Here is a 277868-nt window from a genome sequence, read left to right as displayed (position 1 = left end):
GCAGACAGGCAGCATTCAGACTGAAGAAGGGTCTCGACCCGAAACGTCACCCATTCCTTCTCTCCAGAGATGTTGCCTGTCCCGCTGAGTTACTCCAGCACTTTGTGTTTACCTTTGATTTAAACCAGCACCTGCAGTTCTTTCTTCCACATAGAGGTATCTTTCTCTTCACTCTACTTATTGCACTTGGCCTGATTTATGTGTAGTATTACACCATGCAAGCAAACAAAAGCTTTTCACTGTAACTCCGTACACGTGACAATAATGAACTTCAACCCAAAACAGAAATATCAGCAGCAGAGTAACCAGAATGTAGAGAGAAAATGACGCTCACCAGACGTACCACAGGTGGGTCCAGTGTGATCGACAGCTGTGGACAAAGATAACAATCACAATCATTCTCATTGTATTTAAGAGAGAGTTAGATATAGCTCTTAGAGCTAACAGAATCAAGGGACATGGGGAGAAAGCAGGAACAGGGTACCGATTCTGGATGATCAACCATGATCATATTGAATGGCGGTGCTGGCTCGAAGGGCCGAATGGCCTACTCCTGCACATATTTATGTTTCTGTTTCATCATCATTTGAAATTTGAACCCTGAGGGCTCCCAACATTTTATGCTTTTATTTAACATTTAGTTTCTGCTGACTGGATAGAACACAAGAGCTTTTTACTCACCTCGGTGCACGTGTCAATGATAAACTAAATTAAACTGAACTTGTTCATCGCTTTCCAGATTCTCAGTACTTTAGTCAGAAACTCTGAAGTCAATTGCAGAGTTGGATACCCCAGAACCAACTTGTGCAAAGCGAGCTGCCGCAGACAGATGCCTGGGCAGAGGGGGGGGGGGGGGGAAGAGAGGGGGGGAGGTGGGGGAGAGAGGGAGGTGGGGGGGAGAGAGGGAGGTGGGGGGGGAGAGAGGGAGGTGGGGGGGAGAGAGGGAGGTGGGGGGGAGAGAGGGAGGTGGGGGGGAGAGAGGGAGGTGGGGGGGAGAGAGGGAGGTGGGGGGGAGAGAGGGAGGTGGGGGGAGAGAGGGAGGTGGGGGGGGAGAGAGGGAGGTGGGGGGGGGAGAGAGGGAGGTGGGGGGAGAGAGGGAGGTGGGGGGGAGAGAGGGAGGTGGGGGGGAGAGAGGGAGGTGGGGGGGAGAGAGGGAGGTGGGGGGGAGAGAGGGAGGTGGGGGGGAGAGAGGGAGGTGGGGGGGAGAGAGGGAGGTGGGGGGGGAGAGAGGGAGGTGGGGGGGAGAGAGGGAGGTGGGGGGGGGAGAGAGGGAGGTGGGGGGGGGGAGAGAGGGAGGTGGGGGGGGGGAGAGAGGGAGGTGGGGGGGGGAGAGAGGGAGGTGGGGGGGGGGAGAGAGGGAGGTGGGGGGGGGAGAGAGGGAGGTGGGGGGGGAGAGAGGGAGGTGGGGGGGGAGAGAGGGAGGTGGGGGGGGAGAGAGGGAGGTGGGGGGGAGAGAGGGAGGTGGGGGGGAGAGAGGGAGGTGGGGGGGAGAGAGGGAGGTGGGGGGGAGAGAGGGAGGTGGGGGGGAGAGAGGGAGGTGGGGGGGAGAGAGGGAGGTGGGGGGGAGAGAGGGAGGTGGGGGGGAGAGAGGGAGGTGGGGGGGAGAGAGGGAGGTGGGGGGGAGAGAGGGAGGTGGGGGGAGAGAGGGAGGTGGGGGGGAGAGAGGGAGGGGGGGGAGAGAGGGAGGTGGGGGGGAGAGAGGGAGGTGGGGGGGAGAGAGGGAGGTGGGGGGGAGAGAGGGAGGTGGGGGGAGAGAGGGAGGTGGGGGGAGAGAGGGAGGTGGGGGGAGAGAGGGAGGTGGGGGGAGAGAGGGAGGTGGGGGGAGAGAGGGAGGTGGGGGGAGAGAGGGAGGTGGGGGGAGAGAGGGAGGTGGGGGGAGAGAGGGAGGTGGGGGGAGAGAGGGAGGTGGGGGGAGAGAGGGAGGTGGGGGGAGAGAGGGAGGTGGGGGGAGAGAGGGAGGTGGGGGGAGAGAGGGAGGTGGGGGGAGAGAGGGAGGTGGGGGGAGAGAGGGAGGTGGGGGGAGAGAGGGAGGTGGGGGGAGAGAGGGAGGTGGGGGGAGAGAGGGAGGTGGGGGGAGAGAGGGAGGTGGGGGGGAGAGAGGGAGGTGGGGGCAGAGAGGGAGGTGGGGGCAGAGAGGGTGGTGGGGGGAGGGGGGAGAGAGGGAGGTGGGGAGAGAGGGAGGTGGGGGGGAGGGGGGGAGAGAGGGAGGTGGGGGGAGGGGGGAGAGAGGGAGGTGGGGGGAGGGGGGAGAGGGAGGTGGGGGGAGAGGGAGGTGGGGGGAGGGGGGTGAGAGGGGGGGTGGGGTTGGAGTGGGTGGGGGGAGAGGGGTGGGGGGAGAGGGGTGGGGGGAGAGGGGTGGGGTGGGGGGGGAGAGGGGTGGAGTGGGGGTGGGGGAGAGAGGGAGGGGGGGTGGGGGGAGAGAGGGAGGGGGGGGTGGGGGGAGAGAGGGAGGGGGGGGTGGGGGGAGAGAGGGAGGGGGGGTGGGGGGAGAGAGGGAGGGGGGTGGGGGGAGAGAGGGAGGGGGGTGGGGGGAGAGAGGGTGGGGGGTGGGGGGAGAGAGGGTGGGGGGAGGGGGGGAGAGAGGGTGGGGGGAGAGGGGAGGGGGGGTGGGGGAGAGAGGGAGGGGGGGTGGGGGGTGAGAGGGGAGGGGGGGTGGGGGGAGAGAGGGAGGGGGGGTGGGGGGAGAGAGGGAGGGGGGGGTGGGGGGAGTGAGGGGGGGGGGGTGGGGGGAGTGTGGGAGGGGGGGGGTGGGGGGGAGAGTGGGAGGGGGGGGTGGGGGGGAGAGAGGGAGGGGGGGGGTGGGGGGAGAGAGGGAGGGGGGGGGTGGGGGGAGAGAGGGAGGGGGGGGTGGGGGGGAGAGAGGGAGGGGGGGGTGGGGGGAGAGAGGGAGGGGGGGGTGGGGGGAGAGAGGGAGGGGGGGGGTGGGGGGTGAGAGGGAGGGGGGGTGGGGGAGAGAGGGGAGGGTGGGTGGATGAGGGGGTGGGTGGGGGGATGAGGGGGTGGGTGGGGGGATGAGGGGGTGGGTGGGGGGAGAGGGGTGGGGTGGGGTGGGTGGGGAGGTCTCACCTGTCGTCCTCTCCCTGGCCGCAGGTTTGAGCCCGGGTGACAGTCGCCTGCAGGAGAAAATCAGAAACCATTAAACCCCGAGGGGAGCGGCGACAGAGACAGAGACAGAGACAGGGACAGGGACAGGGACAGGGACAGAGACAGTCCGCGCTGCGGGACGGGACTAGACGAGGCTCTGCACTCACCTGGAGCAGGCAGAGCAAACACACTGTAGCCGTCAGCAGCGGCCGCCAGCTCGCCATCGCCTCCCCACTTGTCACTCTGTGTCCTCTCCCTGTGTCCTCTCCCTCTCCCACTCTGTGTCCTCTCCCTCTCCCACTCTGTGTCCTCTCTGTGTCCTCTCCCACTCTGTGTCCTCTCCCTCTCCCACTCTGTGTCCTCTCACTCTCTCAGCCGCTCCTCTCACTTGCCGGTGTCCACCTGTCTCACTGAAAACTCACTCACACACGCCCCAGCCATTTATACACAGCCGCCCCTCCCTCCCTCCCACCGCCCCGCCCCGCCCGGGACCGGCACCGTCAGAGGGGAGGGTCAAGGCCGGCGGAGCCCGGGGTTTGGAGAGGGTGGGTGACAGACAGTGAGGGGCTTGGGGGAGATGTGGGAGAGTTGGGATGGTGGGAGTTAGTTTGTTGGGGGGAGTGGTGAAAGGACGGGTCGTGGAGTGGGTCTGGAGTGGGTCGTGGAGTGGGTCGTGGGGTGGGTCTGGAGTGGGGAGTGGGGTGGGTCTGGAATGGGGAGTGGAGTGGGTCATTCAGGGTGTCCAGTTGTATTTGTTCTGCCTGACCCCTTTCCCAGCTTTGGTGCCATTCCTTAAGAAATGAGAGACATTCATTCTCCGGACAAATGGGGCTCTGGATTTACAGCCACAGTGGCCGAGGTTACACAACGGTGGGTCTGGGGGCTGGGGCTGGGGGCTGGGGGCTGGGGTCTGTGGCTGGGGGCTGGGTCTGGGACTGGGGGCTGTGTCTGTGGCTGGGTCTGTGTCTGGGGCTAGGGGCTGGGTCTGTGTCTGGGGCTTGGGGCTGGGTCTGTGGCTGGGGTCTGTGGCTGGGGTCTGTGGCTGGGGGCTGTGGCTGGGGCTGGGACTGGGGTCTGGGGCTGGGGTCTGGGGGCTGGGGTCTGTGGCTGGGTCTGGGGCTGGGGTCTGTGGCTGGGGGCTGTGTCTGTGGCTGGGTCTGTGTCTGGGGCTAGGGGCTGGGTCTGGGGCTTGGGGCTGGGTCTGTGGCTGGGGGCTGTGGCTGGGGGCTGTGGCTGGGGCTGGGACTGGGGTCTGGGGCTGGGGTCTGGGGGCTGGGGTCTGTGGCTGGGTCTGGGGCTGGGGTCTGTGGCTGGGGGCTGTGTCTGGGGCGGGGGGCTGTGTCTGTGGCTGGGTCTGTGTCTGGGTCTGGGGGCTGGGGCTGGGGGCTGGGACTGGGGTCTGGGGCTGGGTCTTGGGACTGGGGTCTGGGGCTGGGTCTGGGGGCTGGGACTGGGGTCTGTGGCTGGGTCTGGGGGCTGGGACTGGGGGCTGGGTCTGTGGCTGGGGTCTGGGGTCTGGGTCTGTGGCTGTGGCTGGGACTGGGGTCTGGGGCTGGGTCTGTGGCTGGGGTCTGGGTCTGTGGCTGGGTCTGGGGGCTGGGTCTGGGGCTGGGTCTGGGGGCTGTGGCTGGGGTCTGGGGTCTGTGGCTGGGGTCTGTGGCTGGGTCTGGGGGCTGGGGGCTGGGTCTGTGGCTGGGTCTGGGGGCTGGGGCTGGGTCTGTGGCTGGGGGCTGGGGGCTGGGTCTGTGGCTGGGGGCTGGGGTCTGGGGCTGGGGCTGGGTCTGTGGCTGGGGGCTGGGTCTGGGGGCTGGGTCTGTGGCTGGGGGCTGGGGCTGGGTCTGTGGCTGGGGGCTGGGTCTGGGGGCTGGGTCTGTGGCTGGGGGCTGGGGGCTGGGGCTGGGTCTGTGGCTGGGGGCTGGGGTCTGGGGCTGGGGCTGGGTCTGTGGCTGGGGGCTGGGTCTGTGGCTGGGGGCTGGGTCTGGGGTCTGGGTCGAGGTGGGAGCCGGGCAGGGCAGGGCAAGTGGCCATCCATTTCCAAAGGTAATTGTGTATTTAAAGCCTTTGCTTTCCTCCAACTTAACAAAGGAAGACTTGGGGAAACTACAGGGGAATGTATCTGCACGGTTGTGTGGAGAATGTGTTGAGAATACTTCCCCAGATAAACTCTGGATTTTTGCAGCGTCACATGAAGGACATTCACCCCACACTCGGCCACGTGGGTGTTTGTGATGGTTGAAGATAATTAAAATAATCACTGCCTCGGCAACCCTCCCTCCCTCTCTGTCACACGGTGAGTCGCCACTAAAGATTGTAAACCATTCCTGCCTTTTCAAAAACAGGAAGTGGATTCAGTGCCGGCAGAACTTTTGCATTTGTATATCGCCTTTGACACCGTAACAACAATCCGCGAGATTTCACTCTTCTGTGCAGCATTGAACAGTGAACCACATTGGGAGTGATGAGCAATCCAAGAGGAAGGATGTGTGACAAACTGCGAGGGGTTTAGGTTGGCACACTTGGTGAACTGATATAGGGCAGGTAACAATCAATAAACGGAAAAAAATGTCGTGTCACAACAGCAGCAATAATAACATTGTGAAATTCTATGGTCTGTGCCTTTGGTTTCACAGTGGACTTTGATTTTGGATACTATGATTACCTAGTATTACAATAGACAATAGACAATAGGTGCAGGAGGAGGCCATTCGGCCCTTCGAGCCAGCACCGCCATTCAATGTGATCATGGCTGATCATTCTCAATCAGTACCCCGTTCCTGCCTTCTCCCCATACCCCCTGACTCCGCTATCCTTAAGAGCTCTATCTAGCTCTCTCTTGAATGCATTCAGAGGATTGGCCTCCACTGCCTTCTGAGGCAGTGAATTCCACAGATTTACAAAAAAGTTTTTCCTCACCTCCGTTCTAAATGGCCTCCCCCTTATTCTTAAACTGTGGCCCCTGGTTCTGGACTCCCCCAACATTGGGAACATGTTTCCTGCCTCTAACTTGTCCAACCCCTTAATAATCTAATATGTTTTGATAAGATCCGATGTAATAGTATCACTGTTGTGATTGTATCACTTCTGCACATTATTCCATTTATGGTCCTGTTAAGCTACACGTAAGAATGACGTTGTTAGGTTGTTGGTAATACGACAGCTGCACCTTGACCTGAATTAGAGGAGGCAGTTCTAAAAGACGGACAGGAACAGAGAGATCGGGGTATGATGCATTGATCATTGAAAATGGCAGGGCACGTTGAGAGTGTTGGAGAGACCTCGGGTCCCACGCAACGGTAACCGCACGACCCCTAATGATGCTGCCAAAGGGGCGCGGATCCAAAGTGTAAACTGTTTCTCTCTGCCTGACCCGCTGAGTGTTTACAGCGCTTTCTGGGTTTGACTCTGACACCTGGCAGCCAAAGTCTTTCGTTGGCTAAAACAATATTACTTCGCTGGTGAATTCCGGGACACCCTGCAGCCTCGGGCGAAACTGTGACCATCCATGGCTTCTTGTCCCTGCTGCCACGAGGTGGGGTTGACTGGAAGCTGTTGGTGGTGTGGAGAGGATGGACTGGTGCCTGCTTCACCCACTGAGATCACAGACCCACAGAGACCCTCAGGGATCTGCACCTTCCTTGAACTGCTCTCGTCTAGTCTGGTCACATGAACGATGTGGACCATCTATGCACTGCATTCTGTGTGAAAATATTACCCCTCGGGTACTTTAAAAACATTTCCCCTTAAACCTATGCCTCGTTGTCACCTTCCCCTAGTTAACAATGATCTTCTGGAGTCATAGAGTGAAACAGTGTGGAAACAGGCCCTTCAGCCCAACTTGCCCACACCGGCCAACATGTCCCAGCTACACTAGTCTTACCTGCCTGCGCTTGGTCCATATCCCTCCAAACCTGTCCTATCCATGTACCTGTCTAACTGTTAAACGATGGGATAGTCCCAGCCTCAACTACCTCCTCTAGCAGCTTGTTCCATACACCCACCACCCTTATGTGAAAAGGTTACCCCTCAGATTCCTACTTGTGTCCAGCCAAGATGTCTCAGCTTTGAGAACCTCAGGAACACATGGCCGCGGTGGTGTGACTCAGTCTGCCCCTGGCTCTCTGGCACCTCGACCTAGGATCTTCACCAAGGACTCAGAGAGCTGGGGGTGGGCAGTCTTCCGGCCGACCCTGTGGGTCAGGGGGCAGCTCTCCCAATGGCAGTGGTTCAGGTATTACGCTGTACTTAGTGATGATCAGCACAATAGACAGCATGGGCATGGTGGGCCGAAGGGCCTGTTTCGCTCCCGTATGACACACACTCTATGTCCCACCCTAACCCTAACCCTGGACTCTGTACCGCAACCTGCAGACTCGCAGGACGGAGCAACTGACCCACAAGAGAGTCATAGAATCATACAGCACAGAAACTGGCCATTCGGCAAAACCACTTCATGCTGACCAGTGGGTACCTTTCAATATTGATCCCATCTCCCAGCACTTGGCCATCTGTGCCTACTACATGATTCCAGCACTCATGTTGTATCTAGCCAGCGTATGTCTACATGTGTGGCCACCTTTGAGGATCGTTGGACTTGGACTTCAAGGTCCCACTGTTCCTCAATATACCCTCTCACCCACCATTCATGGAGTATGTTTGAGCATCATTACTACTCCCAAAACAAATCACCTTACATTTGTCTGGATTAAACTTCGCCTTCCATTTTCCAGCCCATTTCGCCGACACTTCGAGATCTCTCTGCACCCTAAGATGACTGTCTACACTATCAACAGCTCTGCAAGACTTAGTGTCATCCGCAAACATTTTGATCATGCCTGCCACATCCATATTAGCAAGGGTCCCAGCAGCGATCCTTGTGGAATAGCACTAGTCACAAACATGCAGTTGCAGAAACAATCCTCTACCATCACCCCCTCTCTCTCCTATTGCTAAGCTAATTTTGTATCTAATTTTGTATCTAACCCCTTAACTTACAAAATTCTTAAGGGGTTGGACAGGCTAGATGCAGGAAGATTGTTCCCGATGTTGGGGAAGTCCAGAACAAGGGGGGTCACAGTTTAAGGATAAGGGGGAAGTCTTTTAGGACCGAGATGAGAAAGTTTTTTTTCACACAGAGTGGTGAATCTGTGGAATTCTCTGCCACAGAAGGTAGTTGAGGCCAGTTCATTGGCTTTATTTAAGAGGGAGTTAGATGTGGCCCTTGTGGCTAAAGAGATCAGGGGGTATGGAGAGAAGGCAGGTACGGGATACTGAGTTGGATGATCAGCCATGATCATATTGAATGGCGGTGCAGGCTCGAAGGGCCGAATGGCCTACTCCTGCACCTATTTTCTATGTTTCTAATTTGCTCATGGACCCTAAAGTTTTGAACTAGTCTCCTCCGTGGGAATTTGTCCAAGGCTTTATTAAAATCCATGCATAGCACATTTACTGCCCGGCCTCTTTTGAAAGGCTTTCTTATCTCTTCAACGAATGTAATCAAATGGTCAGGAAGGATCATTCCTTCCTGACCACTACGAAGGCCAGCATTCGATTTGCTTTCTGTGGCTAGATCCTTGCTGCCACTGACTGGTGCACAAGGACACCCAGGTCTTGCTGCACCTCCCCCTTTTCTAATCTCTCACCGCTCAGATCATAATCTGTCTTCCTGTTTTGACGATGGGGCTGATAACCACGTTTACCCACATTGTTCTGTGCCTACCATCCCCCCCAGCCTGTCCCATCACCAGGGAGACTGCCTGCATCCACCTCACACCTCAAACACCGGCTTTGTGTCATCAACACACCTGGAGAGATTTCATTCCATTCACTCATGCAAATCATTAATGATATGCTGACCCAATTGATCTCGTCGGCAGTGTAATCGAGGGAGAAGACGGCAGGGGAAGGGAAAAGACATTGTGGCCTTCCATCACAGTGAGGAGAGGACTGGAGGAGACTCACTGTGATGGATGTTTCTTTTTTTGTGTGTTTTTGGGGTTGTGTAATTTGCCTATTTTAATGCTTTATTGTGTAATCTGCCTAATTTAATGCTTTTATTGTTGGACTGTGGGTGACTGAATTTGTGGATGACAAATAAAGCTATCTTGAATCTTGAATCTTGAATCTTGAATTTAGTTTTGGTTATTATTGTCATGTGCACCAATGTACAGTGAAAACCTTTAGTTTGCGTGCTATCCAGTCAAAGAAAATATTCCATCAATAGATATTTGTACGGCAGAGCTGGATAGATTGTTGATTAGTACGGGTGTCGGGGGCAATGGGGAGAAGGCAGGAGAATGGGGTTTAGAGGGAGAGATAGATCAGCCATGGTTGAATGGCGGAGTAGACTTGATGGGCCGAAGGGCTTAATTCCGCTCCTTTCAAATATGAACATTATGCATGAATACAATTTGGGCAGTACAATGGAACAGCAGGAGCTGCTGCCTGACAGCGCCAGAGACCGCGTGGGTTTTCACGGAGTGTTCCGGTTGCCTCCCACACTCCAAAATGTGCAGGTTTGTAGGTTAATTGTCATCGTTAAAATATTGTCTTTAGTGTGAAGGATAGCATCAGCATACAGGGGTGATCACTGGTCAGCGCGGACTCGGTGGGCCAAAGGGCCTGTTTCCGCGCTGTATTCGTAAAATCTACATCAAACCATCCACAGTGTACAGGTAAAGGTACATATCTGGTGTGCTGTTGCAAGAAACCATTTCATTGTTCCGTTTCGGGACGTATGACAAGAAGGGTCTCGACCCAAAAAGTCACCCATTCCAACTCTCCCGAGATGTTGCCTATTCCGGCTGAGTTACTCCAGCACTTTGTGTATATCAATGACAATAAAACACTCTTTTACTCTTGAAGTTTAGATATAACAGTGCCCACAAGTCACTGCCTTGGACTTGTCTCTGTCTCTGTTTCTTGATTGCCAGTCAGGCCTCTCTCCATAGAGGCACCTTCCCCCTCTACCCCATCTATATACTAAAACTCTCGTTTGTTATCTTGTTTGTGACTGAACTTCAGCCAAAACGGTACACGATAGCGCGACAATTTTAGGCCCACCTTACTCACCGTCGTTACTTTAATGGTAAAAATGGTAGTTTTATTGAAATTGGTGTTATATTTTTTACGTTATTCACATTTTAAAGGTTTTAAAAACCAGCGCATGTGCAGTTGGGGGCTGCCTGAGGGAGAGAGGCGGAGGAAGGTGGGGGGGAGGGAGGGAGGGGGGAGGAGGGGGGATAAGGAGGGTTGAGGGGGAAGGGGAGGTGAGGAGGGGAGGGGGAGGGGGAGGGGGAGGGGGAGGGGGAGGAGGAGGGGAGGGAGGGGGTAGGGGGTAGGCGAGGGTGCTGCACCAATGCAGGAGAGGTTTGGGCCCAACGGATCTACTTGGTCTAGTGTGCTCTAAGTCCCTCATGTGGGACTTTGTCCCTGGTTCTCCCCCTGCCTCAAAAGGTCCCAGCAGTCTTGTCAAGCACGGTGTGATCTGCACAGTTTTATGATCTGCCGGTACAGACAATGGAGGAATCTGTTTATTTCCAATTTTACAAAATAAACCTGGGCATTTTTCTGGTTTACCCCTCTTTTTGCTGAAGAGAAGTCGAGGCTGGGAGAAGGTAGATTCCAAACCAGCACCGGTTAAATACGCAGAAGACCAACGCCAGCGTGGAAACGATCAGGCTTGGCCAGTTATCTTCCTGCTCCCCGAAGCTTATTATGAATGTAAAAGAAGAAAATTCTGCAAATCGTCAGTGGGTCAGGCTGTATAGGCAGAGAGATAACAGATAATATTTACACGTTAGAATCCTAGAGAGATGCAGCACAGAAGCAGTTCCATGTGATGACTCCGGTGGACAAGGTGGTGAAGAAGGTGTTTGGCACACTTGCCTTCACCAGATAGGGCATTGAATACAGGAGGTGGGAGAGCATGTTACAGCTGTACAAGGTGTGGCTGTGTGCATTTCTAGTGTGCGTATGTGTGTGTGTAATACACACACACATACACACGTATTATACTATATACTATTATGCTATATATATATATATATATATGTGTGTGTGTGTGTTTATATATGTATACACACACACACACACACACACCCACACACACACACACACATATATATATAGGGAGTGTGCTATTAATCTGAGAGGGTGCAGAAAAATTTCTGTGCTCGAAAAACAATTGTGTTTATTGTTGTATCTGCCATTACCATGCATGCAGTTCACTCTGTGAGCTTCATGCGAATAAGGAATTTCATTACATGCTGGTGTGAATGACAATGAACGAAGCTGAATCCAAATCTGAATCAAGCCCCCATGGTGCAAGGGCAAAGGACGCGGTGAATGGAGAAACCTCCCACTTCATCCAAGGCCTATGTGGGAGGATTGCAGCAAGTGTGCTGATTGTAATTGAGGTGGGCAGTGTGCCGACTCTGTTACTACGGCCTGTCAAACTCTTCAGAGCTGCTTGTTAATGGCTCTGTGACACAGCTAGTTGTGTGGCTCACTGGCAGCTCCAATGAACCGGGTTCATTCCTGGCCTCTGCTGCTGCCCTTGTGGAGTTTGCGTGTTCTCTTCGTGACCGCATGGATTTCCACCGGGTGCTCCGGTTTCCTCCCACAACCCACAAAAGTGCTGCTTGGTTAATTGGGTTCTGTCCGTTGCCCCTGGTGTAGGGGAGTGATGAGACTGGGAAGAGGGAGTTGCTGACACCGTTGGCAGAATGAAATAGGTTAGGGTAGGACTAATGTAAAAATGGACATTTGACCGACCTTTCAAAAGTACACTTCTGCTGCTTCTCCAGAGATTTGACCAAAGTGTAGAAGGTGAACATCAGTGGAAATGTATAAATGTACAATGTATTGTTTCCCTTTCCCCTGACTCTCAGTCTGAAGAAAGGTCTCGACCCGAAACGTCACCTATTATTTTTCTCCAGAGATGCTGCCTGGCCCTCTGAGTTACTCCAGCTTTTTGTGTCTATCTTCACATTGCAGACAATAATGGACACAGGGATTCTCTGATTCAGGCATGCTTCTGCATACATTAACAACAGGTATAGTTGTTCTTGATGCTAAGTACCAGTCACACAGAAATGATCAGCCTGATGAAGGGTCCCGGTCAGAAACATTGTCTGTCCAATCCATCCCTAGATGCTGCCTGACTCACTGAATTCCTCCAGCACTCTGTGTTTTGAAACATAGAACATTACAGCACGGGAACAGGCCCTACAGCTGACAATGTTTGTGCCGAACATGATGCCAAGACCAACTTTTATCTGCCTGCACATAATCCATTCCCTGCACATCCTTGTGGTTATTCAAAATCCTCTTAAATGCCACTATCGTATCTGCCTCCACCATCACTTCTGGCAGCACCCACCACCCTCTATGTAAGATTAATTTGCTCCGCACCATTTGCTCCATTAATCTTTGCCCCTCTCACCTCGAAGCTATGCCCTCTAGTATTTGATATTCCCATCCTTGGTAAAAGGTTTTGCCTGTCTACCATTTCTTTGGCTCTCATAATTATATATACTCCTATCAGGTCTCCCTTCAAACTCGGGCATTCCTGAGAAACAATCCAAGTCTGTCCAACCTCTCCTTGAGCTAATCTCGTAAACCTCCTCTGCACTTTTCTCAAAGTCTCCACATCATTTTTGTACCAGGGCGGCCAGAACTGCAAGGAATACTCCAAATACGGCCTAACCACACAGCATCATAACTGCCTGACTCTTGTACTCAATGCCTCAACAAATGAAGGCAAGCATTTCATGTGACTTCTTTACCACTTTGTCTGCTTATGTTGACACTTTCAGGGAGTTATGGACTTGGACCCCAAGGTACCTCTGTTGTTAAGGGTCTTGCCATTAACTGGATGTTTACCCCTTACATTCAACCTCCCAAAGTGCAACACCTCACACTTGCTCGGATTAAACTCCATCTGCCATTTCTCTGCCCATTTCTGAAGCTCATCTATATCCCACTATATATTTTGACAGCCATCCTCAAAGTTTGTATATATATATGTATATAAATATATTATACATTTACATTTACACCCAAATCACAAATATAATCACTGGCAGCAGAGGTCCCAGCACAGATCCCTGAGGAACTCCATTGGCCATTGACTTCCAGCCTGAATATTGCCCTTCCACCACAAACCTCTGTCTTCTATCAGTAAGCCAGTTATGAATCCACACAACCAAATCACTGTCAATATCATGCATCTTAATCTTCTGGATCAGTTTACCATAAGGGACTTTATCAAATGCCTTGCTAAAATCATGTACACAACATGTACCCTACCCTCATTGATCACATTCACCGTCCTCTCAAAAGCCTCAAGTTGTAAGGCATGATCTGCCATGTACAAGCCATGCTGACTGGTCCATAATTAACCCATTCTTTTCCAAATGTGAGTAAATTCTATCTTGAAGAATCCTCTCTAATCATTGCCCTTCTACTGACGTGATGCCCACTGGCCTATAATTCCCAGGTTTCTCTCTATTTCCCTTAAACATTAGCTCAGGGACCTCCACTGTGGCTAGAGAAAATGCATGGATCTTCACCAAGACTTCTACAATCTCCTCTCTTGCCTCTCTCAATAACTTGGATAGATTATTTAGACCCTGGTGATTTATTCACTGTAATGCTATTCACAAACCCCACCACCTCCTGCAGCAAGGTGGCACAGCGGTAGAGTTGCTGCCTTGCAGTGCTTGCAGCGCCGGAGACCGACTACGGATGTTTGTCTGTACGGAGTTTGTACGTTCTCCCTGTGACCCGCGTGCGTTTTCTCTGAGAACCTCGGTTTCCTCCCACATTCCAAAGACGTACAGGTATGTAGGTAAATTGGCTTGGTAAATGAAAAAATTGCCCCTAGTGTGTGTAGGATAGTGCTAATGTACGGGAATCGCTGGTCGGCGCGGACCCGGTGGGCCGAAGGGCTTGTTTCCGCGCTGTATCTCTAAACTAAAGAAACTAAACTAAACCTCCTCTTTTTTACTCTCAAACTGCCCTTGCATATTAGTATAGGAAAAAAAGAAGGGTCTCGACCCGAAACATCACCCATTCCTTCCTCCCGAGATGCTGTCTGACTCGCTGAGTTACTCCAGCATTTTGTGTCTACCTTGCATATTAGTCTACTCAACACTAATCTCACGGGGCTTCCCCATCTCCATTATAGATGAGGCTCTCACTAGGGTCTCTTCTACATCCCGCAGCTCCGCTCTTGCTCCCCCTCCCCCACTCGCAACAAGGACAGGATCCCCCTCGTTCTCACCTTCCACCCCACCAGCCAGCGGATCCAACATATCATCCACCAACATTTCCGTCACCTACAACAGGACCCCACCACTGGCCATATCTTCCCATCCCCTCCCCTCTCTGCGTTCCGCAGAGACCGTTCCCTCCGCAACTCCCTGGTCCACTCGTCTCTTCCTACCCAAACCACCCCAACCCCGGGCACTTTCCCTTGCAACCGCACGAGATGCAACACCTGTCCCTTTACCTCCCCCCTCAACTCCATCAAAGGACCCAAACAGTCTTTCCAGGTGAGACAGAGGTTCACCTGCACCTCCTCCAACCTCATCTATTGCATCCGCTGCTCTAGATGTCAACTTATTTATATCGGCGAAACCAAGTGCAGGCTCGGCGATCGCTGCGCTGAACACCTGCGCTCGGTCCGCATTAACGCAACTGATCTCCCGGTGGCCCAGCACTTTAACTCCCCCTCCCATTCCCAGTCTGACCTCTCTGTCATGGGCCTCCTCCAGTGCCATAGTGAGGCCCGCCGGAAATTGGAGGAGCAGCACCTCATATTTCGCCTGGGCAGTTTGCGGCCCGGTGGTATGAACGTCGACTTCTCCAACTTCAGATAGCTCCTCTGTCCCTCCCTTCCCCTCCTCCTTCCCAGATCTCCCTCTATCTTCCTGTCTCCACCTATATCCTTCCTTTGTCCCACCCCCGACATCAGTCTGAGGAAGGGTCTCGACCCGAAACGTCCCCCATTCCTTCTCTCCCGAGATGCTGCCTGACCTGCTGAGTTACTCCAGCATTTTGTGAATAAATCACTGTCCTCTATGTCCTTCTCCTTTATGAAAGCAGGTGCAGAGTACCTGTTTGGTACCTCACAGACTACAAGCACAAATTCCCTCCTTTATCCTTGAGCGGTCCTACCTTCTCTCTGGTTACGCTCTTGTTTTTAATGTAGGTATAAAAAGACTTGGGATTTTTTTAATCTGACTCACCAATGACATTTTGTGGTCCCTCTTGGCCCTTCTAATTGCGTGCTTGAGCTCTTTCCTCTCTGCTTTGTATTCCCCGAAGGCCCTTTCTGATTTAATCTTCTTAAACCTTGCACACGATTCTTTTTCCTTTCTGACCAAACTTAAAACGTCTTTGGTCATCCAAGGTTCCCTTACTTTGCCATCCTTTATCCCTCCTCCTTACTGGAACATACTGGCCTTGAACTTTGATCAACTGAACGCCCACATGTCAGATGTGGACTTACCAAATTACGACTGCTCTGCGAACATACCTTCCAGTACCCACTCTCTGGGAACTGCCATACGATTCTGCCTATGTAAGATGCTGGTTTAATCTACAAAATGCTGGAGTAACTCAGCGGGACATGCAGAGAGACCCTTCTTCTCGACCCAAAACATCACCCACTCCTTCTCTCCAGAGACGCTGCCTGTGCCGCTGAGTTACTCCAGCATTTTGTGTCTATCTATAAGATTCTGCCTGATTTGTAGAGCAATTCTTCCACCTTCTTTCCCTCCCTCTCCCTGAAATATTGAAATCCTGGAACGTTGTGCTGCAAGAAATGATACTTCCGGATGCATTAGAGTGTGGCCATTCAGGTCATTGTGTCCGTACTGGCCCTCCACCAGAGTAACTCACGAGTTCCACCCTTGGATCTTTCTCTTTAATCTTGTCAATTTCCCTTCACGGTACAACGGATGCAAATTGATCAAGCCTTGACATCGATCCATTCCCTGTACAAATAACTGAGCGCACACTCAGCGTAACACTGAGAGGAGAGGTTGGATTTGAATAGGTTGTACCTGCCCTGCCTTGGTAAGCTGGACTGGAGTGGGTGCAATTGGAACGGCTCGAATGCAGAGAGCAGAGTCAGAGTGAGAGGGGATGTTTACACAGATCTGCATGATCAGCGTCACATTTCCATTGAGCCCGGCACCTCGCAACACGGCGACCTGTCTTGTTATCATCGTTTTTAGAGTCACACATCAGGGAAGCTGGCCATTCAGCCCACCACGTCCATGCTGAGCTGTGAGCACTAATGTCCATTTCAAGAGTCAAGAGTGTGTTATGGGCATCTGTGCCGAAACAACAATTACATTCGAACTAGCAGCTGCACAACAGATATGTAAACGTAGTACTTTGTACACACCATAATAAACAACAACAAAATTACATATAAACACACATGTATATAGATATATATAGAATTAAATATGTTTTTTTTTGTAATATATATGTTTTATGTGTGACATTGATGAATACTTTGGACTCTATTATAAGATGGATGGAACAAATGATGGCAATTATCTTTTTCTCACGGGAAAAATGAACTATAAAGATATTGTGTATATATATGTATATGTGTGTATATATATATATATATATGTGTGTGTGTGTGTGATTTAGTGCATGTATATATATGGATCTACATATATATATATGTATGTGTGTAGACACACACATTAACATTTACACACACACACACACACACACACACACACACACACACACACACACACACACACACACACACACACACATATATATATTTATTTCCTGCCTCTTGCATATTCAGTAATCCTTGAGTTGTACATTTATGAACCAAATTGCCATTTATGAACTGGATGTACATCAGTACCAACCATGTTTCCATTAATTCATGGTCTGTGAAATTGGCTCAATGTGGCCCTGGCTGGTGTGAATGCAGAGTGCTGATCTGAGAACAGCGGCCAAGGGTGGTGCAGCGGTAGATTTGCTTCCTTACAGCGCTTGCAGCGCCGGAGACCCAGGTTCAATCCGGACTACGGGTGCTGTCTGTATGGAGTTTGTACGTTTTCCCCGTGACCACGTGGGTTTTCTTCGAGATCTTCGGTTTCCTCTCACACTCCAAAGATATACAGGTTAATTGGCTTGGTGAATGTATAAATTATCCCTAGTGTGTGTAGGATAATGTTAATGTGCGGGGATCGCTGGTCAGTACGGACTCGGTGGGCCGAAGGGCCTGTTTCCGCACTGTATCTCTATACTAAACTAAACGGCACGTTTTTTCATTCACGGTTTCCACAGGAGGATGAACACTTGCCAAGTACATCCTCCCATAACCTGCGTTACGCCGAGCATGAATCAGTGGAACCTGAACTCTGCAGCCGAGCGTCATGGAGGCTTACAGCATGGAAACAGGCCCAACTCGTCCATGATTAGTTTAGTGTTGTTTAGTTTATTATTGTCACGTGTACTGAGGTACAGTGAAAAACTTTTGTTTGCATGCTTTCCAATGAAAGATAAGACTATACAGGTGCTCCCCAACTAATGATGCTTCGACGTACGACATTTCGACTCACAAACGCTGGGCAATGGCCGCGACCCGCAGCTCGCTTCCGGCCAAGTGATCAGGTGTATTTAAATGCATTGCGATAATTTTGGTTTCCGATGGGTTTATTAGAACGTAACCCCATTGTAAGTTGAGGAGCACCTGTACATGAAGACAATCACAGTGCACAAAGGATGAAGGGGACAACATTCTTAATTAATTAATTAATTTAATTAATGACCCTTTATTCGTCCCACAACGGGGAAATTTGCAGGATTACAGCAGCAAAGTGGATAACAAAAATAAATAAGCATTCATTAAAAGAATAAAATAACGGTAATTATCTTTATTTACTGGTCTGGTGCAAGATATAACATTGAAGCCTGCTAAAGTCTGATTAAAAGATAGTCCAAAGGTCTTCAATGAGGTAGATGGGAACTAGTCCCATTTCCCTGTGTATGGCCCATATCCTTCTAAACTATTCCTATCCACGCATCTGTCAAAGTGGCTGTTGAATGTTGTTATTGTACCAGTCACAACTACTTCCTCTGTTGTAATCACCATCCGTGCAGTTCTGAACACTGCCCTTTAAGAGGTGAAACAGTTATTGCATCACGGTTTGAATTCCAACATGAGATTACGGTGGCTGGTTTATAAATTCCTGTTGGGTATATTCATTGACGAATATAAGGCTCCATTGCATCAGTCCCTGTGTCTGGTGCTGAGTCATTTCCTCACTGTGACTGGTTGTCAGTGCTTGTTCTCCCAGTCCTTGACTCGTTCCCTCACTGCCCGGACCTCTGTTACGAGGACTAGGAACCACAGATGTGGACCAAGTGGGGACTAAGAACTACAGATGTGGAACACGTGGACAGGAGCCACACATGTGAACCATATGTGAACTGCAGATGTGGACTTATGGACCAGGAACTACAGATGTGGCCACGTGGAGGTGTAGCCCTGTGGACCAGGAAGTTCAGTTTATAGAAAGCTCTCTGTGGCCTTGTGCCCATGGTTGTGATGGTCAGCTGGTGTTTGCCCAGCTCAAAGGGTTGGCTTGTTGGTGAGGGATTGTGCCTGGGGCTGGTGATCAGACGTCCATGGGGGGTGGGAGTCAGGTGTGCCCCGCTGCTCACACAATGGACCTTGATCCCACTGCAGACAAAAGAGCCATTGTGACTCAGGCTGGAGTATTTGTCAGACCCACACGAAGCTGTTTGCTCTCAGCTTTGAGAGCTTGCGGAACATTTGGCCGCGGAGGTGTGACTCAGTCTGCCTCTGGCTCTCTGACACCTCGACCCAGGGTCTTCACCAGGGACTCAGAGAGCTGGGGGTGGGCAGTCCTCCGGCCAACCCTGTGGGTCAGGGGGCAGCTCTCCCAATGGCAGTGGTTCAGGTATTACGCTGTACTTAGTGATGATTAGCACAATAGACAGCATGGCATGGTGGGCCGAAGGGCCTGTTTCTTCCCCATATGACACACACACTACGTCCCACCCTAACCCTAACCCTGGACTCTGTACCGCAACCTGCAGACTCACAGGAGGGGGCAACTGATTCACAAGAGAGTCATAGAATCATACAGCACGGAAACAGGCCATTCGGCCCAACTTCTTCATGCTGACCAGTGGGTACCCATCAGTATTAATCCCATCTCCCAGCACTTAGCCCTCTGTGCATACATGAATGGAGAGCTGATTTATTATCTATCTCTCATATGTCTCCATGTGTGGCCACCTTTGAGGATCAACGGTAGGCACAAAATGCTGGAGTAACTCAGCGGGACAGGGGAGCAACTCTGGAGAGAAGGAATGGGTGACGTTTCGGATCTGAAGACACCTTTGAGGATCGTTGCACTTGGACTTCAAGGTCCCACTGTTGCTCAATACACCCTCTCACCCCACCATTCACGGAGCATGCGCTAGCTTCATAACTGCTCCCAAAACCAATCACCTTACATTTGACTGGATTAAACTTCGCCTGCCATTTTTCAGCCCATTTCACCGCCACATCGAGATCTCTCTGCATCCTAAGACGACTGCCTACACTATCAACAGCTCTGCAATACTTAATGTCATCCGCAAACTTTCTGATCACGCCTCCCACATCCACACATTTATGTATATTACAGATAGCAAAGGTCCCAGCAGCGATCCTTGTAGAATAGCACTAGTCACAAACATCCAGTTGGCGAAACAATCCTCTACCATCACCCTCTGTCTCTCCTTTTGCTAAGCTAATTTCATATCTAGTTTGCTCACGGGGCCCTAAAGTTTTGAACTGGTTTCCTCCGTGGGAATTTGTCAAAGGCTTTATTAAAATCCATGCATATCACATTTACTGCCCTGCCTTTTTTGATAAGCTTTCTTATCTCTTCTAAGAATGTAATCAAATGGTCAGGAAAAAACTGCCCTTGCCAAAGCCACGTCATCAGTCTCTGATTAGGCTCTGCCTAACCAAATGATCATGAATTCTTTCCCCCCTGAACTTTATCCTGCACCTTCCCTCTGAATAATGCCAGGCTCACAGGTCTAGAGCTACCAGACTTTCACCCGCTGTATTCCTGGAACTTGCTATCATCCTCAAGTCACCTGGTCCCTCACTTGTCACAGAGTCATGACTATTCGCTGATGACTGTTTGCTGTACCGTCCAATTAGTCAGCTGATGATAAAGATGCTATTCAAAAAGATCTCGATACTATGGTCGCGTGGTCACAACAATGGGGCATGCAGTCCAACCCTTCCAAATGTGATACCATGGGTGTCACCAGGAAGAGGAAACCAGGCAAAACATCAGATGCCACCCTTGGTGCCACCCTTGAAGAATCCAAACAGACCAAGTATCTTGGCATCAAATTACAGAACGATCTACGTTGGAATGGCCAGACGCATCGTGCAACGGTGAAAGCAACAGGTGTCCTAAGTTTTCTGAGACGCAACTTTTGTCATTGTTCAACTTCTATCAAGGAGAAGTTATACTTCACCCTTGCTAGACCTCACTCGGACCACGCAGTTGCAGCGTGGGACCCATACACAAATAGAAACATTTCTTCCATCGAACGTGTCCAAGGACAGGCAGCTTGATCTGTTACAAATGCCTGTGAGAGAGAAGCAAGTGTTACTGAACGTCTAAATTCATTGGGGTGGAACCTGCTCCAAGACAGACGTCAAGCCCACCGTTTGACCTGTTTTTAACAAAATGTTAAATAGTCAGCTCGACATAGATTAGCAAATCTCCTCCAAACTCAAACCTATCAGGAGCAGACGAGGGCATTCGATTCAATGTGAGATACCAGCTACCAAGAGGATGCGTAGGACAATTCATTGTTCCATCACACAATTGAAGCATGGAATAGTCTTCACCCTACGATAGTTACACAACTAAGTTTAAGGCAGCTCTTCTTCTCCAAGAAGCCCTTCTTGCTTAAGTCCATACTCCGCCACCTCCAGTTTAAATTCAATTTGGAATATATTTTGGAGGACCCAGAACCAAGAACTAAGACCCAAGAGTCAGAGTGATGCAGTGTGGAAATAGGTCCCTCCGGTCATCACTTGCCTGCGCTTGGTCCATATCCCTCCAAACCTGCCCTATCCATGTACCTGTCTAACTGTTTCTTAATCTATGGGATAGTCCCAGCCTCAACTACCTCCTCTGGCAGCTTGTTCCATACACCCGCCACCCTTTGTGTGAAAAGGTTACCCCTCGGATTCCTGCTTGTGTCCAGCGAAGATTAAAAAAAATATGTAGGAAGGAGGAAGGAAGAGGGCGGAGATGGGAAGATGCGACTAGTGGTGGGATCCCGTTGGAGGTGGTGAAAATGTCGGAGGATTATGTGTTGCATGCGAGAGCTGAAGGGGTAAAAGGTGAGGACCAGGGGAAGGGGAAGCAAGAACGGAGCTGCAGGGAACTGGAAAACTTCAAGTAATCCTTGCATCCCCTCTCTCTCCATCCCCCCCCCCCCCCCCCCCACTATAGTCGTCGTACTAGTTTCACTGTCATCCTGTTGAATTTCATTGTCTGTATAACTCGTTATCACCTACCCCACAGCCAACAATGGGCCGTTTCATTGACCATCGTAACTTCTTTGCATATCTTTCATTTGTTTATTCTCTATCTCTCCATATATCTCTTGTCTCCCTTCCCCCAGACTCTCAGTCTGAAGAAGGGTCTCGACCCGAAACGTCACCTATTCCTTTCCTCCAGAGATGCTGCGTGTCCCGCTGACACAGGACAGCTTTTTGTGTCTACCATCGAAGATTTAAAAATTGCAGCCACAGTCCCAGCAATCTTTTCCTTTGCCTCCTGTTGCAGCCTGGGATAAATTCCATCCAGTGCTGGGGGGTTATCCACCTTCATGCCTGCCAAAGGCAGTGAGTGCCTTCTCGTAACTTAAGGAGATTGGCAACGAGACTTCCACCAACCCCTCCACTGATCGCATCAAGTGATTGTCTGCACAGACCCCTGTGGCTGACGGGCTCTACATCACTGGGGGCTGTTCAGGCCTCATGGGACCCACTCGTCTCCAGGGCCCTGCTACTTTATTTCCCATTTTCTACAGGATCGCTGAATATCTTCCGTCAATCCCAAAGCATTTCAGCACCTTATTAGTAACACCATCCTATTATTTATTGTAAAATTGCTAAAGTCGCTTTTAATCAAGTCAGAGTTTACTTTCAATGGTTCAACGGTTCTTTGTTATCACATGTGCCGAGGTAGAGCGAGATTCTTTTTTTTGCATACAGATTTAATAGGATTATTGCCATAAAAAAGTACAAATCCAAATTAAGTACAGAATGCATAGCAACAGCCCGCTGGGTTCGTGTGCAAGAGCCACCAGGGTTTGGTGACATCTTCAAGTCCCAGCTGCAGTTGTCCATGAAGGACCGTTGCGGCCATCACCATGATCCCGGATCGTCCGTCTCCTGGTCTGCCCACCCTTCAGCCATCGTGCCCCAGGGCACCTCCTGCGGCCGACCTCGAGGGCGGGGAGGGTAAGATCTCCGGTTCTTCTCACTGGCCTTTTATCTAACGTCCGCCGTGTTGCTGACTCTCTTCAACAGTCAACAGTCAACAGAGCTTTATTTGTCATTCGGTACCAAGGTACCGAACGAAATTACATAGCAGTCACACAAAAAAAAAAGAAAAAAAAAGAACACAAGACACACGACCCCAACACAAACGTCCATCACAATGACTCCAAACACCCCCTCACTGTGATGGAGGCAACAAAACTTCCACTCTCTTCCCCACGCCCACGGACAGACAGCTCGTCCCCGACCGACCCGCACAGTCCCCGCAAGGGGATGGAAGTCCCCGCGGCCGAGCCGCACCGGGCGCTGAGACGTCTCGCGGCCGAGCCGGGCGATCTTTCCATCCTTTGCTCCAATTTCCGGTCCTCGGGATGAGCAGAAGACGAGTCTCGGACGAGGCCCCCACTCCATGGGGAGGTTCCTGGTTTTGCGGCGGATGAGACGGGCCTGCAGCCGGGCTACGGCGGCGGCGTGCGCCCGTTATGAGTCTCTGCCGTGCGTGACAATGCCAGGCGCTTGCAACTCTCAGGCAACACGTTCAACTGCACCTCCTGAGCCCATTCCAACCTGTTGCTCCGGCTGCAATTCTTTGTTCAACATAGACGTTACCAGGGCAGAGGAGAGACGTCAGGGAAACTCACACTTTCTTTCACCTTTGGTGAAATCGGCAGGTTTTGTAAAGCTGTTGTTGTGACAACATACATTTGCAGCCCAGGTTGGCGATGGCCATTGACGACCTGGTCATTTAGTCAATGCGTCCTCCACTCACTCCACTTTGCTCTCAGCTTTGACTGTTAGAAATTGTTTCTGTTCCCTCTCCCCTTTCAATAGACAATAGACAATAGACAATAGGTGCAGGAGTAGGCCATTCGGCCCTTCGAGCCAGCACCGCCATCCAATGTGATCATGGCTGATCATTCTCAATCAGTACCCCGTTCCTGCCCTCTCCCATTACCCCCTGACTCCGCTATCCTTAAGAGCTCTATCTAACTCTCTCTTGAATGCATCCAGAGAATTGTCCTCCACTGTCTTCTGAGGCAGAGAATTCCACAGATTTACAACTCTTATAGAGTCTTGCAGCTTGGAAACTGGCCCTTCGGCCCAACTTGACCACACCGACCAACAAACGCCATCTACACTCGTCCCACCAGCCTGCGTTTGGCCCATATCCCCCTATCCATGAACCTGTCTAAATGTTTCTAAATGAGTCTGAAGAAGGGTCTCGACCCGAAACATCACCCATTCCTTCTCTCCCGAGGTGCTGCCTGACCTGCTGAGTTACTCCAGCATTTTGTGAATAAATGTTTCTTAAACGTGTTGCTACTTTCACTAAACCTTTGTTTTTTGGGTTGCTGTGCAACACACCTTGGTGAATTTAAATGGCTTCATTTAGGTTAAACAGTCACCTAACTGCTTGTAACAGTCAGAGGAATGAACAAGGTATAATCAGTGCTTTTGTACTTTTGTACACAAATCGCTCTGATTACAGGTGAGGTTCGTACCAGCCGTCAGACATAAGGGACTGCCCGTGAACCGTGGGGGAGAGAGAGTGTGCTGGGTCGGAATGTTTCACCACTTCCTTGAGGGAATAAATGGTCACTTTGTTCATTGTGCCTTGAATCCATTCTATAAATATTATGCAAAGGCGACCCTTGATAATTAACTCCGAGTTTAGAAAAATACATGCAAATGCCACAGGCTCTGTGCATTTCCCGGTACCGTAAAGATTGGAGGCATGTTAGGAATGTGTGGGACCTGGTCATGGTGAGTAGGTGATTGGGATGAGTCACGATGATCACCAGAGATTCCAGTTGATTAAAGTGTGTGGATCCCATGAGCTCCTGTCTCCAGTCACTCTGATCACTGATGCTGTGTATCACGTAGAGGTTCGTCAGAGTCACATCTCAATTATGACCAGTGAGCCATGTTGTCTTGGTGACCATGTGGTCATGCCACTGCTGTTAATCAGGACGGTGTGTGATGCAGTTAGCAATCCCAATAGACGGTGCGATATCACATCCTGAGACCTCGGAGAGCTACAGCTTCAATAGACAATAGACAATAGGTGCAGGAGGAGGCCCTTCGGCCCTTCGAGCCAGCACCACCATTCAATGTGATCATGGCTGATCATCCACAATCAGTAACCCGTTCCTGCCTTCTCCCCATACCCCCTGACTCCGCTATCCTTAAGAGCTCTATCTAGCTCTCTCTCTTGAATACATTCAGAGAATTAGCCTCTGAGGCAGTGAATTCAGTCCTTACCAAACAAAAAGGGACATTATCAAAGGCCTTGCCAATGTCTAGGTGGATATCATCCACCTCCCCTGCCCTCATCAATCCTCCACGTGACCTCCGCAAAAAAACCCGACCGATAACCGAGGTGTGAGTTCCCACATACAGTGCTGAGCTGACGATCACAAATCAGTCCCTATCTGTCCAAATGCTGGTAGATCCTCTCCCTCTGAATCCTCTCCGGTAACTTATCCACCACCGATGTCAGGCTCACCAGCCTGGCTCGCTACCCTTCCTAAATACATGGAACTTCATCTGTGGATAAAAATGATGCAAATATCTCTGCAAAGATTCCTGCAATTTCCTCGCTGGCTTCCCACAAGGTCCAAGAATTGCACCTTGACAAAGATCGCTAATACCTCCTCTTTGGTGATTTATACATGGTCCAACACTTCACAATACGTTTATCTCAATGCTTTAGCTTCCATTGTCTTCTACATTGTAAAAACGGACAAAAAATCTATATACTAAAACTCTCGTCTGTTGTTCGTTTGTTCCTGAACTACAGTTAAAATGGTACACGGTAGTGTGACAAATTGTAGGCCCACCTTACTCACCGTCATCCCTTTGGTGCTATTGGAAGGTTTCATTGAAATCGGTGTTTTATTTTTAAAGTTATTCACATTTTAAAGTTTAAATCTATCTCCTAGGGAGGGAGAGGGGAGGCGGTGGAGGGAGGGGGGGAAGGACGGAGGATAAGGGGGGCTGAGGGGGAAGGAGTGGGGGGGAGGGGTAGGGGGAGAGGGGAGGGGAAGGGGGAGAGGGGAGGGGGGTGGAGGGAGGGGGAGTGGGAGGGAGGGGGAAGGAGGGAGGATAAGGGGGGCTGAGGGGGAAGGAGTGGGGGGGAGGGGAAGGGGAGAGGGGAGGGGGTGGAGGGAGGGGGAGGGGGAGGGGAGGGAGGGGGAGTGGGAGGGAGGATAAGGGGGGTTGAGGGGGAAGGAGTGGGGGGGGAGGGGAAGGGGGGAGGGGGGAGGGGAGGAGGAGAGGGTACTGCACCTTTGCAGGAGAAGTTTGGGCCCAACGGGCCCACTTAGTCTAGTATGCCTTAAAAATCTCAGTATTTGCTGCAAGAAATGTTTGGGTCTGGAAACTTTACACACTGGAATTGAGAAAGTTCCCAATCCTTGGACTTCGGACCATTATCTCAAGGTTGGCCATGATGGTCCTACGTAACTGTGAAGAAGAGTGGAACAGAATTAAACGCAAAGCTATTCCTGTTCTGCTGCAGTGAAGCCTATCAGAGGTTGTGAGGATTCTCAGACAGACAGATAAATTGTTAGTTCACCTCGCTAAGCCCCGCTTGCGGCTCAAAACCCTTCTTGAAACTGGCAACTAGCGCGGAGAAGAGGAAATCAAAATACTGAGGATGCTGGAAATCTAAGTTGAACACAGGAAATACTGGAAATAATCAGCAGGTCAGGCAGCATCTGTGGGAAGAGAAACACGGCTGACGTTTTAGGTTGAAGATTCTACATCAGAACTGGGACGAAGAGAAAAGAATCTTGTTAAGCTGCAGGAAGAAAGGGTTGGGGTGGGAGGGGGGGGGGGGGGGATGTCCCTGATAGGGTAAAACAAGGGGATAAACTGTAAACAACCTTGTCAGCTCAATGGGTGATGCAGTTAGAAGTCGAGAATGTAAACAAAGAACGAGGGAGTTATGAAACGTAGAGCAGACAGGTTGGGGAACTGGGGTGTGGTGCAGCAAATTAAAGTTTATAAAAGGTATTTGCCTGAAGTGGGTTGTTCTTCATTGCTGACGCAGGTGACTGAAACTACCGTGCGAGAAGACGTAGGTTAGACACATCTTGATTGTAAATCTCTAGTTTTCAAATGCTTCCCTCTCTGTAACCTTCTCCAGGCCTACCACCTTCTCAGACTCCCCTAACTATGGCCTCTGGAGTATCCCCACCTGATGTTACTCCACCATTGGTCGAACTTTAAGCTGCCCAGCTCCCAATGTCTGGAATTCCTTTCTGGATACCACTGGATCTCCATCCCTCTTCCCTGTACGAATCTCCTGTGGATTCTTACAGGGAAGTGATTGAGTTCTGGCTTCCTGTCCCCATATCTCCCCATGGTTATGGAAAATTTCTCGAAGCAAGGTGCTATATAAGTCTGAAGTCTGATATAGGATCTCGACCTGAAATGTCACCCATTCCTTCTCTCCAGCGATGCTGCCTGTCCCGCTGAATTACTCCAACGTTTTGTGTCTATCTTCGGTGTAAACCAGCATCTGCAGTTCCTTTCTACACTATATAAATAGAAGTTGTTACTGAGTTAATTCAGAGTAATTTCATGAATAGTTTGGACCTGGGAGCTGAGAACATTCAAGAGACTAATTATTGTTGAATCAGCCAGTAGATGGAGTGACCTTTCTAGGGCTTTAGCACAAAGAAACATCCATTTTGTCCCTGTGCATCTTGGCTACAGTTTATCAGTCCTGGGTGGCCAATGAAACAACTTCAGGTTCCCAGCCTGAATAGACACAAACAGCTGGAGTAACTCAGCGGGTCAGGCAGCATCTCTGGAGAGAAGGAATATGTGACGTTTCGGGTCGGAACCCTTTTTCAGACCACAGTCTTGCCTCTTCAGACTTACCTATTCCTTTTCTCCAGAGATGTTGCCTGACCCGCTGAGTTACTCCAGCTGGTGTTCTACTTAAGAACACTGAAAAAGTCTGGTCTACCCCAACAGCTGCTGACGACCTTCTTCCGCTGCACCATAGAGATCATCCTAACGCATGGCATCCCTGTGTGGTACCTCAGCTGCACGGAGGCAGAAAGGAAAGCTCTACAGCGGGTAGTCCATAGAGCTCAGAGGGCCATCGGAACACAGCTACCAGACTTGGAGGGCATCTACAACACACGATGCTTCAGAAAAGCCACCAGCATCCACAAAGACTCTTCACACCCCTGCAACAGTCTGTTCGAACTCCTTCCATCGGGCAGACGATACAAGGCCTTCTACGCCCGCACCTCCAGACTCAGGAACAGCTTCATCCCCAGGGCCATAGCTGCTATGAACCGGTCCTGCTGAGCCGGATGGCCACAACGCATAGATCAACTTGCACTTTACCCTGTCTAAAAACTGTTACAATTGTCTCGTTTCGTTGGGTTGCTGTTAATTACTTAAATTATTGCATCGTATGGGAGGTGCATTCCCAATCTCGTTGTACCCCTGGGTACAATGACAATAAAGATATATTGTATTGTATTGTATTGTATTGTATTTTGTGTCTATCTTCGATATAAACCAGCATCTGTAGATCCTACACACCAGGGACAATTTACAGAAGCCAATTAGCCTACAACCCTGCCTGACTTTGGAATGTGGGAGGAAACCGGAACACCAGGAGAAACCCCACGTGGTCACAGGGAGAACGTGCAAACTCCGTGCAGAGAGCACCCGTAGTCAGGATCGAACCCGGGTGTCGGACGCTGTAAGGTGGCAACTCTGTTGCTGCACCACTGGGCTGCCCTGTGATGCTGGTATCTAAAGCAACAAACACTCAGCTGAAGGAACTCTGAGGTCAAGTAACATCTTGCAGATGGAAATAAACTGTTGACATTTTGGATCAGACTCAGAACCATCAACATTTCTTGTCCCTCCCACCACAGATGCCACTCAACCGACTAGTGTAAGAAAATAACTGCAGATGCTGGTACAAATCGAAGGTATTTATTCACAAAATGCTGGAGTAACTCAGCAGGTCAGGCAGCATCTCAGGAGAGAAGGAATGGGCGACGTTTCGGGTCGAGACCCTTCTTCAGACTGATGTAACCGACTCAACCGACTAAGTTCCTCCTGCAGATTGTTTCTTAGTTTATCACAAAGCACTTTGGGATATCCAGAAGTACTGAAAGGTGCTTTAACAGTCTGTTTGTCATTTGATTGAAGCATTAGTCAAATTCTGAACTTTATTCAAATCGGTGGTATATTATTAGACTTCTCTTTAGTAAAATACTCTTTCCTCATTTTCATTATCAGCTCATCACCCTGATCATTTGGTTGAACCCCCTGCTGCTATTTGGACTTCCTCTTTGTATTGGTACCAGTTTGGATCCAGTTTTAGATTTTTTTTTAGTTTTAGAGATACAGCATGGAAGCAGGCCCTTCAGCCCATTGAGTTCAAGCTGATCAGCGATCACCCATACACTAGTTCTAATCCAACAACACTAGGGGCAATTGACAGATGCCAATTAACCCACAAACCTGTACATCATTGGAGTGTGGGAGGAAATCGGAGCACCCGGAGAAAACCGGGTCACAGGGAGAACTTGCAGACAGCACCCGCAGTTAAGATTGAACCCGCGTCTCTCTCTGGCGCTGTAAGGCAGCAACTTCACCGCTGCACCACTGGTTAGTTATGATGCTGCACCTTGGCCATCAGTTTCTGTGCAAGCTTTAATCTTGCTGAAAGATTGGCGAATGCTGCTTTTCTCCCCACTCTCGTTTTCACTTGCGCACCAATTTAGAAGGATGAGAGGAGATCTTATCGAAACGTATAAGATTATTAAGGGGTTGGACACGTTAGAGGCGGGAAACATGTTCCCAATGTTGGGGGAGTCCAGAACCAGGGGCCACAGTTTAAGAATAAGGGGTAGGCGATTTAGAACGGAGATGAGGAAAAACTTTTTCAGTCAGAGAGTTGTGAATCTGTGGAATTCTCTGCCTCAGAAGGCAGTGGAGGCCAATTCTCTGAATGCATTCAAGAGAGAGCTGGATAGAGGTCTTAAGGATAGCGGAGTCAGGGGGTATGGGGAGAAGGCAGGAACGGGGTACTGATTGAGAATGATCAGCCATGATCAGATTGAATGGCGGTGCTGGCTCGAAGGGCCGAATGGCCTCCTCCTGCACCTATTGTCTATTGTCTAATTGTGTCCCAGTTTAGTTTCAGGCCTCGAGCTTTTCACTCACACTGCGGGTTGCGTCTTGGTTTCCCTCGCCAGGTTAAGATGTGAGATGGGAGAGGAGGAGGAGGGTGGGGGGAGACTGTGGTGGGGGGATACTGTGGTGGACGCTGTACAAAGGGCCCGGTGAGAAGAACCTTCTGCACCCTCAAGGTCGGCAGTGGGAAGCGCCTTCCCCCCCCGGGAACAAAGGCTGAAGAGGGCCGTGCAGGAGAGGGACGATGGCTCAAAGGATGGACCAGAGAGTGGAGGCGATGACTATCACGGGTCTTTGCAGCCAGCCGCAGCTATGACTGTAAAACGGTGCCAAAATGTTGCAAAATCTTGCACATAGTATAAGAAAATAACTGCAGATGCTGGTACAAATCGAAGGTATTTATTCACCAAATGCTGGAGTAACTCAGCAGGTCAGGCAGCATCTCAGGAGCGAAGGAATGGGTGACGTTTCGGGTCGAGACCCTTCTAAGGGTCTCAACCTGAAACGTCACCCATTCCTTCTCTCCTGAGCTCTTGCACATAGGCTCAGTTTGCTGTTATTCAGTTTGCTCATTCTGCACCAACCGGGGGATTGTGCTAATGTGCGGTGATAATCTTGATGACCTGTTTTCAAAAAAGTATTTCACTGAACTTGGGCACAATTAAATCTTTGAGGCTGTCAAGCAGTCAGTGACTGTCGGCGGCCATTCTCACCATCTCTGCCTGGTGTTATGAGGGCACCGATTTGCAGATTAATTTAGAGCTTGGGTGGGTGGGTTAATATTGTTCCGAGTTTCAACACTTTAATTTGTCACAGCTTCAGTTCTGACACTTTTTTGCATCAAATTTTTCTTCTGCATAGGAGAGCTGGTATTACCAGCTGGTCTGAAGAAGGGTCCCGACCCTAAACATCACCTCCCCATGTTCTCCAGAGATGCTGCCTGACCCGCTGAGTTACTCCAGCATGTTTATTCTCTTGTTTGTGTTCCCAGGAATAGCTTCGGGCATGGAACAAACATCCGGACAGGTGTAAGAAAATAACTGCAGATGCTGGTACAAATCGAAGGTATTTATTTCACAAAATGCTGGAGTAACTCAGCAGGTTAGGCAGCATCTCAGGAGAGAAGGAACGGGTGACGTCTCCTCGGGTGCTTGAGGCAGGCAGGCACTGTGCTCCTTTTAAGAATCTAACTCAATAATCAAAAGAGATTCGAGAGTGTTTAATTGTTATTAGTAATGGGAATGGAATAATGAAATTCTTACTTGCTGTCGCTCTAGGGGCACATTAATGGAACACAACTAATAAATATACAATCATCAATAATACAATAGATTATCAGGAATTCAGGTACACTTGTCCCACTTGCCCATGTTTGGCCCATATCCCTCTAAATCTTTCCTCTCCATAGACTTGTCCAAATGTCTTTTAAATGTTGTTTTAGTATTTGCCTCAATGACCTCCTCTGACAGCTTGTTCCATATATCCTCCACCCGCTCAGATCCCAATTAAATATTTCCCCTCTCACCTTCATCATCATCATCATATCATCATCATCATATATCTACAGCCGGAAACAGGCCTTTTCGGCCCTCCAAGTCCGTGCCGCCCAGTGATCCCCGTACATTAACACTATCCTACACCCACTAGGGACAATTTTTACATTTACCCAGCCAATTAACCTACATACCTGTACATCTTTGGAGTACAGTATACCTGTACATCTTCAACATATGACCGCTGGTTCTTGATTCCCCTACTCTGGGTAAAAGACTCTCTGCATTCACCCAATCTATTCTCGGCATGATCATGTACACCTCTACAAGATCATCCCTCATCCTCCTGCACTCCAGGGAATAAAGTCCAAGCCAGCCCAACTTCTCCGTATAGCTCAGGCCCTCGAGTCCTGGCAACATCCTTGTAAATCTTCTGTCCCCCAGGAAACTCCTGTGCATCCCCAACTACCACTCCCCTCTGCCGTCTTCCCTATGAAGGTCAGGGATAGGAACGTGACAAGAAATGTCACCTTGGAGTCTCTGGGTAAATGCCTCACTCATTAGGTCCGCAGAGATTCCAAGACAACATCATTGTCTTATCATTCCGTTCCACCAGAGCTGCACCTTTCCCTGTTCCTTGACATCCAGTGTTTCCCCCCGCCCTCACTTGAATTCTTCAGCCTCTTCTGTATCTCTTCCAGTCTCAGCTCCAAACTGAAGAAAACCCTCACACCAACAATCCCCGATCATGAATAATACTCCTCTTGTCCACTGTGTCCACACGCTGGTCACTGCAAAATCCACTTCTCTGACTGGGCCTTTGGTCAAACATCTCTTTATTCCCTTGTTCCTCTGTTAGGGCGGTTGTATTCTCAGACTGAGTTTATCAAACGTTCCCGGATCAGTAGATCCTTCTTAAGTTCTATGTGTATGAAGGAACTGCAGATGCTGGATTAAACCAAAGATACACACAAAAAGCTGGAGGAACTCAGCGAGTCAGACAACATCTCTGGAGAAAACGAATAGGTGACATTAAGGGTCTTGACCTGAAACATCACTATTCCTTTTCTCCAGATGCTGTCTGACCCGTTGAGTTACTCCAGCTTTTTGAGTCTATCTTCTTGAGTTCTAGTTTAGCTTTAGTTTTAGAGATACAGCGTGGAAACAGGGCCTTCATCCCACCGAGTCCACTCCAACCAATGATCACCCGTACACTAGTTTGTTACTTTCTCATCCACTCCCTATACACTAGGGGCAACTTACAGAAGCCATTTAACGTACAAACCCATAGGTTTTTGGAGTGTGGGAGGAAACCGGAGCGCCCGGAGAAATCCCACACAGTCATAAGGAGAACGTACAAACTCCATACAAACGGCACCCATGGACAGGATCGAACCCGGGGCTCTGGTGTGGTAGGGCAGAAACTCTACTGCTGCACCACTGTGCCGCCCTTGAATAATACTCTCTTCATTCTCGAATCATGGCAAGTGGCAGAATGTAGAGCACAGGCCTGCGAGACGATGCTGGGCTCACATTGAAAGTAAAGTGCAGGGCGTGGGTAAAAGTCCCCACACAGGGAGGGCAGTCTCCAAAGACCAGCAGAGATGGACAAATTTTCCAACAGGTTAGGAAAGTTACTAAGAAGGGTGATAGAAGATTGGGATCCAAAGCAGCCTTCCCCTGAGTTGCCAATGTTACAACTTCCATTTCCATAGCACCTAGAACACAATGCCCCCTCTGTTTCAACAAAACCACCCTTGCTTTTCTCAACTCCAGAGGATATGGATGGGTTGGGACAGTCAGTCCTTGGCCTCTACATTGCCATGTCATGTTTTGACGGTACATATTGGTGCAGTATTTGCATGGAGCATACAAATGAATGAGCAACAAATAATCAAGGAGTGGAAAACCCGTGCCTATAAAAAGAGTCACTGACCAGCTCATTGTTTGCTCACGGGAAATGGAAAGATACTAAATCAAGATAAGAAAGTGCTACTGATAAATATGGAGCTTCGAGCATTTCAATGATACCCATGGTCAGAACAGAACAACCTCCACACAGACTTCTCATCATGGGTCAATGCTTAATGTTTTATGCTTATTCTTAATTGTTTACTGTATGATCGTGTGGTTACTTGCGAGCGGAGCATCAAGGTACATTCCTTGTATGTGTACATACTTGGCCAATAAACCTATTCATTCATTCATCCATTCATTCATTCATTCATTCATTCATTCATTCAACTAATTTCCTTCCTTATCTGGAGGTACTTTCTGAATGCACTCGGTTCCATAGATACTGGGAAATGGCTGAATTCCATTTCTACACCTCCTTTCGCATCCTAAGACATTCTTGTGACATTGACTAAAACAGTCAACTATGTCTCAAGTTCGGTTGCAGTCCCTTCGGATCAAGGATGATTTGTTTCGTCTCTGGGTTTGTGGGTTCAGTGTTGTCTAATGAAGCCAATGGGAGAATCAAAATGTAATGTGCTGGAAGAACTCAGCTGGTCAGGCAGCATCTGCGGAGGGAATGGACCGATGACTTTGGGTTGGTCAGATCCCTCCAACTTGTTTTTTTGCTTAAGATTCCATCATCTGCAGTATCTTGTGACACCAATGTGAGACACTCTGGAAATGGCTGGTGCTATGTGTGGTTGGATAGTGAGTCAGTTGTTGACACAGGAATCCTTGAAGTTCTCAGTACCATCCCGAATACGTTAATCGCAATACCATTGTCAGGATGACCAGTCCATAATTCAATTTTCTCTCTTTGTCCTTGCTTAGACATTGAGAAACAAGGAATGGATAAATCAATTGGACAAGGGATCTGGGTCAGACACAAAATAGGACGCAAATAACTTCCAGAAACTTTAGCAAACCTCGGGTTTAGTGAGGGGGAGGAACTGAGGAAAAGCATCAGAGGAGAGATGGTGTGAGGGAAAGGGATTACAGATTACAAACGCCGAGAGTTTGTTGGTCAGCATCCCCAGCACTTTCTCCAGCACTTGGTGTCATTTTGCAGCATTAAATCACTCACGTACTGCCTATAATGTCACACTCGTTCCTGAAAGGTTGTACAAGATCGGAGCGTTGTCTCGACATTTGAAACTGCCAATGAAGCGTGCCTTAAAGAAAAATGCACGTACTGTATGTGATGGGGGACACAGATTACTGCGTCGAAACCTCTGCAGCAGTCTGTTGCAAAACTCCACGAGTGTCACAACAGGATGGCGATGCTTCTGGGCCCCCACCACCTGCTCAGCCAAACTAGTTTTGCCCGTATCGCCCACATCTCAAAAACTTAAAATATATACATGATATATCCAAAATATATCCCAAAAAATATACCAGTATTAATCGCGGTCCAAGGTCACACAAAGCAACCGAGTGCAGGGATTCACTTGAATGCAGCAACGCTCCATCCAGTAAGAGGAGGTTGGAAGGATGCACAGAGGGAATAGATTGTGGTGTGCAGTGCCAGTAGAACACATTCAATGACTAAATCACCAGGACAAGCTGAGTACAGGAGACTGAAGGCCACGTCAGCTTTACTTTAGTTTAGTTTAAGGACACAGCATGGAAACAGGCGCTTTGGCCCACCGAGTCTACAGCAACCATTGATCACCCGTTCACAAATAGACACAAAATGCTGGAGTAACTCAGCGGGACAGGCAGCATCCCAGGAGAGAAGGGATGGGTGATGTTTCTGGTGGAGACCCTTCTTCACACAGATCACTTGTCCCACATTGTCCCACTTTCTCATCCACTCCCGACACACAAAGGGAAATTTACAGAAGCCAATTAGCCTAAAACACCCGCACGTCTTTGGGATGCGGGAGGCACCTGGAGGAAACCCACGCAGTTACAGGGAGAACGTGCAAACTCCACACAGCACCCACCGTCAGGATGGGACCCGGGACCCGGGTCTTTGGCGCGGTGTGGCAGCAGCTCTACCTGCTGCGCCATTGTGCCACCCGTAAGATGATCAGATAACATTTGTTTCCATGATGGAGAAACTGCTAAACAGAGCAGTAAACTCAGGGCCAGACTTAGAGTCAGAGAGACCAGTGAAAAACAGAACCTCTCTCCTCCAAAAAGCTGATGATTTGGACTTCCAAATTTGTTCTACATAAAATAGGTAAAGTTGTACAAAGTTATGAAAGGCATACAGTTGTTAAAGTGTACGGGTGCAGTGTTTTATTCCAAGGTAGGAAGGAGTCTAAAGCTAGAGGGCACAGGTAACAAAGTATGAGGGGAAAGATTTAAAAAGGACCCGAGGGGTACCTTTTCCCACAGAGCGTAGTGGGTTTGGAGGACAAGCTCGGAGGGAATTATAGGGATAGGTGCAGTTACAACCTTTAAAGGACATTTGGACAGGCACTTGGAAATACAAGGTGTGGAGTGATACAGGCCAAACACAGGCAAATGGACCAAGCTCAGTTAGACATCTTGGTGAACAGGTTATCATATCATATCATATCATATATATACAGCCGGAAACAGGCCTTTTCGGCCCACCAAGTCCGTGCCGCCCAGCGATCCCCGTACACTAACACTATCCTACACCCACTAGGGACAATTTTTACATTTACCCAGCCAATTAACCTACAATTAACCATCGGCCCTACCTACAGGTTGGGCCGATGGGCATGCGTCCATACTCTTTCAGTCTATTCTGCTATTCTGCAGAACTCTATTCCACTAAGAAGAGGTAGTGATATTCTGAGATACATGTTCTGAGGACATGGGTTTAAGGTGAGCGGGGAAATATTTAATAGGAACCTGAGGGGCATTTTTTTCCACACAGAGGGAAGTGTGTATATGGAACAAGCGTCCAGATGAGGTGGTTGAGGCAGGTACTGTAACAGCATTTCAAAGACATTTGGACAGGTACATGGATAGGAAAGGTTGAGAGGGATATGGGCCAAATGAGGAAGGTGGGACTAGCGTAGACGGGGCGTCTTGGTTGTCACGGGTAAGTTGTTCTCTGTGACTCCAGATGCATGCAGTCACATAGTCCAGGCTGAAGGGACTGAAATGTTGAAATCTTTCTTTGGCGCCAGGTAGGAGACAGGATATTTTTAGTCGTTATTGAGGAAGGCTAAGACAGACAGACAGATATCGATCGGCAGGTAAGTCTGTGACCAATGTTTGGGAGCATAAAGCCACCCTCTGCTACGCGTGGGTGTTTGACGTTGTACCTGCTGTAAACCTCCAGCTCCCCCTGAACTCCGTGCCTGCCTTTCCTCAGGGTGCTAACGAAGCGGAGCCTGAGACTGAGACTGCGGCCATGCCTGAGGACAACTGATAACCATCCAGTGGACTGATAACTTCCTGCAGGAGCTATTTTTAAAGTATGTGTAATCAAATGTTCCAACCTGTCGGCCAGATAAGGACTGGAGGCACCAGTTTCTTTTTTATCTGGTAACCACACACCATGCTTCCCGCAAGACTAACTACGCAAGGTTGTTTCGAAAAACTATCAGGAGAGGAAACAAAATGAAGGGGAAAAAATTTGCGCAATGCTTTGATGTTGATAGAACCATGGTGTGTGCTTGGGGGCGATCTGAATCTCAGAATTCACTTTGACCTTGCCAAAGAAAGACGTTTATTTTTCACGCATCACATCACTTTTTCACCTGTTCTCATAAGGCTCTGAAACAACAACTTGCATCCATCCGTACAGCATCGTTAATGTACCGAACGTGTGGCATCAAACACAAATCGGCCCCAAGCCACAGATGTTAGGATCGGTGACCTAAAGCTCAGTCATATCATATCATATCATATCATATATATACAGCCGGAAACAGGCCTTTTCGGCCCTCCAAGTCCATGCCGTCCAGCGATCCCCGTACATTAACACTATCCTACACCCACTAGGGACAATTTTTACATTTACCCAGCCAATTAACCTACATACCTGTACGTCTTTGGAGTGTGGGAGGAAACCGAAGATCTCGGAGAAAACCCACGCAGGTCACGGGGAGAACGTACAAACTCCTTACAGTGCAGCACCCGTAGTCAGGATCAAACCTGAGTTTCCGGCGCTGCATTCGCTGTAAAGCAGCAACTCTACCGCTGCGCTACCGTGCCGCCAAGGGAAGGTTATGAGGAGGAACCAAAAGGATATGCTGGAAGAACTCAGCAGGTCAGGCGACATCTGTGGAAAGAAAAGCATTTCACTTTTCCAGATCGAAGACCCTTCATTTGGCTATTGGGCATGTGAAGTGATACATCGTGCAAAGTTAAACCAGCGCCAGGTGTACTCAATGAATGACAATGATGTGAAACAGAGAGAAACCTCAGGGTACACAAAATCCTGTAATAACTCAGCGGGTCAGGCAGCATGAGTTACTCCGCTGAGTTACTCCAGCATTTTAGACAATAGACAATAGACAATAGGTACAATAGGAGTAGGCCATTCGGCCCTTCGAGCCAGCACCGCCATTCAATGTGATCATGGCTGACCATTCTCAATCAGTACCCCGTTCCTGCCTTCTCCCCATACCCCCTGACTCCGCTATCCTTAAGAGCTCTATCTAGCTCTCTCTTGAATGCATTCAGAGATTTGGCCTCCACTGCCTTCTGAGGCAGAGAATTCCACAGATTCACAACTCTCTGACTGAAAAATTTGTGATACCTTCGATTTGTACCAGCATCTGCAGGCAGGTGGGATTAGTGTAAATGGGGCATCTTGGTCAGCATGGGTAAGTTGGGCCAAAGGGCCTGCTCTATGACTCTCTGACTATAGTTCCCTGAAAGTGGCATACAAGGAAATAAGATGTTGAGGAAGACATATGGCATCCTTGGCTTCATTGTATGCGGCAATTAATACAAGAGTTACAGCTGACCAAGATGTTGGTGAGATCACACTTGGAAATGTGTGTCAACATACTGGAAGAAGGATATGGTTAAGCTAGAGAGGGGGCAGAGCAGATTTACAAGAATGTTTCCAGGATGAGAAGGCTTTGAGAGATTGGATAGGTGGGGAGTGTTTTTTTGGACAGGTACGTGGATAGAAAATTTTAGAGCATCTGGATCAAATGTAGGCAAATGAGACTGGGCCAGCAAAGCACATTGGCCGGCATAGACTAGTTGGGCTGAAGGGCCTCTTTCGTCGCCGAAATACTCCATGTTGTGAGGTTAGAGAGGTGATGTTATGTTTGATGGCAGTTGAACTCACAGCCATCAATAGTGGCACGGCTGAATTTTATGGTGATAGAGAGACTGGAATCATGAGAAAATCTCAAAATCTTCACTTCCAGCATCAATGAGATGAAGCAGTGTTTACATTTGAATATGGCTTAATCCATCACTGGCATGCAGAGAACAGATGTTCCCCCCCAAACCGTGGAAGGTGCTGCCAGGGTTAGCTGGAAGTACAGAGTATTCAAGCAAAGTGCATTAGTCAAAATAAACTCCAAAGATGTTCCACCTGGACTTTTATTGATAAAGCAGCCATCTGTAAGCTCCATCAGGACCTGAGATGGAAGTTATGCAGTTCACTCTCCGAGCTGATGTCCTTGGGGTGGAGCTGGATAGCTTGACCTGACCAATGCCATCATACGGCAGTACAAAGGCAGAGCTGCTGCCTTACTGCACCAGAGACCCCGGTTCAATCCTGACCACGGGTGCTGTCTGTACGGAGTTTGTACGTTCTCCCCGTGACCCCGTGGATTTTCTCCGGTTGCTCCGATTTCCTCCCACATTCTAAAGCCGGACAGGTTTGCAGGCTAATTGGCTTCAGTAAAATTGTAAATTGTCCCTAGTGTGTGTAGGATAGTGTCAGTGTGTGGGGATCGCTGATCGCTGGTCACCAAAGGGCCCTCTAAACAAAACATTTCTGGACTGCAGCTGACAATTGCACAACGTCAGTATTAATTGAAATCCTGGTATTAAGTAAAGTAGTTACCATTACTAAGACTGATTTTCTTTCTTATTCCAGATTTATTTAGGAGGTGAATTTATATTCCCCTTTCAAACTGGTCCAGTGGTCTAACTGTTCATGCAGTAATTGACCCCTGCAGTGCTATAATGGTTCCTGCTCATTGTGTGCATTGAGAATTGGGGAGTGGAGACGGGTAGAGAATGCAGTGGCTGGGTTCACTGTTCAACAACAGGTCAGTTTGTTCCGTGACATCTGCCCTAAAGAATGCCTCTATCTGGTGGAAAACAGAATGATCCATTTGCCTCGCAGAATGGAAAATTCTTCTCATTCTTCTGCCGCCCATATTTTCCTATCTTGGGGGGTTGTGAAGCCACAACAAGGCTTTCCAGACATTACACATCAGCATCTGAATTTATGCATCTGAACTGTGCTCAAATGGGCTGTGAGTTACAACCTTGCAATTAAATCTCCTGTATCACAAGCACGCAGACTAAACAATATCAGATTTCTGTCAAGACTGGAGGAGAGGACTGGAGGAGACTCACTGTGATGGATGTTTCTTTGATGGATGTTTCTTTTTTTGTGTGTTTTTGGGGTTGTGTAATTTTAATGCCTATTTAATGTTTTTATTGTTGGACTGTGGGTGACTGAATTTCGTCCAATTTGGATGACAAATAAAGCTTTCTTGAATCTTGAATCTCTTGAATCTCTCCTTGGTGTGGGTTCCGTGAAAGTGTCGTCGCAGGTAGATCGTGTTTGAAGAAGGTTTTTGGCATGCTAGCCTTCATCAGTCAGAGCGCTGAGGATACCATTTGGGGTGTTTTTTTTTAAAAAATTTTTTTTATTTAAGTTTTAACAGAACCCATACGTTATACATTTTACATTCCTTAGTAAACAATAGTCACTGACCTATAACTTCGATTATACACGTATTGTTCTGTATTTTCTCCCCTCCCCCCCACCCCCCCCACCCCCCCCCCCCCCACCCCCCAGTTCAAAAGAAGGAAAAAGAAAAAGCAGAAGAAAGAAAGAAAAAGAAAAACCTGGAGTCCCGAGGGAGTCACTTCCGAGTAATTTCTTTTAAAATTCTTGTTAGGTATCAAAGCAATCCTGAATTTAACTACTTCCTATTCTTAATCCTAGCTTTACCATGAATGGGTTCCACACCTTCAAAAATAAGTCATATCCATTTCTCAGGTTATACGTTGCTTTTTCTAATGGGATACAACTCCGCATTTCTGCATGCCATCTTTCAAATCTTATTTCATTTTGTTCTTTCCATGTGACCGCAACACATTTTTTTGCTACTGCTAATGATATTTTGAGAAATCTTTCCTGATGTTTATCCAAACTTAGTTTTGGTATTATTCCTTTTGTATCTCCTAGCAAAAACAACCTTGAATCCATTGGTATGATCTTATTCATCAATTGATCTAAAAACTTTTTTAGGTCTTGCCAAAAAGGAATTACCTTCTGATAAACAATATCAGATTTCTGTCAAGACTGGAGGAGAGGACTGGAGGAGACTCACTGTGATGGATGTTTCTTTGATGGATGTTTCTTTTTTTGTGTGTTTTTGGGGTTGTGTAATTTTAATGCCTATTTAATGTTTTTATTGTTGGACTGTGGGTGACTGAATTTCGTCCAATTTGGATGACAAATAAAGCTTTCTTGAATCTTGAATCTCTTGAATCTCTCCTTGGTGTGGGTTCCGTGAAAGTGTAGTCGCAGGTAGATCGTGTTTGAAGAAGGTTTTTGGCATGCTAGCCTTCATCAGTCAGAGCGCTGAGGATACCATTTGGGGTGTTATGTACAGTTGTACAAGACATTAGTAAAGCAGCACTTGGAGTATTTGCTCAGCTTTGATCATCCTGCTGCAGGAAAGATGCCATTAAGGTGGAAAGAGCACAGCGAAGATACAATTACAACATTTAAAAGACATTTGGACAGATACACAGACGGGAGAGGTATATGGGCCAAATGCGGGCAAATGGGACTAGCTTAGATGGGGCATCATGGGTGGTGTGGACAAGTTGGGCTGAAGGGCCTGTTTCCATGCTGTATGATGTGTCTATAATGGAAACAAGATAAAAAGTAATAAAAGGACGAAAGCAAAAACATTGGGATGAGAAAAATGGCAACAAGGTCGAGGGAATAATGGGTGAGGGGAAAGAAGGATTGTCTTTTCTTTGGATTTAGTTTTAGGTTTAGGTTTATTATTGTCACGTGTGCCAGGCACAGTGGAAAGCTTTGTTTCGCGTGCCATCCAAACAGATCAGATAATACAAGACATAAATACAATCAAGCCAAACTCAAGTACAATAGGTAGAGCAAAGGGAAATATACAGAACGCAGAATAGTTCTCAGCATTGTAGCGCACCAGTTCCAGAGACAAAGTCCAATGTCCACAATGTGGTAAAGTGAATCGTACAGTGCTCTAGCTCATGGAAGGATCCTTCAAAAACCTATTTCTGAGCATGGTGGCACGTGCATTCAAGCTTCTGTATATTCTGTTCGATGGGAGTGGGAAGGAGGAGAAATGACCGAGGTGCAACAAATCTTTGATTGTGTTGTCTGCAATTCCAAGGTAGCGTGAAGTTTAGAGATTCAATGGTTAGGATACGAAAATAACTGCAGATGCTGGTACAAATCGATTTATTCACAAAATGCTGGAGTAACTCAGCAGGTCAGGCAGCATCTCGGGAGAGAAGGAATGGGTGACGTTTCGGGTCGAGACCCTTCTTCAGACTGATGTCAGGGGGGCGGGACAAAGGAAGGATATAGGTGGAGACAGGAAGATAGAGGGAGATCTGGGAAGGAGATGGGGAAGGGAGGGACAGAGGAGCTATCTGAAGTTGGAGAAGTCGACGTTCATACCACCGGGCTGCAAACTGCCCAGGCGAAATATGAGGTGCTGTTCCTCCAATTTCCGGTGGGCCTCACTATGGCACTGGAGGAGGCCCATGACAGAAAGGTCAGACTGGGAATGGGAGGGGGAGTTAAAGTGCTCGGCCACCGGGAGATCAGTTTGGTTAATGCGGACCGAGCGCAGGTGTTCAGCGAAGCGATCGGCGAGCCTGCGCTTGGTTTCGCCGATGTAAATAAGTTGGCATCTAGAGCAGCGGATGCAATAGATGAGGTTGGAGGAGGTGCAGGTGAACCTTTGTCTCACCTGGAAAGACTGTTTGGGTCCTTGGATGGAGTTGAGAGGGGAGGTAAAGGGACAGGTGTTGCATCTCGTGCGGTTGCAGGGGAAAGTGCCCGGGGTTAGGGTGGTTTGGGTAGGAAGGGACGAGTGGACCAGGGAGTTACGGAGGGAACGGTCTCTGCGGAACGCAGAGAGGGGAGGGGATGGGAAGATATGGCCAGGGGTGGGGTCCCGTTGTAGGTGACGGAAATGTTGGTGGATGATATGTTGGATCCGCTGGCTGGTGGGGTGGAAGGTGAGAACGAGGGGGATTCTGTCCTTGTTGCGAGTAGGGGGAGGGGGAGCAAGAGCAGAGTTGCGGGATGTAGAAGAGACCCTAGTGAGAGCCTCATCTATAATGGAGGAGGGGAAGCCCCGTTTTCTGAAGAACGAGGACATCTCAGAAGCCCTAGTGTGAAACACCTCATCCCGGGCGCAGATGCGGCGTAGACGGAGGAATTGGGAGTAGGGGATAGACTTTTTGCAGGGGATCGGGTGGGAAGAAGTGTAGTCCAGATAGCTGTGCGAGTCAGTGGGTTTATAGTAAATGTCCGTCACTAGTCTGTCTCCTGTGATGGAGATGGTGAGGTCCAGAAACGGGAGGGAGCTGTCAAGAGATAGTCCAGGTATATTTAAGGGCAGGATGGAAATTGGAGGTGAAGTGTATGAAGTCAGTGAGTTCTGCATGGGTGCAAGAGGTAGCGCCAATGCAGTCGTCGATGTAGCGGAGGTAGAGTTCGGGGATGGGGCCAGTGTACGTCTGGAACAGGGATTGTTCGACGTACCCGACAAAGAGGCAGGCGTAGCTAGGGCCCATGCGAGTGCCCATAGCTACGCCTCTGGTTTGGAGGAAGTGGGAAGAGTCAAAGGAGAAGTTGTTGAGGGTAAGAACCAGCTCTGCTAGGCGGAGGAGAGTGTTGGTCGATGGGGATTGGCTGGTTCTACGGTCGAGGAAGAAACGGAGGGCTTCAAGACCATCCTTGTGGGGGATGGAAGTGTAGAGTGACTGGACATCCATGGTGAAGATGAGGGAGTGGGGGCCTGGGAACCAGAAGTTATCAAAGAGATGGAGAGCGTGTGAGGTGTCTTGGACGTAGGTGGGGAGGGATTTAACCAGGGGGGATAGGATGGAGTCGAGGTAGGTAGAGATAAGTTCGGTGGGGCATGAGCAGGCAGAGACAATGGGTCTGCCGGGACAGTTATGTTTGTGGATTTTGGGTAGGAGGTAGAATCGGGCCGTGCGGGGCTGGGGAACTATGAGATTGGAGGCACTGAGGGGTAGATGGCCGGAGTTGGTGAGGTCGGTGATGGTGCTGCTGATAAAGGTCTGGTGTTTATCGGTGAGGTCATGGTCCAGGGATAGGTAGGAAGAGGTGTCTGATAGTTGTCGTCTGGCCTCAGTCCGGTAGAGGTCAGCACGCCAGACTACCACAGCCCCTCCCTTGTCAGCGGGTTTAATGATTAAGTCCGGGTTGTTGCGGAGTGAGTGGAGGGCTGCACGTTCAGGAGGGGAGAGGTTGGAGTTCGTCAGGGGAGTGGAGAATTTGAGGCGGCTGATGTCACGCCGGCAGTTCGAGATAAAATGTTCTAGTGAGGGTAGTTGGCCAAAAGGGGGGGGGGGGGTCCAAGAGGAGGGGGTCCCTTGGAGACGGGAGAAGGGGTCATCAGTGGGGGGTGAGGACTCCTTCCCATGGTAAAAGGCTCGGAGGCGGAGGAAGAAGAGCTCCACGTCATGGCGGACGCGAAACTCGTTGATGTGGGGGCGGAGGGGAACAAAGGTTAGGCCTCTGCTGAGGACCGACCGTTCGGTGTCTGAAAGGGGGAGGTCAGGGGGGGATGGTGAACACCCGGCAATGGTGGGGGTTGGGGTCGGATGGAGGCAGGTGGAGGGGGAGGGGATGTATGGTGAGGGGGTGGTGGGTTAGCAGGGCAGAGGGGGGCATGAGGACCGATGTGGGGAGTACTGGGGGTCGCCTGGCTAGAGGGGGAAGGGGGAGACCCAGTGGAACCCCTGCTGCAGTTACCTGTAGTAGAGGGTGGGCAGTAGGACCCAGCAGTGCTGAGGGGCTCTGCCTGGTGGGGGCTGTGGGCCCAGCGCGGTGTGTGTGGGTCAGGTGGAGCTGCAGCCTGTTGTTGGTCCCGGGGGCCGGGGACAGCGACGGCAGCGAGTTTGGTCTGTGTGATGAACTGAGCTACACCCACATCTCTCTGCATATCTTGCAGTCTTAAGCAGAGCTGTTTTCAAACCAAGTTGACGGTATGTTTTCTATGGTGTACCTGCAGAAGTTGTAAGAGTAATTGGTGACATGCTGAATTTCCTCAGTCTCCTGAGGATGTTGAGGTATTGGAGTGTCTTCTTGGCTGACACTTCAGATCATTGGTAGTATATATACGCCAAGGAATTTGAAGCTCTCAACCATTTTCATTCTGGCACCATTGATGCCAATTGGGGCACGTACCCTACCATGCTTCCTGAAGTCGATAACTAGCTCCTTGGCTTTGCTGACATTGAGGGAGGCATTGGGCTGACACCATCTTACTAAGTTTGTTATCCTTCCTGTGCTCTGTCTCGTCATTGTTTGTGATCCAGCCCACCCCAATATTGTTATCTGCAAACTTATAGATGGAGTTAGAGCTGAATTTGGACGCATATCATCATATCATATCATATATATACAGCCGGAAACAGGCCTTTTCGGCCCACCAAGTCCGTGCCACCCAGCGATCCCCGTACATTAACACTATCCTACACCCACTAGGGACAATTTTTACATTTGCCCAGCCAATTAACCTACAAACCTGTACGTTTTTGGAGTGTGGGAGGAAACCGAAGATCTCGGAGAAAACCCAACACAGGTCACGGGGAGAACTGTGAAGTTCCCATGGTGTCCTCTATCGCTGCTTCACCACTGTAGGCCGAGTCCGGTCCACGTGCGTGGCACCCTGATGTGGCGCCCGATCCAACTAAGCCCCAGGCTGTTTTCCCCGCTATGGGGCTTGCCAGGACTCTTTACTCTGCTTTAATTGCTATCATCACCTCTTCTACTGGCTCCAAACACTTGTGAAGAAGTCTACCAGAGTCTCCCTGCCTTTTTCAGGACTACACCCTACATTTATAAAGATGGCATCAGGGAACAACGAGTACAGGCCTGGGTCAGTATCGCTCGCCACCAGCCAGGAGGATTCTGCCATGTTTGATCGTTGTCTTAGCAACCACCAGAGTGCAATCCAAATAGCCTGTGATACCCAGAGTAACTCAGCGGGACAGGCAGCATCTCTGGACAGAAGGAATGGGTGACTTTTCGGGTCGAGACTCTTCTTCAGACTAGTCTGCGGAAAGGGAAACGAGAGAGATAAATGGTGATGTAGAGAGATATAGAACAAATGAATGAAAGATATGCAAAATAGTAACAATGGTAAAGGAAACAGGCTATTGTTAGCTGTTTGCTAGGCGAGAACGGGAACCTGGTGTGGGGGAGGGATGGAGAGAAAGGGAGTATAGGGGTTACTTGAAGTTAGAGAAATCAAATTCATACCACTGGTTTGTAAGCTGCCCAAGCGAAATATGAGATGCTGTTCCTCCAATTTGCGATTGGCCTTACTCTGACAATGGAGGAGACCGAGGCCAGAAAGGTCAGTGTGGGAATGGGAAGGGGAATTAAAGTGTTTGGCAACTGGGAGATCAGGTCGGTCCAGGCGGACTGAGCGAAGGTGTTCATCGAAATGATCACCCAGTCTGCGTTTGGTCTCGCCGATGTATAAGAGTCCACATCTTGAACAATGGATACAGGAGATGAGATTGGAGGAGGTGCAAGTGAACCTCTGCCTAACCTGAAAGGACTGTCGGGGTCCCGGGACAGAATCAAGGGAGGAGGTATAGTGACAGGTGTGGCATCTCCTGCAGTTGCTGGGGAAGGCACTTGGGGAGGGGGTGGTCTGGGTGGGAAGGGATGAGTTAACCACCTCAACACCTGCGCTCAACACCTGCGCTCAGTCCACATTAACCAATCGGATCTCCCGGTGGCTGAGCACTTCAACTCCCCCTCCCATTCCCAGTCTGACCTTTCTGCCATGGGCCTCCTCCAGTGCCACAGTGAGTCCCACCGGAAATTGGAGGAACAGCACCTCATATTTCGCCTGGGCAGCTTGCAGCCCAGTAGTATGAACATTGACTTCTCCAACTTTAGATAGTTCCTCTGTCCCTCTCTTCCCCTCCCCCTTCCCAGATCTCCCACTGTCTTCCTGTCTCCTGTCTCCACCTATATCCTTCCTTTGTCCCGCCCCCCTGACATCAGTCTGAGGAAGGGTCTCGACCCGAAACGTCGCCCATTCCTTCTCAAGATTCAAGATTCAAGATAGCTTTATTTGTCATCCAAAAAAACGAAATTAAGTCACCCACAGTCCAACAATAAAACATTAAATTAGGCAGATTACACAATAAAGCATTAAAATAGGCAAGTTACACAACCCCAAAAACACACAAAAAAAAGAAACATCCATCACAGTGAGTCTCCTCCAGTCCTCTCCTCACTGTGATGGAAGGCCACAATGTCTTTTCGCTTCCCCTGCCGTCTTCTCCCGCGGTCAGGTTGTTGTGGCTGCAGGCCGCACCGAACGGTGAAAGGTCCGCAGCGGGCCGACCCAAGCCCCGCGATCCGGGGCGGGCGAACACGCTGTCGCTGCCGCTGCTGCTGCATGTCGGGGCGGTCGTGACTCCCGACATTGAAGCCCCCGCCCAGCAGAGAGAAATCCCGCGGCCTATTTTAGGCCGCGCCGGACGGTGAAATGTCCGCGACCCAAGCCCCGCGATCCGGGGCGGGCGAACCCGCTGCCGCTGCCGGAGCTCCCGATGTCGGCATCCACGCGGCTCGAGCCTAAGGCGAGTCGCAGCCGCTCCCGCACCCTCCGAAGACGGCCGGCTCTGCTGACGGTAAGTCCGATCCGCGGGCTCTGCGAACCGGAGCCCTGGAGGCCGACAGCTCCAGGAGTTGGGCCGATGGTAGGCCGCAGCAGGAACGGAGACAACACCCAGAAAACAAAGGTCGGGTCTCCGTTCGGAAGGGACACATATTTACAATTTTACAGTTCCCCCCCTCCCCCCCACATACACACATAGTACACAAACACAAAAACACAACATCACATCGACAATTAAGACACAAAAAAACAACAAAATACAAAGACAAATGGACCGCAGGTAAGCCGCAGCTGCTATGGCAGCGCCACCATTTTGGTGTCTGCCTGACCTGCTGAGTTACTCCAGCATTTTGTGAATAAATACCTTCGATTTGTACCAGCATCTGCAGTTATTTTCTTACACTAATTAACCAGGGAGTTGCGGGGGGAACGGTCTCTGCGGAAGGCGAAAATGGGTGGAGATGGGAAGCTGTGACTCGTGGTGGGATCCCGTTGGAGGTGGTGAAAATGGCGGAGGATTATGTGTTGTACAATCAAAGGGATCTTATTTATTAGAATACCTAATGCTCAAAAAAGATTACGTCAGAGTTCACTGAGTACTCTGAGACACTGTCCTTTGTACAAAATACTAACCCACTAGGTGTGGCAGTAGGTGTAAAAGCTGGAAGTCACAATCGGCTTCAAGTTCCTGGACGTGCATATCTCTGAAGATCTATCCTGGGCCCAGCACATTGTTGCAATCACAGAGAAAGCCCATTAACGCCTTTGTGTAGAAACAAAGAATTGCAGATAGCAGTTAATATACAAAAGGACACAAAGTGCTGGAGTAACTCAGCAGGTTAGGCAGCATCTTCAGAACTTTACCGACCCACGTTCTGCAGAGATGCTGCCTAAACTGCTGAGTTACTCAAGATTCAAGAGAGATTCAAGATATCTTTATTTGTCATCCAAAAAACAAGTTTTTTGGACGAAATTTCGTCACCCACAGTCCAACAATAAGAGCAATAAAATAAGCAAATTACACAACCCCAACCAACACAAAACCCCCCAAAAAGAAACATCCATCACAGTGAGTCTCCTCCAGTCCCCTCCTCACTGTGATGGAAGGCCAGAATGTCTTTTTCTCTTCCCCTGCCGTCTTCTCCTGCGGTCAGGCTGTTGTCGTTGCCATGTTCCAGGCTGCGCCGGACGGTGAAATGTCCGCAACGGGCCGACCCAAGCCCCGCTGCAAGTCGGGGCGGTCGGGGCTCCCGACATTGAAGCCCCCGCCGAGCAGAGAAAATTCCGTGGCCTATTTCAGGCCGCGCCGGACGGTGAAATATCCGCGGCGGGCCGACCCAAGCCCCGCGATCCGGGGCGGGCGAACCCGCTGCCGCTGCCGGAGCTCCCGATGTCGGCATCCACGCGGCCCGAGCCGAAGGCAAGTCGTAGCCGCTCCCGCAGCCTCCGAGAACGGCCGGCTCCGCTGATGGTGAGTCTGGTCCGCGGGCTCTGCGAACCAGAGCCCTGGAGGCCGCCAGCTCCAGGAGTTGGGCCGATGGTAGGCCGCAGCAGGAACGGAGACACGGCCCAGAACACAAAGGTCGGGTCTCCGTTCGGAAGGGACACATATTTACAATGTTACAGTTCCCCCCCTCCCCCCCACATACACACATAGTACAAAAACACAAAAACACCACATCACAACTACAATTAAGACAACAAAAACAACAAAAACACAAAGACAAATGGACTGCAGGTAAGCCGCAGCTGCTAGGGCAGCACATTGTGTCTTTTTATCATTAACGCCTCTACTTCCTGAGAAAATTGAGGAGATTTGGCAATAGAAACAAGGAACTGCAGATGCTTGTTTACACAAAAGGACACAAAGTGCTGGAGTAACTCAGCAGGTCAGGCAGCATCTCTGGAGAATGCGGATAGGTGACGTTTCTCCCAGCTCTCTCTCAGCTTCCCACCCACCCTCCCTCACAATCAGTCTGAAGAAGGTCCCGACCTGAAACGTCACCTATCTATATTCTCCAGAGATGATGCATGACCTATTGAGTTACTCCAGCACTTTGTATCCTTCTGAGGAGATTTGACATAAAGCCAATTATGTCTTTGAACTTTGTTGAGTGCACGGTAGGGGGCATACCTGCATGGTAACCTGGATAGGCCCAACGCCCAGGAACAAAGGCGGCTGCAGAAAGCCATGGACTTGGCCTGGTCCATCATCGCCACCAACATACCCTTCATTAAAGGGATGCATTGGAAGCCCTGCCTCAAAAAGGCAGCTAATATCATCAAAGACCCACACCACACTGGGCACGTCCTCATCTCACAGCTGCCAGCTAATATCATCAAAGACCCACACCACACTGGGCACGTCCTCATCTCACAGCTGCCAGTAGGAGAAAAGGTATAGAAGCCTGAGAATCATGATCATAAGAAAATAACTGCAGATGCTGGTACAAATCGAAGGTATTTATTCACAAAATGCTGGAGTAACTCAGCAGGTCAGGCAGCATCTCGGGAGGGAAGGAATGGGTGACGTTTCGGGTCGAGACCCTTCTTCAGACTGAACGAACCTGGAATCATAACCTCCAGGTTCAAGAACAGCTTCTTCTTGCCACCATCAGGCTCTAGAGCCACACGGCACAGCCATGACTACAACTCAAACCAGTTAACTGTGATCTTCCATGGACTTTGTTCTGATTGCACCACGTAATTCGGTTTGCACTGGTTACCTGGTACAGATACACCACAGATTTTCCGGCACTATTAATTCCAGAGCCTTTTTGTCGGTTGTTGGTTATCCATTTTGTCGGACCAGCAGAGGTCAGGTAATAATAATTCATGATGATAATAATGTAGGTTATTGTCCCGCTTGCCACGTTGATTTATCCAGAAAACAAGGAGGACAAAGATGGGAGACGCCAGAGTACAGTCGCCGGAACACAACTTAGACAATAGACAATAGGTGCAGGAGGAGGCCATTCGGCCCTTCAGGCCAGCACCGCCATTCACTGTGATCATGGCTGATCATCCACAATCAGTACCCCGTTCCTGCCCTCTCCCCATATCCTTTGACTCTGCTATCTTTACGAACTCTATCTAACTCTCTCTTGAAAGCATCCAGAGAACTGGCCTCCACTGCATTCTGAGATTCCACAGATTCACAACTCTCTGAGTGAAAAAGTTTTTCCTCATCTCCATTCTAAATGGCCTACCCATTATTCTTAAACTGTGGCCCCTGATTCAGGACCTCCCCAACATCGGGAATGTGTTTCCTGCCTCTAGTGTGTCCAATCCCTTAACAATCTTATATGTTTCAATAAGATCCCCTCTCATCCTTCTAAATTCCAGAGTATACAAGCCCAGTCGCTCCAGTAGAGGCGCGCGGCAAGCCCAGCTCAGCTGGTGTTCAGGGACTGCGTTGCCGCAATCTCTGTCTGTCCCCGAGCCGAGACCGCTCTCTTGATCGGACTTATCATCGGCGGAGCCGGCCGTCTTCGGAGGCTGCGGGAGCGGCTGCGACTTGCCTTAGGCTCGGCCCGCTGCGGACCGTCCGGCGCGGCCTGCAACCACAACAACCTGACCGCGGGAGAGGACGGCAGGAGAAGGGAAAAGACATTGTGGCCTTCCATCACAGTGAGGAGAGGACTGGAGGAGACTCACTGTGATGGATGTTTTCTTGATGGATGTTTCTTCTTTTGTGTGTTTTTGGGGTTGTGTAATTTTAATGCCTATTTCGATGCTTTTGTTGTTGGACTGTGGGTGACTGAATTTCGTCCAATTTGGATGACAATAAAGCTATCTTGAATCTCTTGAATCTTGAATCTTGAATCTTGATCTATAACCAGGCAATGCGCGGCCCTGAGGCCCAGACACGCTCACAATGGGATTTTTTGTTGAACATGGAATAAAAGATTCCACAGATATTTCAAAGGCATGAGCGGCACGGTAGCGCAGCGGTAGAGTTGCTGCTTTACAGCGAATGCAGCGCCGTCGACTCAGGTTCGATCCTGACTACGGGTGCTGCACTGTAAGGAGTTTGTACGTTCTCCCCGTGACCTGCGTGGGTTTTCTCCGAGATCTTCGGTTTCCTCCCACACTCCAAAGACGTACAGGTATGTAGGTTAATTGGCTGGGTAAATGTTTTAAAAAAAATTGTCCCTAGTGGGTGTAGGATAGTGTTAATGTATGGGGATCGCTGGGCGGCAGGGACTTGGAGGGCCGAAAAGGCCTGTTTCCGGCTGTATATATATGATATGATATGATATGATATGAGGATGACGGGGAGCAATGTGAGCTCTGCAACGTACTGGAAGTCCTAACAACAGGGGGGTTGAACCAGAGCTGAACAGGGTGATGAGCTGCTAATGAAAATGGGGAATGGGTATTTTACTAAAGAGAAGTCCAATAATCTACGAAAATAACTGCAGATGCTGGTACAAATCGAAGGTATTTATTCACAAAATGCTGGAGTAACTCAGCAGGTCAGGCAGCATCTCAGGAGAGAAGGAATGGGTGACGTTTCGGGTCGAGACCCTTCTTCAGACTAATCTACCGCTGATTTGTACAGAATTTAAACAAAGCTTCAATTAGATGACAAACTTGAATGGTTAATGCACCTTTCAAAACTTCCGTACATTGCGAAGTGCTTTATAATAAATTAAGAAACGATCTGCAGGAGGAACCCAGCAGGTCAGGTGGCATCTGTGGTGGGAGAGGAAGAAAACTTTGTGTCTGATTCAAAATGTGAACGGTTTCTTTCCAATTACTGAAATTTTGGCCGGATTAAAGTAGGTGCCAGACCACCGGTTGCCAGAAAATTGGTGGGCATTTTGGTTGGCATGGGCAGGTTGAGCTGAAGGGCCTGATTCCATGCTGTATAATTATATGCGTAGAAAGGAACAACACATGCTGGTTTATACCGAATATAGACATAGAGTGCTGGAGTAGCTCAGCGGGTCAGGCAGCATCTCTGGAGAAAAAAGGATGGGTGTTGTATCGGGTCAGGACCTGGGTCGGGTCGGGTCTGAAGAAGGGTCCCGACCCGAAACATTATCCATCCTTTTTCTCCAGAGATGCTGCCTGACCCGCTGAGCTACTCCAGCACCTTGTGTCTATCTTCTGTACGACTCTATGACGGGGTCAGGAACGTAACAAGAAATGCCTTGACATATTGAGACAGGGGTGACCTTTGTGGGAACATTATTGCAAGTGCACAACAAAGAGCTCAAACCTCATGTAATAAATTCTTACTCTTACCGGTAAAACCAAAGTATGGTCATAAACTTCAGAGGGTGAGAAACATATTTCTGCAGCTGACCAGTCCCTGGAAAGGAATGTGTACAACTCTGTCACAGATGATTGGAGCTCTGAATGTTGATTGGTCAAATCACAAGCAAAAAATATTTATTGCTATGAAGTAATGGAGTTCGCAGTCCAATTAATGTTAATGATTTGGTCTTTAACCTCTTTACACATGCACTTGCTGGTTTTACAGCATGTCCAACAGTTGTTTTAACTCTCACAGCCACGCAGGGAGCAGTTGGTTGAGTTTGCGGTTCAACAAGTCTGACGAAGGGTCTCGACTTGAAACGCCGTCTGTCCATCCCCCCTCACGGACGCTGCATGACCCGCTGAGTTCCTCCAGCACTTTGGGTTTTGCTTAACATTCCAACATCTGCAGTTGCTTGTGTCACCAGTTGATTGAGCCTCATCCCCTTGGTTAACAATATGTGAGAGGTGACCTTAACTGCACTAACTCACACCCACGTCTGGTCACACTGTGTGCTCACACCCACTCCCAGTCACTGTGCTCACACACACTCTGTCACTGTGTTCACACATACTCCCTGTCACACTGTATGCTCACACCTACTCCCAATCACTACTCACACCCACTCCTGGTCACTGTGTGTTTTAACACCCACTCCAGGATACCGTGTGCTCACACCCACTCCTAGTCACTGTGTGTGCACACACACTCACTCCTATCACACTGTCTACTCACACCTACCCCCAATCACTACTCACACCCACTCCCGGTCACTGTGTGTGTTAACACCCACTCCAGGGCTCATTCCCTGTCACACTGCGCTCTCACACCTGTTCACTGTGTGCTCATCCCCACACTTTGTCACACCCACTTCCGATCACACTGTGCACTCACACCCCTGTCATGCCGTGTGCTCACACTCACCCCATCACACCATGTGCTCACACTCGCCCCCTGCCGCTCTGTGTGCTAACACTCACTCCCTGTCACACTGTGTGCTCACACTCACTCCCTGTCACACTGTGTGCTCACACTCACTCCATGTCACACGGTGTGCTCACACTCACTCCCTGCCGCTCTGTGTGCTAACACTCACTCCCTGTCACACTGTGTGCTCACTCTCACTCCCTGGCACTGTGTGCTCACACTCACTCCATGCCACACTGTGTGCTCACTCTCACTCCCTGTCACACTGTGTGCTCACACTCACTCCCTGTCACACTGTGTGCTCACACTCACTCCCTGTCACACTGTGTGCTCACACTCACTCCATGTCACACTGTGTGCTCACACTCACTCCCTGTCACACTGTGTGCTAACATTCACTCCCTGTCACACTGTGTGCTCACACTCACTCCCTGTCACACTGTGTGCTCACACTCACTCCCTGTCACACTGTGTGCTCACACTCACTCCATGCCACACTGTGTGCTCACACTCACTCCCTGTCACACTGTGTGCTCACACTCACTCCATGCCACACTGTGTGCTCACACTCACTCCTTGTCACACTGGGGGCTCACACCTGGCCTTTGTGTCTCACACCCACTCCTTGACCACTCACATGACCTATCTACATTCCTCCTTAGACTCTTTGCGCTCTCACAAGCTACCAACTCATTTCTGTACTACCAGCAAGTTTGGTTACAGTTACTCAATCCTTCATCCAAGTTATTAACACGTATTGTAAATAGTTGAAGCCTCACTGATCACAAATCTGAAAAGACCTAATTCATCCTAATTGACTGTTTTCCGTTAGTCAGCCCCTCCGCTATCTGTTCTAACATATCACCTGTACCTTCATGTGCTCTTACCTTTTCGGTGCCTCTTTATTGAATCCAAGTATGGTCCACGTGCTGGCTTCTCTCCAAGTTGTCCAGAAACCCATGTTGAACCTGCTTGACTTGTCCTATCACTTCTTGAATGTCCTGTAGTTCCCTCCTCCTTAATGGTTTCCAGCATTTTACCACCGATAAACATCAGGATAGTTGGCCCAGAGTTTCTTGCTCTAGGTGCCCTACTTTCCTGCATAGCGGCATTACACCAGTGGGGTTTCAATCCCCTGGGATCTCTACAGAAATCAGGGAATGTTGGTACGTCACAACCAATGTATCCACTGTCTCTGCAATCATTCCCTTTGAAGTTCATGGATACAGGTCATAGAAACATAGAAACATGGAAAATAGGTGCAGGAGTAGGCCATTCGGCCCTTCGAGCCTGCACCGCCATTCAATATGATCATGGCTGATCATCCAGCTCAGTAACCTGTACCTGCCTTCTCTCCATACCCCCTGATCCCTTTAGCCACAAGGGCCACATCTAACTCCCTCCCACCTGCACCCTCCGCTCTGCTGCTGCCAATCTCCTGTCCCTCCCCATCCGGACCAAACTCAGATCCTGGGGGGACAGGGCTTTCTCCATCGCTGCTCCCACCCTCTGGAACTCACTACCCCAAACCATCAGAGACTCCTCCTCACTCACCACATTCAAAACATCACTGAAGTCTCACCTGTTCAGCACTGCCTTCAACCACTGACCGTCACCTCACCTTCTGTCTCCTTTTTCTGTTTGTTTACTTATTTATCTATTTATTTACTTCTCTATGTTCTAGTAATCCCTGTAAAGCGTCTTTGAGTGTTTGAAAAGCGCTATATAAATGTAATGCATTATTATTATTATTATTATTAAATATAGCCAATGAACTGGCCTCAACTACCTTCTGTGGCAGAGAATTCCACAGACTCACCACTCTCTGTGTGAAGAAATGTTTTCTCATCTCGGTCCTAAAAGACTTCCCCCTTATCCTTAAGCTGTGACCCGAGGCCTTTCCAGAACAGCCCCCTTAGTTTGCCACTGCTTTTTTCTCCTGTGATGCGGATTACTCCGAAGGTAGACACCAAGTGCTGAAGTTACTCAGAGAACTGGGCAGCATCTCTGGAGATAAAGGACGAATGACGTTTCGGATCGGGACATTCTTTCGGTCTGAAGAAGGGTCCCATCCCGAAACGTGACCCATCTTTTTTTCTCCAGAGTTGCTGCCTGACCCGCTGAGTTACTCCAGCACTTTGTGGTCTATGTTCGGTACAAACCAGCATCTGCAGTTCCTTTCTACACACTTGCTTTGTGCTCCTCATCTTTTAGCTCTTTGTTTATCTATTATTGATAAGAAACTTTTAGTGTCTTAAACCAGGAAGAGAAATTCTAAATGCTATTCCTCAGACTCATCTTCTGAGGGACTAATGTTTACTCTATTTTCCTTTTAATGTGCCTGTGCAACTCTTAATGCCTGCTTATGTCATGTCTGGTAGTACCCTCTTTGTAAGTGTTTGAATCATCCTTTGAATGTTTTTAAAGTTCCACAATCCTCCAGCCCACCACTCATCTTTACAACAGTGTACGTCTGAAGAAGGGTCTCGACCCGAAATGTCACCCATTCCTTCTCTCCAGAGATGCTGCCTCTGGAGTTACTCCAGCTTTTTGTGTCTGGCTTCAGTTTAAACCAGCATCTGCAGTTCCTGCTTACACATTTAGCCATTTCTTTTCATTCCATTTCATCTTTCACTCCCTTCTCCCTCCCATATGTACTTGCTTTCTCACTAAAATAAACCCTAGCTGAGCTTGATAAACTACCTGCTTAAATGATTGCTGCTGCTGCTGCTGATTTAACATTTGACACTTTCATCCAGCTTCCCCCTCCACTTTAACCAGTTCTATCACAGGATGCCAGATTTCACGAAACAGGCTGATAAACACCTTTCAGTTATCACACAGAGGGGAGCTGATGCAAAATCATTAGATAAAATAACTTTTGAATTATTGGACCTGTTAAACATGTTCAGGGTCACTGCAGGGACAATTCAGGATAAAGTAGACTTGCTTTAAACTCTTGTTTCAAGTCATACAGCACAGAACCAAGCCCTTTGTCCCAACTTGTCCATGTTGACCAAGGTGGTCCATCTTAGCTAGTCCCCTTTGTTCATGCCTTTCCTATATCCCCTCTAACCCTTTCATATCCATGTACCTGCCAAAGTGCCTTTTAAACGTTGTTATTGTACCTGCCTCAATTATTTTCCATGGCAGCTATTTCCATGTATCCATCACCCTTTGTATGGAAAAGTGGCCCCTCGGGATCCTATTAAATCTTTTCCCTCTCACCTTAAAGCTATGTCCTCTGGTCCTTGATTCCCTATCCTAGGAAAAGACCCTGCATCCACCCCTCGTGATTTCATACAACTCTGTAAGATCACCCCTCAACCTCCTGCACAGAATAAAGCCCTAGCCTGTCCAACCGCTCCGTGTAGTTCAGGCCCTTGAGTTCTGGTACCATCACTGAAACTCTTCTCTGCACTCTTTCCCGTTTATTACTGTCAGAACTATACCTGCTGCGCTGAGATTATTTGAGTCCGGCTACTTTCCCAGTACTTTTCCTTCACCAGGGGGGATGGTCCGTAGTGCCCATAAAACTTATGACTACTTTTGAAAAATTGTTGGCCGCAGTCTTACTCACTGAACTACATACAACCTTGTAAAGTGAGCCCAATTATACTCTGTTTCAGTCAGTTTTGATGTGCCATGTGGTGTAAGGTTGACAGTGGAAAAGTACAGTCTCTGACTGCAAGGTGAATTCACAGCGTGTCACCTGAAACAATGCAAGTGCCCCCGACACAGCCACCACCGGTGAAACATTGCATATAGGGCGGAAAATCTAAGGCTAGGGCCACAGTGTTCTTCTGATGTAATTCACTGCTGAATCTTGGATTCAGGAAGCAGGGTGGGGTACGCACCACTTTACACCAATGGTGCTGAAGTGGAGATGATTGAAAGCTTCAAGTTCCTAGGTGTCAATATTGCCAACAACCTGCCCTGGCCCAACCACAAAGACTGTATGGTGAAGAAAGCACCTCTACCTCCTTGGAAGACTATTTGGCACGTCTCCAATGACTCTCACCAATGTCCACAGATGCGCCATGGAAAGCATCCTATCCAGATATATCTCAGCTGGGTATGGCAACTGCTCTGCCCGAGACCACAAGAAATGGCAGAGAGTTGTGAAAGCAGCCCAGCGGATATCAGATTCTTGCGCGGACCTCTCATATGCTAAAGATTAATTCCTGATCTTCCAATCTACCTTATGGCACACCTTGCACTTTTTTTAGCTGCGCTTTCTCTGTAGCTGAAACACTATATTCTGCAAGCTGTTTAATTTTGTATTTGGAACTACCTGTTGCATTTGTGTATAGTGCGATCTGCCTTGATAGCACACTGACAAAGATTTTCATTGTATATCACTGCAGGTGACAGTAATAAACCAATACAATTCCCATCTTAAATAAACCTAAAACAAAAGATATTAAAACAAATAAAAAATTGAAAACATTTAACTTCTGTAAATGAATTAAAGCACTAACATTATTTAAAATAAAGAGGAAAAAAACCTCATGTGTAGGAAAGAACTGCAGATGCAGATAGACACAAAACGTTGGAGTAACTCAGCGGATCAGACAGCATCTCTGGAGAAAAGGAATAGGTGACGTTTCGGTGATATAGAGAGATATAAAACAAATGAATGAAAGATATGCAGAAAGGTAACGGCGATAAAGTAGACCAGTCAATGTCAGCTGTGGTCTAGGTGAAAACGAGTTACAGACAATGAGACTCAACAAGATGACTTTGAAGCTAATAGAATGACTTGGATGAGGTAGGGACAGAGAGAGAGAGAGGGTTGCAAGGGTTACTTGAAGTTGGAGAAATCAATACCTCATTGTCAGTATTACCTTTAACAACTAGGTTGATGACCACACGCGTAGAAATTGGGGGTGTCTGCAGTCAATGGCAGAGTTTCCTGGCCCAATGCCCAAAACGACTCACAATCAACCCGGTGACTCGGATTCTCTCTCCGGAGTTGCTGCCTGACCTGATGTTTGTTTCAGATTTCCACCACGTGCAGTTTTTTGCATCTGTTAACATCGCAGGGAGGCTGGGAGAGCTGGCAACAGGGATATTCCTTGACTTCCACCCACCACAATGAATGCTATCTTGGCTGCAAATTCAGCCGCAGACCTGCTGGGATATTTATTCTGCAGCCGGAAATTTAGATTAAATTTTACAGAATACAGGAAGTCCTAAAGTAGGTTCCCACAGTAAATGTGAGTTCCGATTGGCTGAGTGCTTTTGGACATTTTGGAAGAGGTGTGAATACTGCCATAGAAATGCAAATCTCCCCTGCAACCTGTTTCTCTTGCGGTTCACAGACTCGCCAGCCGCCTGCCACTGTTGCGGGCTGGAAGAGTCTGTGTTCCACATGTGTATGGAGTGTGTGAGGTTGCAACCCCTGTTCCATTATCGAAAGGGGCTGCTCCTTGCCTTCTGGCTGCACTTCTCACCCACCATCCTCATCTTTGGACACCCTGTGCATAGGGGAGAGAGTAGGGCCGAAGATATCCTGGTTGGGTTGCTCCTGGGCCTGGCCAAGCTGGCCATCCGTGAGTCACGGCGCCAGGCAGAAGAGGGCTCTGCCCGAGCCGGCTGCCTGCCCCTTTTCTGGGGTTACGTCCGCGCCCGGGTGGTGTTAGAGGGACTACGCGCTGTCCAGGGGCACCCTGGGGGATCTCCGGGTTTTCTGGGGTGAATGCATCCTTGACAAGGAGTGTAAGATAGTTGTATAATAGTTTACGATATACATTAATGACTTAGATGAAGGGATTAAAAGTACTATTAGCAAATTTGCAGATGATACTAAGCTGGGGGGTAGTGTGAATTGTGAGGAAGATGCAATAAGGCCGTGTCTCCGTTCCATCTGCGGCCTACCATCGGCCCAACTCCTGGAGCTGGCGGCCTCCAGGGCTCTGGTTCGCAGAGCCCGCGGATCGGACTTACCACCACCGGAGCCGGCCATCTTCGGAGGCTGCGGGAGCAGCTGCGACTCGCCTTAGGCTCGGGCCGCGTGGATGCCGACATCGGGAGCTCCAGCAGCGGCAGCGTGTTCGCCCGCCCCGGATCACGGGGCTTGGGTCGCGGACATTTCACCGTCCGGCGCGGCCTAAGATAGGCCGCGGGATATTTCTCTGCTGGGCGGGGGCTTCAATGTCGGGAGCCACGACCGCCCCGACGTGCAGCAACAGCGGCAGCAGCGTGTTCGCCCGCCCCGGATTGGACTTATCATCGGCGGAGCCGGCCGTTTTCGGAGGCTGCGGGAGCGGCTGCGACGCGACGCGCCTTAGGCTCGGGCCGCTGCGGACCGTCCGGTGCGGCCTGCAACCACAACAACCTGACCGCGGGCGAGGACAGCAGGAGAAGGGAAAGACATTGTGGCCTTCCATCACAGTGAGGAGAGGACTGGAGGAGACTCACTGTGATGGATGTTTCTTTGATGGATGTTTATTTTTTTGTGTGTTTTTGGGGTTGGGTAATTTTAATGCCTATTTAATGCTTTTATTGTTGGACTGTGTTTTGGGGGTTTTGGGGTTGTGTAATTTGAATGCCTATTTAATGCTTTTATTGTTGGACTGTGGGTGACCGAATTTCGTCCAATATTGGATGACAAATAAAGCTATCTTGATCTTGATCTTGATCTTGATAAGGCTGCAGGGTGACTTGGACAGGTTGTGTGAGTGGGCGGATACATGGCAGATGCAGTTTAATGTAGATAAGTGTGAGGTTATTCACTTTGGAAGTAAGAATAGAAAGGCAGATTATTATCTGAATGGTGTCAAGTTAGGAAGAGGGGATGTTCAACGAGATCTGGGTGTCCTAGTGCATCAGTCACTGAAAGGAAGCATGCAGGTACAGCAGGCAGTGAAGAAAGCCAATGGAATGTTGGCCTTCGTAACAAGAGGAGTTGAGTATAGGAGCAAAGAGGTCCTTCTACAGTTGTACCGGGCCCTGGTGAGACCGCACCTGGAGTACTGTGTGCAGTTTTGGTCTCCAAATTTGAGGAAGGATATTCTTGCTATTGAGGGCGTGCAGCGTAGGTTCACTAGGTTGATTCCCGGAATGGCGGGACTGTCGTATGTTGAAAGGCTGGAGCAATTAGGCTTGTATACACTGGAATTTAGAAGGATGAGGGGGGATCTTATTGAAACGTATAAGATAATTAGGGGATTGGACACATTAGAGGCAGGAAACATGTTCCCAATGTTGGGGGAGTCCAGAACAAGGGGCCACAGTTTAAGAATAAGGGGTAGGCCATTTAGAACGGAGATGAGGAAGAACTTTTTCAGTCAGAGAGTGGTGAAGGTGTGGAATTCTCTGCCTCAGAAGGCAGTGGAGGCCAGTTCGTTGGATGCTTTCAAGAGAGAGCTGGATAGAGCTCTTAAGGATAGCGGAGTGAGGGGGTATGGGGAGAAGGCAGGAACGGGGTACTGATTGAGAGTGATCAGCCATGATCGCATTGAATGGCGGTGCTGGCTCGAAGGGCTGAATGGCCTACTCCTGCACCTATTGTCTATTGTCTATTGTCTATTGTTTATTGTTTGTCTTGTATTATGGTGGTGGGTTCTGTTTTGGTTTTATTGTACTGCATATATTATTTTAATATTTGAATAGATATTTTTTAATTAAAAAAAATAGAAATGCAAATCATTTTTTTCAGTAATCTTCCCCTCTCACGGCCTCCTTGTTCCTGTTTCATCTGAAACCTGCAACCTACTGTTGTATGTGTTCAACAATTTCAAAATTTATCAAACTGCAGTGAGTTAGCATTGAACATAGAACCGTACAGCTTAGGAACAAGCCCTACATCACGCCCAGCATGATGCCAAGATAAACTAATCTCTGCCAGCACGTCATCTTTATCTTCCACTCTCTGCACATCCATGTACCTATCGAAGAGCCTCTTAAACACCACTATCGTATCTTGCTCCACCACCATCCCTGGCAGCACCCACCACTCTCTATGTAAAAAAACTTATTCCTCATGTCTCCTTTAAACTTTCCCCCTTTCACCCTAATGCTACATCCTCAAGTATTAGACAATTCCACCCTGGGACAAAGTTTCTGACTTTCTAGACTATCTGTACCTTTTGTAATTTGATATACTTGAGTTAACTTCCAGCAATTTAACTTGCTTTTCTATTTTAGCCCTATGGGGTGTTGGTCTATTGACTGAGTACAAGCACACAGTTCCCTGAAAGTAACATCACAGGAAAATAATATCGTGGAAGAGTTTTTTTGGCTGGCCTTCATTAGTCAGGAAATTGAGCGTAGAGGTCGATATGTCATGCTACCGTTATTCAAGACATTGGTGAGGCTGCACTTGGAGTATCGTGTTCAGTTTCAGTTACCCTGTGGTAGAAAAAATGCCACTAGACTGGAAAGGGTACAGAGAGAGGAACAATTTCATTGTTCTATCTGGGATATAAGACAATAAAACACTCTTGACTCTCGAGAGGATTTATCCTGCCAAGACTTAAGGGCCTGAGCTATAGGCAGAGGTTGGGCAGGTTAGAGCTTTATTCCTTGGGGTGCAGGAGACTGAGGTGTGATCTTATAGAGGTGTATAAAATCATGAGAAGAATAGACAGGGCTAATACACAGAGTCTTTTACCCAGAGTCGGGGAATCAAGAACTAGAGGGCAAACGTTTAATATGTGAGGGGGAAAAATTGATAGGAACCTGAAGGGCAACTTTTCACTCAGAGGGTGGTAGGTATATGGAACAAACAGCCAGAGATAGTTGTCTAGTCAGTTACAATAATAGCATTTACAGTACAAGACATGGATAGGAAGGTTTAGACGGGTATGGGCCATTTGCAGGTAATTGGGACTAGCTTAGATGGAGCATCTTGGTCAACGTAGATGAGTTGATCAAAGGGCCTGTTTCCATGTTGTTTGACTCTATGTCTCCGACTTCATGAGTGATGTCAGTGACTCTGTGAAAAGCTCTAAATTCCTTAAACATCCATTTGAACCGGTGGAGTCAGCAGCTGGAGGCTCAGTACAGCTTATCCCGCTTGACAATGTCACACAAGACTTCTTAATTCAGGCCAGGTGTTAAGACAGTAAAGCTGGGCTTGAAATCTCAGCCTGTAATGTGTCAGTGCTACGGGTAATGCTACGGGTAATGCTACGGGTAATGCTACGGGTAATGCTACGGGTAATGCTACGGGTAATGCTACGGGTAATGCTATGGGTAATGCTACGGGTAATGCTACGATAATGCTACGGGTAATGCTACGGGTAATGCTACGGGTAATGCTACGGGTAATGCTACGGGTAATGCTAAATATGAATCAAGTCAACCTGCTGTCATTAACAAAAAATATTGACAGTGAAGTTCAAGACAGAGCTCAAGGGCCAGTGGCTGCAATAACCTGCATGGGAGTGCTACCAAATTCAGTGTTGCATTGTCTTTAACATCGCAAGGTTAGTTAAGTTAACTCTTTCAGTCAGAGCATGAAAAGCCATGTAATACATAATCCTGTCACATCGCACTAAATAACTCAAATCTGAGCAACAGCCATAAATTATCTTGGTTCCTTAAAGACATTTTTTTCTTGGACTATCTGCAATGTCTTACCTTGGCTGGTTCTCCTCTAGGTGGTACTGAGATTATTCCATTGTATCTTAAATATTTATAAATCAAAGCAAAACATGAATGTTATTCCTCAAATTCAAACTCCTAATTGGGGTGTTTAATCCAATCCAATAGTCAGCTACAATATGTAGCTGCGTTCTATTATGATAAAAAGAATGCAATGCCTTTAAACAGTCACACATCGAGTTATCACAAGGTTTAAACCCCACATACAGTTCAGAATTATACAATGATACAATCCTAGAATCCTCACAGCAAGAAGAGACCCCCCCACCCCCTGAGACCAAACTGCCCTTTGCGCAAGTCTGCCTCCTTCCCAACAGCCTTGCACATCTTTTTCTCTAAGGTACTTATCCATTTTTGTACAGGAAGCCACAACTGTTTATGCTTCCATCATCCTCTCGGGCAGAGCATTGCAGATCAGGACTCCTTACACAATCAGGTTTCTCCTCTCATCCCCTTGGGATCTGTTACCTATCGCTTTACCTCTGTGCTCTGTGGCTCTCAACCCTTCCACCGATGGGATCTGTTTGTCGTTGATTTATTTACTCTTTTCATTTTGAAAAGAGTGTGGAGCTGCAAGAGTAGATGGAAGATTTTAAAAGATTAAAATTATGTTTGAATTAATGAGTTCACAGTAAACCTCAAACTGATCTATATGGCACTGTATGCAATGGTTAACTGGCTGTCTAGTTAAAAAAAGACAAACCCGGCTAAGGTCATAAGGCGCTGTTGAAATTCCAAATTGAATCAACTGGAAAATCAGTCAGACTTTATTACCTGAGTTTTCAGTTTCAATTGTTCTGGGGCATTGTTCCCTCAGGAAACACCCGTTTAAAGAGTGATCAATAGATTAGCAAGGGAGCAGAGAACCTCAGTCAGTGGAAATTGGAGTTGTTTGCATCAAATTCTCATGTAGAAGTCACACTCTTTAAACCAACCAAAATCATATGATCAAAGTAAAACCAGCCTCCATATCTAATTTATCGATTTACAGCATGAAGTATAGATGGAGGTGATTGGGGTTGGGGGGGGGGGGGGGGGGTGGGGGGAACCTGCTTTGTGTGATGGACTGGGCTACCTTCACAACTCTCTGCGGCTTCTTGCAGTCTTGGGCAGAGCTGCTGCCAAACCACATTTTCCATGATCTTGTGTGAATGGTTATGGTCAGAGGGCAGGTTGATGAAGTGAGGGCAGATTGGGGGCAGTGATGTTGACTTGCAGATGTTGAATATAAAGCCTGTCCACTCATATGCTCCGGTAATGATGTGGGCAGCACGGTGGCACAACGGTAGAGTTGCTGCCTTACAAAGCCAGAGACCCGGGTTGAATCATGACTACGGACGCTGTCTGTATGGCGTTTGTGTGTTCTCCCCGTGACCTGCGTGGGTTTTCTCCAGGAGCTCCTGTTTCCTCCCACACTCCAAACACTTGCGGGTTTTTAGGTTAATTGGCTTGGTAAAATTGTAAATTGTCCCTAGTGTGTGTTGGATAGTATTAGTGTGCGGGGATAGATGGTTGTTGCGGACTCGGTGGGCCGAAGGGCCTGTTTCTGCGATGTATCTCTAAACTAAACTACACTAAACTAAACTAACCGAAGTGAAGATGATTTGGAGCTCAGCTTCTGAGCACACAGTAATGCAAGTGACTCCCATATACAGCAACTCAACTGCTGGGGTGTATCATATCATATCATATATCTACAGCCGGAAACAGGCCTTTTCGGCCCTCCAAGTCCGTGCCGCCCAGTGATCCCCGTACATTAACACTATCCTACACCCACTAGGGACAATTTTTACATTTACCCAGCCAATTAACCTACATACCTGTACGTCTTTGGAGTGTGGGAGGAAACCGAAGATCTCGGAGAAAACCCACGCAGGTCACGGGGAGAACGTACAAACTCCTTACAGTGCAGCACCCGTAGTCAGGATCGAACCTGTGTCTCCGGCGCTGCATTCGCTGTAAAGCAGCAACTCTGAGAGAGCAGTCACTGCAGTGTGGACCAGAATCCTCAATGATGCAGGCATACAACCACAGCATTTCCAAGGGTTCTCTGCCCACATGGAATGTAACCAAAGCTCAGTTTACTCCCTCAGGCAAATAACACAACAATTCACAAGTTCACAAGTTATAGGAGTAGAATTAGGTCTTTTGGCCCATCGTTTCTACTCCGCCATTCAATCGTGGCCGATCTCTGCCTCCTCATCCCATTTTCCTGCCTTCTCCCCATAACCCTTGACACCCGTTCAAATCAAGTATTTGTCTCTTTTTGCCTTAAAAATATCCACTGACGGCTTCCACGGCCCTCTGTGCGAATAAATTCCACAGTTTAACCACCCTCTGACTAAAGAAGCTCCTCCTCACCTTTCTAAAAGGGCGCCCTTTACATCTGAGGCTATGACCTCTGGTCCTAGACTCTCCCACCAGCGGAAACGCCTTTCCACAACCACTCTATCCATGCCTTTCATTATTCTGTAAGTTTCAATGAGGTCCCCCCTCAACCGTCTAAACACCAGCGAGTAGAGGCCCAGTGCTATCAAACGCTCATCATATGCTAACCCACACATTCCTGAAATCATTCCTGTAAACCTCCTCTGGACCCTCTCCAGAGCCAGCACATCCTTCCTCAAATATAGGGCCCAAATTTGCTCACAGTACTCCAAATGCGGCCTGACCAGTGCCTCAGCATTACATCTCTGTTTTTGTATTCCAGTCCTCTTGATATAAATGCTAGCAAAGGAATTGCCTTCCTTACTGCCGATTCGACTTGCAAATTAACTTTTTAGGAGTCTTGCACCAGCACTCCCAAGTCCCTTTGCACCTCTGATTTCTGGATTATCTCTTCATTTAGAAAATAATCTACACCTTTATTCTTATTACCAAAATGCATGACTCCACACTTTGCTGTACAGAATTTCATCTGCCACTTGTCTGCCCACTCTCCTACCCTGACCAAGGCCTTCTGCAGAGCCCTTGCTTCCTCGACACTGCCTGCCCCTCCACCTATCTTAGCATCATCTTCAAACTTGGTCACATAGCCTTCAATCCCCTTATCCAAATCATTAATATACAACGTGAAGAAAAGCAGCCCCAGCACTGACCCTTATGGAATTTCAGAGGAGAGTACTGCCCTGACCTGATCCCTCAATCAAAATAGCAGCTTAAAAGACATATGGAAAGGTATATGGACAGGAATGGGCTGCACGGGGGCGCAGTGGTAAAGTTCCTGCCTTATAGCGCTTGCAGTACCGGAGACCCGGTTTCGATCCTGTCTATGGATGCTGTCTGTATGGAGTTTGTACGTTCTCCCAGTGACCGCATGGGTTTTCTCCGAGATCTTCGGTTTCCTTCCACACTCCAAAGACGTACAGATTTGTAAGTTATTTGGCTTGGGTTTGTATACTTGCTATAAGTGCAAATTGTCCCTAGTGTGTGTAGCTTGTGTTAATGTGCAGGGAACGCTGGTCAGTGTGGACTCGGTGGGCCGAAGGGCCTGTTTCCGCGCAGTATCTCTAAACTAAAACTAAACTAAGATACGGGCCAAATGCAGGAAAATGGGGCGAGCTCAGGTAGGCAAATTGGTCGACATGGGCACGTTGGGCCAAAGGGCTTGTTTCTGCTATGACCTTAACAAATCATGCAGACAATGTCACAGTGCACCAAAACTTGCTGCTCATTACACAATGCTTCATAGAAAACCCCTAGCCAGCTCAGGTTTCTCCCACTCCTGACTTCCATGTCTCGAAAAATATATTAATTTAAAAATAAATTTGCTGTTTTTAATTATTTACATCCAATTAATGTTTTAAGGCATAGCTTTTTGGGTGGTTGAAGAACAGGAAAGAGCTCAGGTTCCACCCCAAGATGCTTCCTCCCCTGGCTATGATCTTTGTTCAACAGCCGATGTCAAAATCAGGTCCAAGTCCCAAAAACAAACATGCTCACGGATTATTTTCCTTTAAATAATGTGAACACTGAAAGCTGTTGCCTAAGTTTCTTCTTGGATAATGGCCATTGACGTAGCTATGGATCTAGCCAGACACTAGCTGAATGTTAAATTGAGTGGAAAGCCCCCAGTTCATGGAATGGTTGAACAACCCTAATGAAGAACAATGGAGCCACGTACTCCAGGCGACTTTGTAACATAGTGAACACACCCTCAACTCCATGAGGAAAGTGACAAGGCTGCTTGACTTGCAGATGGGAGTTTGTTGTTTGCATGCTTCAGCTCTGCACTCTGCAGACTTGGGGATTTAGCGGATGTCTCTCCGGTACCTTGGAAGGATCGGTTAGCCTGAAGCTTGCTGCTGCTGTGTGCATCACATCCATGAGGACAATCTGCTCTCACCATTGTCTGTTGCTCATGCTGCTGCAAATGTTACGGCTCGGTGATAACTTGCGAAGCAAAGAGAGAAAAGACAGGGCTCCAATGACGTGTCAACATTCAGGTTGTTGAACCACGCCGCAGTATCCTAACCACAAACCCTACCTCAGCATCAAACCAGGATGGACTTGGCATAGGTTGCATTACCTACTTTGACTTGCACTGTTATGGTCAGCATTACCCAGTATAACAGATAATTTTAATTATTGTTTATTGGGGGATGTGGACAAAGGATCTCAGTTATTGCTGGATACTGTGTTTAAAAAGTTGCCCCTCAGGTTCCTATTAAATCTTTCCCCTCTCACTTTAAACCTCTGCCCTATGGTTTTTGATTCCTTTACTCTGGGAAAAAGAGTCTATGCATTCACCCCATCTATTCCCCTCATGATCTTATACACTGTAAGATGGACCACGAAGTGGAGACTGGGGGGATGGGGGGATGTTGACTTCGAGAGCTCCAGGCCGCAGGAGGTTCGACCACCTTGAAGCGAGAGCTTGATCGCCGGCTGCAGATGGTTCGACTTCCCCAACCATGGGAGAAAAGGAGGAAAGAAGATAAGACTTTATTGCCTTGCATCACAATGGGAAATGCGGAGGAGCCGCTGTGGTGGATGTTGATGTCAAATTTTTATGTAGTTGTGTGTCTTGTTGCTTTTTTGGTATGACTGTATGCCAAATCAAATTCCTCGTATGTTGCAAAACATACTTGGCTAATAAATTACGATTATGATTATAATTATGATAAGAAAATATGATGGGCACGGATAAGGTAGACAGTCAACACATTTATCCTAAGGTGTAAATGTTAAAGAATAGAGGGCAGGTTTAAAAGTAAGAGGGGTAAAGTTTAAAGAAGTTGTATTGGGCACTTTTTTAAACTCAAAGTTTAGAGAGTTTAGTTTATTGTCACGTGGATCGAGGTACAGTGAAAAGCTTCTGTTGCATGCTAACTAGTAGACAGAAAGACTATACTGTACAGATTACAAATTGTAGTGGGTATCTGGAACACACTGCCAGGAGTGGTGGTGGAAGCAGATATGAAAGTGACATTTAAGAGGCTTTTCGATCAGCAGGGAATGGAGGGATATGCAAGCAGAGGTGGTGACTGCAGATCATGTTCGGCTCAGACATTGTGGGCCGAACGGCGGGTGTTATATTCTATGTTCTAAGTCTTTGGTGAGAATGAAAGAATTTGGAATAGCAGAAAAATAATTCGAACTGAACACATTCTTCACAACACATTTGGATGAGAAAACCTTTACTTACAGAGCTTCCTTGTTACAGAAAAGTGTCAATATAAAACAAAATCAGTCAAAGGTATAGAGCACCAAACAAAGTATAGTTTTAGTTTGATTCCATCTCCTTAAAGCTTAAAAATCTGATTTTAAAATAGTCCTTTTGACAATGTATAAACCTCTTATATACAAGAAGCCTTCTCAGTAAATCCTCCTGACTTTTTATCTTAAGTTACGATAACCATGGCCATCAGAATGATCTGGTAGTATTCCGTGATGTCTCCTTTGATGGTCATTTTAACCATGGCTGAGATGGTCTGAAGTGGCTGAAAAACAAAGTTTTAAAAGTCTTACTGAAAAATCTGCAGTCAAAATATATTATTGGTTTGCATTTAAAACCATGAAATTGAACAGCTTTCTTTTCAATATACCTAATTTAGAAATGGTAGGATGAATTCAATTTTAGAAGGCGCAATAAAAATGAAACTTCTTCACAAAAGTATTCTTCTCTGGTAGAATTACATGGATGATCAAAAGGTTTTATAGAGATTCACGCGGAGAAAAATGTAGGGGGGAAGATCAGATACTTGGTTGACAAATTCTTGATTAGTAAGGGTTATTTGGGAGAAGGCAGAAGAATGGGGTTGAGAGGCAAAGGTAGATCAGCCATAATTGAAATGCGGAGTAAAGTCGAGGGGCCGAATGGCCTAATTCTGCTACTATGACTTATGAACTTGCCCATGTCGACCAGGGTGCCTCAGGTACGCCAGTCCCATCTGCATTTCACAGGACTATCATCAAAAGAATGGCATGCTTGCTGGTAAAACCCCAATCAGGTGGTTTCTATTTGTTATTATGTACCTTATTCAACATATCATTAAATAGATTTAATTAAATATAAAACTTCAGTTTGCAGTGTGGAATTGAATAAACTAACTGCACCACATTCTTTAATTTAATAATTTATTTTTGAAAGTCTTAAAGAAATCAGTCAGTTATGTTGTCAAATTGTTGAAATGCTATTGCTATTGAGGGAGTGCAGCCTAGGTTCACTAGGTTAATTCCCGGAAAGATTGGAGCGACTGGGCTTGAATACACTGGAATTTAGAAGGATGAAAGGGGATCTTATTGAAACATATAAGATTATCAAGGGATTGGACATGCTAGAGACAGGAAACATGTTCCCAATGTTGGGGAGTCCAGAACCAGGGGCCACAGTTTAAGAATAAGGGGTAGGCCATTTAGAACGAAGATGAGGAAAAACTTTTTCACTCAGAGAGTTGTAAATCTGTGGAATTCTCTGCCTCAGAAGGCAGTGGGGGCCAATTCTCTGGATGCTTTCAAGAGAGAGTTAGATAGAGCTCTTAATGATAACGGAGTCATGGGGTATGGGGAGAGGGCAGGAACGGGGTACTGATTGTGGATGATCAGTCATGATCACATTGAATGGCGGTGCTGGCTCGATGGGCCGAATGGCCTACTCCTGCACCTATTGTCTATAGTCTATTGTCTATCTGAACTGTTGAGTTTATGCAGGTCTGGACTTTATGCAGGACATTGGAAGTCACAGTGTGACAACTTACATCGTGTCCAGCAGGGGGAGTCCAGGTGACACTGACGGTCTTTGTGTTGCCGGCTTCTACAATACCTCTGGCCGGCTCAAAGGTGAAGCCCTTCAGCTGAACTGCTTGTGGGTAGTCAATGATGAACTCAACACTCTGTAAAGGCAACAACACTCATTTGTGTCAGATATTTTTATATTAAAGAACTCAATTTTCTGGAAATGTAGAAACAAAGAACTGTGTGGATAGTGGTTAATACAGTACACAAAAAGAAACAAAGTGCTGGAGTAACTCAGCAGGCCAGGCAGCATCTCTGGAGAACAAGGATAGGTGACGGGTCGAGGACTCTCTTCCTGAAACTCTCTCTTCCTATTCATCTTCTCCAGAGATGGTGCCTGACCTACTGAGTTACTCCAACTCGATTTTCTAACTGAGCTGTGAAGTTGCAAGATCGTGCTGGAGAGTGGCCACTCTCTGCATGCTGTTACAGAAGAGGATCTATTGTACTTATTACAGTACTGTAATTTAACTGAAATGCATATAGAGCAACCATTTCACTGCCTCTGTACACTTGTCCATAACTAGACTATTGAATAATTGAGTTAGGGCTGATCTTTATTTTTGAGCACTAATTTTGTGATATTAAGAAGGTCTTTCATTTCCATAGCCCCCTCCACAAACCTAGATTATCCCAATGCATCCTCTAGCCAATATCCACACATCAAGCTCCTTGATGTGATCATGGACCAAATATTCATATCAGCCACTTTACCAAGATAGTGTATTTAATTTAATTTAATGCAATGTTACTCCTGAAATAGATCATCTATCAATATAATGTTAACTGTAATTTTATATAAAAAACGTTAGAAATCGTTTTTTAATCGTAAATTTACCCACCAACCCGCATGTTTTTATGATGTAGGAAAAAAACAGAACACCCGGAGGAAACCCAAGCAGTTACAGGGAGAACGTGCAAATTCCACACAGACAGCATCCGAGGTCAGGATTGAACTGCAATCACTGGCGTTGTGAGGCAGCAGCTCTACCAGCTGCACCATTGTTGGAGAGGGTATCCTGGTGGGATCATCCAATGATGCCATCATGGGTGGAATTCAGGAATAAGGAAAGGGCGATCACTTTGCTGAGGTAATACCAATAGTCAATGGGCAATATGTAAGCAAATTACAGAATGGTATAAGAGCAAGAGGATTATAGGAGTTCAGGGGTTTCACTTTCCCAACATTGACTACTGCTTTAGTACAAGGGGCTTAGATGGGATGGAATTAACTCCGCTGACAGACAGACAGACAGGTTGCACAGTGGCGCAGTGGTAGAATTGCTGCCTTACAACGAGAGATCCATGTTCGATCTTGACTACGGGTGCTGTCTATACAGATTTTGTACGTTCACCCCGTGACCTGCGTGGGTTTTCTCTGGTAACTTCGCTTTCCTCCTGCACTTCAAAGACGTACAGGTTTGTAAGTTAATTGGCTTGGTATAATTGTAAATTGTCCCTAGTGTGTGTAGGATAGTGTTAGTCTGCGGGGATCGCTGTTCGGCACGGACTTGGTGGGCTGAAGGGACTGCATTTGCGTTGTATCGCTAAACTAAGGAAAGAGGATATCTGTCCAAATGTCTTTTCAGTATTATTATTGTTCCTGCCTCAACCCCTTCCTCAGGCAGATCATTCTATATATGTATCAAACAGAGGGTGATAAGTACATAAAATGGCTGCCAGAGCAAGAGTTTGAGGCAGCTATATTAACAATATTGAAAAGACATTTGGACATGTACATGGATGGGAAGGTTTAGAGGGATATAGGCCAAACTCCCATGTTTATGAAGATATTAATTCGCTGTTCAAATACAGTTCACAATTGTGGGACCTCTTCCTCACCACAACCCATGAAATTGTTCGCACACTAATTTTTTAGTTGAGAGATACATCTTGGCCCACCAGGTCCACGCCAAACATCGATCACCTGTTCACTAGTAGTTCTGTTATCCAACGATTGCATCCACTCCCTACACATAAGGGGCAATTTACGGGACCAATTAACCTGCAACCTGCACGTTCTTGGGATTGGGGAAGCACCTGGAGGAAAACCACACAGTCACAGGAAGAATGTGCAAACTCCATACAGACGGCATCCAAGGTCAGGATCAACCCAAGTCTCCAGCACTGTGAGACAGCATGAGGCCACTGTGCCATACCCGCCATGTAATATATGTATTAAACTTACCATCTAACTTCCCAGTAAATTCTGGTCTAATTTGCCATTCTTAATTTTAGACACTTTAAATAACTTTCAAAATACAATTTGTTAACATTACCTTTTTTCCAGCAAGTTGGGTTGATCGGATGCATCCTACCTGGAATTCCCTCAATGGAGTGCTGTATTTATTGTCAGACTTGGTGCTTTTCAGAGTAAGCAGGACCAATGGCCGAGGAACATCTGTAGACAACAATTGCAGGAAGCTACAGATGAAAGCTCCAGAAAAAATCACAGAAAGTTTACTTTTTGAAGTTACGAAAACTTCTAAATGCAGTGGATGGGAAAAAGTTGGAAGTGACAATTGATACTGAAATAATTGTTTACGTTAAATATGATATTGATAGATTCTTGTTAACCTCAAAAATGAGGAAGAGGTAGGTAAATGGTCACAGGCCAGCCTCAATCTCATTGAAGGTGGATCTGGCTCAAGAGGGGCCACATGATATTCCAATAGTCCAATGATCCTATCCATTTGAGTTGAGTTGAGTTGAGTTTAGTTTACGGTCACGTGTACCAAGGTACTGTAAAAAGCTTTTGTTGCGTGTTAACTAGTCAGCAGAAAGAAAATAGACAATAGGTGCAGGAGTAAGGGCCATTCAGCCCTTCGGGCCGGCACCGCTATTCACTGTGCTCATAGCTGATCATCTACAATCAGTACCCCGTTCCTGCCTTCTCCCCATATCCCTTGACTCCGCTATCTTTAAGAGCTCTATCTAACTCTCTCTTGAAAGCATCCAGAGAATCGGCCTCCACTGCCTTCCAAGGCAGAGAATTCCACAGATTCACAACTCTCTGGGTGAAAAGGTTTTTCCTCATCTCCGTTCTAAATGGCCTCCCCCTTATTCTTAAACTGTGGCCCCTGGTTCTGCACTCCTTCAACATTGGGAACATGTTTCCTGCCTCTAGCGTGTCCAACCCCTTAATAATCTTATATGTTTCAATAAGATCCCCTCTCATCCTTCTAAATTCCAGTGTATACAATTCTAGTCACTCCATTCTTTTAACATATGACAGTCCAGCCATCCCGGGAATTAACCTTGTGAACCTTCTCTGCACTCAATAGCAAGAATGTCCTTCCTCAAATTTGGAGACCAAAACTGCACACAATGCTCCAGGTGTGGTCTCACGAGGGCCCTGTACAGCTGCAGAAAGACCTCTTTGCTCCTATTCTCAACTCCTCTTGTTATGAAGACCAACATGCCATTAGCTTTCTTCACTGCCTGCTGTACCTGCATGCTTACTTTCAGTGTCTGATGTACAAGGACACCCAGATCTCGTTGTACTTCCCCTTTTCCTAACTTGACGCCATTCAGATAATAATCTGCCTTCCCGTTCATGCCACCAAAGCGGACAACCTCACATTTATCCACATTAACCTGCATCTGATTACAACCGAGCCATCCAGAGTGTACAAATACATGATAAAGGGAATAACATGAATAACGTTTAGTGCAAGATATAGTCCAGTGAAGTACAATCAAAGATAGTGCAAGGGTCTCCAATGAGATAGATAGTAGCTCAGGACTGCTCTCTAGTTATTCATTTGAACATAATGGAAAATTGGAATAAGTTTGGAGGGAATGGACACATTTGGACTTAATAATGACACTTAATAATGACACTTAATAATGACAGACAGACAGACAGACAGACAGACAGACAGACAGACAGACAGACAGACAGACAGACAGACAGAGACAGACGGACGGACGGACGGATGGACTGACGGACGGACGGACGGACAGACAATTGCCAATTGCCAATTGCCAATTGCCAATTGGAGTTTGTGTCAAGAGTGTTTAATTATTATATGTACTGGTGACATAACAAATAATTTCTTATTTGCTGCAGCTTAACAGGCCTTAAATATACAATAATCAATGATACAATAATTAATAACAGTAATACTAGGTAATGGTGCATCAGCATCCCAGGGTACTCGAGAAGATGGCTCAAGAAATCGTGGAAGCATTGCTGATCATTTTCCAATGTTCAATAGATTCAGAATCAGTTCCTGTGGATTGGAGGGTCGCTAATGTTATCCCACTTTTCAAGAAAGGAGCGAGGGAGAAAATGGGGAATTATAGACCAGTTAGCCTGACATCGGTGGTGGGGAAGATGTTGGAGACATTTATTAAAGAGGTAATAATGGCGCATTTGGATAGCGGTAAAAGGATTGGTCCAAGTCAGCATGGATTTATGAAGGGGAAATCCTGCTTGACTAATCTTCTGGATTTTTTGGAGGATGTGACAAGTAAAATGGATGAAGGAGAGCCAGTGGATGTAGTGTATCAAGACATTCAGAAAACCTTTGATAAGGTCCCACACTGGAGGTTGGCGAGCAAAATTAGAGCACATGGTATTGGGGGTAGGGTATTGAGAAGGATAGAGAATTGGTTGTCAGACAGGAAGCAAAGAGTAGGAAAAAAATGGGTCCTTCTCAGAATGGAAGGTAGTGGACAGTGGAGTGTCACAAGGCTCGGTGCTGGGACCGCAACTATTTACAATATATGTTATTGATTTGGATGATGGAATTAGAAGTAGCACTAGCAAGTTTGCGGATGACACAAAGCTGGGTGGCAGTGTGAACTGCGAAGAGGATGTTAGGAGGTTGCAGGGTGACTTGGACAGGTTGAGTGAGTGGGCAGATGCATGGCAGAGGAAGTATAATGTAGATAAATGTGAGGTTATCCACTTTGATGGCAAAAATAAGGAGGCAGATTTTTATCTCAATAGTGCCAGATTAGGTAAAGGGGAAGTGCAACGAGACCTTGGTGTACACCAGTCACTGAAAGTAAGTGTGCAGGTACAGCGGGCAGTGAAGAAAGCTAATGGCATATTGGCCTTCATAACGAGAGGATTTGAGTACAGGAGCAAAGAAGTCCTTCTGCAGTTGTATAGGGCCCTGGTGAGACCACATCTGGAGTATTGTGTGCAGTTTTGGTCTACTAATTTGAGGAAGGACATCCTTGCTATTGAGGCAGTGCAGCGTAGGTTCACAAGGTTAATCCCTGGGATGGAGGGACTGTCATATGACAAAAGATTGGAAAGTCTGGGCTTGTATTCACTGGAGTTTAGAAGGATGAGAGGGGATCTTATAGAAACATATAAAATTATAAAAGGACTGGACAAGCTAGATGCAGGAAAAATGTTCCCAATATTGGGAAAGTCCAGAACCAGGGGACACAAAACGCAACCTAAGAATAAACGGGAGGCCATTTTAAACTGAGGTCAGAAGAAACTTTTTCACTCTGAGAGTTGTGAATTTGTGGAATTCTCTGCCACAGAAGGCAGTGGAGGCCAATCCACTAGATGAATTTAAAAGAGAGTTAGATGGAGCTCTAGGAGCTAGTGGAATCAAGGGATATGGGGAGAACGCAGGCATAGGTTACTGTTTGTAGATGATCAGCCATGATCACAATAAATGGCGGTGCTGGTTCGAAGGGCCAAATGGCTTCCTACTGCACCCAGTTTCTATGTTTCTATGTTTCTATGTAATCATAATAATACAACAACATAATAGGACAACAGCAAGCCTTCCCTCAGTTGTTTGTGACAATAGTGCAGCATAATATATATGTCATACCTGTTACATTCACTTGCTCATAACTTGGTAAGATACTTAGAGATTCCACTGAAACATCTATCGGGTCTCCACCTTCAACAAACATCAAATATTTCTTTGCAGCTCCCTTCAGCTGGATCGAGTGACTGACCTGTGAAAGGATGGATAATCAACAATTGTTTTGGAATTTCCTCAACGCAGAAGATGCACTGCTGCTATTTCTGGCAGCTGCTGAACATGTTCATTAAGGGGGGTACAGTGTAGGGGTGGGGAGCACATTGGTGCAGTGGTAGAGTTGTGGACATAGACCAGGGTTCCCCAAGAGTGGGTGGAGATGTTGCTATTCTTCAAGGAGGTTTTGGAAACATCTTTGAATCTATTTTGCTCTACCACTAGTAATCTCTTCCCATGACAAGACTTTGGAAGAGACTGCAAGTTTAAGGAGTTTGGTATTACATGCAAACAATATGGCCAATGCAATCACCCGAGCTAAGTGGTGCCACAGGTAGACAGGGTGGTGGAAGAGTCTTTTGGATGCTGGCCTTTATCAGTCAGGGCCTGTGTATAGTATGCTGTACTGTTCTGGCCACTATGCTACTTGAAGCGTGTGGTAGCATTAGAAGAGATTCACCAGGATGTTGTCTGGAATGGAGGGCTGTCATAAAAAGGAGACATTTGGATTTGGAAGAGGGAATTAGAAGCAACACTAGCAAGTTTGCAGATGACACAAAGCTAGGTGGCAGTGTGAACTGTGAAGAGGATGTTAGGAGGTTGCAGGGTGACCTGGACAGGTTGAGTGAGTGGGAAGATGCGTGGCAGATGCAGTATAATATAGATAAATGTGAGGTTATCCACTTTGGCGGCAAAAACAAGGAGGTAGATTATTATCTCAATGGTGTTAGGTTAGGTAAGGGGGGAAGTGCAGCGAGACCTGGGTGTCCTTGTACACCAGTCACTGATAGTTGGTGTGCAGGTACAGCAGGCAGTGAAGAAAGCTAATGGCATGTTGGCCTTCATAACGAGAGGATTTCAGTATAGGAAAAAAGAGGTTCTTCTGCATTTGTGTAGGGCCCTGGTAAGACCACATCTGGAGTAATGTGTGCAGTTTTGCAGTGTCCTAATTTGAGGAAGGACATCCTTGTAATTGAGGCAGTACAACGTAGGTTCACGAGATTGATCCCTGGGATGGCGGGACTGTCATATGAGGAAAGATTGAAAAGACTAGGCTTGTATTCACTGGAGTTTAGAAGGATGAGAGGGGATCTTATAGGTGTAGAGGGATGCAGGTAAATGGGATTGGCATAGAGAGGAACCATGGTCACCATGAACAAGATGGGCAAGAGAGCCTGTTTCTATGCTATACGATTCTGTGATTTTATGATTTAACCACAAAGCAATTTTGCCTTTAACCATGTGCTGGAATAAGAAGCACCCAGTTACCTTGTCAAACAGCTCCACGTGCATGATATCTGAGTAACAAAAACCTTCGTGGTCTGGGCTGAATGTCACTTCAAATTCTTGAGTCTGCATTGCTTCAATACAGCCTTCGATCGGGGAAACACTGAAAACACTCTGACCACCATAGTTCTGAGTACCTGGCAGAATACATAAACGAGGAGAATTACATCTTTGGCATTCTACTTCAGTTTGTTTCACTTTGTTCACATCCTCCACCAATACTCAACACTCAGGAAACACTCTATCACTTTAGAGATTATTCTACCTCATGAAATACCAGCAAAATTACAGGAAGAAGGAAAAGTTGTTGTGGACCAGAGCTGCAGAAGTATGATATGATTGTGGACCAATTTCTCATATTCTAATCTTGTGACCTTTGCCTGAACAACCTAGAAAGCTATCAAATCATAGTCATACATACGGAAACAGGATCGTCGGCCCAACGCATGCTGACAAAGCTATTCCCATTTGCCCATGTTTGGCCCATATCCCTCTAAACATTTCCTACCTGTCCAAGTGTCTTAAACGTTATTGTTGTACCTGCGTCAACTACTTCCTCTGGTTGCTCATTCCATGTGCCCATCGCCCTCTGTGTGAAAAGGTCGCCCCTCAGCTTCCTATTAAATCTTTCCCCTCTCACTTTAACCATATGGTTTCTTATTCTTGATTTGCCTACTCTAGGAATTTGTCTACCCTATATATACCCCTGATAATTTCATACATCTCTTGAAGATCAGTTCCAGTGCTCCAAGGAATAAAGTCTGAGCCTGCCCACCCTCTCCTTTTCTTTCAGGCCCTCATGTCCTGGCAGCATCCTCATAATTCTTCTCTGCACTCTTTCCAGCTTAATAGTATCTTTCCCATAGCAGGGCAACTAAAACTGAATACAATACTACAAGTTTCCAATGTCTTATACACTGTAGCATAATGTCCCAACTTTTCTACTCAATTCCATGACTAATTGAAGCCCAGAGTGATAGGATTGCCACCCTATCTACCTGCTATGCCATTTTCAGGGAACAATGTACTTGTACTCCTGGATCCCTGTGCTTTACTTAGCGGTTTACAAATAGTGGAAGAGAGATCGCATGTTTGATGAAAGTTGGAGAGTAGATGGTCTAAGCGCCGCTTTTTGAAGGATGATTAAAAATGGCGTACAGGAGTTGTAAATAATGATCTGTATTTTGAAATTGATGCAAACTGGAGAAGTAATGATGATGGTGAGCCCAAGATACTTAGGAATGGCAGATGCCGTTAGAAGTCAGGCTGAGTGACGTTCACAGGGTAAAGTATCTCAGTTGTACATCAGAAATGTATCTAAGGGAGATGTTGAAGCACATCACTTAGTGAAATGGCAGGCCTGATGTTCTGTCTGTGCTGTGCTTTCAAGAGAGAGATAGATAGAGCTCTTAAAGATAGCGGAGTCAGGGGGTATGGGGAGAAGGCAGGAATGGGATACTGATTGTGAATGATCAGCCATGGTCACATTGAATGGCGGTGCTGGCTCGAAGGGCCCAATGGCCTATTCATGCACCTATTGTCTATTGTCTATAATTAGTTGATCGGAGCTTCATTGTTGAAAAGTATGCAGTTTTGGGAATGCATAGGTGAGGAGGTTTAGTTTAATTTAGTTTGGAGATTCTGCATGGAACCAGGCCCTTTAGCACACCAAGTCTGCGCCAACCAGCAATCCCCGCACTCTAACCCTATCCTACACATTAGGGACAATTTACAATTTTTACCAAGCCAATGAATGTGTATACCTTTGGAGTGTGGGAGGAAACCGGAGCTCCCGGAGAAAACCCACGCAGGCCACATACACACCTGTAGTCAGGATCGAACCCAGGTCCCTGCCGCTGTAAGGCAGCAACGCTACCGCAGCACCACCATGGTGGAGGCAGATACAATTAAAATGTTTTAAAGGCATTTTGACAGGTGCTTGGATAGGAAACAAGTAGAGCGATATGGGTCTAATGCAGGCAAATGGGATCACGGTTGTCATGGACAAAGTGAGGTACTGTAAGGGACAGGACAGCTCTTGTTGAGATGATGCCCTAGGTGGATCAGAATGCATGTAATGAGTGTCAAAATTGAACACTGAATCAGTTGAGATGAGGTGCTCTCCCACATCCATCAGCTTCTGTCTTCAGCAGGTGACGTTTACAAAATATAATACACACACATGGGATTGAACTGAAATTGAATGAAATGTTTGGATATAACATTTCTGGATTGAAGTGGCTTTGCATAATTAAAATAAGTAAAAAGTACTCACCTACTAAATCATCAGGTATTTCATCTGATGTCAAGAATGGTGGTAACTTTTGCTGGTCTTTGTGCTTTGTGTAAGATAAACTTTCCAGCTTTACATCAAACATGACGTTAAGTGTTGTGGCATTTTGCAACTGTAAAAATATGATATTAATAAAATCATATTAAATGTAAAATGTACTTGCACCAGACACCGTTTCCAGGGCATATCAGTGTGAGCATTTCATTTATATCATTCAGGAAATGCTCCCTGGAATCACTTCCACTGTTTGACAGTCAGACTGATGTCCCTAAAGGCAGTTTGTGGTGCCCGGAGTCAGTGAAGCTTTACTTACAACATCCTGACAATGCTGTCTGTTGATCTGCCAATACTTTCAGGCATTCCTGCCCAGATAGACCGCTCCGGTCAATTCATATTAAATCAATAATTGCTTTGATGATAAATACTCACTTAATAGGGCTGAATAACTATTGAATGCTGTGTTTGACAGGTTATATTAAAATGGAATGTAACATGATAGTTATAATGAATTCGCAATCTGAATGCAAATATAAATTTGTCAAATCAATTCTAACATTTCATTCTATAGAGTCATACAGCACAGAAACAGGCCCTTCAGCCAACTTGTCTATGCCGACCAAGATGTCCCATCTAAGCTAGAATTATTTGCCATGGTTTGGACAATTTCCCTCTAAATCTTTCCAATCCATGAACCTGCCCAAGTATCTTTTCAATGCAGTTATAGTACTGGTTCAGCTACCTCCTCTGGCAGCTGGTTCCATATAACCTCCCAGCCTATAAGTGAAAATGTTGCCCCTGAGATTCCTATTAAATCTAGGATTCCTATTCATCTTAAACCTATAATTTTTGATTCCCCTACCCTGCTGTAATTTTTGACCATCAATGTCTATGATACCACCTACTATTCTGATTTTGCCATTACTTTTAAAATAAAGCACAAGGCAGAGCACCTGGTTCTGAGTTCAGGCTATAGCTAATTGAATGATCTGGGGAAAATGTGCACAGTAGCAACAATATTATGATTAACAATAATAATTGTCGACAGTAACAAAAATGATTTCAGAATTTCAAGCTCAGTTCAACTGACAAACAAATTGTGAGACCAAGTTTTCATCTGTAGAGTTTGCTGTATGTTTTTTTTAATAATGGTTCTTAGTAACTTTAATTATACAGTGCCAATTTCACTTCTTAATAACTCCAGACGTACCTTTCTGAAGTACTGGCACCATATTTGGAAGCAATCATGTTTGGCTGTGGCTTTTTGGCCAACATTAGCTGCAACAGCAGTGCAGAATCCATGATTATTCTCCAAATAATCTGGGGTGGAATAAATTGGCTGAGGTTCCTGTCAGTAATTACAATGCATGGAGCCCTACAGACATTGTAGGCCCTGCGAACTGTGAGCAGGATCATAACGAGCTTCAAAGATGGAGAAAGGCTGGTGGAATAGGCTGGCGGATGGGTGGCTGATTAAACTTAATGCTGAGAAATGTGAAGTGTTACATTTTGGAAATAGAACAAATTTAAGAGGGGCACCAGAACAGAGTGATATGGTAGTATTTGTGCATGTTTGTTCAAAGTGGCTGGGGAGGTTGAATAAGGGGTTTAACAGTAGCCTACATGAACCTGTGCTTTATACAGATGCATGTAGTATAAGAGCAAGATGGTAGATCTTTAAAACATACCAGTTTGACTACTAGTGGAGCACTGTGTCTAATTCTGGGCTCATGTATTAGGAAAAATGCGAGGGTTTCAAAGAGGGTGCAGAGAAATTTATCTAAATGAATTCAGAAATCAGAGACTTTAACGATGTGGATACTCGTGATTTTTCCACTGGTCTAGAACCATAGGACATCGCTTCAGAATAAAAGGATGTACATTTAGAAAGATGAGGAGGAATTTCTATAGTCAGAGGGTAGTATGTCTGTGGAATTCATTGCCACATATGGCTGTGGAGGCCAAGTCATTGGGTATTTTTAAGGCGGAGATTGACAGATACTTGATTGGTGAGGGAGTCAAAGGTTATGGGGAGAAGGCAGGAGAATGGGGTTGAGAGGGAAAGATAGATCAACCATGATTGAATAGTGGTGTAGACCCGATGGGCCAATTGGCCTACTTATTTTCTTATGACTTATGAACTTATGACAGTTTGGAAAAGCTGGGGTTATTCTTGGCACTGAGGAGGATGTGAGGAGATCCAGTGGGTTACGAAAGGCGTAGATTGAGGAAACATCCCAATGGTGGTGTCAAGAAAAAGCGACACAGAATGAACGAGACCGATAAAAGAGTGAAATGTAACATTTTTTACACAGAGTGTGGTTGGGAATGTATGGCCAAGGATAGGGTGTGAAAGATTCAAGTATAATCTCCAAAAGGCAACAGGATAATAATGTGAAAGGAAACAATGGGCAGGGATTTGGGGAGAGAACAGGGATAGGGAGGGTGTGGGGTGGATACAAGGACTATCTCGGTCACTCTAATAAGAACCATTACAGTCCTGATGGACAGATTGGCCTCCTCCGATGCAGGAACCATCCTTTAATTCTGTGACCTTATCTGGCATCACCTTCATAGCCCATGCATGATAGAATTGTATTCCTGCAAAGAAATACCACCTTCCTTAGCCACAAACAATCTGATGGAGGAACTCAACGGGCCGAGCAGCATCTGTGGAAGGAAATAAACAGTTGGCGTTTCGGGTTGGTATCCTTCATCTGGGCATACTAACAATCAGCATCACTCACCTGAAATGTTACCATTCTTTTTTGATTTGCAAGAACATATCCCATATCCAATACTTTTTCCACAGAGCATGTCACTACTGGGTCTACACCATATCCCGTCAGGATCAGGGAAAGGTTTGCCTTTGCAGTGCTGATTTCCATAGATTCATAGAACTGTGAACAGATGATGGGGCTTTTTAACTAGAAGCTGTGTTAGTGACTGTGATATTTCATCCTTTAACTCTAAAGTAAGATACACTAAATTTCATATTATAATGGAAAAAAAATCTAAAGGTAGACAGTGGCAAAAGGAAATGTTCTGCATCCACATTCAGTAAACCATCAGGAATATAACCAACCTTTACTCTCCTCAGAGATATTGGCAATAACATAAGCTAAAGTAACGTAACATAAATGATTCTTCTTTAGAACACTATTGTTGCAGTTACCGTCTCTAACCAACTTCTTGCTGTAAAAGGAATCTGCATTACCTCAGTAAATGTCAGCATGGTTCCCTGCTTTTAACACACTGCAATAAGGATCCCACTGTCCATAATTTAAATACATCATTAATCCACTGTTTTGTAAACTCAATGTAAACAAACTAAATTTGAAAAAAAAATGTTTCACCATTTTGCTCTCTGTTGGTGTGAAAGAAAACACAAGATTCTGAACTTCTCCTGGCTGAAGAGCTTGAAGACAACTTAACAGCTGGAAGGGGCCTCCAGGATCCAGGACAGTTGATTTAATCTGTAATATTGTGAGTTAAGGCTCAACTTGCACAAGACCACAGAAAACGAGAGACAAAGCGTTAAATCAATCAAGTAGTGGTATTTTGGCTCATTATGTATACAATGTTACACAATTGATAGAAATAATTAACGTAAGGTAATGTCCAAATATACAGTATGGCCATTACTAAATCCAATAAAGATGAAACTCTTTCCTGATGAGAGTAATGCAGATGTGGAATTTGCTGCTATATGCAGTAGATGAGACAAGAGGAGAGGTTTTGGAGGAAGTTTGATAAAATGCAGTGGGAGAAAGGATTTATGGGTGATGGTTTTGGGGGAGGTTGAAGGGGTGAGAGGAGGTTCATGTGCAAAATAAACTCCAGCACAGAAATGTTGAAACAACGGACTTATTTCTGCATTATGAATACCAAGTAGGTATTGTAATTGTATTTAAAAAAAAATTCTATTCAATTTAGGGTTTTAGACATTTAAAAAAATAAGCGCGGAAACAGGCCCTTCGGGCCACCAAGACCGCGCCGACCAGTGATCACCCTGCACACTACACATTTGGGCCAATTTACAATTTTACCAAAGTGTTAAAGAAAACTTTAAAACACGCCACAAATATTGGGCAAAGCAATCATGACTTTATTTAAGAGCGTCAAAAACAGCAATTGCTGGGAGCAATCTAGCATTCATCTGATCCTTATGTACAGTATTTCCCTTTGATGTTTACTGTTGCAGGCACATTTTCCTTCTTCAGGATGGTCTTATATTGCACCCTATTGCAAATAAACAGATGTCCTGTTACCCTTTTGACCTCATTTTATTGTTTTACAATTCCATTTGTGTTGGAATGTGGGAGGAAACTGGAACACCCACAGAACACGCACGTGGTCACATGGAGAACGTACAAACTCCATTCAGACAGCACCAGTAGTCAGGATCGAACCCGGGCCTTTTGTAAGGCAGCAACTCTACCACTGCGACACTGTTTTGCCCCAAATTCTTGCTTATGTCTTGGATCAGTCGTTAGAGGAGAACCAAGACCCTTCTGTTTCATGGCTCTGATCAAAGCAGCAAGCCAGGAGATCTATGAGATCCAGATAAATGCTTTGCTAACCTTGTGCCAGCCCACACTGGATTGTTTGTCTACATTCTAGTGCAGGGCTCCAGTCTATTAACATAGAGCAACTAGGCCAAAACTAACATATCATTAGCAACTGGGAGAGGTAAAGCAATTAACAACATGTTTTAAAAAGCATGACTAATGATTCCCAGATGACGATTGCTCATTAAGATTCTACTGGAACAGGTAACTGGAGGAAACCCATTACTTTGTATGCAGGGCAAAAGAGGAAGGTGAATGTACCTGACCTCCACTCAAGCAGTAGACACAAAATGCTGGAGTAATTCAATGGGACAGGCAGCATCTTTGGATGGAAGGAATGGGTAATGTTTCAGGTCGAAACCTTTCTTTAGACCCGAAACATCATCCAGTCCTTCTATCCAGAGATGCTGCCTGTTCCACTGAGTTACTCCAGCATTTTGTGTCTATCTTCGGTGTAAACCAACATCTGCAGTTCCTTCCTCCACTCAAGCATCTGAGTACTCGTTAACATTAAGTATTGACAGGGTGGCACAGTGTTCATGTAGGTATTGCAGCTGCCTCAGAGCTCCAGGGACCCAGCTGCAATCCTAACCTGCTGCACGATCCGAGCAGAGTCTGCATATTCCTTCTGTGACCACAGGTGTCCTTCTATGACCAGGTCCCAAAGGCTAGTTGGTTGGTAGGTGGTGTAAGAAGGAACTGCAGATGCTGGTTTAAACCGAAGATAGACACAAAAAGCTGGAGTAACTCATTGGGGCAGGCAGCATCTCTGGAGAGAAGGAATGGGTGACGTTTTGGGTTGAGGTTAACTGGCTCCTGTGAATTACTCTTTGTGTAGGTGATTGGTCAGAGAAACAGCATGCAATTGATGGGTATACGAGGGAAGGAGGTCACAAGGAAGCAAATGTGAGGAATGGATCATTCTGAGAGGTAGTATTAACCCAATGGTCTGAATGGCCCCTCCTCTGTCATAAGGAAATGTCAGCAATAGGAGTAACCATAGATTACATTATTTACACATCTCCATTTGTGCCATTACATTTACTTAAAGAATCAAAAGAGGAGATATAAATAAAAACAGTACTCAAGGTTGGGGCCATTGTTAAGAGTAACCTGTTCCTTCACAAGACCCTTGGAACTCTTGGAGTACCTGAATACCTTGGGGTAGTGAAAGGATACATCCAGATCATCTTGAGAAATATTCTGAATCATGACTTTTTTGAGCACTCTTTGCTCTATAAAAAAGCATTAAAATATATCGCATAGATTTAAACAATAATTTATATGTGAGGAAACACTAGTCCTCTCTTCATACAGGTTTAACATAAATTACTAACTAGAGGTGACACTGAAAACAAATAATGCTAAAGGTTATTAGTGCAACCCTTTAAACTGCTCCCAATTAATTCTCATTTATCCTTGAATGATGTTTATATGGTTACATGTGGAAGTATGGCTACATACTTCCACATGTAACTGTTTGTCATTACTGGTTCAAGTGTGGATTTTGTTCAGCAGCGCACAGCTTACACAGCTATCCGGATGTAGGCATCAGTGTGCAACTGTAAAATTATGTGAGATAATTTATCTCTTCATATTTTCTCTTTTGATTAAAATACATGACTTTCTCTAAAATAATCACTGGGAATTATTGGGTTGATAGTATGACCTCATTATGTAGCAGGAGAGGACCCACAATATTCCTGGACTGGTTGATATCTCAATCCTTGACTGTATATCGCCAAAAAAGACACAAAGTGCTGGAGATTAGGCAGCAACTCTGGAGAACAAGGATGGCCGTGTTTCGGGTCAGGACCCTTCTTCAGACATATTATAGGAAAATGGGGAGAAAGTTGGAAGAATAGTGAGGTAGATCCCTGAAGATCCTAATTATTTTGCGCATTCAGGCCATTTACAGGACTATCATGGACATTGGTCAGTGTCCTATTCTGATAATGAAATACATTTTTACCTGATATGCAAATGGCATTGACAACGCCAGTTACCCTGATTATTGCTTTCCATCCATACTACTCTTCCTTTTATGTAGAACAAACCATATCTACAACTTGTCTTGAGAGTTTTAATTAATTAATTATCAGTAAGATCCAAGAACAGATATCCAATACTTAAAGGTTTATCTAAAACAATCTGGTCAACTCAATTCAAATGTTTCTGATAATTGGAAAACATAATTAAGATCCCATAAACAAACCAGTCATTGCTTTAATTGATTAGCGTTTGATGTAAATCTGTAATTAGTTTCTGGAGAGTGAAAGAAAATTGGACCTTAATAGTTACCTTGTCAAAGTGTAAAGTGCCCTCAGCCGCAGAAATGGTTCGACCCAGGAACCATATACAATATTGGTCAAGTGGGACTACCAAACTCAGTTCTTTTGTATCTTTCTCCTCTCTGACTTATGTTGTCTGATGCTTGAGAAAATGTTTTGCACAGGCTCACTAATTTCTGGACTTTGGCACTTTTCACATGCCAGTGAGGTTTTTGGTTGCTTTGAGACTGATTATAGCCTTGCCTGACATGGAGATACAACCGTCTGAAGCTTAATTTTTTGCTTTCATAATCCGGGATATGACAGGATATGAACATTTCTACTGCCACCCTTGTTGTTACCCAACAGTACAGAACAAGGGCTGAATCATGGAGTCTTGTAAGATGTGGCTTAGTTTGGTAGGGTGCCATGTGTTTAACCAATGAGTGCGTAAGTCATGTCCGACTAAATTTACAAATGAATTAAATTAAGTATACAATTGGCTTCATGAAATATTTACCTACTGCATGCTCTCCAAAGTGCACAATATTCTGTTTGTTACACGAAACAAGTACAAGTGGTGGGTTAACTGTGGGGCAATTAACCTCCAGATACAGGGTGTTGTGAATGCTACAAATACATAAACATATTAATAGTTATTCTCACTATGGCTGTTAAAATATGCATCACTCTTTGCCACAAAATAATTAAAAACAAAGCATAGACTGTTAACTAAACAGGGTTCAAGGTAGCAATTACTACTGACCAATAAGATTACTACAAATTGATCAATATTTGACTATCATAACCATTATTGGTATTGAAAACTGATATATTTTATTACAAACAAAAACAACCATGCTGCTTTATAAAATCTATTCCTTCATGAGCCATCCTTTCTTGTTCAATATTTTTCTCCTCTGACAAAAAAATGGGGCAGGAATATGTGGGTAGATGCTACCAGCTGGCTCTCACCATAGGATTTCATTCATTTATACCACTGGGCAGACAACTGGAGCGGATGACCATTGAAAACATCTCTACTCTATCTGAATGCATTCAAGAGAGAGCTAGATAGAACTCTTAAGGATAGCGGAGTTAGGGGGGTATGGGGAGTAGGCAGGAACGGGGTACTGATTGAGAATGATCAGCCATGATCACATTGAATGGTGGTGCTGGCTCGAAGGGCCGAATGGCCTCCTCCTGCACCTATTATCTATTGCTTTTCCCCTGCATCCACATAAAGCCAGCCTTTAGCCTTAGTCCTTGAGTAGCTAACAGGAAGAGCCTAATATTTCTCTTTCCTAAAATAGCAGCAAAGCAATCATTGTTTTAGTGGATCTAATTTTTTTGTTGAGCTGACACCTACTAATTCAACATAGAGGGAGGCACACAATTAGAGATGGTTGGTTTTAAATTCACAATCACCTTGGCCTAGATGTTTAACAAATGGATTATCATTGATGTTTAGTATTTTTTCTTAATTGAGTCATTATCTCAGCAAATTCAACATTTCTTAAAAAAACTAACTTTTCAATGACAACATAGGATTATTTAGGGCAGCACAATGGCGCAGCTTGTAGAGCTGCTGCCTCACGAAGCCAGAGATCCTGACCTCAGGTGCTATCTATGCGGAGCATGCATGTTCTCTCTGTGAAAACATGGATTCTCTCCGGGTGCTCCAGTTTCTTCCCACGCCCCAAACATGTGTGGATTTATAGGTTATTCGGCCTCTGTGAATTTCTCCTAGTGACAATACAATAGACAATAGGTGCAGGAATGGGCCATTTGGCCCTTCGAGCCAGCACCACCATTCAATGTGATCATGGTTGATCATTCTCAATCAGTACCCCGTTCCTGCCTTCTCCCCATACACCCTGATTCCGCTTTCCTTAAGAGCTCTATCTAGCTCTCTCATGAATGCATTCATAGAATTGGCCACTGCCTTCTGAGGCAGAGAATTCCACAGATTTACAACTCTCTGACTGAAAAAGTTTTTCATCATCTCCGTTCTAAATGGCCTACTCCTTAGTGTGTAGGGAGTGAATAAGAAAGTGGGATAGCATAGAACTAGTGTGAACAGGTAATCAATGGTATGCACTCGGTGGGCTGAAGGGCCTGTTTCCGTGGTGTCTTTCAATCAATCAATTATCACGTACAGAATCATTGTGCATTCAAAAAAATGTCATTCCTTTGAGGAAATGTTGTGGGATAATTTACAAAGTATTGTTGGTGGCAGGACGTTTTACCTATTACGATTGCAAAATGAAAGACAATTATCAGTCTGTTGTGATATAAAAGCAGTATATGCGGAGGAATCATCGGCTTCCCACACATGGAACTGACCAAAGCTCAATTGTAACGATGTATAAAGTCTGCAGTCTGTCTGCTTATGGAAAATAAGTCATATCTTTTGGATCCATAAAAACACTGTTTCAAATATTTTTTTTACAATGCTGGTTACACTTTATAATATTAGAATGAAATACATAAATGAAGATTAACTTTGGAAGTCTTAAGCAATTGATGGCAAATAATTTCACTTTAATTAGCTGGAAGTAATATTTTCATTGGTGCTGATATAATATGAATACCATTGCACATAAATAGGTCAAATGTCTGTAATGCTCACATGGTAAATTGATGTTGGCTCAGAAACTAACTTTAACACCATATTACAGGTATGGAATTGTTTACTGAAAAATACAGATGGTGGAATAAGTATAAAGACATTCCTTCATCTTTACATTTCTATGATAGCATAGATCGGGTAGACATCAGAACCTTTTTCTTGCAGGATGGAAATATCAAAATCTAGAGGGCATAGCTTTAAGGTAAGAGGACACAGTTTAAAGGAGATGTGCAAGACAACTGTTTTTACACAGATGGTGGTGGGTGCCTGGAACATGATGCCAGGGGTTGTGGTGGAGGCAGATATGATAGTGGCTATTAAGCGGCTTTTGGATAGGTACATGGATATACAGCAATGAAGGGGTATGGATTACGTGTTGGCAGATAAGAGTTTGTCTTGGCATCATGGTCAGCACAGACATTGTGGGCTGAAGGACCTGTCCCTGTGCTATACTGTTCTACATTCTATGAGACCATTAAAACTCTTTAAAAAAAGTCACTTACATAATGTAACTCCAAGGAATACAATGTTTTTGATAACATCAAAAAACAAGAATAAGGAAGAATGAATTTGAAGACAAAATAATACAACTGAGTGCAGAAAGGATAAAGCAAAGACAATGTTTAATAAGAGCAATACTGTTGATGTTACCTTACTTATAAGGAGGGGGACCTTCGTTTTTCTGGCTTGTTGCAACTCCATCCATAATAAAACAGGGAATGGAAAAACTCTGGAAGCCTCCCTTGAAACTCCTCAACAGTGAAGCGAGAGCAGCATTGTATTCACTGGAACTGAAATAGTGGGACAGGGCATTTGAGAAAAGTGTTTAGCTTTTGAATACAAATTAAGTGCTGCCAAAATGTTACAGATGTCATCGGGTACATCTGGATCACGCCACATAATTTTCAAGCAGCACTTTTAATTCTAGAATTCAAGTTAGAATATGTAACAAATTGCTCATAAAATTATGATTTGAGTATACCAATATCATTGTCACTAACTTATTAACGTTTCAATTATAAATGTTATGCATGTGATTACTGATTCCATTTTTACTTTGGATGAAAAGCACATTTATAAAAAATAGCTTTAAATCAAAGATATGAGAAATTTAGTATAAATGTCTGAATGTTTTCCATGAATATGAACTCATGGTAGGTGAGTCATAGCCATGGGGCTGAATTTGCTCTACCAAATCAATAGCGTGGGTCAATCATAGGCTGGACACTTGCTTGGTCCTTCACAGCTGACTGTGCTGGGAACTGGGGGTGGGATGTCCAACTAGAAGTGTGCATTAGCACACTTCATTCAGCAGTAACCAGGACATTCCAATTGCACAAGCAATCAGTAAGCCACATGGGGGGATTCATAGTGTACCACTAGCATCCACAGATCAATCTTTCCCTCCACCCCTCCACCCCCCACCACCCCCCCCCCCCCTCCTCACCCACCCCTCTTAATCTCACACAGGAGGTCTCAGAATCCCTCCTGCATGGCTGGCAGTCATGTTAGCCAAGGGTGACACTTGGAGTTTGGATCTAAAATAACTGCTCTGTGCATGATCCATGCAACTGATTTTTTTTAATGGAACCTAAAGAAGAGAATAATGATTTTTATTTTCCAAATGAGAAGTAATTGTGTTAAATTGGCAACTTCAGGTTCCAACAGGAATTGGTAATGCAGACTGGCAATTTAGGATCAACTCTTTAAGGTTCTGTTGTTGAATAGAATGTCATGACCGATCCATCTGAATTTCCATCTGTGCATCTGCAGCTGAAGCTCGACGCCAGATGGTAATCTTCATAAAACTACCTGTCGCTTCACAAACGGACAAGGGCCAGGCAACGGATGTTTCCACTTACTCAACAGCGATGTCTGATGGATCTGGAGGGTTGAATGGACTGCTGATCTCTTTAACTGATTGTTTAGGGGGACTTGGACTGCGTTCTTTTAAATCCTTTTTTAATGGTGTTTTCTTTTTCTTCTGTCAAACAAACAAAGGACAAGGGTTCATGCCAGTAACTTTCCCTGACTCACATATCTTTCATTGTGGAATGAATAGTGATTAAATTGATTGGAATTACAGAAACCATGCCACTTACACATTGAGGAGCAAAGAACTGAGCATTTAAAAAAAAACTTTATAGTCTTCTGACAATTTTCTTTCTTTACTTCCTCAGAAGAATAAGGAGATTCAGCATATCTCCAAAGACTCTTACCAATTTCCACAGGTACATCATAGAAATCATCTTATTGTGATGCATCATAGCTTGGTTTGGCAGCTGTTCTACACAAGACCACAAGAAATTGTGAATGCAGCCCCTATTCATTGCACAAAGCAGCCCCCCATCCCACTCCACAATCGATTCCACATCTACACTTCACACTGCCCTGAGAAATCTGGCAACATAATCAAGGACTACATATACGCTGGTCATTCCCTCTTCTCCCCTCTCACGTAGGGCAAAAGATACAAGCGAGTATCACCAGTTTTAGGAACAGCTTCCTCCCTGCTGTCATCAGGCTCTTGAACAGACCCCTCATTTACTGGGGATGAGTTCTTAATCTTCTAATCTACCTTGTCATGACCTTTGCATTTTTTAATCTGCACTTTCTCTGCAGCTGTAACAATAAATTCTGCACCCTTTTATTTTCGCTCATTCACTACCTGGTGTACTCATGTATGGTATGATCTGCCTGGATAGCACCTCGAACAATGTTTTTCCTCGTGTCAGTGCATGTGACAATAATAAACCAACCAACCGACTTCCTTGCCTCCCCTTATTTCATAAACACATAATCTGTGGAGATACTCTTTGGGACTGAAGACAGACAGAAAATGCTGGAGTAACTCAGCGGTTCAGGCAGCATCTCGGGAGAAAAGGAATAGGTGACGTTTCGTGTCAAGAAAGCTGTCTTCTCCCAGCTTTTTATGTCTGTCTTTGGTTTAAACCATAATTTGCAGTTCCTCCCTACTCTTTGGGACTGGCAGACTGAGCTTCAACAGCTTGATTAATTGCTGGGAATCTCTGAAATAAATGTATTTAGGGAAGCACAGTGGCGCAGCAGTAGAGACCCGGGTTCGATCCCAACTACGGGGGCTGCCTGTACGGACTTTGAACATTCGCCCCGTGGCGGCATGGGTTTTTCCAAGGTTTTCCTCCCACACTCCAAAGACGTACACATTTGTAGGTTAATTGGCTTGGTATAAATGTTAATTGTCCCCTAGTAAGTGTAGGATAGTGTTAATATGCAGGGATTGGTGCGGACTCAGTGGGCCGAAGGGCCTGCTTCCGTGCTGTATCTCTAAACAAAACTAAATTGAAACTAAATGGGACTTTGAAGTACCTCCTTCTTTCTGCTTAAGGTTTTCACCTTACCCAAACATTTTACTGCCCTTCACATTGATTGATTCTACCACTTCTAACATTTCTGTTTTATTGCTAGAATGCTATTTCCAAGTCGCCCTGCGGTTTATTCCCTCTCACAAGTCGATGATCTCTCCTTTAATTCTTTGTGCTATTTATCCACACTAAGGGCTAATTTACAGCAGCCAATTAACCTCTTAGCATATCATTGTGATGTCAGAGGAACCAGTGCCCAGATGAAACCCACGTTTTCACAGAGAAAACATGCAAACTCCACACAGACAGTACCCGAGGTCAGCACCAAATTCGGGTGCTGGAGCTGTGAGGCAGCGGCACGAACTGCTACATTACCTAGGATGCTAGGAGGCTGCAGAGTGACTTGGATAGATTAGGCGAGTGGGCAAATGCATGGCAGATGCAATATAATGTGGATAAATGTGAGGTTATCCACTTTGGCGGCAAGAACAGGAAAGCAGAGTATTACCTGAATGGTGACCGATTGGGAGAAGGGGAGATGCAACGTGACCTGGGTGTCATGGTGCACCAGTCATTGAAAGCAAGCATGCAGGTGCAGCAGGCAGTGAAGAAAGCGAATGGTATGTTGGCATTCATAGCAAGAGGATTTGAGTTTAGGAGCAGGGAGGTTCTGCTGCAGTTGTACAGGGCCTTGGTGAGACCGCACCTGGAGTATTGTGTGCAGTTTTGGTCTCCTAACCTGAGGAAAGACGTTCTTGCCTTAGAGGGAGTACAGAGAAGGTTCACCAGATTAATCCCTGGGATGGCGGGACTTGCATATGAGGAAAGACTGGATAGACTGGGCTTGTACTCGCTGGAATTTAGAAGACTGAGGGGGGATCTTATAGAAACATATAAAATTCTTAAGGGGTTGGAGAGGCTAGATGCGGGAAGATTGTTCCCGATGTTGGGGAAGTCCAGAACCAGGGGTCACAGCTTAAGGATAAGGGGGAAGTCTTTTAGGACCGAGATGAGAATACATTTCTTCACACAGAGAGTGGTGAGTCTGTGGAATTCTCTGCCACAGAAGGTAGTTGAGGCCAGTTCATTGGCTATATTTAAGAGGGAGTTAGATGTGGCCCTTTTTGCTAAAGGGATCAGGGGGTATGGAGAGAAGGCAGGTACAGGCTACTGAGCTGGATGATCAGCCATGATCATATTGAATGGCGGTGCAGGCTCGAAGGGCCGAATGGCCTATTCCTGCACCTATTTTCTATGTTTCTATGTTTCTACCACTATGCAAAGGACTCTTTGGGTATCCTGTCCTTAAAAGGCCTATGAAGGCTACGCTTTCCTTAGAAGGCTTAGGAAGTTTGGCATATCCCCAACAGCCCCAACTGGGAGACGTCCTACCGCGTTGGAGACCCTCGGATATGTTTAATCGGACTTTTTGATGCACTATACATCAAACCCTTCGTTCTGTACACTGTGGACTGCTTGATTGTAATCATGTGTAGTATTTCCACTGACTGGAAAGCACGCAATCAAAAAAGCTTTTCCCCATACACGTGACAATAATAAACTAAACTAAACTAAAATGAACCAATGGAGCCTCATTGAGTCACATTGTGGAGTGAGAATAACATCCATTGAACATAACCTGGAGACCTCCTGTGAGTGTGGCTGGCCTGCCGCTGGTCACAGAATGCAGCCCTTCGGCGAGAACAAAGTTACCTTCCAATAAGGAGAAAAGGCTGTCTGAAGAAGGGTTCCGACCCGAAACCTCACCTCTTCCTGTTCTACAGAGATGCTGCCTGACCCGCTGAGTTACTCTAGCACTTTGTGCCTATCTTCCCTCCAATAACATCTGTTTAATATTTCCAGTCCGAATGAAGCAACAAGCCTGTAAGGCGCAGAGCAGTGGTGTGGCGATCACCAATGGCTGCTACTAATGTTATCATTTAGATGAGTGAAAAGTGGCAATAAAATGAGTTGTTTAAGTATTCTTACTGCTATGTCCAGATCTGGTTTTATAACACTCTCCATTTCCAAGTTCTCCAAAATCCTCCTTGTTTCCTCAGCCCGACACAACATTCGTACAGCCTCCTCTTGGACCTCCAGGTCTGACAGCATTGGCTTAAACGCTATGACCACTTTGCATTTCTATGGTTTATGGAAAGCAAAGATAACATTTTAAGGTGGCAGACATAAACTCAATTTAATGAAAATAAAATAAATTAAAAATAAAATGAGATTTATTGGTATGTAAAAACAGTCTAATGACTGGAAATGCCTCTTATAGGTTCTAAATGTGACTTGGATGGTCACTAAATTTATTGACGACACAAAGCAGAAAATTAAGTTAGGAAGAGGACAGAAAGAGGTATAATTGATGTAGAACGGGAAACTGAACTGAAGGGAAAAGTATCTGACGAACATATAACAGTATGTCGATTTTGGCAGGAAAACTATAGAAGTATTTTACTTAAATGATGAGAGATGGCAGTCGCAGGATCATGATGAAGTCCCAGTGTACCATTCATGTAAGACTAGTATGTAGGTGAAGACAGTGAGTTGGAAAACTAACAGAATGCTATCATTCATTGTTAGGGCAACTGAATGCAAAAGTCGGGAGGTTACCTTTCAGTTATCTAGGGTACTGGTCAACCAACACCTGGTGTATAGGGTTGGTCTACATATCAAAGGAAGGATGTTAATTTGTTGGAAGCAGTTCAGAGAAGGTTTACAGGAGACACCAGGAACTGCAGATGCAGGTTTATAAACAGGACTGAATGTGGAAAGGTGGGAAAAGTTGCGAAGGCTGAGCTCGTATCCACTGAAGCTCAGAAGAGAGAGACAGGATTTGTGGAGTCATAAGGTTTTTTAAGGATCTTGATAGTACTATGTGGAGATGATTTTTTTTGTCTTGTGGGACTTAAAAAGGGGATTGCTGCTTAAAATTCAGAGGTTTTGCCTTTAAGACCAAGTAAGATAATATATATTTTTCTCTCAAAAGGTTGTGAATCTTTTGAACTCTTCCTCAAGTGGTGGTAAAAAAATGTGTCTTTTTAAGGCAAAGGCATACTTCGTAAGCAGGAGGTGAAAAGTTACTGGGGGTAGATGGATTGCAGTTGAGATTGCGATCAGATCAATTGAGCTTTACTCAATGCAGAGCAGGTTTTAGGAGCTGAGCAAGTTACGCCTGCTCTTAATTTGCATGTTTGCACATTACTTTAATTGTTCCATCATTTCTTGTTGTACACAAAGTGCTGGAGTAACTCCTATCTTTTCTCATATCTGGCGAAAAAGGACAGTCTGAAGAAAGGTCCCGACCCGAAATGTTATCCATCCTTTTTCTCCAGAGATACTGCTTGACCTGCTGAGTTATTCCAGAACTTTGTGTCTATCTTTGATATAAACCAGCATCTGCAGCTCTTTCTTTTCTTTTTGTACCTTCAACTGCCTGGGCCCTCTCTAGAATTCCTTCCCTATTTATCTCTCTTTCCGTCTGTAAGATGTACTTTGATTAAGTCTTTGGTCACTCATATTATCTCTCTTGTACAGGTTGAATTTTGTTTGACAATGCTGCTGCCCTTTTGGAACGTTTTGGAACGCTTGTTGTAAGTGAATGCAGAGTAATGTTCTTTTGACTCGGAACCATGACTTAAACTAACTCCAACTTCAACAAAGTACCTCTTTTGTCTGGTGAACTTTGCCACTTTCTACAATCAGCTGACCTCATACATGACATATCCTGAGTCATTTTGTTTTGTTTGGGACTAAATCCAAATCCCAGTGTGAAGGGACAGGTTTCTGAGCTGTGGCTTTGCCTTCTTCTCCAGAAATCCACAGGGATGTTTACATTCAGTTATCTATTCCACAGGTTTATGAATAGGGTGATAATGATAGATCTACATTAAAGGATAGAAAGTATCCCAAGGTTTTACCGTTCAAAGATCATACATACTAAGCTAAAGCTTGAAAAGACATAGTGCGGTGCATTTTTAAAAGGTGTTTAAAGGAAGGAGGAGAGATTGAGGTGTCAATTGATTGAGGCACAGTTGCTAATGGTGAAATGATGAAACAGAAGAGTACAGTGGAGGCCAGAATCAGGAGGAGGAGAAGATTACAGGACCAGAAAGGTTTGCAGATTATAGTGTTAGGTACAGGGCATGGCCAAAAACGTTGTGGATTTGGAGCCAATGTTGGTCAAAAGAAGTAAGGATGATGCAAGGCCGGAGGCCAGTGTAGTATTGGGTAAGGATTGAAACCTTTGGAGAATGGTACATGAAAGGCTAAGCAGGAGGTCATTAGACAAGAGGACCAGAGCAGACCAAGGCAAAAAGCAGATGGATACCCAGTGCTGAAGTAACTGAGCAGGTCAGGCAGCATTTCTGTAGAGTTACTCCAGCACTTTGTGTCCTTTTGTTTATTAACTAAAGGCACAAGCAGAATGGATGGCTGGATGGAGAGTGAAAGCACAAATCAGTATTAAAAAGGAAGAAAAAGGTTTGCTTCTGCCTGAGACAATGACTAGGTCTATGCAATGTGAGGTACTTAAGACACAACGTTTGGTGGTAAGGGAAAGATTTAGCAGTACATTTTTTGTAGACAAAAGGTCATATCATTCCTGGCTTTTGATGTCTATGGGGATCATCATCCTGTAAACTGCTTAAGCTGGTTAAGGGCATGACTAATACTTTAATGAATACTTTTTATTTCCTAAACTTTAGTAAACTTTTTGTAATATTAGAGAAACAACAATCTAATTTTTAACTATTTTGGTGTGCTGGTACGCCTTACAGGCGAATACCATCATTAAAAACCCTACTGGGTTGTAGCCCGGTAGGCACCAAGAAGGGCAGGAACAGACCAAAGTTGTCTATGCATTGCTGATGATTACATGAATAACCTCCTCCCACTTGCTGTCATGGATGAGCGGAGAACGGCCTAGCGGAGAGCGGAGAGTGGTTGGTTGTACAGAAAAGAAACTGGTCATTAGCTTCACTACCCAAATGATATAACTTTATAAAGCAAGTTACAAACTTCCCATCATGGTAAAATTCCCATCTCGGAGGTGTGAAACCCTGCAGAGAATTACTGACCTGTCCCGGCTTCACTGTCCCAACGGCGGGCACGATAGTCAGAGAGGATGATTCCGGAACGATGAATTCAAACGTTGATGGTCCCACGAGAGCGATTTCTCCAGTTCCAATCCTGGGTACAGGATGAGTAAACTCGTTCCTGCTGGTGTGTGAATTCACCACGTAGAGAGTCACTGTGGCCATGTCGTACAATGCGGTGGCAGCAAAGTGAACCACTGAATGGGATAAGTGCAGCGGAGGGAGAACACCTATAGCTTGACAGGAAATCTTGAAGTCCCTAAAAATTAAAACAGAACATGTTCAGAAAATGTCCATTACTATTCTTTAATGGCATCAAATTATCATTGATTTCTTCATCAGAATTTTATAATGGCACAGGAGACTGCAGATGTTGGAATCTTGAGTAAAAAACAATCAAATTGTTGATGATTTGAAATGATATTTGAACTAGAAAATATGCTTTCGTCTGCTGGAGTGGTAGCAAACTGTGGTCTAGGTATTAAAATGTTGATTCTCCTCCACAAGTCCAGGCCTGAGCATCCAATGTCAGTGGGGCCATCTGGAGGAACCTGCTGCACTGGAGCAAATCTCCAGCAGATGGCAAACGGCAGTGGCTACTTCATGCTGTTCACAGCCAGTGGTGAAATACAGCCAGTTCACAGAGAGCTGGGAAAACATTGCCTACTCTCTCTTTCATAGGATGATGACCTAGAAAGAAGGACATCACTTGCACAAATATTCAAACAGAATACAAAATAACCTGAGCTTTTCTATTCCAAAGAAAAAATGATCACATTCACCATGTACATAAATCCAAGTGATTTGGGGCTCTGGTTTGAACACAGACTTTATAACAGATCCAAGTGGAAGAAAAACTAAGTTGAAATTATCATTTGGCTTTCAGGTTGTTATTCAAGATGAGATTTCTATGCGCCAGCTGCTATCTTATCTTCTTACGAGCCAGACCTGCATCTAACTAGTCTAAGGGAAGGATCTCAACCCAAAACGTCCCAAATTTCCTTCCCTCCAGAGATGCTGCTTGTTCTGCTGAGTTGCTCCAGCATTTTGTGTCTCTCTTTGGTGTAAACCCTGCAGGTTTGCAGTTCCTGCGTATCCTGCGTTTGCGTATCTGCAGTTCCTTCCTACAAACTTGTATACCTCGTCACCTTTACCTCAAGTCACTTCTGGAGCACTGGCAAGAATAGCAGGCACAGTAACCATGGTGGGCTCATTACAGCCGTCACGCATCACCGTGGCGAACTCAATATAGTAGTCACACATCATTATGGTGGGCTCACTAAAGAAGTCACACATCACTGCGATGGGCTCATTATAGAGGTCACACATCACTGTGGTGGGGTCTCTACAGTGGTCACACATCACTGTGGGCTCACTATAGTGGGCACACATCACCGGTGGGCTCACTATAGTGGTCACACATCACTGTGGTGGGCTCATTCTCGTTCAGTGTCCCTCTTGACCACATCAGTGGGGAGTGTGTCCAACTGCAGCTCCTCCAGTATAATGAGGTTTACAGATGGACTCATTGTACAACTTTGGCAATACTGAGGATATTATTGTGGAGAGCATGTTCAGCAAGCTGCTCACAGCAGACCTAAGAAAAGAGGAGCAGGACTCGGCATCAGGCCCTTCAAGCCAGTTTCGCCATTAAATGTGATCATTGCTGATCTTTATAGGCCTCAACTATCGGTGCCATTTCTCCACACCCCTCTGTTCCTCGATCCATCAAATATTTATCCATCTCCATTTTAAATACTTTGAATGCTCCAGCTTTCATCACCTACTGTGGAAGAGAATTCCAGAGACTCACCAGAGAGGCACTGGCAGAAAGGTGACGGGGGCTACCAGGAGGAGTTGTAGGTGATAGTGCAAGACTCTCCTGAGTCTGTCCCCCTCACAAACAGTTATACATCTTTAAATGGGATGGCTTCTCAAGGGAACGCCACAAAGGCTAAGTCTGCAGTAAAATGTTTGTCTTAGCTGAACAGCAGGAAAGAAAAAAAGACAAGGCAAGCTATAGGGATAGAGGACTCAATGGTGGAGGGAACTGATAGCAAGGCTCCTAAATGGTATGCTTATTCCCTTGTGCCAGGGTCAATGGTATCGCAGAACATCTGCAGGGAATTTTAAGAGGGGAGGGTGATTAGTCAAGGTCTTGGTATATATAATGGTAGAAAAGGGATGAGTTCCTGTAAGATGAATGTTAAGGGTGTCAACCAGAAATGTCACCCATTCCTTTTCTCCAGAGATGCTGTCTGACCTGCTGAGTTACTCCAGCATTTTGTGTCTATCTTAGGTGAATTTAGGGAATTAGGTAGAAGGTTAAAGAGAAGGACCTCCAAGGTTGTAATCTCTGGATTACTACCCGTTTGTACTTGTGAATATACAAATAGGTCAAAAGATTGTATTGTTGAAGGGGTGGTGAGGGAGGCAGATTTTAGGTACTTGATCAAGGGAACACTTCTACGGAACATGAGACGAGGAGAAGCACCAGAACTGAAAAGGCAACACTCTTCTTTCAGGGAGGTTTGTTTATGCTGTTGGCGAGAGTTTAATTTGGCAAAGGGTTGGAGTGTAGATCAATATTACAGTCGTCAGGGAGTTGGAGCCAAACATAGAGTATGAACCACATGATTCCAGTGGGAAGAGAAGATTAGGATATGATAATACAAATGGGTGGAACGTGGTGGTAATGGTATTATTGTAATCACAGAAACCTGACTGAAAGTAGAGTAAACATTTACTGGGATCCCTACCATCATTCATACTGCCAACAATTTATTGACCTAATTTTAAAAAATTGACTGCCCCCTTTTTTTCACAGTATGGATGACTGCGTGCAAAATATAATTCATTCGCTCTTTGCGGTATTTTGAGGATGTGCAAAATAATATATAAATGGAAAACCTGAACTTGGTAATCTTGCTTTACCCACACAAGATAGTTGAAATATGCTTCTTTGCATAGGGTTAAATAAGCCTTTAGTTATTGCCTTCAGTGTTCCATGAATCCATGCTTTAGACCAGTTTACAGGTTGGTAGCATTAAGCTCCATCGTGGATTGTCCTATGTTACAGTGTGCATTGTGGTCTATATTTAGCATTATTAGCAGAATAAATGGTCATAACTCTCACCATTATTGCACCCAAGCAGAAGACAAAAAGACACGAGTAACCCAAGGGATGCATCTTGCCACAAATAACTTGTTTCTTTTCATAAAGGTATTAAATGTTTAACATCATACTCACAGTGTGTTTATTCTTTTGTTACAGATTAAATACAGTGACAATTGTTTCGTTGGGCAGATATTCTGCCTGTATATGGGTAATGTTAAATTGGGAAGATATTCTGCCTGTATAGTTTAGGTTGCAGGCAGAGGGCTATCTTACAAGAACAATCTTTGGTGCGAAACGTTAAAAAAGTTACATTTTTTTATTCCAGTTCTGCTTAAAAGCAAATATTCCACATGAACCATTACCTGTTGATTTCAGACTTGCAAATCAGCCCAAAGTTGTACTTTTTGGCTTGCTTCGCTTTGAACATGATGTCTAAATTCAGAGTCTCGAGAGGGAGGAGTACACCAAAGCCATGGTTGGGTTGGACGTCTACATACTGTAAGGTACAGAGAAAAACACGTTAAATTTCCATTCAGGTGTCAGATTTTACATGTTGTCAGCTGAGGACTATGGATAATGTGTGAGCATTATCCACAGCTGGTCACTGCTAAAGGCCATTAGCTAATAGTTAATTGAAGCAATTCTAAAAAATCATGTTGCTACATTTAATATTACACATTCAGAGTTTATTCAGATCCTGGATTATTAACATGGGCAAAGATTAAAGGGCGGCACGGTAGCGCAGCGGTAGAGTTGCTGCTTTACAGCTTTACAGCGAATGCAGCGCCGGAGACTCAGGTTCGATCCTGACTACGGGTGCTGCACTGTAAGGAGTTTGTACGTTCTCCCCGTGACCTGCGTGGGTTTTCTCCGAGATCTTCGGTTTCCTCCCACACTCCAAAGACGTACAGGTATGTAGGTTAATTGGCTGGGTAAATGTAAAAATTGTCCCTAGTGTGTGTAGGATAGTGTTAATGTACGGGGATCGCTGGGCGGCACGGACTTGGTGGGCCGAAAAGGCCTGTTTCCGGCTGTATATATATGATATGATATGATATGAGATGTGCGCAGGGCAAGTATTTTATACAGGGTTGTGTATGCCTGAAATGCGCTGCCAAGGATGGCAGTGGAGGCAGATGCACAAGTGGCATTTAAGTGGCTTTTAGACAGGCATATAGGTATGGAGGGAATAAAGAGATATGGATCACATGAAGACGAGATTAGTTTAATTTAGCATGGTATTCGGCTTGGGCATTGTGCGCTAAAAGTCCGTTCCTGTGCTGTATTGTTCTATGTCCTATATTTATATTCCTTTACAATTTTTGCATATCCGCACTCTATGCCAGGTATGGTGTGGACTTACAACAGAAATAGATTGTGCTGAATATACCAACAACAATGGAAAGGTTACGGGGAGAATGCAGGAGAATGGGGTTGACAGGGAAAATAGATCAGCCGTGATTTACTGGCACAGCAGACTCAATGGGCTGAATGGCCTAATTCTGCGCCTATGTCTTATGGTTTGCAGTTACCTTTGCATACAACAAGTCCTACAATGGATTTAGCCTTAGGAATGGTTGGTGGATCTTAGCCAAGGGCTCTCTTCCTGCGCGGTCAGATCCCTATTTAGTGTTCTGAGCAGGTAGGATAGACTCTCTCTGCAAGCCAGCAGGGATCTTCTTCAGATGTGCAGATTTACACTTTAGACTTTAGAGCTGCAGAGTGGAAACAGGGCCTTTGACCCACGAGACCACGCTGACCAATAATCATCCCATAAACTAGCACTATTCTACACACCAGAGACAATTTTTTTAAATTACCAAAGCCAATTAACCTACAAACCTGCACGTCTTTGAAGTGTGGGAGGTAGCCTAGGGAGAACGTACAAACTCTGTACAGACAACACCCATAGAAAGGATCGAACCTGGTTTTGGCACTGTAAGGCAGCAAATCTACTGCTGCGCCACTGCGCTGCCTGGTAGCAATGATATCATTAAAATCTGGCAGTAATTTTAATGAGATCCCGTAAGGTTGTCCTGAACAAAAGAGGAGCCAGCAATGAGGAGACCACGTCTCTACCTATATGCAGCATTTTGAGATCACATTCTGTTTACGGTTAAACATCACCTCAAAGGGAGAGAAATTCAGCAGCAGCTCACTTACCTCAGGAACATCAACAAATCCAAACTCTTGGCTCAGGATGGATTTGTTAGTGAGCTGGACAGTTGTCAAAACAGTCTCATAAACTGAACAAGGACCAAAGTCAATTGTTTGCTGATGAATCTGAATGTCTGAGCTGGTGACAACAGCATGAACTGTGAATGGAATTAATCTAATCTAAAAAAAAGTACATAACGGAGAAAAGTTTGAGTAGTGGTATTTACAATCTTTAAAACTATATTCCCTTGATAACAAAGAGAGTGTCAAAATGCTGAGAACACAAGAAACCAAGAGAAAATAAAAGGATACATTACGTTTTTAAATCAAAAGTTTAGTTACTGGTTAAAAATGGAGTCTCAAAGGATGATGCTGCTGATGTTCCCTCAAGAAGTCTGAAAGCAATTTACTTTGATTAATTGTTAGAAAAGGTTATCCTTCTAAATATTTCTCCCTTGACATCAATATAAAATCTGAAATTTTGTTTTTCTGCATTGGAGTACATAAGTGAATGAAATGTGAGGACATAGATTTAGGGTAAGCGGCAACAGATTTAAAAGGGATCTGAGGGAGACCTATTTTCACCCAGAGAGCGGTAAATACCTGCAATACATTGTCAGAGAGTGGTGGAAGCAAAATCGCTGACACCATTTAAGAACTGTCTCATTGAGCACTTGAGTGGCTGAGGCATAGAAGGTTACAAGCCAAGTGCTGGAAGGTAGACAATAGACAATAGGTGCAGGAGTAGGCCATTCGGCCCTTCGAGCCAGTACCGACATTCAATGTGATCATGGCTGATCATTCATAATCAGTACCCCGTTCTTGCCTTCTCCCCATACCCCCTGACTCTATCTAGCTCGCTCTTGAAAGCATCCAGATGGGATTAATATGGACAGGTGGCCATTGATCAGTGTGGACATGGTAAGGCAAATGGCTTGTCTTCATGAGGTATGAATTAAAGTCTGTAACACTGCTTCTACATGGAGCAGGAGGTAAAGTTGAGAGCTAGCGTCAAGTAAGTAAACATCACAGGGCACTTGCACAACAAAAGCAAGGATAAGATAGCCTGGTTGGGTAGTCAAAAAAAGATAGTGCCAGAGAGAGGTGATATTGTTCTGCCTGCACATAGGAGAATATTTACATTCTCACATTTTGACCTTTTAAAGTTGAAATCTGCAGGCAGAAAGATGGGAAATGTGCTTTTAAGTGTGCACCTGCGCTATAGTGTGGAAACAGGCCCTTCGGCACACGGAGTCCGCGTTCACCGATGATCACCCAAACACTAGTTCTATCCTAGACACTGCGGACAATTTACAGAAGCTAATTACCCTACAAACCTGCATGTCTTTGGAATGTGGGAGGAAACTGGAGCACCCAGAGAAAACCCATGAGGTCACAGGGAGAACGTACAAACTCTGTACAGACAGTACCTGCAAAATCGAATCCAGGCACAACACTACCTATGTGCCACTGTGCCGACCTTCATAGTAATTCATAGAGTTTTAATTGTCTGTGCAAGGTTGGGTCTGAGCAAGTGGGTATAAACTGGCAGTGTTTAAAGGTCTTAAAGCAACACGCTAAAATGATAAAATCAACTCTAAGAAGGAAAGGGAAATAGTTTGCACATTCTGTTACCGGCTGCACCAGAGGACATGGGCAGATTACTGCCTTCATTACTTGGGCATCTGATTTCATGCCCAACGAAATAAACACAAGATAATTTGAACCTGGTGACAGTTCACCTTTCATGACAATCTTCTGGAATGGATTGGTCAGTTTGTAAAGAGATATGTGAACAGTGTGTGCACAAGGAAGTGGGGTCATTGCTTGGATAGGAAGGAACTGCAGATGCTGGTTTACACTGAAGATAGACACCAAATGCTGGAGTAACTCAGCAGTCAAGCAGCATCTCTGGAGAAAAGTAGGTGACAATTTCTGTCGGGACCTTTCTTCAGACCAGCATGTTGAGTTACTCCAACATTTTGTGTCCATCTTTGGGGTTATTGCTTGTTTGTTGGATAAGTAATAACACAGTTTAGTTAGTGTAAGAAAATAACTGCAGATACTGGTACAAATCGAAGGTATTTATTCACAAAATGCTGGAGTAACTCAGCAGGTCAGGCAGCATCTCAGGAGAGAAGGAATGGGTGACGTTTTGGCACGAGACCCTCCTTCAACTCCCCCTCCCACTCCCAGTCTGACCTTTCTGTCATGGGCCTCCTCCAGTGCCATAGTGAGGCCCACCGGAAATTGCTTGGGCAGCTTGCAGCCCAGCGGTATGAACATTGACTTCCCCAACTTTAGATAGTTCCTCTGTCCCTCTCTTCCCCCCCCCCTCCCCAATCCCCAGTTCTCCCTCTATCTTCCTGTCTCCACCTATATCCTTCCTTTGTCCCGCCCCCCTGACATCAGTCTGAAGAAGGGTCCTGACTCAAAACGTCACCCATTCCTTCTCTCCTAAGATGCTGCCTGACCTGCTGAGTTACTCCAGCATTTTGTGAATAAACACAGTTTAGTTAAGTAAGAAGGCTTCTATGTTTTAATTTGAACGCCTTTTCTTGGTGTTTCATACCAACACGATTAAAGTGTAGCCAGATTACGAAGGATGGAACAGGAAGCCTTGCCTATTTCACTGCAGGGTTAATTTGGACCTTGAAACTCACAATGCTTTCTGCAAGCTTAGGGCCACTACAAAGCTACCTTTCGTTTCCACTATTGCTGTGGTTATGATGTGAATGCTCTATTCTTTGCCCTCAGACGTTGTAATTAATCAAACATGTATAAATCACCGTCATAATTTCATCAGAAGAAAACAAACATTGAACTTTCAATTAGATACTATTTTGTCATATGTGAAAAATATATTAACCTGATTTGCCACCCAAATGTGCATTGGAGCCTGCAGGACTAGGTTTTCCTGATAAAAGTACATTTTAGCATCTTCAGGTAAAGATTGTCTGAAATACATAACATATCTTTTAAAAAACAAAACATTATTTGCAGCTTCCCATCAAAACGATTTACAAAATATATTACCAAACCTTCTGTATGTCTTGGTAGACACACAAAGTGCTGGAGTAACTCAGCGGGACAGGCAGCTTCTCTGGAGAGAAGGAATGGGTGACGTTTCGGGTCGAGACCTTTCTTCAGACTAATGTCAGGGGAGTGGGCAGGACAAAGATAGAATGTAGTCGGAGACAGTAAGACTGGTGGGAGAACAGGGAAGGGGGAGGGGATAGAGAGGGAAAGCAAGGGCTATTTGAAGTTAGAGAAGTCAATGTTCATACCGCTGGAGTGTAAGCTACCCAAGCAAAATATGAGGTGCTGTTCCTCCAATTTGCGCTGGGCCTCACTCTGACAATGGAGGAGGCCCAGGTCAGATTGGGAATGGGAGGGGGAGTTGAAGTGCTCAGCAACCGGGAGATCAGGTAGGTTAAGACGGTCTGAGCGGATGTGTTCAGCGAAACGATCGCCGAGCCTGCACTTGGTCTCACCGATGTAAAGAAGTTGACACCTGGAACGGAGGATACAGTAGATGAGGTTGGAGGAGGTGCAAGTGAACCTCTGCCTTACCTGGAAAGACTGTTTGGATCCTTGGATGGAGTCGAGGGGGGGGGGGGGACAACTGTTGCATCTTCTGTGGTTTCAGGGGATGATTTGGGTGGGAAAGGGCGAGTTAACCAGCGAGTTGCTGAGGGAACGGTCTCTGTGGAAAGCAGAAAGGGGTGGAGATGGGAAGATGTGACCAGTCGTGGGATCCCGTTGGCGGTGGCGAAAATGTTGGAGGATTATATGCTGCATGCGACAGCTGATGAGGTGGAAGGCGAGGACAAGGGGGACTCTGTCCTTGTTACGAATGGGGGGAGGGGGAGCAAGAGTGGAGCTGCGGGATATCGAGGCCCTAGTGTGAGCCTCATCTATAGTGGAAGAGGGGAACCCCTATTTCCTAACGAATGAGGACATCTCCGATGCCCTGGTGTGGAAAATCTTGTCCTGGGCGCAGATGCGGCGTAGACGGAGGAATTGGGAGTAGGGGATAGAGTCGTTACAGGAAGCAGGGCTGGAAGAAGTGTAGTCTAGATAGCTGTGGGAGTCAGTAGGTTTGTAGTGGATGTTGGTCAATAGTCTGGCTCCTGTGATGGAGACGGTGAGATCTAGAAGTAGGGAGATGTCGGAGATAGTTCTAGTGAATTTGAGTGCAAATTGGATGGAAATTGGTGGTGAAGTTGATGAAGTCAGTGAGTTCTGCAAGGGTGCAGGAGGTAGCTTCTGTTTGCCTTTCTTCAATATAGCACTGCAGCAATAAATCAGGTCAGTTGGCTGGGGCACTGGCAAATGGAATTTAATCCGGTGCGAGGTAATAATCTTTAGGGCATCGAATACCAACAGGACATGTGCAGTAATTGGCAGCGGCCACTGGAATGTTCATGTACAGAGGGACCTTGGGTTGCAAGTCCACGGATCACTGAAAGTGGTGAGACTGGTGGGTAGGGTAGTAAAAGCATTTTATATTCTTGGTATTGAGTTGAGATGCCATAGAATACAAGTATCGCACAGGAACAGACCTTTAGGCCCACAATGTCTGTCTCAAACATAATGCCAAGATAAACTATTTGTCTGCACCTGATCAATCCTCTGCATATTCATGTGCTTATCTAAAAGTCCCTTAAATGCCACTATTGCATCTGCCTCCACCACCAACTCAGGCACCCACTGCCCTCTGTGTAATAAACTTGCCCTGCATATCTCCTTTAAACTTTGCCCCTTTCACTTTAAAGTTATGCCCTCTAGTCATTGACATTTCCACCCTGATGAAAAAGTCCTACAGTCCATACTAACTATGTCTCACACGATTTTCTATACTTCAGTCAGGTCTCCCCTCAGCCTCCAATGCTCCAGAGAAAACAATCCAAGTTTGTCCAACTTCTTCTTATAGCTAATACCCTCTAATCCAGGTAGCAATTTGGTAACCTCTTCTGCATCTTCTCCAAAGCCTCCATACCCTTCCTGTAATGGGGTGAACAGAACTGTTCGCAATACTCCAAATGCAGCCTAACCAAAGTTCTATAAAGCTGCATTTTTACTTTACTTTTATATTCAATGCTCTGACCAATGAAGGCAAGCATAACATGTGCCTTCTTTACCTCTCTATCTATGTGTGTTACCACTTTAAGGAAGGTATGGACTTAGGCCCCAAGATCCTCTATACATTAATGCTGTTGTAGCGTGTTGATAAAGGCAAGGAGCCAGGTATTTTGGGAAGGTATATTTATTGGTTCGTGGGTCTCAGACGGGTCTAGTCTGCCGGAATGGCTTGGCGCCCAAACCTTGCCCTTATATACCTGCGTCCAGGACCGCCTCCCAGGACTGGTCCATTCCCGTGCCGAGGGGTCGGTAGTAGTATGGCCCGACCCTTGGGAGCCGCCACAGTGTTAAGGATTTTTTCCATTAACTGTATACTTTCACCTTACATGTCATGTTGTAGATGTTCAATATATTGGCAAAAATGGACTACAGTATTATGTACAGTTCTAGTCACCAACTCGAAAGCATGCATCCCCAAACTCAGGAACAGCTACTTCCCCTCTGTTATCGGGCTTCTGAATGGTTCTTCCATAAGGTGAGGTACAGTCGGATTCACCTCTATCCCACCACGTGTCTGGAGCTGGTGCAATACAATGCTGAGAACTATGTTCTGCACTTTGTATCTTTCCCTTTGCTCTTTCTATTGTACTTGTGTTTGGCTTGCTTGTATCAATGAATAGTATTATCTGATCTGATTGGATCACATGTAAAGCAAAGCTTATCACTGTACCTGGTACATGTGACAATAATAAACCTAAACTTAAACTACGGATGTGGTAACATTAGAAAGAATGCACAAGTGATTCACTAGGATCTTGACTAGAATGGAGGGCTTTATTTATAATGAGGGATTAGATAGGTTGGTCTACCCTCATTGGAACATAGGAGAATGAGTGGTGACCTTATAGAGATTTATAATATTATGAAGGGGCATAAATATATTATGGTCAGAGTCTTTTTCCTCAAGTCTAAAATGAGACGGCATATATTAGAGGTGAGAGGGCAGAATTGAAAGGAGATCTGAGGGGTACGATTTTCACAGAGAATGTGGCACGAGAAGCTGGAGGGGGACCACAGTCTAGGGTCCTTCCGCTGCTGGACATGGTGTGGTGGAGACGCCCCTCCAAATAAGGGAAGGGATTCTGTGTAAATCTGGCAATGAATATCTGTATTGAATGTATATCCTCCGGGAATGTCGGATGGAGTTTTTGAAAAGAAAATATTTTATAAATATTTATTACTGGAATAAAGTATTTTTTGATATTAAAAAAAGTTGGACATCTCACTGTGCTGGGCGACCAAAAAGTTTCAGGCATACCAAAGAGTGTATTTCATCAAGTTGACGGTCAGACATCAAACAGGTTGTAGAAACGTACCTTGGAGAGGTATCTCTCCTCCAGAAGAGCCCAGGTTGTGTCTAAATGTTAATATCCAATTATCTAGAAAGGCATTTGAACCCACAACGTTTTGGCTTCTGCAGGGATTTCTGACATTGGAAAGAAGCTGCCCTTCACAGTTAGTTGCCTGATACAAGCTTTGATGCTAAAAGATTTAATGATCTGAATTTAATTCGGACATGTTTTAGCTTAGTTTTATGCAAATTAAAAATAAACTCTGAAGTGTTGTTTGAAGAAATAAATTCAAAATTGGACACTCTCTTTCACAAGTGAAAGGGCTGGGCTCAGGGACTGTTGACTCGCGTTGATGGCTTGCAGAGAATCATTGGCCTGTTTGCAGTTTGTGCCTCGGTTGTGTTCCAGATATCCCTACAACTGTTGAGTGGAGCCCAGTTCTTTTGTTTTACATTTCACTCCTCTTTTCTCCTTATCTGACGCCTTTTTGTCTCCTTTTCACCTTCACCCTTTGTCACTTCCTCTGCACATCTGCCAAACAAACCCCGCACACATCCATCTATCAGATGCGAGGCTTTGTTCTGCCCCACCTCCCTTTTCCAGCTTTCTCTCCACTACTACAATCAGTCTGAAGAAGGGTGCCGACCCGAAACACTGTTTATCCATTCCCTGCACAGATAATGCCTGATCCGCTGAGTTCCTCCAGCACTTTGCCTTCTCCTCAAGATTGCAGCATTTACAGCTCCTTATGACTCCTTTTAATTGGATGTGATCTTTATCACGTGAAGATATTCTTTTAATTTTTGGGTAGTTTATCACAATTAGTTTTAAATCATTTTCTGCAGCCTTGGCCAGATTTTTTAATAAACTTATTGCTTTAAAATTGGAACCAGCGAAGTGAACCTTTGACAGTACCCGCAGTCTAAAGGCACCCATGGTGGTCCATGACTGGGAACTTAGGTTCTCATGCCCATTTGGACAATACCGGAGGCCTGGTACATCCACGGGAGGGTTGTGAGGAGTGAGTGTGGGATGTTAGCTGTGTCAAGTGAGATTGAGCCTGTTGATCTGCAGGAATCACAGAGATTTTGGGCAGAGAAACTATTCTGAAAGGTACAAAAGTGATCAAATTCTGATGTAAATGATGGGAGTTTCTTTAAAAGCATGACATCGTATGCAGTTCGAGTTGCACTGCTATAGGAAGGATGTGAAGGCTTTGGAGAGGGAACAGAAGAGCTTAGCAGAATGCTTGGATTGGATGGTATTGATTGTAAGGAGAGCTTGGACAAAACTGGAGCATCGTAGGCTGAGGGGAGACTTGATTGAGGTGTTGTAAATTATGAGAGGTGTACATAGGGCAGACAGTCAGAACCTTTTTCCCAGGGTAGAAATGCCAAAGACAAGAGGGCATTGCTTTAAGGTGTGAAGGGCAAAGTTTAAAGGAGATGTGCGGGAAAAGTATTTCTTTTATACAGAGCGCTGTGCCTGGAACACAGTGCAAGGGGTGGTGATGGAGGCAGATACGATAGTGGCATTTAAGTGGCTTTTAGACAGGCACATGGAAATGCAGGGAATGGAGGGATATTACATATGCAGGCAGAGGAAATTAGTTTAAATTAGCACCATGTTCAGCACAGACATTGTGGGCCAAAGGGATTGTTCATTTACTGTACTGTTCTATATCCTACGGTGATTTCTTCTCACAGTTGCAGATGATTTCAATGTGTCTGTACAGCAGCTTCATTAGTTTAATCTGTGTTACTGATCAAAGGATAACTTTAAACTCTCATTGCTTTGCAAATGCAACCCTCCGAGAAATAGTACTTGTCGCTAAGTATAACCTCACTATAAATATTAATTATGTATTTCATTTATTTACATTTGCTTAGTAATTAATTTTGCATGTATAATAAATTACCCAAAACTACAGTCATGAAGTCCACAGAAAATCACTTATAATTTTGCACAGGAAATGATAAACTCAGATCATAATGTATCTGCATTTTATGTTTTTCTTTTAATCTATTTTTAATGCTAAAAGAATGTGAATAAATTAAGACAAAGCAAAATAGTTTTCATGGTACATTATTTGTCTTTGAGAGTCATCTGATGAACATTATATCCGAATTTACAATTCAGTTATTACTTGTATGATTTCTTTTCTCAGCCGTTTTTATTTCTTTGCGGTATTTCACTTGCTTGCATCTCTTAGTTAACCACAGGTCATTCACAGATTACAGTTGCTATCATAAACTTTCTATTTTACACTCTCAACAGCAATTTATAAATTATAGAACATAGAACACCACAGCACAGGAACAGGCACTTTTGCCCACCGTGTCTGTGTCGACCTTGACGCTAATCTAAACCAATCCCATTTGCCAGCAGGTGGTCATTATTCCTCAATTCTGTACCTGTTTATGTGTCCGCTAAATGCCTCTGAAATATATCGGCTTCGACCCTCACCTCCCATGGCCACACATTCCAGGCACCTATCACTGTGTAAACAAAAACTTGCGTCTTGGAAATCTCCTATAAGCTTTCTCAAGCTTACATGATATCTATGCCCTGTGCTCTGAGGAAAACGACTGACTATCTACCCTATCGATGCCTCTCATCATTTTATAAACTTCCATCAGGTCATCCCTCAGCTTCCAATCCTCCAGAGAAAACAATCCAAATGTTTCCATTGCCTCCTTTACAGCTATTACTCTCCAATCCAGGCAATATCCCGGTGAACCACCTTCGCAACTTCTCCAAAGCTTTCACATCCTTCCTGTAGTCTGGCAACCAAAACTGCACACAATACTCCAAATGCGACTGAACTAGTTTTACGCAGCTGTAACATAACTTCCCAACTTTTATACTAAGTATCATGACTGGTGAAGGCAAGCATGCCATATGCCTTTATTACCATCTGATCCACTGGTGTTGTCAAGTTCTCTACAATTCTTTGCCTTGCACCTGACCCCATCGCCATTGAGTCGCATCAGGCTTTGCCTTGCAGTTCCCTCCAAACTTCCACATTGCTCCACTTTTATTTTCAACCCACCTTTCTGGTCAGGTTTTTGACCTCAGTTCTTAAGCACCCATACCTTAACACTGCATATACGTCTTTACACTCCAGTGCACTCCTTTCTTTCCTTAAAAGTGCCTCAGACGATTTACTATGTTTGAAAAATTGCAATAATACAAGTTGTTGGCAATTCTCTAAAACTGTTGCCCATGTTGTGTATGCACCCCTCTAGTACAGTAGGTTTTATTCAGCCATATGGCTCACCTTGTATTTACTAATGTGATAAAGCCTTACTTACCTTGGCACAAATTTGAGTTGAAAATTTAAACTGGAGTGTGCTTGGATATAATTACTTTTAGGTAAAAATTCCAAATGATTTTTCAACTCTTCGCTTACTACAAACTTCACCTGGTGCGCTATGGAATCCCTGGAAAAACAAAGCACAAGGCAAATACCAATGTAGATACAAGACCTGTACCTTACATTTCACTTGGGTAGACCACACTCAATGGTACAAACTTTGAATTTTCCAATTTCAGGCATCCCACTCCCTCTGTACTCTATTTCCACTTTTACCCATCCACCCAGGGTGGCTCCCTTTGCAGTTTGTTTTTTGCTTCAAATATAAATTTAACCAAGTTAATGAAATGGAACAAATTACTATAGTGTAGTTCATAAATTGGTTGAGGCATTTCTTGTGGCTTCGTCAGGATCATCCAAAAGCATTATCTGATCATCATCTGTCCATTCCTTCCTCAGTTGCTGCCTGATCCACTAAAGTTTCTCCAGCACTTTGTGCTTTGCCTCTGATCATCATCATTCTGCTATTTATGGAAGTCTTTTGAACACAAATTGACATGCTATACGTTCTATAATCCACCAGTGACTTCATTGTAAAGCACTAATGGAGATTGTGAGGTATTTTATACATGTTTCAAAGTTGAGAGGGAGCAAAACCATGCATTTCTTAAGATGGAACACACATACATGCACACCCACCAATCAACACATGCATACTCATCAACCAACACACACACAGACACACACAGACACACATACACGCCAACAACACACACACATACATTCACTCACTCATCCACTATCCAACACACACACACACACACACACACACACACACACACACACACACATACACACACACACACACAGAGAAAAATTGATAACTGCGCTTGGACGAGTCTTCATATTTCTTACTCACAACCTGAGGCAATGATTATCATCATTGCATGAACTTAACATTATGCAACACTTTGACAATAATAAGAATAGACATTAGGCTGCATAAATGGATAATGGCAATTTTATAATGTCTTTAACAATTAAAAATTAGAGAAATTTAAAAGTGATATGAGTGGTTGCTTTAGCCATAGGCCTTGAGACTAATATTTAAAAACAAACACTGCTGCACAATTTCAGAGTATGCTGTATAAAACACTGCAATTTAACTTGCGTATGCTTGAATTCAAGAATGTGGATTAGAGGTTTAGTGAATTCTAAAAGCAAAATATTTTACAACTTTAAAGAGTACAAATGCAAGAACTTAGGAGGCTTATTTTCTCCTGAAGCATGCAAACTAGCCATTCGGCCCGACACATCCATGCCGACCAAGAAGCCCTATCTACGCTAGTCCCATTTGCCCGTGTGTTGTCTATATCTCTCTAAACCTTTTCCATCCAACTGTCCAAATGTCTTCTAAATATTATGTATCCCCTTAACTACTTCCTCTGACAGCTCGTTCCATATGCCCTTCAAATTCTTATTCAATCTCTCCCCTCTCACTTTAAACCTATGCCCTCTAGTTCTTGATTAACCTACCCTTATGAAAAAAAGGTTGTGTATTCACCCTATGTATTTCCCTCAAGGTTTTATACACCATTCACTTCCTGCACTCCAAGGAACAATATCCTTCCACTCCAATGAATCCCTGCACTCCAAGGGATAAAATAAAATATACTGTGGGTACGTATGATTATTTAGAAAATCAAATAGATAATGGTGAAGACAAAACAAATTACGAGCAGGCAACAAAGCAGGTAATGCCTGGAGTTGTTGACTGGAGGTAGGGCCACACAGTGGCACAGGGGCAGAGTTGCTGCACTTACATCGGCAGAGACACGGGTTCAATCCTAACTAATGGTGCTGTCTGTGTGGATTTTGCACATTCTCCACGGGACTCGTGGGTTTTCTCCGGGTGCTCCGGTTTCCTCCCACATTTCAAAACATGCAGGTCTGTAGGTTAATTGGCTTCTGTAAATTGTCCGTAGTGTATAGATAGAACTGGTGCATGGGTGATCATTAGTCGTCACGGACTCGGTGGGCCGAAGGGGTTGTTTCCACGCTGTATCTATAAACTCTAAACTCTAAATGTGAGCACTGTAGATGAATGTGGATGAATTCGTTGAAGAAGATTGACCTGCTTTCCATTGCCAGCTGTTCTCTGCAGTGAAGGCAGCACAAGCTGCTAATGCAAGGCCAACATTGTTCACACCACTCACAGGACATGAACATCAGATTCAGAAATACACAAGACACTGATAATTATCTGTGCCATTCATCAGGTACTTAGCCCCATTATACATGCCATTAACTGCTACTGACCAGCTCGTCACACAGTAGCATGCCAAAACTCATATAGAATTGTCAAATGGGCAATGGTGATTAGGGGTGTTTCAGGAGGATCTCTCACCTATCAAAAAGATCTTTGTTGCCACGGTAATGACTTTCTGCTTGCTATAAATATCTGTACAGCATAGATGCCCAAGTAGTATTAAAATACTACTTGGTCACCAAACATTCAATAGCCTCAAGAATAAAAGTAAAACATACTCAAATTTAGTAATAATTAGTTGTTTTTTTTTTAGAGATACAGTGTGGAAACAGGCCCTTCGGCCCACCGAGTCCATGCTGACCAATGATCATCCATGCATTAGTTCTATCCTACACAATGGGGACAATTTACAGAAGCCAAATAACCTACAGACCTGCACATCTTTAGAATACGGGAGGAAACTGGAGCACCCGCATCATTGACTCCTTACACACTAGGGACAATTTATAGAGGCCAATTAATCTACAAAACTGCAGGTCCTTGGGATGTGGAAGAAAACTGGAGCACCCAGAGGAAACCCACATGGTGACAGTGAGAATGTACAAACTACACAGACAGCACGTGAGGTCACGATATCACGAGGTCACTCGCCTGGGTCTCTGGCGCCAAGGGGAAGCAGTTCTATCAGCTGCGCCACTGTGCTGTCCCTAATGCAAGGGAGGAATGAATGGGCATGAGGTGGTTTTATTCATTCACAGGATATGAACACCACTGCAAGGCTGACAGCTGTTCCTCATCCTCGGCATCTTTCAAAAGCTGATGTTGGCTGCAGCTCCTGTGATGAGACTGTTTCATTAATTCCATTAAGTAAGGATTCCAGAGGCAGTGAGGAATATGTCTCGACAGGGATCCTGTATGTCTTGGAGGGAAATTTGCAGGGGCTGTATCCCAGGGGTCTGCTGTCCTTCTCCTGCCAGATGCTGCAGGGTTAGGGCATGACTGAGAGGTGCTATCACAAAACCCTGGTTAGTGCCTGCAGTGCACCCTATATACAGTAGCTGCAGTATGCTGATAGTGATGGGAGTAGATACATAACTTAATAGATGAGTTACTAATCCAGCGGGTTGCTCTGAGTTGGAGAGAACAGACTCTCCGAAATATGGCTGCACGTACGTGTGACAAATACTCCAGTGTAAATACTATTAACTCGTTAATATGTGAGGAAAGTGTTTTTACACAGTAAAAACAAAGAGCTGCAAATGCTGGTGTACACCAAAGATAGACACAAAGTGCTGACGTAACTCAGCGGGTTAGGCCGCATCTCTGGAGAAAAAGAATGGGTGACATTTTGGGTCGGGACTCTTCCCTTCTGGTGAGTTAGTGAGAACTATTGTTGATCTGTTGTGGCAGTTGGTGGGTTTTCTACTTGGACAGTTATCCTTTAATGAAAGAGTTCTCAGACTAGTCAAGTTGCTGATTAAATATGAAGCAGCAAGAGAAGCAAATATATGACATCAGTAAGAAATTCCAGAGCAACTGCAAGAAAATATGGTTCGACCTCTCATGTAGACGTAATCCTTTCTCACTAATCACAATCATATGGTATGTCTGAATTAAATGGCTTAAATTATTAATAAGTTCCAAACACTTCAAACCGCAAGATATTACCAGCTGATCTGACAATTGTCAGAGGCACGGCTGGCCAGTGACGTCAGTGGCCTTGTGTGTAACTAATGCACCAAATAAACCATCCCCTTTTTCACCAGGAACACACTAAAGATTTGTGTAAATGATCCCCGACATAATATGATTTTATATCGTGTAGGAAGGTACTGCAGATGCTAGTTTACACCAAAGGCAGACACAAAATGCTGGAGTAACTCAGTGGGTTAGGGAAAAAAAGGAATAGGTGAAAAGGAATTTGATATTTGTTGACTATTTTTTTTAAAAGAGTCAACGTTAATAACTTTGATGAAAATAAAGCAGGAGATGATGGACGATAAGCGGGTCAGACATAGATCAGCAGAGCACAGGCCATTCGGTCCACCATATCTTTGCTGACCATGATGCCAAATTAAACTAACCCATTCTGCCTGCATCTGGTCGGTATCCACCCGCTGCTGCCTGTTCATGTGCCTGTTGAAATGCCACTCAAATGTTGCTGTTGTATCTGCAACTTCTGTGGCAAGTGAAATAAGTTAATTCATTGGAATGTTCAATTCTTAACCCTGTTGCTGCTAAAAGCAAAGGATTAGTATGCTTTGACAAAAAATATTTCATTTTTTCCACAGATGGTACCAGCTGCCTGACAAAGCCAAGGGGTCCATCACAACATCCACAGTAATTATAGTGTCATTTCGCATGGCAGTGTTCTTGATTCTGTAAAAAGAGATGACCAAAAAAGTGTCTGAAATTATCTAATGGCTCAAGGTTACCTGCAATATATGGTGTTTTTTTACAGATAGCAAGAAAGCAACTCTTGCATTTAAAGCTCTGATGAAGCATTTTTCACTTGAAACATTAATTTTCTTTCCAGAAAACAACTTGACCTGCATTATGCATTATGTATTTTTGTTTCAACTTTCCAGCATCTGGCATCTTTTTGATTTTTACGTGCCCTAATATAGTACTTCTCATAAACACGCTTATGTGTGGCAGATTCCCACAAAGAGCAATCTGATATTGACAGGATTACTTGTAATGTTGAGCAGGGGATAAATATGTGCATTTAATGACCTTCCACATCCTCAACATGCAGATAATCTGGGAAGCAAAGATTACCATTAAAAAAATACACGTACAAGGATGAGATCTGTGTAAAAAAGGTTGAGGTGTCGAAACATCGTTAATGTTGATGAAAGCCACTCAGAATAAATTGGACATGGAGTTGGAATAAGCTACCAGAGATCGCATAAATGGATTAGTAGGTCTAATTAGGCTTCCATCGAACTCTTGTGTACATTACGTAAGTGTTATACGAAAAATTTGCCCGAACAGTCTGTGACCCATAGTGCTGTGGACATAGCGCTATGTTTCAAGCCCATGGCGCTGTGGCCTGTAGCGCTACATTTAGTACCCATAGTGCTGCAGCCGGCAGGTCTTTATTTAAATTCTCACACGCAAAGCCGACAGCGCTCTGCATTACCTTTACGCACCGTGTGGAGTGCTGTTGCTTTGCACGCCATGCTGCGGCTGATAGCACTTTGTTCCCAAAGGATGTGGGGTGGGGCTTGCTGGGATGCAGTCCCCTGCCATTAGTTATAGTTTGAATTTGGGAGCAGTGCTATTAGCTAGGACTTACCGGCTGTTGTTTCAACGGCTGATTTTCTTACCTATATAAAGGCAAGAGCCAATAAGCCAGAAGTTAGTTCAAGTGCATGAGCGAGAGGGGTTCACCGATGGGCTGAGTTGTGATCAGCGCCATGGATGGAGGCAGAGAGAGAGAGAGGTGCGGTGCTGTTAAACTGGACCCCGTGCACACCGAGACAAGTATTGTTTTTGTCCTCTCTTGCCAATAAAACTGATTTGCAACTAAACAGACGAGTGAGCCTTTTTCTGTTCTACTTGTCAGATCCTTGAACCTGTTCCCTTGTAACAATAAGCCAATGTAAAGGAGAGTTACTGAAGTATATATGGATTAGTGCAAAAATATGGAATTACAGAAGACCATCAAATGGTTATGTAGCCTGGGAATTGTTGCTGATGAGGGCACAAGTGTGATGTCAAGCTCAGGTTTTTGTTCAGGTTTCCGAAAGTTTCTGTTCCTTTACATCAAAGGGTGCATATCATCTTTGGAAACTTTTCACTAACAGATATGAAGTATGGTTTACAATATTAGATTGAATTTTGAAGAATAATTACAAGGCAGAAGACGTCATCCGTGTTTGAAAACAGATATACATTGATTGATGTAAAAGACTGTGGAGCCATTGATGGAACCATGGGAAGCCATGGCAAGTGTTAGAGTTTCCCAAGATTGCAATTTAGTCAAGTTGATCAGGATGAAAGAGAAGTTGGAGATCAAAGTTTCCCTGTGTTAATCTTTTATTACTTATCTTGCACCGACAAACTACTAAAATAATAAAAAAAGTTTGTCAGTCTGCTAACTTAACTGTAAACAGAGCAACAAAATAAGTAATTTACCTACAAACCTGCACACCTTTGGAGCATGGGAAGAAACCAGAGCACCCGGAGGTAACCCATGTGGGCATAGGGAGAACATGCAAACTCCCGACAGATAGCATGTGATTGTTACGGAGAGGGTGTAGAGCAGATTCACCAGCATATTGCCTGGGATGGAGCGTTTGATTTATAGGCAGAGACTGATGAAGGTAGGTCCATTCTCCCTGGAGAAGAGGGGACATGACTGAGGTATGCAAAATTATGAAAAGCATATATAGGGTAGACTGCAAGAAACCCTTCTCCATAACAGAGGACATATATTTAGGATAAGGGAAAAAAGATTCAGAGGGGATATGAGAGATACCTTTTTGCACCCAGAGAGTGGTGAGTACGTCTAATGCACTGCCTGAGAGAGTCATGGAAGCTGAGTTGATGACAGCATTTAGGAAGTGAGCTTCAGGAGGGAAGGGACGGGCCAAGTGCTGGGAAATGGGATTAGTACAAATGGGTCAACGTGGATGTGACACAAAATGGCTTGTTTCCATATGTCCTATGACGATAACTCTAATGGGTTCACTGGCCTTTTTCCGTGTTGTGACACAGTAAGACCTTGATAACGTTGTTCCTCTTAAAATGACCTTTACCACGCATAATGTTCTGAAATATCTGCTACACCTGAATTACTACGGATTACCTTTGCAGATTCACGTTGCGTTTCACCTCACTGTCTTTACGTCAGGAGCGTTCTACCATAAAGGGCCATTTCTCTCCTATCAGCATACCTGTTGTGAACACGAATGCCATCTTGATAAAGCCGGTCATACATGCAGATTTTCAAGTCTATATTAGGATTTGAAATCCAGACTGGTACGTCAATGGCCTCTGCTTGAACTTTAATTACGATCTATTTTGAGGAGCAGAATAAATAAATCATCAGGGTTAATCTGCATTACCTGCTGTGCTTAATTAAATAGTTGCAATACTTCCAAGCATGTTATTGTTTAGTGGTGGAGATCACAGTGTAATATTCTATCATGAGAATCAAAGAGAATTTTGTTACACAAATATATTGAAACTCATCTTATATATTTTCATTCTGTGACAATGAATATTTACTTGTGATCTGCCCTATTTTATTCACTTTTTGACAGCTGGTGCGAGAAGAAATCCTTCAGCTTACATAGCCAGTGTACCAGCTAAAGGACAATCACATGGAACTGAATAGTTTCTTAAGGAGATCTAAATGATCGGTACAGCAACCCATCAATATTCCCGAGTCTTACTTCTTACAGATTTTATAATAATATTTCATTTATCATAAACTATTGAGCACGGTGTTAATAAATTGGGTTTGCAGTAGTCCTGAGAAGACAGCAACTCAGGAATCCATCTCTTCATAATATGACAAATACTCCATCTGCAGATACTCCAAACTCATTAATGTGTGAGGCAAGTTTTTTTTACAGAGTAGAAACAAAGAACTGCAGATGCTGGAGAAAAAGGATGGGTGATGTTTCGGGACAGGACACATTTTCAGACCCATCTACTTACTCAAGAAAGTAGGGGGTATAGTGGAGGGGGGGGGGGGGGGGATGAAGAGCTGGAGGCAAGAAAAGATCAGGACCAATCAAGGCTGGCCACAAACGACCTCAGGCAAGCGGTGGCTGGTCAGCCCATTGTTGGCTAGGGAATATGTGATCTCAAGAGGGAAACAATGTGGATAACTATGGAACTGGTAAAATGACTAGGGTGGAGGAAGGGTGAAATGGGGGAGGGGGGGGAGAGTATAAGTAGAAGTTACTTAAAATTAGAAAATTCAATGTTCATCCCGCTGGGTTGCAAACTACCCCAGTGCAATAGGAGGTTCCTCCAATTTGACTGTTGCCTCAACCATATTTCTTATAGACAATAGACAATAGGTGCAGGAGTAGGCCATTCAGCCCTTCGAGCCAGCACCGCCATTCAATGCGATCATGGCTGATCACTCTCAATCAGTACCCCGTTCCTGCCTTCTCCCCATACCCCCTCACTCCGCTATCCTTAAGAGCTCTATCCAGCTCTCTCTTGAAAGCATCCAATGAACTGGCCTCCACTGCCTTCTGAGGCAGAGAATTCCACACCTTCACCACTCTCTGACTGAAAAAGTTCTTCCTCATCTCCGTTCTAAATGGCCTACCCCTTATTCTTAAACTGTGGCCCCTTGTTCTGGACTCCCCCAACATTGGGAACATGTTTCCTGCCTCTAATGTGTCCAATCCCCTAATTATCTTATATGTTTCAATAAGATCCCCCCTCATCCTTCTAAATTCCAGTGTATACAAACCTAATTGCTCCAGCCTTTCAACATACGACAGTCCCGCCATTCCGGGAATTAACCTAGTGAACCTACGCTGCACGCCGTTCATAATATGTTCTTTGTTAAAGTTTAAATTGGCATCATGTTCGGCACCGACATTGTGGGCCGAATAACCTATTTCTGTATAATTTGCAAGAACTAATAGAAATTAAGACCCTAAAATAATAAAGATTCATTTGGCACAATTTTCTTAGGAAAACAAAAGAATGAATTTTGTAATCACCCATAGTCTGTGAGTTAGTACTGGATGATTCTGGGAAACCAGAATACCTTGGACAGAAAAGTAAACACATGAACATGGTAACTAGAAGGAAGAATAAGCCATATGGTTCAACAAGTCTGCTCCATCATTCAACAAATCACCACTGATCCTCAACCACAATTCCGCTTTCCCTCCCAATTCCCATTTTCCTTGATGGCCCATAGACATCCATTGATCGTAGCCTTCAATACATTCAATGGCTGAGCATCTGAATGGATAATTCTTGCATTACTCCAGATATTGAGTGAAGGAAGGATGGGAGAAATCTTATGTTTAAAATACTCCACAGTACTCCCCTTAGTAATAGCCATGGAGGTATACAAGGCACTCTGGCTAACAGAAAATAATAATCTAATCCTGGAATAACAACCTGGACCAGTCCACAGTCCCTTGGTTTAAGGAATTAAGTGTATTTATTAGGATGCGCTGAGAAATTTTCATTACATTCAAGGCACTACGTTTATGGAATATTCAAGACACTATATTTATAGAAGCTTCTATTATATTGGAGCATAGGCTAAAGGCCACATTTCAATGAGCATCTAGAAAATATGTCTGCCCATTGTGGAAAGTGAATGCACTGCCTTCTGATTCAGAGACATGTTGAGCCAAGCAGGAAACTAAACTGCTGCTTTTGATGACATGACTTACATTTCTGTAGGCTCCATAAGCAAATACAAACTCAAGATTTGCATGAACAATGCCAGGGACTAGAGGCAGAAAGATTATTGGTAATTTGATTGAAGAAAATGGCCCAATCATATTCTTTGTGACCTAAAGGAATTCAATAAAACAGAAGAACACTTGATGAATTCCAGCAACAAAAGCTAGCTACAAAGTTAATTTGGAGATTTCAGGTATTACTTGATAGAATACTGTCCATTTATCACCATTGGTATTGCAAGCAACTGCAAAAGATTAACAAAACATTGACAATTATGTTAGAGTTGTGATTGAATAATTAAAAATATTCATGTTATCATTGATGTTCTTATTTAGCCTTTGTTGCCAATCCTTCGCAAGACCCTTTATGGGAAGGGTCAAACTGACCTGACTCAAGTTTGTTAAATACTTTACAGCAAGGAATACATTTCTAAAGTACTACATTTTATTCTTAGGTAGCCATCATGCACACACAGCACAATAAAGTCTTACTCCAATGAAAATCCAGATGCATAGGTAAGGAACCTTTACTCCAAAGACTGCATTATTTGACCAATGAGATTTAGTTGGCATGAACAGGTAGAGTCTGTTTCTGTAAATTACAGTGCTATAACTCTATGACTATCTCTATAGAACATCGTCGGCCAAATGGCCTGTACTTGTTTAATTCGTGTAACCAATGAACTGGTAGCAATTAATTAAAAGATCCTAAAATAATAAAATTACAACATTGGACAATTTGGTGAAAACATGTGTGGGATTCTCCTCTCTGAACCCTTCAGGTGATCACGATTGTTCTAGGCGATCATGGTAGACTTAGTGTTTCTATGAGAAATGGGAATGATCTCAGGTTCATTCACAATCAGGTCCGGCTCTCATCTGCAGAAACACACTCCCTCCCTCTTGCAGAACAGGGAAGCACGTGATGGTTTAAACCTTAGCAGATCGACCATCTACCAGCTTGTTGTGCCATAAAAAGAGTATGCTGTGGGCACTGTGGGAGGTAGAGGGCCAGAAGCAGATGGTGAGGCCGGCGGGCCGGCTACACAGCGTGCTTGGCCATCTTTCCCTTGGCATTGAATTACTGTTCTTCACATACTCTGCATGAAAACCTGGTGCTTCTTAGAGCTGTCAGTCATCCATGACTGTTTTCCCTTGCCACTAATTGCTAATATTTGTTGCTCCGCCCTCATTTCACCTGCATCAAATGATGCACAATCACGGGGAATGAGCTCAGCTCGAACCACACGACAGTGTCGAATGGTGATATCATGACATGCTAAATGCCTTGGCATAAGCATAGAGCATGATGGGATGATGGCTTCTTTTTCGAAGGAATAAAAGCAAATAGGTACATTAAACAACAGAAAATTTGTCAAATATGCCTGCAGGGAAACCAACATAAAACAGAGTGATGTAAAAACAAGGATCTGCCAATGCTGGTTTACCAAAGAAAAACACAAAATGCTCAGCAGGTCAAGCAGCATCTCTGGAGAACATTGATAGGTGACGTTTTGGGTCAGGATCCTTCTTCAAACAGGGTAAAATTATCTTGTGTAAAGTGTAGTTATCTGCTCAAGTATAACTGCGTGGCAGATCTAGATTTCATTGGAGATTATTTCAGAGTGGCAGTCCTGCAGGTTACAACAGAACTATATTTTCCAAGTATATCTCAAAAAGTAAAACTTTTTTTAAATGCCACTTGTATTTTGGATTTTGATATTCCCCATTGTTGAGCATCCCTCCCACTTGGCACTTTCTTCAAACTTAAAAATTGTACTTTAGATTATAAATTGAAAATATGAATCCAGATTGCGATTCCAGCAATGGACTTCAGGATTCCCCTTCTGCCTCTTTGAATTATACATCTTTCCTCTAACTTTCAAACCTTGAAGTGTGTTCACTACCAGTCATCAAGAACGGCAGCTTCTGCTAAAACATGATTAAATACATGTAACAATGGTTCTGCCAACTCGTCTCTAGATTCTTCAAAACTCCAGGTACGATTTGGCTGGGATAGAGATTTATTCTCTCCAAGTTCCCTGAAGGTGACATCACAGGTAAATGGGGTGGACAAAAAGGCTTTTGGCACATTGGCCTCCATCAGTCAAAGTTTTGAGTACAGAAATTGGGATGTCATGTTGCAGCTATATAAGACTTTGATGAGGCCACATTCAGAGAATTGTGTTCAGTTCAGGGCATCATGTTGTAGGAAAGTTGTTGTCAAAGTGGAAATAGTGCAGAGAAGATTTACAAGGATGTTGCCAGGCCTCAAGGGTCTCAGCTATAAGCAAAGATTGAGCAGGCTGGGACTCTATTCCATGGAATGCAGGAGGATGAGTGGTGATCTTATAGAGGTGTATAAAATAATGAGAGGAATAGATTGGGCGGATGCACAGATTCTCTTTCCCAGAGTGGGGGAATCGAGAACCAGGGGCACAGGTTTACGGTGATGGGAGAAAGATTTTATAGAAATCTGAGGGGTAACTTTCACGCAAAGGGTAGTGGGGGTATGGAATGAACTGCTGGAGGAGGTAGTTGAGGCATGGACTATCGCAACGTTTAAGAAGCAGTTAGATAGGTACATGGATAGGACAAGTTTAGAGGGATACTAGAATAGGGTGGACCCATTGGGTCCAAACCTCTCCTGAGGGAGCCACTCACCCCGGCCCCGGGCGGCCATCGCAGCGGGCCCCACCTCTTCCACTCTCCTCCCCCCCCTCTTCATTGGCCGTCACTCCCGTCACTCGGGCGGGTCCCTGGGCGGATCCCACCCCCGGTGGCCATCTTGGGCACGGCAAGTGGAAAAGGGATTTAAGGGATTTATTAAAGTGTAAAATGTCAAAAACCTTTAAAACATAACACCAATTTGAACGAAACTTGCTACTGCACACCCCAGGACCTCTCCTGAGGGCCCAGCAACCCTCCCCCAACTGACGATACTCATCCACTCCATCCCCCCTCAACCCCCCTTTTTCCCCCTTCTCCTGTATGACTATGTTATTTGTTCTCGCCACCCTGTTGCAATCTGACTTTCCTTATTTTGTATCATGTTCCGAGTAATTTAATTTGAATGGTCCTTTTTGCTTTCATTTTGTTCATTTCTGTCCAAGTCTATTCATATTCTCCTTGTCCTGTACTCTCCATCTACAAGGTCCATCACTCTTTCGGTACCTAATTATTGCCTCAATGGATAATAGTTTATTCTTTTTATAGTATAATATCTATTATTGGTGGACATGATGTTAAATATTTTCCATTGTTATTCTATATATCATGTCCATTCATTTTATTTTATATTGGTCCCGCTATCAGCCTTTTCAAATCAACCCTTTTCTAATCTTTACCTTTCATGTAAATAATTTCTCAGTTATTTAAAATGTTATATTATGGTCACTATTGCCTATTTTGATCTTTCTTATGGGTCTGGTTCATTCTCCATCATTTGATCTTTGTTTGGAAATTTATCATGAACTTATAAAGCAATCTTTCATACAATATTGGAACTCCTTTTCTTATCCCTTTTGGCCAAATAATCAGGATATCTTACCAATCCTTTCACCATGTACAATAGACAGAGCTATGGAGTCATACAGCATTGAACCAGGTACTTCGGCCTAACATGTCCATGCCAATCAGTGGGATCTGTTCGTAATCACTCCTACTTTTCAGCATTTGGCCCAGAGCTTTAAATGCCTAGGTGATCCAACTGTCCATCTATGCTGATAAATGCTGTCAGCAACTGTGCTTCCACCACTCTGTGTACTCCAGATACTTTTTGGGTGAAAAAGGATCCCCTCAGAACCCCTCTGAATCACTAACCCCTTACCCTAAATCAGAACTGCACACAATACTCTTATTATGCAGAACTGCACATAATACAGACTGAAGAAGTGTCTCGACCCAAAACGTCACCCATTCCTTCTCTCAAGAGATGCTGCCTTTCTGCTGAGTTACTCCAGCATTTTGTGTCTTCCCTTGGCTTTTTTCCTGACAGGGACATACTGACCCTGAACTCTTACTGTTTCTTCTTTGAATGCTTCCCACTGTGCAGATGTACTGAGTGCTCTATTCTTTTTCGAGGCCAAGTTAATGATTCCTATCAGTTTAGCTCTGTCTCTTTATTTTTATTACTTTAATGCTCAGTTTCCCTGCAAATGGTTTTTTTAAATTACTTGCTAGATCACTTTTCCTTTTAATTGTGTTTTCAATAAATATCCAGACTCTGCTTTAAATTGTGCTTGCTGAAAGTAAATCCCATTAGCTCCGTCCAGCATAGAAATCCACACAAATACATGAGAATTCAGTTCATCTCACCATCATTATGACTGATCCTACCTGGCCAATTTTGATCTCATTGGAAACTGGAAAATCAATCTCAAACAAATCCCTTTCCTGGTCTGAAAATTCAAATAAATATGAGAGTGAATTAATAACATTAAACAGTGTTTGTAATTGATCCATTAATTTGAATATAAATACATATAAAGTAGTGCATTCTAGAGAAGAGTAAGCATAGTGAGCATAGTTGCAGAGGAAACAATGCAAGTCATTAACTAGAAACAAGTTCATAAGTTCATAAACTAAAATCTGGAATCTGTTTCTAAATTGATAAAAGTGAGAAACAGAAAAGACACATCAAACATTCATTGTTCCTTGGTTTGATTACACATGGAGTCTGTGTATAGTGTAAATCTCCATGTAAAGATGTGGCTGTAGACTACTTATGGTTGTCCTAAAAGGAGACATGAAAGATGCCACATAACTGCGTCCTCTTTTTAAAAATAAAATGTAGAAACATTGGTGAATAACTTCTTCTCAGCAACTATCATGCTCTTAAACCATACTGGACAGCAGTAACCATTACCTCAGCAACCATGATTTACAGTGGATTTTATCTTGGTTTCACTACGGACATTGGTTTTGCACTATGATGGTCTGGTTACGTAGTATTGCTCATTTAATGTACTATAGATTATTATATATTTATTTGTGGGTTATTGGGCCTGCAAAGCTGCAACAGGTAAGAATTTCATTGTTCAAATGAAAGACTTTCTTGACTCATGAATATGTGCTGAATGGAGTAAGGGGCAGACATCTGGAAAAGTGAAGATTGGAGTAGAGGGAGAATGCTGGAAAATAACTTAAGACTTAAGACTAAGTCTGATGAAGGATCTCGATCCAAAATATCACATATCCATGTTTTCCAGAATCTGCCTGACCTGCTGAGTTACTCCAGCATTTTGTGTCCTTTTGTGTATTAACCAGCATCTGCAATTTTTTGTTTCTACATTAAGATGTTTTCCAGCTTTCTCTCCACTACTCCATTGGTCTGAAGAAGGGTCCCGACCTGAAACATCATCTGTCCATTTCCCTCTACAGATGCTGTCTGGCCTGCTGAGTTCCTCCAGCACTTAAAAAAAACTCCAGTAACCACACTGGCCCTGCTCCTGCAATTGAAGCTCATGCCTTCTGTCTGTGTGAATACGATAGTGCATCGAGACAGCAGCATCGAACATGTGGTGTATGCAGATCGGTCCCATTGTAGGTAGCTAGTCGCCTTTGTGTGCAAGAGCATCCTGTTCACTAATCAAATGATTGATGAAATTCTTTCATGAAGGAGGTTGGTCAGATAAAAACCATTTCAGAACCAAACAACTTACTATTTTTCTTCGATGCTGAAATAGAGTATTCCGCTCTGGGCTAAAAAAAACAATAAAGGCATATTATACAATAGTTAGTGTGAATATGAACAGTTCTGTAAGACAAGGCATGTCATCGCCCAAGCTTGCCCTGACATTTATGGCTAATCTGACCTGATCTTAACCTCAATTCTAGTTTAGTACTTGTTCTCCATAATCCATTAGAACAAAAATCGATTTCAATCTTCATTGCATTCAAGAACTCAGGCTCGGTAATTCTCTAAGCTTCAGAAGTCAAAAGATTCATGAGCCCACAAAAGAAGAAATTCTTTCTGATCATCATTTCAAATGGCCCATTCTTATTCAGAAACCTTCTGGATTCCCTCAAGGTAGAAAATATCATCTAAACATTCACCCTGCCGAACTACCTTTAAATCTTATTCATCAGTCTGAAGAAGGTTCTCGACCCGAAACGACACCCATTCCTTCTCTCCTGAGATGCTGCCTGACCTAGTGACTTACTCCAGCATTTTGTGAATAAATACCTTCGATTTGTACCAGCATCTGCAGTTATTTTCCTACACTACCTTTAAATATTATATGCTTCAAAAGATCACCTCTTACTGTTCTAACTTTCCATGAGTAGACTCTAAACTGGTTAATGATTTCTCATCAGGCAAACATTTCATTCTTACTGGGATATGAATAATTGTCTTCCAGGCCTGTTTGAAATGAGTCTGCTTCTCTTCAACTTCAAGTGAGCTTGCCTGACTGCTTTTATATGTCACAGTCAAATAATTTGAAGTGTTTCCCCTCGGTTTTCAGTGCACTCCCAAAGAATGCAGTGGAAAGAAACAAGGAAGGAGTTAGCGTTCTCTGGAGCCCATTTTACAGTCCCTTGGCATGATCCAGACCTGGATGAAAAGGTCAATGCAGAACATCTTGAGTAAGCTAAGTACTGGGGAAGAGGTTCAATCGTCTCATAAAAGCAGCAAAGGTATGAATCTTTCCTGTTACAATGCTACAAGTAAAGTAACATGTATAGAAATAAATGGTTAAGATCTTACTTGAAAAAAACAAAAGTATGATATAAAATATCACAACAATGTTAGTGTTTAGGATAGTATTAGTGTACGGGGATTGCTGGTCAGCGTGGACTCGGTGGGGCAAAGGGCCTGTTTCTGCACTGTATCTCTGAACTTGACAGCTTTAACTCTTAACCTATGCTATATAAATTCCCGTTCACCACCCATTTCTCTTTCTCTCTCATTTCTCTTTCTCTCTTTCTCTCTCTCTTCAATCTACTTGTAGTTCATTTGCAAATATCTCAAAATTTTCACTCTATCTGGCCGGAGAATTTATTACCTAGAATGTACTGCAAATCTATAACTCAGCCAGTTGCTCAAGTTTTCTCTCGTCACTCCTTACTTTGTAATCCAAAAGATCACAGCCGTGATAATTAATTGACAATATTTCCTTTTGATCATCATCTTGTTTGCCTGTCACAAGACCGTGAGCTGTCTGGTATGGGAATGTTTGATGTTCACCCATTAGCACAACGGAAGTACTTTGATGGAGGATAAAGTTTGACTTCAACTTCATTCTAAATAGTTGTCACAGTAATATTTCCCCCCTGATATTTAGACCAAATGCATTCAAATGTCAGTTAAGGACAGGTCCAGTGACACCAGAACGAGTTCTACATTCACGGTGAAGCCATGGCTGAATGTTTTTCTACATCTGTTACATACTAACTATTCAATATCACCAAATGAGGTTTACATTCAAGCTTCTGATATGAATGAATAAATATCACTTTGCATACATTCAAAAGCAATTCAAACCATCATCAGAGTCAGGAAGGCAGGTTGCAGCTTTACAAAATTTTTGTTCGACTGCATCTGGAGTATTGTGTGCAGTTCTGGTCACCCCATTACAGGAAGATGTGGAGGCTTTGGAGAGGGTGCAGAAGAGGTTTACCAGAATGCTGCCTGGATTAGCAGTGGTGAAGGGCAAGTTGGACAAACACAGAAAGTTTAAAGGGGATGAACGTAGCAATTTTTTTTTTACACAGTGTGGTGGGTGCCTTGAATGCACCACATAGCAATGTTTAAGAGTAATTTAGACAGGCACATGAATAGGTGGAAAATAGAGGGATACGGAACAAAGGGTGATGGTGGAAGTAGGTACGATGATAGTAACTAAGCGGCATAGTTGCGCAGCGGTAGAGTTGCCGCCTTACAGCGCCAGAGACCCAGGTTCAATCCAAACTACGGGTGTTGTCTATGGAGTTTGTACGTTCCCTCTGTGATCGTGCGAGTTTTCTCCAGGTGTTCCCGTTTCCTCCCACACTCCAAAAACATGCAGGTTTGTAGGTTAATTGGTTTCTGTAAAATTGTAAATTCTCCCCAGTGTTTAGGGTAGTGCTAGTGTAAGGGGTGAGGACTCAGTAGGCTGAAGGGCCTGTTTTCGTGCTGCATCTCTGATGTTTAAAGAGGCTTTTAGGCAAACGAATGAATATTCAGGGAATGGATGAATATTGATCACGTGCAGGCAGAGGAGATTAGTTTAGGTTGACCTCATGTTGAGCACTGACAGTGTGAGCTGAAGGGCCTGTTCCCCGTTCTGTACTGTTAACAAACTGATCAGCATCATTCTTTTGACACTTGGTATGGCAGCCAGACATTGAAGGAACTTTTATATCACCTGAGATTGACACAAAATGCCAGAGTAACTCAGCGGGACAGGCAGAGAAGGAATGGATGACGTTTCGGGTCGAGACCCTTCTTCAGACCGAGGATGCTTACCTCCTCCATCTGTGCCGATGAAGTGAAATCCATTTGTATAAACTCAAATAGACTGCCCTGCGCTCCACGATTGGTCAGAGTTATGGTCTGTGTAATCATTTCACCGATAACGTGAGGCCCAAAATCAACAAGTGTTCTATCCACAGAAAGCTGCATGAACCAATAAAAAGTCATTCTTCAATCCATGCTCGAACATCACTTTACAAAGTACATAGAAATGTATTTCTTTAAATGCAAATATTTTGTGCCAAAACTTACGTCACATTTCTTAGTTGTGCATTTTAGCGGAACGGTAAAGGGTCCTATTTGAGCCTGGAACATTATTTCTCCTTCAAGATCCACATTTTGCTGTGTTCAAACATAAAATAAATCCTCAAAGATTTAAACATTTCAATTTTTATTTAACGGTTTTCTCCAACAACTGCTACTTTAGAAATATTTTTCCATTCCCCTCTTTAAACACTTATGTTTCGTTTAAAATCTGCTGCTGCCAGTTTTTGTCATTAGTTTACCTGCCTTAAACTCACCTCAGCTGCCTATTAAATCATATTAGTGCGTGTGTGTGTGTGTGTGTGTGTGTGTGTGTGTGTGTGTGTGTGGAAACATGCAGAAAGAGGAAAAAAGATCAGCAACAGTTAATGTGGCTACCTTTGTGGTTGGAAGCAAGAAGAAAAGGAAATGGCAGGGAAATTAAACAAATAAACTGTGTTGTTCTTCATGGAAGACCTTGCCTGATATCTCAAATTCTCTGAAGCATAAAAAGTCTTCCAATTTAATTCAATGCTTTGGAACATTTCAAAGATGTGTCTGGCAATATATAAACACAGGATGAGATAAATTAGATAATGCAAATTAGTTTAAAGGTACATTTAATCACTAACTTATTATATGCAAGTCCTAATTGGGACAGTTGCCATCACAATATTAAATTATTTAAAAACAATTATAGAAATTATTTGAATTGCTGTCACAGTTCATCACTGCACAAACGTACCAAATTATGTTCTTAATCTATGTGGCTATTTCCATGTCTTTGAATATTCATTCTTTCTTTAATGTTCTTTGATATAATGTGTTCAAAGATCATTTAACATATGTGTAGTTAGTTAGTCCTACATTTAGTAATTGAACAGAAAGGAAACATTTCACAAGGTAAACAGAATATTTTGGATTAGTTTGTGGATAAATCTGTCTCTAAATCCATTAAGGTCAAACCAATAAAAAACAGACCAAAACAATTGAGCATCTCCACAAGAAATTATTTTCCTGTAAACATGCACTCTGTGAATGTCATAAGACTTATCGACACCCAGTACATGTATTATTGGCACTGTCCTCTCACTCTTACTTCAGATCACACAGCGTAACGAATTCAACAATATGTTTGTGACCTGCTCAATGATAAATGCTTTCAGTTGGGGCATTTCTGGAGAAATGTTTGCAGCAACGTCATAGAATAGAATTAGTTATGAACTTACCTGGAGAAAACATTCCAGTGATTCATTTTATTATGACTGGTGAATGCAACTTATTTAATATATATATTAAATGCACATTACTTCTTACCATGGGTTGGAAAATTACTGTCATCTCACAGGACATACCAGCCGAAACTGGGCCAGGAGGCTTGAATCTAGGAGTAAAAATGTGATGCATTGGGAAGCTTTATTTGATGTGTTTCATCACAATGAAAAACAGGTTTGTTTAAAACCAATACTAAATAATTGGCTTTGAGAACAAAGGTGAACACTCTTGTTAACTTTTTCTCAGCTTTCAAACTCTTTCCACTGTGATCATGGCTAAGAAGAATGCCAGCAGGTTGTTCCTGATGTAATGAGGCACAGAGGTGCATATGGATTATTACAAAAATAATGGGAGTGTGAATGACATTGGGCAGTGCTACAAATATTGTTCCCCCCAGCTTACACGCACTTAACTTCCATGTCTGTAGACATAATTGTAAATCTACTCTTAATTACAATCTGGAGCAAAAAACAAAGTGCTGGAGGAACTCACCAGGTCAGGCAGCATCTGTGGAGGGATCAGACTGAAATCTGAAGAAGAGTCCCAACTGAAACGTCATCTGTCGATTCTCTCCTCAGATGCTGCCTGCCCTGCTGAGTTCCTCTAACACCGTGTCTTGCTCACAATTCCAGCATCTGTAGTTTCTTGTGACCCAACTACAAGCATTCATTGTGTGCTGCAACCCCTGACCAAACCACTCCATACATTTCCCACACCTATGATGTTGTACATTCTCTACCCATTCCATCCACACAAATCACCAGTAAACATTCGCTAGTTGTCACACAGTATCTGAAAACAATTTAGAAATGGTTGTCAGTGTTAATTTATTTGTTGATTTATTTTGGTGTGTGTTTGAGTTAGTTATAAGGTCTGTCACACTGCCACAAGGAAGGAGCAGCAAGATTTGAAATGATCGACAACTGCTGAAACAAATAATCAGGATGCTGGATGGGTTGGACAACTAGCTTGAACTTCTCCTCCAATTTCAAGTGATACGTCCCCTACCCTCCCTCTCTTTCCTCTGTGCACTTCTACCCCAGTGTGCGCACATTTCCCCCCACCACCCAAGTCACCCTGCTCTTATCCCTTCCTTCACATGGTGGTTTAGCAAGCAGCATCCTTAGAGAATATGGATAGGTGATGTTTCGTGTCGGGACTCTTCTTCATACTGAAGGAGACCTGAAATGTCACTTATCCATGTTCTCCAGAGATACTGCCTGACTCACCGAGATACTCCAGCATTTTATAGAAACATAGAAACATAGAAAATAGGTGCAGGAGTAGGCCATTCGGCCCTTCAATATGATCATGGCTGATCATCCAGCTCAGTAACCTGTACCTGCCTTCTCTCCATACCCCCTGATCCCTTTAGCCACAAGGGCCACATCTAACTCCCTCTTAAATATAGCCAATGAACTGGCCTAACTACCTTCTGTGGCAGAGAATTCCACAGACTCACCACTCTCTGTGTGAAGAAATGTTTTCTCATCTTGGTCCTAAAAGACTTCCCCCTTATCCTTAAGCTGTGACCCCCGGTTCTGGACTTCCCCAACATCGGGAACAATCTTCCCGCATCTAGCCTCTCCAACCCCTTAAGAATTTTAAATGCTTCAATAAGATCCCCCCTCAGTCTTCTAAATTCCAGCGAGTATAAGCCTAGCCTATCCAGTCTTTCTTCATATGAAAGTCCTGCCATCCCAGGGATCAATCTGGTGAACCTTCTCTGTACTCCCTCTAAGGCTAGAATGTCTTTCCTCAGATTAGGAGACCAAAACTGTACACAATACTCCAGGTGCGGTCTCACCAAGGCCCTGTACAACTGCAGCAGAACCTCCCTGCTCCTATACTCAAATCCTCTTGCTATGAATGCTAACATACCATTTGCTTTCTTCACTGCCTGCTGCACCTGCACGCTTGCTTTCAATGACTGGTGCACCATGACACCCAGGTCACGTTGCATCTCCCCTTTTCCTAATTGGCCACCATTCAGGTAATACTCTGCTTTCCTGTTCTTGCCGCCAAAGTGGATAACCTCACATTTATCCACATTATATTGCATCTGCCATGCATTTGCCCACTCTCCTAATCTATCCAAGTCACTCTGCAGCCTCCTAGCATCGTCCTCGCAGCTAACACTGCCACCCAGCTTCATGTCATCCGCAAACTTAGAGATGTTGCATTCAATTCCCTCGTCCAAATCATTAATATATATTGTAAATAAATGGGGTCCCAGCACTGAGCCTTGCGGTACCCCACTAGTCACTGCCTGCCATTCCGAAAAGGACCCATTTATTCCTACTCTCTGCTTCCTGTCCGCCAACCAATTCTCTATCCACCTCAACACTGAACCCCCAGGGATGAGTGAAGGGTCACAATAGGTCCATGGAAGACATTATCTCCTTGGCCCTACACTCACCTTTAAGAGTTCTATTGACCCTTTATGGCGTCACACTATAACCATCTAGACTTAAACCAATAATACATTTCCATGCTGGGATAAAGGGGATGATTTTAACCTTAATGTGTAGGAACGTAATCACAATGGCACATGAGGCTCACTTGATCTGATGGTGACACACAGTGCTGGGAACACCCAGATGGTCAGGCAGCATCTATGGAAATGGGAAGTTAGTACTGGGACCCTTCATCCCTCTCTCTTCTCCAGTTCTGATGAATGATTTTTGACCTGAAATGTTAAATCTATTCATTTTTCCATAGATGCTGCCTGACTTATTGAATGTTCCCGATGTTTACTGTGCTTTTCCCCCCGATTTCCAACACAGAGCAATGCAGGGTACGGAATACCTGGCATAAGTCATCAGGATTATTCTCTTGCAGATCAGGCTTCAGTTATCACTGAATTATTAGCCTGAGTGAGGCCATATGCAAACTGGAGGAACAGCAGCTCATATTCCGCTTGGGTACCTTACAACCCAATAGTATGAACATTGAGCAGAAACCAGGAACTGTAGATGCTGGTCTATACCATAGATAGGCACAAATTACTCAGCGGGTCAGGCAGCATCTCTGAAGAGAAAGGATGGGTGACGTTTCGGGACAGGACCTTTTCTCAGTCTGAAAGTAGAGGGTGGGGGGGGTTGAAGACCTGGATGCCCCCATCACCCCTTACTTTCAGTCTGCAGAAGGGTCCTGACCCGAAATGTCAACCATCCCTTTTCTCCAGTGATGTTGACCTGCTGAGTTATTCCTCTGTGGTACAAACCAGCATCTGTAGATACTTTTTTTTTTAGTTATCCCTGGTCAGCTGTAGATTCTTGAAAATGTGTTAAAGATACCCAGTCTCATCCTGTAGAATAAGGCAGTTTAGTTTAGTTTAGTTTAGATACAGTGCGGAAACAGGCTCTTCGGCCCACTGAGTCCGCACCGACCAGAGATTCCCGCACATTAACACTATCCTACACACAGTAGGGACAATTTACATTTATACGAAGCAAATTAACCTACAAACCTTGTCGTCTTTATAGAGTTATAGAGTCATAGAGTCATACAGTCCTTCGGCCCAACTTGTTCATACTGACTAAGATGCCCCATGCTGGTCCCATTTGCTCACATTTGGCCGATATCCATCTCAACCTTTCCTATGAATTACCTGTCCAAATGGCTTTTAAATGTTGTTATTGTACCTGCCTCAATTACTTCCTTTGGCAGATCTATTACAATTTTGTCTCAAAAATAGTCTTAATTTCATATCTCTGCTTAAAAGTGATGAAACATTCTCTTGGTTTTATATAATACTCACTCTATTTCAATGAAGTCTTTCACGTGATCACTGATGTCAATCAGTTTACAGTAGGTGATGCCATATGAAGCATTTATTAGCATCACTTTTTTCTTGTATGTTTTTCCAACATCAAAGTTCTAAAATTTACAACAATAATATGATTGTTACCATTTTGTATCCGTTAATTTTGTACACTAAGCTGTAACCAAACAGCCGTGATTTTCAACAGGCTGGGCTGCTGCCAGACATCAATAAGAAAATCAAAAGACATCTGAATTTACAGTACACGATGTAGGAAAACGTAAGCCTGAATATCTGTCAGCATCTTGTAAGGTACAAGGACATCTCATCTGATCTGTGTTGGGACCAGAGTTACTTCGTTCATATCAATTTTTGGATAGATAATTTTGGACACAAGTTGGATTGAAATTGCTTATGAAACTTGTCATATTATTCTGCAGTTCAAATTAAATTGTACTGACTCTAATCTATACAATAAAATCTTCAAAGTCCAATTCGTTTATAAACAGCCTGAAGAAGGGTCCCACCCCGAAATGTCGCATATCCATGTCCTTCAGAGATGCTGCCTGACCCACTGAGTTACTCCAGCTCTCAGTTCATAAGTTCTAGGAGCAGAATTAGGTTATTCGGGCCATCAAGTCGACTCCACCATTCAATCATGGCTGATCTATCTTTCCCTCTCAACCCCATTTTTCAACCTTCTCCCCATAACCCCTGATATCCTTACCAATCAACTCTTTGTGCTTTAGGTGTCATACTGATACTTTTGTAGAGAAAAGAGAGTAATGTTAGGCGTGAAATTTGAAAGTAAACAGATGTTGGTAAATTTCTAACTTTACGTGAACATGAACATGAACATAATTTTCCTTTTACTTTTAAAAAACTTTTGTATGTTTATGTGCTTACCTGCTTGAATCGAGGATATTACACCTTAGTAGGAGCTCAGGATACAAATTAAAATGGGAAAAATAGAACAGACATATGTAAGATCTGAACTGAGGTTATGAGGTTATCCACTTTGGTGGCAAGAAGAGGACAGCAGATTATTATCTGAATGGTGTCAGATTAGGAAAAGGAGAGGTGCAATGAGACCTGGGTGCACTTGTACATCAGTCACTGAAAGTAAGCATGCAGGTACAGCAGGCAGTGAAGAAAGCTAATGGCATGTTGGCCTTCATTGCGAGAGGATTTGAGTTTAGGAGCAAGGAGGTCCTACTGCAGTTGTACAGGGTCCTGGTGAGACCGCACCTGGAGTAATGTGTGCAATTTTGGTCTCCTAATTTGAGGAAGGACATTCTTGCTATGAGGGAGTGCAGCATAGGTTCACCAGGTTAATTCCCGGGATGGCAGGACTGACATATGATGAAAGAATGGGTCGACTGGGCTTGTATGCACTGAAATTTAGAAGGATAAGAGGGGATCTTTTTTAGATTTTTAGATTTAGATTTAGAGATACAGCGCGGAAACAGGCCCTTCGGCCCACCAAGTCCGCGCCGCCCAGCAATCCCCGCACATTAACACTAGGGACAATTTTTTTACATTTACCCAGTCAATTAACCTACATACCTGTACGTCTTTGGAGTGTGGGAGGAAACCGAAGATCTCGGAGAAAACCCACGCAGGTCACGGGGAGAACGTACAAACTCCGTACAGACGGCGCCCGTAGTCAGGATCGAACCTGAGTCTACGGCGCTGCATTCGCTGTAAGGCAGCAACTCTACCGCTGCGCCACCGTGTCGGTTTCTTATAAAAACATGTAAAATTCTTAAAGGATTGGACAGGTTAGCTGCAGGAAAAATGTTCCCGATGTTGGGGCAATTACACTGCAGGGATAAACCTTCAAGGGAGAGTGTATTTTTTGGATCCATAACTTGTGTAATATCTTTGTACATTGCTAATTATTGTTCTCGGTGTAATGTTTGCGCAGATAAAACAGCTCAGGATGCACAAGGTTTATTCAGCACTTACTGACATACCATTAAAATATTTTAATTGGAAGGTCATTCACCAGTCCACAGAAGAGAAGATTCTTCCAATCTAAAGCATTAATGAGCCCGAGGAAATGTTATACTGATGTTCTCTAGCTTTCTATATTCAGACTCTAAAATAAGTAAAGTGCCCCCAATCTACATTATCCACAAAGACGTGATGCAAAGAAAAATGTTGTGAAATTTACTGAACTGATCAAATGAACAGAGAGAAACGAGTTTGCCAGAGAAGTGATAATTGGAAGAGGGTACATCAGCATGAAGTCGCAGACTGGCAGAAAATCACCAGCAGTGCAGCCACACAAACAAAATTAGCAGGAGTCAATAGAAGGCAGCCAACTCAACCAAAAAAAGAAACTGGGATAGCAGCCACGTTCCCTGAGTGAATGCTGAGCCGTGCTCAATACTTGTTATTGCTGATATTGTTTTAATTATCACCATGTTGCAAAGGAGCAAAATCCACTAAATTGCTATTATTTTTTAGATGCAACATTATGAACATTAAACACATTTTTTATCATGCAGGGCAGTACACAGCTAAGGTGATTGTAGGTGTGACACAAAGTCAGTTTATTTACAACATTTTTGGATATACACATTTTATTCAGCAAGTAAACTATGCACCATTGTCGGACAGCTGCAGCCAATGTAGGAGACACAAGGAACTGCAGATGATGGAATCTTAAGCAGAACATAAAGTGCTGGAGGATCACAGCAGGTCAGCAGCATCTGTGGAGGGAATGGATAGGCAACATTTCCAGTCGATATGTTTTTTCCGCCTAATTCAAGCAGTTAAGAATGGCCTGCTTGGGGGAGGGACACTGTATAGTGCGATATTGAGTGTGCAGGGCATGAATGCACAAGAGGTCTGGGATAAGAACTCAGATTTAAATCAATTGGTATTTTAGGGCAGCTGGAAAGGATAGAGGTTCAGGTTTACGAATCTCAACGATGCATAACAGAAACTTTGTCATTCTTAGAATAGCTTTGGATAACATTCTCCTTCCCATTATAAAATACACTTAGTCTTTGAACAAAGAAGTCCTATTTCTTTACATTTTTGCTCTTCCATATAAATGAAGTAAATATATATATTTTTTCTGTACCCACAACTATCAGCCTACACCTTGTAGCTGAACTTACAAATATATTTTTAGTTGTAAAACATACAACTATGTCTATGAACCTAAAATTATTAGTTATTTAATAATTAAATAAGCATCAATCATTTAATTAGTAATGAAATAATTATTTTGTTGTCAATATAATTAAATAATTATTTGTAGAAGTCGTTTAATTTAAATAAATAATTACATTCATTTAAATCAATCCTTTAATTTAAATAATAAAATAATTATTTAATTTTATTAAATGGTAATTAAATATTATTTATTTGTGTAAACTAATTTATACAACATGATAAAACAGAAAATGCTGGAAATATACGACAGTTCAGCCCGCATTGTAGGAAGACAAACAGCATTTCAGGTCAAAGACAATTCAATAGAACTTATTCTGCTAAGTATTTTCAGCAATCTGTTTTTATTTTAGATTCCCAGCATTTGCATTTTATTTTATTTTATTTGAAAGGCTCTGTAACACCCACCTCAAAGTGAACGACACCTGGCTTGCTATAGAAAGGACAACCTTTGAATTCGCGGTCAGCAGCCACTTGTTTCTTGATGATCCCATTTCTCTGTCTCTCCAATTGTCGTTCAAAGATTGCTTGCTCCATTTTAGTGGCCCCTGTGACGAGATGTTTTTTGATGGGTTCATCCTTAACATGACATAGGAAGGAAATCAACAGGTGGCAACAATATCTGAAAATTTTAAGCTTGTATATTCATCATTGTACAGGGCCCTAGTGAGACCGCACCTGGAGTACAGTTTTGGTCTCCAAATTTGAGGAAGCACATTCTTGCTATTGAGGGAGTGCAGCGTAGGTTCACTAGGTTAATTCCCGGAATGGCGGGAATTTAGAAGGATGAGAGGGGATCTTATTGAAACATATAAGATTATTAAGGGATTGGACACGTTAGAGGCAGGAAACATGTTCCCAATGTTGGGGGAGTCCAGAACTAGGGACCACAGTTTAAGAATAGGGGTAGGCCATTTAGAACGGAGATGAGGAAAATCTTTTTCACTCACAGAGTTGTAAATCTGTGGAATTCTCTGCCTCAGAAGGCAGTGAAGGCCAATTCTCTGGATGCTTTCAAGAGAGAGTTAGATAGAGCTCTTAATGATAGCGGAGTCAGGGGGTATGGGGAGAGGGCAGGAACTGGGTACTGACTGTGAATGATCAGCCATGATCACATTGAATGGCGGTGCTGGCTCGAAGGGCCAAACGGCCTACTCCTGCACCTATTGTCTGTTGTCTATTATCATAATTTAGACTTTACTTTAGACTTTAGAGATACAACGTGGAAACATGCTCTTCGGCTCACTGAGTCCGCGCCAACCTGCAATCACCCTGTACTCTAACACAATCCTATGCGCTAAGGACAATTTACAATTTTACTGAAACCAATTAAGCCTCAAACCTGTACGTCTTTGGAGTGTGGGAGGTAACTGGAGCACCCAGAGAAAACTCATGCGGTCATGGGGAGAATTACAAAGTCCATACAGACAGTACCTGTAGTCAGGATTGAACCCGGCTGTCTAGCTCTGTAAGGCAGCAACACCTCAGACCACTCATGGTTTCTGTTTTTAAACCTTTAAAACAAGATTCAGTTGATGCTAATATATTTCCATAATGTTAATCCTAAATGTTGTACCCTGGAGAGTTTGATTGTATTCATGTAGAGTCTTTTCTTTGATTGGATAGCATGCAAACAAAAGCTCTTCACTGCACTTCGGTACACATGACAATAATAAACTAAACTAACCAAAAAAAACAGGAGAACCAGAGAGAACATATGACAATTGAACACGCTAGACTCTCAAGTAAAAATAATCTCATTTCGGGTTGATTGGGATGGCACTTTGACAGTTACGTTGAAAATACAGACATCTGAGTCAGATATGATGCATTAAATCAGCACAGTGATTTGAAGATATTTAATAAATTGATCAAGTACAGCAGACTATACAGTATATCTAAACATTACCATTTCGTTCACAGGCATGTCTGTTTAAAATGCCAATGATTTCACACCAAAGCTAATCTTATTAGGAATTTCAAGAAGACCCAAAGACGTGCGGGTATGTAGGTTAATTGGTCTCTGTAATTTGCCCCTTGTGTGTAGGGAGTGGATGTGAAAGTGGGATAACATGGAATTAGTGTGAACGGATTCGTGGGCTGAAGGGCCTGTTTCCATGTTGTATCTTTTCATTCAATTAAATTCACAATCCATGAATTCCAGGACACCATTTAATTGGGTTATATCAATTTCAACTTTTCTTGATTTTTTGTAGGTTTTTCTTGATTTATATATTTCATTGACATTTGGTATAGTTTAATAAATAACAATGAATTGTAATCAAAGTCCTTTTCATTAACATCTCAAAATGATTTCTGAATCTGTGTTTTTAAGCTAATATCTCGTTTAAAACAAATGAAGAAATCCAAGAACAAGAGAGGAAATGATTGATCAGAACATTTAATACGCAGAATGTCCTTTCACAAGTCATAATTGTAGATTATTAGTCAACCGGAAAAATAAGCAGTAGAATTCAAGTGTTTCCCATCTATCCTATCAAGTAGTATCAGTATATTAGGACATGTTGCCTGATAGAATGGTCATTCATGTGGCAGTTCTGTGCATCACAATCACAGATAATTTAGACTATGCGTAGATGCTAAAGGCTGTCTTTTATGAGGTACAATTTAAGTGAAAATTTTCTGTCTGAACAAGGATTTTCCTTTTTTACCTTGCATTGTTTCTGATCATAATCCCAAAGTCCAGAAAATTCAGGCTGATTAAGATTTTCATCTTCCTCGTACTTGTCTGGTATGTGATGCTCTAGGCTTTGTTCTGTGGCAGTTTCTTCCTCTGATTCCGGCGATGCAGCGTGGTATCCTTTTGGCTTACAATAGAAACACATTGATTAAAACTTATTCTGTGTCATTGATCGCAGTAGACTTTGATAATTATGCTCCTACATCTACAAGACTGTCATGTAAGAAAGCAGCTAAAGCAGTATAGATGTCCATAGCTAACTACACTATTCTACACTAATTGTTCATGATTGAGTCTGTGGGATGGTTCCACAACTGGCAGCTACTTGAAAATATATTTCTATGAATCTACATGCAAAAGAAAATACCAATCATGTACTGGGTAACAACTAGAAAATAGTAAGGTGGAAGATACCAACAGTCCTTGAGGTTCCATAACAACTACAGTGACCCAACCAACAGAAACAAGGCAGAGAGAGATATGAGGAACTGCAGATGCTGGAATCCTAAATAAAACATAAAGTGCTAGAGTAACTCAGCGCATCAGGCAGCATCTCTGGAGAATATGGATAGGCAATGTTTCAGGTCAGGACTCCTCATCAGATTGGTTGTAGTAGTGGGATGAAGAAAGCTGGATAAAAGGCTGGGACATGAGAAAGTCTGGCAAGTGACAGGTGGATACGGGTGAAGGGGGTATAGATTGCAGATGGGTGGACAAAGGCTAGAGATGAAAAGGAGACCAAAGAATGTCAGGTAAGGAGTGAAGATGAATGACTTATGAGTCAAAGGGAGTATGAGAAGGTGGAGGGGGACTTGAGGGGAAGGATAAAGGGAAGATGAATGGTTGGAGGTGGGTGTGGACTGAAGGGGGGGGGGGGACCTAAAATTAGAGAATTCAATATTCAGACTCATGGGTTGTAAGGTGCCCAATTCAAATATGGGGTGCTATTCCTCCAGTTTGCATGTGGCCTTACTTTGGCAACCGAGGGGGCCCAGGGCAGAAAGTTCGGTAAGGAAATGAGAAGGGGAATTAAAATGGTCAGCAACAAGGAGATCAGCAGGTCTTGGCAGACTAAGTGCAAGTGTTCTGCGAAACAGTCGCCTGGTCTATGTTGGGTCTTGCTGATGTACAGAAGGCCAAATCGGGAGCACCAAATGCAATAGAAAAGATTAAAAGAGGTGCACATATAACTATGTCTTGCCTGGAAGGGCTTCTGGGGTCCCTTGATGCAGGTGAGGGAGGAATGTTGGGACAGGTAATATATCTCCTGTCTTTACAGGGGAAAGTACCTGGGAGAAAATCTGTCCTAACTTTTAAAGTTGAATTTCTGCTACTTTTGTTTGGTACCTTTTTCCACTCACTCCATCTGAGCACTCACTCCTTGCTTCAATCCAGCCTGCTATGTATAGTTTTGTTTATAGTGCGGAAACAGTCCCATTCGGCCTAACCAGTCCGCACCAACCAGTGATCCCTGCATAATAAACACTATCTTACACACACTAGGGACAATTTAAATTTTACCAAGCCGATTAGCCTACAAACCTGTATGCCTTTGGAGAAAACCCGCGCACGTCACGGGGAGAACGTACAAAGTCCGTACAGACAGCACCCGTGGTCAGGATCGAACCCTGGATTCTGGTGCTGGAAGGCAGCAACTCTACCGCTGTGCCACTGTGCCGCCCCCTACTTAGATTTACTCAGCAAAAAAATCATTTGTTGGCTATGAAGGATTTTATGCTCCATCTTGTAATTAGAAAGGCTGATAATCATGACATGAGGTAATGGCATTCAGTTAAATGTGCATTTAATTCGGAAGTCAGGAGTAAGAATACATATTCTCATTACATCCCAGTTATCATTCAAACCTTACATTCAGCGGGCAGTTTTCTTCACAGATGGTGATATCCAAATCATAATATTAAGATAAACTTTTTATATTCAACTCAATTCTATAATAGAGCACAGTCAGACAGCAAATGTAACTTTGCAAACAAATAAACACAGTGTGATTAACTTCATTGTCTACCAACTGAACTATTTTACTTACTTCATTGATAGTAAGATAGCTCTTGTTATCATAGGCTTGCTCCAGGAATCCCTGCAGTTTCTTTCTTGGTTTCCTTGTCCCTGAAGCATCACCTTGCATCTTTGATTTTTCTGGGAATATTGAACTGACTTGTTTCTTCCTTTCCATGTTGCTTTCCTCTCTAAGGATCTTAGCCATAATTTCTGCCTTTGAAATTTTCTGCTGCTCTGCAAATTCCCTGTCCAAACATCATAAGGATATGTCAGATCTCCAGTACAACCAAAACAACAGCATCAAAACATGTCACTTTGTCTCACTAGTCCATCCTGTTGTGGCATCCAGCGCCGGCTTACCTGCGGTCCATTTGTCTTTGTGTTTTGTTGTTTTTTTGTGTCTTAATTGTCGATGTGATGTGGTGTTTTTGTGTTTGTGTACTATGTGTGGGTGTGGGAGGGAGGGGGGGAACTGTAAAATTGTAAATATGTGTCCCTTCCGAACGGAGACCCGACCTTTGTTTTCTGGGCCGTGTCTCCGTTCCTGCTGCGGCCTACCATCGGCCCAACTCCTGGAGCTGTCGGCCTCCAGGGCTCTGGTTCGCAGAGCCCGCGGATCGGACGTCTTCGGAGGCTGCGGGAGCGGCTGCGACTCGCCTTAGGCTCGGGCCGCGTGGATGCCGACATCGGGAGCTCCGGCAGCGGCAGCGTGTTCGCCCGCCCCGGATCGCGGGGCTTGGGTCGCGGACATTTCACCGTCCGGCGCGGCCTAAAATAGGCCGCGGGATTTCTCTCTGCTGGGCGGGGGCTTCAATGTCGGGAGCCACGACCGCCCCGACGTGCAGCAGCAGCGGCAGCGACAGCGTGTTCGCCCGCCCCGGATCGCGGGGCTTGGGTCGGCCCGCTGCAGACCTTTCACCGTTCGGTGCGGCCTGCAGCCACAACAACCTGACCGCGGGAGAAGACGGCAGGGGAAGGGAAAAGACATTGTGGCCTTCCATCACAGTGAGGAGAGGACTGGAGGAGACTCACTGTGATGGATGTTTCTTTTTTTTGTGTGTTTTTGGGGTTGTGTAACTTGCCTATTTTAATGCTTTATAGTGTAATCTGCCTAATTTAATGTTTTATTGTTGGACTGTGGGTGACTGAATTTCGTCCCAAAAAATCATTTTTTTGGATGACAAATAAAGCTATCTTGAATCTATCTCTTGAAAGCAACCCAGTAAGGCTAGTAGGTTTCCTTCTCTGAACGGCGTCACTGAACCAGATAGATTCTGACAGTTTTATTTTCTTTTTTTTAAAGAGAGGTCCAGACTATTGAATTGCAATTCCACTCGGCAATGGTGAGATTTGAACTCTGGTCTCTGATTTCTTTGTCTGGTCCCACAAAATGCTGGAGTAACTCAACGGGTCAGGCAGCATCTCAGGAGAGAAGGAATGGATGACGTTTCGGGTCGAGACCCTTCTTCAGACTTCGAGACCCACCTTCAATTTGCCCCAGCATCTGCAGTTATTTTCCTACACTGTTCCTTGTCTGGTCCAGTAACTTAACTACTGCATCATCACTGTACCCCTACAATTAAACAAAACTCCTAACTTAGGAATTTTCCAATAATGGCATGGCCTGATAATTATCCTATTTCATTAGAGCTGAACTCTCATGATGGCTTCCCTGCACACGTGCAGTGTCTGATGGGTTTCTTATCAGCCAGAGCATGTTAAATCTTTTAAGGCGGCAAGTTGCTTCACACTCTTTCTGTCGTGCACTCACCAGGAGTAGATGAAACAGAACTCCTTGCTTTTGTACTCAGACTGTAGTTAAAAAACAAACCCAAATGTTTTATTTAAATTACTTTCTCAACCTATCCTAGCAGTTTCAAGCTTTTGTATACACGTACAACCAGATTTGGGATGCTCTTGACCCTCTTTTATAATTGTGCCCTTCACATTACATTGTATCAAGGAATGGGTTGGAGTGTGGTCTATTTTTAGATTACATTAAAAAAAATAAAAATTATGGTTTAATTAAATTCATAACTAATGAGTTAATTGAAAAAATGGTAAGTACTATCAGTTATAAGCAGATCGGAAAGGTTAAGGGTTTACATGTAAAATTCTTTGCAAATATAAAGTGTGCTATTCTAAAGCAAGGGAAACTTTGACAAAGATGAACAACTTGATAGCCCCTTGACCATCATCACATGGTTGATAAGTTTGTTATGTGGCAATCAAATACTGTCTGAAAACCCATCTATACAATGTTAACCATGTTGCTGTTGTTGGAAAAAATGCTTTTCATGTTGAAACACATCCCCAGAAAAATTTACAGGCGTATTACCCAATAAAATATGATATCGTCAAATATGATATGATAAAATATGATATTTAAAAGGAGATATAAAAGCATGTAATCATAATCAAGGCAATGTAGAGGTTTTGTGAAGGTGGACGGGTTTAGTAAGGAAACTCATGGGGTTCTAATGGCTGTTAGTGGTGGAATGGTTAAATTTGGGAATGCTCAAGACACCAGAACCTGAATAGCACAGTTCTGAAGGATTATAGGATTGGGGAAGTTTACAGAGATAGGCAAGGAAAAGACTATGGAGGGATTTGAAATCTAAATCTGTGGCACTGCTGAATCAGATTGTCAAATTCACTTTTGAAAGTTCAGATTTCAAAGGAAAAAGGAATCTTGTTAAAAGTGCAACAGAAATTACTTTTTTTTTTTAAATTCTCCTTCGCATGAACAGACCAAGAATAAATGAGATAATCCCTTTCAGGGGTAGTCACCCATTGTTGGTGGGATTTAAACCAAACCTTAACAGTCGCAAATACATACACTAATGAAGCTGAAAAATATAAAGGATGAAACCACTGAAGTGTAGCACTGAATCTCTCTTACTCCTCAATTATAGATAGTCCCACATTCTATCCCCAAGTGAAACAGCATGAAACAGATATGATTTTACCAGAGCTGCGATCCAGGCTCATTATTTGGATCTGTGCGTACTATTAATATTCATTTCCCTCAGTTGAGAAACTATTTTTAGTACAATCGCACAGAGTTTGTAAGCTTGCTAAACACTGTGTTCATATGTCAGCCCCAGTGTGTGTCTCCATATGTGGATTATTTCAAACACAATTGGAACAGATTGCATGATATTGGTATTAAGGAGTGGGTTGGAGTGTAATCTTTATAGTTCACATTAGTTGATATTGGTTTAATTAAATTCACAAGTAATCAGTTAATTTATAAAACAGAAATTACCTTAAGCCATATAAGGACAGAGATTTTTTTCAGCTTAAAATTCTATTTTTTTACTTGTGTTAGGTTTAGCATTGTAAAAGCAAAGGAAACTGCTCCAAAGATGAAGAAGGAATGTAGTTCACTGACTGGTAGCTAAAAGCTGCAAGGTGGCCTCAAATAAAGTCATTTGATTAAAATACTTTGGGGAATGCTTATCCCCACTCTATCCTTCTCACAGTCCCATTCTATTCATGCACAGACATGCCAACAATAAAGATAGGCTGCAAATTGAAATGAATTTCTTGCCATTTGAATAGTTGCAACGAATGTCCTTCCAGATCATTGATTTTTATTTTCAGTTCGCACTGCCCTATACATTGGTCAAAGTATGCCACCTGTATAAAGCATCAACAAGATTTATCTCAAAATGAAGTGAATGGATAATGTTTGCATGAACCACACCTGCAGATTGCACTGCCATAAACGATCATGATTGCTTTTATATATGGAATGTACAAGCAACTGTCCTCTACCTCCTGAGATTTTGCAAGAGAAATCTCTCTGCTCTCCTTGGAAGGTACTGCTGCATTTTCTGTTATGCTCTTTGCACTTTGAGTTACAGTAAAGGTTCTTTGAAATGAAACATTTACCAATTTTCTCAAATCATGGATGCTGCATGACTTAACAAACATTTGCAACACTTTTTTGCATTAATTTCAGATATCCAATGTCTACAATATTTTACTTATGTATTTCTGTTTATTGCATGGAGATGCTTTCAAATAGACTGCATCAATTTACTACGCTTTAGTGTGCTACATTGATTGTTTGCTGTTCCATGCACTATTTTCTGTATCCTTCCTAAAATCTAACTCATCTGCTCACATACTGATGTGACTACCAGTTTTGATTTCAGAGGTGCACATACTCTATTTGCTGAGCCTTACGACAGAGTGGTCTGTTTCTGCTAGGTTCCATCCCCCAATCTCTGTTGTGATGTTTCAAACACAAATTTTACATATTTTCTTTTTAATACTCTTTCAAAACGTTATTATTTCCTCTTTGGAGAAACCACCAGTTTGAAAACCTCGAGAATATGTAAAAGGTGTTAACTAATCTCAAAATGCTTATATGTATTCCTGGCAGTTACTGATTTATATTTTTAACAGAAAAGTCTAAATGGAAATCCTCCCCAAATTGCAAAGTAAGAATGGGACAATCGGGTTGTTGAACGGTCAGATACTCACTGTTTTTTTTGGTCCATTTCTTGCTGGTGCTTTTGATGGATCAGAAATTGTTGGGCAAATCCACTTTCCAAAACCTTGAGCCCTTTCTCTTTCTCTTTCTCCATTTGTCTTTCCCTGGCAGCCTGAGCTTTCATCTTCATCTGTATTGCTCGTTGATTTTCCTGAGTGAAAGAGATTTAATTTTATTCAGCAACTTATTAATTATGAAAGCTGGAAAAGTTGCAACATGCACTCATTGTACTTCTGCAACACGAGCAAAAGTCTGGAGGAACTCAGCGGGTCAGGCACCATCTTGGGAGGGAATGATGTTTCGGGTCACGATAATTCTTTCCCTCCACAGATGAGAAGCCTTTTATTTTGCTCAAGATTCCAGCATCTGCACTTCCTTGTGTCTCCATGATAGGAACATCATTTTGTGAACTTATCCATAGAACAACTGAGTCACAAGGTCCTGATTTGAGGTAGCTGTCTCAGGTAGGAAGTTGGTAAGAGCAATCCTATTGGTACCAGGGGCATTTGCCAGGTTTCATGCATTTCATTACTAACCCTACATCAAACCCTAATGGAAACAGTCGAAAAAAGGAATGGTCACGATTGGGGGGGGGGGTTTCACTCATACGATGTGGGCAACAGTGAAAAACCTGCCATTATGTCCCATTCCTAATTGTCCTTGAGAAGATGGTAGTGAGTCATTCTGAAATGCCACAGGTGGTGTGCATTTCTCAGCTTCCCAATACAGGGAGGATGTGGAGACTTTGGAAAGGGTGCAGGAGAAGTTTATTAGAATGCTGCCTGGATTAGAAGGGATTAGATAAAAGGAGAGGTTGTACAATCTTGGATTGTTTTCTCTGGAATGTTGGAGATTGAAGGGAGACCTGATAGAAATACATAAAATTTGGGGATGGTAGACAGACGAAACTTGTTTCCCAGATGGAAATATCAAAGACTTATCATATCATATCATATATCTACAGCCGGAAACAGGCCTTTTTCGGCCCTCCAAGTCCGTGCCGCCCAGTGATCCCCGTACATTAACTATCTATCCTACACCCACTAGGGACAATTTTCACATTTACCCAACCAATTAACCTACATGCCTGTACGTCTTTGGAGTGTGGGAGGAAACCGAAGATCTCGGAGAAAACCCACGCAGGTCACGGGGAGAACGTACAAACTCCTTACAGTGCAGCACCCGTAGTCAGGATCGAACCTGAGTCGCTGGCGCTGCATTCGCTGTAAAGCAGCAACTCTACCGCTGCGCTACCGTGCCGCCTTGAGGGCAAAGTTTCAAGGGAAAATTTAAAGAAGGCATGCGGGGCAAATGTTTTACATAGAAAGTGGTTGGTGCCTAGAACACACTGCCAAAGGTGGTTGTGGAAGCAGATTCAATGTTTTCAAGAGGCTTTTGGATAGGGACGTAAATAAATCTATAAAAATCTCCTTGGGAGATACTTCTATAAATCCATACCTCTCACTTTAACCCCACCTGGAAATGTTCTGAGATATTTCTAAATACCTATCAGTTTACAATTCTTGCTGCTGAGAGGACGTTCTATAAAATATGTTACTTGCCCTAAATTTGGGAATGCCATTGGTTTATTGTAGCCAAGTGTTTATCTGAGCTTCTTCCAATGATAATCCAAATTGCAGTATGAATCCCACACATTTTTACTACACCTCAAAGCAACCAAGCACTTAGCAAATTATCCACTTAACCAATTATCAGGTTACAATAGACAATAGACAATAGGTGCAGGAGTAGGCCATTTGGCCCTTCGAGCCAGCACCACCAATCAATGTGATCATGGCTGATCATTCTCAATCAGTACCCCGTTCCTGCCTTCTCCCCATACCCCCTGACTCAGCTATCCTTAAGAGCTCTATCAAGCTCTCTCTTGAATGCATTCAGAGAATTGGCCTCCACTGCCTTCTGAGGCAGAGAATTCCACAGATTTACAACTCTCTGACTGAAAAAGTTTTTCCTCATCTCCGTTCTAAATGGCCTCCTACCCCTTACTCTTACACTGTGGCCCCTGGTTCTGGACTCCCCCAACATTGGGAACATGTTTCTTGCCTCTAATGTGTCCAACCCCTTAATAATCTTATATGTTTCGATAAGATCCCCTCTCATCCTTCTAAAGTTACAAGTTGATCCTATTAAACGATTTTTCAAAACTAATCTGTATATTAGGAGAATTGCATCAGGTGCAACTGGTCTGATTTTCGCATGGATAGCACACCATGTCCATCAATATATTAGTGAGAAGAAGGGCTGGGACTCTTCAGCCCTGGATTTCTGCCCTCTTGTTACAATCAATTCTAACTAACTAACTGTAAGGAAGTCCAGAAGTCAGATGCAGATGTAGGCTTCAAGGTCCAGATCCAGAAGTTTAGAGATGAGTTTATTAAAGTCAATCATCATGATTGTACAAGGAGGGAAAGTATGATCTCTACATATCTAAGAGAAATGCAAAGTAAGGATTCTAAAACAAGCTGGAGGCTTAATTCAATTAAGTGGATGCCAGGCAACTGTGGCAGGGCCTGAATAATATCAAGGGCTACAGGCAGAAATCAGGGCTATCTCTGTCAATGATGCATCTCTACCGGATGACACCTATTTTGGTTTGGCCTAGTTTCACTAAGGAGCATACCCTTAATTCCCGCTGGCTCTGCCCTACACATTTCGATGGTAGAGGACAGATGGTAAACTCTCGGAAAGCAGCTGGCCTGGATGGTGTTCCAGGGTGGTTTCTGAAATCGTGCCCCAATTGACCGGCTACAGTCTTCCCCAACATCTTCAACCTCTCACTTCAAGTCTCCTGTCCCCATGTGCTTCAAGGAAATCTCTATCATTCCAGTCCCCGAGAAAGATAAAGTGACCTATCTCAATGACTACTGCCCAGTAGACTTAAAATGAACCGCAGCAAAATGCTTTGAAGGACTGGTCATGGCCCACTGGTAATATGCACTGGTCTTCTGGATAATCTTGATGCCTGCAATTGCATACAGGAAAGATAGGTCTATAACAACGCTATCTCTCTTGCAGTGAGTTCAGCTCTAGATCATCTTACCAATAAGAACAACTATGTCAAGATGCTATTCATAGACTGCAGCTCAGTTTTCAACACCATAACACCAAATAAGGACCTCGGCCTTGTGGTCTCAGTCTACAATTGGCCTATGGACTTCCTGATCAGATGACCTCACCTACAGGAGGATGGCTGTGATTATCAGATATAACTCCTCACTACCCCAAGAATCACTGCAGGAGTTCTGTAAGAGTATTTTCTAGACCCAGCCATCTTCACCTGCTTCATCAACGCTCTACCTTGTTTCTTAAAGTTAGAATGGGGATTCATAGAAACATAGAAAATAGGTGCAGGAGTAGGCCATTCGGCCCTTCGAGCCTGCACCGCCATTCAATATGATCATGGCTGATCATCCAACTCAGTATCCTGTACCTGCCTTCTCTCCATACCCCCTGATCCCTTTAGCCACAAGGGCCACATCTAACTCAATGATGATGATTCAGTGATGATTGAACAATATTCAATTCTACTCATCACTTCTTGCCAAATGAAGCAGTCCATGCCTGCATGCAACAGGACCCAGACAACATTTAGGCACGGGCTGATAAGTAGCAAGTAACCACCAAATATCAGATACTGCCATTGCCAAATTACCCACCATCAATATCCTTGGGGTCAGAATGGAGCAGAAACATAAATACCATGGCTAAAAGAGCAGGGCAGAGGCTGGGTATCTTGAATAAATTATAAAATGCAAGTACATTCAAATCAGCCTTAACCTTTGCTCATCAATAAATACTCAGAAGAAATTTAAAGGAATGTAAAAGGAACTAAACAATATTGATCGCTTAATAAATCTGTTATAAATGTAAAATAATAAAAAAATTCTTCCACAGTTTTCAGTTGTTATTATTATTTTTTTTAATTCCTTTGATCAATTGGAAATATTCCAGAAATCTGCCTATGCTACATAACTGTATCTACTGCAATCCATGCATACTTCCCATATTCTCTGTGAGAAATACCTGGTATTCACTTTAATGGGTCAAATGAGGTATGACACAAAACCATACCATCTTGATTTTTGATTGCTCTATGATTTAACCTGTCAATTAATAAAAATACTGCACATTAGATTTCTTTATAAAGTTAGCTATTAAGGGCCCATTTACTTGGTCAAACGCAATGTTCTTCTTCAGTGACAATACACTTTGCATCCTTTTATCCATGTCTTCCCTTATCTTCAGTTCTTTTTCAGCTTGTTCTTGACGAACTCTACATTAAGAAACACCCTGATTTTAATTCAGTTAATATTTAGATCAACTATTTATACAGCTTTTATTACTTTTTAGTGTTTAACCTTCTCTGTACCATTTCTGGCAGGAGCAATGATCACAAAAATGCCCAATAATAAATCAACTATTCCACAATTATTCATTCCCAGAGGCTCATCCAGTTTCTGATTCCACAGCAGTTTTGATGGATTTCAGCCTGGGTTGCTTTAAGTAAATGATATTATACCAGCTAAGTGAACACATTTATATTTTACCATGTTTGATTAAGTGATAATTAATTTACACCTCCAGTGAAATAGAATCATTGCAGATTGCAGGAGAATTCTGCAGGATATCTCTAAATCTACAATTCAAATGAAAGATTCAGAGCCTTCAGACCAGAACATGATGAGACAAAATGAAATAATAACAATAAATGTCAACACTAAAGATAATAGTAAGGAATAATTGGGATAATTCCATTTTAAAATCTCTCGTGTACACTGATTCCCATTCTCGAGTATTGGAAAGAGCAAAATGACTTAATATAGAATTCTTATAAATATAAAGAGTATTCTGTTTCATCAAGTCCACCTTGCAGTTTTACCTAGCCATAGATTCCTTCAGAAACTGCATTGCCTTCTGATTATACTTTTTAGCATTCTCGACTGCCTTCTTATGCTCCAGTTCTCGATCTTTAAGATCGTTCACAGGTTTCCTGTTCATGGATAAAAGATAATATATATCAGCAATATGATTATTACAATATAATATAGTATATTATATTATATAGTATATTATAGCAATGCAATACAATAATATAGTCACCTATCCCTTCCATGAAGAGTATTTACTGTCCTGGGAATCACTGGAGAACATTTTCAGGCAATTATCAAGGCAATTTTCCTTTCCCCCTCCCTCCACCTTTGCATTTTACTGCTCTTCTTCTCTCCTTATTTGACACTCTTTCATCTCCTTTTCATCTCTCGCCTTTGGCACTTATCCCACCCATATGCCAATCAACGCCAACCCCCCCCCGACCCATCTTGCCTGTATCCACCTATCTTTACTAGGCTTTTTCCCTGCCACTAACTCTCTTTTCCAGCTTTCTTCCCTCTACTCCATTAGACTGGAGAAGGTTCCCATCCCGGGAAGCCATTACCTCCACAGATGTTGCCTGACCCACTGAGTTTCTCCAGCACTTTCTTTTTTGCTCTTGAAACCAACATATTACTTAGAAGCATAGCTATCTAATGCATCTTCCAACATGATCCCTGCCTTTTCCCCAGTGTATTGTGCTTTCTGTGTTGCTTGTGGTTTTTTTTCACTTTTCTTTTGAACCAGTACAGAACCTGTTTCGTACATGACAAAAGAGAATGAATAACAATTAAATGTAATTCTGGTTGTGCTTCTATATATTGCAATGATTCATTAAGGAATTACATTTTAAATTTTTTTAATAAGCTGAAAACAGTGGCATCAAAAACACATGATGGTAAGGCGACAATCTGATTTTTGCTTTGAATTTTCCTCAGGAGACAGAAATCGAGGAAGATGCATAACCAATGGCCTACTTACTGACAATCCATTTTGTCTTGACTATAGAAACTAATATCATCCCCAATTGCTACTAAATGTATTAGTATCAGGAGACTCCTGATGTAATAATACAAAATTAGGTTAGCGAAGAAGAGGAGTGAAATGTAAAGCCAGAGGGAGAGATATGGGTATTGGGCACAAAAGGGAGGGGAAAGGGAGGGGACGGTAAATAATCCTGATGCAAGAATATATAACAAAACTGTGACAGTGCTTCTTTATAAAGAATCATCTACTTTTATAGGATAGTTATTAGGTTTGCTGTTTATTCCTAAATCCCAGACGGTGATATTTTCTATAAGCAGATGGACTCTTCCAACCTTTGAGAGGATTCTCCTTAGGTGCTTCGTGGTTCATCTGCTTACAGACAGGAGGATTTTTTATTTATAACATTTCATGCTGAGTTCGGCTGGAAGGCCAGTTGGAAAGGCAACAAAATTACTTTGAAAATACAAATATTTCCTGATTTAGCCCATAAATAGAAAACTATGCCAAGAAGCAGGCTGAGTACAAAAGAATCTGAGGAGAAATTAAAATTAAAAAGAAGGAATGCAAATGAGCAAACATTAGCTACCAACGTTAATGGGAATCGAGAAGAGTTCCATAGGTACACAGTCAAACAGTAGTACATGGAGAACTGAGGCATATTAAGAATCAAAATCAGCACTGTACACTCCATCTCTCTTCACCAAGTAAGGTGGCACTAACCATAATCTTTCAATGTTCTTTGGATGCAGGAGGAGGAAGTGGATTCAGATATGTTGCCATAAGAGTGGTAGAATCAAATACAATTACTACGTTGAAAGGCACTTGGACAGCCACTTAAATAGGCAAGGTTTAGAAGGCTATGGTACTAATGTGGGCAAATGAGATTAGTGTAAAAAGACAACTTCACATCCATTCAATCTTGGCCTTTCATTATTTTGTAGGTTTCAATGAGATGCTGGTTTACAAAAAATACACAAAGTGCTGGACTAACTCAGCGGGTCAGGTAGCATCTCTGCAAGACATGCATTGCTGATGTTTCGGGTCAGGACTCCTATCCATATCCTCGAGGTGATGCTGCCTGACCTGCTGAGTTACTCCAGCACTTTGTGGGGGGTTTTGCTGTGCAAAGTTTGCATGTTCTCTCCATGGCCACGTGGGTTTTCTCTGGGTTCCCCATGTTGTATAGGAATATGAAAATTGTATACGGAATACAGCATTCCATTCTGTTCACCTCTTAATCTTAAAGGTAAAAAGTCATTACAGAAGATCCAGAAAAGATTTGTGAGGTTGGTTTCCGGGATAAGGGATAAGGGACAATTACAAAGATAGATTACAGAGGCTCGGACCACTTTCTTTGGGTAAGGCTGAGAGAAAATTTGATAATATTTTTTAAAAAAAGAGAATTCTGGACAGACTTTAGATACACAGTGCGGAAACGGGCCCTTCGGCACACCGAGTCTGCTTCGACCAGCAATCCCAGTACACTAACACTACCCTACACACTAGGGACAATTTACAATTTTACCAAAACCAATTAGCCTACAAAACTGTACGTCTTTGTGGGGAGTGTGGGTGGAAACCGGAGCACCTGGTGAAAACCCACGCAGTCACAGGGAGAACTAGAGGTGGGCGGAACCAGTGAGTAGAAACTCCGAAGATGGACACAAAAAGCTGGAGTAACTCAACAGGACAGGCAGCATCTCTGGAGAGAAGGAATGGGTGATGTTTCGGGTCGAGACCCTCCAGACTGGTTAGGGGTAAGGGAAAGGAGAGCTATAGATGATGATGTAGAGAGATAAAGAGCAACGAATAAAAGATATGCAAAAAAGTAACGATGATAAAGGAAACAGGCCATTGTTAGCTGTTTGTTGGGTGAAAACGAAAAGCTGGTGCGACTTGCGTGGGGGAGGGATAGAGAGAGAGGGAATGCGGGGCTACCTGAAGTGAGAGAAATCAATATTCATACCACTGGGCTGTAAGCAGACAGCACACATAGTCAGGATTGAACCCAGGTCTCTAGTGCCGTAAGTGCCAGGTCTCTAGTGCCCAGGTCTCTAGAACCCAGATCTCTACTGCTGCGCCACTGTGCCAACAGAATGGATATGAATTTCCCATTGGTGGAAGGATCACAGGTATAAAGGGGGAGATAATTGAAAACACAAGGAAAATATTTGCTTTATGCAGTGTGAAAATCATGAAAGGAATAGATCAGGTAGACGCACAGAGTCTCTTGTCCAGAGTTGGGGAAACAAGAGCCAGAGGACATGGGTTTAAGGTGAGGGGGGAAAGATAGGAATAGGAACCTGAGGGGTAACTCTTTAACACAAAGGGTGGTGGGTGCATGAAATGAGCTGCTGGAGGAAGTAGTTGAGGCAGATACTATTGCAACGTTTAAGAAACATTTAGACAGGTATATAGATAGGACATGTTTAGAGGGATATGGGCAGGTATGACTAGTGTAGATGAGACATGTTGGCTGGTGTAGACAAGTTGGGCTGAAGGGCCTGTTTCCACGTTCTAAGACTCTGGGCTGCGGTGAAGGCAGGTTCCAACGTGCCCTTCAAGAGTTAATTGGGTGCATACATGCTGATTTGCACAGCCACAGAGATGGGGGACTAGAGGTGGGCGGAACCAGTGAGTTAGGTTGGTGGAGAGCTTGCAAGGACACAATGTGCCAATTGTCCTTCTGTGTTGCAACCATGCGATGATTCAATCTGTAGCTGGCGAGTTTGGAGATTTCCTCCCACATCTATCCATCTGCCTTCAATAAACTATAATCTCCTGAGTTCAATGAAGGAAGATTTTAACTGAAGATAATTCCTGAGCTATATTAATCTATTCGGAATAAATATATGTACGGATTCTAGTTTACGTATTATATCTTTTAATGCTGATCTTAGGTTGATAAGAACATAAGAAATAGAAACAGGACTGGACATTCAGACCCCCATTCCAGTTCTGCCATCCAAATGCTGATCTTTTACTGCAGTGACCCTTCCTGCATTACTTCTATATGCTATTATTCCCTTAAGATTACAAGACATAGGAGCAGAATTAAGCCATTCAGTCCATCGAGTCTGCTCAGCCAATCAATCATGGCTGATCTATTTTTCCTTCTCAACCCCATTCTCCTGCCTTCTCCCTGAATCTGATAACCTTTCAGTCTCTGCCTTGAATCTACTCAATGAATGACCCTTCACAAACAGGCCCTTTTCCCCACAATGTATGTGTCAAACAGGATGCCAAATTAAACTAATCTCTTCTCCATGCACATGATCCACAATCCCTCCATTCCCTGCATATCCATATGTCTATCCAAAAGCCTCTTAAGTGCCACTTTCTCATCTGCCTCCAACACCATTCTTTGCAGCACATTCCAGGCACCCACCACCCTCTGTGTAAAAAACTTGACTTGCACATCTTTAAACTTTGCCTCTCTTGCCTTAAACCTATACACATTTCACCCAGGGAAACAGGTTCTGACTGTCTATCGTATCTATGCCGCTCATGTTTTTAAATATACTTCTCTCGGTCTTGCCTCAACCTCCAATGCTCCAGAGAAAACAAACCAAGTTTGTCCAGCCTCTCCTTATAGCTAACGCCCTTTAATGCAGGCAGTAATTTGGTACACATCTTCTGCACTCTCTCCACAGCCTCTACATCCTTCCTGTAATGGGGCAATCAGACCTGCACACAATACTCCAAATGCAGCCTAAACAAAATTCCTTAAAGTTACAACATGACTTCCTGACTCTTGTGCCCAATGCCCCAACCAGAGAAGGCAACCATACCATATCCCTTCTTTACCACTCTATCTGATAGTGTTGCCACTGTTAGGTAGCTATTAACTTGGACACCAAGGACATCAATGCTGTTAAGTGTCTTGCCATTAACTATATACTTTTCCCTTCCATTCGACCTCCCAAAGTACAAGGCCTCAGACTTGCTCGGATGAAACTCCATCTGCCATTCTTCGGCTCATTTCTGTAGCTGATCTGCATACTGAGAATGCCGTATACTTTGATAGAGACTATAGATATATGGAACTACAAATGTTAGTTTATCTAAAAAACACTGGAGTGCTGGAATAACTCAGCAGGTCATGCATCTCTATAGGACATGGGTAGGTGACTATTTGGGTCAAGACCCTTCTTCAGACTGATTGTTGTACAGGGGCAGAAAGCTGGAAGAGAGGTGGGGGCAGGACAACGCCTGGCAAGTGATAGTGGATACAGATGAGGGGTGATTTTGATTGGCAAATGGGTGAAGAAAGGCTAGAGATAAAAAGGAGACAAAGGGTGTAAGATAAGGAGAGAAGAGAAATGGGAAGCCAGAGGAAGGGATATAGGTGGAAAAGGATGGGGGAAAGGGGAATAGTTGAAGAAATGGGTGTGTACCTGGTGGGGCATTAGGGTTAGGGGGAAAATAAGGTGGGGGCTGGTAAGAGTGGGGGGGGGGGGGGTATGTAAAATTGAAGCATTCAATGTTCATACCGTTAGGCTGTAAGTTACACAAACGGAATATGAGGCATTGTTCCTCCAATTTGTGTATGGCCTCATTTTGGCATTGGAGGAGGCCCAGGACAGAATAGTTGGTATCGGAACGGGTAAGGGAGTTAAAATGGTTCGCAAATGTGATATCCATTAGGCCTAGGCAAACCAAGTGGAGTGTTCAGCAAAATAATTGCTGAATATATATTTGGCCTTGTCGATGTAAAGGAGTCCACCTCGGGAGCACTGAATGCAGTAGATAAGGTCAAAGGAGGCTTATATGAACCTCTGTCTCCCCTGGAAGGGTTGCTGGGATCCCTTAATGAATGTGAGAGAGGAGTCGTAGGGAGGTGGCTGGTGGTACGATCACGTTGACTCACCACCAGCCACTCTCCCATCCCCACCCCTTTCCACTTTCCGTAGTAACCATTCCTTCCACTACCACATGCTTCAATCATCCTTTCTCACCCAAACTATCTCCTCCCCAGCTTTCTCTTTAGAGTGAAGGTAGACACAAAATGTTGGAGTAACTCAGCGGATCAGGCAGCATCTCTAGAGAAAAGGAATAGACGACGTTTCAGGTCGAGACCCTTCTTCAGACTCTTTAGTTTTATCAGTTTAAAGTGGATTTAAACATATGTCTCCCAGATTTATAGGTTGAGTGTTAACCCGCAGTGTCATTCCATCTGTTCTCAATCATTTCCAAATGACCAGATTGTAAATAAAACTGAAACAACAAAAGCTGGTGGAATGAAGAAAAGGATACTCAGCCCAACTAGTTACTACTTCTTCAATTGTCTCAAAGCCTCCTGCTGATACAAAATCCATACAATTTCTGCTCGAGTGCTTCACTGGCTTGGCACAAGATAAAGGCAAAGAATCATACAGCATGGAAACAAGCCCTTTGGCCCAACTTGTCCATTAAACCAAGATGCTTCATCTAAGCTAGTCCAATTTGTCCACCTTTAACCCATATCCCTCGAAACCTTTCCTATCTATGTACCCGTGCAATGGTCACAAATATTCTTATTGTACCTGCCTCAACTACTTGCTCTGGCAGCTCGATCCATAAACCCACCACCCTCTATGTGAAAAAATTGCCCTTTAAGTTCCTATTACATTTTTCTCCTTTCACCTGAAACCTAGGACATTTCGTTTTTGATTTCCCTAACCTAGGAAAAAGACTGTGTATTCACCTTATCAATCCCCCTCGTGATTTTGTACACTTTGATAAGATCACCACACAGTCTCCTGCACTCTAAGGATAAAGTCCTAGCCTGTCTAACCTCATCCTATAGTTCAGGCCCTCGAGTCCTGGTAAAAGAAAATTAGAAATGTGCATTCTCAGCAAAGGAATCTTATCCATCAGACAAGCATGATAAAATGTCACAAATGATGAAACAAATGATCCATTAAAATGAGTAAGAAAATAACTGCAGATGCTGGTACAAATCGAAGGTATCACAAAATGCTGGAGTAACTCAGCAGGTCAGGCAGGTCACTCATCAGTCTGAAGAAGACCCGAAAAATCACCCATTCCTTCTCTCCTTGACCTGCTGCCTGACCTGCTGAGTTACTCCAGCATTTTGTGATACCTTCCATTAAAATGAGTAAGATCATCATGAACATACATAGAACATTTCAATATTTGGCCAATGCTAAATATTTTCTGATAACACTGAAGAAAATCACAGGATAGAAATTGATTGATGTGGACAAACAGTAAATGTGCAACATATTAAGTGTATGTTCCATTTTGAAAATGGAACAATACGGATCATAAAATCAAATGGCAAAAATAACCCTTTCAGCTTGCTTGTCAAGACTGTCCATGATATTTATTTACACTTATTGCATTTGCCTACATCAGGTTCATATCCCTCTCCATCTTTCATATCTAAGTACCTGTCCAAATGCCTTTTTAAAGTTGAAATTGTATCTGCATCCACTACCTCCTCTGGCAGCTCATTTCATATAACAGCCACTCTCTATATGAAAAACTTACCATTCAATCTCCTTTAAACATCTCACCTCTCGCCTGTGGCCTTTAGTTCTAGATTCCCCTGCTTTGGGAAAATGATTCTGACTATATATCCTATCTATATCCCTCATAATATTATAATCCTCCATAAGGCCACCGATCAACCTCCAAGGTTCCAATGAGAAAAAAACCCCATCCTATCCAATCTCTCCTTTTAAGTAAAACCCACCCTTCCAGGCAATGCCCTGATTAATCACTTATGTACTCTCATTATTGCTCCCACATCCTTCCTGAAGTGTGGCAACTACACATTTTTACATTAAGTGCTACTTTGCAGTCAGCCATTATTGAGGGGTTTTGATTGTTCATATGAATAGTAAATGGTGCATAGAATGGTGCTGAAAAGTACCAGAGCAGTTCACGATCTGTTTAGAAAAGGACAAAAAAATAAAGTAGATTTCTGATTGAAGTTTCACCAACTTTTTGATTGCTGTTTTTTTTGTCCTTTGTTCTGCTTGTAAAATAGCTGCCTCTTTGGTTTCGTGCCTTTGCTTTGCCTCATATATTTCATATTCCTCCTCGTCTTTCTTGTGTTCTTCATGGAGTTGCAATAATTTTGCTTGTTCAAGTTCAACTTGGAAGACTTCACGCCTGAAATAGGGAGGAAAAAGACTCTGAAAACCAACTTTTAAAAGGGAAATGTCATGCTGGTCATCCATGGTCAATGTGTACCACTTAAATAACATCATGCCACCATAAAAGATTAATTTATCTACCTTGTGTTTTGCCACAAAAATAAATAGGCTGCATATACCATGAAATATGTTAAGTCAAGTAAACCGAACATTGAAATGTATGATTTGGTAATAAAACAAATTAAATTAATGTGATGAAATCATTTAATTTAGTAATTATAAAGGAACTGGGCTTGCAGACCAAAGGCTACAATTATTCCTTGAACCATAGAGCAAACTACTGAAATGGTTAATCATAGCCTGCTTAAAGTAAAAATGTAAGTGCAGAGGATGAAATCATCATTTTGTTAGTCTGAAGATTATTTTCAGCTTTAGGATTGATATTAAATATCCTAGAGCTTTACCTACATTTCATTGGCATCGGAGCAAATATACAAACACATGGCATATACAGTGTGAAGAGGAAGAGCTTTCATTGATGTTTATTCCATTCCTTCTAGCTCAGAAATGGCAACAGTTTGTGTACCATTCAATGCAGGTGGTGAAAAATGAGGGGATTATGAGCCTTTGCTTTGTTTATAGAAAGAATTTTGAGATTTTAAGCTTCCAAATAGCAGAGCACACCAAATTCTGTGGCTTAAATTTTTGTTAAAATCTCCATTACTTTGCTCAAAATACTAAAGAAAACATTCCAGAATGGATAAATAATATGTGTAGGAAAGAACTGCAGATACTGGTTTAAATCGAAGGTAGACACAATATGCTGGAGTAACTCAGCGGGACAGGCACCATCTCTGGAGAGAACGAATGGGTGACGTTTCAGGTCGAGAACCTTCTTCAGACTGATGTCAGGGGAGTGGGCGGGACAGAGGTAGAATGTAGTCAGAGACAGTAAGACTGATGGACAAACTGAGAAGGGGAAGGGGATAGAGAGAGGGAAAGCAAAGGCTATTTGAAGTTAGAGAAGTCAATGTTCATACCGCTGGAGTGTAAGCTACCCAAGTGAAATATGAGGTACTGTTCCTCCAATTTGCACTGGGCCTCACTCTCACAATGGAGGAAGGAAGGTCAGATTGGGAATGGGAGGGGGAGTTAAAGTGCTAAGCAACTGGGAGGTCAGGTAGGTTAAGGCAGACTGAGCGGAGGTGTTTAGCGAAACGATCGCCGAGCCTGCACTTGGTCTCGCCGATGTACAGAAGTTGACACTTGGAACAGCAGATACAGTAGATGAGGTTGGAGGAGGTGCAAGTGAACCACTGCCTCACCTGAAAAGACTGTTGGGAGTCCTTGGATGGAGTCGAGGGGGGAGGTAAAGGGACAGGTGTTGCATCTCCTGCAGTTGCAGGAGAAAGTAGATAATAGACAATAGACAATAGACAATAGGTGCAGGAGTAGGCCATTCAGCCCTTCATGCCAGCACCACCATTCAATGTGATCATGGCTGGGGAGGGGGTGGTTTGGGTGGGAAGGGACGAGTTGACCAGGGAGTTGCGGAGGGAACGGTCTCTGCGGAAAGCAGAAAGGGTTGGAGATGGGAAGATGTAGCCAGTAGTGGGATCCCGTTGGAGGTGGCGAAAGTGTTGGTGGGTGATATACTGTTATTAATATGATTGGATATCCCAAGAAATTAGAAAGGAGAACTGACAAATTCACAGCTTCAGTATTACATTTCAACAGATTGCCAGCTAAAAAAAATCTCGATGAAATGTAGGACAAGTCATGATACAGCTTACAAATCCTACCTGACTCATGGGACTGATAGCTGTATTTATCTCCAAGCCAATGGACAAATAGCAAACAATCTAAATAAGTTATCATATTCACCACATATTTATGTAAAAAATAATCCCGTTCATTTAATTAATTTAAAACACCATTATTTGAACTTAACTTAAAATAATAAAATAGTTATAACTGTGCTATCATACAATAAATAGTAAATGCAGAATCATGAAATATGTGAGGAGAATACTTTCCAGGGTCGGAAGGGCAGTAACAAAAAGGAATTAGATTTAAGATCATTGGCAATGGTATTACCAAGGAATGGTAAGCAATAAAAACAAAAAATGCTGGAAACACACAGTAGGTCTGACAGCATCTGTGGAAAGGAAAACAGAGTTAACAGTTAACGTTTCAGATCTGAGGTGGTCCCGATTCCCGATGCTGCATTGTTATTGAGTTCTAGGATCATAGCTTGTTACAACATAGCCTGTGACAGTCATCAGTCTAGATGAAGGGTCTTGACCCGAAACGCTAACTGTCCACTTCCCTCCACAGATATCATATCATATCATATATATACAGCGCGGAAACAGGCCTTTTCGGCCCACCAAGTCCGCGCCGCCCAGCGATCCCCGCACATTAACACTATCCTACACCCACTAGGGACAATCTTTTACATTTACCCAGCCAATTAACCTACAAACCTGCACGTCTTTGGAGTGTGGGAGGAAACCGAAGATCTCGGTGAAAACCCACGCAGGTCACGGGGAGAACATACAAACTCCTTACAGTGCAGCACCCGTAGTCAGGATCGAACCTGAGTCTCCGGCGCTGCATTCGCTGTAAAGCAGCAACTCTACCGCTGCGCTACCGTGCCGCCCTGACTGACAAACTGAGTTCTCGCCGTTTCTTTTTCGCTCCCGCCGTCAATCATCCATTTACACTAATCCCCTTTATTCCCTCCCATCAATTACACCGCTGACTAAGAAACAGTGTTAATAGAAGGTTCTGATGGAAGGTCATCAGCTGAAACATGCTCTCACCACAGATGCTGATTGACTACTCTGTATTTCCAACCTTTTCTAATTTTATTCCCAGCACCTGCATTTTTCTGTTTTCACCCAATAACTTACTCTTTCTCTTGCATTATCAAATCAATTGTTGAATAAATATCCTCCTCCTCTCGAAGTTCTTCACACAGCCTTCGGTGTTGTGTTCGAAGACGAAACAAAGCAGCACTGAGAAAACAATCAATAATATTAATGATCAGCAAACTTATGATGTCTGAAAGCAAGAATTGGTATAGTCATGGTGATACAGCCCACCAAGCCTCTGTTGACCATCAACCCCTACACAAGCCCTGTGTGAATGCCACATTCCTATCAGATCCCCACTCACCAGATTCTAGCCTCTCTTACATGCCAGCGGCAATTCACAGTGACCAATTAATCTACCAACTCACAGGTCTTTGGAATATTGGAGGAAACTGAAAAAACACACAGTTACTGGGAGACCGTGCAAACTACACACAGACAGCGTCAAGGTTCAGGATTGAACCTGGGTCCCTAACGTTCCACCAGCTGCACCACTGCTTAGGTTTGCAGTCAAGCCAATTTTAGTAACTATCATATCCACATTCAGGATTTGCCATTCTAAACATGTATTCATTTGCAAGATGATGCCAGCAATAACATTATTTATTGCTCATCTCTAAATGCCCCTCTGTTCTTGAACGGATTAAATTGTTCAGGCATTTCACGGAGCAATTATGCGTATGGATCTGTGGTCTCATGAAAGTCTGATCTAAAGAACTTGAGGTGACCAGATGTATTTTTACAGCAATCTTGCAGTTTCATGGTAACCATGAAAATTAGATTATTATAAACTATGTTAATAACTGAGAGCACTGGTGAATGGTTCAAGAATTTCTGCATGACCAAGGATAGTGATTTATCATTGATTCTTCTTCAAGTCTCCCAACTATGACACACTTATACGACCAGCGATCCCAGCACACTTATACGATCCTACACACACTCGGGATAATTTACAATTACACCGAGTCAATTAACCAACAAACCTGTACGTCTGCGCCGACCAGCGATCCCTGCACACTTACACAATCCTACACCCACTAGGAATAATTTACAATTATACCAAGCCAATTAACCTACAAACCTGTACGCCTTTTGAGTGTGGGAGGAAACTGGAGCACCCGGAGAAAACCCATGCATGTCACAGGGAGAACGTACAAACTCAATACAGACAGCATCCGTAGTTAGGATCAAACCTGGGATTCTGGCGCTGTAAGGCAGCAACTCTACCGCTGCGCCACCTTGCCATTCTGGAGTTCCACCAGCACTTTGCTTTTTGCTCAAGATTCCAACATCCTTGTGTGTCCTCGGACACTGCTGATATGCTGTTTTTCATAAACACATCCTATTCATCAGTTTAAATATATATGAGAGAGAAAGAGAGAACAGGATAGGTTGAAAAAAATGATTCCCACAGTTGGGAAACCTCAGGCTTACATATTGTCAGCAGTTTCTTGTTCTTGAATATCTTTTTCCACTTTATCTCTCTCTTGCTTTAAAGTTTCCATTCTCCTGCGACATTCTTTCAATTCTTCTCTGAAATTAGAAAACATTCCAATGACCTGCTGCACAGAACAATGAGACAGCTTTCAGAGCATCGAACATTGCTTCAAAATTCAGTTATATCACTTAAATTTCCCTGTTGTTTTTGGTGTTATTGGAAGGTCAATGGTTGGCCTTTCGGGCACTGAGACTGCTTTTCAAATTAAGCAAGGCTTTCAAGTTTGCTCTTATAGAAAACAAATAGTTTTAAATCATTAGTAGACAATGTATTCATGTAAACTGGAATATAAATGGAAACATTATCCCACTTTCTTGAAATCTCATTAAAATAGCAGAAGGAGAGATTTCAGATAAGCACCAAGCGTTGGAACTTGCAAAACAAACCCTTCTGTCCTTGGTCTCTTCATGACTGTACATACCATTGTCACTAACATATTAGCAAAATTTAAAAAAAACTTCACCTAAAAATGACGTTCCATTCGTTTTGTTTGCATAAAAAGTTAAATTTAACCATTACCATATTAAAATGACTATAGAATCTAATAAAACCAGTGTGTGAGTTTTTCATAACATATTTTCTTTGGTCTCTTGTTAAAAGAGAAAAAATCTGTATGTTGATGGAGTGTTAAGCCTTATTAACTTAAATTTATGGTTAAAAATATAAACCTTGAATAATTTGAGGTGTATGAGTGAAGGTGACGATGCTATTAAACATTATTCATTTATGGGCATAACCTTCAAAGTTATTTTCCTTTTCTGTGTGTCAGTTCTAACATTTAGCCTGGGGATCCGACTGGGTAAGGACGGCAGATTTTCTTTCCTGAAGGATAATAGCGAACCAGATGGTTTTTTTTACAACAATCTAATAATTTCACCATCACAAATTTCTTACTCCAGATTTATTTAATTACTTGAATGTAAATTCTCCATCTGTCATGGATTATTTCACAGGATGCTCGACCAGTAACCTAATTACTATGCCACTGTATTCCACCTCACCTCAAAGGAGCATCCTTGGAAGTATACCTCTTGGTAGTCCATCATTGACAAAGTCATCACAAATTACAACTATGGGCAGGGGAAGACTGCGGTGTTGATGTTTGACGCCACAATTTCCTCAATCTGGAGTTTGATCTCATTGAGGGCTGGCAATGAGTCCCGTCCAGAACCGTCCTGCAGGAGGTCCTCGTGAATGGTGATGGGTCACTCTTGGCTGCTCCTCAAGCACTGGTATGGCTGAACTTTTCTTCTATCTGTCTCAGCTTCCCACACAAGCCCTGCTTGGGAGATAATTGTCATCCATTCTGATGCCTTGTCTGCTCCTTCCAAGTTGCATTTCTACCATAAGCTCAAGGTTAGTTATGTTTATGCTCACAAGGACCTCAATATTGACCATTATGGCCTGCCAGCAACATCTGTGGAAACTGCTTGAGCTGTTTAAATGTGTCATCTGTAGAGGGTTCATTGGCAAACATGCACAGTGCTTATCACACTTGCCTCCTTGGCTGAAAGTTACGCTTATAAAGCAGAAAAAAATCAGGTAGGACACTAATTAATAAACTAGCACATTATGAACAAAAGCATTAATCAAAAAGAAAATTTATATACTTCAGTCAGTTCTCCCTGGGGAGGGGTGAGAAACCTGATAGAAGTTTCTCCAAATATAGAAGGAATAGATTGGGTAGACAGTCAGAATCTTTCTGTCCATGGTGGAAATGTCAAAGATTAAAGAGCATACATTTTAGGTAAGAGGGTCAAAGTTTAAGGGAGATGTGCGAGGCGATTTATTTTATACAGAGTGGTGGGGGCTTGGGTGCCAGCAGTTGTGGTGGAAGCAGGTATGAGAGGGGCATTTAAGGAGCTTTTAAATAGGCATATGCATAGGCAGATGAGGGAGGGATATGGATCATACTCAGGCAGAGATTAGTTTAACTTTGTATCATGTTTGGCATGGACATTGTGGACCGAAGCGCTTGTTCCTGTGCTGTGGTGTTCTATATTCTATTTTCTGCTAATTTCCCTTGCTCTGAGTAAAATGAAAGTTGCCATCCAATATAGGTCATTTTAAATCATCTTATTCCAAAGAATCTGCGGTGAAGCATGATTTTTATTTTCTAGGTTGACTTCCCTCCATGAAAATAATTAGCCTTTAGTCGACCTCCACTATATTTACTTACTTATCACTTACTTGGATAATTTCTCACAGAGAGGAGACAAACCAGTAAGCTAATGGACTAAATGGGAGAAATTAATTTGGAAACAGCTCTACTTAGAATATTTAAGACTTTTGTAAGAAAAGTGCCAACCAGGCATAAGAGCTTCAACATACCTCAATGTACCACGTGTGGAACATTCTTTACAATTTACAATAACAAAAAGATTACTGGGAAGTTATTCAAAGATAAAAAGGACAATATGATTCTAATGGAAACCATTATCAAAACTACATAATTTAATGTTTCACTATTAATTTGAAAATAAAGTATTCAGCTGCTGAGCCCCAGAGGCATCATCATTCTCAGTAATTATCAAAATCTTTCAGCTGTGATGGGATTTACCAGCTTCCATTATGTAAACATTCTAAAATAGCTCTGAGCAGATTTTGTCAGGCATGAGGTCTATGAAATTGAGATCTGCCTATTTTAATATAGTCAAAATGATTCCTTAGCTGTACCTCAAGGCTCTGTGCTTCATACATTTGATAACACACAAAGTTAAACAAAATCTGACTTATTCTGGAAAAAAAAAAAAAAATCAACTTTTGGTTGTTTGGAAATTTTTCAACTTTAATTATAACTCTGACAAGTACCTTCATAATGTTGCCTAACATTTAAATAATAAACAAAACATCCAAGAATCATGCTGTCCTTTGTCATTAAATCTCTCCTGCAATCTACCTTGTGCTCTTTTATCTAAAATAAATTATTTTCAGTCCATGGACTTCACTGACAGGACCAGCACTAATAGCCCTTTTCTGTTGCTCTTGAGAAAGTGGTGATGTGCCACCTCCTTCCTGAACTGGCAGTTCTTCTGGGGAAGGCCCTCTCTCAGTGCGGCTGGAGAGGAGTATCAGTATCTAGAGGTAGCAATGAGAAAAGACTGGTGATATGTTTCCAAGTCAGAATGGTATGGTGACTGAGAAGAGAACCTGTAGGTGGTGGGGTTCCCAAGTGCCTGCTGCCTTTGCCTTTCTTCTTGGTGGAGTTGAGCTTCTTGTGAGTTATTGGCACTGTATTCATCCAGGAAAGCTTTCCATCACGCTCCTGCTTATGTCTTCTAAACGGAGAAATGGCCTTGGAATGTCAGGAGGTCAGTCACTCACTGCAGGGTATCCAGCCTCTGACCTACTCTTGCAACCATGGTATATTAGGTGTCTGGTCCACTTGGCTTTCTGGATAATGCTGCCTTCCAAGATATTGCTTGTTCTGATTTATTCAGATGGAAGGTCTTTGACCTGAAATGTTAACACTGTTTCTCTTACCACAGATGCCCCCTGACCCTGCGATCAATTTCTGGTTCTCTTTGAAGATGCACCTTAATCAACACATGGGTAAATGCACATATAAATATGCAGCAAAGCAGAACTAGATAATGTAATTCATGACGATCTTACACTGGCAATGGAATTGCTATGGAAATTAACAAAATGAATTATTTACATTAATTATTGGAGTTGATTGTAATAATTTTAATTATAATAACATTATTATTATTATTATTATTATTATTATTATTATTATTATTATTATTATTATTATTATTATTATTATTATTATTATTATTATTATTATTATTATTATTATTATTAAATACATTTTGAGGAAGAGAATGTGAATACATTCCTTTAGAAATTGCTTCTTATATGGAACATAGACCAGTACTGCCCAGCAACAGGCTCTTCAGCCAAGTCTATCTGTGCCGAACGCCATGCCAGGTTAAACTAATCTCCTCTACCTGCTTGTGATTCCTATCCCTCCACTCCCTGCATATCCACATGCCTCTCTAAATGCCTTTTAAATACCACTGTTATATCTGCCTTTACCACCACCACTGACAGAATGTTGCAGGCATCCACCAGTCTAAAAAAACTTGCCCGCACATTATATTTTACCCCTCTGACCTTAAAGCAATGCCCGCTTTGATCCTTGACATTCTCACCCTGGGAAAAAGGTTCTGACTGTTTATCCAATCTGTGCCTCTAATAATTATCTTAACCTCTATCAAACCTTCCTCAACCTCCGACACCCCAGATACAATTAGAGTCTGTTCAACCTCTCTGTATAGTTCTTACCCTCTAAGCCAGGCAGCAGTGTGGTAAATCTTCACTGCACACCTCTCCCATGCCTCTGCATCCTTCCTGTAATTGAACATCTTGTAATTCTTCCAAAACTACCAAATAAATCCTTCCTGTAATGTTTCTATGATCTTTGGAGCTCACCATGCAGTCATTATATTCAGAACATGGTGGAAAAAAATGAAAACTTTGATTGTTGCTATGCCTATGAAAGTTGACAGCAGAAAAGTAGCCACATTATTTGATAATGTAGATGAACCATGTTGGCACTGGACTTAATCAGTCAAGGAACTGAATAGAAGTTGGAAAATTATGTTATAGTTATACATGAGGTTGGTGAGGTTGCACTTGGGGTGTTGTGTTCAGTTCTGTACAGAGAAGATTTATGAGGACGTTGCCAGGACTCGAGGACCTGAACTATAGGGAGAGATTGGACAGACTAGGACTTTATTCCTTGGAGCACAGGAGGCTGAGGGGTGATCTTATGGAGGTGTATACAATCATAGATTGGGTGAATGCACCCTATGCATCGTTTTTCCAGGATAGGGGAATCAAGAACTCGATTTAAGATTTAAATTAGGTTTAAGTTGAGTTGGGACAGATCTAATAGGAACCAGTGTGGCAACTTTTTTTACACAGAGGGTGGTGGGCATATGGAATGAGCTTCCAGAGGAGGTAGTTGGGGCAGATACATTAACAACATTTAAAATACATTTGGACAGGTAAATGGATAGAGAATGTTTAGAGAAAATGAACTAGGCATGGGGAAGTGGGACTGACTTAAGATGGAGCATCTTAATCGGCATGGACTAGTTGGGCCAAGAGGCCTGTTTCCATAGTGCATTACTCTTTGAGTCTCATCCTTTGCTGGAGGTAATATGCGCTGTGAACCCAACAAAACCTGTCAGCTGCTTTCAACCTCCATCAGGACTTTCATATTTGATCCCAGTTTGAACACTGTTAAAAAATCTTTTGTACTTAATATAATTGTATTTATTTGTTTTTGCATTTATTGCATATATGTTTGTACGCACCGTCAGGATTGGCTATTTTTTAATTTCGTTGTACTCGTTGCAATGACAATAAATGAATATTATTATTATTATTATTATTATTAATTGAGCCAAATATTTTTTAATCTAAATTCTGAACAATTGAAAGTTTCTCAGGGATTTTTCCTGAAATATAGGATAGAAGTTACCAAAGCAAAGTATGGCTTCCGGGAAAATAACAAAAATCGACACAGACATTGTGGACCAAATGGCCTGTTCTTGTGCTGTACTGTACTATGTTCGAAATAAAAGTACCTCAGAAGTTTATAAAATCATGAGAGGGAAAGACAGGGTAGGCAGTCAGAAGGTATAAATGTCAAAGGCCAAAGGCTATAGCTTTAAATGTAGATTTGATAGTGATTTTTAAGAGGCATTTAAACAAGCATATGCAAGAAATGAAGGGATATGGGTCATGTATGGGCAGAAGGGGTTAATTGAATTTGGCATGATGGTCGGCACAGATCATGGGCCAAATGGCCTGTTTCTATATTCTATGTGCCTTCTTATCCTTCATGGCTACATCAAAAATACTTATCTTTAGGAACTGCTTTGCCAAGAAGTTACATGATTTTCTAGAACAAAAATGCATTTTGTTGCCAGGGATCACAGATGGCTAATTAGAATAATTATAGTTTGAGCTAAAAGTGAAGGACATGTAATAACTGTCAATGTAATTTTGGCAACTCATTACTCATTCGTAAACCTTAAGCAGCCAAAACTAGCACGAGACCCATATTGTTACCTAATCATTTATTATCATTTCATATCACAATGCATAGCCTTTTCGTTATTGAAGTTATTGAACTGATCACATTAGATGTGATGGTGCTTGTGATGAGGAAGAGTGAGAGTGTATCATTCGTGTAGCAAACATGGCTTCTGATACTTACTGCAAATCTCAGGCATATTGCACTTTCTCTTACAGAAATGAGATCTTAAGAAGTTACAGCAGAAAAGCAGTGTTTCTCTTGATGGTACAGAATACAGTCACCTCTAAAAAGTTAGAGTAGATTTTCTTGAGCTTTACTTTTTACTTAACTAAAAAGTTGATCTTATACTTTCTAGTTATTAGTTTATTAAATTGGAAGTTGATGGGTCACAAAACCAATAGAGAAGAGTGGGCACATAGATGGAAAAACTGTTAATTGATATGCTTACCAGCACATCCTTGTCTACAAAAAACAGCACTGCCGAAAACTATTTTGTAAACACATAATAAACTAAACTTGAATGCAGTCAGCAGAAATGTAAGCAATCTACAAATAGACCGGAGACACAAGAGACTGCAGATGTTGGAATCTTGAGCAAAAAAGCAGACTGCTCGAGGAACTCAGCAGGTGGAACTCCACAGATACTGCCTGACCCGCTGAGTTCCTCCAGCAGTCTGTGTTTTTGCAACAAGTAAACTGGACTGGGGTCTGACAAGCAATTAAATATTAATTCACATATTAGATAAATATCAATAAATGTCTACATTAACACATCTAGTTGTAGTTGGCTGAAATAAAGGAAAAAACAACGATGAGCCTTACAATGGAACATCGAAGGCAGGGTTGGCAGAGACAGTTCTAATCCTGGAATTCTTTTATTGGAATCTGAACAGCTTAAAGAGCAATGATGCAATAAAATGTCAGAATTCCTCAGTGAGATGTTCTAATTACTGCCATAGATCATTCCCAACCTCATAACAACCCATCTGCAAATGAGCTGCCAAACTGCAAGATGCTGCAGAATAAAAAAGTGCCGCATTATTTAAGGGAAAACAATTTTGTTGAGACCATCGTGGAAGTATTGATAGATTTAATTTCAATCTTCACTAATATTTTATTTGTATAAAAATGAACATTTGGCTGTCTAAAACACATTTGCTCCTTCGGTGAATAAATCAAGTGGAGTTGAGCTGGGTGATAATTGTCATCGTCATTTAAGAGGATCCATCCATGTAGCTGCTGGTTCTGCAGAGGACCATGAGCTAGCTGCAGTAAAACTGGTGGACTCCTTTCTGTACTTGTCCACTGTAACACAGGGATCCCGAATGAGCTGGAGATTGCATATTGACCCTTCTGATCTCCCAGAAGCCACTGCTGACCTCAGCAGTATGCCCAGGGGCTGAGCAAGAATGTACTGAACTGAAGGGCAAGTTGCAGAAGGGCCCCTCTGCTTTACACTAGTAAATGTAATGCAACCTGTGCTTGAAAAGATAAGTTTCGTAAGGTGATTAATTTATTTTTTATTATTGTAATCAATTTCTCTTGATTTAAGATGTTATTTGCAAGTCTTTTTTTTTTGTTGCTGTTTCATTACTATGTGCTTTTTAACAGTGTTTAAATGACTCTGATTATCTCTGAGCTTTACTGGGCCCATGATTCTGCAAAATAAAAGCAGCCATGGAAACATGCTGGAAAAGAAGAGTGGCGGGATGCAGCAAGTAATTCTAGTTGGAAATTTAGTACCGTGTCTAGAAATTCAATTGTATGTGTGTTTTCCAAGTGATGTATATCGCCTTTTCAGCTTTTTAAATGGTCTGTTGTTGGAGGATAGTGTGCTGTGAGATGGAGTCAAAATGGAGATGGCTGTTTTTTTTAATCCATCCATCCATCTAGCAGATTCCCTCTATCTTCCCTCTATCTTCAATTAACTTGTTCATTTTTGCTTCTCAGTGGGCTGGACTTTGGGCTGTAGATGCACTGAAGAATCTGTGCAAGTTGCCGAATCTCCACCCACCCATCATTCCTTATCCATGGAATGTATCAGTAATTAGTTCTTAGATGCTCATGGAAACATGCTGGAAAAGAAGAGTGGTGGGATGCAGCAAGTAATTCTAGTAGGAAATCAGTAGATTTCATCAAACCAATCCTGGTACTCTCTGTTTGGAAAGCCAAGAACTTTTTCACTGCTAATTATCTTTTCCCCTGTCTCATTGTGTACAAGATGCAAAAGCTTGAAAGCACATACCAACAAATTCAGAAAAGCTTCTTTTCCATTGTTAAAAGACTACTGAAAGGACTTCTCATAAATTACAGTTTACTCTTAATCTCCCAACCTACATAAATTCAAAGGGCCATATAGTCATACATGGAAAAGGCCCTTCGGCCCAACGTGGCACTTCCTGAAGTATGCCAGAAGCACCATGCATCCCAGGCAAAATGTCATACCTAAACATTTTAGAAGTGTATAGGTGATGTAAACCTCAAGCACGTCTGGCACATTAATTGGAAGAAACTGATTCATGCAGGTTTGTAGGTGAATTGGCTTCTGTAAATTCCCCCTAGGATGTGAAAGTGGGATAACATAGATCTAGTACATGGGTGATTGATGATTGGTTTGGACGGTGGTCTGAAGGACCCATTGCCACACTGTATCTCTAAATGCTAAATCTGAAATAAATAAATGACCAGACTTATTGCGAGTAGGTGCATTTTAACATAATAAAATTGACATAACAAAAAGCTGAGATTGCTTGAAAAGTTAATGCAACATTCTTTTAAAGTGTTTAAGGTTGAAGTTTGAATTTTGAAGGACTCAGTTGTGATAACCAATACATACATACTGCTGCAATCAATGCTGACCATATTAGCTAGTCTCCGTGCTTGCATTTGACCCATTACCCTCTATATTCTTCCTATCCATATATCTATCCAAATGTCTTTTGAAAGTTGTAACTGTATCCGCTTCTGTAGCTTCCTCTGGCAGCCATTCCAGATACAGGCCATCCTCTGAGTGAAAAGGTTGGCCCCAAGGTCCCTCTTAGATCTCTCCACTCTCACCTTAAGCCAATGCCATTTGGTTTTAAAATCCTCTAAAAATGGGAAAAAGACAGCGAGCGTTCACTTTATTCATTCATTCACCAATAGTGAAAGGCCTGGATACAGTGGATGTGCAGATGATGTTTCTAATAGTGGGAGATTCTAGGACCAGAGGTCTAAGCTTCGGAATAAAAAGGCATACGTTTAGGAAGGAGATGAGGAGGGATTTATTTAGGTGGTGAATCTGTGGAATTCATTGTCATTGGCTGTGGAGGCCAAGTCAATGGATATTTTTAAAGCAGACACTGACAGATTCTTGATTAGTAAGGGTGTCAAGGATTATGGGGAGAAGGCAGGAGAATGGGGTTGAGAGGGAAAATAGATCAACCATGATTGAATAGCGGAGTTGACTTGACTTAATTTATAACTTATTTTTTATACCAAGCCAATTAACCTACAAACCGTACATCTTTAGAGTGTTGGAGGAAACCGAAGATCTCGAAGAAAACCCATGCAGGTCATGGGGACAACGTACAAACTCCATACAGACAAGCAACTGTAGTCAAGATCGACCTGAGTCTCTGGTGGTGTAAGGTAGTAGCTCTACCGCTATGCCAACATGCCGCCTTCTATTGAAACTGCAAAATACCTTATTTTTTTTACTTCCAAATCTTTTTCCAAAAGTAGAAACTCAAGTTCCTTCGTAATTCTCCGGCGTTTTCGAATCTCTCTCTTCACAGAGTAGCTCCACCCTTTCTTCTGAGAAGAATCAACTTCTTCTTCACTTTCCTCCCTCAAAAGAAGATAATAAATTATGTTATTAATTCTCAATCAAGGCACAGTGTGCCAATTTTTTGTCATCAACTAACTCAGTTGGCAGTATAATATATCAAACATGGGTTTGAAAAGTAGAAATGCTACAAGTAAACAAAACCTCATTTGTCCCTTGCGATGGAGTATGTTAACTCATGGATCTTGTTTAAACAGACTAGATCCAACCCTAATATTAATGAATTCAATCAAAATGTGCAAGCATGGCAGGCAGTCGCATCTGCCAGTCTGATAATTAGCGTTGGATGAAACGTCCAACGTTATGTTCGCAAAAAATAAACCCCTGTGCTCTCAGTTTACGGAGGCTGTAAATGGATGTCCAAGAACCCAGGAAAAAACCTGTTTCTCTTTGCCAACAAGGACATTTCTATTCTAAGCTCTGGAATTCACTTCCTAAATCTCTCAATTTCTCTCTTTTCCATTAAGATTTTTTCTCCGCCGTGAAATCTCCTTAAGTCATAGTATGACAACGGCAGATGGCCGGTAGAGGAAAGGTTAATTACGGACAGTTAATCACCCTACTATTTCAGAGTAAACGCACATTATGAAGTTTTTTACACTAGATATGTTTGGTTTCAATAACCACCGGATAATCGTTACTGCATGGAACATCGTCATCATTAGGGTTTCCTTCGAATCACACACCAGGCTGGTTTTGGAAATATGACATATTTCCTTAATTGTAGCTAACTCAAAATCCTGGAACTCCTGCCAATCTATGGAAGCATCTTCATCATGACTGCCTGTCATTCACCTTCTTAAGAAAAATTAGTGATGAGCAATAAAATCAGATTCAAATTATTCCATGTTCACATTAAGCTGACAAAGCAAACTGTCTGGCTGCAGTGATGATAGAGTCATGGAGTTATATAGTGCAGATACAGCCCCCTTGGTCCACACTAGACCCACCTTCCTGCATCTGGACCATGTCGCTCTAAACTCCTCCCATCCATGTACCTGTCCAACTGCTTCCAAATATTGTGAGAACACTCGCCCCAATTACCTCCCCCAGCAGATCGCTCTGTATACCGACCACATTTTGTGTAAAAAGGCCACCCCTCAGGTTTCCACCAAATCTTTCCCCATTTTCCTTCAACCTTCTCCAAACCTACAAAAATTCAGTAGGAAGAACTGCACTTTCTCCAACGCCAGATCCGCGCCCTCAACAAACGCTTCCTCTCCTACCTGGACAGTATCCACTGTTTCAGATGTCAACTTCTCTACATCGGCAAGACCAAGCGCAGGCTCGGCGATCGTTTCGCTCAACGCCTCCGCTCAGTCTGTCTAAACCAACCTGATCTCCCGGTGGCTCAGCACTTCAACTCCCCCTTCCATTCCCAATCTGACCTTTCTGTACTGGGTCTCCTCCATTGTCAGAGTGAGGCCCAGTGCAAATTGGAGGTACAGCACCTCATATTTCGCTTGGGCAGTTTACACCACACGGTATGAATATTGACTTCTCTAACTTCAGGTAGTCCCTACTTCCCCTCTCTATCCCCTCCCCCTTCCCAGTTCTCCCACTAGTCTTCCTGTCTCTGACTCCATCCTATCTTTGTCCCCGCCCCCTCCCCTGACATCAGTCTGAAGTAGGGACACGACCCAAAAGGTCACCCATCCCTTCGCTTCCGAGATGCTGCCTGACCTGCTGAGTTACTCCAGCATTTTGTGTCTCCCTACACAAATTCGGGATCGCTGAACCCCTCAAACCCTCTATATACAACAGTAAATACAACAACAAATATAAAACAGCAAAATGGTGCATACGTTGCAGAATGATCTGAATGTGCAAAAAAAATACTAAAGGGCAATAATGGAAGAACAGAATGAGGTAGAGTTAAGAATCAGAGTATGTGCCAGCACCTCGAAAATGATGTGTGAAAGTGGTGATTGGTTCAGGGCTCGAATAGTAATGGAAAGTAAGCTGTTTTTAAGTCTGGATGTTTGGGCTTTCAAGCTCCTGTATCCTCTCCCAAAAGATAGAAGAAAGAAAAGGGAATGGACGTGGTGACAGGGGTTCTTGACGATACTTCCAGCCATCCTGATGTAATGCACAATGAAGGTGGACTGGAGGGAAGGACGTGATGAGTCTGTGATGAACTGGGCTGTGTTCACCATTCTCTGCAGGTTCAGGCAGTCAAGAGCATAGTAGTGAGATGCATGCCATCAGAACACTTTCTATAACACACTTGTAGAAGTTTGAGAGAATCCTTATGCAAATGCAAAATCTTCTTGGACTCCCAAGAAATGAAATACACAAATATACTTTCTTGATCGCCGCAACAATGCGGAGGGACCAAGTTATGTTGCTTGTGATATGAATGTTGCGGAACTTGAAGAAGTGATCATCTGTACAGCAGTTCCATTGATGAAGACAGGGTTGTTTTCACACCCTGCTGCATCCATAAATCAACAAACAACTCTTTAATCTTGCTGAAGTTAAGGGTGTCATTGTTGTTATGAGACTATGTCACACGGTTTGTGATGTCTCTCTTGTCTCCTGTCTCATTAGAGTTCATCTGGCTGACAGCACTGGTGTCATTGTCAAACATAAAGATGAAGTTTGCGCTATACATGGTCACACAGACCTGGGTGTACAAGGCATACAGAAAAGGGCTGAGCACACAACCTTGAGGGGGCACCAGTGTTAAGGATCAGGATAGCAGAAGTATTGTAACAGATTCTAATCAACTGAACATTGCCAGTCATGACATTCAGAAACCAGATGTAGATGGAGGTCCAAAGGCCAACGTTCAGGAGTTTAGGGATTAGCTTATTAGGATTTATGGTGTTGAAGGCTGAGCTGTAGTCAATGAATGGCATCCTGACATAGGTATTCTTATTGTCAAGGTGATCCAGAGCTGAATGTAGTGGAAGGGACTTGACGTCCTCTGAAGACCTATTTTTGCTAAATGCAAATTGTAAGGGGTCTCAATTGTCTGAGAGACTGAAGCAGATGGGAGCTATTACCAGTCTTTCAAATAACTTCATTTTTTGGGCAGTATTGATTGAGACAGGTCACTTTATTTTTCTTGGGGACTGGAATGATGAAGGTTTCCTTGCAACAGGTGTGGACAATTGACTGTTGAAGTAAGAAGTTTAAGATGTTGGTGAAGTCTGTGGCCAGTCGGTTGGTGCATAATTTCAGAACACACCCAAAGAGTCTATCCAGGCTGCCCACTTTCTGAGAGTTTATCCTCATGAAAGCAGATCTGACTTCTGCCACCAAGACGTATGGGATAGGGGCAGCAGAGGATTAGAGGCTAACAAGATGACAGAGGTGAATTCTCACAAAAGGGACAACATTTCATGATCAGGTATTCCAGGTCAGAGGAGCATAATTGAGCTAAGACCATCACATCATTTTACCACTAAACTGAATTAGCGTGGATAGGGACAAGGTTGACCAAGTAGGCCCGTTTCTGTGCTGAATGATTCTATGAAATTGTGGCACAAAATTAGATCAATTCCATTTTCCTGCCCATGCTAATACACGTGAAGCCCTTTGCACAGCATTCAGTGAAATGACACCAACTCACTGAGTAATTTCGAAGTCATCTTCAGATTGAATTTCATCATCACTTTCCATCATTGCCTCATGGTGTTCACAAAGCTGCTCGTCCATTCCTCCACCAAAACAAAAATAGAAAATATTTATCAGATAGAAATTGGAAACCTTTAAGTGGACAAGTGATAAAAATGTGTTCTTTTTGGCTTACGCAGCAATTTCTCCACAACATCTATTGATACACCACACCTGCTAGGTTACTAAGGTATTCACCACTGTTTAATTTTTTATTTTGCATTTTTAAAGTACGCTACAAGAGTCTGGCTAAATAGAACAGGCAAAGATAGTTTTGAAAGCTGTTTGCAATATTTATTATATGAACACAAACATTCCTGAAAGCCATGCCTCATCCAATCTGGAAATTTAAAATAACAACACATATTTGAAGATTGATGGTATGTTAAAAACCTTCAAAAGTTTTTTTTTCTTTTTTGAAGAATTTTTTGTTTTTCCATACTTCTTTTACCTCGATGTTGAAAGACATAGATTAATTACCCCAGTGTTATTACTCTGCTTTAGCTCAGCCGCACAGAAGAAATCTGAATACTCAATTAATTGTGAAATCATGTTACCCCAAAGCCTCAACATAAGTACTATTTTCCCTAACTTATACTTCTATCAATGATATATCCATTTACACCCATCCTATAATAGTAATATTTTATACAAATCCCTATTAAAACATCCTGCAAATATGAAATTGCATGTTTAATTTTAAAAATATCAATTCTTTGTATATTTGGTAAAGATTCAAAATTTTGTGATAAATGTCCAAATTAAAATATATGTAGATGAAGCAGTTTGAAAATATACATCACTCCTTACAATTTGACATTTACATTTCCAATTTAAATTTATTATGTTTTTCCTAATTTTTTATGTTTTCTATAATACATTTGTAAATGTCCCCTATGAATATGGTCACTTGATTACAACAAATAAATCAGTTATAAATATACTTCTTCAGTCATTAGCTGTTAATAGTTATGTAATAAAATGACATTTTGTAACAAAAAGTCAAAGCAGTTATGAAAGCAGGTCATATTTACTGCAAAAAGCAGTAACTACAGTTAAACAACTATGGCAACAGATCAAGGCTGTGCACTGCTGTCAGTTATGATTACTGTATTTAGTACCAGCTAATAGTGGGTCTACATTCTTTCAAAACCAATTCTGTCACTTATCTCAGAAAGGGATGGGTAAGAAATTAAAGAGAGATACAAGTTAAAAGTGAGAGTGGGAGGATTTGGAAGAAGCTATAGTTTCTGGGTGGAATGGGAAAGTAAAGCAACAGTAACAAACCAACCTCCTTTGAACTTGTGGATGATGATCACCATGTTTCAAGAGTCATCCTTGTACTTATTAATGACCCAGCAAACATGAGCTTGATTGACTCTTACCACCCTCCTCTATGTCTATCTTCCACTGGACAACTTAGTGGGACTACCTGCACTAGGCCACGTCCATTCCATTCTACTTATTGGGAGGCCATAGTACCACATTGAGTATGAAGAAGGGTCCCGACTCAAAAGTTGTATGTCCCTGTTCTCTAAAGATGCTGCCTGACCCATTGAGTTCCTCTGAGTATTGAGTTTTTGCTCAGGATTCCAGCACCTGCAGTTTCTTGAGTCTCCATTTCATTGCTCCACTGCAAAATCTCCTCAAGGTTATGCCTACTTAGTAGATGTTCTCTTCCTCTCTCTGATGGAAGTTCTGTGAGACTCTCCCTCCCTGCTCCCCCTCTGTGATTCCACCTACTCTCCTGCTCTTAACCCATATTCTGACCCAGACTTGCTACAATACCCACGGGTCTTTCCACGACACTTGTCTTCGAGACTGAGGAAAGGTTCTGACCCGAAATGCTGTCTGTCTATTCCCTCCACAGACGCTACCTGACCAGTTGAGTTCCCCTAACAGTTTGTTTATTGAGCCCCACATTGACCTATTTGGTTTGCCACCACAATACTAGGAAGGCATGATTTAAGTTATGGAAGGTATTGTGGGGCGGGGGAGGGGGGGGGGGGATCTATAGGTGGAGGTGGTTTCCGTTAAGATGGCGAGGGGAGAAATAGCTAGGTTGACAGAGAGGAGCAAAGAGGAATGATGCGGCCACCCTATACAGAGCGGATGAGCGATTAAAAATAGTAGAAAGAAGGAATGGGGAAATAGAGTATTCCCTTTATCTTTACGATCATGATTATAAAGGTTTCTCTAAAAGTACCATTATCCTGATCAGAAAATCAAACAATAATATTTACCAATTTGATGGAAGAAGCTCAGTGCTGAATTGGGGGCTGTTCAACTTTGCCCAACATTCGGTAAAAATCGCTTCCAATGTTTTGTATTTCACTTCAGCCTGGCCAGGAATTTAAAAACTCGGAGGTTCTGCAAGGTGCTGGTTCCGCTACACTTAATGATTTGGAGGAGGGGGTTGAAGGCTTTGTGGCAAAGTTTGCGGATGATACGAAAATAGGTGGAGGGGCAGGTAGTGTAGTGAAAACAGGGACTCTGCAGACGCTGCAGAAGGACTTGGACAAGTTGAAGTGCTCAGCCACCGGGAGATCAGGTTGGTTAAGGAGGACTGAGAGAAGGTATTAAGCGAAACATCTGTCGGCACTAGGCCTGTACTCACTGGAGTTTAGAAGAATGAGGGGGGACATCATTGAAACAAACAGAATAGTGAAAGGCTTGGATATAATGGATGTGGAGTGGATGTTTCCACTAGTGGTAGAGTCTAGGACTAGAGGTCATAGCCTCAGAATTAACAGACATTCTTTTAGGAAGGAGATGAGGAGAAATTACTTTAGTCAGAGGGTGGTGAATCTGTGGAATTCTTTGCCACAGAAGGCTGTGGAGGCCAAGTCAGTGGATATTTTTAAGGCAGAGATACAGTGCCCTTCATAATGTTTGGAACAAGGACCCATCACTTATTTATTTGCCTCTGTACTCCACAATTTGAGATTTGTAATAGAAAAAAATCACATGTGGTTAAAGTGCACATTGTCAGCTTTATTAAAGGGTATTTTTATGCATTTTGGTGCACCATGTAGAAATTACAGCTTTGTTTATACATTGTCCCCCCCATTTCAGGGGACCATAATGTTTGGGACACATGGCTTTACAGGCGTTTGTAATTGCTCAGTTGACTTCTTAATGCAGGTACTGTAGATAGATTCTTGATTAGTACGCATGTCAGAGGTTATGGGGAGAAGGCAGGAGAATGGCGTGAGGAGGGAGAGATAGATCAGCCATGATTGAATGATGGAGTAGACTTGATGGGCCGAATGGCCTAATTCCTATTCCTTATGACCTTATGAGGACAAAGGTAAAGTCAACGTCTGGGGTCTTCTTAAGTAATTATGTTGCCTAGAATATTTCTGCTGCAGGTAAGTTTAATTTTAAAATGTTTGGATTTAACTGTGACTATGTTGAAAGTAAAAGGGATGCATCCAATTAGGTAAAAAGAACAAAATGCTGAGGAACTCAGTGGGTCAGACAGCATCAGTGGAGGAGACAACGTTTTGGTTCAGGACCCTTCTTCGGACTGATCCAATTATATTTTCTTCTAGTTACATGGAAAGCAAAAACGTATTTAATTAATGTACTATTCGCCATTGCATAGTGTGAATATTTGGGGTGGCACAGTGGCGCAGCGGTAGAATTGCTGTCCAGGTTCGATCTGCGGGTGCTGTCTGTACGGAGTTTGTACGTTCTCCCTTTGACCTCAAGGGTTTCTCCGGGTGCTCCGGTTTCCTCCCACACTCCAAAGATGTACAGGTTTGTAGGTTAATTGGCTTCTTACATGGTCCCTAGTGTGTAGGATAGAGCTAGTGTGTGGGTGATTGCTGGTCAGTGCAGACTCGGTGGGCCAAAGGGCCTGTTTCCACACTAAACTAAACTAAAATAAAATATTCCCAGGTAGACACAAAATGTTGTAGTAACTCAGCGGGACAGGCAGCATCTCTGGAGAGAAGGAATGGGTGACGTTTCGGGTCGAGACCCTTCTTCAGACCCTGTGATGTGATACTGTTCTCCACAAGGCTTAAGTCCCTCAGCCACAGCGTTTTTCTGATAAACCTCTTCATTGCTATCTCTGAAGTCTGGACAGCTGTCCCAAAATGTGCTGCACTGAACTGCAAACAATAATTTGCTCTTTTTCAATGTGAGAAGGATGTGGTTTTAAAATTTTGATTCTTTCAACTTCAGAGAACAGCGAATGATGATGAAGGAAGTCAGAGACAGAGTGTGCTAGATTTTGGTTTTTGATGCTTTATAGTGTTTCCTTTTCTGTGACAATATCATTCATTATCAGGCAACAATCTTAACAGAGCCAGCATTCTCTGTAACTGTGTAATATGAATGCATCTTTTAGAACACAGGACTAAGTTACAACCCAAGAACTGATTTAGAATTCTAAGCGAAAGAATCACACAGTATACACTCAAGAAAAAGAATAAAAGATGAGATACAGTTATGCAACAGCAGATACAGATAAACAAATTATAATGACTGGCATCCCACACATCCCACATTTGACTTTAATTTGTTTCATTTTTTAGATTAATGTCATTTTCAATAAACAAAACTATAATGAGGTTACCAAATCTTCCATTGTTGAAATATTTATTAGGTATTCGTGGAAAGCTGCTGATTCTCAAGGCCAACGTGCCTGAACCACATGGGATAATACTTTCAATGACATTAATACATAGAGAGTGTTTGATATCCTGGAACGTGCTGCCAGAGGAGGAGGTGGTGGAATCGGATATTAAGAGGCATTTAGACAGATACTTAAACAGGCAATGCATGGATAGATATGGTCCTAATGCAAGCAAATGGGATTCGTGTAGAAGGTTTGCATGGACATGCGAGGTCAAAAAACTCACTTCCGTGCTCTAAATCTCTATGACTCTCTATTATCCACACCGGTAGCAACATACCTTGAACTAGTTAGAATTATATTATAGCTGCTACAAGGTGTTTTCTTGGGCATGTAAAGCAGTAAAGGCATAATTTGAATGTGTTACTGCCACATAACAACATAAAGTTTGCACATAAAACTCTAAGCATACACTTAGAGTTTTAAGCCAAAACATTATGACCACTGACAGGTAAAGTGAATAACATTGATTATCTTGTTACAATGGCACCTGTCAAGGGGTGGGATATATTAGGCAGCAAGTGAACAGTCCATTCTTGAAATTGATTTATTGGTTGCAGGAGAAATGTGCAGGAATAAAGACCTGAGCGACTTTGATAAGCGCCAAATTGTTACGGCCAGACGACTGGGTCGGAGCATCTCTAAAAGGCAAGGCTTGTGGGGTGCTCCCAGTCAGCAGTGGTGAGTGCCTGCCGACAGTGGTCCGAGGAGGGATAAACCACAAACCGGCGACAGGGTGTTGGGTGTCCAAGGCTCATCGATGCGCGAGGGCAACGAAGACTATCCCGTCTGGTCCGAACCGACAGAAGGTTTACTGTGGCACAGGTCACAGAGAATTATAATGGTGGTCACGCGAGGAATGTGTCACAATACGCAGTGCATCGCACCCTGCTGTCTACCACACAGAGGACCAACAGCATATTAGGCAGGTGCTCATAATGTTTTGGCTCATCAGTGTATATATAATCTTAAATGTTTTATCATGCTATCCAATCTTATTTCCACATTTTGTTGCAACATAGAAGGGATCCATTCAGTTCATTTAGTCTGTGCCTTCCCAAAGCAACCCATTCTGCCATTTATTTTCCTGTAACCTACTCTCTCACACTCTACTAATAGTCCCCTGATTTTCCCATCAGCTACCTGGGGGAATTTATAGTAACCAATTAACCTAATAACCAAGATATGGGAGGAACTTGAATACCCAGGAAAGCCATATAAATGGGGGGAATGTGCAATCTGCTTTCCTTCTTTTGGGTTAATTATTGCCACCTCCAGGATTTAACGATTACTTGCAGAGGAAGTTTAGCAAAGCCACCTTTAAGGAAAAGGTGAATGACTATTTAAATAGATGCACAGAAAATATGAATCTGAATTTAAATCTGAATAAAATTAACAATCAAGATGTGATGTGTAGGAAGGAACTGCAGATGCTGGTTTAAACCAAAGATAGACATAAAATGCTGGAATAACTCAGTGGAACAGGCAGCATCTCTGGAGAGAAGGTATGGGTGATGTTTCGGGTCAAGACACTTCTTCAGACCCTGTGATGTGATACTGTTGTAGGTGATGAAAATAAACATGAAAAGGTAAAGAAGCAATGGCTAACTTTGAATGAGTTGATGAATTAATACAAGTAATAAGCCCCTTTCAAGCAAAAGTTTGCCCACAGTAAAAATGGTTCAGCCATGCCTATCAAGAAAAGCTAAAGATGGCATTTGATCAAAGGCAAAGGCTAATAATATTGCTGAAACAAAGGAACAAACTGAAGGAATGGGAAAAGTTCATATCTCAGCTAAGGAAGAAAAGGCATTGTTAAAGAAAAGGAAAGTAAAATTTAGGAATAATCCAGCGGGAAACTTAAAAACAATCTGCACAAGCTTCCAAAGCTTTTCCAAGATAAATTATTAGCTGAAGATAATATCCATGCCTTACAGACTGAGGCAAATAAAGTATATTGGGGAATACGAGCATGGCAGGGAAATTATTCAAATATTTTACATTCATGAAAAGCAGATGCAAAAACTCATGGAGAACAACAGGTTAGGAGTAAATAAGGAGCTCAAAGAAATTAGCATTTGTGAAAAACTAGATTTGGCATAATTGCTGAGAGTGAAAACTGGTAAAACTCCAGGATCTAAACATCGATCTGAGGGTTTTGAAGAATGAAGTGTGGTGATAGTGGTGGGTGGGTGTGTTGGTTATCATCTTCATAAATTATATTCATCCTAGAATGGTTCACACAGATTGAAAGGTGACAAATGTAAATCTAATTTAAGGAAGGGCGGAGAGAGGAAATGAGGAACCAGAGATCATTTAGGCTGACTTCAGTAAGAGAGAAAATGCTGGAATCTATTATCAAGGATCCCCAAAGATGTGCTCTATGGGGAGGTAACCAATACATGGACGCCAGGAGTCAGACCAATGCTTCGCTACAAGGATACGATTCAAAGAGATATGACAAATTTTAACATTGGCACTGAAACTGGAAAGCAGCTGCTGTGGACTGGGGAAGGTGGAGAAAGGACCTCCAGGCAGGTATGAAGCACCACAACAGCATGCGGGATGATCCTGGATGCCACGAGCCAACGCCACAAAATGGTCAACGGCAACAGCAACACTCTCCTCCATCCAAGCGTCAGAGCCAACTTCACCTATGGAGTCTGTGGGAGGGTCTGCATGTCAAGGATAAGCCAAGTCAGCCCCTACAGGAAATGCAACCACAGATGAAACATTCCCCTTTCTAAGCAGGACAACGTTAAAGCTGCACCATCAACTCTCGCAGATGGACAGATGCCAACAATCCATTATCAAGGTAAGGTAACAAAGAATTTGGAAAACAAGCGAAGAATGGGCAGATTGGAACTATGAAAGAGAAATCATACTTGGCAAATTGGTTAGAATTTCTTGGAGTTGCAATTGGAAAAATAAGGGAAAACTGTTGATACGGTGGATTTTGACTTTCAGTTCTTCAAGAAGGTGCCATACAAGAGATTTTAAAAAAATAACAGTGCATGTTTTTGTACATAATCCACCTTTGTGCAATGAGGATTGGTTAATGGGCAGAGTAAAAAGGAGCCATTTTTTTCAGGGTTACGAGGCTGAAAACAAACAATGTTGTGTTCTCACCTGTTCAAAATCTTCATCAATGTTTTGGATGTGTGGATCAATAGTACCACGGGAAGCCATCAATTTGCCCCCAATAGCTATGAAGACATTCAAGAAGTAGCTGCTCATTCTAATGGGTGTTCATGTCAATGATGAATAACAGTTAGAACAGCCTACAGGAAATGCAACCAACTGTGATTTTAGAAACTAAAAATAGGTGCACGAGGAGGCCATTCGGCCCTTCGAGCCAGCACAGCCATTCATTGTGATCATGGCTGATCATCCACAATCAGTAACCCGTGCCTGCCTTCTCCCCATACCCCTTGATTACGCTAGCCCCAAGAGCTCTAAGATTCTCTCTTTTGAATGCATCCAGTGAATCGGCTTCCACTGCATCCTGAGGCAGAGAATTCCACAAATTCACAACTCTCTGTGTGAAAAGGTTTTTCCTCATCTGAGTTCTAAATGGCCTACATATCACCAATATGTTATTTTCTAAAACAAATTAAAATGACATCTGAAGGGTCCTGACACAAAACATCACCTATCCATGCCCTACAGAGATGATGTCTGATCCGCTGTGTTACTCCAACACTTTGTGTTTGTTTTATAAACCAGTATCTGCAGTTCCTTGTCTTTCTGGTTTAATGTTATTTTTACCTTGCTTAACCTCTTGCTCTGAATCCAACTTTGATTCTTCCTCTTCATTTTCATTCTGAAAATTGTGTTCTTCCTCCATATTGTCACTTATGAACAGTCTGCAAATAAATGTTTCCTCAATTTTAGAGTCAAAGAATCTTAGAGTCATCAATTTTACGTGATATTTCAAGAGCTAACAATGTTAATGGGCTTTTCCAAAATACATTAAAGGTGCATTAAAAAAATTTTTAAAATCCAATTTGTTCTTGCCTAACCTGTTGACAATTTCAAAACTATATTACCATACTGCTTCAATCGTTTCCAGAAAGAATACAAAAAAAACGTTTTAGAAACAATCCAAAGTTAACCCAACAGGTTAACAATACTTAAGTATTAAAATTGCATAGGTGGAGAGGAATGTTACTTTATATAAAGTACTCAACATGCAATTTATTTTTCACAGAAACATTTTTCATACCAGTTATGGGATTACACAGTGTTGACATTGTTGCAATGTAGTTGGTTGTGTGTTAGACGATAACATAATGGAATATTATGCTTAATGAAGTAGTGTTTTTTTATACTTTTTCCAGTTGGATTTTTGTAGTTCGCAGACCCATTGAAAATGTATAGGACGTTGCCCAAGAGATATTTTTTTAAATGGTTCCATGAACAACAGTGGTTTTGCTGTTAAAGGCCCAAATAATGCTGTTGTCTAAAATACTGATGCTAAAAACCATCAAAACCCTCCCTCATCCCCACTCCACTGTTTCATTGTATCTTTCATATCCCCTTCTACAGCTCTGCCTCAACTACCCTCCCTTCACCCTACATCCTGACAACCATGCTCCCACCATTCCCCCTCTAACATCCTGTGCCCTCTCTCTCAATCCCTCCCACATCCTTTATCCATTCACTAAAGGAGAACGGCAAAACACTCCCCTCCTCACATGTATTCACCGACACTAGCCAACTTTGTCATGTCACCCCCCCCCACCCCCCACATCTTTTAATCCAGCTATCTCACTCCTGCTTCAATCAATCTGAAGAAGAATCCTGACCCGAAATGTTACCTATCTATGTCCTCCAGAGATGCTGTTATTCCAGCACGTTGTGGGGTTTTTTAAACCAGGATCTGCAGCTTTAAATACTTCCAGTAATCTAGGTTCCACAGACCTTCTCACTAGACATTTCTGTGACTCGTCATTCTCTGTGGGAAGTTCCAAAGCATGTCAGTTCAAAATGACTTCCCAAATTTTGAAATGATGTCCCCTCGATCAAGATTCTCCCATTAGTGGAAACGTCTTGGTATCTAACCTGTCAACCTGCCATGTAGGTTTGATATGTCTCTAATTAGCTCACCCCTCAATCTGAAAAACTTCAAAGAATACCAGATCTAAATCTTCATGATAGGACAACCCTCTCATCTCAGGAATTAGCCCAGAGATTCACAGCGACAAGCATCTTAGAAATTGGCAATTCAGCCCATCACGTAGTCAGACAACCACCTTCCAGCGATTACCCCTTAGCCTTCAATGCCCAGGCAATTCAAAAACATCCAAATATCTCAAATGCTGTCACAACTCTGCTTTCACCACACTGTCAGCCTGTGTATTCCAACTACCACTCTTTGGGTGATAAAGGTCCCCAACATATCTCTCCCTTCCTCCCTCCTTCCCACACTCCCCCCCCTCCCCTCCCTCCCTCCACCTTCCTCTCCACTCTCCCTTCCTCCCTCTCGCCCTCTCTCCCACCCCTCTCTACCTCCCTCCACTCTCCTTCTCCCCTCTCCCTCTCTCTTCCTCTCCCCCTCTCCCCCCTCTCCCGCTGCCCCCATCACTCTAACCCTCCGTCTTCCCCTCTCCCTCCCTCTAGGCTCTGCCCCCCTCCTTTTCCATCCCTCTTGGTTCTCATCTCTCCCCCTCTCTCCCCAATCTCTCCTTCTCCCCCTTTCCCTCTCCCTCCTTCCCTCCCCTCTCCTTCTCTCCCCACCTCTTCTCTCTCCCTTCCTCCCTCCCCCACTCACTCCCTCTCCACCCTCTTAGCTCCCCCCCCTTCTCCCTCCCTCTTGGTTCTCCTCTCTTTCCCAATCCCCTTTTCCCCCTCCCTCCCTCCCTCTCCCTCTCCCCCTCCATCCATCCCTCTCTCTATCCCTCTCTCTCTCCCTCCCTCCCTCTCTCCCTCCCTTCCCTCTCCCCCTCTCCCCCTCCCTTTCCCTCCTCCCTCTCCCTCCTCCCCCCCTCTCTCCCCCTCTCCCTCCCCCTTTCCCCCTCTCCCCCCCTCTTTCCCCCTCTCCCCCCCTCCCTCCTCCCTCTCCCTCCCTTTCCCCCTCTCCCTCCCTTTCCCCCTCTCCCTCCCTTTCCCCCTCTCCCTCCCTCTCTCTATCCCTCTCCCTCTCCCTCCCCCTCTCCCTCCCCCCTCTCTCCCCCTTTCCCTCCCTCCCTCTCCCTCCCCCTCTCTCCCTCTCCCTCCCCCCTCTCTCCCTCCCCCCTCTCCCTCCCCCTCTCTCCCTCCCCCTCTTCCCCTACCTCCTCCCCTCCCTCCTCTCCCTCTCTCCCTCCTCCCCTCCCTCCTCTCCCTCCCTCCCTCCCTCCTCTCTCCCTCCCCCCGCTCCCTCTACTCACCGCTGTCCGCGATCGCCGATCCCCGCGTGCCCCGTTGCCACGGCGACGCCGCTGCTCAGCCAGGGCGACGGTTACAACAACAACCCGCGCCGCCGCCGCTGCAGCAACAAGCTGCATTCAGATGGCGTCCGCTCCAACACAAATCCTACGACGTCAGCCGTGCGCAGCAAGATCCCACCCAGCAATGCTGTCGGCCGAGGCCTGGAGCAGGCTCAGCACCAAGGGGAGATCCCTCGCCCTCCAGCAGCGCCATGGCAGCTCCCTCTCCCGCCTCTGAGTGAGTGAATGCCTGGGAGAGATTGTCTTGAAGTTCCTGACCTTGCCTCAACTTCCTTCACCTAAACTCTCCTGCTTCTCCCCTCAGCAACAGCCCAGGACTCAGGGGAACATTATTGCTCTGCTCTCTGAGTTGGTGCTTGAGATACTGCCCAGGTCTTGGTTCATTCTAAACACTGGCCAGAGATATGGCAGGTATTGGGCTAAACCCCTTCTTACAACCAACAATATGGCAAAAGAACAGCCCTTCAGCCCACAATGTCTGTGCCAAACATAATGCCATGATACCCAAAACATAACCTATTCTTTTTCTCCAGTGATGCTGTCTGATCCACTGAGTTACTCCAGCTTTTTATGTCTATAATAATGCCAAGATGATCTTCCCTGCCTGCACGTGATCTGTATCCCTCCATTTACGGCATATCCATATGCCTGTCTAAAAACCTTTTACGTTGGTGGCATAGTGGTACAGTTGCTGCCTTACAGCACCAGAGACCCGGGGTCGATCCTGACTACAGGTGCTGTCTGTACAGAGTTTGTACGTTCTCCCTGTGACCATGTGAGTTTTCCCCAGGTTCTCTAGTGGATGAATTGTTTTTGGTAAATTTCCCCTCGTGTGTAAGATGCCGAAACTGGGATAACATAGAACTGGTGTGCAGCTCATCGATGGCTGGTGTGGACTCAGTGGGCCGAAGCACCTGTTTCCATGATGTATTTCTAAAACTTAAAAACTAATAACTGTCATCCATTTCCCCAGAGGATTACTTGCACTTATGGGTTTTAAGAGGGTGGATGAGGTAGGTTGTTGAAAGTGATCCGGCATGTTACCAAATACACTAACAAATCAGGGATCACTGCTGCTTGGTATGCTGTGAGTGTTAAGGCCTTAATCTTCAAACATCATTTCCCTCCGTGGGCCAAAGGCTTTGGTGATAGACTGAAGGCACTGATGAATTTCGTCATTGTGCCTTCACTCAACGGTGGCCTACAAGCTATTGGTAGTGGTCCCTGGTTTGCAGTGCATCATTGTGAAACATTATTGTGGGATGCCAGTGTTGTGCAAGGTTGCTCGAGGACTTATGTTTCCAAAACTGTTTACTGATTTGCACACTTTCCCAGCACCAAACTGGCATTATTGACCTGGAATAAGATCTCACATATCCAGCATCAACAGTACTTTGTGATTGGAAAAGTGAAATAGGCACAAAGAAAATTTGGTTCCTTAAGGATGTCAGCTGTGTCCTGTATGATGAGATTCAGTTGTCATAAATTGAACAAAATTGTTTAATGACAAACAAAATTAATTATTCTTCAGCATCTCACCAAATGACTAATCTTTGTTTGTGATCTCAGCTGGTTAGTGTGGGCAGGGCTCTCTCGTATACATAGCATCACAATGGACTCTGGGTGTCAAAGCAAGTAGTTTCACAATAGACAAGCCTCCAGAACGCTATTTGAACCCCGGGTAAGAATAGATACCACAAGACAAGTTTTCCATTTATCTCTGAGGAGTTTGGTGCATTAATGAAAGTAGTTGTATGTATATGTAAAATGAAAGTACAAAGAAATTCAGTCTAAAGAAGGGTCTCGACCCAATACGTTGCCTGTCCTTTTCCTCCACAAATGCTGCTTGACCCACTGAGTTCCTCCAGCAGCTTGTATTTTGCTCAAGATTCCAGCATCTGCAGTTTCTTGTGTCTTCACAGTCAACTCTGTTCTCGATTAGCGAACTTGGCTTGAATAAAAGGATTGAACCTGCAATCTCTAGCACTATATTAGATATGCACGAAGTCACTAATCCACTGGAAAAAAAAGTCTTGACAGAAACATTTTGACAGTTAACCATATAATCTAACTGAAAACAACTATTTTGCATAATTTCATGCCATCAACTGTTGAAATGATTCATTTTGAATTTGCTGCATCAAAGGCTCAGAATGCTTTCAACTATACTGTTGTCTTCAAACACATAACACGTGGACTCAAATACTTCCTTTCAGTTTTGCAGTTTATCTTACTGCTGAAATTTCTATCTTCTGTCATCTGATTTTAAAAGCAGAAACTGCCATAGCAATTTTAATTTCAAGTCCCCCAAACAATGTTGTGCTGGAGAATAAAGTAGCTCCAAGATGTCGCTCTGAAGTTGATGTGCGTTCTCTGGTCTGATCAGAGTTTGTACAGTCACAACCGGTTGAAATAGACAATAGACAATGGGTGCAGGAGTAGGCCATTCAGCCCTTCGAGCCAGCACCACCATTCAATGTGATCATGGCTGATCATTCTCAATCAGTACCCCGTTCCTGCCTTCTCCCCATACCCCCTGACTCCGCTATCCTTAAGAGCTCTATCTAGCTCTCTCTTGAAAGCATTCAGAGAACTGGCCTCCACTGCCTTCTGAGGTAGAGAATTCCACAGATTTACAACTCTGACTGAAAATGTTTTTCCTCATCTCTGTTCTAAATGGCCTGCCGCTTATTCTTAAACTGTGGCCCCTAGTTCTGGACTCCCCCAACATTGGGAACATGTTTCCTGCCTCTAACGTGTCCAACCCCTTAATAATCTTATATGTTTCAGTAAGATCCCCCCTCATCCTTGTAAATTCCAGTGTATATTCCTAGTCGCTCCAGTCTTTCAACATACGACCGTCCCGCCATTCCGGGAATTAACCTAGTAAACCTACGCTGCACGCCTTCAATAGCAAGAATATCCTTTCTCAAATTTGGAGACCAAAACTGCACACAGTACTCCAGGTGCGGTCTCACTAGGGCGCCCTGTACAACTATAGAAGGACCTCTTTGTTCCTATACTTAACTCCTCTTGTTATGAAGGCCAACATTCCATTGGCTTTCTTCACTGCCTGCTGTACCTGCATGCTTCCTTTCAGTGACTGATGCACTAGGACACACTAGGACAGATCTTGTTGTACGTCCCCTTTTCCTAACTTGACACCATTCAGATAATAACCTGCCTTCCTATTCTTACCACCAAAGTGGATAACCTCACACTTATCCACATTAAACTGCATCTACCATGCATCCGCCCACTCACACAGCCTGTCCAAGTCACCCTGCAACCTCATAGCATCTTCCTCACAGTTCACACTGCCCCCAGCTTTGTGTCATCTGCAAATTTGCTAATGTTACTTTTAATCCCTTCATCCAAGTCATTAATGTATATTGTAAATAGCTGCGGCCCCAGCACCGAGCCTTGCGGTACCCCACTAGTCACTGCCTGCCATTCTGAAAGGGACCCATTTATCCCCACTCTTTGCTTTCTGTCTGCCAACCAATTTTCTATCCATGTCAGTACCCTACCCCCAATACCATGTGCTCTAATTTTGCACACTAATCTCCCATGTGGGACCTTGTCGAATGCTTTCTGAAAGTCAAGGTACACTACATCCACCGGCTCTCCCCTGTCCATTTTCCTAGTTACATCCTCAAAAAATTCCAGAAGCTTAGTCAAGCATGATTTCCCCTTCGTAAATCCATGCTGACTCGGAACGATCCTGTTACTGCTATCCAAATGCTCCGCAATTTCGTCTTTTATAATTGACTCCAGCATCTTCCCCACCACTGATGTTAGACTAACTGGTCTATAATTTCCTGTTTTCTCTCTCCCTCCTTTCTTAAAAGGTGGGATAACATTAGCTACCCTCCAATCCACAGGAACTGATCTTGAATCTATAGAACATTGGAAAATGATCACCAATGCGTCCATGATTTCTAGAGCCACCTCCTTAAGTACCCTGGGATGCAGACCATCAGGCCCTGGGGATTTATCAGCCTTCAGTCCCATCAGTCTACCCAACACCATTTCCTGCCTAATGTGAATTTCTTTCAGTTCCTCCGTCACCCTAGGATCTCTGGCCACGAGAACATCTGGGAGATTGTTTGTATCTTCCTTAGTGAAGACAGATCCAAAGTACCGGTTCAACTCATCTGCCATTTCCTTGTTCCCCATAATAAATTCCCCTGCTTCTGTCTTCAAGGGACCCACATTTGCCTTAACTATTTTTTTCCTCTTCACATATCTAAAGAAGCTTTTACTATCCTCCTTTATATTATTGGCCAGCTTACCTTCGTACCTCATCTTTTCTCCCCATATTGCCTTTTTAGTTATCTTCTGTTGCTCTTTAAAAGAGTTCCAATCCTCTGGCTTTCCACTCTTCTTTCCTATGTTAGACTTATTCTCTTTTATTTTTATGCTGTCCTTGACTTCCCTTGTCAGCCACGGGTGCCTCTTACTCCCCTTAGAATCTTTCCTCCTCTTTGGGATGAATTGATCCTGCAACCTCTGCATTATTCCCAGGAATACCTGCCATTGCTGTTCCACCGTCTTCCCTGCTAGGGTCTCCTTCCAGTCAAATCTGTCCAGCTCCTGCCTCATGCCTCTGTAATCCCCTTTGCTATACTGTAATACTGACACTTCCGATTTTCCCTTCTCCCTCTCAATTTGTAGATTAAAACTTATCATATTATGATCACTGCCTCCTAATGGCTCTTTTACCTTGAGTTCCCTTATCAAATCAGGTTCATTACTCAACACTAAATCCAGAATTGCCTTCTCCCTGGTAGGCTCCAGTACAAGCTGTTCTAAGAATCCATCTCGGAGGCATTCCACAAACTCCCTTTCCTGGGGTCCAGTAGCAACCTGATTTTCCCAGTCTACCTGCATGTTGAAATCTCACCGTAGCATTACATTTTCGACATGCCAATTTTGGCTCTTGATTCAACTTGCACCCTATGTCGAGGCTACTGTTTGAGGGCCTGTAGATAACTCTCATTAGGGTCTTTTTACCCTTACAATTTCTCATTTCTATCCATACTGATTCTTTATCTCCTGATTCTATGTCACCCCTTGCAAGGGAGTGAATATCGTTCCTTACCAACAGAGCAACCCCACCCCCTCTGCCCACCTGTCTGTCTTTTCGATAGGTTGTATACCCCTGAATATTCAGTTCCCAACCTCTTGTAGCCATGTTTCTGTAATTCCCACGTCATACTTGCCAATGTCTAACTGAGCATCAAGCTCATCCACTTTATTTTTTATACTTCACGCATTTAAATACAACACTTTAACTTCAGTATTCACCTCCCCTCTCACATCGGTCACTATTAGCCCTGACCTTACTCTCTTATCCCATCTAGTACTTTCCTTCCCATTTATTCTAGAGTCCTTTGCAATTTCTCCTGTATTTGCTTCCCCTTTAACTCCATCTTCATATTCCCAATTTGTCAACCTCTCTCCCCCACTACTTAGTTTAAACCCCACACGTGTAACACTAGCAAACCTGCCTGCCAGAATGTTGGTCCCCCTGCTGTTAAGGTGTAACCCGTCCCTTTTGTACAGGTCACCCCTACCTCAGAAGAGATCCCAGTGGTCTAGAAATCAAAATCCCTGCTCCCTGCACCAATCCCATAGCCTTAGATCCATATCCCCGATCTCTCTGTTCCTGCCCTCGCTAGCACGAGGTACAGGAAGCAATCCAGAGATAACCACCCTCGATGTCCTACTTCTCAGTCTTCTTCCCAACTCTCAAACATTTGAGTGCCAGGGTGCATTGGTTGGCTACATCAGCCATCATGCTAATTATATTCGTGGAAGCAAGTTGAAGCTCTGTTTATAGCTTCATAGTATTGTACAGTGCAGAAACAGGCCTCTTGGCCATCTCGACCATGATGCCATTCTATGCTAATCCCATTTGGGGTTGAGATTTTGTGTCAAATGTAATGAGTTACTTTGAAAAGATATTTTCCACCCAAACTTTCCTCCAGAATTCTTCAATCTTAGTGTCAAACAGCGAGAAAATGGCTTCTTAGCTCCCAGAGTCCAACTGACCAACAAGCATCCACTTACACTGATACTCTTTTTACTCTCCCCACAACTCCTCTCAGATTCTGCTAATGGCAAATTAACTTGCCAAACGGCATACCCATGCCAGGTTGTGGGGAAAAAACAGAGCACCTAGGGTGAAAAGGAGTCAAGTCGGGTTAAGTAGATTGAAACACAATACATAATGAATACCGTTGAATTGTGGTTATTATTTAATTTGGGAGTGTAAAAGGAACCCTACAAGATGGATGAATAAGATTACATTTACTAATGTGTTCACTTTTTACAATTGCCAAAAGCATTCCACAGTGAAACATTCTTGTTGGAAGATATGAATCACAATTATGCTTATGACTCCTATCAAATAAATGATTGTGATTAGGAACAGCCAATGGCTCTTCAATTTACACTGAAAAGACTATATTAGGTGGAATAGCCATTGGGTACTTTTAGTCATAGCTAACTGCAGTTTCAAGCATTGTGTATCAGATTCTCTTAGTTCTTCTTACAATCATTTTATTAACATATTCCAAAGACCGTTTCACATTGCAATTAATTTGATTAAAGTACTTTATACAATTTCCTGGAATAATTGACCAAAGTGCTGTCATTATTGTACTCAAATTATTCATAACAGTAAATACTTAAATAATAGGTCTTCTAGTATCCTGTTTGTCCTCGGCTTGATTGCATTTTATATTGTTTTCCTCCCATTACAGGCATTTTACAAAATTCTCACTCTAATACTTATTCCAGCTGATACTTATTCTCACTCTGATACTTAGTCCTGGCTACTGGTTCATTTTTAAAGCTGTTGTTGAGGATTTTAATGGAACGTTATTTATTTGTGTAAAGGATATGGTGTTTGATAAAGCATATTTCCCATCCTAGCTAGCTGTGAAAAGGTGGCAGTGAGACACTTGGTGAAGGTGCTCCCACATTTGATGTCATTAAGCTGGAAAGGGTGCAGAGAAGATGTACAAGGATGTTTTCAGGACTCGAGGGCCTGAGCTATAGGCAAAAGTTGGGCAGGTTTGAACTTTATTCCTTGGAGTTCAGGAGGCTGAGGGATGATCTTATAGAGGTGTATAAAATCATGAGGGGAATAGATGGGGTGAACGCATAGCATCTTTTACCCAGGGTAGGGAAATTGAGAACCTGAGGACAGGTTTAAGGTGAAAGGGGCATGATTTAATAGGAACTTGAGGGGCAACAGTTTCACTCAGAGGGTCAGTAGGCATTTGGAACGAGTTGCTGGAGGTGGTAGTTGAGGAAGGCACTATAACAGCATTTAAAAGAAACATGGACAGATATATAGATATGAAATGTTTAGAGGGATATAGGCCTAATGCAAGCAAATGGGACTAGCTTAGATGGGGCATCTTGGTTGCCATGGACGAGTTGGGCTGAAGGGCATGCTTCCATGCTGTATGATTGTATGACACAGTATTGTCAGGGAGGGAGTTCCTTAAGGAGGAACTCACTGATGATCTTGATGGAATGACAACTCGTATCCAAGTGAGGAAAGCATGCAACATAGAGGTGAACCTGCAGGTGGTGATGTCCCAATGTATCTGTTGTCCTTTTATTCTGTCAGTGAAAGTTGCAGTGGAAGGTGCTGTCAAAATAACTTTGGAGAGTAACTGCAGTGCATTATGTGGACTTGAAGTCACAGCAGATGGAGTGATGATGGATGGAGTGAATGTTTATCTTAGAGAGTGGTATGTCATCAAGCTAATTGGTCCTGTGTGTGTTGAGCTTAGAGTGCTCTCGGAGTCACTTGACACTGATTGACACCTTTGACATTTCTCTGGAGCAGTGTGCTATTTTTGGTCTTTGCGCTTACTATACTCTGTTTAGTGTAGTTAAAGCCATTGGACAAACCTGTAATAAGGTAACAAAGATGCCACCAGCATCCTCGTGGAGTCTGGATCATTTACAATGTGGTGTCTGAATTTGACCCAGCATGAATCCCAGTCTTCCACTGAGCTTTATTCATGTGGAATAATACAGCTTAGGAGAAATAATTTCAAAATATAGGGCAGGAATTTTACAGATCAAAACCCTAACCTCTAAACCAAAGAAAGTACCACTATTTATTTCCTGGTGATTTTCCTTCAACTTGTGGGCAAATGATGCTGACATGGATTGAGCCATTGATGTGACAGATCTCCCTCATTTGCCATCTTGTGATATAAGGCCAACTTGTGATCTGCCAGTTCAAAGACACATATTGTACTGATGGCTTTGATTATGTGTCATGTGTACATACCTTGTCCTGTAATTTTATTATTGATTTACATTCAATGTCATGTAAGGTCATGAAATGAAGTCTTATATGATGTATGCCACATAACTCAGAACTTGATGGCTATTCTCCACGCCAATAATCAATGTTTCAAGTTACCTCCAAATATAATAATCAAACAATATATAATACCATAAAAATTAAACAAAATATTTAAGGTCCAATCACATAAGTGACATTTTGAAATCCAGTGCATTGATTTTATATATTTTGAAGAAATAGGAAAAGTGAAAACAAGTATATTCTGCATACAGAACGTATACTACACACCAAAAACTCATTTTACATGATGGAGTTTGTAACAGTTTCACCTGAAACTGACATCATGGACGAAAACCTCTCAATCTCAATGTGAGGAAAGTTTAAAAATAATTAAACTTGAAAAGCACCAAAACAGTGGGCATGGCGGTACTAGAGAGAAGGTGATTTAGTTTAGAGATACAGCGCGGAAACAGGCTCTTCGGCCTACCAAGTCCGCACTGACCAGCGAACCCTGCATATTAACACTCCCTTCACACACTAGTGACAATCTTACATTCACACCAAGCCAATTAACCTACAAACCTGTACATCTGTTTTGGAGTGAGGGAGGAAACCAAAGATCTCAGAGAAAACCCGTGCAGGTCACGGGGAGAACGTACAAACTCCGGACAGGCAAGCATGTGTGGATGAACCCGGGTCTTTGGCACTGTAAGGCAGTAGCTCTACCGCTATGCCATCATGCCGCCCAGCGAATTGAGTTAATGTGAGTCTAGAAATACCTGAACAATAATTTTGACAAATGTATAATCCTAAAATCTAAGTTAGTTAAATCATATAAACTGAAGGGGTGTTGGCCAAAGGGCATCCTTTTTCCCAGTGTATCATTATCAATGCAAACTTGTCCCTAAACTCTGCACAGGGCCAAATTTGGAGTGCATTGCCAACGTTGTTGGGGACCATCTGTTGGGCTGGTCAGCCTTCTCTGCTGCAAGGAAACAGGGCAAGGAAATGGAGTGACACAGGCTGTAAAATTACACAAAGTGCGGGGGTAACTCAGCGGGTCAGGCAGCATCACTGGAGAACATGGATAGGTGATGTTTCGGCTTGTGAACCTTCTTCAGACTGATTGTTGGGGGACTGTCCTTTTGAGTAAACCAGCATCTGTAATTCCTTGATTCTACAGATTGTAAAACCGTTGCCTCGGTACTGGATCCCCGCTCCAGTCCTGACCTGAAGCGCTGTCTATGTGGAGTTTGCACATTCTTCCTGTGACCAGGTTGACACAATAGACTGCAGTTGCTGGAATCTGGAGCTAAAGAACGAGGTGCTGCAGTAACTCTGCGGGTCAAGTAATATTTGTGGAGGGAAATGGACAATCAACATTTCAGACCAAGACCCTTCATCTATATTCGGATCATCAGCACATTAATTGCCACAATAAATTGATAAATTGCCCCTAGTGTATAGATGAGTTGTAGCATCTGCAGGAAGTTGATGAAGGTAGGTTGTTGTCTGTATAGAGTAAAAAAATATACACTCTGGTGGAGAAACTGAGCAGGCCAGGCAGCATCTGTGGAAGGAAATGGACCGGCATGGTTTTGAGATAGAATCCTTTTTCAGACATGGTGTAGGCGGTTAAAAAGTTCAGTAGCAGTTCAGTTTAGTTTATTGTTACGTATACCGAGGTACAGTAAAAAGCTTTTGTTGCATGCTAACCAGTCAGTGGAACCAATATAAAGAGGTGAGCAGTAGGGATGTGGCAAGAACTGGCAGGTGATACGTGGATCCCGGTGAGTTGGGGTAATTGGCAGATGGCATCAGGTGGGAGAGAGTAGGATGGAGATAGCGACAGAGACTGGGTAAGAAGTGGAGACTACAAAGGGCTGCAGATGATGAAAACTGTTAGGAAACGAAGAATGAAGCCAATCTTCATAGTAAATCTCGGTGGATAGCTGGTATTCTGGGATGGAGACAGAGAGATCCAGAAAGCGGAGAGAGAAGACAGAAATTGAATTTGTGGATAGGGTGGAAGTTAGTAGCAAAAAATAACAGTGGCAGATTAAACTTGTCCCTCAGAATTGTAGCAGGCTGCATGTGCAGTTTTGCCTGCCAATCTTTGATTTCCATTACCAAGGCCAGTTCTCATCCTATTGGCATTTCTTCAATTGGCTCTTTATACACACAAATTGTCTTTGACTTTGCAATAAATTGTTGTGTTCAAGACTTTGGAGAGGGACTTCAACCAACATCCATTTGCTTTGGAGATAAGGAGTGCTTTTGCAGTGAGCCACATCTGACACTGTAGGAACAGTGAAGAGTGGTAGATTATGGGGCAAACCTTTCACAAAACTGTTAATGTTAGTTTTATTAATGTTAGGTTTTGCTTGGCTGAATCCTGCTAGCTTGTTAAATTCTTGTGTATTATTCTTAGTTGTTGATGACAGGGTATCTTCACTTTCAGCTGCTGTGCAGCACACCAACATGCCTCCAGGCCTGACATTCCTAAATTGGTATTTTATTGTTCTGTGATGTTTCAAAGACAACATAAATGGTGCAAGTCATTTGATGTGGCTTACATCTGCTCAAAAATTGGCACATTCAGTTCCCTGGTGATATTTTATATAGAATTGCAGTGTGTGACTGCAAATCATTCTAAAATTTGGCAAGAATGCAGAGAAGATTTACGAGGATGTTGCCAGGACTGGAGGGTCTGAGCTTAAAGGAATTTGTTTGGCATGTTGGGAGTTTATTCCTTGGAGTGTACGAGGCTCCTTTATAGAAATGTATAAAATCATGAGGAGAATAGATAGGATGGATGCACCATCTTTTTCCGAGAGATGGGGAATCAAAAACTAGAGGATATTGCTTTAGGGTGAGAGGGGAAAGGTTTAATAGGAACCTAAGGGGTGGCTTTTTTCACACAGAGGATAATGAGTATATTGGACCGAGCTGCCAAAGGAAGTAGTTGAGGCAGGAACAATAACAACATTTCAAAGACAGAAAGGACACAAAGTGCTAGAGTAACTCGGTGGGTCAGGCTGCATCTCTGGAGAACATGGACAGACAATCTTTGGTTCGGGACCCTTCAGGTACATTTAGACAGGTACGTGGATAGGAAAGCTTTGGAGAGACAAGGGCCAAATGTATGCAAATTGGACTAACTTAGATGGGGCATCTTGGTCAACATGGACAAGTTGGGACAAGGGCATGTTTCCATGCCATATATCTCTCATAATCAATTTTAATACTGTTCACCCATCAGCAAAACTTAAGCAAGCGATTTATCAACCACTGTCCCACCTGGATCGCTTTGTCTTGAAATATAACAACATCCATGTCAATAGATTATAGCAAAGGCAATAATGTGTGGCTGGACTGGAGTTTCCTGAGATAAATTAGATTACAGTCAAGTGATTCTACTGCATCCTATGGTGTTGTAACTCCATCCTCTGTAAGCAGGAGCTGTGTGATTTCCAAGCAACTAAAGTCAAGTGGCGAGGCTGTTGTGGAATTTGCCAGAAAATCCTGATAGAAGCAAATTAATCCATGACTTTCAATGAGTTGGCCAAGTACATAATTTTCTGGATGACCAAGGCAGGCGAATGTAGGAATATTTTGAAATTGTCCAACAAGAAGCTAATAGACTGAGGAGCCTTCTATGCTGTGGTCATTATATTTCCTTAGTTATTTTCTTCCCAGGCAATACTGAGCTGCATCATTGCCTTTTAGAGTTGAACTTCCCACATGTCTTAGATTTCGAGCTTCAGTGCCATGAGAACCCGCACCACTTACCCAAGGACTGACCAGTGGCCCCTATCTGCCTGAATTTCCACAAGTCCCTAGTCTCTTCCTGCCCACTCTCCAACCATTCCAGGCGCAGTGTTGGCTGGCTGCTTGTTATAAGATCTCTCAATTAGACTTGCTGTGACTGCTTCTTTGCTACAGGTCTGGGGAATTTACTGAGCCCAAGGGAATATATCCTAGTAAGCCACTTGCCTCTTTGTCAGAACTCTGATCCAGTTCTACCTTGGAAGAACAGTTCTACCATGGAAGCTCTGGCTTTGTTAACAGCAAGATGAGGCTTGTGAAAGGTTTCTGCAAGGACTGCTTTTCTTTCCACCACATAGTTCGGCAATTACACAAATGCTTTATCTCTAATACAGGAAGACTGATTCCTTTGTACAATGTAAAGATTTTATTTTATGGCAGCTATATGACTGTCAATAATTGTTTATTTCCACAGTGTGACAGGGGTGGATTCTATACCTCGAGGAGCTGTAGATTCATATCTAGAGCTTGTATTTGAAAGAGTTCTGTATCACATAAATTTACCATTATATTCAGATCAGTGCACACCATTTGAGGAATCTATTAACAATGCCATTCATCCGTGTAGCCATCAACCGAGTACTAATTATAATAATGAAGTATGCTATCTAAACTGTAGCTTCTTCCCAATAGCCATCAGGGTCTTGAACACCACACAACACTTACCTATAACAATTAACGTTTATGGGCTGCCTTTGGTTGCACTAAGGACGAGGGTTTTTTAAAACTAGTATTGTGGTAATTACATAGACAATAGGTGCAGGAGTAGGCCATCCGGCCCTTCGAGCCAGCACCACCATTCAATGTGATCATGGCTGATCATCCATAATCAGTACCCCGTTCCTGCCTTCTCCCCATATCCCTTGATTCCGCTAGCCCTAAGAGCTCTATATAACTCTCTTTGGAATGCATCCAGTGAATCGGCCTCCACTGCGTTCTGAGGCAGAGAATTCCACAAATTCACAACTCTCTGTGTGAAAAAGTTTTTCCTCATCTCAGTTCTAAATGGCCTACCCCTTATTCTTGAACTGTGGCCCCTGGTTCTGGACTACCCCAACATCGGGGACATGTTTCCTGCATCTAGCGCCTCCAATCCCTTAATAATTTTTTATGTTTCTATAAGATTCCTTCTCATCCTTCTAAATTCCAGTGAATACAAGCCCAGTAGCTCCATTCTTTCATCATATGACAGTCCCGCCATCCTGGGAATTAACCTCATGAACCTATGCTGGACTCCCTCAATTAGTTTGTTGATTTATTTATTAATTATATATTATCTGTGCATACTGCGTTTACAAGCCTATTATGTGCTCCAAGTAAGAATATCATTGTTTCATGTATCTTGTGTTTATGACTGTTAGCAGACCAATTTCCCTCCTGGGATAAATAAAGTTCTATCGTATCGTTCCATTGTTGGTATATATGACAATTAAACACTCTTGATTTTTGACATTTGCTTCTATTGATATTTATCAAAAGACACCACGTCGGGGAGATCAATAATTTTATCAAAATCTCAGGGATTGTGGGCATGCGACAGTGTCAAAGGTAACTTTGACTTTGACTTGTCTGAGTGACTGCCAAGAAAGGTTTAAGTGCAACATCTACAAATGTAAACGATTGCATTTCCATGCATGAAAATTGCTATCTTTCATTCACAGAACAATTATAATTTTTTGGGGGTAGTTTATTTAACCCCTGCAATCTGTCTCACAATTGCATAAGATAATGGCTGATAGATGCACAGGTTGCATGTACCCATCTTGGTTGTGCGATCATTAATACTTTTGCTGAAAATAAAACCTAGCAATTTTAATTCTGAAACTTTTGAGTTACCTTCAGTCAAGGAGGAGATATTGTGTGTGAGTGAGTAAGTGAGATTTATCTGTTTATTTATTTGTTTGTTTGTTTATTTATTTCCAGCTCCCTTAGCTCAGCTACTCTGTTCTACTAATAGCAGTGCAGGAGAAACTGAATTTGGAATTATGCTTTTACAAAGAACTCTAGAAATGGGGCCTAAATTGACGCTTGATTTAAGCCACATAAAGTGACTTAATTAAAAAGGATCTCACTGTAGTTTGATTATTGGATATTAATCATGAGGTACAAGACCTTAAGTTTAATTCATGTTTTAAATCACACCTATACCAAAGAATTTATTCATATACAGGTCATGGCTTAATGACTTGATTGTTTTTTTAAAAAGATGACAAAGGTAATCTATGAGGGTTGGGCGATGAAAGTTGTCCACATGGATTTTAGTAGGGCAGTTGAAAAAGTTCCCCATGGTAGGCTGATCCAGCAGATTAGGATGTATGGGATTCATGGTGATTTGGTTAAATAGATTCATAAGTGGCTTACTGATAGAAGACTGAGGGTTGTGGTAGAAGGGAGTTATTCTGGCTGGAGGTCTGTAACCAGTGCGGTTCAGCAGGGATCTATGCTGGGACCTGTACTGTTCGACGTTGGAAACAATCATCCACCTCTGACACTCAAACACCATAATTTCAGTACTGATTGCAATTCTTAGCAATTACTGTGCTCTATTTGCTTGAAGTCAAAAGGATTATAGTAGGAGAACATGTTATAACTCAGGCTTTTGCCAAAAGTTTCCTCTGTGCCAATTCCATAAATAGACCAAGTCTGGAATAAGTTAAGATGTATCCTCATCGTGTGTCAGCTATCAGTTTGGGAAGCCTACTCTCTGGAGAAAAAAAGAAATTCCCTTTTGCATCTTGAGGCAATACACTTTGAGATCACAGACAACAGGATTACATCTTTCATAACATTTATTTAATGGTTAAAATAATATATATTCATTCCAAAAGGATACCCTACACAATAAAGACCAGAATCAGCCTTCAGGCAGACTTCCTTTCAAAATCCACTTGGAATTTGGTAGTTCTTGGGATTATTTCAGTTTCAGTCTGCGATGTTCCAGGAGGGAGGCTGAACATAGCTTTGACGTTATTATATTCATAGGGCAGGGATATTTTTATCAGCAAGAATGATCCAGAATTCCTTGGAATGCTGAGGCAAGCATGTTCCTCTGAACGTAGTTTAGTTTAGTTTAGTTTAGTTTAGAGATACAGCGCGGAAACAGGCCCTTCGGCCGACCGAGTCCACGCCGAACAGCGATCCCCTGGTAACACCATCCTACACACACTAGGGACAATTTACACATACACCAAGCCAATTAACGTACATACCTGTACGATACCTGAACGTCTTTGGAGTGTGGATGGAAACCGAAGATCTTGGAGAAAACCCACGCAGTCACGGGGAGAACGTACAAACTCTTTTTTTTGTAAACAAAACCCGTCGTCAGGATCGGCACTGCAAGGCAGCAAATCTACCGCTGTGCCACTGTGCCAACCTTTAGTTTAGAGACACAGAGCAGAAACAGGCTCTTCAGCCCACCGAGTCCGCACCAATCAGCAATCTCTGTACACTAGCACTATCCTACACACTAGGAACAATTTACAATTTTTACTGAAGCCAATTAACCTACAAACCCGTATGTCTTTGGAGTGTGGGAGGAAACCAGATCACCCAGGGAAAACCCACGTGGTCACGGGCAGAATGTACAAACTCTACAGACAGCACCCCTAGTCAGGATCGAACCTGAGTCTCCGGCACGGTGAGGCAGCAACTCTACCGCTGCGTCACCGTGCTGCCCCTCAATCCACACTTCACTGGGACTTATCTTCCAGCAGCAGTGTCCCCAAAACCACCATTGATTTGATTGGCAGGACCCTTGTTATCATGTCTTTCAAAAGTGCTTTGACTGCTGTTTATTTCTGATCCCCAGCCTGAGATGACTCTTAAAAAGCTCAAATGCATGTGAATTTCTCATGTCCTTTGCACATTTTTCTGCCTTTCACGTCCAGATATCAACCCAATCCTGCCTGTTGGGCCTGCCTGTGGGTCTACATTCTCTGGTTACCCAATCCCACATCCCTGACTGGACCCACCTATCTCAGGTCAGCTGTAGCAGTCGCAGTTCCCTGTTAGACCTCTCCAATTTTACAATACCGCAACGTGATCATGCGGAATATGGTACAATATCCATTTAATCCATCTACACCACGCTGGCTCGGGAAAGCAGCCAACATATTCAAGGAGCATTTTCACTCCAGTTATTCCCTCTTCACCCCTTTCCCATCAGGTAGAAAATGCAAAAACCTGTGCATTTAAAGAACAGCTTCTTCTCTTCTGTTATCAGATATTGAATAGTACTAGTATGTAAATAAAAAAACAAATACTCAGAGTGCAGTGCTGCTGGAGATCACCAGAGCGCCCCTCTGGCACCACTGGTCTGAAGAAAGGTCTCGATCCAAAACATCACCCATTCCTTCGCTCCAGAGATCCCGCTGAGTTACTCCAGCATTCTGTGTCTATCTTCGGTATAAATCAGCATCAGCAATTTCTTCTGACACATAACTACCCGACGGACCACGGCTGTGGACTGGGAATGCGGCCGGAGGCCTTTATCGCGATGCTGCGGTCTCGATGCCTCCCGGATCGCCACGTAGAAGCCTGGCCCGGGCGAAGCGGCCGACTGAGCCCACGGCTGGGGCCCGGGTCAACACCACAGAGGCGTGAAATGGGGCGTGGACAGTGGTGAGGCCTCGGTGGCGGCAGCGGTGAAGCCTCATGATGATGGGGCGGCGGCGGTGGCGATGCCTTGCGGGTCGACCCACAGTCGATGAGAGAGTGGAGGACCGCTGTGAGGGGAGGGAGGGGAAGAACAATGGAGGACCCGGCGTGGATGGATCGCCATGTGTGGTGGGGGGGGGGGGGACGGGACAAAAGGAGGAGCCGCCGTGCTTTGAAACTTTGTCATTTTTTGTACACTGATTCAAATCTGACATTGAAATGCATTAAAAGCTAAGATGCTGAAAATATGAAATAAAAATGTTAAAAATGCTGGAAACACCCAATCAGACAGGTAATATTATAATAAGAGAAACGTTTAGCGTTTCAGACCCGTTATGTGATTTATGCCTTTCGGGGTCAATGCAATATTTTGTCATATTATTAAATTAAGTATTTTTATGTTTTATTGTACTAGTTATACACTAGGATGTAGTGATGGGCTATAATCTTGTTTGACCCTCTTTGGAGACTAGCTTGCCCCCTCCAGCAAAATCTGAAATGACGCCTGTTTGACAGCTCCGACACCTGAAAATGAGCACTGCAAATACTGCACCATTGTTGCCTACCTCCCACTATTGTTCCTCTCCCTTTTAGTCCACACTTCCCTTGGACTTATCGTAACAGCAGTAGTGTCCCCCAACCAGCTCTGATTTGATTGACAGGTACAAAAACCCAACACCATTCTTGCCTGCAGCCCACTTGCAGTTCCCCTGTCTTCTTTGTCCACACAAATACAGATGCTTTTGAATTTCTAGATCCACGCATTTCATAGCAGAAGTCACAGATTACAAACAAAATGGCAGATATCTACAACAGAGCATGGATAAAATCAAAAATAAACACAAAGGAAAAGGAATAGGTGACCTTTCTTCAGATTGGGAGTCATGGGAGAGGGAAACGAGAGGTATGAAAAGGTTCAGAACAAATCAGAGCTGGCACCCATGACCAAGGAAAGGTGGAGCCCACAATGGTTCATTGTTGGCTGGGGAAGAGGTGATTATGAAATATGAAATATCTGAAATATGAAATATAATATAACATGAAATAATGAAGGGTTATATGGGTGCGAACAGTGGAACTAGCAGGATTACTATGGTGGGGAGGGGCAGAGAGGGAATGCAGGGGTTACTTGAAATCTTGAAATCAATATTTATATCGCTAAGTGGTATCACTTTAGTGATAAAATCATTTTAGTTTCATTTTCTGTTTTGAGAAGCCAACCTTTACTGTTGTCTCCAACCCTTTAGCACTTTACCCTTCAGCACTGAGAATCTTGCGTGCAGTTCTGGTGGCCCCATCACAAGAAGGATGTGGAGGCTTTGGGGAGGTTGGACAACTTGGATTGCTTTCCTGGAGATCTGCTGAGGAGAGATAAGTTAGAAGTATGTACAATTATGAGGCATAGACAATCAGAACCGTTCTCCCAGGGGAGAAATGTCAAAGACTAGAGGCATAGCTTTAAGGTGAGAGGGACAACGTTTTAAAATGTGCGAGGCAAGTTTTTTACATGGAGGGTGTTGGGTGCCTGGACGCACAGCCAAGGGTGGTGCTGGAGGCAGATACCATCGGGGTGTTTAAGAGGCTTTTAGATAGGAGTGTGGTCATGTTGGGAATGGAAAGGCAGTGGAGATTAGTTTAACGGCATCATATTCGGCACGGACATTGTGGGCCGAACGGCCGTGCTGTGCTACTCTATGTTCTATGTAACGTTGATTGATTTGGTGGCGGTGGGCGGGTGCAAGGACTACAGCGGGGCTGCTGCACTGACTGGGAGGAGCTGGTACTGCTTCCAGCGAGCAGATTGCGGGCGTGTGCGAAGAGGGAGAGCTGGCACCCGATCAGGTCTGCTGATAACTGTGTTACCCCCAGCGACCCGAGCCGAGGAGTTACCTCAGGCTACAAGATGGAGAGGCGGCAGTTCCTCGCACTTTCGGTGAGATCCATCGCGCCCAGGCAGACTCCCCGCTAAACCCACCGGCAGCTCCGGACTTCAGCGAGATGACATGGAGTTTACCATTTTAATGCTCACATCTCTGCTTCTACTTCAGCAGCAGCACAAGTGTGTACGGTAAGTCATGGTTGTTCTTGTATTCGTCCCGACAAGGTCGGTCCACTTCTTCCCATCCATTCACTGAAACGCGCAACTTTTAGTAGTGAAAGGCAAGGGATTAATTCCGCCAGTTGTCAGCGTAAGAGAAGTGTGTGCGCGCGGGTAAATCATACAAATATTGTCTTAGCTACTCATTGTTCATATGCACGAATAAATAATAAAAACAACACAAAGTGCTGGAGTAACTCAGCCGGTCAGGCAGCATATCTGGAGGACATGGATAGGCGGCGTTTCGGGTCGGGACCCTCCTTCAGCGTGTCCTTCACAGGTGCTTTCTGACGCCCTGAGTTCCTCCAGCACTTTGTCCTTTTTTTTATTTTGCTCAAGATTCCCATATCTGTAGTTCCTGGCGTCTACAAAATTAAATAGCTTTCCTATACCGCGAGCCCACGCACAGGGGCGTCTAATTCCATGTTCTCGTTAGTGTCAGAGTGTGTGTACATTCCCGCGCACGCAACCCCATCTCTCCCAAGTCATTCTGAAGAAGAGTCCCGACCCGAAACGTCGTCTGTCCATTTCCCTCCACATTGCGGCCCGACCCGCTGAGTTCCTCCAGCACTTTTTTTGTTTTGCACAACATTCCATCATCTGCAGTCCCTCGTGTCTCCCATCTCTCCTTTATCGGGGCATGGTGGACGCGGGTACACCCCTTTCCCCGATGCGCCTTGTCAAAGAGCTGAGAAAAAAACGAATTATTGCAAATGAATCACTCTTTTACAATCTGCAAACATTTGTAAACCCTTCTGCACTGACCCATTTTCGTCTTCCGAATGCTTCTCCGTTTAATCTCTTTCCTGCAGAATTATCACTTTCCAATGGAGATATTTTTAACATACTCTACACGTTTAAGCTGGAAAAGGGATCACAGTTGCATCCCACTGCGTAGTTTTGTTTCCACTGTAACCTAGATTTTGGTTTTATAATCAAAATTCAGCAGAGAACATTGACCAACGGGTGTGTGCTTGGGATTTCGCCATGGAGTCAGCATTCTAGATATTTTTATTTTAGACACTTAATGATAAACGTTTTAGCAAACAATAATGCATCTAACCGACTGCTTGGAGTTAATGCAACAATCACTGAGCAGCTCAGATGAGTCCCAGATGCTTATCTTCCTCATATTCCAAAATTAATTCTCAGTTTTAAAACCTTATCTACATACCCTTGGAGCAAAATCATTAATTGTTTTATCTTCAAACTATGGCTCCAATTAATGATTAGATCTCCTCGCTCTGTGCCAATCCTGTATACCAGGGACGCTCAGATTTAGATTTATTATTGTCAGGTACAATGGAAAGCTTTTGTTTGCCAGATATCTAATCAAATCAGATAATACTACACATGAATATAATCAAGTCAAACTCAAGTACAAAAGATAGAGCAAAGAGCAAGATATTGAGTGCAGAATATAATTCTCCGCATAGTAGCGTAACCGTTTCAGAGTCTAATGTCTGCAACGAGGTAGGTTGGAGAATCAGGACTGTACCTTAGCTTATGGAAGGACCATTCATAAGTCTTCTTCAAAACTCAAGGACAAAAGTTAATTCAACCATTAAATCAAATGATAGTTGACAAAGATCTGATTTCACCTGTCTACTATTGCGAATGCCCCATTCAAAGTGTGTTTTGCTGATGACATTTTTGCCAGATTAACTTTTTGCAGCAATTTCTCCATACATAGAGTGGCCGGAATTCCTTCAGGTACGTTTTTTGAGTGTGTTATGGACCCAAGGAAGATCAGAACTAAGCTCAAAATTGAGCTCTGGGTATTATGCATGCGGTGAAGGTGTGCTGCAGGCACATGTGCTTCCACAGGGATGCCTGAAACACGGCCCACATCAATATTGGACGGAGTAGCCTTCAGGCGTGCTGAGAGTACAGAGTTCTGCATGTGCCCACAACATTGGCACAACGATTCTCAATTCCAGTCTCGTGTGTTTTACCCATGTAAACAATGTCATGAGAGATCATGGGGACTCACAGTTATATATATTTCTATTTGCATTAGCAGAGACTGGTCGCATTTTGTTTTGCATGACTGCATATATGCACAATTTTGCACATTATATTAATAACTATCAGGAAATTGGCCTGCACATCCAAATGCAACTTATCTAGTGTGCCTGACATGTTGCCTCATGTCAAACACACATCACATCTGGTGTCATTTAAGAGGTCTTTTGATAGGCACATGGACATTCTGGGAATGGGGCAAGGTATGGATCATGTGAAGGCTGATGGTACTAGCTCATTGTGGCATCATGTTCGGCACACACATTGTGGGCCGAAGGACCTGTACCTGTGCCGTACATTTCTACATTCTAAGTAATGAGGTTGTCTACTGTACAGCGACCGTTCACTTATTTAATAACAGAAATTGGCTCTTGTCAAGGAGCATAACCCAGCTACAGAAGGCCAAGAGACACAAGGACCACCCATGGGAATATTAAAGTTTTGCCTACAGTCTCTACTAGCCTAACTCTTCTGTGCCCATTAACGTCACTGACAACGATTGCATCACCGCAACATTATGCACCATTGCACTAGATCCTGTGATCATCGGCCCCTTGATGAGTTTGCACCTCACGGTACCGCTTTGGTTTCTTAAGTGTATAGTCCCAGACAAGCAAGAAAACTATGCCCCCTCCCTATGGTCCCCATCTCCACTCTGTTCTCCATCACCTCCTTGCTGGCCTTTGTGGTTTGGTACAGTGGCTGCCATGGAGAATGTTCTTTCAGAGTTGACTTGCTTTTACAGTAGTCAGTATTGCAATGATAATGACAGCTGTGAGATCTGTGGGTAAAGCTTCACTCCATGATATAGAGTATTTATTTTATTGTTGGGTTCGGACAGCTCACACAGCTCCTGTTTTGTGTGCAAAAAAAAGAATGAATCTCAATTTTAGGTAATTTGGTTTTCATGAATAGGAGCACGCCACCAAATAATTCACAATATACTTTTTTGGCTCCTCTATGTATGCTAGACAAGATTCTCATATTTCTATACAACCTATGTGCCTTCCTCTTTATGTGCCTCCACTTCCAGCTAATTCGATGACCTCCAACTCTTTATTCCTTTCTCTCTCAGGGATAGGGAAGTTGTTGAACCTAACTTGCATGATTTCTATTGATTAAGCCTCGAGTTATCTTCTGTACTTCATTAAGTTCATTCCCTGCTCCACTCCCTGTAGATCTATGACTGTGTGGCCAAGTACGCCACTAGCTCGATCTTTAAGTTCATCGATGATACCACTGTTGTTGGCTGGTTCAATATCAATAGTGAGACAGAGTATAGTTAAAGGATTGGGAATTTTGTTGCATGGTTCAGAACAGTAACTTAGCCCTTAATATCAGTGAAATGAAAAAGTTGTTTGTTGACCTAACGAAGCAGGGGAGTGAACACAACCCTGTCTTCATCAACGGAGTTGCTGTAGATATAGTCAACAGCATCAAATTTCTAGGCATCCTTAGCACTAGCAACCCAACCTGGTTCCTTCACACTGATGCAGTGATCAAGAAAAGACACCAGTATATTTATTTTCTTAGGCATCTGAGAAGATTTGGCATGCCTATGAGGATTCCCTCAAACTTCTACAGATGCATTGTCGAACAGGACACATCACAGCCTGGTATGGCAACTGCTCTGTTCTTGACTGCCTGAAACTGCAGAGCCCGGTGAACACATCCCAGTCCATCACAGGCTCATCAGTTTTTTCCATAACCCCAATTCTGTTGCATTAAGATGACTGGAAATATCATCAAGGGTGCCTACAGCCCTGGCCATTCCATTTTCTCTATTCTACCTTCTGGGAGAAGATACAGGTTAAACACACAGTTGTCCAGATTTTAGGACAGCTTCTCTCCCACTGCTAGCAGACTCCTGAACCATTCACCTCTTTCACACTCCCTTCCTGGAGGTGCTGCCACACACTCTTACTCTTAACTCTACCTCATTTGGTTATTCTGTTATTGCGCTTTGAGGTTTTTGTTGTGCCTTACTTCAGATTGCATTAAAATCTTTGCACCATTCTGCTGTTATGGCATCGTCATTGCATTCATTGTTATGTCTATCATTATCATTGCATATTGTGTGATCTGTGAACATGTGACAAGGAATTTCATTGCACCCTGGTGAATAACTAATAACTAATATGAATCTATCATACTGCTCCCTCTTTTCTAAGATCCTCTTTTACGAGGATGTTTAGTTTAGTTTAGAGATACAACATGGAACTGAGTCCACACCGATCTTCGATCACCTGTTCACACTAGTTCTATGTTATTTCACCTTCTCGTCCACTCCTTTCACATTAGGGAATTTTTTTACAGAACCCAATGAACCTACAAACCCGCATGTCTTTGGCATGTGGGAGGAAACTGGAGCAAACAGAGGAAACCCATGCGCTCACAGGGAAAATATGTAAACTCTGCACTGACAGCACCCGAGATCAGGATTGAACTTGGGTCTCTGGTGTTGTGAGGCTGCCAGCACTTGAGCAACATAGCTATAGGGAGAGGTTGGGAAGACTAGAACTTTATTCCTTGGAGCACAGGAGGGTGAGGGGTAATCTTATAGTGGTGTATAAGATCACGAGGGGAATAGATGGGGTAAATGCACAGAATATTTTACCCAGAATAGGGGAATCAAGAATCAGGGGAGAGGGAAATATTTAATAGGAACCTGAGGGGCAATCTTTTCACATAGAGGGCGGTGGGTATATGGAACGAGCTCCAGAGGAGATAGCTGAGGCAGGTACTGTAACAATATTTAAAAGGCTTTTGGACAGGTACATGGTTAGGAAACGTTTAGAGGTATATGGGTCAAACACTGGCAAATGGGACTGGTGTAGAAGGGGCATCTTGATCGGCATGGGAAAGTTGGGCTGAAAGGCCTGTATCCATTCTGAATGACACTTTGACTCAATGACTCCAACATTCTCTCTCCTGATGCCCTTTCTCTTTCGCCCAACCTTGTCCTCCTTCACCAAAGAAGCAAATCATGACCATAGGATAGCGTAAGGTGTTTGAAAGTTGATTGCCTGTTCCTCCATCGCCCCTGTGTCGCACTTAAGCCATTGATTAATTCCTGATTAGTTTTGATTACTTTTCAGATGAGGCTGTTTTCAGTAAGGTGACTGTGTATGCACACTGCTTTGGCTGGAACATCAGAACTGAATCAGCAGTCAATTATTACTTCACAAGCATTGCTTATTGAATGCAGCAATTTTTGTGAATTTTTAGTCAGTAATGATTTATCTGCCAGTTTTAAAAGGGTCTACACTTTTTTAAAAGGCTCTAAAGAAGCTAAAAGCTAAATTAATAAACCATGAAGTGTCACAATATAATTGGAAATACAGCTAAGAAGTGCCTACTCTGGGAAATAAAATGGCACACTTTAAAATATTGTAATGTAAAATGCGTGGGTGGGATAGAGGTACAGCTCCTGTGACCCAGATTCGTGTCCTGACATTTATTCCTATATTTGTGCATTTGCACATTCTCCCTGATCATGTTTGCTTCTTCAGGGTATTCTGGTTTTCTCTTACATCTGAAAGTTGTGTGGGTCGGTAAGCTAATCAGCCGCTGTAAAATGCCGTAGTGTGAAGGTGGGTGGTAGTATCTGGGGAGAGTTGATGCGAAACTGAGGAGGATAAAATGGGATTAGTGTAGGATTAGAGTAAATGGGTGCTCGATGATCAGAATAGCCTACTTGTCTCCACATTGTAGGACTACGAGTCTAAAAATGATTAAACTATAAGGATAAGTATTAAAGCCAATGCCTTCTAGGGTGACTTGTTCTGTGGAAGAGACAGGCTGCTGTACTATTGAGGGAACCAGACACAGTACATTATGCTATGGAACATTTCTGTGTAAGGATTTGCAACCTGAGGTCCTATCAGTAATGTGTGCAGCTTTTGCCATGGGGCGAGGATATTCCATTGGTGACTTTACACAGGCAATAAAGCGATGGTGCATAATGTTGTTTTACAGCAATGTCCTCATAAAGAATGAATTTTAAAAATACATTATTTTATAATATTTGTTTGTCTCCATGACCACCTCTCTTTTAGGCAGTGCAGTTCTCTCCCACGTCTCCTCCTGTAGGTTCGCCCCTAAGCATGAAATCTGTGCCTCATTGTCCTTGTGTCATCAGCTAGTGGAAACAGGTCGTAAGAATTTGTTACCATAATATTTGATTTAGATTAACTCTTCAACCTGTCACAGGATGATAAAAATATAATCAGAACTTGACATAATTTCCAATGCAATGATTTACTTAGAAATTAGTCCAAGTTGTCCTATTATAAGTCACTCCCTTGACAATTGGTACATGGCTCCAGAATGGATCTGTTGAGATTTGTCTATTCTTCATTGATTGCCTCTCTCCCTGCCCAAGGACTCATTTCTGATCACGAACCAAATCACCGCTCCCCTTACTAATCCCACATTATTTTGCCGGATCCAACATCTCCTGCATTGGTGCAGCACCCTCTCCTCCCCCCCCCCCTGCACCTCCCCCCTACCCCCCTCCCCTCCCTTCCCCTCCCCTCCCTCCCTTTCTCCCCCTCCCCTCCCTCCCTTCCCCCCTCCTCCTCCCTCCCCCTCCCCTCCCTAAAGAGATGATGGTGAGTAAGGTGGGCCTAAAATTGTCATGCTATCGTGTACCGTTTTGGCTGTAGTTCAGGAACAAACAAACAAACAAATGAGAGTTTTAGTATATAGATGTGCAGGGCAAGTTTTTTTACACTGAGTATGATGGGTGCCTGGAACGTGCTGCCAGGGTTGGTGGTGGAAACAGATACGATTATGGCATTTAGATAGGCATGTGGATATGCAGGCAATGGAGGGATATGGATCATGAGCAGCAGAGGAGATTAGTTTAACGGCATCATGTTTGGCATGGACATTGTAGACCAAAGGGCCTGTTCCTGTGCTGTAGGGTTTTATGTTCTTGCAAAGTACCTTGGAATGTTTTTACTACATTAAAGATATTGCATCATTGATTTGAGCTTAGATTGTTGTCATGAGGTACAGTGAAAAGCTTTAGTTGCATGCTAACCAGTCAGTGGAAAGACCATACATGCTTAATCAAGCCATCCTAAGTGTACAGATATATGATAAAGAGAATAATGGTTAGTGCAAGATAAAGTCCAGTAATGTCCGATCAAAGATAGTCCGAGGCTTTCATTTGTTATCAGGTGAAGCATTGTAAATCTCCTTCTGTATTTAGCCTTTAATCACTTTGCTGCAATCAACTAATCTACTAAAGAAGATCCCTGCATACATGTTAATTGAAAAGAATACTTGTTATTACATCTAATGGTTGCTATTTTATTATGTCAATTGCTGTTTCACATTTAATCTCCCTGCAGTCAGCCTCTCTGGAAGATTGTTATTCAATTAAAGTGGGTGTCACCACATGCTGCTGACATATGGTGCACTGGTCATCACTGTTAGACAACTGCCGCTTTTGCCATTTTTAGTGAATTTATATGTCCTTTTTTAATTAAGAAAAAAACCAAGTATTAGAAAAGAAACTGGTCCCAGTACGAAAATACTAAATTGTTGTAAAATCCGTTTGGTACATCTGTGTCCCTCGAGAGCAGCTCAGGAATTCTACAGAGTGTGTCTCTGTGGATTGCAGACCCATCAAAGTGGGTGAATGTTAACTATCTACAAGGGCAAATAGAGATGGACCATAAATGTTGGGAAAAAATGAATTAAAAAATGTCTCCATTAACCCTTTTCTCATTGATCAACATAATTTTGTATTAAATTATTTTCTTTCAAAATCAATGTTGAATCAAATTCACACTGCAGGAATAAGGTCAAAAATAAACAGATTGGTGATTAAATAACATTAAATTAGTGTTAAAAATAGATAGCTATTTAACTATAACATAAACAACAAAGCAAATAAAATATTGACTTATCAATGATAAAAGTGTAGCTAATATTGAAATTGATTCCAGTCTACACTGTGTATGTTAGTGTGGTCTGTACAGTTTGCGTTAGTGTAGTCTGTGCAATGTGTGTTAGTGCAGTCTGTGCTGTGTGTTAGCGTAGTCTATGCAGTGTGTTAGTGTAGTCTGTACAGTGTGTATTAGTGCAGTTTGTGCAGTGTGTGTTAGTGTAGTCTGTACAGTGTGTGTTAGTGTAGTCTGTACAGTGTGTATTAGTGCAGTTTGTGCAGTGTGTGTTAGTGTAGTCTGTACAGTGTGTGTTAGTGTAGTCTGTACAGTGTGTGTTAGTGCAGTCTGTGCAGTTTGTTAATGCAGTCTGGGTAGTGTGTGTTACTGCAGTCTGTGCAGTGTGTTACTGCAGTCTGTGTTTGTGTAGTCTGTACAGTGTGTGTTTGTGTAGTCTGCACAGTTAGTGTAGTCTGCACAGTTTGTGTAGTCTGCAGTGTGTTACTGCAGTCTGTGTTTGTGTAGTCTGCACAGTGTGTATTAGTGCAGTTTGTGCAGTGTGTGTTAGTGTAGTCTGTACAGTGTGTGTTAGTGTAGTCTGTACAGTGTGTGTTAGTGTAGTCTGTACAGTGTGTATTAGTGCAGTTTGTGCAGTGTGTGTTTGTGTAGTCTACAGTGTGTGTTTGTGTAGTCTGTACAGTGTGTATTAGTGCAGTTTGTGCAGTGTGTGTTTGTGTAGTCTGTACAGTGTGTATTAGTGCAGTTTGTGCAGTGTGTGTTTGTGTAGTCTGTACGGTGTGTGTTTGTGTAGTCTACAGTGTGTGTTACTGCAGTCTGTACAATTTGTGTTAATGTGGTCTGCACAGATTGTGTTCATGTGAGCTGCAGTTTGTGTTGGTGTGGTCTCTAGTTCGTGTTAGCGTGGTCTGTACAGTTTGTGATAGTGCTGTCTCTAGTTTGTGTTAGCGTGGTCTGTACAGTTTGTGTTGGTGCGGTCTCTAGTTTGTGTTAATGCGGTCTGGTTTGTGTTAGTGCTGTCTCTAGTTTGTGTTGGTGCAATCACTAGTTTGTGTTAGTGCGGTCTCTAGTTTGTGTAAGTGCTGTCTCTAGTTTGTGCAAGTGCTGTCTCTGGTTTGTGTTAGTGCGGTCTCTAGTTTGTGTTAGTGCGGTCTCCAGTTTGTGTTAGTGCGGTCTGCACAGTTTGTGTTAGTACGGTCTCTAATTTGTGTTCGTGCGATCTCTAGTTGTGTTGGTGCGGTCTCTAGTTTGTGTTGGTGCGGTCTCTAGTTTGTGTTGGTGTGGTCTCTAGTTTGTGTTAGTGTGGTCTGTACAATTTGTGATAGTGCGGTCTCTAATTTGTGTTAGTGTGGTCTGTACAGTCTGCTGGTATGATCTGTGTAGTTTGTGTTAGTGTGGTCTCTAGTTTGTGTTAGTGTGGTCTGTAGTGTGTGTTAGTTTGTGTTACTGCGGGCTCTAGTTTGTGTTAGTGTGGTCTGTACAGTGTGTGTTAGTTAGTGTTAGTGCAGTCTGCACAGTTTGTGTTAGTGTGGTCTGTACAGTCTCTGTTAATGCAGTTTGTATAGTGTATCTCTAGCCTGATGAAATTTCACAGTTGCTTGCTGCCTCACTGCTAGGAGGGTCTAATCTTTCTGACATTTGACAGCTGTGGAAACTGCAGTAGAAGGATTGTCTGGAACGTGATTGACCTCCCCTGTGTCACTGTCCACCTTGAAACATGCTTATCTTTTCATTGCTGTAAACAGTATTACTGAATTTAGAATAAAGCAGGTAGGAGTTCTCGGATGACTAATCATCAAGAAATAGTCAACATCCCCGACAAGCAAAGGGGAGTCCGCAATAAGTTGGAGGAACTGACTTAATCTAAGATTCATGGTGTGTATCTTTACTTTTCCTTAAATTTTCAGTTTCTTTGACTGGATATCGCTTTTTATCAATATTTATCATTGATGCTATTGTCAAAATTTTATAAATTTTCACAAAAATCTGTTTTTGTATAAATCATAGTGAATCAGCCTTTATTGGGGGAATCTTCACTGCATGGGTTTATCAGTGATTAAATCTGAAACTTCCAAGTTCCCACCAGTAGTAAAGCTTAAACCGTGTTCTGAAGTCCCACTGACTTACAAGTGAAGCAACGGAAAACTACATCCTTCAAGGAGTCTCCTTGAGTTCAATTGTGGTGTTAGTCCTGATCTGGACATTGGATTCAAGATATTGTTACACAGTTGCTCAACATCGGAAAGTGTCGCACTTCACACCAGCCTCTCAGTTTATAGGAAATGCTCACAATTTATTATCATAGAGCTCTAAAGCTTGGAGACAGGCTCTTCGGCCAAGTTGGCACATGGGGCTAATTCCATCTGCTTGCATTTGACCCATATCCTTCTAAATCCTTTCTATTCGGATATCTGTCCGAATGTCTTTTAAAAGGCATAATTGCGTCCACTTCTATAGCCTCCTCTGGCAGCTCATTTCAGATAGGTCTACCCTATGAGTGGAAAAGATAGCCCCTGAGGTCCCTTTCAAATCGCTTCCCTATCATCTAAAGCCTATGTCCTCCAGTTTTGGAATTCTCATGTCCTAGGCCACCTCAATAAGGTCACTCTTCACTCCTCTCCCATCGGGCAAAAGGTATAGAAGTGTGAAAATGCACACCTCCAGATTCAGGGACATATTCTTCCCAGCCGTTATCAGGCAACTGAATCATCCTACCACAACTAGTCAAGTCAAGTCAAATTTATTTGTCACATACACATACTCGATGTGCAGTGAAATGAAAGTGGCAATGCCTGCGGGTTGTGCACAAAAATAATTACAGTTACAGCATATAAATAAAGTTAATAAGTTACTAAACATAGCACAAAAAGTGTCGACAAAAATTTAGTCTCTGGGGTTATCAAAGTTGACAGTCCTGATGGCCTGTGGGAAGAAGCTCCGTCTCATCCTCTCCGTTTTCACAGCGTGACAGCGGAGGCGTTTGCCTGACCGTAGCATCTGGAACAGTCCGTTACTGGGGTGGCAGGGGTCCCTCATGATCTTGCTTGCTCTGGATCTGCACCTCCTGATGTATAGGTCCTGCAGGGGGACGAGTGTAGTTCCCATGGTGCGTTCTGCCGAACGCACTATTCTCTGCAGGGCCATCCTGTCCTGGGCAGAGCTGTTCCCAAACCAGACTGTAATGTTGCCGGACAGGATGCTCTCTACAGCCCCAGAGTAGAAGCAATGGAGGATCCTCAGCGACACTCTGAACTACTAGCAATCCTGAACTACTAGCGACCTCATTGGTGACCCTCGGACAATCTTTGATCGGCCTATACTGGCTTTACCTTGCACTAAATATTATTCCCTCAGAATGTATCTATAGATGGTGAAGGGCTCGATTGTAATCATGTATTGTCTTTCCGCTGACTGGTTAGCATGCAACAAAAGCTTTTCACTGTACCTAAGTACACGTGACAATAAACTAAACTGAACTGAACCCTCAGCCTCCTGCAGTCCGAAGATAAAAGTACCGGTCTATCCAACTTCTCTCTAATACACAAGCCTCCAAGCCCAGGTGACATCCTGGTAAATCTCTTCTAAACCCTTTCCAACAATTACATCCTTCCCAAGGCTGGGCAACCAGTACTCCACACAGTACTCCTGTCCTTCTATTTCTCATACACGCAGCGTAACAGCTTGTATATTTTGCTTATGTTCTCCTATTAGACTGTGTTCTGACAACTCAGTTTCCCTTTGGTTGTCTCTACCACTAAAGGTACACTGCAAAGATCCTGATGTAAAAAACTGGCCAAGAAGTTGGGTCTCAACATTTTCCAGATTGTTTCATGTCACCATGGAAATTCTGCTTGCTCAACAAACAAAGAGGCCCTTTATCTGAAAATCCACTTTACTGCCCTTTTCCCCAAAGGTTTGATTCTCTTATTGATTAGAAATCTATCCATCAGACTTAGATATACCCAAGGACTCTTACCCTCAGCAGCTCCCTGTTGAAAGGTATTTCAAATATTCGCAATGCAGAAAGAAATTCTTCGTCATCGCACTTAAATGGGCACAACCATATAATTGACACGATGCTCTGTGGATCTCGACTCCCATGTGAGGAAACATCCTCTAAGCATTTCTCGAATCTGATCCTCAGAGGAAGTTATATTTTAGAAAGATCACCACTCATTCTTCTAAGAATCCGAAGAAGGGTCTCGACCCTAAATGTCACCCATTCCTTCTCTCCCGCTGAGTTACTCCAGCATTTTGTGTCTATCTTCGATTTAAACTAGCATCTGCAGTTCTTTCCTATTCATTCTTCTAAACTCCAATGAGTAGTCTTGCAACCTATCTAACCTTTTCACATAAGACAATCTTTCATTCACAACTTTGGTATTCTGTTCCATTGTCCTGATGCGAAACATCCTTTTCATAGATGTCTCTCCATTTAGACTTTATATTTTAGGGTTCAGAGACAAAACGTGCAAAGAGGCTCTTCGGCACACCAAGTCCGCGCAGACCAGCGATCACCTGCACACTAGCACTATCCTACACGCTAGGCTCAATTTACAATTTACAGAGGCCAATTAACCTGTACAAACCTGCACGTCTTTGGGATATGGGAGGAAACTGGGGAACCCGGAGAAAACCTACGCGGTCGCAGGGAGAAAACAAACTCCGTACAGACAGGACCCATAACCAGAATTGGACCTGGCATTGTAAGGCAGCAACTCTATCGCTACGCCACTTTGCCACCCCCTCCCCTTCCCCATTTGGGGTTAGATTTGGAGTGTGCACGTTAGAATTGGAGGAGCAAAGAGATCTCAGACGGTTAAAGGTATGGAGGAGATTACAGAAGCAGGCAAGAGTCAAAGATCAAGGCTTTGTGTAAATTGACAGCCCACTTTATTGGGAACCAACATTGGCAAATGAACGCAGGGGTGAATGGTGAATTAGGATAACAGAATTGAAAGTAATTATGGAAACTTTCTCAATTCTGTTTTTCAGGGGCAGTGAGACCAGAAATAGTTTCCGTTTCACTGAAATCGACCTCCCCGATATGGCATATATATATTCACAAAATGCTGGAGTAACTCAGCAGGTCAGACAGCATCTCGGGAGAGAAGGAATGGGTGACGTTTCGGGTCGAGACCCTTCTTATGGCTCTGTACCTGTAACCAGGCTAACCTGTGTCTCAGTCACACACTGCCTTACCAAATGAACCATTAATGTTGTAGCCACACGTTGAATTGGAATTTACTCAGTACATTTATGTGTTCAACAGGGCAATTAATGATCTTGGGGAGTACATAACCACTGATATACAAGTATCCTGGTTGCCAAATCTGGATGAATTGATGAAGGATTACGCTCGGAATTTCCGACCAGGAATAGGAGGTACGTCCATATTCATATGGCCAATGGCATATAGAACAAATGGTTCTTGTGGTTTACTAGACGGGAGTGGACCCGTTCGGTGCAAATCTCTCCTGCGAGCCTGGCAACCCTCTGTCCAAACCTCCCCTGCGGGCCCCCGGGGCCATGCCGAGCCTAGCAACCGTACCGATCCATGGACCCATTGGCGGGCGGGGAGAGTCCCTCAGGGCTGTGGGCGGGGCCCAGTGGCAGGCGGGGAGTGCCCCCGGGGCCGTTCCGGGCCCAGCAACCCTACCAGTCCGTGGACCCGTTGGTGGGCGGGGAGCATCCGCCGGGGCTGTGGGCGGGCGAGGGGGGACAGGGAAAAGCCACTGACCACTGAACCTAGATGATAACAATAAAACCATCATAATCCCTGTAGTACAGGTTTAATATTTACCATTTGATTATGCGTACCCGTTCACCTTAATTATCACTAATATTCTGTTTCTCCAGTTTGCTGCGGTGTTGTAGCATAACAAGTTTCTGTAGGTTAGATATAATTCTGTGTATTTAATGTTTATTTAAATAAAACCCATATGAATCTTTTATTTGGTGATGGATTTCTTCTATACAGGGCCTCCTTTGAACGTGGCATTGGCGATAGAAGTAGCCAGCATTGACCATATATCAGAGGCTAATATGGTAATACTTTTCTCTGCTTTAACAAAACGGTTTAAAGTTAAATTTAGTTTTAGTTTGTTCTCTGCCTGGCATGTGGGTGACTAACATTATATAATGAAGCAGAATATGCAAGGCAACAAGTCTCTGCCATTGTGAACGAACAAACAGCAAGCGTGCAACACAAATACTTCAGCCCCGGTATTAATGGCTCATCTCTGTGGGTGACCTGATGTCTTATGTCTAAGCCACATCTGAATTTAGGTAATATATAGTTTCAACATTATCCTAAATAAGGTATCACGCAAGAAATGAAGAAGTTAATGATAGGACCAGGGCAGACATTATTAGTTTCCAATACACGTGGGAGGCAGATGAAAGTAAATATGTCTCAGATCCTCCCGAATCTGTGCTTCACGCTGTGGTATGGTGCATCGTTAAAGGACTCGTTACCTGCTGGGAACCAACATAAATATTCTCTCTGTATCAGGCCTTTCATCCTAATATGCTTCTAAAATAAATGTTACACAACCAGTTCACTGCAGTTTGAATGGCTATGATTTGCTAATACACATATCACAGTGTTTATTTATCAAAGACAAATGAGACGCAGATAATGTTTCAGCCTCTGGAGATGGGAATGAAAGCCCAGCAAACTTCATTTAAATGATCAGTCATGGAATGAATAATGGCTGGATTTCTGCTTATGCCTGTCTTTACTAATATAGACCGTGTTTCAGTTTCAATATAAATTGTGTTTGTGGGAAATGGCATTCTAATAGAACAGCTGATGAAACAGCTGCTTCCACATAATGACACAAGTATTGCTGGAGGGCAGACATCACTACACCTGGAAACACACAAACTCAGTCTGTCTTCTGGTTTCGGGCTGAGATTGTACTCCTCGTATTCTGGCCAACTGTGATTCCTTAAAGCACCAAAGCAGATTATTTTTAGTGTCAGTCTTAGCTCGTCAAAATTAGCCTGAATTCAGCGGGACCATTCATCAGTATGAAGAAGGGTCCCAACCTGACACTTTGTCTCTCCATTCCCCCCACAGATGCTGCCTGGCCTGCTGAGTTCCTCCAGCACTTTATGTTTTCCTCAAGATTCCAGCATCTGCAATTCCTTGTGTCACCCCCTCAATCTTGCTTGACATTTAGGCTTAGTTCAGTCTTGGGTTCCCTATATAGGTTAAAATTGTACCTAACTGCATCAAGGGGTTTAACCCTAGTGATTCCATGGAAGAAATACAAGCAATTTTATCTGTGACCTGCAAAGTTCAGAGAGGAAGAAATTGTCCTTGTGCAGTGCTTCTTTCTGTGGAACAGATTAGAGTCATAGCTTGGAAGCAGGCCCTTTGACCCATCTTGTTCATGCCAACCTTGGGGTCCTCCACATGGATATATATACATGTAGCTGGAACAAGAGTTAAGGAGAATAAATAAAACACAAGCTATGTTCTTAAGCTGGAAAGAGTGCAGAGAAGACTTACGAGGATGCTGCCAGGACTTGAGAACCTGAGCTATTGTAAAAGATTGGGCAGGTTACAACTTTATTCCTTAGAGCGCAGGAGGCTGAGGAGAGATCCTGTAGAGGTATATAAAATCATGAAGGGAATAGGTTGGATAGAGTCTTTTACCTAGAGTTGGGGAATCAAGAACCAGAGGATGTAGGTTTAAGTTGAGATGGCAAGATTTAGTAGGAACCTGAGGGGAATACTTTTTCAAACACAAGATGGTGGGCATATGGAATAAGTTGACAGAGGAGGTAGTTGAGGCAGGTACTATAACAACATTTAAAAGACATTTAGATACGTACATGGATAGGAAAGGTTTAGAGAGTTATGAGCCAAACATGAGCCATGAGCAGGTGGGACTAACATAGATGGGGCATCTTGGTCAAGTTGGGACGATGATCCTGTTATCGTGCTTTGTGACTCTATAACTCTGCAATGCCATGCAGACGTCATAGATGTGGCTGTTAATTGCTTAAGGCCTGGCAGTAATAAAGTATAACACCAAGCTGAGATGAGGAATGCTCTCCTGAAGTGTTTCATTCTGCTCTTTCCCAGGAGTACACAATGACGGTATTCTTGCGCCAGATCTGGAAAGATGAACGTCTCTCTTACAACCACTCAAACATGACCCTGGGTTTGGACAGTCGCTTTGTGGACAAGCTGTGGTTGCCTGACACGTACATTGTGAATGCAAAGTCAGCCTGGTTTCATGACGTGACGGTCGAAAACAAACTCATTAGGCTCCAGCCCAATGGAGCCATACTGTACAGCATCAGGTATGCTAAAGTGATATAGGGGCGGCGCAGTGATGCAGCGGTAGAGTTGTTGCCTTACAGCATCAGAGACCTGGGTTGGATCCTGACCACGGGTGCTGTCTGTACGGAGTTTGTACGTTCTCCCCGTGAGTGCGTGGGTTTTCTCCAGGTGATCCGGTTTCCTCCCACACTCCAAAGACGTACAGGTTTGTAGGTTAATTAGCTTGGTGAAATTGTAAATTGTCCCTAGTGTACGAAGGGGGGGGGGCAATCACTGATCGGCGCGGACTCGGTGGGCCGAAGGGCTCGTTTCCCACTGTATCTATAAACCTGTCGAATTTTGCATCTTTTTTTAAAAATCAATATTAAGTTTTAAGGGTAAATTAACGAATTCACACCAAAACATAATGTGTGAATGTGACCATTTTATGGTCAAGAACGTGCCACCTATGGCTGAATTTCATAAACAAGGCTCCCAGGTGGCAATTCTGCTGTACGACGAAAGTTGTAGTGTGAATGTTATCAGCTCATGTTCTATTTTGCAACTTACAAGTTACAAAAATGTGTCCCCATTGCCATTTTGGGGATAATTTACTGCTTTACAACAGGAAGCTTTTAATTATGTAATGTATTAAGTGTTATTGTGCTGATAAGGGACAGTTTCAATTCCCTTCTCCCATTGTCCACTCAATTTAACTGCTGCTCAAACAAAATAGTTACTAGGTGATTGCTGCTGGTCCTAGAAGTTAGTTACTTGTACATTTGCAGTTTCACATTAGGTTTTAGGGCATCACCTTTTGAAATTTGATATTTGAATCAACATTTCTGAAGTCCCAGAGGACTGGTTGTAATGAAGCACTGGTTAAAATCTACTGTCAACTTTGCCTTTTCTTTGGTAGAATTACTTCCACGGTTGCTTGTGACATGGATCTCACCAAATACCCGATGGATGAGCAGGAATGCATGCTGGACCTTGAGAGCTGTGAGTTTATTTATAACTCAGCAACAGTACTTGCTACTGAATTAATGTTTCTCTGCAAAATCGTCTCAATGTGCTGAATGGGAATTTTTTTAGAGAGTTGCACGATTTAATGTTTTTTTAGATCATAGAAATCTATGATTTAGTCCCAGGAATATTGAAGGATTGGGATGAAGTGCGATTTGGAGGGAGACCTATACACGGTGCATTTTCCCTTCTAAACGGTATCGGGAATGGTGTTTCCTATCCAGTCCCATCTCTATGGCGGAGTAGACGATGGGCCGAAGAGCTTAATTCTGCTCCTATAACTTATAAACATGACCAGATCAGGCAGCATCTTTAGAGAACATGGATGTGTGTCATTTCAGTCTGAAGAAGGGTCACGACCTGAATGATTCCATAATGACAGATTCTTGATTAGTACGGGTATCAAAGGTTATGGGGAGGAGGCAGGAGAATGGGGTTGAGAGACAAAGATAGATCAACCATGATTGAATGGCAGAGTAGACTCAATGAGCCAAATAGCCTAATTCTGCTCCTCTGACTTATGAACTTATTTGATGCTTATTTTTCCAGATGGCTATTCAGCAGAAGATATTGTCTATAAGTGGTCAGACAATCAGGACCAGATCCATGGATTGGACGAAATCCAACTGGCTCAGTTTACAATAACCAACTACTACTTTGTCACTGAAATGATGAATTTCAAGTCAGGTAAGTGTCAAGAGCAATATTTCAGCAGCCCAGCAAAGTCCAATCATTAAAATGTCTTTAGCATGAGGACCACTTGGGCATTGTGAACACTGGCCTTGCCATTCTCTGTGATCTTTGCTGCAGGCATTTTATTAAATGCGTATTGTATTTGGCTTCTAGATTAAATGTGATTCTAACATAATAACATAAAAGACACAAGTTACTGCAGATGCTAGAATCTTGAGCAAAACAGAAACTGTTTTAGGGACTTCAATCTAAAGAAGGGTCCCAATTCAAAACATTACCTATCCTTTCTCTCCACAGATACTAAGTTACTTCAGCACTTTGTATTTTGCTCATAATAACATAAGAATTAGGAACATGAAACCCCGTCAGAATTTTATGTTTATTTGCCACCATTATGGGCGGGAAAGTGCCGCAGTGGTGGAGTTGCTGCCTTACAATGCCAGAGACCCAGATTCAATCCTGACTATGGGTGCTGCTTGTAATGAAGTTTGTACATTCTCCCTATGACTGCGTGGGGTTTTTCCGGTTGCTATGGTTTCCTCCCACATTCCAAGGATGAGCAGGTTCTGTAGGTTAATTGGCTTCTGTAAATTGTCCCTAGTGTGTAGGATAGAACTAGTGGATTTATTCACAAAATGCTGGAGTAACTCAGCAGGTCAGGCAGCATCTCGGGAGAGAAGGAATGGGTGACGTTTTGGGTCGAGACCCTTCTTCAGACTGAATCGATTTGTACCAGCATCTGCAGTTATTTTCTTATAGAACTAGTGTATGGGCGCAGACTCGGTGGGCCGAAGGACCAGTTTTCTTGCTGTAACTCTAAATTAAATTATGTGGAACAACAGATCTTTAGGAGCTTGGGGCATATGGTTTATGAATTTGAAGGGCAAGATTAACTACTAACTACTGGTTGTTAGCAATTGAAATTTTAATAATACTAAATGATGTTGCCAGGTGCACGAGCTATTTTGTGTGATCTTTCCACATATGGTGGGTTCAACAACGATGATAAATTCAGATGAGTTAAAAGTTCTTTTAATGCATATTTTTCAATTGCAACAACTTATACTTCCTTTCCCAAACTTACCGTAGCTCCTAGATGATCTGTTCCAGCTCTGACTTTGAATCTAGTTGCCTTCTTTCCTCCTGAGAATTGCCTGAAGCTTTAAATTCTGTCCACATCATGGGCAAAACAAAGCCTCTCTGCCTGCTGACAAGAGCAGCCGTCACCTTGAAGAGTTGATCATTCCCCACTGAAAATAAAAGAGGAATCAACGACTGTGTTGGTTTGTGCTGTCCACCCACATTATTATCCTCACTCATCTCCTGCCCTATGCCTCACTTTTGGATTTGGATCTGGATCCAACAAATTTTGGGCCAAAGTGCCAAATGAGTATAAAAAACTACACAGGTGTTACGGCAAGTTCTCTGGCAACACCAAAGAACTCTTCCCATGATAGTCCGAAAATGTCCCTTTTATGTTCTCACTGTTTGTATTATTTTGATGTTCCCTTGATTGGTAGCGGTCTGACCTCTGACTAATAATAATAATAATAATACATTTATTTTATATAGCGCTTTTCAAGATACTCAAAGACGCTTTACAAAACAAACAAGACATAAAAACAAACAAACAAACAAAAGATTTGTCCTGACTACCATGCTAATCTATATACTAAAACTCTTGTTTGTTATCTTGTTTGTGACTGAACTTCAGCCAAAACGGTACACGATAGCGGGGCAATTTTAGGCCCACCTTACTCACCGTCGTCCCTTTAGTGATAATGCAAGTAGTTTTATTGAAATCGGTGGTATATTTTTAAAATTATTCACATTTCAAAGTTTAAAAGGAGGGGAGGGGGAGGGGAGGAGGGAAGGGGGGAGTGGGGGAGAAGGGAGAGGGGGGTTCAGGAGACGGGAGGGGGGGAGGATAGGGTGGTGTACCAATGCAAGAGAGGTTTGGGAGGGGGGAGTGGGGGACAAGGGAGAGGGGAGGGGGGGTTGAGGAGAGAGGGAGGGGGGGGAGGACAGGGTGCTGCACCAATGCAGGAGAGGTTTGGGCCCAACGGGTCCACTTGGTCTAGTATGTAATAAAAATGAACAGCATCTCAGGAAAAAATGGATTGGTGACATTTCGGGTCGAGACCCTTCATCAGAGCAGAATGCTATTGGTTTTGAGTGTAAGACATTTGAGCATTTGGACGGAGTCCACCATGTGGTACTGACAGAGATCGGCACTCTCACGCTGTTGTATTTCAGGTGAAACACTAAACTGAGGCAGATGCCCTGCGCTCCATGCAGGTATGCCTGCTTCAAAATATCAGGCACACCATCATCATCACCCAGGTCATTGTTTGAATTGAGTCTGGATAAAATCCAGACGATGCAAGTTGAATTAATTCTCTGACTGCGATAGGCACTCGAAGACCACCTTCCGAAGCACTGTAAGAGGTGGGCAGTAATTGCTGATAGTGGAAACACAAGGAACTGTAGATGCTGGTTTGCCAAAAAAAGACACAGTGCTGGAGTAACTCAACGGGTCAGGCAGCATCTCTGGAGAACATGAAGAGGTGATGTTTTGGGTCGGGACCCTTCTTCAGACTCAGACTTGCTAGTATTGCCAATATCATGCTGAAACTGTAAAAACATAAATCAGCAGTGATTGTCGGGAGTTATTTTACTGTTAATCTTAAATAGTTCCTATTGCATCCAGCTCCTGTTAACTTTGGTGCTACATTCCCCTCCCATTCCTTTTCCTCTTATGAACATAAGAGAGGGGAAAGCCATAGTTAATGAGAGATTCGCAGAAGTTGATGTTCAAAGGGACTTGGGTGTTTTTATAGACGCAACAAGTGATAAAGAGTGTGCATGCAAGCCAGGTTAGTTAGGATCGAACCGGGGTCACTGAAGCTGTGAGGCAATACCACTGGGTTGTCCTAAGGTTGGCATATCCACATAATATAATTTGATTTCTTAATTGTTTACATTTGGGGGTCAGCAAAAACACCCCTGAAGTTGGACATCAAATTTAATACCTTCAGTGTTATTGGGAATGTTTTGGATATTTTCTGTTCTTTGTCGAATTTTTATCCTTACTGCAGATCATTGAACTCTGCCTCTCAAAACATTGACCAACTAAACCAAAGGAAGTAAAGTATTGAGTTAAAATATCAACAGTCTGATGCAGGGAGCTCAAAGGATAAAGCAGCCTTCATGCTTGATCTTTTATTCAAAGGTTGCCACGTACATTGTGAATTCCGTTCACCAGCCATCCCATCCACTGAACATCTGGTTCACACAGCGATGTTCAATTTGATGATGAGCAGTGATGGTTTTCTGTGGCGGACGTACAGGTTTAATTCCTAGAACACCAGTCTAGTGGCGCACTGGTAGTTCTTGTTTTTCCCAAGCCTTCGTCTTCCAGATCCACCCTCACTGCTACATTGAGCGTGTGGCATGTAGATTGATGTCGTGAACATTTGTCAGTAAAGGCTTGGAGCTCAAAGAAAGACTTGCACTTTTCTAGCTCCTTTTATGCTCTGTTCAAATGTCCCAAATTGTTTTACAGCCATTAAATAGCTCTGTGGTCACTGTGGTAATGTTGGAAAGGAGCAGCCATTTTATGCAGGAGAAGCCCCAACAACTGACGGGATGATAGTGATTAAAATGTCTGTTTTGCGGTGATATTGAATGAAAGGTAAATCCTGACCAGTGCAGTGGAAACAGAACGGGCCCCAGTTTAATATTTAAGTAAAGCATGCTGATCTATTCATCTTTCTAAAAAAAAAAGCTGATTATAAAACCCTCACGTGGGAGGCTTCCATTTTGATCCCTGTTTTAGCCTCATTGGTAGAAGCCACTGCTTTGGTGTGTGTGTGTGTGAGCTTCACAGGGAATTAACCCTGTCGTATCCTTCGCTGTGGCCATTGGTGAATGGGGTGAGTGCAGGGTTTTGGGTTCAATCCCGTCATTCCTTTTCCTTTCCACAGCTGGTGCCTATTTCCTGGCCCTGTCACAGCAGAAACTCCCTTGGTCAAGGTCTCTGTGCTACACCAATGTCTGCATAAATATAGTGGAAATTAGGCTGGCACCTTCAGAGCAGGAGAGAAGCAAAGACGCAAGGTGGCTGTGCTGGGGCGTGTGGTGATCAATCTTTGCACAAATGAGAGTCATTCAAACCCTCAACTTCTCTCTTATTTCCCCAGCAGGTCAATTTCCACGCCTGAGTCTTCGTTTCCGTCTGCGGAGGAACAGAGGTGTTTACATCATCCAATCCTACATGCCTTCCATCCTGCTGGTGGCGATGTCCTGGGTGTCCTTCTGGATCAGTCAGTCAGCTGTGCCTGCAAGAGTCTCCTTAGGTGATGTACCCAAAGATCCACGCTTGCCTTCCAAAGCCAGGTTACCATTTCACCTTCATCCAGCCCTCAGCCTTGCAGACACCTCCACATCTGCAGACCATGAGCCAATGCTTAAAGTCACAAAGAGACTGCAGATGCTGGAACCCTGAGCAAAACACAAAGTGCCCAAGTAACTCAGAGTGCCGGCCGGCTTCCGTGGAGTGAATGGACAGATGGCATTATGGGCCGGGACACCTCTTCAGTCATCTGTCCATTCACAAACAGGTGCTGCCTGACCCGCTGAGTTCCTCCTTTTGGCGCCACACAGGGTAGCTATCCAGGATACTTTGGACCTGGTGTACAACTGCTAGTGAAACCACGAAACAAAGACCATACAGTTTATACATTTGTGTTGTGGCACGCATAGCAGAGAATTGGGAGCAGAACTTTGAGAGTTTTCCCCGTGTAGTATTTTGGGTGGGCTGCAGGTTTGCTAATTGAGTAGTGAAAAATAATTTTCCATGACTAAGATAAAAATGGAAGAAGTAAGTGTAGGAGCAGGTTACTCGGCCCCTTGAGCCTGCTACGCCCTTCATTAAGATCGTTGCTTCTCTGATATCTGGCCTTTGCTCCACTTTCCTACGTAATAGCGAAGGTGGGACCTGGCGGATCGCACCAGGAATGAGTGGGGATCCGGCGAGGGGGGTGGGTGCCACTTGCTGCTACATGCGACGGCAGGCAGAAGATAGGACTGCCTGGTGAACCCTTGTAACTCTCTCAGTGCCAGAAACAAGGCGGCTGACTAGGTGAGGTCTGCTGTATGATTTTATCAGGTTGTGTGCAAAACCTAAGCATTTCACTGTACCCAGGTACATGTGACAGTAAAGTATCAATCAACTGAGTCGTTAAATTCCCAGAACCCCTGTGTACTGAAACTGTCACAGTGGAAGGGTGAAAGCACTTTTTCCCAGGGTAGAGGAATCGAGAACTAGCGGGCATAAAGTGAGAGGGGAAATATTTCATAGGAATCTGAGGGGCAGCATTTCCACACAGGGTGTGTGGAACAAGCGGCCAAAGGAGGTAGTTGGGGCAGATACTACAACAACACTTAATCGGTTCAGTGCCACCCCCGAGTATACTTGGGTCCGAGTATACAAGTGAAAAAAAATCTTGGCCGTGAACAGGTTAAAAGACTTTTGGACCATACATGGATAGGAAAGGTTTAGAGGGATATGGGCCAAACACAGGCAAATGCGATTAGCACAGACGGAGGGAGCATCTTGGTTAGCATGGACATGTTGGGCCGAAGGGCCTGCTTCCGTGCTCTATGACAGTCACTCTGGAACTCAACCTGTGCCTTTACTTTAGGTATCACCACAGTGCTGACCATGACAACGTTGATGATCAGTGCGAGGAAGTCCTTACCCCGGGCATCTGCGATTAAAGCGCTGGACGTGTACTTCTGGATCTGTTACGTCTTCGTCTTTGCTGCCCTCATTGAGTACGCCTTTGCCCACTACAACGCAGATTACATGAGGAAGCAACGTGCAAAAATCAAGGCAAATAAAACAAGTGGGCAGGTGGGTGATATTTTTGCAGAGCATTCAACAACTTAGGACGAAATGTGGTGTGAACATTTATTGTCGTGGAGTATGAAATCAAAAATAAAACTCTTCACCTTAAGTTATGGAGTCGAACTGCCTTGCTCATCTAAGGTAGACACAAAATGCTGGAGTAACTCAGCGGGTCAGGCAGCATCTCTGGAGAAAAGGAATAGGTGACGTTTCGGGTCGAGACCCTACTTCAGACTGAGTCAGGGGAGAGGGAAACTAGAGGTATGAAAAGGTATAAAGAACAAACGAATGAAAGGTATGAAAAGAACAAATCAAAGCCAGCATGATGATCAAGGAAAGGTGGAGCCCACAATGGTCCATTGTTGGCTGTGGAGAAGCTGATTTCGAATGGATACAAAAGGTGAAACTAAGCAGGACAACAGGGAAACTAGCAGGACAACTAGGGTGGGGGTGGGTCGGAGAGAGAGGGAATGCAAAGGTTATTTGAAGTTAGAGAAATCAATATTCATACCGCTGGGTTGTAAGGTCACCTGCTTCCTGTCTACCTATGGAATTAAGTTGCAAAAAGTAACACGCTGCTCATGTTCCTGGGCAGGGTATTTCTCTGGGGATAAAGGATAATTGCTGAGGGGTGGAACCCTTGCCATTGTTTCCCCTGCTAGCTATAAGGAAAGGCTGGACAAACTTGGATTGTTTTCTCGGGAGTTTCAGAGGCTAAGGGGAGACCTGATAGAAGTTATAAAATTATGAGAGTGTTAGATAAGGATAGACAGTCAGAACCTTTTTCCCAGGGTGGAGATGTCAAAACACAAGAGGGTATAGCTTTAAGTTAGAGGGGGGAATGTTTAAAGGGAATGGACGGGCAAGTTTTTTTACACAGAGAATAGTGGGTGCCCGGAACGTGCTGCTCTGGGGGGTAATGGGCGTAGATGGGATAGTGGTGTTTAAGAGATCTTTAGATAGGTACGTGGAGGTGCAGGGAATGAGGGATATAGATCACTTGCAGGTCGAAGAGATTAATTTAACGTGGCACATTGTTTGGCACGGACATTGTGGGCCGAAGGGCCTGTTCCTGTGCTGTACTGTTCTAAGTTTCCCATATTTTCATTACGGATGACAAAGGGAATTCCAACTGCAAAGAGCAGAGAACAGTCCATTGAGGGAATGGCTCTGAACCCTCTGCGGTTGGTATGATTCAGCTGCGCCAGGCAATGTCCAGACCGACTCCCTGGGGAAGACTGCTAATTACTGATGGACGACATTGTCAGTACAGTGTAAAGGGGATCTTATTCACAAAATGCTGGAGTAACTCAGCAGGTCAGGCAGCATCTCGGGAGAGAAGGAATGGGTGACGTTTCGGGTCGAGAGATCTTGTGGTACATGTGCTTGAGGCATTTCTACCTCCACATGTGGTCTGAACTGTGACACGACCTCTTGTCTCTGCATTGCAGCTTTGTACATTCAAGCCCCACTCCAGAGGTTCCAGCATAAACTCCAGGGCTGACATCTCCTGCGGCTGGCATTATTCAGTTGCACCAGTTGATTCACATTGGGTAGATAGTCAGAACTCTTTTTTCCCAAGATTAAATAAATCAAATATGAGAGGGCATACAGTAGTTTTAAGGTGAGAGGGTGAGAGTTTAAAAGAGGAGTGCAGTGGGTGGTGAGTGCCTGGAACACACAGCCAGGGGTGGGGTTTGACACAGATACTATAGTGGCATTTAAGAGGCTTTTGGATAGGCCAATGGATATGCAGGGAATGAAGGGATATGGATTATATGCAGGTAGATAAGAGGGTCTTGACATAATGTTCAGCACAGTCTGACATTGTGGGCTGAAGGCCCTGTTCTTGTGCCTTAGTACTGCTCTACGTCCATCGTGCAGTGCTAAGAAGGTACTACGCTATCAGAAGTGCCGTCACGGATATGATGTTAAAACAAGCTGTGCCTGCTCTCCAAGGAGAAATTCGGGGCATGTGTTGAAGAGGAGCAAACGGAACGTTGGCCTGGTCTCAATACTTGTTATCCCCCATGAGCAGCTCTCTGGTCCTTACTGCGTGGTGTTTGTGTTTAGTTTATTATTGGTGCATGTACCGAGGTAAAGTGAAAAGCTTTTTTGTTGCGTGCTATCCAGTCAGCAAAAAGACTATATATGATTACAATCAAGCTGTGCACAGTGTACAGATACAGGATAAAGGGAATGACGTGGAGTGCAAGATAAAGATAGCCCAAGGATCTCCAATGAGGTAGGTGGTATGTCAGGCCACACTCCAGTTGTTGATACGATGGTTCAGTTGCCTGTTAGCAACTGGGAAGAAACTGTCCCTGAATCTGGAGGTATGCATTTTCACATTTCTGTACCTCTTGCCCTGATGGGAGAGGGGAGAAGAAATGGCCAGGGTGAGACTCATCCTTGATTATGCTGGTGGCCTTGAAGAGACAGTGTGGAGTTTAGGTGGAGTCGATGGAAGGGAGGTTTGTTTGCTTGATGATCTGGGCTATGTCCACAACTCTCTGTGTGAATTTGGTGTGCGATATTAGCCCATGGGGTCTGCTACATTACGACAGTGACACACCGGGTGTATTTAATTGGCCTTGTGGTGTCTTGGGCATGAAAGGCGTGGGAGAAATGTACATCTCTCTTTTTATTGCAGGAATTTAAGACAAGTGGGAAACATGCCATCGTCCTGTTCTCCCTGTCAGCGGCGGGGGTGAACCACGAGCTGCTGATGTCCAACAGACTGCACCGGGCCAACCGGATGCTCCACGGAGATGAGGTTGAGAATGGAAAGGCGCGAGCGAATACACGTGGCACGTCGCTGAACAAGAAGCTGACGCTGAAGTCCATATTCAAGCCGATCGACTCCGACACCATTGACATCTACGCACGAGCCGTCTTCCCAGCTGCTTTCGCTGCAGTCAATGTCATTTACTGGGTTGCCTACACCATGTAAGCAGTGTGGAAAGTAAAGCGGGCCATTATAATATTGTACAGGAACTCCAGCAACATGTGAACAGTGAACGTGTGTGATGCTAAACCACACCCTCTGGATGTCGTGGAAATTTGATAAATATGAACAAATGTGTGATCATTGACTGATGTGACTGAGTACTGAACTCTGTGCTGCATTGAATATCAGTTTCTGCCTTTGATGTTTTAAAATGAATTAAACCATCAAATTATCCAATGTGTTGGTGCAAATAGTCTTCTTGCAGATAATAAAGCTCACTTCACTTAATGGTGTTGGATAACTCGTGGACAGATTTTAATTTTAGGATTTGCACCCAATTTAATCTAGATCCATCATAACAGTAAATTCTGTTCACGTGTTATCCAACGCCAGTAGGTTAATTGAGCATTCTCAGTGGCGTAGTTGGCAGAGCTGCTGCCTCACAGCGGCAGATACCCGGGTTCGATCCTGACCTCGGGTACTGACTGTGTGGAGTTTGCTCGTCCTCACTGTGATCGTGTCGGTTTCCTCTGGGTGCTCTGGTTTCCTCCCACATCCCAAAGATGTGCAGGTTTGTAGGTTAATCTGCATAAGAAAATTCCCTAAATGTGTAGGGAGTGAATGCAAAAGTGGGACAACATAGAACTAGTGTGAACGGGTGATCAATGGTTGTTGGGGGCTGAAGGGCCTCTTTCCATGCTGAATGCCTAAACTAAATTAAACCTTTTGCAGGGTCCATTCGGGTTAGTGTTGCACCCTACTGTCTAATCAGCTCCTGGAGAATGCTCCACCATTCACCATCATCATGGCTGATCCAACCTTGGCTTCAGCACCACTTTCGCACACTCTCCCTACATCCCTCGTTCGTAGTTTGATTCTCTTGTCAATCTCAGCCTTGAACCATTCACAACTCTCTGGGTAGACATTTTCAAAGAACCACAATCTACTAAAAATAAATCTATCTTTGTCTCAATTCAATTTGAAATGGGCAACCCCTTAATTTGAAACCATGCTCCTCATTGTAATACCCACCTAAGGCGAGACTTGCTCTCAGCAATTTTGTATATCTCAACATAATTTCCCTTTTTTTTAAAAACTCCAATAAGTATACACAACCTCTCTTCATACATCCACCCCATCCCCACTGATGTTTTTCTGCATTGCCTCCAACTCTTTCCTTCCTTAAATGCGGAGACCAAAATTGTACTCCAGGCAGGGTCTTTGTAGTTGCATCAGAACTTCCCCAGTTAAACTCTACACCCCTTGCAATGAAGCTTAATGTTCCAATATCCTTCCCTACTTGCAGTATCTGCACATCATTCCTTTGCGTTTTGTGCACCGACCCCCAGATCCCATTTTGTAATCTCATTCCTTTTATATGAAAGAGATTTGAGGACAATAGACAATAGGTGCAGGAGTAGGCCATTTGGCCCTTCGAACCAGCACCACCATTCAATGTGATCATGGCTGATCATTCTCAATCAGTACCCCGTTCCTGCCTTCTCCCCATACCCCCTGACTCTGCTATCCTTAAGAGCTCTTTCTAGAATTTTAAATAATATGCTTTTTCAACCTTCCTTCCGAAATGGACAACCTTGCCTGTTCCCACATTATACTTCATCTGCCAACATTTTACCCATTCACCTAATCTATCTTTACTCCTTTGTGTCCCCACAATTTGCTGATCTCCCTATCTTTTTTTAATTAGCAAAGTTGTTTATAGTACGCACCGTCCATGAGGTTCAGCGGCTCATTTATTATCATGTGTACCAAGATACAGTGAAACTCTTTTTTTTTTGCGTACAGATCTGTGAGATTATTGCCATACGTAAGTACAATAAGTACATAGTGCCTATAAACAGCCCACTGAGTCTATATGCAAGGGTCACCAGATTTTGGGGTCATTTCAGTCGCAACTGTTGCTGGCCATAAAGGCCGATTACATCTGGTCATCCCACGACCCATTGTCCCCCTCCTTTCTCTGCTCCCTTCGTGTACCGGGGGCACCTCCGCAGCTGATGTTGAGGGCGGCAGGGCCGTCTTAACGCATGGGCCAGATGGGCACTTGCCCGGGGCCCCACGAGCATAGGGGCCCCATGCTGATCTGTGTATGTTAAGTGACTTGCAATAAATAAATACTACTTTAAAAATGTAGGTTCAATAAGTGCTTTTTTCGCAACATTTTCGGTCCCTAAGTGCTTCTCACAGCGATCTGTTTCGCAACAATTAGCTCCCTAAGTGCTTTGCTTTTCCATCCCTAAGTGCTTCTCACAGCGATCTGCAAGTGCTTTTTGCAACAATGTAGCACCCTAAGTCCATCGCTAAGTGCTTTTCGGTAAGTGCTTTTCGCCGGCACGACAGGGGGGGGCTGGTAGGGAAAGGGGGGTGGGGGAGAGTAACGGTAGGGGCCTCAGTACACTGCTTTGCCCGGGGGCCCATAATGCTGTAAAAACGGCCCTGGAGGGCGGGGAAGGTAAGACCCCGGTTCCTTCTTACCAGCCCTTTGTCCAGCATCTGCCGCTGTCTCCGACTTCCTCCACCTCCTCTCAGGTTCCCGGTCTTCGGGGGCGGGCTGGGGCTGGGCTCGGCGACTTCCCTCTCCCGGTTCCGCAGCGGGCGAGCCGGCCCTGCTGACGGGATATGGCTGTTGCTCACTGGGACCTTCTGCTGTGTGCAGCTCGCTGGGAACCCTTCATCCAAGTCTTTAGTATATGACGTAAATAATAGTAAAGAATCCAAATCTGGCTCCTATTTATTTACCTTCTTTAATACAATCGTAAAGAATTTATCAAACAGTCTTCCTTTTCGAAAAGCCAACTTGACACTGTTGGATAGTCCAATGATTTTCTACAGATTCAGCTTTCACCTCATTAATGGCTCTGGAATATTGTCCCAATCCAGACGATACATCGGCTGGAAATCCTAATCTGGTCACAAGAACATGGAGAAGCACAGCATAGAAACAGCCCCTCTGGCCCACAATCGATGCCAAACATGATGCAAGCTAAACTCATCTCTTCCTACACATGAGGGTGGCAAGGTTGCGTAGCGGTAGAGCTACTGCCTTACAGCACCAGGGACCCGGGTTCGATCCTGACTACGGGTGTTTGTCTGTACGACATTTGTATGTTTTCCCTGTGACCTGTGTGGGTTTTCTCCGAGATTTTCCATTGCCACCTACACTCCAAAGACGTACAGGTTTGTAGGTTAATTGGCTTAGTATAATATGCAAAATTGTCCCTGGTGTGTGTAAGGTAGTGTCAATGTGCGGAGATCGCCAGTCGGCGCTGACTCGGTGGGCCAAAGGGCCTGTTTCCGCGCTGTATTTCTAAACTAAATTAAATTATGCATATCCCTCCATTCCCCGCATATCCAAGTGCCCATCCAAAAGCCTTTTAAACACCAGCATTGTATCTGCCTCCACCACCACTGCCAGCAGGGCAATCGAGACACCCTCCAATCTCTGTGTAAAAAAACTTTTCCCGCACATCTCCTTTAAACATTGCCCTCTCACCTTAAAGTTATGCCCTCTAGTCTGATATTTGCACCGTTTGGAAAAGGTCCTGACTGTACTATCACAGAGCTATGACGCCGTTTAAGAAACATTTAGACAGGTCCATGGATAGGACAGGTTTCGAGGGATATGGCCCAAACGCAGGCAGGTGGGACTAGTGTAGATGGGTCAAATTGACAGTGTGGCAAGTAGGGCCGAAGGGCCTGTTTCCACACTGTATGACCCTAAGACACCACTGGTCCAAAATCAATCCTTAATTTAAGAGAGCAGTTAGCACAGAGACAAAAGGTTCAAATCTTCACTCTTTTATTAGATAATAATTTGAATCAGAATACTTAACAATGAGAAGTCAGAATGCTTCAAGACTGCGGGCGTTTAATATATAAACAATACATTTACAAAAATACAGCCTGATGCACTGTGCTGTACCCTGGAGGTATATGGTTTACCAGCAGATGGTCGGCAATACTGAACACACCCTTACGTCCATTTTCCTGTTAAGACCCACGAATCTGTAGGATGGGTCAGGTATTTGCAGTAATCAACCTGTTCAAAGAGAAACAAAATCAGAAAAATAACATCCAAACTATGGGCAAGGAGGAACAGTTCAACCAGTTCTATTAACTCAGTCAAAGCATTGTGAGAAAGACAGTTCACCAAACAAATAGTCTTGATCCACATTGGCATCCAATGTCATCTGAGAGATGAGGGCGAGGAGCATCTTAAAGGAGGAGAGGGAGGTGAAAGGGTGGACATGTTTGGGGAGGTTATTCCCAACTCGGGGGCAATCAGGTCAGAAACAGAAACTTGGGTTGGAGGAGGTGTCAGAGACAGAGGGGATGAGTCCATGAAGGCATTTGAAAATAGAGTTTAGAATTGAAAAATCGACACACCACTTAACAGGTCAAAGATGCACACAAAATGTTGGAGTAATTCAGCGGGTCAGACAGCATCTCTGGAGAAAAAAAGGTCGGAATCCTTCTTCAGATTTGAGAGGAGGAGAACTTCTTCAGACTAGGCATACCTTGAGGAGATTTCGCAGTGAAGCAGACAACAATGTGAAGGAAGGAACTGCAGATGCTGGTTCATACAGAAGAAGAAAGACACAATAAGGGTTCCAAACTGAAACATCACCCAACCTTTTTCTCCAGAGATGCTGCCTGACCTGCTGAGTCACTTCAGCATTTTCTGTCAATCTTCGGTAAAAAAAAACAGCATCTGCAGTTCCTTCCTAGATAACAAGAAGTTGCTTATTCACAAAATGCAGGAGTAACTCAGCAGGTCAGGCAGCATCTCAGGAGAGAAGGAATGGGTGTCGTTTCGGGTCGAGACCCTTAAAGGTCTCGACCCGAAACGACACCCATTCCTTCTCTCCTGAGATGCTGCCTGACCTGCTGAGTTACTCCTGCATTTTGTGAATAAGCAAAGTCACCCATTCCTTTGCCTTTTGTGAATAAGCAACATCACCCATTCTTTCTCTCCTGAGATGCTGCCTGACCTGCTGAGTTACTCCTGCATTTTGTGAATAAATACCTTCGATTTGTACCAGCATCTGCAGTTATTTTCTTATACTAACAGGAAGTTGCGATGGGTTGAAGAGATGGTGTGGGTTAGAGCACGGGCAGCAGAGACTTGAACAACCAAGTCTATGGAGAGTAGCACAGGGGCCCTTCTGGACTCTGAGTTGTAAAACAGGTCTAGCAGAATTGGCAAACGAATCGGGAACATGTTTACAAATTTCAAGATAAAGTGTTTTACTCGACTGGATGTGCCAATGGTCGCAGAGCTAAATTCCTCAAATATTAATCCTTGGTAAAAACATTGAAAAATACCATTAAATACTTACACCTGTGACTGTAGGCAAGCACATTTTGAAGCAGATCTTTATCTTAGTGGAATTTTGTTTTAAAGCTGATCATTTATTTTAGTGGCCATTCATACATGCATGTCAGAGGCACAAGTGTAACATACCAGGGGAGCTGGAGAATTTCTTGCCCAATTATATCGGATTGATTTCATTTTCCCACTTTAATGGTTCTTTTCACTTTTTTTTCTGATAACCCAAGAAATGCCCAACCCTTGAGCAAAAAAGCAAACTGTTGGAGGAACTCAGCGGGTCAGATAGTGTCTGTGGAGGGTGAGGGATAGTCGATATTCTGGGTCGAGACACTGCAACAAGGGCGGCACTGTGGCGCGGCGGTAGAGCTACTGCCTTACAGCGCCAGAGACCCGGGTTCGATCCTGACCACGGATGCTGTCCGTACGGAGTTTGTACCCTTGAGATCTTCGTTTTTTTTCTCCCACGCTCCAAAAAACGTGCGGGTTTTTAGGTCAATAGGCTTGGTGTAAATGTAAATTGTCCCCAGTGTGTGTAGGATAGTATCGGTGTGCGGGGATGGGTGCGGACTCGGTGGGCCGAAGGGTCTGTTTCCGCGCTGTAACTCGAAACTAAACAAAACTAGACTGAGAGTGTAGAAAGAAGTTAGCCAACACAAAGTGGAAGAGGAAGGGTGAGGCAGTGGCTGGAAGTGATAGGTGTACCAGGTGAGGAGGGAGGTGGGCAGATAGAGTCATGTTGGAGGCAGGCGAGGGGGGGGGGGGAAGGAATGGACAGAGGCTGGAAGGTGAAAGGTGGCAACACAAGAGTCTGAAGATGCTGCAACTCTATTGTACCACCACCACCTCCTTCCACATCAGGTCTTGGTGTCTCTGGTGAAGGACTAGCCATCACCTGCTAAATGCTCACTGTGGTTTTCAGTGCACGTCTCAGTCACACCACATCTGCGCCGAATGCTTTTGGACCGAATGAACGAGCGGATCATTGATGAAAACAAACCGCTGGAGGATCTCAGCGGGTCAGGCAGCATCTGTGGAGGGAAATGGACAGGAATGGATGTGTCGGGCCGGAGCCCTTCCGCGGAACATTAAAAACCATCCCTTACCGGAAAGCCGCACGACCTTTCCTCTTGATTATACCCCTGGCAATAACTCGGAGTTTTCTTGGCAAACGCAGCGTTGCAGAGCCGAGAACGTTTCATGAATGCAATGCCACAGCTGACCGGACAAGGGCTCCACGGTGTCCACGATGACCAGAACCCAGTGACTGAAACCAAACAGCAACAATAAATATCAACGGAGCTCGTCAGCATCGTTGCCTCCGCCCGCAAACTCTCACTCTCCTTGTGTCCAGAGACCAGAGCTGATGGGGGGAGAGGATTCTGACCCCGCACACAGGCAGATATCATCGTGCCACCGGACTCCTGTCACTGGTTTTACACTGGGGCACGAGAAAGGAGCATTTGTGAATCTCCATCTCCTTTTAGCAGGTCACTGTGGTCTCAGCCTTTTGTTGTCAGGCCTGTGGGGCAGTGACTGACTTGCACAGAGCAGGATCCCACAATGAGCAGTGGGGAGCTGATAAGTTTGTTTGGAGTGACAATAGACAATAGGTGCAGGAGGAGGCCATTCGGCCCTTCGAGCCAGCACCGCCATTCAATGTGATCATAGCTGATCATTCTCAATCAGTACCCCGTTCCTGCCTTCTCCCCATACCCCCTGACTCCGCTATCCTTAAGAGCTCTATCTAGCTCTCTCTTGAATGCATTCAGAGAATTGGCCTCCACTGTCTTCTGAGGCAGAGAATTCCACAGATTCACAACTCTCTGACTGAAAAAGTTTTTCCTCATCTCCGATCTAAATGGCCTACCCCTTATTCTTAAACTGTGGCCCCTGGTTCTGGACTCCCCCAACATTGGGAACATGTTTCCTGCCTCTAACGTGTCCAACCCCTTAATAATCTTATACGTTTCAATAAGATCCCCTCTCATCCTTCTAAATTCCAGTGTATACAAGCCTAGTCGCTCCAGTCTTTCAACATGTGAAGTTGGCCAAAGTGACGTTGGAAAGGAACGGCAGACACAGGTTCATATCGAGGATAGATACGAAGTGCTGGAGTGCCTCAGCGGCTCAGGCAGCATCTCTTGAGACGAGGAAGGGGTGAAGGGGAAGACGGGTCCCGGCTCGAAACGTAACCCGTCCTCTTCCTCCAGAGATGCTGCCTGACCCGCTGAGTTCGTGCAGCGCTGTGTGCCTGTCTCACAGTGATGTTGGGCATTGCGTTACACTCCACTGTGGGACTAGCTGCCAGAGAGGTCTTCCACCCACCGGCGAGGGAGTGTTGCAACTCAGCCAGGCGCCGACAGCTCTAGACACTGCGGCTCTCTCTCTCTCTCTCTCTCTCCACATGTGCAGGGGAGCCGCCATGGGGTCTCCTGCCTCTCCCTCAAACCCCGGGCACAGACATGGCTCATGCATCGATCACGCATTCGGTGTTAAGGTTCCTGACTCCGGGCTGCCGGCTGCCCACTGCCACCCCCACCCCCGCCCCCTCCCCCACCAGCTGTGTGTCTGTCCACTTGTCCAGCAAGTCACTGGGCACCCAAGTCAAGTTTATTTGTCACATACACATACAAGATGTGCAGTGAAATGAAAGGTCACCCACGGTCCAGCAATAGAGCAATAACAATAAACAATTACACACACAGTCACAACCAACACAAAACAAAACAACAGAAACATCCATCACAGTGAGTCTCCTCCAGTCACCTCCTCACTGTGATGGAAGGCCAGAATGTCTTTTCTCTTCCCCTGCCGTCCTCTCCTGCGGTCAGGCTGTTGGAGTTGCCAGGTCGGGGCGGCCTCCCTTAGCCCAAGGGGGCAACAAAAGGCGCAGCAGTAGAGTTGCTGCCTTACAGCGCCAGAGAGACGGGTTCAGTCCTGACTGTGGGTAACTGTCTGTACGGTGCCTGTACATTCTCCTAGTGATCTGCGTGGGTTTTCCCCGGGTGCCCTGGTTTCCTTCCACACTCCAAAGATGCACTGGGGCTTGGTAAGATTGTAACTTGCCCCTGTTGTGTGGGATAGTGTTAGTGTGCTCGGTGGACTCGGTGGGCCAAAGGCCCCCTGTTTCCACGCTAAAACTAAACTATGAAAAGTGCCGCAGCTGGGGCCAGTGGTACAGGGGGTGGCTGGCGGGGTTGCCAGCTTACCTTGGCAGTCCCGGCTTTCACAGGGCATGGCCTGCTCGGAGGAACCAGTGCAGACGAGGCCACCGTTGGTCGGAGCGGGGTTGTCACAGACGCGGATCCGTTTCTTGTCGCCGGAGCAGGAGGTCGTGCAGGGAGACCACGGAGACCAGTCCGACCACTGCCCATTCGCTGTGGGGCACAGAAACATTACACTCGGCAGAACCGCCCATCAGTGTCCTCACAGGGCGAGGGATTCACGGTATGGTTCACACTGTGGCCTCTTCTCAACGGCAAGCCAGGCGGTTCCCCCACACCTCGGACACCACGGGAGGGTCTCGGTGTGCTGGGGCCACGGGGAGGGGTTTTGGCCAAGGCTTCCGGGCGGCCAATTCCAGCAGGTCCATGATTCCTTCCCCTGGAATTGGAGGGTAAGATGGTGACAACCCCAATCCCCCAACCCCAGGGCCGTTTTTACAGCATTATGGGCCCCCGGGCAAAGCAGTGTACTGGGGCCCCTACCGTTACTCTCCCCCACCCCCCTTTCCCTACCAGCCCCCCCCTGTCGTGCCGGCGAAAAGCACTTACCGAAAAGCACTTAGCGATGGACTTAGGGTGCTACATTGTTGCGAAAAGCACTTACAGATCGCTGTGAGAAGCACTTAGTGACCGAAAATGTTGCGAAAAAAGCACTTATTGAACCTACATTATTAAAGTAGTATTTATTTATTGCAAGTCACTTAACATACACAGATCAGCATGGGGCCCCTATGCTCGTGGGCCCCCGGGCAAGTGCCCATCAGGCCCATGCGTTAAGACGGCCCTGCCCAACCCCTCTCTAGGGGAGTTGGAATCGTAGGGACCACTGGAGTTTCAAGGTGTCAAGCAAGTGGTGGGAGAGGGCTGGAAACCCAAGGGCTGATCTGAGGGGTGGTTGGGACATTGTCCTTGGGGAGATCGGGTAAATACACAGAAACGTTTGGCCAGACTAGGAGAATCAAGAGCCAGACGACATAGGTTTAAGGTGAGGTGGGGGGGGGGGGAGAGAAAGAGATTAAATACCAACCTGAGGGGTAACTTTCTTTTACACATAGGGTGGTGAATGTATGGAATGAGCTGCCGGAGGAGGTAGTTGGGGCAGGTACAATCAGAATGTTTAAGAGACATTTGGACAGGTACATGGATAGGAAAGGTTTAGAGGATTATGGGCCAAGCGGGCAGGTGGGGACGAGTGTAGAAGGGGCGTGTTGGTTGGCGTGAGCAAGTTGGGCCAAAGGGCCTTCTTCCATGCTGTGTGACTCTGTGTACACTCTACCAGGGGATCCATGTGTAGGACGATCAACACCTTGACATCTCTGGCAAGTAAATCAAACTCATTCTGAAGCAAGCCACAGCCCACATTGGTGTCTGATGTACAGAGGGACTTTGTTCAGCTTGCATTACACATGACATGCTTGTTGTTTGATGCCAGGGCCTCTATGCATTTCACATCATATTTCTGGGCGGTCACAAACATGATTTGGGCAAAAAGCCTTTTTCCCAAAGCACGCACAGACTCAGCTTTACTCCCCCCCCCCCACCCCACCCCTCCCCCCCCACCCCCCCCCCTCTCCCCACCCTCTCCCTTACTGTGGGGAGGGGCATTCCGGTGTGGCTTACCTGGGCATGGCTGGAGTATCTTGCATTCCAACAGCTCAGCCGAGGGTCCCTTGCAGCGCATTCCACTCTCCGGGTGCGTGCACATACGAATCCGCATTTTGTTCTGCGACCCGCAGGTAGCCGTACAGACTGACCACGGGGACCAGGGTGTCCAGATGCTGGTGGCTGCCAGATAAACAGAAAGATCTCTGTTCCTATTCATCGCATTCACAGAGTCAGGACGCAGAAGCAGGCCCTTCGGCCCACCGAGTCCATGCCGACCCTCGATGATAATCCCATTTGCCAACACATGGTCCGCAGCCTTTTAAACCTTGGAGATTAAGTGCTCATCCAGATACAGTGCCCTCCATAATGTTTGGGACAAAGACCAATCATTTATTTATTTGCCTCTGTACTCCACAGTTTGAGATTTGTATTAGAAAAAATCACATGTGTTTAAAGTGCACATTGTCAGATTTTATTAAAGGGTATTTTTACACATTTTGGTTTCACCATGTAGAAATTACAGTTACGTTTATACATAGTGCCCCCGTTTCAGGGCACCATAATGTTTGGTACACATGGCTTCACAGGTGTTTGTAATTGCTCAGGTATGTTTAAATGCCTCCTTAATGTAGGTATAATTAAGGAGGATTAGGAGGATTAAAGAAGAGGAGGTACGGACACTTTTGAAAAATATAAAAGTGGATAAGTCTCCAGGTCCTGATAGGATATTCCCTAGGACATTGAGGGAAGTTAGTGCAGAAATAGCAGGGGCTATGACGGAAATATTTCAAACGTCATTAGAAACGGGGATGGTGCCGGAAGATTGGCGCATTGCGCATGTTGTGCCTTTGTTTAAAAAAGGTTCTAAAAGTAAACCTAGCAATTATAGACCTATTAGTTTGACGTCTGTGGTGGGAAAATTAATGGAAAAGATACTTAGGGACAATATATATAATTATTTGGATAATCAAGGCCTGATTAGAAACAGTCAACATGGATTTGTGCCTGGAAGGTCATGTTTGACTAATCTTCTTGAATTTTTTGAAGAGGTTACCAGGGAAATTGATAAGGGCAAGGCTGTGGATGTTGTCTATATGGACTTCAGTAAGGCATTTGACAAGGTTCCACATGGAAGGTTGATTAAGAAGGTTAAATCGTTGGGTATTAATAGTGAGGTTGCAAGATGGATTCAACATTGGCTGAATGGGAGATACCAGAGGGTAACGGTTGACAATTGTATGTCAGGTTGGAGGCCAGTGTCTAGTGGAGTACCCCAAGGATCTGTGTTGGGTCCACTGTTGTTTGTCATTTACATTAATGATCTGGATGATGGTGTGGCAAATTGGATTAGTAAATATGCAGATGATACTAAGATAGGTGGTGTAGTTGATAGTGAGGTAGATTTTCAAAGTCTACAGAGAGACTTGGGCCTTTTGGAAGGGTGGGCTGAAAGATGGCAGATGGAGTTTAATGCTGATAAGTGTGAGGTGCTGCATTTTGGTAGGACAAATCAAAATAGGACGTACAGGGTAAATGGTAGGGAATTGAGGAATGCAGTGGAACAGAGGGATCTGGGAATAACTGTGCATTGTTCCCTGAAGGTGGAATCTCATGTGGATAGGGTGGTGAAGAAGGCGTTTGGTATGCTTGCCTTTATAAATCAGAGCATCGAGCATAGAAGTTGGGATGTAATGTTAAAATTGTACAGGGCATTGGTGAGGCCGAATCTGGAGTATGGTGTGCAGTTCTGGTCGCCAAATTATAGGAAGGATGTCGACAAAATGGAGCGGGTACAGAGGAGATTTACTAGAATGTTGCCTGGGTTTCAGCACTTAGGCTACAGAGAGAGGTTGAACAGGTTGGGTCTTTATTCTTTGGAGCGTAGAAGGTTGAGGGGGGACTTGATAGAGGTTTTTAAAATTTTGAGAGGGACGGACAGAGTTGACATGGGTAGGCTTTTCCCTTTGAGAGTGGGGAAGATTCCAACAAGGGGACATAGCTTCAGAATTGAGGGACAAAGGTTTAGGGGTAACATGAGGGGGAACTTCTTTACTCAGAGGGTGGTGGCTGTATGGAATGGGCTTCCGGTGGAAGTGGTGGAGGCTGGCTCGATTTTATTATTTAAGAGTAAATTGGATAGGTATATGGATAGGAGGGGATTAGAGGGTTCTGGTCTGAGTGCAGGTAGATGAGACTAGGTCAGGGAGAATGGTCGGCGTGGACTGGTAGGGCCGGACAGGCCTGTTTCCATGCTGTAGTTGTTATATGGTTATATGGTTATATAAGAGAGCTCTCAGCACCTACTCTTTCCTCCAGTCTTTCCATCACCTTTGGAAACTTTTATTGCTGTTTATCAACATGAGGACCAAAGTTGTGCCAATGAAAGTCAAAGAAGCCATTAGGAGACTGAGAAACAAGAGAAAAACTGTTAGAGACATCAGCCAAACCTTAGGCTTACCAAAATCAACTGTTTGGAACATCATTAAGAAGAAAGAGAGCACTGGTGAGCTTACTAATCGCAAAGGGACTGGCAGGCCAAGGAAGACCTCCACAGCTGATGACCGAAGAATTCTCTCTATAATAAAGAAAAATCCCAATCCCTGCCCGACAGATCAGAAACACTCTTCAGGAGTCAGGTGTGGATTTGACAATGACCACTGTCTGCAGAATACTTCATGAACAGAAATACAGAGGCTACACTGCAAGATGCAAACCACTGGTTAGCCACAAAAATAGGATGGCCATGTTACAGTTTGCCAAGATGTACTTAAAAGATCAACCACAGTTCTGGAAAAAGGTCTTGTGGACAGATGAGACGAAGATCAACTTATATCAGAGTGATGGGAAGAGCAAAGTATGGAGAAGAGAAGGAATTGTCCAAGATCCAAAGCATACCACCTCATCTGTGAAACACGGTGGTAGGGGTGTTATGGCCTGGGCATGTATGGCTGCTGAAGGTACTGGCTCACTTATCTTCATTGATGATACAACTGCTGATGGTAGTAGCATAATGAATTCTGAAGTGTATAGACACATCCTATCAAACAAATGTCTCAAAGTTCATTGACCGGCAGTTCATTCTACAGCAAGACAATGATCCCAAACATACTGCTAAAGCAACAAAGGAGTTTTTCAAAGCTAAAAAATGGTCAATTCTTGAGTGGCCAAGTCAATTACCTTATCTGAACCCAATTGAGCATGCCTTTTATATGCTGAAGAGAAAACTGAAGGGGATTAGCCCCCAAAACAAGCGTAAGCTAAAGATGGCTGCAATACAGGCCTGGCAGCGCCTCACCAGAGAAGACACCCAGCAACTGGTGATGTCCATGAATCGCAGACTTCAAGCTGTCATTGCATGCAAAGGATATGCAACAAAATACTAAACATGACTACTTTCATTTACATGACATTGCTGTGTCCCAAACATTATGGTGCCCTAAAATGGAGGAACTATGTATAAGCACAGCTGTAATTTCTACATGGTGAAACCAAAATGTATAAAAATGGCCTTTATTAAAATCTGACAATGTGCACTTTAACCACAAATCTCTATTACAAATCTCAAATTGTGGAGCAGAGGCAAATAAATAAATGATGGGTCTTTGTCCCAAATATTATGGAGGGCACTGTGCTTAGTTTAAAAATGGCTAGAATATCTCTTTGAGCTTTAAGAAATTGAACCAGTAAGCCAGAGGGAGTGAAATTGTCCCTGGCGGTTGTACCCAAAAGGAATAATTCCAAATAGGAGGCACTTTACTAATAAAATATGCAGTGACCTGTCTTTGTAACTGAAGCAATACACAACTGGCTGGAGAATAAGGTGGAGAGATCAGACGTCATTGATTCTGCAGGTGGCATTGCAGGCAGATCTGAGTGGTAAAGAAGGCATCTAGTTTGCTTGCCTTCAAAGATTGGAGGGCATAGCTTTAAAGTGAGGGTTGCAAAGTTTAAAAGGAGATGTAGTTACAGGGACAAACTCATGTGGTTACAGGGAGAGCGTGCAAACGCTACACGGATTAGCACCCGTGGTCAGGATCGAACCCAGGTCTCTGGCGCAGTGAGCCAACAGCTCTATCAGCTGTGCCACTTGTGCTGTAGATTCACTGCGGACAATGCTGCAGTTTATTTCTGCAAGGTCTTTCCAACCCGCCAGTTAACTGCGATTCCACTCTGAGCCAAGCAGCAGGCCAAGGACAGGAGTAGTGCCTCGTCCACCCTTCCTCCTTCCAACGGGCTAAACGATCCATTGATCAGTGACCCAAATGCTCGGCAATTAACAAGCTCCGGGACCGGCAAAGCGCTCCTTACCCACGCAGTGAACTCCGTCACCGATATGGCCATTCTGGCAAACACACATGAAGGATCCCAGGGTATTGATGCAGAAGGCGTTGGGGCTGCAGACGGTTTGGTCCATCACGCACTCATCTTTGTCTGCGGAAAGGACAGAGCAATCAACCAGCACTTAATGCAGAACGGAGAATTTACTGGACTTACAGAGATCCTTGCCCGAGAAATTCAGGGCCATAAGGGGAGCAAGGATTCATCCTTGAAGAGTTAAGAGTCCTGAGGGGGGGGGTCCCACCTGAAACGTCATCTGTCCATTCCCTCCACAGATGCTACCTGACCCGGTGAGTTCCTCCAGCACTTTGTTCTTTGCTAAAGATTCACCCCTACCGGCTGGATCAGAGGGATCACAATACTGATCCTCAGGGATCAATATAATGAGCCAGCCAGGGACATAGCCCGAGAGATTGGCCCAGGCATATACAAGAGACAAGCCAGCCCGCATCTGGCTGTCAGTGGGTGGATGTGTGGACTTTGGAATCACCTTGGATCTTGGACTGTCAGGAGATGCATAACCTTGGGAGCACTGCATGGGTGGGAGCTAGTTCTCATTTTATTAGCACTGATCTATGAACCGGGTGCTGCTGAGTGTCTCCAGGAGAGAGGGCTTCGAGAGAGCTGGTCTTCATCCACATGCATTCCCCTGGCCAATATGGCTGTGGTTTATATGGAGGGAGAGGAGAAGGTTTTTCTGTTCACTATCTGGAGGCCATTGATATCACCCCTTCCCATATCAAGGCTAAAAAACAGTCCACGGCCTTTTATCTTCTGAGGCTCAATTTGAAGCAGCTCATTCTGAATCCTATTGCAATATTTTATTCCCACTGAATGACAAAACAATTAAAACTCGAAACTGGAGTTTGAATTTTAGAGATATAGTGTGGAAGCAGGCCATTCGGACTGTGTCTTTGGAATGTGGGAGGAAACCGGAGCGCCCGGGGAAAAACCAATGCGGTCGCAGGGAGAACGTACAAACTCCGTACAGACTGTACAAAGTGGCATGAGCACACAGAGTGTAGACACTGAGCACGTCAGAAACAAAAATATTAAAACCTCAATCCACGGGACAGGAGAAACTGGGACTATTGTTCATGAGGCTGTGACCTACTGACAAACAGATGGGCGAAAGGGTGCAGTAACTGGAGGCATTTGTTGTCTGCGCTGAATCGGAATTGGGAATCTCTCTGCGATTTAACCCTTCCCTGATTTCAGACTAAGCCACTCCAGCACAGATCACGACCGAACCGAGGAATGCTTCCTACCCACTGAGGAGGAGAAAACATTGTCGCTGCACTCCACCTCATTAGCTCAGACCCGAGGCACAACTGACAAGGTGAATCTTTCACCAGGCCCACGAGAATCCTCACCTATGCAGGAAATTATGCCGTCTCCTTCGAATCCCTTCTCACACTGACACTTGTATGAGCCGTAGGTGTTAATGCATGTAGTGCCCGGGAGGCAGTTGGAGGTCTGGTTTTGTGAGCATTCATTAACATCTCAAAGATACAGGCAGAAAGATGCAAAATTACTTTCAAACTCAAACCACGATAACTTCACTAATGCATTTTATATACGGAATGGCAGCGGTTATCACAAGCTCAGCTAGCAGGCCATACAGCCCCTCAAGCCCGTTCCAACATTTAATGAGATGAAGACTGATCTACAACTCAGTTTCATTTCCTGCAGTGCTGTTTGGCTCAGAATAAATACATCGATTTCAGGTGAAAAACTCATTGCGGAACTCTGTTGTGGCAGGGGTCTTGTGTCTTTACCAGGACTCTGTATCATTTTAAGACCAGAGGGACAAAGTTTAAAGGAGATGTTGGTGGCATGTTGGTTTTTACACAGAGTGGTGGGGTGACTGGAAGATGCTGCCTGGGGTGGTGGTGGAGCATATGCGATAGTGGCGTTTAAAAGGCTTTCAAATAGACTAATGGATATGCAGAGAATGGCAGTACATAGATCAGGTGCAGACAGAGGAGATTAGTTTACCGAGGCATCATGTTTGGGTCAGACATTGTGAGCTGACGGGCCTGTACCTGCGCTGTACTGTGACTTTACATTCCTTTAGACATACAAGACAGAGCAGGTCCTTCAGCCCACCGAGTCCGCGCCGATCAGCGATCACCCCGTACGCTTACCTACACACACTGGAGACAATCCTTTACGTCTTTGGAGTGTGGGAGGAAACTGGAGCACCCCGGATAAAACCCACACGGTCACGGGGGAAAAGTGCAAACTCCATACAGACAGCACTGATAGGCAGCAACGAACCTGGGTCTCTGGCACTGTGAGGCACCAACTCTACTACTGATTCACCATGCCACCCCATGACACTGTTATGTGATCTATGTTCACCACCTCTTGTGTGTATATCCAGTCTACCTCTAGTGAGGAAGTGAAGTGCTGATTTTAAAATTACACCTACGATTGATATGAGGGCGAGGGGGGGGGGGGGGGACTGAGGATTGCAGAGATGGGTCTGAGTGCAGCCAGGTGGGAAGGGGCTTATCTAGGCAGTAACAGCAGGACACACTGCCCGAGTCTGTGCTATGTTGTGATAATCCAGGTGTCATTCTAGGTAACAGCAAACAAAAGTAGTTTGTTTTCACCATCTGGTGGCTGTGTTCTGCACAACAGTTTCACTTTGCATCGGCAGTGGTGAGCTCGTCCACCCGAGACAATGGAAAATGATCCACACCAGGTCATTCTGGTGATCATTTTCCAATGTTCTATAGATTCAGGATCAGTTCCCATGGATTGGAGGGTAGCTAATATTATTCCACTTTTTAAGAAAGGAGGGAGAGAGAAAACAGGAAATTATAGACCAGTTATATCAGTGGTGGGGAAGATGCTGGAGTCAATTATAGAAGACTAAATTGCGGAACATTTGGATAGCAGTAACAGGATCGTTACGAGTCAGCATGGGTTTACGAAGGGGAAATCATGCTTGACTAATCTTCTGGAATTTTTTGAGGATGTAACTAGGAAAATGGACAGGGGAGAGCCGGTGGGGGCGGCACGGTGGCGCAGCGGTAGAGTTGCTGCCTCACAGTGAATGCAGCGCCTGAGACTCAGGTTCGATCCTGACTACGGGCGCCGTCTGTACGGAGTTTGTACGTTCTGCCCGTGACCTGCGTGGGTTTTCTCCGAGATCTTCGGTTTCCTCCCACACTCCAAAGACGTACAGGTTTGTAGGTTAATTGGCTTGGTAAATGTAAAAATTGTCCCTAGTGTGTGTAGGGTAGTGTTAGTGCGGGGATCGCTGGTCGGCGCGGACCCGGTGGGCCGAAGGGCCTGTTTCCGCGCTGTATCTTTAAATCTAAAATCTAAATCTAAAAAAAAATCTAGTGTACCTTGACTTTCAGAAAGCCTTCGACAAGGTCCCACATAGGAGATTAGTGTGCAAAATTAGAGCACATGGTATTGGGGGTAGGGTACTGACATGGATAGAAAATTGGTTGGCAGACAGAAAGCAAAGAGTGCGGATAAATGGGTCCCTTTCAGAATGGCAGGCAGTAACTAGTGGGGTACCGCAAGGCTCGGTGCTGGGACCTCAGCTATTTACAATATATATTAATGACTTGGATGAAGTGATTAAAAGTAGCATTAGCAAATTTGTAGATGACACAAAGCTGGGTGGCAGTGTGAACTGTGAGGAAGATGCTATGAGGTTGCAGGGTGACTTGGACAGGTTGTGTGAGTGGGCGGATGCATGGCAGATGCAGTTTAATGTGGATAAGTGTGAAGTTATCCACTTTGGTGGTAAGAATAAGAAGGCAGATTATTATCTGAATGGTGTCAAGTTAGGAAAAGGGGACGTGCAACGAGATCTGGGTGTCCTAGTGCATCAGTCACTGAAAGGAAGCATGCAGGTACAGCAGGCAGTGAAGAAAGCCAATGGAATGTTGGCCTTCATAACAAGAGGCGTTGAGTATAGGAGCAAAGAGGTCCTTTTACAGTTGTACAAGGCCCTAGTTAGACCGAACATGTTCCCAATGTTGGGGGAGTCCAGAACCAGGGGCCACAGTTTAAGAATAAGGGGTAGGCCATTTAGAACAGAGATGAGGAAAATCTTTTTCAGTCAGGGAATTGTAAATCTGTGGAATTCTCTGCCTCAGTTCTCTGAATGCTTTCAAGAGAGAGCTAGATAGAGCTCTTAAGGATAGCGGAGTCAGGCGGTATGGGGAGAAGGCAGGAACGGGGTACTGATTGAGAATGATCCGCCATGATCACATTGAATGGTGGTGCTGGCTCGAAGGGCTGAATGGCCTACTCCTGCACCTATTGTTTATTGTCTATTGTCTAAATCAGTCCGTCAGGTGAAAATTAAACTCAGGGAAAGTGTCTGAGGCTACTCACCTTTGGGAGGAAGGGAGGGGAAATCGAGCAGCCGCCTGATGGAAATGGCGTGGAAGGGCATATAGAAATGAAGTAGAAGGGTTCATATAAAACTGTAGAGTGGTGAGGAAAGAGCACGACAAAAGGATTGAAACGGTCGGGCCCAGCACCTAACACGCTTTATAATTCTCTAATACCATCTAAATATAACTCCTGCAGATACTCACCCATGCAGTGAACGCCATTTCCATCAAAGCCCTTGTTACAATGGCAGCTGTGGGTGCTTCTCGTGCCCCCCACACACATCTTAGTTATGTCTGCAGACCATCAAAAGAGTAAGAGTATCTGTAACATCTCATCTACAGAAAGCTACATTACTAGTTATGAAACAAGCCACATGGAACTAAATTCAAATGAACACCGCAACAAACTTTTTACTTTCTCACTGGTTTAAGATCCCACCTTCGCTGGGTCAGAAGCATCATCCTAGAGTTGCAGAGCAGAGAATCAAGCATTGTGAAAGAGGGGAGAGGTTCAGGTGGAGAGCTGAAGGCCTGAAGATCCAACCAGTGGTGGAGTGACTGAACTATGGGAAGATCAGGAGGGGAGTGTGGATGACTCAGATGGTGGTAGGAGTGAAGGAGATATAGAGGTAGGAAGGGGGAGTGGGACTATGGGCAGATTTAAAAACAAGCAATGGAAAAGTATAAGAAAATAACTGCAGATGCTGGTACAATGGAAAAGTATGTTAGCAGGCATGGCGGTGAGGGTTGAAGGGGTCACGTTGGCAGCGTTCTGGGTCGGGAGGTTGATCGAGCCAGGAGGGGCCAGGTAAGGGATGGACTGGTTGGGTCTGGAAGACTCATCGGTTACCGCACATTGGACAGATTAACATAACCTGTGTGCGTAAATCATTACAACATGTACAGAAGATTGTAATGAAAGGGATTGCAACACAACATCGGGGCGGCACAGTAGCGCAGCAGTAGAGTTGCTGCCTTACAGCGCCAGAGACCCAGGTTCAATGCTGGCTATGGGGGCTGTCTGTACGGAGTTTGTACGTCCTGCCTGTGACTCAGTGGGTTTTCTCCGGATGCTTTGGTTACCTTCCACACTCCAAAGACGCACAGGTTTGTAGGTTAGTTGTGGGATAGTGCTAGTGTTTGGGCTGATCGTTGGTGAGCGAGTACTTGGTGGGCCGAAGGGCCTGTTTCTGCACTGCACCTCGAAAGCCTAAAGTTAACGATACGGGGCTACAATTAACCCCTTGTATTAATGGTCGCATACATCACACACTATGCACAGCCTCGTCAGTGAGGGAATTGATGGGGAATGGCCAGTTGTCCATACCTTTCCTGATGTTAAACAGCCTCTGCGCTATCATAACCTTCCCTGGGACATGCTTTGAAAAGTCATAAACAACTGCACGGACACTGCCAAACTCATCGTCCCTGAAAAGTGTAAATAAACAACGTATGGAGTAGAATGCTCGCGATAAGTTGAGCATTGTAAACGCGACAAGATATACTATAAGAAAATAACTGCAGATGCTGGTACAAATCGAAGGTATTTATTCGCAAAATGCTGGAGTAACTCAGCAGGTCAGGCAGCATCTCTGGAGAGAAGGAATGGGTGACGTTTCGGGTCGAGACCCTTCTTCAGGCTGATGTCAGGGGGGCGGGACAAAGGAAGGATATAGGTGGAAACAGGAAGATAGAGGGAGATCTGGGAAGGAGGAGGGGAAGAGAGGGACAGAGGAACTATCTAAAGTTGGAGAAGTCGATGTTCATACCACTGGGCTGCAAGCTGCCCAGGCGAAATATGAGGTGCTGTTCCTCCAATTTCCGGTGGGCCTCACTATGGCACTGGAGGAGGCCCATGACAGAAAGGTCAGACTGGGAATGGGAGGGGGAGTTGAAGTGCTCGGCCACCGGGAGATCAGTTTGGCCAACGCGGACCGAGCGCAGGTGTTGAGCGAAGCGATCAAGATATCGACAAGATATACTGTTAGGTTGTCACATGTATTTCACTGATGATCAAGTGATCATGATACTTGTCTCCAGCAGTTGAACCTGAATGCAAGGGTAGAGAGAGTTCATGATTGCTACTACCATTAGGAAGGTGGTACAGGAGCTGGGAAGCCATGACCACCAGGTTCAAGAACAGCTTCTTTCCAGCCATAATGCTGAACGCTGCACCACAGTAACCACTGTGGACTGGTGTCTTTGGTTCCACTATGGACTTCAATTTTGCACTATTATGGTTTAGCCTGCGTTGGAGTTATTACTTTATTGTATTATTAATTATTATGTATTTACCTGTGTGCTGCTGCATTTGCAGACTTGTTAAGCAGCAGCAAGTCAGAATTTCATTGTTCTGTGTTCGGTACATGTGACAATTATACATGGAACACTTTGTCATTTTTCGGTTGCCGATGCGGGGCGATTCTTTGCGTACTTTGCGTATGGTGTGCAAAACAAAGAGAACTTCACTGTGATGTGTCACACGGGATAAAGTATCATTCATGAAGTGCCATCCTCTTGACCCTCTCTTGACTCTCGACCCAACTATTCCCACTAGTTGACAGATGCCCACTTGATGGGAAATGTCACACTTTCCACATCGAATGGCAATAAACATTTGGTCAGGCTACATCACAATCTCCAGTTAGCCAACCCGTTGAGTTCTCATTTACTTACAGCATGCTAGAGGTGTCCTCAGCAGCCTGAAGCCTGAAGGTGTGATTATACAGCAACCCGATAGTTATGGGCACAAGGCATTCTGCTTTTTTGTGCCAACCTTTACATTTAGTTTGACCAAGATCCTGATGGGAGCAACAATGAAGAACAGTTCTGCTCACAGACTGAATCACAGCCAAAATGTATTACAATTTTTGACATCGGCAGCGGTAGAGTTGCTGCCAGAGACACGGGTTCGATCCTGACTACGGGTGCAGCCTGTTTGGAGAGTTTCACATTCTCCCCGTCACCTGCGTGGGTTTTCTCCAGGTGCTCCGGTTTCCTCCCACACTCCAGAGGTGTACAGGTTCGTAAGTTAATTGGCTTCAGTAAAATTATAAATTGTCCCCAGTGTGTCTAGGACAGTACCAGTGTGTGGCGATTACTGGCCGGCGCGGACTCGGTGGGCCGAATGGCCTGTTTCCATTCTCTGTCCACGCCCTAAACTAACCTAAACAAATTTTTTAAAAGCTTATACCTCAAGAAAAAGTGTAAGAAAATAACTGCAGATGCTGGTACAAATCAAAGGTATTTATTCACAAAATGCCGGAGTAACTCAGCAGGCCAGGCAGCATCACAGGAGAGAAGGAATGGGTGACGTTTCGGGTCGAGACCCAAAACGTCACCCATTCCTTCTCTCCTGAGATGCTGCCTGACCTGCTGAGTTACTCCAGCATTTTGTGAATAAATACCTCAAGAAAAAGATCACGCAGACATGTTCATCAATCAGCATTCACAAAACAAGGGTTTTCAAAATGAGTTTGTAGTTTGTTTTGAATTGAATGTTGCAGATTTAGATAAAAGGTATCCAATAGATTTGTACACCTTGATCTAGCTTTTAATATCTTCAGTTAGCTCTTACCTGATCCCATTGATTGCAATGCCCTCCGCAGCATCAGCTAAAACACTGACATTCTCCAAAAACTGTGAGAGTTTAGACGACTCCTTTGACCAGCGAACCAATGATGTATCCGATATTGCAAAGTAGGGTGAAATATGCATTTGGACAACATCTCCTATTAAATACTCTCCAATATCTAAAGGACAAAAAGTAAACCCTCATTAATGGCAAATAAGACATCTGCTCTGCCAAATACTTCACACTATTGCACCTGGAGTACTGTGTGCAGTTTTGGTCTCCAAATTTGAGGAAGCATATTCTTGCTATTGAGGGCGTGCAGCGTAGGTTTACTAGGTTAATTCCCGAAATGGCGGGAGTGTCATATGTTGAAAGACTGGAGCGACTAGGCTTGTATACACTGGAATTTACACGGGTGAGAGGGGATCTTATCGAAACGTATAAGATTATTAAGGGGTTGGACACGTTAGAGGCAGGAAACATGTTCCCAATTTTGGGGGTGTCCAGAACCAGGGGCCACAGTTTAAGAATAAGGGGTAGGCCATTTAGAATGGAGATGAGGAAAAACTTTTTCAGTCAGAGAGTTGTAAATCTGTGGAATTCTCTGCCTCAGAAGGCAGTGGAGGCCAATTCTCTGAATGCATTCAAGAGAGCTAGATAGAGCTCTTAAGGATAGCGGAGTCAGGGGGTATGGGGAGAAGGCAAGAACGGGGTACTGATTGAGAATGATCAGCCATGATCACATTGAATGGTGGTGCTGGCTCGAAGGGCCGAATGGCCTACTCCTGCACCTATTGTCTATTGTCTATCCATTTCTCAATGGGAGAGATGTAAATAAACTCTATCCAATTGCCTTGAAATCTCCTATCCCTAAGCCTATTTGCTGACAATCAAAAAGACCTTGCTCTCCATTTTCAATTTTATTTTAAGTATGAGATATTTTAAGCTCTGTTCTTCCTCACAGTAACATAGGAAAGGCCAATGTTGTCAACAATGTTAAATATTGGCTTACAGGTTCCTCCCAGAGCACAACCATCCTTGCTCACCACTGAACCATAGAGTCTGAAACTGCCTTGCCGAATTCTGGTGAAACTCTGGTGAAAACAGCCAAGCCTGCCAGATCCCGAATGCCAAAGTCCTGATCAGTGGCAAGCCTTTGAACCACACATTACGGACACGTGTGCCACAACGCCTGCCCACAACCTGCCTCCTACCCAAGATTAGCCAGCTATCAAACCTGCCAAAGGTCTTAAATATCTCCGAATGTTTAAGACAGCAAAATATAAGTAAAAATTCATTAAAATAATTAATTTAATTAAAGGGGCGCAGCGGTAGAGTTGCTGCCTTACAACGCCAGAGACCCGGGTTCCATCCCGACTAAGGGTGCTGTCTGTACGGAATTAGCACATTCTCCCAGTGACCACGTGGGTTTTCTCCGGGTGCTCTGGTTTCCTCCCACTCCAAAGACGTGCAGATTTGTAGGTTGATTGGCTTATGTAAATTGTACATTGTCCCGAGTGTGTAGGGATTTGAACACAAGGCTGTGTATTTTCTAACTCTGGTCAATGTCTAACCAGGAGCCACTGAGAGTCAGCAAGCACGAGGTGTGTGGACTGTGTGTGGGGCAGGAGAAGAGTAGCAAAGCTTCACCTAAGCTCAACGTCAGTGGCGGTAATGGGAAGGCCAGCCAGGAATGCGTAGCCAACATCCCCACCATGTTTAGCAGCGAGAGAGCCAAAGAGAGACTCTCAAAGACTTAAGGGGAAAAAAAAACGGTCAGTCAATTTAATTAAATATTAGTTACAAATAAGGAAGTGAACCAATTGAATCAATTTTGTGGGTAAAAATCCAGTGCGCAATTTTTGTTAATAGCTTTTGTTGAGATTAGTTGTAAGGTTAATTCTCAATTTACCCCTTTCTCAAAGCCTGCTGCTGCATGAATTTGAGGGAACCTTTTCTGGCAAAGCTTGAGAGGAAAACATGTTTACAGACTCATCACATTGAGAAACGGACAAATGGAGAGCAGTAGCAGGAAACAGTTCCTCGAAGCTGGTTTGTAGGATTCGAGAAAATAAATATATAACCTGAATCTGTAATATCCAAACTGCTAAGTTTCTTTCCATTTCCAAAAAATATCGTAAAACAAGTTTAGAAAGCATTTTACATTCTGCAAAAATTCAATTAACAACTGTTTTTTTTCCTTTTCCCTCGGCATTCGTTGCTTCTAAATGTTATCAGTTACTGAGATGTACAGTGCTGCTTTGCTTACCTAAGTTTGATACCTTTAAACAAATCATAGCACAGCACAGGACCACACCCTTCGGCCCATAACGTCTGTGCCGACCATAATGTTTCGTCTACACATGATCCATATACCTCCATTCCTTGCATAACCATGTGCCTATCTAAACATAGCACAAAAAGTAAGGAAATTTGTGTTTGGTAGATTATTTCTTTGTTGTATCAATGCTTCTTGGCAATAAATCTTATACCGTTGGAAAGCCTGTTTATTTCCCTTTTAAATGGTGCCACATTTGTAAGGAACATGCATTTGTGGGATGAGCAGCAGAGCTGAGTATGTGGGTTGCGCCCATGAAAAATCTGCCAAATCTTCTCTGCCAATGCCAAATAGCTTATTCTGCCATTGACTCTTGTTCGGTGTTGTTTGGTGGATTGGATGATTGAAGTCTGAAGAAACAAGACATATTGGCAATTTAGCAATTTATTCATTTAATAAACAGGAGCCTCAGTAGCGTGTGGAAGAACCATACACAGCCACAACAGCCTGGCACCTCATCCTCATTCTGGTCACCAGCCTGGTCACACACCGTTGTGGGATGGCATCCCATTCTTCAACCAGCATTTGTCGCAAGTCAGCCAACATGGTTGTGTTGGTCACTCTGGCACGAACAGCACGCCCAAGCTGATCCCACAAGTGTTCAATGGGGTTGAGGTCAGGACTGCTGGCAGGCCATTCCATCCTCTCCACTCCCAAATTCTGGAGGTAGTCTCTGAGAAACCCTGCTCTGTGGGGGCGAGCATTGTCATCTTGGAGGATAGAGTTCGATCCCAGACTGTGGAGATATGGGATTGCCACTGGTTGCAGAATCTCATCTCGATATCTCTCTGCATTGAGATTGCCTCCAATGATGACAAGCCTTGTTTTTCCAGTGAGGGAGATGCCGCCCCGCACCATCACACTGCCTCCACCAAAAGATGTTACTCTATCAGGCACCTGATTGTCAAAACAAGAGTCAATAGCAACAGCAGAATAAGCTGTTTGGCATTGGCAGAGATTTGGCAAATTTTTCATGGGCGCAACCCATATACTCAGCTCTGCTGCTCATCCCACAAATGCATGTTCCTTACAAATGTGGCACCATTTAAAAGGGAAATAAACAGGCTTTCCAATGGTATAAGATTTATTGCCAAGAAGCATTGTTACAACAAAGAAATAATCTACCAAACACAAATTTCCTTACTTTTTGTGCTATGTTTAGAAGCATCTTAAACGCCACTATTCTATCTGCCTCCACCACCACCCCTGGCAATGCATTCCATGCACCAACCATCCTTTGCGCAAAATAACTTACCCCGCGCACATCTCTTCTAAACTTTGCCCCTCTCACCTTAAAACTATGCCTTCTTCGACCTTGACTTTTCCATCCTGGGAAAAGGGGGGAAAAAATCTAATTCTAAAAGATCTAAAATCTAAAAATCTCATAATTTTATCTACTTCTATCAGGTCTCCCCTCAGCCTCCGATGCTCCAGATTTGCCCAAACATAGTCACAAAAAGCTGGAGTAACTCAGCGGGACAGGCAGCATCTCTGGAGAGAATGAATGCGTGACGTCTCGGGTCGAGACCCTTCTTCAGAAGTTTGCCCAACCTCTCTTTACAGCTAATACTCTCTAATCCCAGCATCAGTCTGGTAAACTTCCTCTGCACACTCCCAATAGCCTGCACAACCTTCCTAATGGATTGACCAGAACCATGCACTATACTTCAAATGCGGCCAAACCAAAACCTATAAAGCTGCAACAATACTTCCTGACTCTGATGTTCAATGCCCTGACCAATGAAGGCAAACATATCACACACCTTATTCTGTTGCCAGGTGGGAAGAGACAGAATTGTTCTTACCAATTGAAGGGCTGTCAAGAATAAAGTAGTAGCGGATCCGTGAGGGATTTAGTAACTCAAAAGGTAAGTCATCATACGCCTCTAAGGAACTGCCCACCGGTTCAGAAATCTCAGCCTCGAATTCGACCCAAAACTTGTTGGGGTAGAAATCATCCTCACTGATATTGACCATTTCCAGGGTTAGGTTGTGGTTCTTGAGAAGAATCCCAGGAAGAGGTTCAACGAATGGATTTAGCCTTTTCCTATAACTGTGGGAGAAGATGGTCAGCATCAAATCTGCACCCCAGAAACAAAGCATTGGTCCCGCCAGCTAACGCAGGCTGGGTAGCTCTGATCATTCCCACATTCTCCATACCTTTTCTATAACCATTTAACCCGTTAAATCTTGACAAGTCTTCATTTCAGCCACCAATTCTGTCAGCGCTCCGACAAAGGGGAAAGTTAAAACTTTTTTTTACCTGCTCTCACCTTGTTCCTTTTACCTGAATCTCTGCCCTTTCTCTCTCTGTACCTCTTTCTTACACCCTCTCTCTGGCCCCTTTCTCACTCTCACTCTTTCTCTGTCCCTTCTCTCTCTCTGTCGCCTTCTCTCTCTCTGCCCCCCTTTCTCTCCTTTTGACCTTTCTGTCTCCTTCACCGCCCCTTTGATCCAAACACACCGTTCTAAGATGGAACAGGCCTTGGGGGATATTTTGCCCACTGTTTTCACTTCTCCCCCACTGCTCCTATCTCTGCGGCAACTATCTCTTTGTTTCGGGTAACTTTTTGTTTCATCTTTCCAGCCGACCCCCAAGAGGTGGAATCTAACCCAGACATAGAATGATTGTCATTTATGTCTTGGGCCCAGCACCCATAGCCTGCACCAGGAAGTAATGTGTGCCTGGGGCAATGGCACACCACCCAAAGCACAGCCTTCGTCTCCAGCCCCAAATGTCCTGTGACATCAGAGCTTCAGTTTCTAAGCCCCTGGTTACAGGTCAGCAGCACAGAGAGCAGACTGTGTGCAGGGTGGGGTCGGAGAGCTCTCTGGGATGGGCCTGGTTCCAAATGCAGAGAGGTATAGTTGACCTTGCTGACAGGACCTTGTGCTTCCTGAGGTGTGAAGTGAGCTCAATATCCCCAGTTTTGCAGCAGGGCGCGTCCCAATCCATTCTGCATTAACATGCACTTAAAAAATACACAAGCAACCACACCTCTCCCTGGAACCCTCCCCCCACCCCCCCCCCCCCTCCCTTCCTTGCCCACACCCAGGTCAACTCAGCCAATCTCATCCAAAATTCAACATATTGTTCAACATCGTGCCTGAATGTGCATGGCTATAAAATAGATAAATCAAGATGAATATCCTGAACAAAACACGAAGTGCTGGAGAAATTCAGCAGGTCAGGCAGACTCAGCGGAGGGAATGGAAATGCAACATGTTGGGTCAGGACCCTTGTTCAGACCCAAAACGCCTCCCACCCATTCTATCCACGGACGCTGCCTGATCCACTGAGTTCCTCCAGCCCTTTGTGATTTGCTCAAGATTTCAGCATCTGCAGTTCCTTATGTCTTGAAGGCAAGTATCTGTTTTCACACTGGGCATTGGGCAAAAAGCTCAGTTTTAAATTTGGCATCGTTGAATAGTTCAGCCTTCTGAACGGTGGGGGGGCTGCCTTAGTGTCGGTTTCATGGGGGATTATTTTCTCGGCACTGAATTTCCGATGATAGTTTCCAAACCAGAAGCTAAAGAGCACACGATAAACTAAAGAAATGTAATAATTTGTAGCGTTAGCAAAGGAATCCATCAGATATAACGCCTGGAAAATGTTATTCTGATCGAGACATCTCAATATTCCAGTTAGACGATACACAAATCAGTTTGGAAAGGTCAACAACCCAAAATATTCATTCTAATTCCGTCCATTGATGCTGCCTGACCTGCCGAGAGTTCCTATTTTCGGCATCTGTAGTTTTTGCTTTCTGATTATTGCAGATTTACATTTTTTTCTGAAGTGTATGGAGATCAAATCATAAATCACAGGCCCATTGGCAAAGATAGAGTAGACTTTGCAAAATAGCATGCATTGACTATAATCGGAGATCCTGTCCAATGGGGTCAGTCAAGTACAAAACAAAAAGTGCTGGAGGAACTCAGCAGGTCAGACAGCATCTGTGGAGGGAATGGACAGAAAATGCTTCAGGTTGAGACTCTTCTTCAGATGCAAAACATCTCCTGTCTATTCTCTCTGCAGATGCTGCCCGACCTGCTGAGTTACCTCCAGCACATTGTGTTTTGCTAGTGTCTCCAGTTCCTTGTGTCTCCTATGATAAATACAAGTTGGTATAAATTTGTGGTTTATTCACCTGCTCTTTTCCAGCCTGTATACCTGTGAAAAATTGGTCCTTGAGAAGCATAAAATTTAAACCAAGCAATGTGCTTCGGTTCGTAACCGGAGGATGAGACACTGAAGGTGACATTTCCTCCAACGGGTTTTGTTATCAGGCAGGTTTGGAGTTCTGTGCTGTTGCAGCGTTTCAGATCAGACACCGTGATCAGGCCCAAAGGTTCTGCAGACAAAAACAAAACAAAAGCAAACACTGAGGATCAACTGCTGGGCACCATGTCACTTGGATTCCTTACACTGTGGTGGTACCCGGGGATTAGACACTCCCTGGATCATCTCCCTCGGCACGGGTTGGACAGGGCTGGGGAAGGGACTAGTGCTACGGGGTTTGCCTGAAGGGGCTAGAGAGATAACTCGTGCTTGAGACTGAAGAGAGTGTGGATGTTCTGTTGCTGCATTAAAATTACTGTTAATACCTACCTGGCGTCTTGCCTGATTCCTACTGCGTCCAGACCCACTACAACACTAACATTAACATGGGGCAGATTTGCTGGCTTTATTATTTTGGGATCTACTCTGGAATAGATCAGCCACGATTACATAACAGAATGGACTCGATGGGCTGAAGGTATAATTCTGCCCCTATGCCAAATGGTCTTATGGATTCAGGGTCAAAGACAGTTGATAAAACCGGAAATGTTGGAAATGACCAGCAGGTCAGGCAGCACCTGTGGAGAGAGACACAAAATGCTGGAGTAACTCCACTGGTCAGGCAGCACACCTGGAGAACATGGATAGGCGGTTTCGGCTCAAAACCCTTCTTTAGACTAGTGGTGTGCTGGTTTTTAGATGAGATGAGGACGTCAGCAGTCAACGCTTTTTTTTGTTGTAAACTAACAGCTGCAGTTCCTTGTTTCTACAGCAACAGTACAGCATTGCCTGAGCCTGGGTTATTGTCTCGAGTGGTGTTATTGTCTCTAAACACCACCTGGTTGCACCACGGCCTGGTTCGGTAATTCCAACGCTCAAAAGGGAAAGAGGCTGCAGAACGTGATGGGCGCTGTCTGGTCCGATATTGACCTCCCCACCAAAGATACTAGAGCAGTGGTTCCCAACCTTTCAAATATAGCGACCCATTTTAGAACAAGCAATCATGAAGCGACCCCAACCCTTAAAATATCTTATATATACATTCGGTTTTTGTACAACAAACTGCCATATATTGCGATTATTGAATTATAGATTATTTATTCATAAAAAATTCCAAAGCTCCTACAAACATTAATTAATTGCAAATCAATTCAAAATTGTTCGAACACACAAATTTCCACCGTTATGTAAAATATGTTTATGAACTGACTTTAATGAGACGGCTGGTATTGCAGTTTTTTAGCTAGCAATTCTATCCTGGGCTCCGTTGTCGATATGGCACACCTCAAGTCGTCTTCCAGATTTAATTTATTTCGGTATTTGTTTTTAAGGATGAGAAGTTGGGAGAATGCTGCTTCACATAAGTAAGTTGTTGGGAAGGGCAATAAATTCCTTATCGCGATTTCTGATATTACTGGGAATTTTTGGAAACTTTTTGCCCAAAATTCTTGTAGTTGCAATTCACCAAACCATGATTTAGCTTCAAAATTGTTTTTTAAGTCGATGAACTCTTCTTCTGCTGCTTCAGGGATATTAGATACATTGGCATTGAATGGGTTGATTGTAAGGGAGAAAGATTTGCAACATTCATCAGGAAAATAACTTCTTAATCGAACAGTAAGAATTTCCAAATGCTCTTGTATCAAGCTATATAAGTCATCGATGTTAATTTCATTTGCCGCTTCTTCAACAAATTGGACAAGTGTTGGGAACATGTATAATTTCTTATGGTTAATTTTGGTGATCCAGAGTTCCAATTTCATTTTGAAAGACGATATGTTTTCAGACAAAGATATTATCGTACTTTCCTTACCCTGTAATCCTGTATTAACACTATTAAATATCTCAAAAATGTCGACCAGGTATGCCAATTTGCACAACGTAAATTCATCCGTCAACAATGATTCATATTCGCTTGCATTTTGAGAATCGAGAAATATTTGAAGCTCTCCTCTTAATTCAAAAAATCTCTTCAACGCCTTTCCTTTCGAGAGCCATCTTACCTCTGTGTGAAACAATAGTGCTTCATGCGTTGATCCCAAATCCTCACATAAAACTTTGAAGAGCCGTGTTGCAAGTGGCCTTGATTTAACGACATTTACTGCTTTAATCACTCGGTTAAGCACTTCTTTCAATGGTTCAGGTAACGTCTTGGTAGCTAATACTTGTCGATGAATCATGCAGTGAGTCCCAATTACTTCTGGAGTCACTTTTTTAACCAACGATTGGAAGCCAGACTTACAGCCGAGCATTGCAGGTGCCCCGTCAGTACAAACTCCGCATAATTTCTTCCATTCAATTGAATGTTCATTAAAGAAATCATCAATTAAATCAAAAATATCAGCAGCAGTAGTTGAAGTTTGCAGAGGCTTACAACACAAGAATTCTTCTTTAATTTTTTCATTTTTATAATAACGAACATACACAAGAAGTTGTGCAAAGTTTGTCACATCAGTAGTTTCATCAAGCTGTATGCTGAACAGCCCAGTTGGAGTTTCTTTTAATTCTTGAATAATTTGGCATAAAATATCCTCGGACATATCTGTTATCCTTCGTTTTACCGTATTGTTTGACACGGATAGAAGCGATAATTTATTTACCGCTTCAGGACCGATCATGAGACGTACAATATCTTTGGTGCATGGAAAAATAAGATTCTCAGCTATTGTGTGTGGCTTTTTAGCACGTGCTATTCTTAATGCAACCGTGTATGAAGCTTCAATGGCGGCTACATTTTTGTTTTGAAATAATCCACTGCTATCAAGCCGGCGGCTTTTGACACCAACAACTTTTGCTTTAAAAAAGTCAATACTTTTATCTTTCAAATCAGGGTGCTTAGTTTCGAGATGTCTTTGAAGTTTAGCTGGTTTCATAGACTCATGAGCAAGAACTTCCAAACATACTACACACTGTGGTCTTTCCACACCTGCATTAACTATGTCAGTGAATCCCCATTTCAAGAAATCATCACTGTACTTTCTCTTTCTTACACTCATTTTTAAAGGGTTAAGAATCACTCGAACAAAACTAACTACGTGTCACTGCAAGCGCGCGTACAACACTAGGTAAGTGGGAGGAGCGACAGCGGTGGCGCGACCAAGACAAAACAGAAACCAAACATGTTCAATACTGGCTTGAGTGACAACACGTTGTGTTGAGTGACTTAGGGAACTGTTACATTTAGTTTCATAGTATGAATTTATATAACTATCTTAATATGCATTTCACCGTGTTTTATATAATATTCATATCAGCTCAAAATCATTTAACGACCCCATGGCATTGGTGTCGCGACCCCGTTTGGGGTCGCGACCCACAGGTTGGGAACCACTGTACTAGAGGAACAAGATGGACCACTCCGTTGAAGTCACCTATACTGAAGTGTAGTACGCAAAGGATCATAACGTCCGCCATTTTAGTAGGCAAAACCTGTTGTTCATTATGCCTCTCGCAGTGTAATCAGTGTTGTGGGGGAACAGTATGTGTGATGATACCATAAAAATGCAGAATATATCTCATCGATCAATTCACAGATTTTTGTTATTTTTCTTTTTAAATGTTTCTGCAAGTTTCTGCCAACTAAAATGGCGGCATGACGTACTACGGTTTTTCCGGTCGAGTGGTCTATCTTGTTCCTCTAGTATCTTTGCTCCCCACCAACGGAGTCTACAAGAAACTCGGCTTCAATAAAGACGGCTAATGTCCAAGACCCACAATACCTTGGCCACGCTCTCATCTCGCTGCTACCATCGGAACCGCCACCTCCAGGCTCAAGAACAGCTTCTTCCCATCAAACATTCTGCAACCCTGCCACAACCCTATCTCAACAATGAACAATTATAAACTTTGTACTACTAAGTTTACACGATGTACTTTATCTTGCACAATCATAGTTTGCCTGCAATAACTGATAATTTGTATATTTCTTTGTTGGGTGTTGTTGCATTAATGTGCCTGTAAAGCTGCAGCAAGTAGGAATTTCATTAGAACATGCCAAGTTAAGCTAATCTCCTCTGCCTGGATGTAATCAAAATCCCTCCATTCCTGCATATTCAAGTGTGCCTATCTAAAAGCCTCTTAAATGCCACTATCATATCTGTCCCCACCAACACCCCAGACAGTACTTTCCAGGCTCCCTCACATTCTTTGTAAAAAAAACTTGCTCTGCACACCTCCTCTCTCATTTCAAAGTTATTCCTCAAGTCTTTGACATTTCAAACATGGGGAAAAAGGTTTAGATCTACCCTATCTATGCCTGTTGTAACTTCATATAGACATAAAATTCTGGAGTAACTCAGCAGGACAGGCAGCATCTCCGGATAGAAGGAATGGGTGACGTTTCGGGTCGAGACCCTTCTTCAGACTAAGCAAAAGTGCCAACCCGAAACATCACCTGTTCCTTCTATCCGGACAGTAGCTTCTGTCCCGCTGAGTTACTCCAGCATTTATCTCCAGGTTTAAACCAGCATCTGGAGTTTCTTCCAACATGTAACTTCATATTATTCTATCACGTCTCCCTTCAGCCTCTCATGCCCCAGAGAAAAGAATCCACATTTGTTCAACGTCTCCTTGTAACTAACACCCACTAATCCAGGCGGCATTCTGGTAAACCTCTTCTGCATCCTCTCTAAAGCCTCCAAATCCTTCCTGTAATGGGTGCAGAATCGCACACAACTGCAGCCTAACCAAAGTCCTATAAAGCTGCAACACAACTTGCTGCCCCTTGCGCTCAATGCCCAAACCATTGAAGACAAGCATATCATATGCCTTCATTACCACTATCTATTTGTGTAGCCACTTTCAGACTGGTATGGACTTGGATTGCAATATCCCTTTGTACATTGCTGCTGTTAGGGGTCTTGCCATTAACTGTATACTTTCCCCTTACATTCGACCTCCCTAAATGCAACACCTCACACTTGCTCAGATTAAAATCTACATGCCTATTTCTGTAGCTGATCTATATTCTGCTGTATATTTTGACAGCCTTCCTCACTGTTCCTGACTGCAGCAACCTTGGGTCATCTGCTAAGTTACTAACCTACCCCTCCACATTTACATCCAATTTGTTCATATATTGTCCAGTACGTTTATATATTACTTTTGGCCCGGTAAATATGTTAATTAAACACGCTTGAATCTTCCACTGGAGGGGGAGAGAACGGCCCTCGGAGCTGTGAACAAAATAATCATCCCTGTAACGTTTTGTGTGTTGCCTTGAAGTCCATGTCCACGATAAAGAACAGATAAAGACACTTTGTGTCGTAGTTCTCTTTCAATAGTTCTCATTCTGCATCTGTTCCCGCTCTCCAGATAACATGACTTCACTTCGTCACTCACTTGATTCTCATTCACAACACAGTTTCAATTATAACAACATAGCAATCCCATATGTTGCCTGACACACTGAGTGCCACTAGCAGTTTGATTTTTGCTCCAGATTCCAACATCCGCCGTCTTGTAAGACTCCAACAATAACATCCAGAAGTCACGAAAGCCTCCGTACAAATCTTTCTTTAGCCCACAGGGGCTGTCGTTGATCCATAAATGGATGCAAAGTAGTCAACGCACAAAGTATCTCCGTACCAGCGTCACCACAACACCTAGCTTCAGATTTGGAAGAATTGATTAAAAGTGAAGGGATGCATGCAGGTTAAAGGCATTCAAGTTGAAAGTTATCTCAGTGCAAATACTTTTCTCCCCAAAGTCAAAGATTTGGCCAACATATCTGATGGGTTTCAGTTTCCTTGGCATTCAAGAAGATGGACAATTTAGGATAAAGCACAAAATTTGAAGATGGATTTTCATCCCCCATTAAAGATGATTTCCAGCGCTCAGTTCTTTTGCTGCTCCAGTCTCACCTTCTTCCCCCTGCAACTGTCAGCACCACCACCACTGGTAGTCAAGTGCCTTCTCCTCCTTGCCGTACCACTGACCATCCCAATACCTCTCTGCAACACAAGACTTGTTTTATTCCCAATTCTGGTTAACCTTGACTTTGTTTAGCTCCATAGAAACTGCCTCCCTGCTGTACATCTCCAGTATGCTCAGTTTTATTTTTCTTTCAGACTCGACACACCAATAGATTCTGATTCCCACTATTATTTATTTCCTTTGTCACAGACCAAGAAGAGTTTAGTTTTTTTTAAATTGACTAATTAATTGACTCAACCTAACCAACCTCCCTTCTACTGGCTCCATTTATACTCACGCTGCCTCGGCAAGGCCAGCAGCCATAATCAAAGACCAGTCACACCCTGACCACTCCCTCTTCTCCCCTCTCCCATCAGGCAAAGGGTATAGAAGTGTGAAAACACACGCCACCAGATTCAGAGACAGTTTCTTCCCAGCTGTTACCAGGCAACTGAACCATCCTACCACGACCGGAGACCAGTGCTGAACTACTATCTATCTCATTGGTGACCCTCGGACCGGTCCTTGACCGGACTTTGCTGGCTTCACCTTGCACTAAACGTTATTCCCTTATCATGTACCCATACACTGTAAATGGTTTGATTGTAATCATGTATTGTCTTTCTACTGACTGGTTAGCCGTCTTCTGCTCGGATCCAGGGTCGGTCCGCAGACTGATCAGCGTCTGCGACCAGTTTGAGTTGGCCACGGGGGCCAGGGTAAACCGCAGGAAGAGCGAGGCCATGCTCTTTGGCAACTGGCCCGACCGATCTTCCATCCCCTTCACCATCAAGCCTGACTTCCTGAAGGTGCTGGGGATCTGGTTCGGGAAGGCTGAGGCATGTAACAAAAATTGGCTGGAGTGGATAGCCAGGGTGGGGAAGAAGCTGGAGCTGTGGAAGCAGCACTCCCTCTCCATCACGGGGAAAAACCTGGTCATCAGGTGTGAGGTGCTCTCGGGGCTGCTGTACTTGGCGCAAGTGTGGCCCGTCCCTCCCTCCTACGCCACGGGGATCACCCGGGCCGTCTTCCGTTTCGTCTGGGGGTCGGCGATGGACCGGGTGCGACGAGCCACAATGCACAAGTCGGCAGACAACGGGGGTAAAGACGTGCCCAACGTCGCCCTCATTCTGATGGCCACTTTCGTGTGTGGCTGCATCAGGCGGAGCATAGAGCCAAGGCACGTGGGCACCAAATGCCACTACCTGCTGAGGTTCTACCTGTCCCCGGTGTTGCGAAGGATGGGCCTGGCGCAGATGCCACGCAATGTGCCAGTCAGCTGGACATTGCCGAACCATCTGTCGTTTGTGGACAGGTTCTTCCGGACCAACACCTTTGACCACAAGTCCATCGGGCAGTGGTCAGCACGGAACGTCCTGCAGGCACTGCAGGGGAATGACTCCATGGATCCCGTGGCGTGGTTCCCAGAACAGACAGCCCAGCTTGTCTGGCAAAATGCCTCATCGCCAGTACTCACCAACAAGCACCAAGACCTGGCTTGGCTGGCGGTGAGGGGAGCCCTCCCAGTCAGATCCTTCCTGCACCGCCGGAACCTCACTACCAGCGCACGCTGCCCTCGGGACGGCTGCTACGGAGAGGAAACGGTGGCCCACCTCTTCAAAGAGTGTGGATTTGCCAGGAGAGTCTGGAGAGGTCTGCAGGGGCCCCTGTCACGATTCATTCCGAGCAGCTCCGTCACAGAGGACTCTGTGCTCTACGGACTGTTCCCAGGGACGCATTCCGAGACTGACATCGAGTGCTGCTGGAAGGTCATCAACTCGGTGAAAGACGCTCTTTGGTCTGCCCGATCCTTGTTGACCTCCCAGCGGAGCGAGCTGTCCGTCAAGGAATGTTGCCGACTGGCCCACTGCAGACTGCAGGAGTACGTGCTGAGGGACGCTCTGAAGCTCGGTGCAGCCAACGCCAAGGCCCTGTGGGGGAGGACCACAGTCTAGGGTCCTTCCGCTGCTGGACATGGGGGGCAGGGTGTGGTGGAGAGAGACGCCCCTCCAAATCAGGGATATGTATGTAAATGTATGTAAATGTCTAAGTAAATGCCTGTATTGAATATGTAACCTCCGGAAATGTCGGATGGGTTTGTTTAAAAAATGATGTTTTGTAAAGGATATTTATTACTTGAATAAAGTATTTTTTGATATAAAAAAAAAAGAAAAAAGCGTGCAACAAAAACACACGGCAATAAACTAAACAGAAACTGTAATTTTGTCCTGAAAGTGGCAATGCAAGTCGAATGAGTGGTAAAGAAGGATTATGGTCTGCTTGCTTTCATTTAGAGTATTGTGTACAGTTCTAGTCACCCCATTACGATAGATACGATACGTTAGAAGGAAGGATGAGGAGCTTTCAAGAGAGGGCAGAAGAGGTTTACCACGATGCTGGATTGGAGGGCATTAACTATAACTAAAAGTTGAACCAATGTAATTTTTTTTTTCTGGAGCATCAAAGATTGACGAGACCGGATAGAAATATATATAATTACAAGACCAATTGGACCCATTGGGCCCAAACCTCTCCTGCATTGGTGCAGCACCCTCTCCCCCCCCCCCCCCCTCCCTTCCCCTCCCTCCCTCTCTTCCCCCCTCCTCTTCCCCCCCTCCTCCTCCCCCCTCACTCCCCCTCCAACCCTCCCTTTCTACCCCTCCCCACCTCCTCCCTCCTCCCCCCTTCCCCTTACCCCCCCACTCTATCCCCCTCAACCCCCCCCCCCTTATCCTCTCCCTCCCTCACTTGGAGATAGATTTAAACTTAAAAATGTGAATAACTTAAAAAATATAACACCGATTTCAATGAAACTTCTTCCATTAGCACCAAAAGGACGACGGTGAGTAAGGTGGGCCTAGAATTGCCGTGCTATTGTGTACCATTTGGGTTGTAGTTCAGGAACGAACAAACAAACGAGTTTTAGTATATAGATGAGAGGCATAGATAGGGTAGACAATCAGAACCTCCCCCCCCCCAGGGTGTAATTTCAAAAACTAAAGGTCATAGCAATGTCAGAGGAAGAAAGTTTAAAGGAGATGTGCAGGCAAGTTTTGTTTTACACAGAGAGTGATGTGTTCTTGGAATGCACTGCCAAGGGTGGTGGCAGACACAACAGTGGTGTTCAAGAGACTTTTAGATATACACATGAATACACGGGGAATGGAGGGATATAGATCTTGGCATTATGTTCGGGACAGACATTGTGGCCAAAGGGCCTGTTCTTGTGCTGTAATATTTTATAGACTAAGAAACTTACCCTGGCAGTTGTTTATCCCATCACCAGTGTATCCAGGCAGGCACTGACAGTAAAATAACTGGGTCACCTCGTCCAGCCTACAATTTGCTTTCTCATGGCAAACAATCTTCCTGTAATTGCATTCATTCCAGTATGGATCTGTAAAACAAAGCTGGTGGAATTAAATTTTCATTCCTGCAGTAGTGCAAACCTGTAAACCTTACCGGAACATTTCACTCCTACAGTTCCATCAAACAGAAGACTTTCAATTCTCTGGCACCTCTCACATCCATCCCTCTTAGGACATAATGCAGCAACCATATTACAAAACAATATTCATATGCTTCGCACACGCAAAACATATCACTACGTTTTTTAATATATGCATCATTAATATTTGAAATCTCTGCAAGCATTTAAGTTTAATTAATTGCACCTCTGCATGACAAGTTTCATAGCTTTAATTGTGACAAGACTACTGCACATACAGCTTCATAAATAAACAAGGCATGAAGGGCGGCACAGTAGCATAGCAGTGGAGTTGCTGCCTCACAGTGCCAGGGACCTGGATATGATCCTGACCTCGGGTGCTGTCTGCACAGTTTGCATGTTCTCCCTGTGACTGAGTGGGTTTTCTCCGGTTGCTCTAGGTTCCTCCCACACTCCAAAGATGTGCAGGTTTATAGTGTGAATTGGCTTCTGTAAATTGTCCCCCTGGTGTAGGAAGGGGCTAGTGTACTGTTGTCGGTCGCCACAGACTCAGTGGGCCGAAAGGCCTGTTTCCATGCTGTATCTCTGAACTAAACTATACCACACTACTGCACATACACCTTCATGAGTAAACAAAACATGATCTCAACATTTCTTTCTCTGCATATGACCTGCAGCATTCCAAGAATAAGGTTCATTTCAAAGAGGAATGGGAATGGGAAGGGGAATGGGAATGGGAATAGATTGCAGGTCTTGCCAACAACACTCACATCCTGTAAATGACTGTAAAAAAAAGATGACGAGGCCACACTGGAGTATTGTGTTCGGGTTTTGCTCACCGTGCTATAGGAAGGATGTCATTAAGCTGGAAAGACCGGAGAAAGGATTTATGAGAATGTTGCCAGGATTCGAAACGTCTGAGCTAGAGGGGAAAGGTTGGGCAAGCTAGAACATTATTCCTTGGAGGGCAGGAGGCTGGGGTGTGATGATACAGAGGTGTACAAAATCATGAGGTGAATAGATAGGAAAGATGCATGGCAGCTTCCAGCATACACTACCAATACATACAACAGGTACATTCTTACCTTTAAAAAGCCGCCAAAAAGCCAATTTTTGTGTTGTATAAAATGAGGAAGAAGCTGAAGGATCTGGCGAAGAGGAACCAGAAGGGCTGCCAAGCTCGTGGACGCAAGAAGCAGCTGGGAAGACGTCTGGCCAGCCGGCGGGAGAAGGGGAAACGCGGCCGGGAAGCAGAGGGCCGCCGACCGGGGGTGGGGGGGGAGAAGAAGAGGAGGAGGAGGAGTGGAGTGTCGAGCCCGAAGAGGAGAAGGAAGAGGACCAGGGAGAGGCCGATTGGCAGTGGAGGCCGAGCAGCAAGGAGAGCTGGGCCGGGCGCTGGGAGCCGAGGCGCAGGACCAGGCCACGGCTCTGCTCGGCGGCCCCAGCCTCAAGGTGTTGAGCGCCGGCCAAGTGGATGCGGAGCCCGGCTGACGGAGATGGCGTGCGGGGAGAAGGGCTGGAGGGCCAGCAGGAACGGCGAAGGGACGAAGAACTGCAGGAAGCGAGGCGCGGAGCAGGGGCGCCGAGCCTGGAGGAGCGAGGAGTGCAGGAACGGGGAGAGAATTTTTTGAGGATGTAACTAGAAAAATGGGAGAGCCGGTGGATGTAGTGTACATTTGATGACCCGCTGCACTGAAAGCCCAAGTGAGTACACGGTGTGCCCTCCAGTAGGCGATGCGTGGCAACAGTACGGGTCAGGGGCCGTGACCTTGCCTGCCGTGCAATTCCCCTATAGGAGAGTTTTAGAGGGATGTGGAACAGGCGCGAGTAAGTGTGAGACAAGAATAGATGGGGTATCTTGGTCAGCACGGATAGGCTGGGCCGAAGGGCCTGTTACCAAGCTGTGTAACTCGATGAATGAAAGAATGATGATTGAATGCCCAGACCAGAGGACATAGATTTAAGGTGATGGGGAAAAGATTTAATAGGAATCCAGAGGGGTAACTTTTTCACACAAAGGGTGGTGGGTGTATGGAACAAGCTGCCAGAGGAGGTAGTTGAGGCTGGGACTACCCGCCGTTTACGAAACAGTTAGACAGGTACATGGATAGGACAGGTTTTGGGGGATATGGACCAAGCGCAGGTAGGTAGGACTAGTATAGATGGGACATGGTGGCCGGTGTGGACAAGTTGGGCCGAAGGGCCTGTTTGGGCCTATGACTCTAAAAACTCCACACCCCACCAGTCTGCCTGCGAGTCAGTTTCCTCGGGTTGGCTCTTCGCAAGAATGAAACCTGGGCCAGTCAGCCCGGCCCCGGCCCCAGCCCCACTCCCAGCCCCAGCACGCAGTCCCAGTCCCAGTCCCAGCCCCAGCCCCAGCCCCAGCACCCAGTCCCAGTCCCAGCACCCAGTCCCAGTCCCAGCACCCAGTCCCATCCCCAGCACCCAGTCCCATCCCCCACCCCCAGCCCCACTCCCACCCCCAGCCCCACTCCCACCCCCAACCCCACTCCCACCCCCAGCACCCAGTCCCACTCCCACTCCCACCCCCCAGTCCCAGCCCCAGCCCCAGCACCCAGTCCCACCCCCCAGTCCCAGCCCCAGCCCCAGCCCGTCCCAATCCCACCCCCAGCCACACCCCCAGTCCCACCCCCACCCCCACTACCAGCCCTACACCCACTCCCACCCCCAGCCCCACCCCCAGCCCCACCCCCCAGCCCCACCCCCAGCCCTACCCCCACCCCCAGCCCCACTACCAGCCCCAGCCCTACCCCCACTCCCACCCCCAGCCCGTCCCAGCCCCAGTCCCACCCCCACCCCCCAGCCCCACCCCCACCCCCAGCCCCACCCCCAGTCCCACCCCCACCCTCAGTCCCTTCACCAGCCATCGCTGCCGTGCGGAGGGGAGGGGGGGAAAGGAGGAAGGGAGGGGGGGAAAGGAGAAGGGGGGGAAAGGAGGAAGGGGAGGGGGGGAAAAGGAGGAAGGGGGGGGGGGGGGGGAAGGAGGAAGGGGAGGGGGGGGGAAAGGAGGAAGGGGAGGGGGGGGAAA

The 277868-nt window shown here is 44.3% G+C and overlaps 3 protein-coding genes across 8 annotated transcripts in view; 1 reads left to right on the top strand and 2 right to left on the bottom strand.

Annotated features, from left to right (window-relative positions):
* Nucleotides 1-68828: 68828 nt before the first annotated feature.
* cfap74 (cilia and flagella associated protein 74) lies at nt 68829-190756 on the bottom strand. Of its 4 annotated transcripts, none has more exons than XM_078425110.1 (39): nt 190591-190756; nt 187988-188085; nt 179531-179618; nt 175813-175956; nt 166006-166104; nt 164608-164712; nt 161538-161708; nt 153610-153720; nt 152901-153003; nt 148700-148860; nt 144234-144450; nt 142158-142313; nt 139894-140064; nt 136297-136415; nt 132576-132642; nt 131268-131357; nt 131010-131159; nt 128224-128263; nt 126899-126960; nt 122549-122671; nt 120062-120183; nt 112887-113015; nt 106005-106092; nt 103142-103315; nt 101341-101474; nt 97843-98119; nt 94748-94900; nt 91277-91398; nt 90071-90205; nt 87303-87412; nt 85692-85747; nt 83298-83417; nt 82689-82841; nt 79927-80056; nt 77634-77788; nt 76215-76344; nt 72687-72808; nt 70371-70505; nt 68829-69113 (listed from the first exon to the last, which is right to left on the bottom strand). In XM_078425110.1, exons 2-39 carry the CDS (start codon nt 188064-188066, stop codon nt 69015-69017), a joined length of 4800 nt encoding a protein of 1599 aa, XP_078281236.1. In that variant the 5' UTR covers nt 188067-188085; nt 190591-190756; the 3' UTR covers nt 68829-69014. The 4 variants fall into 4 exon arrangements, with proteins under 4 accessions (XP_078281236.1, XP_078281237.1, XP_078281238.1 ...); XM_078425111.1 differs by lacking the exon at nt 190591-190756 and adding an exon at nt 188445-188674; XM_078425112.1 differs by lacking the exon at nt 82689-82841.
* An 18466-nt stretch (nt 190757-209222) lies between these two features.
* Nucleotides 209223-238495, top strand: gabrd (gamma-aminobutyric acid type A receptor subunit delta). Of its 3 annotated transcripts, none has more exons than XM_078425062.1 (9): nt 209223-209546; nt 222789-222901; nt 223497-223564; nt 225615-225835; nt 226714-226796; nt 227370-227507; nt 231719-231871; nt 233219-233430; nt 236078-238495. In XM_078425062.1, the coding sequence occupies exons 1-9, from the start codon at nt 209482-209484 to the stop codon at nt 236375-236377; spliced, it is 1353 nt and encodes a 450-aa protein (XP_078281188.1). In that variant the 5' UTR covers nt 209223-209481; the 3' UTR covers nt 236378-238495. The 3 variants fall into 3 exon arrangements, with proteins under 3 accessions (XP_078281188.1, XP_078281187.1, XP_078281189.1); XM_078425061.1 differs by having other exon boundaries at nt 231716-231871; XM_078425063.1 differs by lacking the exon at nt 209223-209546 and adding an exon at nt 219246-219391 and having other exon boundaries at nt 231716-231871.
* Nucleotides 238496-240218: 1723 nt separating this feature from the next.
* Nucleotides 240219-277868, bottom strand: part of LOC144607906 (uncharacterized) — a 44596-nt gene continuing 6946 nt past the window's right edge. Inside the window, exons 4-15 of the mRNA XM_078425034.1 lie at nt 274631-274768; nt 265351-265531; nt 262982-263229; nt 258842-259016; nt 256592-256692; nt 255469-255558; nt 252268-252396; nt 250865-250987; nt 246572-246736; nt 244937-245104; nt 242831-242991; nt 240219-240434 (exon numbers count right to left, since the gene is read on the bottom strand). Of these exons, the coding sequence (XP_078281160.1) occupies nt 240369-240434; nt 242831-242991; nt 244937-245104; nt 246572-246736; nt 250865-250987; nt 252268-252396; nt 255469-255558; nt 256592-256692; nt 258842-259016; nt 262982-263229; nt 265351-265531; nt 274631-274768 (1745 nt within the window). The 3' untranslated portion in view covers nt 240219-240368. The remainder of the gene's footprint in view (nt 240435-242830; nt 242992-244936; nt 245105-246571; nt 246737-250864; nt 250988-252267; nt 252397-255468; nt 255559-256591; nt 256693-258841; nt 259017-262981; nt 263230-265350; nt 265532-274630; nt 274769-277868) is intronic.

The sequence above is a fragment of the Rhinoraja longicauda genome, chromosome 30 (genome assembly GCF_053455715.1).
Source record: "Rhinoraja longicauda isolate Sanriku21f chromosome 30, sRhiLon1.1, whole genome shotgun sequence".
NCBI classification, from domain to species: domain Eukaryota; kingdom Metazoa; phylum Chordata; class Chondrichthyes; order Rajiformes; family Arhynchobatidae; genus Rhinoraja; species Rhinoraja longicauda.
Note: the sequence above shows the minus strand (reverse complement) of the source record. Positions and strands in the feature narration are given on the sequence as shown.

Bases quoted from the DNA above. Each gene is read 5' to 3' on its own strand.
- cfap74 (XM_078425110.1), bottom strand. From the start codon at position 188,066: ATGGAGGAAGAACACAATTTTCAGAATGAAAATGAAGAGGAAGAATCA. The intron at 142,314-144,233 runs GTAAGTAAAATA...TTCTATTGTAAG, and splicing joins GCTATCTTACTATCAATGAA to CCAAAAGGATACCACGCTGC. The intron at 131,160-131,267 runs GTAAGTTTTGGC...TGGTTCATGCAG, and splicing joins GCACAACTAAGAAATGTGAC to CTTTCTGTGGATAGAACACT.
- gabrd (XM_078425061.1), top strand. From the start codon at position 209,482: ATGGAGTTTACCATTTTAATGCTCACATCTCTGCTTCTACTTCAGCAG. The intron at 226,797-227,369 runs GTGAGTTTATTT...TTATTTTTCCAG, and splicing joins CATGCTGGACCTTGAGAGCT to ATGGCTATTCAGCAGAAGAT. The intron at 227,508-231,715 runs GTAAGTGTCAAG...TTATTTCCCCAG, and splicing joins AATGATGAATTTCAAGTCAG to CAGGTCAATTTCCACGCCTG.